Below are 270,000 nucleotides of genomic sequence, written 5' to 3'. Positions count from 1 at the left end.
CATGTCTACTTGTCTAAAGCTGGGAAGGTCAACTAAATTTAGCACAGCAAAAACAGTGTTCATTAATTTAAATAAATTCAGAGGGAAAAAGGATTTTATAATTCATTTAGTTCAATCTTCCTCATTTACAGAATGGAAAAACTGAGAGAGAACCTACAGAGAATCAGATTCACAATCAAAATTCAAAAGTAAATAATCTGACTCTGACCACAGCGCCTTTCTTATTTTTCTATTCTTTAAATTAATGAAAAGTCTATATTACAGAATATTTTTGAAGAAATGTGACTTGGTTACTTTTTAGTACAAACAATAACTAATATAGGACTAGATTTAGAGTTGGGAGACCTGACTTAATAATTTTTCAGTTTCTGTGACGTGCAAGTTACAGGGCTGTACACTAGGGATGCAAAGATGAACTAATAATAAAAGATGAAATATATATATATATATATATATATATATATATATATATATATATATATATATATATATATATATACACATACATATATATATGTAGATAGTTGCTGAATGGCTGACAAAGAAATTTCCTCCTACCAACCTTGTAAGTTGCACTCCATTATCCACCATTTACAGGTGAGGAAACAGGTTTAGAGAACTTTAATGATTTGCCCAACTAATAAGTAAGCTGCCTTAGCAGAAATTCACACATTAATCTCTTGATTCTGAATCTGGCACTTTTTCTAGTTACATGCTTGCTGCCTCTCAGTACCGGCTTCTAGGTGCTGCAGGGGATAGAGTGTTGTGCCAGAAAGAATAAAGACCAGTGTTCAAATGTAACCTCAGACCCTTATGAGTTGGGTGACCCTGCATAAGTCCCTCAGTCTCTCAGCCTTAGTCTTAGTCACTCTAAAGTCTGAGCCTTAGACTCATCTGTAAAATGGGGATAATAATAGCATCTACCGGGGCAGCTAGGTGGCGCAGTGGATAGAGCACCAGCCCTGAATTCAGGAGGACCCGAGTTCAAATTTGGTCTCAGACACTTAACACTTCCTAGATGTGTGACCCTGGGCAAGTCACTTAACCCAAGCCTGGGTGGGGGGGGGGATAGCATCTACCTCCTAGGGCTATTGTGAGGATCAAATGAAATAAAAATTGTAAAGCACTTAGCATAGTTCCTGACATATAGTATGCTTTAGATAAATGTTAGGAATTATTATTATTAGTGGTAGTATAGTCATTAGATCATAGGTTTAGAGCTAGGAGAAAAATTAAAAATCAACAAGTATAAATCCTCCATTTTTATAGCTGACAAAATTAAGGGAAAGAGAATGTAAATAACTTGTCCTTGGTCAGGCAGCTAGTAGTAGAAGTGGGATTTGAAGCCAGATATTTTTTTTTTTTTTTGACTCTAAGTGCACTTTTCTCTCTCTCTCTCTCTCTCTCTCTCTCTCTCTCTCTGTCTCTCCTCTCTCTCTCTCTCAGTCTCTCCTCTCTCTCTCAGTCTCTCCTCTCTCTCTCTCTCTCTTTCTCTCTCTTTCTCTCCCTCTCCTCTCTCTGTCTCTCTCTCTCCTCTCTCTGTCTCTGTCTCTCTCTGTCTCTGTCTCTCTCTGTCTCTCTCTCTCCTCTCTCTCTCTCCTCTCTCTGTCTCTCTCTGTCTCTCTCTCTCTCTCTCTCTCTCTCTCTCTCTCTGTCTCTCCTCTCTCTCTCTCTCTCTCTCTCTGTCTCTCCTCTCTCTCTCTCTCTCTCTCTCTCTCTCTCTCTCTCTCTCTCTCTCTCTGTCTCTCTCTCTGTCTCTCCTCTCTCTCTCTCTCTCTCTCTCTCTCTCTCAGTCTCTCCTCTCTCTCTCTCTCTCTTTCTCTCCCTCTCCTCTCTCTGTCTCTCTCTCTCTCCTCTCTCTGTCTCTGTCCTCTCTCTGTCTCCTGTCTCTCTCTGTCTCTCTGTCTCTCTCTCTCCTCTCTCTCTCTCCTCTCTCTCTCTCTCTCTCTCTCTCTCTCTCTCTCTCTCTCTCTCTCTCTCTCTCTCTCTCTGGTAAGGCAGTTGGGCTAAAGTGACTTAGGCAGAGTCACCCAGCTAGTGTCAAGGATCTGAAGCTGGATTTGACCTCATACTGCTGACTCCAGGGCCAGGGTCTTATTCACTGTGTCACCTAATAGCCTCTTTAAGTGTACTTAGAGTCCACTTCTCTATCCCCTGTGCCATACAGCCTCTTAAAGAATTTTTACTATCAAATAGCTTACAGGCATCTTGGTGGTATAATGCATAGAGTGCTGGAACCGGAGTCAAGAAAACCTCACTTCACAGTCAGTTTCCTCAACTGTAAAAATGGGGAAAATATTTGTAAAGTGATTTGAAAACTGACTATATAAATGATAACTGTTCTTATTACAGTACAATAAGATGGGGGGAGGATTAAAAAAAAACACCTCTATATCACTATAATACAAGACAGAATGTGATTACTAAGAAGTTCAAACAAAATGTAATGAAAACTCGTTGTATGCCTGGGGACAAAGTCAGTTTGTGTCTCGGGAGATCAGTTTTCTCAATCTTTCAAATGAGTTCAATTCAACTGACATTTTGTTAAGCATCTGCTACACAGAAGGCACTAGGGATACAAAAAATAAAGCAAAAAACAGCCCTCCCAACACGACGCTAGCAGGGGACATGAGTGAGTTGGACTAAATGTACCTCTAAGCCCACTTTCCAAGCGCTAATATTCTATAATTCTAGAAACTAGGCCAATTAAATCTCGCCCAGGAAAGATCCTTAGAGAGTCTGTTTAGTGAAAAGATGAGTCATGAACCATTAGTCATTAGCATTAGGGTTGTTTGTATGCAAATGATGTTTCTAAGTTCCTGAGGGTGCTTGAAAACAGTTTGTTCTCTGAAATATTTTAAACATTTCCCACACATTGTGTTGATAATATTAACTCTCATTATTTGGGGGAGAGGACTAAAATAAATCTTAGCTCAGGCCTTGGCATACTGATGAAAATTCTGAATTTCTGAAGTCCAACAAGTGAAGGCAGTTCAGTGATATATGGGAATGAATACCGAGGTCTTTATTACAATCTTAAAATTTATTATGCTTTTTAATCAATGAAAACGAGGTCAAATAAGTTTCTCAAGGAATTAAGAATATGGTGATTCTATCAATTTTGGCAAAACAAACCTAGAATTATATGTATGGATAAATCAATAGAGAGATAGCTCTAGCTTTAAGGGGATTTAGGACCAGCTGCGGTAGAAGGTGGGATTTTATCTGGGACTTGAAGGAAACTAGGGAAGCCAGTCTCCAGCAGAAGAGAGGAGGGAGAGAATTCTAGACCTGGGGAACAGACAGAAATAAAAATAGCTAGTATTTATATATACATTAAAATTTGGAAAGTACTTTACAAATATCTCATTTTATCCTCACAACAAGTCTGAGAGAGAGGTGCTAGTATATTATCCTCATTTGTATGAGTTACTGAACTGGGGAAAATGCTTGAAGTCTGGAGATGAGTGCTTTGTGCAAGGTACTGCAAGGAAGCCACTGGATCACAAAGTGCAGGAAAGAAGGAAGGTAGAAGAACTCTGGAACATTGGGAGTGGACTTTGAGCTCCAAACAGGATTTAATATTTGATCCTGGAGGTGTTAGGGACCATTGGAGTTTATTGAATGGGAGTGGTGGTGGTGGTGGTCACATGGTCAGATCTTTACAGTAGGATTAAGTTGACAATTTAGATGAAAAATAATTAATTGGAGGAGGGACTGGAATGGGGAAAGGCTTGAATTAGAGAGGTCAGCCAGTAGTCTATTACAAAAGTCCAGGTATGAGGTGATCTAGCGAGGAGGGGGGTTATTGGAGAGATGCGATATAGGTAAAAGTGGCAGGATTTGGCAACAGACTGGATATAGGAGATGACAGAGTGAAAAGTCACTCCATCATGCTGAGATTATTTTCCCTCCAGTTGTGTTATTTTTTTTCCCCCCATAGTTCAGATAAGATTGCATGTGGCTTTAAAACATGCTGAAACAGAGGGGAAACTTGGCAGAGAAGCAAGCCTGGATCATCTTAGTTGAGCAGCCATGTGGCTTTCACCATCAGAATTGTTAATATTTGTCATATAGATTTGTTCTAACCCCAATTTGTTCCTCTTGACCCAGGAAAATTGCTTTGTTCTATATATGAGCACAGACAGCAGAAATCCCTACACTTAAATAACTAGATAATAGCTTCCAAAATGAAACAGAACACATTTTACTTATAAAAATCACGAAACCAGTGGGAAATAAAAAGAAATCTGGTAAGATCTTTATGAAATAATACAAAGTAAAAAAAAGAAAGTAGAAAATTGGAACTAATTATAGTCTACCCTAGGAGGAAAAAAAAGAGACCTATAGCAATATCTGCAATGGTAACACTTTTTCATTGAAATTAGTTAGCTTAAATGTAAATGCTTACTAACCTAATTGAATTATTTTACTGCTATTCAATATAAGTTTTTAGCAAAATATTTAATTCCAGATAAAATAAATTATGGAATATATAAGGCAAAATGAATCCTGAGCGCTATTAATGTTTTATTAAAGTGTTTTGATAAGATATTTAACATATAATATATGATGAAGATATTTTCCTGTAATCATATTTTTTCTTTATGGCAAAATCACATATATTGAAAAATGATCATTAACCCATTGGGGTAGGAGGGTCTGCTCACAAGATAAATGGACAGCCTTGATCCACCCTACTGTTGCTATTTAGTTAATGAACTGAATAAAATACCAACCTGGATAGCAATTTCATGTCAAATGTCTTACAGCAACCAATATACTTATGTCTTAGAATAAGAGATAATAAGGCTACCTCTTTTCTATACGATGCTGCCCTCCCAACTCTTGACTGCCCAGGTAGGACTAGAAGCAATTACAAATCTAAACCAGATTAGAACAAGTTAGCACAGGTTGTTGAAAAACAAAACAGAAAGCATGAGTCTCACATTAAGATTCCATAGCTTTCTGAGAGACTGAAGGGCTTATGCCTTAGCCTCTGTCATGAAAAGGATTGGGGATGGAGATCTTCTCCCTGTAACATAATGTAACAGTCTCCTTGCCAATGGTGTTCTTGCTACCATCCTCTTTCTGAGCTCCTATCTCTCTTGTTTGTATTCAGTTCTGAGTGTTTCTTAATTAGGCAATTATCTTTATTTTTACTGTGAGATATAATCTTACTTTATCACTTCTTCCTATTATTGGTGATGCTTTTGACAGATCTATCTTATGTCTTCTTCTTACCTGAGAAGAATGTAGTGATGAGCATGTATGTATCTAATTTTTTCCATAGTTGTTTTCATATTATGTAAGAATTTTTCTCTAGTTTGACTTTTTTACCTTGAGCCAGATCTATCAATTCTCCTTCCATTCCCTGTCACATCACTGCATACATCATCAAAACTTATAAACATTTGTTGAATGAAAGAGACAGAAAGCCCGGACAACTTAGGTCTCAACCAGAATGGAAGTTTCCATTGCTCCTTCCAGTAATGCAAGCTGGATTCTGGTAATTTGGACTAGAAAAACAGGTCCAGTTTTTTTCTTCACATAAAAGTAAAGTAACTAGTCATAAATATATGGACATATTTCTTAGTGACTTTGTCTTGTGGAATATAATTCTATTCATTCAGTAAATGTTAATCTTTGATTCCAGATATGGCTGGTCTCTGACAACCATTTTTTTTTTGTATTATGTGGAAAGGAGTTGGACAGAGATAGCACAGACACATAATGGAAAACAATATACTAAAAAACAAGACAAAAAACCCTTCTCATTCTATAGAGCACCTTCAGCCTCTATGGAATGTTTCACTAGCCTTGATAACATAAAAATTCCAAGGGTAGAGTTTTATTTTTTTTAATTTCTTCTCCTTCTACTAGGGCTTTTCATGAGAAGTTAAAGAAAACAACTAATTCTTCCACCCCTGAGTAATCAAATCCTGAATAAATAGTAATCAGTGATGTAACTTAAGTCTCCCTTTTTCAAAAAAATGACTATCATTTCTTTCTACAACTCAGAGAAACCCAAAAAAGTGCAGATATAAAATGTAGAGGGAAGAAAGCAAAATCAAAATAACAATGTACACAATTACCACCATGATGTAAATAAATGCAACATCGAATAATAACAAAATCTTAACCTAATATAGCATAGTGCTTGAACCTTAGTGTCAAAATCAAAGCCATAGCTTTAAGTCGAAAATTAGGGTAGTAGGGATAAATGCAGTTGACTGGTAAAGGTAAGGATATGCAATTGAGTTATCATCATAAAACCACTCTTTTGCAATTAAGAGCCAAAAGTCACAGGAATGAAGGCGGATTAGGAATCTGAAATGGGATGCCAGAATTTTTTTTTGTTTGTTTGTTTTAAAGAAGGCAGGGATTGGAGCACAGAAAAAGTCTGAGCTAGGGACTTAATTTATCAGAGCGAGGTAAAGCAAGCTGGAAGCTCATAACTGATTGCAGTAAGGATCTGGATTCTTTAAATGGGAAGAGGTTAGTCCTCTTTGGGTTTGTAGGATGTGGAGGGAGGATCTGAAAGTGGCAACAGGAGCAAAGAACATGTTAACCCTTCTTCCTGACCCTTTACGCTACAGGATATAAGAAGTCAGCCCTGGAGACTGCCCGGAGAGATGTGTCTTCATGAGAGAGCTAGGTTTTGGTGAGCAGCAGAAAGTAGAGGCAATGTGAGAGGAGCAGATAGAAGATCAAGGGGAGTATTTAAAAAATTGAACTATAGAAGAGTTCTAGATGCTACAATGGACAGGGCAAAAGGGTTAGAACTGGGGAAGGCTCCTTTCAGTGGGAAGGGAGGCTTCAGGGGTTTCAAAGTGGGGCAGTATAGGGTCTGATGACAGAAAGAAAATCCCGCTGCAAATGAAATTTCCTCTTTGGTTGTTGCCATAAGAGCAAGAGATGAGGAGGAGAGGGCTTTATCCTTTCCCTTTCTACTCCCATTTTCTGTGGCCAGCAATCCCCTTCCCTCATTCTCTCCATGATTAACTTTCTCCCTCAACTCTCAGGGGCCACAATTAAGATTAAGAGCCTCAGGTGTATTCTTTACACAATGATAAGGGTAGAACAGCTGTGTCCCCTCTCCCCTCCCCTTCTAGTCTCTTTTAGGAAGGGGTTGAGGGTTTGTTGGGAAGTATTTGTTGTTCCAAAACAAAATGTGTCAAATAAAAAATTTAAAATATTGCACTGATTTAAATATGTCCACATACATATAACACACACATCATATATATGTGTATACAGACCCACACATTTGTAATACATGTGTATAACACACATGCACGCACATAATCACATGCATGCAATATAACCTATACATACACATGTGTATATGTGGGCACAAATATAGATATGGGTATACATACAACACATATGTGTATATGCATACACCTAAATATATAAACCAGATATATACATTATAAGAATATACATATATATGTGTACATGACACATTTATGCACACATGCACACACAGATAATGTTGTTATAACATTCAAGGTGGCTTCCAATTTCACTTGATTTTTTTCAGAAGTTTGGATGGGTTTTGATTAATGCAAGATTTATTATTAAGTACAAGTTATAGGTTATATATGCCACAATAAGCTAAGTAGCTAAGATGTAAACAGTGGTAATTAATAATAGTGGATTTAGGATCAAATTGATGTTTAAATTTTTGTGCCTCTAGCTGTGTGATTTGTGGGTAAGTCTTACCCTCCCTAAATGTCATTCTCTTCATTTAGAAGATGGAAATAATTAATTTTAAATTATCTTCCTCACAAGGTTAGTTGAGAGGAAAGTATTTTGTAAGTCTTAAGATTAAACATAAATTTATGTCAAGATAATGAATTTAAAGTATGGGCAATTGGCCACAGATCTGGCATATGGGAATGGACTTTAGAGAATACGAACAGCATAATAGAAACAATAGTGACTAATAGAAATGCAATTTTAAAAGCAAGTCTAGTTGCAGATAATAGTATCACTTTTGTGTACTCTCAGCACACAATGTACTAATTGTGAAGGCTTTCTCTGGTGTGGGGAAATAGGGACTTCAATCTCTTCATAAATCAAAGGTAAAAATTCTATACCTATTGGTTCCTCGTTGGTTTTTTCTGTGTTATGTCCATCTTTTGTGGAATCTTTTTGTGTTCCATATTCCTTTTCCATTTTAGCTGCTTCCTCCTTTGTACTGTCTGCTTCTTCATGACTCTTATCTGAAGGAACCATAAGTATATATTTACTGTTATATATACAATTCAAGATCAGTCATTAACTACTTAAATAACAACAGTCTGTTATTACATGGAATAATATGAAGTGGAAACCTGCAAGTTTCCTATTGAATTTAATTCATATAAACAACAAAACTGGGCAAATCAGGCCCCATGGTGAATTTGGGGACAGTAAACCTGTCCAGTTTGTATGTTTTTAATGAATTGGAAAAACAGTATAATTTTCCACTCTCTAAGTCATTCATTCCAAACTGAACAATCCTAGAGAATCAGACCTTCATGTTCTTGAACTTTTAGTAGGCCTTTATTCCTTTGAGCACTACCTCTTTGTTCCTTAATCCTTTGTACATATAGAACTGAATTGAGAAATTATCAGACTGAAACAGGTCATTCATTGATCAAGATTAGTTGAACCTATTTAAAAATAGATACAAAGCAAGCATACTCTTTTTACAATGCTGAAAAAAAGATTTCACAACCATCATCACCATTACCACTACAACCTGTGAATAAGTCATACAGTGATAACTGTGCAATAAATGCTGTAATAATAAGATCAGAGAATCTTGGAATTATAAGGGATTTAAGATATCATCCAGATACATGTATTCCCTGGCAGTCTAATTCTATACCTCCTGCCCCAAATCTTTTTCAAAATTACAATGTAGTGGCTGTTCATTATTATACACAAACCTTTAATCATTAATCCACATGATATCTGTCATTTTTAAGAACATGAAGAAATTAATAAGAAGAATACCTGGAATAAGTCTGTTTTTATTGTCAGTAGCATTTTTTTCAAGCTTATTCTTTGTCTGTAGAGCTATTGTTGCATCCAAGTTTTCTGAAAAAAAAAAAAAGTCCCATTTTAAAATTCTAAGTTTTGATTTAAAAAAGCTTGATTTTTTTTCTAAAAGCAAACAGCTTAACCCAATAAATCTGGATAGGGAAACAATAGAGTCTGAACTAGATTATATTTCATAGTGTCATGTAATTCTAGAGTTGAAAAGAATTCTAGTTCTCTCAGTCCAATCTCTCACTTGATTCTTTTCATGTGCCCTGACAACATCCCAGGAAGATGCTTATCTAGCCTCATTTGTGTAGTTTCAATAGCAGAGACCATGTTTTATTCTCCTTTTGGCCTCTCTTACTTTTTAGTATTGTGCTGGGCACACCATTAAAGTATAGTGCCCCATTTATACTTAAAACTCACCAATTCACGAGCACAGCTCCATGGAATAACAGAATAAATCATATCCCTTTTTTTTCTTTGTCCAAATAATTAGATGATTGCCATTGAGAATCTGGCCTCCTGATTGAGATTTTGTGATCCTAGTAGAGCATCTGATCTATTAGTATGGTAGCCTATCTAACATGTATATTTCTTGCTATGAAAACTGTTCAATAGCTATTCCCATAATAGATTATATTACATTCCCCTCCGGGGCAAGGCTGGTATGTACTTGTAATGAGGTAATAAATCAGGGAGGGGAAGAGTCATTCCTTATTTGGGACCAAGGCAGTGAAGTGGAAGATGGAAGGAGAACAATTATAGACCAGAAAGGAGAGTGGGTTCATACCAGGTTTTCCACAGGGCAGAGATAGGAGAGGAGAGACTGATTACTGGCAGGGGTTTAGAGCCAGAGGCAGGAAGAGGAACCATAAGCGTTTAAGAAGTCAAACTTCATGGACTGCCCAGAAGGTGAGCCTGATTCAACATGATTCACCAAACTCCAGTCTTTTGAATGCTGCTGGTGGTATTTTCTGTTTCTGGAAAATGCTGATGACCTGATATGCTTGTGGCTGGGGCCCACTAAGCCTCCTTATGATTTGGCTAACTCTGCTGGACTGCAGCCCTGTGTACCATCTTCCCCCACCTTGTGGGGCAAGACCTCTAATTAACTCTGGGTCATGTCTATGGTGTGTTAGCTTCTATATCCTGTCTGCAGGCTCATAGCCCTGCAGGCCTACTTATAATAATAGCTAACATTTAAATAGTGCTTGTTATGTGCTGGGTACTATGCTAACTAAGCATTTCATGATTATTATCTCACTTAATCTTCACAACAACCCTGAGAGATAGGTATAATTTTTATCCCCATTTTACAGTTAAGGAAACTGAGGCAAATGGAAGTTAAGTGCCTAGAGTCACACAGTTAGCCAGTGTTTTAGAATTCTAGTCTTTTTAATTACAGACTCAGATCTCTATCTCCTTTGCTGTCTGACTGTTCTAGGGTCTTGAAACAGTGAGCTCCATGCCTCAAAGACATCTCGGACTATATATTTTTCTTGTTAAGCCATGATGAAAAGTCCGTCGAACAACTCAGAGGGTATAAATTAGAGTTATATTGAACCAATTATGGCAAATAATGATAGAACATAGAGTAGTTAGAGGGAAGGGAATAGTTTCAATTGGTAGAGGAGGAAGGCGATTAGCATTTATATGGCACTTACTGTACACTTTTCCCAAACATCTCATTTGATTCTTATAGCCACCCTGTAATGTGGGGGGCTTTATTATCCTCATTTTTACATTTGAGGCAAACAGATTAAGTGATTTGCACAGAGTCACACAGGTAGTGTTTGAATCTGGATTTGAACTTAGGTCTTCCCGACTACAGACCCAGAACACTGTCCACTGTACCACTAGCTATTTTTAGTGGTAGGCTACTGGACTTACTACCTGCAGAAGCAGGGAAAGATTAAATGCTCTTTCCACCAATTTCTGGAAAACTCTACTAGTTGATGTTGAGGGATAGCCAGGCCCAGTGCCCTATGTTCCAGGGCTCTTTTGGGGTACTGTGATTTGAACCCCAAATAGCACCATTTGTGGGTTACTTTGGCCATATAGACATGTAGGTCAGTGTGTATGTACTCCAACTTTCCTAAATGGTCACTGAACATGGGATCTGCAGGGTGTAGTATGGGTGCAAGAATAAATGTAGTAAAGATTACAGATGGTATAGACAACGTCTAGTGGCTAAGTTAATATAATGAAATTCCACAGTAGGATGACCCTGCCATCTCACTGCCAGCTGGTGCAGTGGCTAGAGTGCCAGCATGGGAGGCAGGGAAGACCCACATTCTAATCTGGGTCTTAGACACTTATTAGTTATAAACCCTGGTTAAGTCATGTAATGTCTATTTGTTCAATTTCCTCATATGAATAAAAGGGGATAATAATAGCAGTTACTTTCTAGAGTTGTTATAAGAATCAAATGAGGTAATAATTATAAAGTATTTGGCACATAGCAACAAAAATGTTAGCTATGATGATGATGATATTGAGGTTAGAAAATGTAGCCTTGGAGATATAATTCTAGGGGATGGTTTTGTCCTGTCCATCAGACTGGGGTGTGATATCTGGTGGAAAGGTGAAGCTTTATGCAAAGAGTCATGATAAGATCATAGATTTAGAGTTAGAAAAAAAATTTCCAATGCCATCTAGTCCAATCTCCTCATTTGACAACTGAAAAAAAACCTGAGGTTAATCAATGGATAGTAAGTGGTCACACAGCTAGTAAGCATGAAAATCTGACTTCCATGAAGAGATCGTCCAGGACATGAAATTAAACTGGGACTTCTGTTTAGAGGTAATGCGAAATGGAAGTCTATGAAGCTAGAAAATTTCCTTTTAGGAACAAGTAAGTGACCTTAGCTGTGAGAGAAGCCTAGCACCAGGGAGTGTCTTAGGTAAAGTGCCATCTTTCAGGAGCAGCTATGTAGCACAACAGATAGAGCATTAGCCCTGGAATTGGGAAGTCCTGAGTTCAAATCTGTACTCTCTCACTCACTAATTGTATGACCCTAGGCAAGTTACTTAATCCTAATTGCCTCTCTTCCCCCCAAAACTTCATCTTAATACTTCACCTACTTCACAAATCTATATAGAACTCTAACAATACTATCATGGATGGGGAGGACACATAGGTCGCAATAAGTTTGATACATTGGATTCTGGTTTGGCTGTGGACTTCACATAACTGTACATAATTCCTAGTGCTATGGTACAGTCAATCAGAAGCCACAATCAACAGTGGAGAACCCTGAGTGGAATAAGTTCCTGTGGCCCAAGCCAGAGTAATGTGGCAGCGGGAAGAGCATTGCTCACCAAGAATCTCAGGAGGTATGTATAGGAATGAGTAGAAACCCTTCTGATCCTTGGGTGTCAATATTATGTCTGCTTGAAGGGTGAGAAATGGGTCTAATTGAATATAGATATTGTGTGGCTTTTACTGGCAGATTAATTCTCACAGAATTGTGGAATCTTAATATTGGAAGAGATTTGAGAGAGTCTGAACCAATCCAGGTATACCTGAGCAGGAATCCCTTCTTATAATATCCCTGCTATTGCTTGAAGATCTCCTAGAATGAAGAAATCACTGCCTCTTGATGCATCACCTAGTTTTGGGCAAATTCAACCCTGAGAAAGCTCTTCCTTATAGTCAGTGAACTGTATAATCTTTCTGATATTTCTTCCTAGTTATTTCCCCAGTAACAAGTAGAATAAGTCTCATCCCTCTTTCATTTGACGAAGACTCTTCAAACACTTGAAAATAGCAATTTTGTTTTCTCCCCAAATCTTTTTATCTCCAGATTTGATGATACACTGTCTTGAATATTCCAGAGTCAATAGGTAAATAATAAGAATTGTAAACATTTTTTGGTAGAAAAATATAGATTAAATGAGTAGCTCAGAACCACATAGCTCATAAATCTATGAGCCAGGAGAAGGAACCATGGATACAGTTGTACCAAAAAAGAGAACAGACTATTACTCCCAATCTCTTCCCCACCAGCTAAGCTTTTAAGCCATCATCCAGTCTGCCTCCCCCCCATTACACTTAAATGGAGCATGGGCTGGAGGAAAGAAAAACTATTGGCTCCTCCTAACCTTCCTCCACCAGATAGTTGTGCTAAGGACAAAGTCCCATCCGTTTATCCTAGTCATGGTTCTGACCAATATTCTGGGTAAAATTGTCAATGAACTACAAGTCTATCACAGTGTTTGGTAAACACCCAGCTTAGTAGATTCAAATCTATTCTTACAACAGATTGCATTCTTACCAAGGTATGAAACACCTTCTTCTGGAGAAATTGTACCATATTTAACCATCATCTTCACAAAGTCAATCAATGTCTTCATTATAGTAATCAGTGTTTCTTTCTCTTTAGCTTCTTTCTCTATGTGAAAGGGATATAAATCATTATAAAACAATCAAAATGTACCTTTATCTTTTTTATCTTTACTATGCCTATTTTTCTTTTTATTTATTTTTCTTTTATTATAGCTTTTTATTTACAAGATATATGCATGGATAATTTTTTAGCATTAACAATTGCAAAACCTTTTGTTCCAACTTTTCCCCTCCTTCCCCCCATCCCTTCCCCCAGATGGCAGGTTGACCAATACATGTTAAATATGTTATAAAGTATAAGTTAAATACAATATATGTATACATGTCCATACAGTTATTTGCTGAATGTACCTTTATCTTTGATGATTTCTTAATTCATTCACTTAACACATTTATTCTATATCTACTCTGTCTAATGTTATGTGGTGGGTATTGGGGAAAATACAAAAAATATAGCATTTGTCATATTCCACCTTCCCCACTAGGTTATATAAAACTTGAATGTGGCCTATATTGTTACTTTTTTGAATGTGTTATTTTGCATTGAAGAGATTTAATTTTAAGAGGGAAGGAGAAGGATGGCTTGTATTTGAACCAAAACACCAAACAAGACATAAGATCATATAGTTTACTTCTACAAAGAACCTTGGGTCGTCTAGTACAAATTGCCAATCTTGCAGATGAGGTCAAAAAGGTTAATTGATTTACCCAATGTTATAGAGGTATGGATAATAAGTGGCAGAGCTGGAATTAGAACCTAGTGGGACATGGTTCAATTTATTTAACAACATCAATCACTTACTTAATTAATTGATAATTAATGTTGCTAATTGTGTATAATATATTTTACCAGAGAATGTGAAGTGACAAAAAAGAAAAGAAAAAAAGAAATAATCTCGATCTCAGAAGCTTATATTCCAGTATAATGTGCATAAAATCTAGTAGAGGGGAATTATAACATGTGTATAGATAAATATGATAGAAATTATTGTATAGTATTATAAGGCATATAATATGCTATATGGAACAGTAAGAAATGTTTTATATTATGTTTTATGAATAAAGTCCCTTCATGGTAAGAAGAGAGAGAAGGGGAAAGCTCTGTGCTAAGTACTTTACGGGTATCTCATTTGAATATAAGAAAGACAGTGAACTTGAGTTCTACCATTTACTTCTGAATCAAGTCAAATGTGGAAAATAGATTAAATTTTTAAAAATCTTTTAAAACATACAGACAATAGAGAGAGAGTAGAGAATAAGAGAAAGTAAGGACAAAGGGGTCTGTCAGGGGAGCAAGGCAAAGGGCTGTCAGTGACCAACTTTAGCTGCCTCATCATTTTGTCTTGAGCTACATCTGCATTGGCACATTTCATATCATTGAAACACAGTCTTGGAGGCTGAAGGAGTGACCTTCATCAGCAAGTAGTGACTCATCAGGTAAACAGAGATAGGATTTTTCAGCTAGGAACTGCTTCCTAATGGTACACAATGACTCAGAAATGGGAGAATAAAGGTGAAAAACCCCTGGAGACTGCAGCAAGTCTGACATATCACTTACACCCCAACTTGGAGGTGGAGGAAAGGGGGTGTTTTCCAGAAATTAAGCTGCATGCATATGCTCAGGATGAGTTGTTACTGCATCCACTGGGTCTGTTCACCTGTTTGTTGCCAAAGAGAGGCCTTAAGGAGTAGGTTGAAGAAAGTATATGAAAATTGAAAGTGGAATGAAAACCAAAGGCACTGAAAAAACATTTTAAAACAGCAGAATGAGTCTAAATATTTCAACAGAGAAAAGTAAGGATGCTAAGAATATTGGAGGGAATGCCTAGTGTGGATAGGATTGTGAAAAATTATATAACATTTACTGAAGGATAAATGAGTTTTAACAGTGAGATTGAGGTCAGGGTGAAAAGGGCACAGAAAATTGGGGTTGATTTAGGTCAATCTCTATGGGAAAAAGAAGTGCTGCTAAGTATTATAGCTTACTACAGAATAAATAATCTAATTATTATGCATATATTTTAGTACTATTAGTATGTAAATATTAGCATATAAATTAGTCCATATTAGCATATAAGTATTAGTATATTTCAAGTTGATAATGAAACCTTGACTAATGATGACCCAACTAATCTGAACTTTTAATTAAATAGATTGAGTTGGCAAGAAGGGGTAGACTATGCTTCCTTTTTAGAAAAACCATGTCAAATTATAATAAAACAAGCCAAAAATCAGGGATTTATGTATAAAGTATATATATCTGTAGTTAAAAAAGCAATAAATCATAGGTATAAAAACAGTTATAGAATATTTAGTCTAATCTTCTTTCCCTTAACTCTAATACAATATGATCCCTGAGGTTGCAGTGCCTATGATATAATATAGTTGTTCAATCATTTCAGTTGTTCCAACTCTTCATAACCCTATTTGGGGCTTTCTTGGCAGTCATACTGTAATGGTTTGCCATTTCCTTCACCAATTCATTTTATAAATGAGGAAACTGAGGCAAACAGGGTGAAGTGATTGCCTAGGGTCACACAACTAGGATGTGTCTGAGACCAAATCTGCAAACTGCCTATAACATAGTAGAACCAAAATAAATGTTTTCTGAATAAAGGCAAGATTCTGAGAAGGATCATGGCAAAATCCAGGAGAAAATTAATCTCCTTTTTCTTGAAGTCTTTCTTGATACCTAGAAGCTAGTATTCTCTCTCAAAAATGTACCTTAAATTTATTTTTCATTTGTTTTGCATATAATTTATTAATGCACATGTTTTGTCACCCAATAAACTAAAAGGTTCATGAGGGCAAAGCCTAATTTTTGTCTCTATCCCCAGTGCCTGGCACTTAGCAGGAGCTAAACAAATGTTTATTAACAGATTCATATGGACAGACTGAATATAGGCTCTTTCTGAGTCCTTAACTATTGATAGGAAATATCTGAACAATGCTGAAAGCAAAACAGAACAATTTTAGATTCAATATTTCCAAAACACATGATAACATATTAGAATATTTACCCGAGTCGATGCTTTTTAGTAGAGTATAAAAGTTTGGGAAGTACTGGAGGTCATCAAAATTGTCTTCAGCATAAAGTTTGTTTCTTCTTTCCAAGGTATTAGGTATGGTCCAGGGCTTATGTACTGTATCATCATTTTCTCCGTTAATAAGACTATCTTGAAGAGCTGGTTTTAGAGTCTCCAGTGGCAGTGGGGAATTTCATTAAAAAACAAAATAAAACAAAACAAAACCTCAGAAAAATTTTGTTAGAATGAATGCAATTATAACTTGATTCTCCTTTTTATTTGGGACTTGAATGTGGAGAGAAAAGCTTCTCCCTTTTCACACCACCACCACTAACCAACAACAATAAGTTAATATTTATGTATAAGTTTTGTGAAGCACTTTACATATTAACTTATGTAATCTTTACAACAATCCTGCAAGGTAATGGCTATTATTGTCCTCATTTTGCAAATGGGGCAATGGGGACATAGAGAGGTCAAGGGACTGGGACAGAGTCACATAGCTAGTATGTCTAGCAAGATTCAAATGCAGGTCTTCCTACTCCTGTTCTATATCCACTGAGTCGTCATGCTTTGGCTTCGATATGTTCTATCTAACAGAATAAACAGATTAAAATAATACATAAAATGTGTAAATCAAAAGTAAGCAAAGTTTTTTTAAGGAAAAAATCAATAAAACAAACAAAAATAAAAACAATAAAAAAGTTTAGAAAGCCACAAAGATGGTGATTTTGTTATTAGCTTGTTAAAGTTCACATACACATATTGAGGGAGGGAACCGAGCCTGTGATTTTATTCATCTATTCTGGGCCATGATTCCAGCTCTGGAGTCAGGAAGATCCAAGTTCAAATTTGTCCTGTGTAACTCTGGGCAAATCATTTAACCTTGTTTGCCTCAGTTTCCTCATCTGTAAAATGAATTATGATGAAGACCCCAAATGAGGTCACAAAGAATTGGACATGATTGAAATGACTTAACTGCAACAACAATAAGAAATTCCTACTGAGGCAGAGAGGCATCTACCCTCCAATTCATAGTACCAGAGAGTGGCCTGGGAGCCCTGAGAATGGAAGTGATTTGTCCAGACTTCACATGACCAGTGTGTGTCAGAGGCAGCTCTTAAACCCAGGACTACCTGACTGAGAAGCCACCAGAGGCTTCCCTATTTGTGGTCTACAACACTCTGAAGTGCATCTAGAAGCAGATTAAAATTCATCTGGGAAATCTTTAATAAAATGAATAACAATACAATAAGGTAGAGATATGTGAATGTTTTCTAAATCTATGCATGTATAAGGATGTTTTTATATGATTCAGCTTTTTAATTTGAATTTTATATTACTGCATTTTACCATGGATGCCTCTCTAATAGATATATTTAAAAACAAATGTATGTAATAGTAGTTCGTGGTTTTTATATACAATCCTCTCTTTTGTACTTCTTTGTATGTTCGAATGTTTGCATATGTTGATATTATTAAGTTCATAACAGAAAAAAGGAAAGGAGAATAAGGAAAGATCATGGAGAGTAGCTACGAGAGTTCTCTGTTCAAAATGGATAGAATGCAGGAAAGCTATCGCTTTCTCTGACCAATTTGTGATACCTTCCTTGAAGATGTTTTTTCAGGAGCTGTTTGAAAGATAGGAGAAAGATGGCAAACTACAGGAGAAAAGAAGGAACATTTTAGGCTGATGGTACTGTTTGGGAAAGGCTCAAAGGCAAATCTGAGAATGAACAGATGAAGGGTTTTTCAATAAATATGCTTGCCATGAGCATGAGAGGCAGACTAGGACATTGGAAGATTTCTCAGAACATGAGATAATCAAGACACACTGATGAGGGACTTTGAAAGAAGAGGTGAGGTGTTTGGAATTGATCTAAATGGAAAATTACAGTAGAGTTTTAAAGGCAGGAACAATAGGGTGCTGATACTTAAATAAGAAGAGCCAAAACAGAGAAAGATTAAAGACCAATTTACCTAATAAATATTGATACCAACATTTTAAATGAAACATTAGCAAAGAGATTACAGTAATATATCACAAGAATCAAAAACTATGACCAGGTGTGATTTATACCATGAATGTAGGCTGGTTCAGTATTAGGAAAACTATTAGTATAACTGATTACATCAATAACAAAACCAACAGAAATTATACAATTATTTCAATAGTTGCAGAAAAAGTCTTTGACAAAATACAGCATCCATTCCTAATTAAAAACACTACACAACGTAGAAATAAATGGAGCTTATCTTAAAAGTAATTTTTATCTAAAACTATATATAAGCATTATTTGTAATAGGAATAAACTAGAAACCTTCCCAATATAATCAGGAGTGAAGCAAAGATGTCCATTATCACCTCTACTATTTAATAATGTACTAGAAACGTTAAGTATAGCAATAAGAGAAGAAAAAGGAATTGAAAGCATTGGATAGGCAATGAGGAAACAAAACTATCACTTTGCAAATGATATGATATTATATTTTGAAAATCATAGAGAACCAACTAAAAATTACTTGAAATTATTAACAATTTTAGCTAAGTTGCAAGATATAAAGTAAATCTACACAAATCATCAGCATCTCTTTATTACCAACAAAGTCTAGCAGGAAGAGATAGAAAAAAAATTCCATTTAAAATAATTTAAACAATATAAAATATTTGGGAACCTACCTGCCAAGACAAAGACTGGAAATATATGAACACAACTCTAAAACACTTTCCACATAAATAAAGTCAGATCTAAACAATTAGAAAAATATTAATTGCTCATGGATAAACCAAGCCAATTAATAAAAATGACTAAATTAATCTAATTAATCACTGTCACACCAATCAAACCATAAAAATTATTTTATAGAACTAGAAAAAAACAACAACAGAATTCATCTGGAAAAACAAAAGTTCAAGGAGTCAAGGGAATCAATGAAAAAATGTAAAGAAAAATAGTCTAGCCATACCAGATCTCAAATTGTATTATAAAGTGGTAATTACAAAAAAAAAATCTGCTACTGGCTAAAAATTGGAATAGTGGGTCAGTAGAATAGATTACAAGTTACATTATAGTAAATGACTATAATAACCTAGTATATGATAAACACAAAGATTCAAGTTTTTTGAACAAAAACTCGTTATTTGGTAAAAGTTTCTGGGAAAATTGGAAAACAGTATGGCAGAAACTAGATATAGACTAACATCTCACTGTATACCAAGATAAGGGGAAAATGGACACATGGTTTACACATAAAAAGTGATGCCATAAACAAATAAGAGAGCATGGAATAGTTTACTTATCAGATTTATGGATAAGGGAAGAATTAGGACCAAAGAAGATATATAGAGCATTGAAAAAATGTAAAATAGATAGTTTTCATTATATAAGGTTAAAAAGTTTTTGGACAAACAAAATCAATGTAATTAAAATTATAAGGAAAGCAGAAAACTGGAGGGAAAATTTGCCACACATATTTCTGATAAAAGTTTCATGTCTTAAGCACCTAGAGATTAAGTCAAATTTATAAAAATATAAGTTATTCCCTAATTGATAAATGATGAAAGAATATCAACAGGCAGTTTTCAGACAAAGAAATCAAAGCTATATATAGTAATATGAAAAAAAATGCCCTAAATCAGTACTGGTTAGAGAAATACAAATTAAAGCAATGTGAGATATCACATCCCACCTATCAGGTCACTTCACACATAGTATGACAAAAAGGGAAAGAGATAAATATTGAAGGTAATGTGGGAAAACTGGCACACTAATGCATTGTTGGTAGAGTTGTTAACTGAGTCAATCATTGTGGAGAGCAATATGGAATTATAGCACAGCTATGAAACTGCATACCCTTTGATGCAGCAATAACACTGGTAGATCTTATAGCCTCAAGACATCCAAAAAAAGGGAAATGACCTATTTATATAAAAATATTTATAGCAGCTCTTTTTGCATTGCTAAAGTTCAACTGGATATCAGAGATGCCCATCAACTGGGGAATGGCTAAACAAGCTGTGATATGTGATTTAATGTAATATTATAACAATATTATGACAAGCAGGATGATTTCAGAAAAACCTGAAGAGACTTATGTAAACTGATGCAGAATGAAATGAACCTAAGAGGATGTTGTATACAGTAACAGGAATATTGTTCAATGAAGAACTGTGAATGATTTAGCTATTCTTAGCTAATTGACAATCCCAAAGGACTAATGATGAAACATACTACTTGGTATGCAAACTGATATTGTTCAAATACAGACTGAAGCATGCTATTTTTTCATTTTCATTTTTCCTTTCATTTGAGTCTTCTACAAAATGACTAATATGGAAATATTTTACATAATTGTACATGTATAACCTACAACTGCTTTCCATTCAGGAAAGGGGGAGAGTTGGAAGGGAGAGAGAGAGAGATGAAATTTAGAATGCAAAACTTTAAATAAAAATACAAAAAAAATTGTAGGAGGGCATGATGCTGAACAAAATGTGCAAAGAAGACAACTTGACTAGTATCTGTAAGAGATTCTAAAAATTGGGAGAAGACATAATGGTTCTGTAAAAGATTGCATGACCCCAGAGAAAAAGGGCAGACACAGGAGATAGGACATGCAACTAAAGAATCAGGCCACCTGTACAATAGATAAAATAAAATAAAAACAAGTTGAAGATTCATCAATATTATATTATCAAAATATATTTTTATGCTTGAGAAATGTTTACTGTGAGGTGGACAAATCAGTCAGTCAATAATTCAGCAAGCATTTATAAAATACCTTATGCATCCTAGGCACTATTAAGTGTTGAAGACAATAATGAAATAATAATACTTCTTGAGAGGGGAAATCACTATAATACTTGTATCAGTTATGCTTTCCTTAGGTAACTTTCATTGGTTCCATAAAGGGAAACTTTATTTAAATCTTTAAACTTAATGCTATTTCACAATGTGTACAGCTAAAAACACTCACGGATTCCTCTGGGAGATTTTCAGCATAGCTCTCTGTCCTGCTGGAAGGATAATCAGCTTCTTCCTCATTATTTCTGGCTTCCTTAGAGATTAACTTCTGTAAGACCTCAGCCACCTCATCTTCCAGTGTGTATGCTTGACTTTCTGTAATCTGTTATCAGAGGTTAAAAAGTTTAAAAAATGACTTCCTGAATAAAATTTGGTCAGGCATCTTAGCCATACCAACGATTAATGGATATAAACTCAAAAGTCTTTTTTTACCTTGAACAGTAAGGTAGGAAGACATTTGTGAAGTTATTCAAAACTAAAATAATCCCAGCGACACATGCTTGCTTTCATATGTACATAAATTGTCTCTTAGCGTCAATGGCAGAATTTTAAAGAGGAACACTGGCTTCTGAAGCAAGTTTAGTTTGAAGGAGGAAAGTGAGAATCATAACTCTAACCCTCCCCAACCGAATAGGGTTCCCAGAAGTACATTTCCTCCTGCCAGATCAGCTTAATCCCTATTCCTAGAGAGCCTACGGTCTAGCAGTTTCCTTTTATAGGAATACTGATTTAGAGCTGGAAGGGACTTTAGAGGCTGAGAAGTCCAACCTCTTCATTTTACAGATGCAGAAATTAAGGCAAAGTTCTATATTAATAAGTGTCTGAGGCAGGATTTGAATTCAAATCTTCCTAATTCTAAATTCAGTGCTCTAACTACTGAATATCTAGCTATTTCTCTCCTTGTAATAGATGTCTTCAGAATCCTATAAAGACCTTTTCTCTCCAAGGATACCATGTCTAGGAAAGCACTTTTCATTCTTAGGAGCATCCTGGTCTCTATCCCCAGAAGACCTGGGGCTCTGAAATTCTCCCCCCAAGGATGAATCCTAGTTTAGGGAATTACTTTCTCGCCTGGAAGGGTAGAGCCCAGATTGTTCCTCTTCCTGTGTGAAATGTTTTGGAAGGAGAGTGAATTCTAGCACAGAGACCCAGAGAAATATGGATCCAGAAGGGCTCCCTCTTTATGCAAAGAAAGCGATCCAAAAGGCATGCCCTAATCTGCCCCTCTGCCTGGGACTAAACATGGAGCACATGGAGGAGCCTATCTTTCTGGAAATCCCTCTGAGCCACCTGCTTCTGACTCTGAGACTGACCTGCCAGCAACCTGCAGTCTCTGTCATTTCCTCACCTCTTCCACTTCTACCATGGAAAGGAAGGGTCGTGTTGAGGCAAAAAGCCTCACCTGTCCCATCTTAGTTGGGACTCAGTGCTGGGGAACCAAAAAGGAGAATGAAATTACCAGAATATAGACCTAGTCTTCAGGAGCCTAGAAGGGAACCCCTCCCCCCTGCCCCCCCTTGTCACCCTCCCCACAGATCTACTCCCACAAACTCCCCAAGTTTCCTCCCGTCTTTGGGAAGCAGCTGGTAAGGCAGGGCTGCTGTAGCCACTGCTCACACATCCCATGACCGGGGGGCGGCCGCCACTGGAGGAGCCCCCCAGTCACTGCTCACAGGTAGCCACTGACTCAGGACCATGGCGCCCACCTTGCAGCTTGGGGAATTGGTGCACAGGATAGTCAGCACCAGTTTGCCCGGATTGAGGGAGCATCCTCCCATTAGCCACTCCCGCACCGTATCACACCACAATAAATCATCATAATGATATATTACCATTGTCATATTATTATTATTTAAGAAAAGGATCATAGGATCATAAAGTCATCTATCATTTTAAACTGGAGTCTAGAGAGTCTAGTCATGTGCTCAGGGGTTGGAGGCAGTGGCAAAGGACATGGGTTCAAATCCTACTTCTGCTTACTTAAGCCACTTAACCTCTCTGGGGTCTTATTCTCCTCATTTGTAAACTGGAGGGTGTGTGTATATGTGTGTGGACTAGCTGCCTTCTTTGTCCTTCTATTTCCAAATCTGTGATTCTATGAAGGAAAAAGGCAGAATCAAGATTCCCCAAAATAATAAGCTTGATCACCAAAAAGTCCTGGAGTAAAGCCCTCTACAGATTATGAAGAAAAGAGGGAAGATCACTTCCCGAAATAGAACAGAATTACCCTGCTAGCAAACTGCCACCTTCATGTTTCCTAAATCTTTTTGGGCAAGAGGCCCAGGACAGAGAGCGGGCAGAGCTAGAGGGAACCTGACTCAAGAAATTACATCTGAATACATCTGACTCCATATGCTCTTATCCTTTCCTCTCTGTGCTGGTTTTTCTGAACACTGATTTTTAGTGGCTATAAAAGCTTTTGTTTTGCAGCAGCATCACTAGGACATGGCATAAACCAGAATGCATCAGGAAGGAGGGAAAGAGCATTTTATCCCTCCAGGGGCTAGGATTACCATGCTGGAGACACAAAAGGAGAATCATAGCAAAAGCTAGTAGAAGAAATTGTAGAAATATTCCATGAAGTGGATTAAATAATATTTTATAGTAAGTTTTATTCATCCTTTTTTTTGTGTGTGTGAAAAGGGGAGACCAAATCTCCTCTATTTCACCTCTTACTTTCCTTTCCAATTTAGCATCTCTCTGGAAATCCCTAGAGGACTAAGGAGAAAAAAAATCCCTAGCAGTTAGCAATAGTTTATTTTAGGTCCTATAACTGGTAGAAATGTTATATTTGGGGTAGTTTTTCTCCTCTCAGGAGCTGTTCCAAAGTGCAATTTATACAGAAAAATTCCTTTCAATAATCCCACAGGTAGAGATACCTAATTTTATCCTTTCAAGTTAAGAAGGGAAGAAAAAAGTTGGGCTGTAATGACTTGTATAACAATTTATATAACTTATCTTATTTGTTTTGCACAATCATACTATGGTGTAGATTGTTGTTATGAAATCATGTCTGACTATTCTTGGCCCCATTTGGGATTTTCTTGGCAAAGACACTGGAATGGTTTGCCATTTTCTTCTCCTGCTCATTTTACAGGAGGAACTGAGGCAAACAGGGTTAAGTGACTTGCCCAGAGTCACACAGTTAATAAATATCTGAGGCTAGAATTTTAGCTCAAGAAGATGAGTCTTCTTGCCCCTTACTCTTCACTGTATCTACTGAATCTCCTTGCTGCCCCAGGGTATAGCTACTAAAATATTTCCCCCTCTCTATGCAGGCCAGGAATTGACATACTTGATACCCCCACCTCATTGCAAGGACTTGAAGAAATACCCTGTTCATTGAATGGGAGGGAGCTGCAGAGGATGGTGTTTTTACTGTTATTTCACTTACATATTCCTGTGTAATTAGGAGATATTCTAATCCTGAAATAATGCTAAAGCTATGTTAATTGTCAGAGTAAATTTCTCCTTCAACAGGATTCTAGATTTGAATATTGCAACCTAAATACATTGAATACATCATGTACTTAGTAATGTATAAAACAGATTAAAAAAGGACTCAGGATTTATGACAGATTCCATCTGTGAATCCTCTTCCTGTTTTCCTGGTGAGTCATTGCTTGCTACTGAAGGTCATTCCTTCACCTTCAGGACTATGTTTCAGTGATGTCAAATATTCCAATGCAGACATAGCTTCTAACAAAATGAAGTATCTTAAATTTGTTATTGATAGCCCTTTCATATTTATTCCTTTTTTTATTCTTATTTAAAAAAGAAAATTTTATTTGTTTTCACCAATTAAGTTTGACTCTGAGAGAAAAATGGTGGAGACCTATAAATGACCATTTTTCTAACCATAAATGTATAAGTTTTATTCACAAAAATATAACATAAAATATTTAATTAAAATATTTGTTTTGGTTTCAAACTATGGTTTCCCTGGTGTCTCTGTCTCAGCAGATAATTTGTAAGGGAGTTATAGAGAAGGACACCTGGGGCACTCAGAGATAAAATGACTTGAGTGACAAAATACTACTGCTGTTATGTATAGTATATAGGCTTCCCGTTCTATCAGCTTCCCTCCAGCTTTTCAATTATAATTCTGTCAACATATGCAAAGAGGTTGATTCAGAAAGAATAGTGGCTGACTATGGCCTCTGACTCCCCCACCAAAATAATTCAAATTACATGTGATATAAGACGTACATTTTTAGGTTTATTATTTAATTTCTGTTAGATCCAGATTAATATGTTAGGCTCTAGGTACATTCAGGAGAAGGAGCACTGGTTCTCAAAATGGGATTCTGTACCATTATTTTCTTGTTGAAGTTCCACATCAGCTCTGGGTCTCAGTTTTCTCATCTTTCTATGGTCCATATTTTCTAAATACTAGAGCATGTGAGAAGGGTGAGATGTGGTTTTGACTTTTAGAGAAAGGAAATCATGAAAAGTAAGGTGCTCCAATGATGAAATGATATGTGTGATGAACACAGAGAACCATGGAAAAATCTATATAAACTGCTTTAGCAAGTGAAGCAAGTACAGATAAGAAAATAATATATACAGTAACTAAAATGTAAATGGAAAGAATGGCCAAACCAAACCAAAAATCAAAAGTAAAAATAAAAAATTATAAAAAACAAATAGGACTCACATGAAAAGATACGGGAAGACACTCCCAACCTACCCCTTCATGGAGGCAGGTCTCACACAATACACACGTTTTTGGACTTTTTCAACATAGCAATCAGTTGCACTGACATTTTTTTCCTCTCCAAAAAAATGCTATTAGTCATAGGGGATGGCTCTCTGAGAGAGGAAAAAGGAGACGGAGGAATAATGGGATGCTATAGTCGTGCACAAAAGGGAAAATATCAATAGAAACTTATTTTATAGAAGAAATTATAATAAAAAAAGCATTGCAATTAGAATGAAAAAAAAAAACCAGGTTCAAACCACATCTTCTAGTTGTATGACCTTGTGGGGAATCATTTAAACTTTTCTGGGCCTCAATTTCTTCATCATAAAATGGGGGGAGGTTGGACTAGAAAAGAGGTAGACATCAAATTTAAAGGCAATCACTAAACTCCTAAGCAGACTGAATAAGCTTAAAATGTAATTGGGAAATTGCTTTTAAAAATAAATTAAAGTACAATACAATACAGATAACATTAATTTCTGCTTTTCTAAGTCAATATGTGACTCATAGGGTTTCTATTTGAACTTGACATCACTGGATCAGACTATACTAAAGTCCCTTCCAGCTCTAAAGCCCATGTTCCCACCTCTGCAAGTACCTTAGAGTATTTCTATAAAGAGACATTGTGAGGCTTTCTTTCAGCTATGACCTACTAAGTGCACAATATCCATACAGCAGCAAGGGGATTTTATAACCCTGGCAAGGATTTAATCACGTAAGAACTATAAATTCTTAAATATATATCTATATCTATACATATATCTATTTATACATATAGATAGTTATGTAGTTATATGTATATTCCTATAACTATATAACCATATATATACATATATGTATATATATATGTGTGTGTGTGTGTATATATACATATATACACACATGTATAGTCCTGTAAGAACTGTAAGATCAGTGCCAGAGGAGACTATTACTTCAGTGAAAAAAGATGAACTATAAGAGAACAAACACTTGACTTCCTGTCGTGGCTAACTTCAAGCAAGTTAAGCATTTAGCTGACTTACCAAGCCAAGATTCAGAAGTTTAGAAACAATTTTGTCAAATACTCCTCTGTCATTTTCCTCATATATTCTGGTAGCAATCTTCTGGACAATGTCTTCAGCTGTTAAAGGAGTTCCATCCAGTTGATGAAGGCCATCTGGATCATCTAGAATAAGCATAGTTGGGTTACTTGTTTATCATCTATTTGTGTTGTGTATAGCAGTTAGAGGACCAACCTTGGAGCCAGAAAGATCACAGCTCAAGTCCTAATTCAAACACATATTGGCTATGTGACTATTGGCAAGCCACTTAACCTCTCAGCACTCAATGCAGCTCTGTAGGGTACAGCATGGAATAATGAAAGGAACCCTGGATCTCCAGTTCTTATCAGAGGATTAGAGTTTGTATGCTCGTTCAGTTATTTGCACCCTAAATGATGTTGAATATGTTATTTTTCCTCTCTAGATCTAAGTTTCCTCATCTGTAAAATGAAGGGGTTAGTCTAAACAATCTGGCTATCCCTCTAAGGCTAATGCTTTGCATATGTAGAAAAAAATTCCACTAGTTTTGTAGTTGGAGGATCTAGATTCAAATTTTACCTTTGTCACAACCTATGTGACCTTGAGACCGCTCAGGGCTTCAATCTCCTCAATTAGAAAATGAAAGTTTTGAACAGGGTGGTCTCTTAAGGTCCCTCCTGGTTCTGAATTTATTCTCTTAAGCTCCTAATATGCAAATCTATGCAGCATGGAATGCAAATATGTGCCCCTGGATTTACTGGGGAAAATCTGACTGCATTACTTTAGGGCCAATGCTGGGGAAACAGAACTCTAATAGCTAGGGGAGGGTTGCTGTCAATGAGGCACTGCACCAGATTCCCTGGAGACTTGCCAGGAATCACTCTCTGATTTCCATTCTATGCCACGAGAACTATAGTAAGTTTATAAAGCACTTGGCTCTTTATGTTACCCTAAGGCTAATCTCATGCAGTAGTTTTTAATGCCTGAAATCTAAAAAATGGAGTTTCTGTTCCAGGCACTAAATAACCCTCTGGTAATTTACTTCCTGGCTAGTTCTGTCAGAATAATTTTCATAATATTCTTATAAGGTTAGGAGGTCGGAGTATTATTATTCTGATGCTGCTCTTTACATATCTTCTAGGGGAACAATAGGAGAAATTCCTCTCTCAGTTCCTTTTCTGGATTCCCTGGAGCTAGTGACCTCTTTAGCCTCTGGCAAAATAACTTCTTTGTGTTGCTTCAAAAGAAACATGAAGAACTAATGCGATGAAAAGTACAGGAGACAGCTAGGTGCAATCCTTTAGATGGTTTAGTTCACACTGTGGATCAGGGCAATGGATAGAATATAAACCCCTAAGAAAAAAATCTTTTGAGTTGCTTTCCTAAACCCAATATGGCTCAAAATTACTATATCTTTTTATAGTTTAAAGAATCCCTAATTTTTTTTTTTTTTTGGATGGGGTTTTTCCCTCCCTCAAGCCCACTATACCTTTTAGTCCTTTCAAAATTTAAATCTAGCTTAACTCTAAGTGTTCTGGGGCAGCTAGGTGGCGCAGTGAATAGAGCACCAGCCCTGAAGTCAGGAGGACCCGAGTTCAAATCAGGTGTCAGACAGTTAACACTCCCTATCTGTGTAACCCTGGGCAAGTCACTTAACCCCAATTGCCTCAGCAAAACAAAACAAAACCCTAAGCGTTCTGTCTATAGGCTTATTATAAAGATACAAAGAGAAATCCTGCCTAGATTTAATCAGGGAATGGAAAAAATATTTTGCTTCCTTCTCTATCCCTCAAGATCTAAGGAAGAAAGTTTGCTTTCTGTAGCTAGAGACAGCAAGATGATAATTTTTGTTTTCTAGTTTGCTTACTTCTTCCTTTTCCAATAGGGAGGATGCTAGCAATACACAGCAGGGTAGAAACATCTTTTCTCCTTCCTACTTCAATATTCCCCTGAGCTTTTTATTAACAGCTACAAAAGCGATTGGAAGAATTTTGTTAGCATGATCCTTGCCAAAAAGCATTCTGGGAACAGATGTGTGAACAGACGAACTGCTGTTTATCTGTGGTTCCACCCTTGATATTCTGACCAAAACTTTGAGCATAATAATAACATACAGGATCATTCATCCATATGTACAAGAGCAACTAGTTCTCTCTTTTCTTATGTGATCCCAGAAGAAAGACAAGTGTAAGAGATCAAATAAAAAATCATAACAAGAGTTAGAAGAGAACTCAGAGTTCATTTAGTTTGACCCCTTCATCTTATAGTTTAGAAAATTGAAAACTTTATCATGTTAAGTGATTCACCTGAGATCATCCTGGTAAAATCAGACTCATCTTTTATTAGTATATGTCAATTACCTACTGCATGATGACTTGCTGACAAAAGGATATAGTTACTATATCCAAATCATCAAATCCTTTTCCACTAGTGTTTAGGGAATCTTTGAATATATAGCCAAAGAAATCCCAACTACCTAATTCATGAATTATTCTCTACAATAAAGAGTTATTTGTAAAGGTTGGTCCTGTTGCTGTAAATTCATTCAGGGCTTCCTCAAATGAGCTGTTCAGTTGTTTGAATCATCCTTGCATTAATTAGTCACTCCCAATACTTCAAGAAGTCTTCCAGACTGTAGTCTGGAAGTGGCCATTTATTAGTCATTTTTATTGTCTGACATCAAAGTAATAATCTTTCCTTTTAAAAATAAGATCTTAGAAAAAAATTTCATTACTTCCTCCAGCAGTGAAAGTGGACTAGAATCATGCTCTTCAAACATTATATATAACTAATATATAACTGTCCCTTGCTCCCTCCCAGGTCTATTTAGGTGATTCTAGATATGACTATATAAAATCCAATACAACAAGGATAAGAGATAGAGATAAACAGACATTTTTGGTTGAACTAGATGACCCCTTAAAGTCTTGTCCAACTGTAAATTTCTATAACTATAAGCTGCCTATGTATCATTAGATATAGATAGAGACACAGATTATATGTATTATGTGATCATATATGTGTGTATCCACATCCACATCCACATAAATAATTAGAGACAGATAGACACACACACACATAGAGAGGAAGAAGGAGAGGGAGACGAGAGACAGACAGACAGAGAAAGACAAAGAAGGACAGAGAGAGACAGAGAGGAAGGAAGGAAAGAAAAGGAGAGAGACAGAAAGACAGAAATAGAGACAGAGACAGAGACAGAGAAAGAGAGATGGACTGAGAGACAGAGACAGAGGGATTGAGAGGGGGGGGGAGATTGGCCTATCTCCTATTGTCATCAAACTAAATGAGAAACCCTTTGAAGCTTGTATTTATTTTCTTAGAAAACTTTAAGTGATTTAAAATTAATTGTCCATTGTTATACAACAAGTCAGTAATCAACTTACACAGGCAATGTGTGTTTAGTCTTCAGGCACAACTAGTTGAAATGATCAGTCAACTCAGTAAATAACCTTTTGCTTGAATTAGTCAATTTCATCAGTTATGCATAGACATACCTATAGTCTACTAACCCAAAGTCTAGAATCACAAATTAAGAGAGAAGATTTGAAAAGAAACCACATTTTCTACATTAGCCATCAATTTTAAGAGTAAAGCAAAATATAGTTTCCTCATTTAGACCACTAACTTTTGATTGTGTTGCTTTATTAAAAAGCAAATTTAATTAGTAGCTGCCTTTCAGCAAGGGGTCATAGATTTACAAACTAGAAATAATGAGCTTAATTCTCCTGTGGTCAGGGACTAGAATAAGGACACAAGAGAAGAACATTAGGCATTCTTGGGCACAAATACAGAGAATAGAACAAATCCCTTCCTCTAGGCACACATGTATCATTACCCTACATAAAATATTGGACGAAAAATAGAACATGAAATGATGAATTTTGGGCATTTTCTTTCCTTATAAAAATTTCCATCTTTGATATTATTAATTTTGATGTTAATCTTATATTTTTACTTTGTATTGAAAGTTTAAATCAGATGGAAAATTATATAGTGCATTATAAAGGTTTATAAAACACTTCACACTTTATTTCATTTGACACACCCCTATGAAATAGGTGCTAATAGTATTTATTATTAACCGTTATTAATAATAGAATTTACATTATAGATACATTAATATTAATAGTGTCTTAGTGATATTGTGCAAATTAATGTTATTATTACTATTTTGCAATTATTAATATTATCCTCCTTTTCCCAACTGAAGAAACTGAGATTGAGAGGTTGAGTGAATTGTCCAGGGATACACAGCTAATAATTGTTTGAGGCAGGATTTGAATTCCAATCTTCCTACCCTAAAATCCGAGTTATCTTTGTTACAAATGTTTCCTTTTCTCAAAACATCAATAAGCTTGAAAGGGAACCCCAAATTTGGAGCTATATAGACCTTATAGCTTTACACAGTGATTGTGACTTTATTATAATTTTTGGCTTAAATTCTATAGGATTATGAGTGTATAGTGAGTCTTTCTTGAATATGAAATTTTCTTAATCCTCTAATCATGTGAAATTGTAGTAAGGTGTAAAACAAATAAGAAGAAAGTTTATTTTTTAAATACCTTGAGATTTATTCTCTAGTCCACTTTTAGTAGAATCATAGTCATCAACAAGTCTACGATTCTTGGTTGAGTCTACATCTTCTGTGATCAATTTCTTATTATGTGGTGAGTTTTGTACTGATTTCCTTTCTTTCTCCTTTTTCTCTCTTTCTCCTATTGCCTTTAGCAGGTTCAAGTCAGCAGAAGAATAATTTCTCTCCTCTGCCATGTTTTCTGGAAGAAAAAAACCCAACTCCAGCATATTTTTTAGGTTTAGATCATCAGGATTCACATTAGTTAAACAATGATATATACATATATATATCATATCATATCAATATATATATACACGCACATATATATGTGTATATTTATATGTATTATGTACATGTAATCTTTACCTGGAAGGACTGTTTTTAGGATCTGATCTGTTTCAGCTTCAGCAATCTAATTGTGAAATAAGCAAACAAAAAGAAAGTTCCAATTATTGTTTATATATATATATGTATATATATATATATTTTCTCCAAAAAACTCTTGAGTTCATACATTTATACATAAGATTCATATAATGCAGAAGATGCTAGATTATGTCCTAAATATTTATTTCAGTTTAACTCTGTGTGCTTCTGTAATTCAATATCCAGACATTATCAAAAATAAATTTCAGTCATCAAGAGATCTTATTTTAACTTGTGCTAAGGACTACTTAGTTCCCAAACTTTCTGATATTATAATGAATATAATAAAAATGCATAACAATAGTGATAAATAGAAAAAATCCACAATAGTAATGTTTATAGTTTTTCATTTGACCTACCTGTTCTTTCAAAGGCCTTTCTACACTCAGCTCTCTGTTGTGTAGAGATTTGTCTAGAATAAATACATACATTATATATAATTAATGGTGTTTTGAAAAGTCACATGCATTTTAACTCAGACATGAATAGCAAAAACATTTTACATTTCTCTCATAAAAGAATACTTTAATGCTCATAAAGTCTACCAGAAAAAGAAAACCATCTCTTTAGGATTTTAGTGGATACAAATTGTATGATTAAAAAAAATTGTCAGAATTTTCTCTAGATTTTTCTAGGTTCTTACTTTTCTCTGAATCCAATATACGTTTAAAAAACTTGAGTTTTAAGTCTTTCTAAAATAGCAGAAACATAATTGGATTGATATAATTAAGAGATTAAAAGCTCTCCCCTGTACATGACAAGGATGAAGTATAGTGGAAATGTTGCAATATAAATAGAAAACAAACCAAAATAATAACCTGCGTGAAGTTTAGATCTATATTAAAGTAGATTTTTCTAGTTTTCTGCCAAATATACATGGATTTGGTCTGAATAGAAAGTGAGATATCAGGGATTTTATTTCAAAGCTTTATCTCATAGTTGGAAAACAAACAAACAAACAAACAAACAAAAAAGGAAAGGGCGGATGTGCACCTACCTTGGCTGCCCTCTGGTTTAGGGAATGCATGAATTTGGCTGAGGACGAGCGCTAGCACCTGAATCATTGTCCCCATCCGGAGAAGCCCCATTCTTACTCCTAGCAGAAACTGCTTGGCGTAGGGGCTACAGGCAACTGTCGCTGCTGGAAGAACTGCAGAGACCCACCCGCACTGGTGGCAATGCTTTTGTTATGAATGGAGAGGAGGAGTAAAAACAGGAAGAAGGAATAGAAAGGGAGGGAGAATAGACTGAAAGGCTGTTAGTTCCGTTCTGCACCTGCTCGGGAAGCTGAAGAGGAGAAAGAGCTTTCCAAGATGCTAAAGTTAAGTCTGGAAAGGCTGCTGGAGCGCTGTCCGCCCCTTGAGGTGCTGAAGTTTCTGGGAACCGAAGCCGGCGGAACTCCCCCAGACTAGAATCAATTTCCTAGGGCGTAGTCTGTATTTAGCTCCGGCAGCTCCGAGGACGTGAGCAAAGGAGGCGCATGCTCCAACCAGGCGAGGGGCGGGAAAGGAAAGAGTCAGCAGACCCCAGGCAGGACCTCTTCATTCCGAGCGAATGTACGGGGGAGGGTGATGGAGTGGGTGCTTTTCAGTCTACGGCTGATACATTTCTAGGAATGATGGCTGATACTTATTCACATAAAGTACTTCACACACATCTCATCTGACGCGGATAATAAACCTGTTAAGTAGGTACCAGCAGGTTTTTCTATCTCCATTTTATAGATGAGAAAACTGAGTCTCAAAGTGGTTGATTTTCTTAAGGTCCCAGAGATATTGTATGTGGTAGGATTTTAACTCAAGTCTACCCGATGCCAGGGACAGTACTTTATCCATTATACCATAATTCAAGCTTCGGAATCTTTCCTTATTCCCGCATTTCTTTGAATTGTCATTGCACCTTGAGAAAACATTTTGCAGACCTTTCAGCAACGTAGGGAGTAACATACCTCCCATCTTTTAACCTCCATACTACTAGCATCCCAGGTCCATTCAAGTAACTAGCTCCCAAGTGCTCTTAGCTTTTGCCTGTCCACCTTCTTTTTCCCCCAAATTTTCTGAATACCTGCCTTAGAGTCCCTTTCCCAGCCATGACATTTCATAGAATTTCTTTTCTTTGGAAAGTTCCTGCCTTTTAAAAGGTTGGATTTGTATTTTAAGTCTTTTTTCTGACTTTCATTTTTCATCTCAGTACTACAAAAGATTTGTGCTTTGAGTAGTCTCTGATACATTTTTTTTCAATGTGCAAGGGTGTCATGACACAATTTCAATTTAACACAAGGAAAACCTGAAGCAAAATTTTGTTTCCATAGAGTAATAAGCATTCTTTCAGTATCCTCTCCGGTATGAGAATGCCAGAAGACCTGAGAAGGGGAACATCTATGCAAGATGGAATAAACCTTCAAGGGATTCTATTGAGATCTAGGACCTAAAACTTTTGAAAGCCATCCATGAAAAGAGGAAGTACTTGTAAAGGGAATATCCTATGGGAAGCAAGGTTGCAGTAGTTAGGGACAAAAATGTTTTATATTATTGGCTTTCTTCCCAAATGTTTACTATAGGATCCCTGAATAAGTCAAACTACCTGTCTTAGACATTACATGTCATAATTATTATGATTTAAATAACTCCAACCTTCTGAAGTTCTATGAAAAAAGAACTCTTTCAATTAGCCCTAAATAAGAGTCAATCAAACTATGATCAGCACTATGATTAAGATGGTTGGTCACTGGATTTTTAGAGTTTAAGTCCCTGGTAAAAGGACGACAAGTTGTATTGATTTTTGACTCAACAGTTTTCTTCTGGACGAAGAATTATTCCTGGTCTATAGAGCTCCAAGGGATTTGGAATCAGATTTTAGGGGATGTGAACTTGGATGTGGAAATTACACTTTTATTTTCACTAACTTCTAACTGAAATGTGTTATTTTTAAAATATTGAATGTAGGCAGCAAACATTATTCAGAGTAAGTCTGTAGGCTTCACCTGACTATTAAAGGAGTCCATGGCACTGTTGGCTTAGTTTGGAAATTTTGTGAAATATTCCATATGCTGTAAAACAGTAAAAATTTGTATTTGTAAATTTGGAAATTGTTGTGATTTTCATCTATACATATGGATTTGCATGTGCTATGAAGGCACTGAGGGAGCAAGTGAAAGGACATGGCTCATTATCCTTCCCCAGATCTCACAGAACAGAACTGCATTTAGGATGAAGATTGTGTTTTTTAAAAATGCACTCCCACTAATTTGCTAGGATTAGCAAATTTCAAATAGGAGAAATTATGTAATCTGGATTTGTTCGTGCTTATCTAGTCCTCCTAAAACAGAGAGGCTCTGAGAGGCCTTTGGAGCATATCCAGATTGTCTAACATGGAGGTCTCTGGGCCCTCCACCGCATGGGTAGTATAGTGTCCTTTGATTGGCTGCCTTCATCTTTAAAAATTAATTAACTGCTACCCTTTTTCTGCTTTTCATTCCTGCTATGTACAGAAGTGAAAATACCAGTTCATCCATAACTTGGGATCCATGACCTCTCCTTTCACCCTGGCTCAGAGGAATGGTCCTAAGGTGTTTGTTTCTGGTTTGTGATGTTTGTTCTTGGCAATTTTAGCTGTTAGAGGTTATTTCCACAAGATCAGGGAATTGGAGCTATGACAACCTTGAATCCAGAATAGCAGGTAGGAGGGTACAAGAGATAGGTCAGCATGGAAGCCCTGAGAAACCACAGTCCCTGGGACTTGAACTTGAGACAGGTTTTGTATTTGGAACTGGGTTTGCATTCTATGGGATAAATTGTGGACCTAATCCTTTTCTATTCCCCACAGACTGAAGTGGTACAAAAAAGAAGAAATGTTTCTTCCCATATATTGGGGGAGTAAGTTTGTGTATTTGTGACTAAATGTTTTGAAATAAATATTTCTGTATAAAAGTTAAAAAAAAGACTCCAGGTCCTAGACTCAATTCCAAGTGCAATCTCCCATTTGAGGCCTATCCTGATCCTCTTGATTGTTAATGTTCTCTCACTAGAAACTACTATGTATTTATCATGTAAATATTTCATATTTAATTTTCTATATTCATATTATTTTCCTCTAATAAAATATAAGTTGAGACAGAGATTGTGGTGTTTTTTTTAATCTCCAATGTTTTGCTCCAAGTATTAGGTATTTGAAAAATACTTGTTGAATAAATGAACACCCAAGTCTTTGTCTTTGTAAGGAGTAGGTTGTTGATTCAAAAGCTTTTCTTTCTTTTTTTATATATTTAAAGATATTATGGAAGCTTTTGAATTAGGAAACCAATGAGTGTTTTTTATCAGTTCTCTCTGATGCAAGGAGCAAGAAAATGCCAAAAGATCCTCTGAAAAGAGAAAATGTTTCCATATTTCCAACAACCTCAAAAATATGACTGATCAAAAAGCAGACAATCATTTTGGAACCATTTTTTTTCTTCCTTTTTTCTTTTTTTTAAATTTTATCCATTTTCCCAAATTATCCCCTCCCTCCCTCTATTCCCTCCCCCCCCCATGGCAGGTAATCCCATACATTTTACATGTGTTACAATATAACCTAGATACAATATATGTGTGTAAATACCATTTTCTTGTTGCACATTAATTATTAGCTTCCGAAGGTATAAGTAACCTGTGTAGATAGACAGTAGTGCTAACAATTTACATTCACTTCCCAGTGTTCCTTCTCTGGGTGTAGTTATTTCTGTCCATCATTGATCAACTGGAAGTGAGTTGGATCTTCTTTATGTTGAAGATTTCCACTTCCATCAGAATACCTCCTCATACAGTATTGTTGTTGAAGTGTATAGTGATCTTCTGGTTCTGCTCATTTCACTCAGCAACAGTTGATTTAAGTCTCTCCAAGCCTCTCTGTATTCCTCCTGCTGGTCATTTCTTACAGAGCAATAATATTCCATAACCTTCATATACCACAATTTACCCAACCATTCTCCAATTGATGGACATCCATTCAACTTCCAGTTTCTAGCTACAACAAAAAGAGCTGCCACAAACATTTTGGCACATACAGGTCCCTTTCCCCTCTTTAGTATTTCTTTGGGATATAAGCCCAATAACAGCAATGCTGGGTCAAAGGGTATGCACAGTTTGACAACTTTTTGGGCATAGTGGAACCATTTTTTAATAGTTTCAGCAAAATGAATTTTGATAGATTATTCCAGGAATCTAAATTGAGAGAAGGGCCAATCTGAAGATCTAAAATAATAAGAGCCATCATAATAAGAGCCAACACTTATAAAGTGCTTTTAGTATATACAAAATCCTTCATATCTATATGTATACTTATACCTATATCTAAATTATTTGATCTTTTCAATAACTTTGTGATACAGATATTATAGGTATTGTTTTCCTCATTAAAAAAAATTGAAACTCAGAAATTCCAGGTGAAGTTCCCTAAGGTCTAGAAAGTATGCATCAAATTCAAACTCAGATCTCTCTTGTCTCCAAGTCTGCATCTTTTTCCAGGTTATATCACTTTGCCTTACCAGAAAAACAATAAAATAACTATTGAAGTTTTATCAAAAGCCCAGGACTCCAAGATTTGTTCTTCTCTTCACTTACATGCTCTTTTTGGTAATCTTATTCTCTCTCAAAGTTTCAGTTATTATCTCTATGGAAATGATTTTCTTTTTTTCCCAGTTTCTTCCCAGATCTCAAATCCCATATTTTCATCTATTGGCTGAATAATTCCATCTATATATCCTGACAATACTTTAAACTCAATATTTATGAATTTGCCCTCATCACAGATACAGTGTGGTATAGTAAAAGAGTACTAGAGTTGGAAGCAGAAAAGTTAAGTTTTAATCTTGGCTCCCAACAGTTATTAACTGTGATCCTGGATAACTCATAGCTACTTTGAACTGAAATTTCTTCTTTTTTTCATTTAAAAATTTAATTTTATTAAAAAAAACAGAATAGGAAAAAAAGAAAAACAGTAAAGGAATACAAAGCAAAACAAAATGAAACAAAAGAGAACATTGTCATGTGTCCAGCAAAACATCAGGGAGGATTCAAAATATATAATAACAACTTACCAGTTCAATATATATATATGTATATATTAATATATATAATACATGCACATATATTAATAGAAGAAATTATATTCATGAGTTTCAATTTTTACTTCCTTGTAAATTGTTCTTTTCTTCTTTGCTGCATACCTTTTTAATTTTATTCTTTTTTTTCCAGTTTCATCCCCTTGCCACCCCCAAGTAAGCTATAGTTAAGAAAAAGATATATATTCATGTATACATATGTTGATATATACATACACATACATATACAAACACCCTCACATACACACACAAATATCATTTCTATTCCTGCTTTTTGCTTTGATTCTGCTCCTTAACTTGCCTTGCTATTACTTAACTTCCTCTTGTCTTCTTCCACCCTTTGCTTCCCCATCCACCCAAACCTACCCCTTATTTCTTTATAGATTTTAGAGGGTACCCTTCATGGTATATATGTAGTGTTGTCTATTTAACCCATTCCTATTGTGAGATTTTCAGAATTACAAGCCCTCCTCCCCCCCTTTAATGCTTCTGTGTTTATTCTTCCTTTGCACCTCATTTGTATAATATAATTACTATTGTTACCTTAACACTGCCTTAATCTTTCTTTTGAGCTACTCTACTATTGATGTCAATCATAAACATATGGTACACATTTCCCATGTAAAAAAACCCATAAACAATTTGCCCATGTTGACTTCCTTGAATTTAATCTTTGATACTTTTTCCATATGTTAAATTGTCTATTAGGCTCTGGTTTGGTTGATAGAAAGTCCTGAAAATTTATAAGTTTGTTGAATATCTGTTTTTTAAAAATCTATTCAATATTATGGATAGTTTTGCTGGATATGATATTTTTGGCTGCAGGCCTAGTTCTTTTGACAGTCAGTAGATATGATTCCAGGACCCATGGGCTTTTATTGTGGCTGCTGATAAGTCCTGTACAATTCTACTTCTTTTTGGGGACATCTTTTGCATAACTAACATACTTTCCCTTATAATATAATTATTTGTACACACACTTGTTATGTTTCTAGATTGTAACATTTAGATTTTAAGAAGGTTCTAACTATATGCCATTATATTCCCAGAACCTAATACAGTGTCTTGCATGTAATATTTATTGAATTAAATTGATTCAGGTTTATTAAAAATGGTGAGAAATAATAAAATATTCAAATTTTTTTTGTTTGATCATTTCCACCCAAGAGCTGATCTGGTACATTTCTAAAGAAGAGAAAGTAGTCTTTAGAATTCCTTAGACAGACATCTGAGGCATAGATTTATCATACTCTCTCCTATGGTTCAACTATGACCCTACTCAGAAGATAATGAATTAACAAAGCCACATAAAACAGATTTGGGGACTATAATAGGGGTAATATGAGAGAAGGAAGAGAGAATGAGATCAGAGAAGACACTATTAGCTCTCTTGGCTATCCTCCCAGAAAAGTCCACAAAATAATCATTAGCATCATCATCATCATCATCATCATCATCAGTAGCAGCAGCAGCATTGCCAACATCACCACAGACCATTACTATGATGCTTTAAACTTTTTAAAATCACTTTCAATACATTATCTAATTTTATCACAGAGCAACAAAACACAGATATAAATAAGGAAAATGTCCAGGTAACCAATACAACTGTGAATCATGATTCTTTTTTTCCAGCCAGAGTCCTACCTGGATCCACTGCGTTCTGCCTTTTTAGTCAATACAACAAAGTGCTGTGAACTATTTTTATTTTTAAATTGATTGATATTTTGATAAGTCAGAGACTTCCCGACAAATACTGAAATAGCCCCTTCCTCCCATATAGAACATTTTCCCCCAAATACCTCATTTAAAAATATTACAAAACAGTGGAAGGTGTTCTTTAATTTTGACAATGTGGTATTAACATTAGTTTCCATAAATGACCAAAGTTTGGTTTTCATTGCTTTTATTTATATTATTTTAGTGATTATGTATTTTTTGGCACTGACGTCTTCTCTCTGTGTCATAAATTGTTTGTACACTCCATTCATCGTCATTGTCATCGTTGTCATTGTCGTCATCATCATTGTCATCATCATCACAATCATAGCATTTATAGAGTTCCTACAAGGTACCAGGCACTGTGTTAAGTGCTTTACAAATATTATCACATTTGATCCTCACAGCAATCCTGGGAGGTAGGTTCCATTGTTCTCTAAGTGGTGGAATCTTTGAATCAGAAGGGAATGAAACCTTTACCATTTAATCACTTGTTTATTGAGGAATGGCATAACCTTACTGATTTGTATCAATTCTCTATAGATTTTGAACTACAGATATATCAAAGATATAAAATAGTAATATTTTCCTGATCCATATAATTTCTTCTTATTTCAAGGACATTTATTTGAGCAAAATTTAAAATTTTTTTACATAATCAAGGTTGTAAATTTTGATTTTCAAGAACACTTCTATCTCATGTCTAGTTATAAATCCTTCCCTTGTTTACAACTGTGAAATACCCTTTTCTACAAAATAGAAATTTTGTATTTTGATTGATATCCATTTGAAATGTATTATGGTAGATGTTGTAAGCAATTGATCTAAATCTAGTCTTTCCCAGACTACTTTAGTCTTTTTTTTTTTAGCATTTCTTTTTTTTAATTATTATTTCTTTCCCAATATTTGTGCTCTTGGCTTTTTTACTTCTAAATTGCAGTGTACATTTTTCTTTCTTGATGAATCTATTCTACTGATATACTTTTTTATTTAAAAAAATTCTGTTTGTTGTTATGTAGTCATTTTTCAGTTGTGTCTGACTCTTCATGATCCCATTTGGAACTTTTTTTTGACAAAGAGTGGTTTGAATTTCCTTTTCCAGCTAATTTTAAAGAAGAGAAAACTGAATTAAACAAGGTTAAGTGACTTTCTTGGGGTCACACAGGTAGTAAGTATCTATGCTCAAATTTGAACTGAGGAAGATGAGTCTTCTTGACTTCAAGCCCTGCACTCTTATCACTGTACCACCTAGCTGTTCTTTTTATCTACTACCAGGTAATTTTTTAAAAAAAAAAATTGTAGCATAATTTAAGATTATGCTTACATAATCTTTTTTCTGGTAACATCTTTCTTATTTATTTCCAACATATTTCTTAATATTCTTAACCTTTAATTATCTCAAATGAATTATGCTTTTTTCTAATTCTATAAAGTATCTTTTTAATAATTCATTTGGTACAACAGTGAATCTGTAGAATAATTGAGGCAGTAGTTCATTATTATATTGGCATAACAAAACCATGAACAGTGAATGGTTTTTAATTAATAATTAAATCAAAACCCTTATAACATCCTTACATTTTTGGAATAAACCCAATAAGGTCCTTGTGAGTAATTAAAAATATGCATTTCAATAGCTTCTTTCTTATCAGCAAGATAAGTGTCTCATAGGAAATAATTGGTAAGGTGCCTTTTTAATTCACTTATTTTTGCAAACATTTTATGTAGCATAAAAGTTATTCACTTAAATGTTTGGTAGAACTTATAAATCCATCTAGACCAAAGTTATTTTTTCCCCCTCTTCCTGTGTGGTAGGTGAGTTTCAGTACATGAGAAAGGCAGTTATTTATTCCCCTCATTAAGTAAGAAAATGCTGAAAGACTCACCTAAGAAATAGCCTCTGAAACTTTTTTCTTGCCACCAAAATTCAGTTGGAATATTTTGCTCACAACACTAATATGGTGAATCTATTTAGGAATGTTAGGCACAGTGAGCAAACCAGATAGCAGTACATCTATTGGAAATCATTCTGAATTTCACTAGGAGGTTCATTGGCATAGCTAAGAAAGTAATCATACCCTGCCTAACATGAATGGGACATCTATTTGATATGTTGCAGGGCATGTAGGGGAAATAAATCTAATATATAATTATATAGAGACCTAAAATGAGAGAGAGCCAAGGACACTAAGACTACTCCAACAAAGAATGATCTAAGAAAGCAACCAGTTCAAGTTCTGGAACACAAAGCATCCTGATTAATTTTCTCTTACAGTAGCATCTATTTATTGCTCTTGAATTCAACCATATGTTCCCACTGACCCGATGGTTAGAGCAGATTTTGTTACATCTCTGGAAACTTGTGCACCTGGAGTCCACTGTTCTAACCAAATGTCAATGCTTCCCAGCCTTTGGATATTTTTCCAAACAACTTAATTCTTCCCTGTTGCTGCCCATCCTGAACACTGTTCCTGGTTGAAATGTATTTAAATCTGCCCTTTCTACCTTTTACAAGCACTTTTACTCTCTGGTGCAGTACAGTGTCCTGAATTACAATTCCCTTCCATTTCTTATTGTTAGATCCTTATTACTGTTTACATGGTAGTTCTCTTTATTCCAGGTTGACACTATCTATAAATAAACACTTATTAAGTGCCTACTATACATTACACATTGTGCAAAGTGCTGAAGATACAAAGAAAAGCAAGAAATAGCTCCTGCTCTCAAGTTTACAATCTAATGGGGAGATAATATGTAAACAACTTTATACAAACAAGATATTCTCTAAATGGGAAAGACTTATATGAACTGATGTAAAATGAAATTAACAGGATGAGGAGAACAGCAATAGTGTAAGGATGATTTGCTGTGAAAAACTTATAGTTACTCTGAATGGAGATTGAAGAATTTCTTAGCTTTATTTTTTGTCATTTTATTTTGTTTGTGTTTTCCTTTGTTAATACAGAAATGTGTTTTGCATGACTTCACATGAATAGTTGATATTAAATTGTCATCTTAAGTTGGAGAGAAGGTTGGGAGAAAAATTGGAACTCAACATTTTAAAAATGGTTATTAAAATTTTTACATGTAATTGAGAAATATTTAATGAAATAAAAATAATTTTAAAAAATACAAAAAATAAAACGGAGGGAAAAAAGTTTATGAGATATCCAGTTCAAAATATCCAATAAGCAATGGGAGATTCAAGACTGGAAATCAGGAAAGAAGTTAGAGCTGGACAAATAAATCTGAGAATCATCAGCATAAAGATGGTAGTTGAATCCTTAGTAGCTGAAGAGATCATCAAGTTAAAGATTATGGAAGTAGAAAAGAAGAAGGGCAGGGAAGTGGTACAATGAATAATGTGTTGGGCCTGTAGTCATCTTTCTGAGTCCAAATCTGGCTTCAGACACTTGCTATTTGGGTGACCCTGTGTAAGTCATTTGATTCTGTTTGCTTCAGCTTCCTCATCTATAAAATGGAGCTGAAAAAGAAATGTTAACTATTCTTGTATATTTACCAAGAAAACCCCAAATGGGGTCACAAAGTGTCAGATATGATTGAAAAATGACTGAGCAACAACAAAAAGAAGGGAAGAGGTCCAGGATAGAATCTTGGGGGATCTCTACAGTTAAGAGGTATGCCCTGGAAGAAGATTCAGCAATGGTGGCTGCAAAGAAATCAGTGGTAATAAAAGGGATCCTCAGTTGATGTCACATGAGAAGATTTTCTCCAAGGGTCCTTAGAGGTCATCTCATGTCATTTAATGATAAGAAAACTGAGGCTAAATACATGAATTGAATGATACAATTCCTTACAGTTCATGTGTGTAATTTTTTATTTGAGAAGGCAAACCATTTGTCAAGAAAACAGATTTCTCAAAAGTTGTGAGGTAAAAACTGTGATAGATTATAAAGAAGGGGCTGCTGTAGGCTGAAAAGGGGGCTCAAACTCTCTATTTGTGAATTACCACACCTGCTGTGCTGTGATTGGTTGGAAGCAGACGTTTGGATGCTTGTGACTAGGATGTGAGAACATTAAATACTTGTGCAGTGGGTGGAAAGCTATTGTTTAGTTTGAACAACATAATTGATGCCAAAATGATTACTTAACGTATATATGAGTGGGTTTTCACAAGAATATCAAGAACTTTGAAATGGCTTAACTGTTTCAGAAACAAGTTATATATAGAAGGACAAATGTAATAGTTTTGAAAGATAATAACATGGAATATTACTTCATATGGCTACTCATCATGTCTTTTTTTCCTAACTGGAAGGAAGCATTTTCTTTATTCAATTCAATTAAACAAGCATTTATTAAATACCGATTATATACCAAACAATCAATAGACATTTATTAGTTGCTTATTTAGCCAGGCACTAAATGCTAAATGAATGTTCCACTATGGTCATTATTATTATGATTACTTTATAAATAGGAATTAAGATTCTCCTCCCTTGAAGAAGAGAGATGCTTTTAATAAACACTGAAAGTTTGAAAGACTCTTTGAGGTATGGATGAATTTTGCATGGGCCTTCCTGGCCCATTTTACTGATTGGGGATTGGGGATGTCAGCCTAAAGGATACTTAATGACTGGGAGAGACCTTTTGGATTCTATTACCTGTGGCAAAAAAAAAGAGGGAGAAGAAAGCTATTAGTACCCAGCCCAATAGATAAAAGTATATAGTTGAGTCAGGCAGGTTTTAGGGAATAGAGGTAGAAGGGACCATGAAATTCATAAAGTATAAATCTTCCATTTAACAGATGTAAATATATATTTTTTACATTTAAGTTAATTTAAGTTAACTTAATTTAAGTTAAATGACTGTAATCCCTATTAGTCTATGAGCTCCTTGTGAACAGGAAACTTCTTTTGCTTTTCTGGTTGACTGACTTGCTCAAGGTTTGAACAAGAGGTGTGATCAGATATCAGAGAAAGGGGAATTAATAGAGAATAAGGAAAAATTCTCAATATGTTTATATTTATGACTAGAATTAACTGGAAGGCATATTTAATGATGTAATTTTTCTTTTTGTTAATATTTGCATATAATATAGAGTAAGATGCTTGATGATTTGACTAATAAAATAGTTATTTTATTAGTGTGGAACTATTTGAAAACTCAATCATTTTCTTAGTGTGAACACTAACTCCCAGACACAACTCTACACAAAAACCTGAAACGTACTATGTGATGTTTTGGAGGAAGTGTCAGAAAAAAATAATCTCCTCCTTGGTGAGCTAAGAAAGAGGACCTTAGGAATTTAGGGAAAGGCAGCAACTCCAAAACTAAAGATGGCATCAGTTAGAGTTATGGTAGACCCTGCTGGTAGAATAAAAAAAGGTGTGAAATTATGGTATATAATCCAAATTCCCACAAACTTGAGATAATTCATCTTATAACATAGCATTTTAGTGCAGAAATGCATTATGAATAACTGCTTTTGGAGGGTTTTTTTTTCTGCCTCCACATTAACAATTCTATTTTTTGGCATTTCATATAACAAATTTGACTGTTCTTTGCAATTACACTCTATGTTAAGGAAAATGAACTTGAAAATACAATAACATAGAAATGATTTCTTTGTTTCACAAATGATTAAAAATAGATAAAAGAAAAATCTATAGTGTTATGAATATAACTACATGGGGCATGGTACCCCTCAAAATAACCACTAATGTCTTTTTGGAATTTCACTACTATATTCCTTGGAGTTTTTATTTTGGGGTCTCTTTCAGTAAGTGATCAGAGGATTTCTTTAATGATTATTTTACCCTCTAGTTCTAGGCTACCAGGCATTTTTCCTTGATTTTTTGCAAGATGTCGTCCAAGATTTTTTTTTTTCCATCATGACTTTCAAGTAGTCTAATAATTCTTAGATTTTCTCTCCTGGATCTATTTTTCCAGGTCAGTTGTTTTTCTAGCGACATATTTTACAGTTTCTTCTATTTTTTCATTTTTAAATTTTGTTTAATTGATTTTTGATGTCTCATTGAGTCATTCACTTCCATTGTCCAATTCTAATTTTTAGTGAATTATTTTCTTCAGTTTTTTTGAACATCTTTTTGCACTTAACCAATTGTACTCTTAAAGGAATTGTTTTGTTCAGTGGATTTTTTTCTATTTCACCAATTATATTTTTAAGAAGTTGTTTTCTTCAGTATATTTTTTATATCCATCTCCCTTTGAGATTTCACCTTTCAGGTGAGGCATTTCGCCTTTGTTGTCCTCTTCTGGGTTTGTATTCTGATCTTTCCTGTCTCCATAGTAGCTCTCTGTGGTCAGAGTAATTTTTCTTTTTTTTTTCTCATGTTTAAAGTTTGAGGTCTATTCCTATGGCACAGGGAAGATTTTCTGGAACTTCCTCTGCAGGGCAACAGGGGCTTCTTACTGACTCCTCTGCAGCTGGCATTGCTATAGGCTTTGCCACTGCACTGAGTGGATCTGACCAAATCCCATCTATTATACTGGATATCAGGAGCTCACAATTTGCCTTTTGTAGTTGCATTGGAAGTCTCATAGCTGGTCTGCTGATTCACTGGCCTTCTGAACAAGAACAGAATATTGCTGTATTTTGGCTGAGAGCCTCCTGATAGATTCCCCGTGCCAGCCTTTCCTTCTCCTGCCCAATTGAGATAGACCTTTCCTGAAGTCCTTCTAAGATATCTTAATCTGGAAAATTATTACACTCTGAATGTTTGTGAGATCTGTCATTCCAAAATCATTCAGAGGCTTGATCTAGTGTTTGACTCTGAGGGAAGCTGGGGAGAGATCAGACAATATCTATTCTGTCTATTCTCTGTTATCTTGATTTCACCTCTCCCCACTAAAGGTCTTTTTGGCAGATACAGAGGGAAATTATCCTCACTTATAGATTTCAATCAATTCAACCCAAAGCCTAAAAGTGAGTGCAGGAACATTAAACTGTTAGCAATAATTATCTAATGTTTTCTATAACCTCCCCTAGACAGAATATGGCTCAGTGTTTCTCATAAGGAAAGTGACATTCACTTTTTCCATTCCCCTTTCTCCCTCGTCATGTCTTATATTAAGCAAGGACAAATGGGAAACAGATTTCTCAAAGGTTTTGCGATTGCCATTGTGGCTTATAAACAATGCTTTATAGATTAACTTTTGAAAAGCCTGGAAAGACTTACATGAACTGATGATAAGTGAAGTGAACAGAACCAGGAGATCACTGTATACAGTAAAAAGATTATATGATAATCAACTGTGATGGACTTGGCTTTTTTCACCAATGAGATGATTCAAGGCAATTCCAATAGACTTGACATGGAAAGTGCCATTCAAAGCCAGAGAGAGAACTATGGAGACTAAATGTGGATAAAAGCATAGAATTTTCATCTTTTTGTTATTGTGAGGTTTTTCCTCTCCTGTGTTTTTTTCCCCTTTTGATGGGATTTTCTTGGACAGCATGACGAATATGGAAATATGTTTAGAAAAATTGTACATGTTTACCCTATATTGGATATCTTGCTGTCTTGGGGAGGGAGGGAAGGGTAAAAAAAAGGGAGAAAAATTTGGAACACAAGATTTTGCAAGGTGAATGTTGAAAACTTCATATGTATTTGGAAAAAATAATACTAGTGAATAAGTAAACAAATTAAAAAAACAATGATTCACATATTGAGAAATGAAATCAAATTTAAGAGTTGATAAAAAAATAAAAAGAGCCATATAGAAATTGCATGTTTCCTTCTTTTTGGGGAGAGGGGGACTATGGATATGGAATGTTGTGTATGTTATCAGACTCATTTGATATGTTGGTTAATTTCAGTGAACTGCTTTTCTTTCAATTTCTTTTTAAATTATCTGTACAAGTAATGGCTCCTTAGATAGCAACAGAAAAAATCTATTTAGAAAATAAGATTATATCAGAAACCAAAATATGTCTCTATATACTTTTAAATTGCTGGGAGTGGAGACAGAGACTGAAGATTATTAAATCTCTTCTAGATGCTTCTAACTCTAGGGGCTGATGGGCAGGATCACTTATCTGAACTTAGACATATTCTAATCCTGACAGTTACTGAATACCTTGATAATGATGACCTTAAATACTTTTATATCCCAGTTTATCATCTTAATCTTTTCTCAGTATTGAGAATTCTTCACTCTACTTCATTTATACCCAGGAATGGTCAGACCCTTCATTCTGTTGTTATCTATAAGTATTTATCCTTTATAACTTAGTCCCCTGCCTACTTTTCTAGCCTTCTTATATTTCCTGACTTCACATATTTTCAATGACTGTTACCCAAATTTGAAATTCTCTCTCTTTGTCCCTGTCTCCAACTAAAATTCTACTTTCTGTAACAAGCCATTTCTAGACAACCTTTCCTCTGTGATTATCTCCAATTTATCCTTCATATATCTTAATTGTACATAGTTTGCATGCTGTCTCTCCCATGAGACTATGAAACCCTTGAGAACAGCACTGTTTTCAGCTTTCATTTTATTCCCAGGGACTTAGCACAGTTCCTAGTACATAGTCATTATTTGATAAACATGTTTTAACTTGGCAAAAGTTCTACCTCTACAATCCATCACTCCAAAATTCCTGTATGCGATCATAATATCCTGTCCTTTCAAACCTATTATTTACTCTCACCACAACCTCTAGTTACTCCTTACTCTCCCAGTTTATCATCCTTCTTCTAATCTCCCTTTGCTTCCTTCAAAATCTTTGCCCTCAGTGGTCAGCTTTACAGTCACCCATCTTGAATCCCTTGTCCCATTCTTCTATGTTACTGTTCCTTTCCAAACCCCAACCCTGGAATACTACCATCATCAGAGTTTTCTGCTCCTGTACCAAGGCTAAAAAACACTACTAGAGGAGTTTTTAAATCTCCTTTGCTGTTTCCTCATCCATGTTATCTCTTACTAATGATGGGCAACCCCCAAGGCTCTGTCCATGCCTCTCTTTTCTCTCTAAATTATCTTACTTGATGATATTATCATTCTCTCTAAATTATCTTACTCAGCAGCTCCCATGGATTAATTATCTCTATGCATGAATCATATATGTATATACACATTTATTCAACTGGAATATCATTAACTGCCTTCAGGAAATCTTGAAACAGATGTCTCATAAGCTCCTTAAACTTAATATGCCCAAAATAGAAATTATTTTTTCCTAAAAATAATTTACCTTTTCTTCCCAACTTTTGGATTTCTGTTGAGAGTACCACCACCTTAGTCACATAGACTCATATCTCATTGTGGTCCTCAATTCCTCAATTGCACTCACCTCACACACCCATTTCATTATTAAATCATGTAGTTTCTATCTTCATAACATCTTTCTCATATATGTATACATATATGTATATATCCATATATATGCATATGTGTGTATATCCTTTTATTTTCATTCACACAGTTACCATTTATTAGTTATTCAGATGCTTACTTCCACCTTGTGTTATTGCAACAGCTTTCTGGTTTTTTGCCTCAAGTTTTTCCCATTCTAATTTATTGTCTACCCAAATACCAAGGTACTTCTTTTAAAGCACTGCTATAACCATATTATGTTACCTTTTCAATGAATATCAGTACCTCTGTATTACCTCCAGAATCAAATGGAAGGAAGAAAACAAGGAAGAAAGGACAAGAAAGAAGAAAGGAAGGAAAGAAAAAAATAAAGGAAAGAAGGAAAAAAAGGAGAGAAGGGGGGAAGGAAAGAGAAAGAAAAGAAAAAGAAGGAAAGAACAGAAGGAAAAAGGCATTAAATACAGAAAACAAAAACAGGTTCAGAAGGGGATGGAAGAGGTTAATTTTGTTATTGCTGTGTTAAATTTAACATATACTTAAAAACAAACTATACAACTGGAGCTTATGTCTTTGTATACAATCGTGTGTGTATATGTGTATGCTGAATTGTTTATATTTGTTGAAAGTTTTTTAAAAGAATAATTTGGAATTATTCCAAAAGTCTCTAAACTATACTTATCTTTTTACCCAAAGAATCTACCACTAGTCATATATTTCAAGGAGGTTAAGTATAGAGGGAAAAATCTCATATAGAAGAGATAAGGAAATAGAAAGAAGCTAAGAAATAGAAGAAGCAAGTATGTGCTTATTGACTGGGGAATAGTGAAACATATTTGTGTGTGTATGTGTGTGTGTGTGTGTGTGTGTGTATGTGTGTAATGGGTCATTCTTGTGATGTAATAAATGAACATGAAGAATTCAGATATACTCAGAATCAACTGTGTGAACTGGTGCAGAGCAAAGCCAGTAGAAGCAAAACAATTTGAAAACCACAGTAATGAAACAACACTGAAGGACTTCTCATTTCTGATAGATACAATTACTAATCATTACTTCAGAAGAATATGGTGAATCATGTCCCCTGCCTCCTGGCATTTTAGGTGTAGAATCAGATATTCATTTTGAGTCATGGCCTATGTATTGATTTGTTTTGTTTGACAATATTTATTATAAGGATGGATTCGGTGCAGGAAGTTGGGAGATGACTCATTGGGAAGTGAAAGAAATATACAAAAGGAAATGAGCATCAATAAAACCTTTTAAAAGGAAAGATTTGGCTTCCTTTTTCTTCCAGATTTAGTCTAAATATCTAAATAGGTTCTTAAATAAATTCAGTTACTTTATTACAAGTAAATCCAAGTAAACCCATTTTGGGTACACTTTTTACCTATAAATCCTGTTGCCAGGGGGATTCTCAGGAGGCATATTTGGCAGTTCAATTTATCCAACTTTGTGTGTGTGTGTGTGTGTGTGTGTGTGTGTGTGTGTGTCCATATTTTGAAGGCATTACAGCTTGAGAACTAATAAAAAAACTACATTCACAGTTTTGCAATGGAATTGACCCCTGAAATTTCCACAGACTAAAAACTGCCCCAGTGGCTCACAGGAATGCTTTTCCCCACTTCTCTCATCAGAAATAGAAAGGGGAAGGGAAGAAAATGTCTTCCAAAATTTTTTTTGAGGTTAAGGTTGTTCTTGCTAATTTCTCAACATTCTTTTTCTTTTGTGGTTGTTTTTCTTTCCATTTATATTGTAATCAATACATTACTCTGCTTACCTTTTGATCATACCTCCCTTTTTTTTCCAAGTGGCTAGGTGTGCAGTAAAACCTCAAAGTCACTGGTTTTTATTTTTCTTTTTATTAATGATATAATGATATAAACTAGTATACAAAATGAGATGATTTTATTTCTAATTGAAGGAAAGATTAAGGATTTTCTAGTTGGGATTGACACTGGATGGTTTAAGATGTAACATTGTGAGAAAATTTCTTGTATCAATCTTTGGATTTGATTGGATTTCTGGTCAGCATAAAACCTAGGTCCTTAGTTAAGGGTCTTCAAGCAACAGGTAATTAGGTTCAGTGAATAGAGCACTAGACCCGAAGTTAGGAAGACTGCAGTTCAACCAGATTTTGTATTAATCCACCAGAAAAGGAAATGGCAAACCACATTGAGAAAGTGTTGGTGTGTTCTGGTCTATGGGTTCAGAGTCAGACAGAAATGAATGATTCAACAGCAAGAAGCAATAGGTAGAGGTGATTCAATTTCCTGGCCACACAGAGTTAATTCAAACGATACAATAAAGTTTTCTTCCAATTCCCACAACTGAATTAAGTTTTTTTTTTTTTCACAAGATAGAAATTGGACTAGATCCCTAATTAAATAGAAAGGGAACTGAGCTAACTCCAGAACTGAATCATAAGATGGAGTCAGTCTGGTTCATTCAATTTCCACATCTTCCTTGGTTGATTAAGAATTAATCTTCTACTTATAACAATCCAAAGAATACTGTCTGTTTCTCTTAATTTTTATTATGATACGACCTTTAATATTTATGTCTCATATTTAGAAAAAAAACAATGTGGAATGAAGTATACAATATGGACCTAAGCATAATTCTTTTTGATTGTTATCTAGTTTTCTATTCTAGTTATTTAGCTTTTGTATTTTTTTAAAACATGACCTGGATGCTGCTTTATAATACAATCCGATGTCTGGAAGCATTCATTCCCCTTCATTACTACCCTGTCAATTATTTCTCTTGATAGTTTACATATTTTTGTTCCTCCAAATAAACTTTATTATTATTTTGTCGAGTTTTCAAATCATCTCTTCATAATGAAATTGGTATGGTATTAATTAAATCTGTAAATTAACTTTGGTAGCATTGGCATTTAAAAATTAGCATAGCCCAATTATGACCACTGAACATTCTTTTGGCTACTTAAGTTGTTCTTTATTTATTTAAGGAGTATTTGTAATTGAATCTCTACAAGTATTGAGAATATTCTGCTAGATTGATTCCCCAAAAAATTTATGAATATTTAACAAGATTTCTTTTTCTAATACTGTCTTTTTGTTTCTATTGTTATTATATACAAAGTTTGTTATATAATAAAGTTTGTTATTTGTGGGTTTAATTTGTAGTCTGCAATTTTACTGAATCTATTAACATTCAATTAGTTTCTTTGCAGATTCACAGGGATTTTCTAAATAAACCATCAGGTCAATTATAAATATAGTCCTGTCTCTTCTTTGTCTCCTTTTATACAATTAATCTCTTTATCTTGTCTTATTGCTATTACAGGCATTTCTAAAAGTATGTAAAATAAGAATGGGAAGTTTTTTTTAATAATATTAAAAACATACCTCTATGCCTTTATTCTGTAGTTTTTTTTTTTTTTTTTAAGTATAAATGAGTTCTTTGCTTTGTCAAAGTCTTTCTAGAATTTTTCTATCCATTATCCAGATGGCCTGGGAGAACTAGGTGGGTGTGGACAGCAGGACTTTGCTGAAGTTAGAGGGGTGACAGACTTTTACTTGCTCATCAGGAAGAAACCAGTGAGCTTAGCATCTAGTTTAAAGGATAATTAGTTCCAATTGGAATCCAGCAGATGGCTTGCTCCCCAATCCAAGCCCACCTCTTTCTTTCCCTACGACCTGGTCCCACCCCCTTTCTCCGGCAGCAGATCTTACATTATCCCTTTCTCTTTTCCTCGCCAGGTAGGACCTTGTGTCTGCTCCTTACCCTATTTAACTTATCTTACAACGCTGATTACAAGGCACCTTTTGTGCTGCATTTTTGTGGGGCTGGACTCAGAGGTCAGAACTACCAGCTCTAGTTTTGTACAGCAAAACTCTATTGGGACCATAGAGTCAGACTTTACTTAAAGCTTAACCTCAGTGTATCACACTCCCCTCTTATCTCAGCACTCAACTGTTGCATCTCCTGTGGGAATCTCTATTGTGCATTTAATAGTAATAATGATAATAACCCTAATATTATGGCGCACTAATCCCTGCCTATGTCTGCTAGGTGCTGTAGTGGGTTGAGTCTGGGATCTGGAATCAGCTTCCAGAGTTCAAATCAGGCCTCAAACACACACTAGCTGTGAGACTTTGAGCAAGTCACTTAACTTTGTTTGCCTCAGTTTCCTCATCTGTAAAATGGACTGAAGAAGGCAATGGCGAACCATTGGCCAAGTGCTCCAAACCCCCCAAAATGGATGAAGAATTGGAAATGACTGAAACAAATGAACAACCCCCCTCTCCCCCCGAACCCATTTACCTTAAGCAATCAGTAAGGGGACACAACCAGTTCAAAACCAAAGGCATTTACTGAAATGGCCAAACTTGAGCAGCAGCTGCTTAGACGTTCCCTCCATTAAACTTGCCCACAAATCCACAGGACATTAGTGATTAGTCACTCAGAGAACATTAGTAGGGAGTAACCCCCCATAGGGAGCACTTGTGACCAAGGCAACGAACTCACATCTCTGCAAGTGGAGGGCCTGGAGGGCTCACGCCCTTCTCTTCCCACCTCTGCGCCGAGGGCCTCACGTTGCTGAGTTCCCCGTGCCTGCTCACTTCTGCTGCACAATTCCACTCCATAAATGGACTTTATGAGCCTGCTCTCTGCTGGATTTAGTGTCTCTTAATGGGTGAATTGCGTCTAAGACAGAGAGGAGGGGGGACTGAAAAAGAAATCCTCTCTAGCTGTCCTCTGGAAGAGGAACAACAGAACTGATGAAGAGCTGTTTTCTCTCATGAAACTCTTAATTTCTAGAGAGGACTATCACAAATGTCAGAACCATACTATCTGAAAAATAGTACAGATGGCAACAACAAAAGGGCCACTAAAGGCATAACTGATCCAGCTCCCAGCTACTTAAAAATCCCATCATGGTGCTTAAAGAATTTTTTATACATAATAATTTTCTTTACACTATCTTTACATGGTGTGAGTGAGTTGCTTTGAGTTTCCCACCCACCAGTCTTCTGATATATCCATAGACTTACATCTTTCATAAAGTCTGAGTGCTATTACACCTCAGCCTAAGAGGGCAAAACTTTTAACATTTCTTTTTTCTCTGATAGTGTTCCATATATTATTCAAACTCATTAAATGGCCTGGAGGGATTTCTTGGGTCAAGAATTTCTTCATTAATTCCCAAATAAAAATAACAATAATTAATATTTATATGGTCTAAGATTTGCATATCATTTTACATATATTATCTTACTTGAAACACTATCCTTCACTATATCTAATTAACCATACTAATAGGTTTATTGAAACCAGTGAATAACATCCAAGGTCTGAAATCCTGATTGGAGGTGATGCTGGACAAATCAGATTTCTTCATTTTCTCTCAAATTTACTCTGAATATGCAAATGAGTAGTAGGTGCCATACAGAGACAATTATAACTCTTCACACTTCTTTAAAAAAAAAGTATTCAGCACTATATCTGGGAAGTCACCAAATCCCTCTCTGAACCAGCTCCACTGAAAAACATTCTCTTATTCTGGGAAAATTCTAAGTGTGAAATTTTTGTGCTGCTCTCTGTGGTCAATACCCAGAGTCTTCTCAGAATTCTCTTTGTCCTGATGGATCCTGTTAATTGGATCAATGCAAACAAGGATTCAACAAAATGTTGCTGTAAATCTTTCCTTTTATAGTTATTACCAAACTACCTAAAAAAATTTCTTAGCTTTCTGTTATCTATTACTCTACTTGCTTTAAACCATTTCAAATTTTCTCCTTTTTCTACATGATTTATTTGTAAACCAGATAAAATTTGAAGTGCAAACTTCCTACCCTGGAGGACTTCAGGGAAATCTCTGCATATCTGAGTTGGCTTGTACCATTCAGAGCAGAAAATGTGGTTCAATCATGTTCCACAGAATTGATTTTGACATTTCTCAGTGTGCACGACAGACAATACACAGGGACTATTCTACCCTACGTGTGCTACATTAAGCTGACGTATTATGATGACAATGCTTGTAACCATTTAATTTACAATTTTGCTAGGTTCTGCTCTATATTTTCCACTATATGGTGAGATCTTCCTCCATTGGTGAAAAGGAACTTGGTATCTGTTGCAGTTTTTTTTAGACCTTTTCTAAAACAGAGAACAGCTTTCTGAAATGCAGGCCTCCTGTGGGGATTTATTTCTGTGAAATCCTTGTGTGCTAAATTTGGCTCATTCACTTTGGAACAAAGGTTATTCAGGGCCTATGTCCTGCTTCTTAGCATAGACAAAGAACATAGGTGGCCCATCCTACCTTTTCTCATGTACATAAAACAACTTAAGAAGCTCTTTCTCTGTGTGGATAATTTTTTTTAAGATATGGAATTGAGCAGTGACTTTTGTGAAACTTCTTTTTTAAATTTTCTTTTTCTATTAGAAATGAAATAGAAAGCACATGGGCCATGCTCATTTCACCTGCTTAACATGGATATTCTTATGATATTTACTTCTAATGCCAGACTAATACTGACCAGAATTGATGGATGAACAAGTGGAAACAGAAAGAAGTTTGAGGAGAGGTGGAAAGATAATGGCAGAAGCAGAAGTTCTCAGAGGACATCTATTCAACTCTTACCTCTGACCTCAAATCTCTGAGTGACCCTGGCAAATCATTTAAACTCTTTAGGCCTTGGTTATCTCATCTGTGAAATGGGAAATTTAGACTCAATGGGCTGTGAGGACCCTTCTTGTTCTAGTGATTTGCAGAAGACATGTCAGGTATTTATTTTCCCACCACAGGATATTTGAAGAGTTTGAGCTGGACAATTCTTAGGGGCAATCTGGCAGAAGGGATAAAATTCTGAACTTGGATTCAGGAAAGCTGAGTTCTTGTTGGATAGAAACTGTATGATTATGATCATCATCCTTTCTCTAAGCCTTTGTTTCTTTATCTATAAAATGAGGATGATATATCTCTAATGCCTAAGTTATAAACTTATCAAGGTCAAATGAGATAAATGCTTTCCATTTATCTCATTTGACCTTGATAAGTTTATAACTTTGTATACTTTGTATAAGCTTTGTATACTTTGTATACTTTTGTATACTTTGAAGTGCAATATAAAAGTTAATTGTTGGTTATTAATTGCTATTAGGTTACTGGCTTGGAAATCTTTGCATGATAAATTTGGTTCATAAAATTTGGAGCAGAAAATGTGGTTCAATCACGCTCCAGAGCTTTGTCTTTGCCATTTTTGTATATGTAATACAGGCAGCATGCAGAGATTATTTTAGGAGTATTCAAAAATCAGAGTTTGATTTGAGTTCAAAATTTGACTGAGCAAGTCTATTGAATTGAATTGAATTTCTTCAAATGTAAAATGAAGATAATAATATCCATATTATCTACCTCAAAGGTTAGATAGGAACTCCACTTAATTCCAACCTTCTTAGATGCCCATTTGGTTAATTAGATGGAAGGTAATAGTGATTTATTATACTGTCATTATACAGTTATTCTCAAAAATTGTTGAAAATCTAGTTGCATGATACTAGTATTCTTTTCCACATATTAAAATTTTCAGTTTGGACTCTGGTGCTTGTGAAATTCTTATAAGCTAGGAAATTATAATTTTGAAGCCTAGATCCTTTATGACAAAACTCTCAGTATGTAGAACTTGGTTTCACCAGTTTGAAAGCTAGCATATTATTAAATTCTTTTGTACATCATAGTGAAGATTTCAATGTGAAATTCTTAACATGTATCTTATAGACTTGTGATTTGGGGTCTCCAGAGGACAGCTGAAGACTCTTAGGCTTCTAGTAGTAAAATTATTGAATTGTATTTAATATACTGTTTTTCACAAGATCCCATCTAGAATGAGTGAGATGATTTTGACTTCTAAAGATTTTTCAGCTCTATATTTGTGATCCTAAGATCTCCATAATGCCTTTTAATTCAGGGGTTAACAATTTTTTTCTCTAAAACATCAGATATTAAATATATAAGTTTTGCAGGTCAAGAATCAACATTTGTATCTATTAGAGTTATTTAACAAGAAAACATACTTTTTAATTGAAAAATTAAAAATGTAATAGTAACAGTGTGTATATTTTTGGTAGTACTGAACAATTAATGAGAAAGCTGACCTTTTTGTGGAGATATTTCAGTCAACTGGGGTTAAAGTTAGTGTCCCCTATTGTCAAAATTTATTGTAAATGTCCATATATTAATACTGATCTGTAATAAAATTTTATGTATTTCATCTTAGAATATGTCTTTTCCCTCAGATAAGGACTGTGAAATGTTCATATTAATCAATGAGCACGTGATTTTAATAAAGTCAAATGGATAATGCTGTTGTTCAGTCATTTTTCAACTTAGATTTTTTTGTGATCTCTTTTTGGAATTTTCTTGGCAGAGATAATGGAGTGGTTTGTCTTGTTTTTCTCCAGCTCCATTTTATAGATGAGGTACCTAATTCAAACAGGGTTAAGTGACTTGCCTAGAATAACAAAACCAATAAGTCATCCAAGCTCAGACACATCTGAGACCAGATTTGAACTCAGGAAGATGAATATTCCCAACTTCAGGCCTGGTACTCTTATCTATTGCAACATCTAAGTGCCCCCAAATGGTCAATAGTCTTAAATACATTTATTTTCTTTGGATACATTTCTTTAGCTACTATAATCAAACATGATTTAATCGATTCACCAATGTTAGTAAATGACTTTTGTTGCTGGGTTAACAAATGAGTCAGTTGGAAATTTACTTTGGTTGTAGTCTTATTTTCATTTTTTATTCATTTATTTTTCATTTTATTTTATCAAGAAACCCTTCTGTAATGAGATATATTTTATATTTTCTAATTTTTCTGGCGGTTGCTTCCTTGTGAGTTAGAAATAATGAGAAAATGCTTATTCTGGCAGTCTCATATATTTTATCCTTTTAGCACAATTATAGTGTCATTGCATAATAGACACTCTGCTCTCCCTGGGCAGGGGGGGGCAGCATCATCATTGTGCTTCTCAGCAAATATAGACAGAGACAATCTCTCCTGCCTAGGTCCTGGGAAGATTCCAAGAAATTTAGTTCCATTCCCGCCTCCCAATCATGGTAGCAGCAGAGGAGACAGGACTGGTAGCTATTATTCAGGAGTTGTTGCTGTTAGGCTCAGGTTATGGAGCTGGGGACTGGGGAAAGGAAGCAACAGCCTCTTCAGCCTTCATTGTGGAGCTGAACTCTTTGAGGCAACTTCACCACCCCTCTGGCAAACCTCCCATTTTCTCTTTGATCCTGCCATCTCCTCCTCCCCTCTCCCCCTGCACAAATCCCTTACTTTTCCTCTCTCTCTGGGTTCTCCAGACATACAAACTTTGGCAAGCCTGGCTCTACATGTAAATGATTGCAAATTTGGATAAGTCATATAGTCTCTGCTTCAGTTTTCTCATATATTAAATATGGGAACTAAAAATTAAGTGAATTCCAAGGACAAGTAGGTCACTCAGTGGATGGACTGAGAGTCAGGAAGATTCATCTTCCTGAGTTCAAATACAACTTCAGACAGTTGCTAGCTGTGTGGTCCTAGGCAAATCACTTAACCCTATTTGCCTCAGTTTCCCCTTCAGTTAAATGAACTGGAGAAAGAAATGGCAGACCACTCTAGTATTTTTTGCCAAAAATGCTCCAAATGAGGTCACAGAGAGCTGCACATGACTAAAAATGACTTAACAACACAAAGTCCCTATGAGTGGCAATTTGGCACAATGAAGAATTTAGAGGCAAAAAGACTAAAGCTTGAATCCAGACTTAGAAACAATTTGTGTGACTTCAGGCAAATAACTTAACTTATCTCAGCCTCAATTTTCTCATCTGTAAGATGGGGATAATAGCACACACTTCATAGAACTGTAAGATTCAAGTGAGATAATATATGTAAAGTGCTTTGCAAAACTTGAAGTCAGCTGAGATTTTTTAAGGGCCTATTATAGGGGCAGTTAGATAGTGTAATGGATAAAGTCAGGATGACTTGACTTCAAATCTGGCCTCCACACTTCACACTTAACTAGTAGTGTGGTCTTGGGCAAAATCACTTAATTTTGATTGCTTCCACCCCCCAAAAAATTAGTTTCTTATGTTTCAGGCAATGTATTAAGTAGTGGGAATACAAAGAAAGACAGAAAACAGCTTCTTCTCTCAAGGAGCTCATAGTCTAGTGGAGGAGACAACATGCAAACAATAAGATATATAAGGATAAAATGGATATAGTTCCAGGGGGAAGGCATTAAAATGAAGGAATTTTATATAGTTGTTATTTGACAATAATAATAATGATAATCATCATTCTATTATTATTAGTTGTTATTGTTATTATTCAAACTACAACAATATAATGCAGTATAATGAACACTTAGTAAGTGGTTCCTTTGTGAAGAAGGTTCCCAAATGAAAGAAGAAGAATAATGATGGAGTGAAGCTGGCAGGAAATGGACAGCTGGCTGGGCTTCTGAGCCCCTCCTCCTTTGAAAGCAGCTTTTTATTTCACCTTCCAGCTTTCCAGTGAAAGGGACAGAGACAACTGAGGGTGATTATGAGGTTTGAGTACCAAAGTTGATGAAATCCCAGTGATGATATTCAAAGACATCCCAATTATCAGCCCCCTCTTGATAGGACAGGTTCCTGCATTCCTTGAACTTGAGGTTCAAAACTCTTGTGCTCCTTTCAAGGCAGTGCTGAATGATGAAGATTTTCCAGACATCCATCTCAACATCACATGGCTTCTCACTGGCCAGTGAGAGAACCTTGACAAGAACATAAATTTGAGATATGCTTGCCAGGGCTTCTAGGTATTGGGCTGGTTAAATACATTACCGCATTGCATGAAATACACATAACAGTGCATAGTCTTAATTCACAGGCTGCTTCTGGGATTACCTATCTAATTTATATGTAAGACACGCTACATGCTCATATCACAGCAGTAATGCATATCTATGGAATATAAACAAACAAATAAATAATAGCCAATGATGCAAACTAGTATAGGAGAAAAATATCAATATTGTACTTTGCATTTTAAATATAATTCTATGTAATTTAATAATAATATCCAACTCATTTCTTGTTTAGAGGAAAAGATGTCCAGATTTTAGTTCACCCATGCCCTCCAAAAACTCACTGTCAGTCAATAACATTTGTTAAGTATCTACCATGTTCCAAGCACTCTACTCCAAAAAGATTTCAAACAACATTTATAAGAATCTTGAATAAAAAAATGATCATAATATGTTAAAATAAAATTTTGGGTTAAAATTCTTAAGGTTTAACATAATATGTTAAAATAAAATTTTGGGTTAAAATTCTTAAGGTTTAACATAATATGTTAAAATAAAATTTTGGGTTAAAATTCTTAACTAGACCACTCTCAAGGAATTAGTGTGGAACCATACTATACATAATTCTGTTTATCAGTTCTTTTTGTGGAGGTGAAGAGCATCTGCTTTCAGAGGCTCTTTGTAGCTGATTTGAGTACTTATAATGCTCAACACATAATTTAGTCATTCACAGTCATTCTTAGAACAACATTGTTGTTACCATGCATAACATTCTCTTGGTCCTGCTCATTTTGCTTTTCATTTTTTCATCTAATTCTTTCCATGTTTTGCTATAATCAACTTGCTTATCATTTCTTTTAGTAGGATAATATTCCATCACAATCATATATTACAATTTGTTTAGCCATTTCCCAGTTTATGGGAATCCTCTCAATTTCCAGCTCTCTGTCACCACAAAGAGAACTCTTTGAATAGTGTATTAATATTCCAGTTTTTCCATATCCCCTCCAACATTTATCATTTTCCCTTTCCATATTTTAGCCAATCTGATAGGTGTGAAATATCAAACTTGTTTTAATATGCATTTTTTTCTAACCAATAATGATTTAGAGCATTTTTTCTTATGACTATATAGCTTTGCTTTCTTAATAGATGCTTTAGGATGATTGAATTGAATTTGAAGATCCTGTAACAAGATAAACTATAGGACAGAACTCTAACTTTATCTTTAAAATTCTTCCTTTAATGTTTCTTTATCACACTCCATTTTGCTAATGACTGAACGTTTAGATAATTTGTAAATGATACAACACTGATTGATGATTTTTGTAATGAAGCTCTGACCAGAATTAAAGGAGTGCTTGATATAGTCTCATTATTCTCTTGCTTATACATTCTCTTGTGGAAAATTGGGTGGGAAACTAGAATGAAAACTAGTCATGCTGTTTTTTACTCCCCACTGCCTTGCACTTGGGGCATTAGACCCCAAATGCTTTTAAAAGTGCCATTTCCTCTCCCTGTGCCAAATGCATAGTTTTAGACATTTTCTCACTATGTCTGTGGTATGTAATCAGTATGTCTGGTTATTTCAATTTGGGCCTCTTCTGTTTAATTGGTTTTTAATAGTGAGACTGGGAAACGAGGAAAGACAAAACTCTGTTAGGGAAGTGGATTTCAAGTTCTGGAGTTTAATACTATATAACCCAAATTAACATAAACAGAATGAGATTTTTACCTGGGGGTTCAAGGAACCAACCACCAAGAAAGAATAATTTATTTAAGGGAAAGGGAACAATCCCTGGGACCTGATAATATAACAATAGTAGGCCCAAGAAACAAAAAGGGTTAATAAAGCACAAAGTAGTCTTTATTTTGCCTTTCTTCCCTGATACCTATACTAGGCTTGAAGAGGGTCTGAATGGTATTGGGAGAAAGAGGAATCATCCAGTTGGTTCCCTAGCTCAGTGCTTGATTGATAGTTTCACCAGTGAGATATATCTATGCCACCTGGTGGTTACATAAGCCTTTGCTAATGACTCTTTAATACAGTAGTGTGTGGTTAAAATAATATGATGATGGGACTGCTGTGATGGTTGATTAATAAAGAAGAGTAGCTAACATTTATCTAGCACTTTTTATGCATTTTCTCATTCACTGTTCACTGTAACCTTCTGAAGGAGGCACACCAGGTTTTGTTTTCTGGGTTTTTGTTGTTGTTGTTGTAATTTTATAGGTGAGGAAACAGACTCAGATGTGGCCAGTCAGGGTCAGAGACTGGATGTAAACTTTATTCTTACTTGAATCTATATTAATAAGAAAGATGGGGCAGCCAGAGCTTCGTCTCAGGAATTATCTAGAGCAGAAGACATCTCTTTTTTCCACTTGTGGGGCTTCAAGGTACGTGCCTTATCAGTACCTTGTTTTTTTCCTCAAAAGCATGTCCATATCTCTAGTCACTGATTCCTCCTTTATGTTTAAAGCTACTACCATTTTTACTAGTTATTTTTTGTTGCTGTTGTTGCTGACAGGGAAAGACTCAATTTTATGCCTCATTCCTTTGTCTCCAATACTCCTAACAAGCTTTCATCCAATGTTTTTCAAACTTCTACTTAAGAACAGTTTTCTCCAATGTACTATTCAGGGATGTGCTGGAGCCAATTTGAAATAGCTCCTAAGATCCTAATGTTAGATTTTCATGTGAACATTTACACCCTGGAAATTGGCAAGTGCTACAAATCAGGACTTGGTTTATTGTCTTGTTGATGGTCTAGATTTAAAAAAAAAAAAGAATGGAGAAAATGTTAATTGCACAGATAAGATTTAAAAGCATTTCCTGCATACATATTGTTTATTGATATAGTTGTTAAACATTTACTAGTACATTTTTTTTTCTTTTGAGGGGAAAATATACTTCAATGGATCTGTCATTTTTTTTGCTATTAGGAATTCCTTTCAAGAGGATGATTTCAACTAATTAATTCCTGCATATTTTGTGCAATTCTTACTCATGTGTCCTTCCCATTCCCTAATAAATGTCCCAAGAATTAGTCAATAATAACTTACTAAGCCCTTACTATGTGTCAGGCACTGGGCTAAGCACTAGGGATACAAAGAAATGTAAAAATAGAGTCCCTATTCTGAAGTAATTGATATTTGAGGGAGATCAAAAACAAATATGAGCTATATATACATATAAGAGATACACCCATATGTAACAGATATAGAGATACAGAAACAATATGCATACAGTATATACAATATATACATAGATATTATGTGATATATACAGAATGTATAATATATGTGTATATATATATAACACATATAGTAAAATGGACATAATCTCAGAGGAAAGGCATTGGAAGAGGGGGTGGGCTGAGGAAGGTGGAATTTGAGTTGTCTTTTTTTATTATTATTATAGCTTTTTATGTACAAGACATATGCATGAGTAATTTTTCAGCATTGACCCTTGTAAAACTTTGTTCCAATTTTTCCTCTCCTTCCCCCCCCCCCATGGCAGATAATGTTAAATATGTTAAAGTATATGTTAAATACAGTATTGTTGTTGAAGTATATAATAATCTCCTGGTTCTGCTCATTTCACTCAGCACCAGTTCATGTAAGTCTCTCCAGGCCTTTCTGAACTCATCCTGCTAGTCATTTCTTACAGAACAATAATATTCCATAACATTCATATACCATAATTTATTCAACCATTCTCCAGTTGATGGGCATCCACTCAGTTTCCAGTTTCTAGCCACTACAAAGAGGGCTGCCACAAACATTTTTGCACATGTGGGTCCTTTTCCCTCCTTTAAGATCTCTTTGGGATACAAGCCCAGTAGTAACACTGCTGGATCAAAGGGTATGCATAGTTTGATAACCATTTGAGCATAGTTCTAAATTGCTCTCCAGAATGGCTGGATGAATTCACAATTCCATCAACAATGTATCAGTGTCCGAGTTTTCCCACATCCCCTCCAACATTCATCATTATTTGAGTTGTCTTAAAGGAAATCAAGGAAGCTAGGAGGCAGAGGGAGAGAGATCATTATAGGTATGGAGGAAAGTATTATTATTATATTACATTATAGGTATGCAGATTTGGGAGATAAGAGTATTGTATAGTAAGTAGGCCAGTGTTGATGCATTGTAGAGGGCATAGAGATAGACAGACAGATAGACAGAAAAACATTACATTTATTAAGTGCTTACTGTATAATAGACCATGTGCTAAACTCAAACTTACATTTTAATTAAGTTTTAAGTAAACTGTAAGAAGGCTAGAAAGGGAGGAAAGACCCAAGATGTGAAGATATTTAAATAAGAGACAAAGGATATTATTATATTTAATCCTGAAGATGATAGGACACCATTAGTGTTCCTTGAAAAGAATTGTAAGTGTGTCATATGGTCATATGACACTGTGGGAAAATTATTTTGGTAGCTAATTGGAAGGTGGGTTATAGTGGGAAGAAACTTGAAGCAGAAGACTGGTTGCTATTGTAATGCAGTATAGACATGATGTTTTGAGGCCCTCTATTAAGGCTGTAGCTTTGTGAGTGAAGAGAGAAGAACATAAATGAGGGAGGCAGTGAGACACCAACAAGAATTAGCAGTGAATTGGAGATGTGGGTTTGAGAAGCACAGGATGACTCCTAAGCTGTTTGCAGAGGATAGTGACAATTTCAGCAATAATAGGAAAGTCTGGGTGGAGTCAAGATGGTAGATTAAAAGAAAGAAGTACAACACTGTCTCCCTTTCCCAAACTCTTCCAAACACATTTAGGAAATGTTATATTCTAAATCTTGATAAGATTGAATCCAAGAAAAAGTCACAGCGAATCATTTTTCCAGGTCAAATTTGCATAGGAAGTCAGAGAGGTCTATGAATATTGGGGTGGGATTTGTCCTGGGATGACTTGCTGGAGCATTCTAGCACCTAGGGAATGAAAAAGACAGAAAGCTATATACCTGGGAAAAACAAAATCCCAGACCCAAGCTAGATGTAGGAAGAGATGCCAACTGGCAACTCTGTTGCTAAATATCCAATTTGGGGGCACAGACTGAGGAGGGGACCTGCAATCATTCTGTGGTAGAAAGCATTTGCAGACTATGAGCTGTGTACTGAAAGAAACAAGTTTAGAAGCAAACAGTAGCTATGTCACTGTCCCTAATGAAACATGGTCTCAGTTCTGTTAGTTCAGTCTGAATATTTCAGAGGAATAACTACAGCAGGAATCCCAGATCAAAGGGAAGTTTAGAGTTCCGTCCATCATTCTAAAATAGCAGAGTTTTCCAGATGGCTTAGAGAAATCAAATTTAACAGCAGAACACTGAAACTCCAAAGGAGACAAGCACAGGCCTGTTATTCAGACTCAGCAACTTGTGGGACCCAGATAAGAGAGGCACTGATCAGACTTTGCCCTGGATCAGACCACTTTGAGAGAACTGAAAGACTGCAGATTCCCAGAGTGAGCTCTCTCTGAGATCCTGAAATAAAATAGCACTCAACATTCTAAGAAAGCAGTAAGAGGACCATCCCAGATAATCCCACCAGAAATGTGGAAAATATTCTACTAATATCAAATTCAAAGTCAGGAAGTAGGCTGGAAGAATGAGCAAAGAAAGCAAAGAAACAATGAAAAAGAATCCAACCATATAACATGATTATGATGACAAAAATGTTTAAGGCACAGAAGAGAATAACTCCAAAGCAGAACCTTAGAGAAAAGCACAGTTTGGGCACAAATTCAACTAGAATTCCTGGAAGAGATGAAGCAAGAGTTTAAAAAAGAATTAAAATGTATTTTATAAAGGAAAGTAAAACATTTGAGGGGAAAAATGGAAAAGAAATGAGAACTATAGAAGAATCAGAAGAGAATAGGTTGCCATAAAAAGTATAAAAACTGTGCCTAAAACGTCAAGTTCCCTGAAAATGACAATGAACCAAGTACAAGCTAATGACTCCATAATAAAACAAGACAACAAGAAATATTAAAGCAAAGTCAAAAGATTGAAAAAAAGAAGAAAATCTAAGGCATTCAAAGCAAAAAGAAGTGACCTAGAAACAAATCAAGGAGAAAAACATTAAAGAATCATTGGACTTAGACTTGTGATGGAGAGAGTCATCTGCACCCAGAAAGAGGACTTTGGAGACTGAATGTGAATAATAACATAGTATTTTCACCTTTTTAAAGTTTTTCTTTCTCACTTTTTCCCTTTTTTTTTTGATCTGATTTTTCTTGTGCAGCATAATAAATGTAGAAATATGTATAGAAGAAATTCACGTTTAACATACATTGGATTACTTCCTATCTAGGGGAAGGAGTCGGGGGAAGAGAGAGAGAGAAATTTAGAACACAAGGTTTTACAAAGGTGAATATTGAAAACTATCTTTGCATGTATTTTGAAAATAAGAAACTGTTGTTTAAAAAAAAGAATCATTGAACTATATGAATTGAATGACCAAAAAATGAAAAAGACCCTAGAGATAATATTTTAGGAAGTAAATTAAAACTTTTCATATGTCTTAAAACTAGAGTGTGAAGTAGAAATATAAAGAATCTATCAGTTACTTCTTCAAAGAATACCCAAATAAAAATTCCAAGGACTATCATACTAAAATCCAGAATTTTCAGATCAAAGTAAAATATAACAAGAAACCAGTAAGAAAGAATTCAAAAACACTAAAGATCACATATGATTTAGCAGCCACCATTATAAAAGAATGGAGAAATTAGAATAAGATATTGTTTTAAAACAAAAATAGCCATTTAGCAGAAATAAGTATAATCCTAAGGGGGCAATATAGAACTTTAGTTAAATAGAGGATTTCCAAGCATTCCTGATGAAAAGATCAGAGAAACATAGAAACTCTGAAGTACAGACAGAATCAAGGAAAATATAAAATGGTACACATAACAATATGGGGGGGATGTCATACCTGAACCCTATCTTCAAGACTTATAAAGGTAGTCTAATTACATAGAAGACCTGGGAATGGGGCAGTTAGGTGCAGCAATCTGGCTTAAGACACTAGTTGTGTGATGTTGGGCAGATTACTTAACCCCATCTGCCCCAACTATAAAATGGGTATATTAACACCCATATCTCAGGATTGTTGTGAGTATTGAATGAGATAATATTTTGTAAAATGCTTAGCACAATGACTGACACATAGTAGATACTTAATAAACATTTCTTCATTCATTCTCCCTTCCAACCTGCCCCATTCTTGATTTTAAAAGCAAATGAAAAGAGACAGGAAGAAAAGAAATAGAATAGGGAGGGAAAAACAGAGAGGAGAGTTGGGGAAATAATCTCATATGATCTGAATACATAAACAAAAATAAATAGAAGAAAAGGATATGTTAGGGGATTTAGCTGACACCCAAATTTCACGTTCATTTAAACTAGTCAAAAAGGAGCACACACACATATACACCAACTGACTACAGAAATACATTTCATACAACAGGAAAGTAGGAGAGAAATGGGAGAAAGAGAAAGAAGGAAGTAGAGGGAGGATAAATCAAGGGATTAGTATTAAACAAAAACTCTAGGGATATGTGAAAATATTTTTAAATTTTAATTTATTTTTTTTACATTAAAAGTTTTGAACTGTCTTCCTTCCTCCTTCCCCCCCTCCATACTAGAAAAGGCCATTCCAGACAGATACACACACACACACACATATACACATCCATACTTCTATTTATCTTTATAACTTTGCATCTTTTTATTTATAAGTTATTTCTGTGGACCTGGATAGAATCTTTCTTCATTGATCCTTTGTAGTTGATTTGGATCTTTATAATACTCAGAATAGTTTATGTGCTCACATTTTTATTTTGAACAATATTGCTATTATTATAAACAACACTACATTGGTTCTACTCATTTCACTTTTCTTATTTCACAAAAGTCTTTCCATGCTTTTCTAAAATTAACCTGCTCATCATTTCTTTTTTAAATTTAAATTTAATTTTATTAATTTTAATTTTTTATTAATTTTTCTTTTTTTAGGTTACACATGTACATTCATTTTTAATACATATTTCCATATGAGTAATGTTGAGAGAGAAAAATCAGAACAAAAGAGAAAAATCATAAGAGGGGGAAAAAAGGTGAAAACAAGTATGATTCAATCTACATTCAGTTTCAATAGCTCTCTTTGGATACAGATGACATTTTCCATCCAAAGTTAATTGGAATTGCCTTGGATCACTACCTACCATTGACCATCCCACAATCTTTTTGTTTTTCTGATTCTGCTTGCTTCACTCAGCACCAGTTCATGTCAATCTTTCTAGGCTTTTCTAAAATCAGACTGTTCACCATTATAGAATAATAATATTCCATTACTTTTATAAACCATAATTTATTCAGTCATTCCCCAGTTGATGGGCATCCATTCATTTTTCAATTCTTTGCCACCATAAAAAGCTGCTCATCATTTCTTATAGCACAGTAATTAGTATTCCAACATACAAAATTTTATAGCACTTTTTTGTAGTGGTAAAGAATTAGAAATTGAATGCAAGCCCATCATTTGGGGAATGACCAAACAAATTAAAGTATTATAAGTGCGATAGAAGACTACAGTGCTGTTAGAAAAGATGAAGGAAATGGTTTCAAAGAAACTTGAAAGATTTGTATAAATTGATCGAGAAATGATGAAGTAAGAGAACCAAGAACCAAGAGAACAATCTATATAAAAACAACAATATGGTCAAATGACTTTGAAAGACTTAGAAACGCTGATCAGTGTAATAAGCAACCATGATTCTATGAGGAGACTAATGATGAAACATGCTACCTACTTCCTGAGAGAAATGAAAGATTCAAATACAAAATGAGACACATACACATACATATACATATATACATGTATATATGCATCAAATATATACCCATATATGTCTCCAATGTAGAATTTTGTTATTTTTGACTATATGTGTTTATAACAGGAATTTTTTTTCCCTCAGCTGGGGTGGAGAAAAGGGGTGAGGTGAAGGAAAGAGGTGAGGTGGGCAGAAGGCAAATTGGAGAAATTATCAAGTAAAAAAAAGTAACTGACTGTGTCAAATAGTACAGAGTATTCAGGAAGGATGAGGAATGAAAAAAGAACATTAGAGTTGGAGATGAAGAGAGCACTGGTAATTTTGGGAGGAGTTTCAATTGTATAATGAGGTTGGAAACCAGATTATAGAAAATCTAGGAGGGAAGAGAAAGTAAAAGCAAGGATCTTAGATGATTTTCTTAAGGGTATTAAACAAGGAAGGGAGGGGAGGGAAGACATAGCATCATAGCTATGAGGGATGACTGGATCAGGTGAAGAAGGGTTTTTAGAAACTAGGGAAACATGGACATGTTTGTAGATAGCATGGAAGAAGCCAGTAACTAGTGCAATTGAAAATTAGAAGATAGGGATCATGATGGGGGCAATCTGCTGGAGAAAATGGGACAAGAGGGAATCAATAGTACATGTAGAGAGGCTATAAAAATATACATGTATACATAAATATATAAATATAACTATATATAAATAGCATGTCATATAGATATAAAGAAGATAGTTGAGGAGAATTTGAGTGATATGAGGTGAGAAGGAAAGTATAAGAGAAAATTTTTTGAAAAATGGCCTTTGTTGGAGGTCCAGTAAACTTGCCAATGCTTTCCTCTAAAATAAGGGTGTTTTTTTTTTTTTTTTTTTTGAGGAGGGGGTAATTTGTTTGAACAAACCATAGATGTCATTCTTTCTGTCTTCCCTTACTTTGCCTAAACAATTGATTTCCTTTTCAATTATATACTTTCAGGATGATTTTTCTGCCTCATTTTATACATAGATCATACTATGTTATCTGCTGCTTTTGTGGTTTCCAGAATCCAGACACCAGTACCTGGAATTGTTATCTCTTCTTATGAGCGGATGATGATGATACAAGGAGACTGAGAGTCAATTGCTGTTCTCTGACCTCCCCACTGAGAGGCTGTTGCATGATCTGACCTCTCTTCTCTTCCTTCTGCCTCCAATTTATCTCATTCCCAATCCACTTGTGTCAGTAAAGGATGCCCCACAACTCCCTCAAGTGTCATAATCCACAGCTGCAAAGGCTCTTGGAGAAGTGATCTGCCCTTTCACCCAGGCATGGTTCTTAATAATACTATGTACTATTTACACCTATTATTCTTGGGATTACTCACAATTTTGCTTTTTCAGATACTATAATATACTATGTTTCACTGTCATCTATTACCACTAGAAAATATTAGTATAAAAAAGTAAGCTTTTGTTTCAGGGAGTAGTGTGAAACTGTTGAAAGTATCACAGTGTCTTACATGCAATAATTCATAAAAATCATCTGCTAAAGGAGTAGAGAATTGTCATCTATGTAAATTGGAGGGAGAGATAGCAGGAAAACCACAAACCTTTGAAGTTTTGAGGCAAGTAAATTGTAACATTGCTATTACCTTAGGTTCTACCACCAAATGCAATATTATTTCTGTGAGAAAATATTTTCTAAATTATACCTGGGGCACCAGGAACACATACTTAGACTTTTAGTAGCTCCAAGATGTAGAACTCTTCCCTTTCCCCAAAAGGCAATAACGATTCTTTTTACTCTTTCTTATGGGGGAATAAGTGAGCAACAACAAACTCCTAGTTCCCATTAGCACTATTTAAAAATATAGTTATTATTTACATCTTTGGGATTTTTTTAACCTTCATTTTAAAATGTATCCTTTGCTTCCTACCTCCCCAATAAGTCATATCTTGTAACAAAGAAGAGGGAAAAAAAAGAAAGCAGTTAGCAAATTAATAACATAGTAAGTTTATATGCACAGTATATACAACGTTGCACACTCATAGTTATCCATCTTCCCAGTGGACTATTAAAGAGACTCCTTTGGTGGTGTGGGTGGGAAAATGGTTCTTGAAAGGCATCATTTTCTAGGGTTTTAGGCTTGTGGCTTCCAGGGGCTCAGGACTCTTGTAAATTTGGGAACATATGAGCATTCCTAAGACAGGAAAGTCCGAGGTGGCTGAACCTGCCTTATATTAGCTGATAATATATTCTTTGAGGACTGTACTGAGGCAGGGTAGGGATTCAGGGCAAGATTTCCAGAAATATTCACTAGGTGTAGCAGCAGCAGGAAATCCCTCAATTTTGGGGGAAGGGGAAGTATCTGATACAGACATAATGAATAATTTTTAAATTTTGGAAGTAAAAACAAAGTGAAAAATAGTTGACTTCAATCTGCATTCAGTTACTCAGTCTTCTCTATGGAGCGTAGATAGCATTTTTCATCATAAAAATTTGGAATTATTTTGGATCATTGTATTAATTAGAATAGCTAAGTCTTTCATAGCTGATCATAACATAGGAGGCCCTGGAAAACTGGGAAGGGATGAGAAGAAGTAGGAACACTCCTACATCTGAGACTCACAGGAATACATGTACTAAGCAAAGTGCAGTTTATAACGGTTGACCACAAGATGGTGCAAAAAAAGCACAAAAGAACATGAAGATTAGGAGATTGTTGAATCCTATTTTGTAATTTTACAGAGATATTACATAGCTTGCCCCCGGTCACATTATTTATAATGGGCGGATACTGGGCACAACTCAGGTCTTCTGACTCTAAATCCACAATGGTATGAGATTTTATTGTAGGTTGAGTTCTACTTTTTGAAACAATTGGTGCTTCTTCCCCCATCCCATCCACAACATTTTCTATTCAAATGTATATAGGTATATACACATATACATGCACACAGATGAGTAAATAGTATCTATGAATATAGAAATGTTTATAAATGTACATTTATACATAAATATATAAACATAATTATTTATATATAATAGTATATATAGTAAGTACCATGTAAATCACACACATACATATAGGGAAAGAGAGAGAGAGAAAGAGAGGGAGGGAGAGAGGATGGGGAGAAGAGGGAAGAAAAAGAAAGAGAGAGAAAGACAGAGACAGACAGAGAGAGAGAGAAAGAGAAAGAGAGAAAAAGAGAGAGAAAGAGAGAGAGAGACAGAAAGAGTCTAGTATAGTGCGAAGCACATGAATAGGAATAGGAACTTAACCTTCAATTTCATTTGCATAAGGAACTTCTAAGTAAGGGAACTTTCTCTAGCAATGTAAGTCATCTCTGAAATTTATATAATCTGAGATAGCTTCTCAGGGTACTGAAATATTAAATGATCTGTACAAGGTTATATTATGAATAAATGTCAAATGAGAGATGTTGTTTTTTTTTGGCTTCATAGTAAACTTTCTAACCACTATAGCACACTGACTCTTTTTGCCTAGTATGTTACTGGTACTTTAAAAATTTTATTAAATTGAATTGAAAGTGCTTTTACAGATATTATTCCATTTGGTCAAAAACCAAGGCACAAAGAGATCAAGGATCAACTCAACCCATTTACACAAGAAGTGACTGAGTAGGTGCCGGTAGGTGGCGCAGTGGATTGAGGATCAAAAGGAGGTCAGGAGCACCTGAGTTCAAATTTGACTTCAGACACTTTCCTGGCTGTGTGACCCTGGGCAAGTCACTTAACCCCAATTGCCTCAGCCAAAAAAAAAAAAAAAAAAAAAAAAAAAAAGTTGAGTCAACTCTCTTTATTCCTATTCTAATACTCTTGCTAAAAGAATAAGATAGTCTAAATGGAGCTGCTATGGTAGTGGTATAGATATGCAAACCAACTGAAGTCATTTCATTATAATTCCATGGAAACCTTCTGTGTCTCCAAAAATGAAGTATAGCTCATGGACAAAACAGGCAGATGAAAGATGTTTACTTTTTAGTCTCTTAATTGCTTCTGTATTGGTCTGTTCCTCCATGGGGATAAAACTGCTGAATAGTTGAAATTTGAAACCTTACATGTGGATTATTTTGACTGCTCTATCCTTAGTCCCCCTATTTCCTTTAGCATTGCTGCCACCCTAAATTCCAGGCTCATCACTTTAGGTCTGGACAATTGAGAACAATAGCCTGCCCGTGTTCTTCCTGACTTGTCTCTCCCTAGTCTAGTCCAAAGGTGTTTAAATAGTGGGTCTTGATCTCATATGGATTTGTATAATTGAATGTGGAGGTCATGAAATTATGATTTATTATCAGTAAATGTTTAATTTGTACACTCATATAATTATACACCTGGGGTCATGTAAAATTTTCTCAGCTGAAAAGGGATTGCTAGTAGAAAAATAGCTAGAAAAAGCTCTAGTACATTTTCCACTTTACTGTCAATGATCTTCCTAAAATGCAAGTTCAATCAAATATCATCCTTCTACTGATAGGAACCATTTGTTTCAATGGCAACGAAGGTAGCTGAAGCAAGGACTGTCAAGTTTGGTCAGACATTGAAGAAGCCAAAGTCATATACTGTATCCTAAGCCATTGCTAGTCATCCTCATCTTTGCCACTGAATTTAGGTGACTCTGGAAGAGAGGATGAAGATGATGACTTTGTATAATTCTGTCTCACTTAAATCCTGTTCACATGCAAGTCAAGATATCACCCGGTAGAATTAATGAAAAAAAAGTCAGATGAAGGTGGTCTAGGTGTACTTGATCTAAAGCTATATTATATAGCAGCATTCACCAAAACCATTTGGAATTGGCTAAGAAATAGACCAGTCGATCAGTGGAACAGATTAGGTACACAGGACAAAAAAGGTACAACTATAGCAATCTAGTGTTTGATAAACCCAAAGATACCAACATTTGGGATAAAAATTCATTATTTGAAAAAAACTGTTGGGAAAACTGGAAATTAGTATGGCAGAAATTAGATATGGATCCACACTTAATACCATATACCAAGATAAGATCAAAATGGGTCCATGATTTAGGCATAAAGAATGAGATCATAAATAGATTAGAGGAACAGAGGATAGTCTATCTCTCAGACCTGTGGAGGAGGAAGGAATTTATGACCAGAGGAGACCTAGAGATCATTATTGATCACAAAATAGAAGATTTTGATTACATCAAACTAAAAAGTTTCTGTACAAACAAAACTAATGCAAACAAGATTAGAAGGGAAGTAACAAATTGGGAAAATATTTTTACAGTTAAAGGTTCTGATAAAGATCTAATTTCCAAAATATATAGAGAACTGACCCTAATTTATAAGAAATCAAACCATTCTCCAACTGATAAATGGTCAAAGAATATGAACAGACAATTCTCAGATGATGAAATTGAAATTATATCCACTCATATGAAAGAGTGTTCCAAATCACTACTGATCAGAGAAATGCAAATTAAGACAACTCTGAGATACCACTACACACCTGTCAGATTGGTTAAGATAACAGGAACAAATAATGATGAATGTTGGAGGGGATGTGGGAAAACTGGGACACTAATACATTGTTGGTGGAGTTGTGAAATAATCCGGCCATTCTGGAGAGCAATTTGGAACTATCCCCCAAAAGTTCTCAAACTGTGCATACCCTTTGATCCAGCATTGCTGCTATTGGGCTTATATCCCAAAGAAATACTAGAGAGGGGAAAGGGACCTGTATGTGCCAAAATGTTTGTGGCAGCTCTTTTCGTAGTAGCTAGAAACTGGAAGATGAATGGATGTCCATCAATTGGAGAATGGTTGGGTAAATTATGGTATATGAAGGTTATGGAATATTATTGCTCTGTAAGAAATGACCAGCAGGATGAATTCAGAAAGGTTTGGAGAGACTTACAGCAACTGATGCTGAGTAAAATGAGCAGAACCAGAAGATCACTATACACTTCAACAACAATACTGTATGACGATATATTCTGATGGAAGTGGATATCTTCAACATAAAGAAGATCCAACTCACTTCCAGTTGATCAATGATGGACAGAAACAACTACCCCCAGAGAAGGAACACTGGGAATTGAATGTAAATTGTTAGCACTATTGTCTATCTACCCAGGTTACTTATACCTTCTAAATCCAATACTTAACGTGCAACAAGAAAATTGGATTTACACACATATATTATATCTAGGTTATACTGTAACACATGTAAAATGTATGGGATTGCCTGTCATCTAGGGGAGGGAGTAGAGGAAGGAAGGGGAAAATTTGGAAAAATGAATACAAGGGATAATGTTATAAAAATAAATTACTCATGCATATATACTGTCAAAAATTTATAATTATAAAATTTAATTAAAAAAAGATATCACCCTGTAAAGTCATTGATCCTCTTTGAGAATAAAGGATCGACAACTCAATAAGCAACTATTTAATAAACTCCAGTAGCCCCTTTACCTCCAGGATCAAATATAAATTCGTGTTTAACTTTTTTATTTTTAATTAAAATTTTTTAAAACATTGGCTGCTTGCTAAGCTGGAACCCCATCCTCCCTCATCTTCACCTCTTGGTTTCCTTTAAGTTTATTTTAAATCCCACTTTCTTCAAGAAGCCTTTCCCAGTCTGTCTGGATCTTTGAGTCACCCCCTCCTGTATATCTTTTCTTTATACACAGTTATTTGCAGGTTTTCTTCTTGATTTGACTGGGAATTTGAGTGGTTTTTTTTTTTTTTTAACTTTTCTTTGTATTCTCAGTGCTTAATAATTGCCAGGCACAGAGTAGGTACTTAGTAAATACTAGCTAACTGACTGACTGATTCATACAAATATGTTAAATGTCTTATTATGGTCCATTTAGCATTTTATCTCTGACACTTGTACCATGTTAAAGGACATGGCTGATCTTGTTGAGGTGATCAACTTCAAAGTTTAGGAGAATATATCAAAACATACTATATTTCCTTAATAATCTATTAAGAATCTGTAATACATAATATTACCTCATCTAAAAGCTTTTTTGAAGCTCTGGTTCTCATAAAAATAATGACGTTGAAGGGCTATGCTTTTTCTTGGTATTCTGTGTTATCAAGACTAGAGCTAGGCCTTAGAAAACACCAGTGGCCAGAAGTATTATTCTTATTCTATCCATTGACAATTTATGGTTTCTGGGCTGCTGTAGATTTTTTCCTAGGGGAACTATTCTGATCAATTAATCATTAATCAACTTTTATTAGATACCTACAGTGTGATCACTTAGTGGTGCTCCAAGGGCAAAAGTGAGGTTCTGCCTTTAAAGTTTACATTACATTAGGGGGATAAAAAATATTCACAGATAAGTAAATGTAGAATACATATAAAATAAATACATAGCAACTTGTGGGGGTGAGTCAAGGTCTCTAGAAAGACAGGATTCTTGAGATGAGTTTTGGAGGAGTACAGAGGTTCTAGGAAAGTGAAGGTGAGGCAGGAAAACATTCCAGGCATTTGGAAAAACACAGAATTGGAAAGTGGAATGTGATATGAGGAATGACAAGGAGCCACCTGGCTGTTCCTATCCTCAGGGTAATCATTCTTTCATCTTGGTGGAGCACTACTTCAGGTTGCTATTAAATGTCCTAAGAGATTGAAGTGGAGGGCTCATTTTTCTATTAAATTTGCTCCTTCCTTGGAAGAGAACACTAATTTGATTAGTTTACTACTCACTCTTTTGACCAATAGAATGCTTATTTGATGTCTTCGGTGATAAAGTGTGGACCTCAGCAGGATCAGAGTTCATTTTGCTTGCTAAATCTGGGACTAGATTTATTTGTCTCTTCAAGACAGTAGAAATGGTTGTGTTTTCTTTTTTTAATGTTCACTACTCTGCCCAACTTGGTAATCAATTTATTTTTATTTTAGGCTCAGCCTTTTTGGTGTTAAAATCATCTAGTGAACCCTAATACCGCTCATGCCAAAGATAAAAAATGTAAGCATTATAAAGCTACTAATCAGTCGTGTTCAATTTTGTTGTTGTTAATAAGCGTTTTAAAAGCTTTTAAAAAAAAAAGCATTTTAAAATGCCAGGCATTCTGCTAAGTGCTTTATAATATTAACTCATTTGATCCTTACTTACAACACTGTGAAGTAGGTCACTACTTAGTGAACTTTATAACTGAAGAACTGTGATTTGCCCATGGTCACATAGCTAGTAAGTGAGTGAGATCACAATTGAATTCAGGACTTCCTATCTCCAATAAAGCACATTTTTTTTTTTTAATTTAATAGTTTTTATTTACCAGATATATGCATGGGTAATTTTTACAACATTGACAATTGCTAAACCTTTTGTTCTAATTTTTCCCTCCTTCCCCCCACCCCAGATGGCAGGTTGACCAATACATGTTAGATAGAGTATAAATTAAATGCCTAGCACATTTTTTATAAAGCATTTTTGTTTTAAAATTTTTACTTAGCATTTAGAAAGCAATTGTCCACATAACAAAGTTTCACAGACTTGCAAAAGATTAATTTTTATTTTTATAATAAAATGAATGTCAGCTTTTTCAGTCTGTCTCTGTCAACTGTGTATGTTACACATAGTAAATGTTTAACAAAGAATTGTATTGAAAATGCCATTTTAGGCTCGCAGAGTAATTTTCATTATTTCTTTTCAAAAGCAGACTAGAATTTAGAAAGGTTGTGTCTTTCCAAGGTCACAAAATGGAATGAAGTCTCCCAACTTTTACTCTAATGTTCAATTAATCTGGGGAATGGGTTACTTAGTTCAGAAGAAAGGTCTAGAGGAGACAAAGGAAGCATGATTAATGAATTTTATCATCACGACCGCTGTCTCGGGTTGCCAGTCATTCAGTTTCACCCACGAAGTCTGTAACATCATGGGGTTTCTGTCAAATGTAGGAATTTGTGAACCATTAATTTACAAAGGTTTTTTTTTTTTTTTTTTTTTAAGTGACCGCAGAACTAGCTTTAACTTGAACCTGAAGCAAGCTGCATTAGTCATTAAGTCCTGAGTTCAAATTTAGATTCTGGTGTGACCGTGGGTAAGACCTCTTTGGATTTAGCTCGTGCAATCCTAAATCTATGGTTGATGGCCCCAGGTCCAGGCTCCTGCAGGAAGAGCCGCACAACTGCTTCTTTGGATGCGAGCCTAGTGAATTCGGTGGTCCCGAACGATTCGGTCAGCGCTTTATAACCTCCCTTGCCCTTCCCGTTTGGTTTCGGTAATATGTGTTTATATGCATTTGCGTATCTATATCTATAAACTGCATGTAATATTACTTGAAGTCAATTTCGTTCATGATTTCACTCTTCAGAGGGAAACTGCAGAAAACGTCGTGATCCTTTTCTTAAGGTCACACGCCCCCACCAGGCGGTCGGAACGGATTAAAGACAAAATAAACTCGGCCCGGGGACAGTAAAGTGTCAGTGACGTACGTGTCGCCCCACCCCCGCCCCAGTCCGCAGATCACAGGGAACTCCCGCATGCATGCGCGCGCAATCGCCGGACACCGGGAAGGCGGACTAGTGGGTCACCGAAGCGCGTACTCAAGAGCGCGTGCCCGCGAGGAAAGGGGAGGGGAAGGACGGGAAGGGAGTGGGGGGGTTTGCCCGGCGCTCCCCGGCGTCTGGGCGGAGGTGGTGGTGGTGGAGTGGGGGTGTGCGTGCTCTTGAAATCTTCCTTTACTCCGCCCCCTCTCTCCTTAGCCGCACGCGCTGGACTAGCGCACAGTTCCCTCACGCGCCTGGGCTGCCCTCTCCCCGCCCCCGCCTCCGCCCCCGCCTCGCTCTCGGGTCCAGTTTTTGTGCGCCGGTGCAGCAGGCTTTGGGAGCATCCGGGCATTTCCGTAGCAAAGCGGTAGTCCCGGGAGGCGCGCATCAGTGTCGGCGGCGGAGCTCCCCCATGGCCGAGACGAGGAGGGGGTGAGGCATTAAGGAGGAGCCCGCCCCCGGGGGGGTGGCTGTCCCTTTCCCAGACGCCGGCAGCTGTGGCACTCGGTGCTCTGCTCTGCCCTCCTCCCAGCCCCCGGGCTCGGGTTCCAGCTCCGGAGATGCATCTGCACCAGGTCCTCACTGGGGCTGTCAATCCTGGGGACAACTGCTACTCCGTGGGCAGCGTCGGGGATGTCCCTTTCACGGTGAGCTGCGGCTTCTGCACGCGCGGCGGGGCGGGGGCGGCGGGGGTGGCACTCCCCCCACCCCCATCCCCTATCCCAGGCTGGGCTGGGTGCAGACCCGGAGCGTCAGGTGGCGCCGCGGGGCACCGGCCGGAGTTGCGGACTGTGAGGGGAGGAAGGCTGGGAGGGAGTCCCGCCCGGCCCTGCGGAGGTGTGTGTGGGAAATACTCACCGGGGCGGGCGCGGGTGGCCCCGACCAGGAGGAGCGGCGGGGCTGGTCGGGACTGAACTGGAATCTAGATTCCTCGAGCCTGGGCCAGGGGCTGCTGTGGATGCCGTTGCTGCCGTTGCTGCAGCTGTCGCTGCCGGCGGCCGGGGCGGCGCCCCCCTCCCCCTCCCTCCTCTCCCGGGCATCCCTTTAGCTCCCCACGGTGTGGGAGGATGTGTGGGAAACGTTCCTTTGCCTTGCCGAGAGTGCCTAGAGGAGCTGTAGGTAGACCGTGATCTTCCCGGTTCTTAGTTGCCGGGGGAGGGGAGGCAGGTGAAGGCGGTGCAGTGAGTCCGCAAGCTTTCTTTAAGTGAGCCATACAAAGGTTTGGCCTGAGTTCGGATCTTGGCCTTGACCACCTGTGCGAGCTTGGCCACGGCCCTTCCCGGCGGAGGGCCTCCGCCTCCCTCCCAGCGACTCGGGGGGTTGGGCGTGATCTCCTCTTTGGCCTTCTAAACCCTGCATCTTGGTTCTCCATGAGCCTGCCCAGGACTCTCTGCCACCCTTTCCAAGTACAGCATTTAATTATTAACCAAGATGGATTAAACAACAACAACAAACACCCAATCCACACCATGTACCCAAATAACTGAGAGGAAAAGAACATTGTCGCCAAGATTTCTGTGTCTCTGTCTCTTAATCTCTCCTTCCTTCCTTCCTTCCTTCCTCCCTCCCTTCCTCTCTCCCGTCCTTCCTTCCTTCCTTCCTTCCTCCCTCCCTTCGTCCCTTCCTCCCTCCCTTCCTTACTTCCTCCCTTCCTAACTTCCTTCCTTCCTGATTTCCCTCCCATCTTCTCTTCCTCCCTGCTTTTTCTTTGATATAGCTCTAAAATTGGATGAAACCACCCAGATACGGGGTATACAAAAAGTCTTGGTGCAGTTTTAAAGCTGACAGTCATATAGATCTAAATTTCTAACGAAGCTCAAAACTGCACCAAGACTTTTGGGACAGCCTGTATTTTGTTGTGATTTTAACATAACACTTCTTTGGGTCAGGGCATAAAATCATTTGGAAACCTGACCAAGACCTTTGGGACAACCTGTATTTTGTTAAGATTTCAAGACCACACTGCTTGGGTCACGACATTAAGTGATACAGAAGCACCAAGACTTTGGGGACACTTGGGTATTAGGATTTCAGGATGCTACTGCTTGGATTAGAGCATAATTGGTGCATTATGTATGACAATGACTTTATCTGAAAATATATTGGCATATTTAAGTATATATTTTGAAATCTGTTAAAAATGAATAATCATTTTAAAAAACAGCATTATACAGTTATATCCAGTTAATTATAAGAATAGGTTATTGGTTGTATAACATAGTCACATGAAACCATAAGGGCACTTTTAACAGGAGACTAATTTCATTGATTAATATGAGAAAATAATTGCATTCTGTGGTAAATCTTTCTTTTTTTTTTTTTTTTGAGTAAATGCCCATTATGCATTTGAATAAGATTTGAAACAGCAGTGATGCTCTCCCTTCTGGCAAGGAGAAACACTCTTTGATATGGTGCTAGCTTTCAAACCGGATGTATATAAAAACTGCAGAATCATTATGTGTTATGGTTTTTTTTACGATTGCACCTGTATTTTTAAAAATGACAATTTCTCAAAAGTTTGTATATATTTTGGCCTTCTTTAATATTTTTAGACTGATTCTGAATTAGAAGGAACATTTATAAAAGCATCATTTTTTATTTTAGAAAATAGCTCTCATTATCAGTAACTTGACTTCATCTGTGTAGGAAGACTTTGTACAGAAATATACATGTGACTTATGACTAATATATAATATTATTAAGGTTTCTTGTACACAGGGCTAAATAGTATTTAAAACCATCAGGTGTCAGAGATGACTTGAAAAGGAATTATTCCCATAGGAGCTGTGGAGAAGGAGTCTTCCACATTGAAGGGGCAGGCATCCACCTTTAGTATGTAAAGCATGTTAGAAAAAATATTGTTCTATAATCCTATTCCAGAACTTTCTTTTGTTATCACAATAATGATGACCGAGAAAGAAAAAAAAAAAAAAAAGAAAAGGTAATAGCCATTATTTATTTATGTAGTGTTTAAATGCACCTAATTCTGTTCTATCTCATTTTAGACTTATAATAATCCTGGGAAGTAGGTATTATCCCTGGTTTTTTTCAGTTGAAACTGAGGCAAATAGTATGTATGCCACATGCCCAGGGTCACACAGTTGGTCAGTATCTGAGACTAGGTTTGTACTCTGGTCTATCTACTGTGCCTCCAAAAAAAAAAAAAAAAAAAAAAAAAAAAAGGTGGTAAGCTGATATTTGCCTTCTGGGTTGGCTCATAAACCCAGTTCTTACACTTCCCTTTTCCGATTGTATCTGTTGTTCATGATCCTACTACTGTCATAGTGGCTTGAGCAAAGTAGGTGCTTAATTAGAATTGAATTAACAAGTAACACTAGGACTTGGAATTCTGATTTTTAATTTACTAATATTAATTACAAATAAAACTCCAATCTATTTTCTTACTCATAGTTCCTGTTAATGGTGAGCTTACTCAAGAAAGCTGGTCTTATGACTTGAAGTGTCATGTGAGTTAGGACTGAAGCAGCATGACTGTGGCTTGAGTTGTAATTCTAAAGGGAAAGCTTCCAATGTCTTGCTTGCTGTTTCTTCTCTTTTAGTGTCTTTAATTAAAGTAAATTAGCTTTCTCTGCTTAGTTTTTTCCATATTTAATTTGACCCTGTTTCAGGACCGCATAACAAGTAAGCTAACATGACTTATCCTCTTTAACAAAAAAAACTAAGTATGGCTGTTTCATGGATCTGAATCCAGTTGTACTTACTACCTTTTGTTATTCAGTCTTTAGTCAGCATTCCTTTGATAACTTTCCCTCTTGTTCTTGCCTTATCAGTAGGTTCATAGATACAGAATTGGAAGGCAACTTGGAGGTCATATAGGCCTATTCTCTCATTTTTCAGATGAGGAAAATGAGGCATAGAGATTAAATGACAATTTCTGACAAGTTAGTAAGGGTCAGAGCCAAGATTCAAGCCCAGGTTTGACTACAAACACACATTCTTGTACTCTGTATCCTGTTGCTTTTTTTGATTCCATTTTTTCCTTTCTGTGTTCCTGTTCTTCCCATTGTCAGTAATAACTTATAGCTGACAGACTTCTTGATTTTTAAGTTTAGTTTTCATCAAGCAGTAACTATATCTTGTCATGTTGATTTCTATCTTTAGTCTAGGCCACAAGCTCACCTGGACCAGACATTTTACCCTCAAGAGATTGTTTTTCCTCTTTTGGTCTTCTAGGATCACAGAATATTAAGGAAAGGAATATTAAGGGAACTTAGAGAAGACCATGGGTGTAGATGGTGTAGTGGAATGAGCACTGGGATCTGATCATCATCCTGAGTTCAAATGTGGCCTTAGATACTTTCTGGCTGTATGACCCTGAGCAAGTCAGTTTTCTCATCTGTAAAATGAGCTGAGAAGGAGACAGCAAACCACTCCAGTATCTGTGCCAAAAAAAATTTCAAATGGGATCTGACACAACTGATGCTACTGCACCAACAACAAAGAAGAAGCCAAAACAAAAAAATCACTCTGTAGTGTGCCTGACTGTGCCTATTCCCTTGGAGGCTCCTTTCTCAGAGAATCAGATTTAAAGAACTTTAATGACTGATCAGTTCATGCAAGGAGTCTCTGGCTAATAAAAGGTTTCAACAAACCTCTTGTTTATCCTAAACCTTGTAGAAGTGTTTGATCTTGTGGATTGAGAGCTGGCCTTTAAGTCAAGAAGACCTGGGTTCAGGTGGACTCTTGAGTTACACTTAAACTGCCTTTCCCAGAACAACTTTCTAAGATTATAACTTGTAAATCTACTTGGGTAGAAGGACAGTCCTCACTGGGAATGCCCTGTACCAGTGAAATCACAGGCATAGCCTAAAATCAAAACAAAAGGTTTTTTTTTTTTTGTTTGTTTGTTTTTAAATTCAAAAGTGTTTAGATCTGCTTAATCCTAGATTGTCAGATGTCTTTGTTCTCCTGAGTATAAACTAGTACTAACCCTGACCTCATCTGGCCTTTCCCTCAGAACCAGAACAAGATTGAAGTCCTAGGTATCAATAAAGTGACATATATGTCTTCTTATATACTTTTTTCCTTGTGAGATGTTTCACGGGTAGTTTTATGAAAGCAGAAGTGAGATGAAAAGGGTATGGGGCTGTTTGTTATTCTCTAATAACTCTAACTGAACCAGTTTCTAACCTATACTTTAAGACATCTAGTTAAGGAAAATCTGGTAATTCCAAAAGAAACCTATATAGCACTTTTAAATGACTGTATTTATTAGGAAATTTTTCCTTCTATCCAGCCTAAATCTGCATTGCTAAAACTTGTCCATTTCAAATCATTGCTTTTTTTTTTTTTTCTCTGATGTACTTAACCAGTTTTAGCCTGGCATATACATACCAAACTGTGTTTTATTCCACTGCTCTCATAAAACCAATAATTATTTAACATTGAATTCTTATAAAGACAAGTCTTTGAATCTGTAAGTGTGTTTATCATCCTGCACTGGAGTATATAAGAGTTTTCAACTCTAATCCTTTAGCTGCTGCTAGATTAGTGAAGAGGAAAGAGGACTGAGCCTAGTGTTTCTAAATTCAACTCTAGTCTCAGACTACCTCAGCTTTGTGACCTGCCACCTGGAAAAGTCATTTAACTTGTTTGCCTCAGTTTCCTCAACTTTAAAATAGAGGTAATAACAGTACCCCACCTCCTGGAGTTATTGTGAGGATTAAAAGAGATATTTGCATTTGATAGGCACATAGTCTCTACTTTTAATCTAGTTGACTTCAAGTCCAATTGATTCTCAGTGTGTTTTATTTAGATTTGTCTTCCTTTCTCCACTTCATAATTCCTGGAATTTTCCAGAAACTTTTTATTCCAGGAGATAGATAATGGCTTCCTAATTAATAATATCCATCCTAGCTAATCTCAAATTTGATTATCAGTGTTGAAGCCTCTATCAACAATTCTTTCCATTACTTTTTGCCTTTCTAATCTATACTTGAGTATTCCTCAATTTGACTATTCTATTGTAGCCAGCTAATTTTATTATTAGGTCTTTCTGCCTTTCTGATTTTTCATTTCCCCATTCTGCCTTGAATTGTCTTCTGACCTCTTCTCAACCTTTGCCAATAACTTTTTCTAAGATCTGACTAAAAATTTACTTGTTGGAAGCATCCTAATTGACTCTACTACTTTTCTTTCTTCTCAGCATATATCAATTTACTTTCCACTTCAATAAAATCTCTAACTTTTGAGTTCTAGCTTATAACTCAGTTCTGTAATTTTGGTAATTTGAGCAGTGGATTGGACCACAAACTTACTTTTAAATTATACAAAATACATTTACTAAGAACATAAATTAGAAATTCATATGTAAAGAAATTATATGTTTAGGGGGGCAGCTAGGTGGCACAGTGGATAGAGCACCAGTCCTGAAGTCAGGAGGACTGGAATTCACATCTGGTCTGACATTTAACACTTCCTAGCTGTGTGACCCTGAGCAAGTCTTTAACCACAATTGCCTCAGGGGAAAAATAAATTATGTGTTTAGATTATTGAAGAGAATAAGCTGTATTTTAAGTGCTCAACTCAATCAAGAGTGCTTACTTGGACTCTCCCTTTGTTAGACATTTTGAGGGATACAGAGAAGTCTAAAGTATTCTTCCTCTCATCAAGGGACTAGTTAAGTTTAATTAAGGAGAAAAAACTTAACTTGGAATAACTACAAAATATAAGACCACATAGATTTAGATTGAAGTTTATAGGTGATGAAAATCAATAAGGACTTGTCAAGACAAAGTTTTTGAGAGGAAAGTGGACTTAAGGGCTAGATAAGGTTTGGATAGTGAAGAAGAAACAACATTCTAGGTTAGGTATGAGAGAAGAATGAGTATAGCTTAGTCATAGAATAGTGATGAGACAGGCTGAATTAGTTTATTAAACTGTATGTAGTATAAGGTTGGATAAGTCACCTGAGTCCAGATTACATTCAGTCTTGAACTCTAGACATGGAAGAACAGAGGAGTAACATCTATTGACATGTAAAGATGGATTAATGGTGGTGGGGTATAGTGAGATAAGAGGAGGATTGAATGAGAGCAGCTTGGAAACTATTGTTTTAACCCAGGAATCAGTTGGATTTGTTGTTGCAAGCCACGGCAATAGAGATTTCAGAAATTTTTTGTGTGGGTGAGATGGGGTGGGATGGGTATATTGGCTGAATATTTACTGAATGAATCAATATAGCCATGAATCACACATTTAGATGGCATTGATATTTTATTAAGTATCAATCTCGAACTTCCTTATGGGTGTCTTTCCTTCCTCGTTTCAAGCAGATAGAACACTGGTTTTAGAGTCTGGGGCATCTGAATTCAGATCTGGCCTCAGACTTGTTAGCTATGTGACTGTGGGCAAGTCACTTAACCTGTTCACCTTAGTTTCTTCAACCATAAAATGGTGCTAATAGCACCTGGCTTCCAGGATTGTTGTAAGAATCAACTGAAATAATGTTTATAAAGTACTTGGTGAAGTGCCTAGCATATAGTAGACATTATCTAAGTACTAGCTATTGTTTTCATTTACATTTGTAACTTTGGTAATCAAAACTTAACTCCTTACTCTCTTTGTTGTATCTAGTTAATTATCAAATCTAATTATTTCTATCTTCTTATTGCTTTTCACATTTCTACTCTAATTTAGGCTTTCAGCAGTCCTTACCTGAATTATTATAGAGGCGTCCTAATTAGTGGCCCTGCCTCAATTCCTTCCCTATTCTAATCCATTTTCCACATAGTTGCTAAAGTTTCCCTAGGTGTAGGTCTGACCATGTCATTTTCCTACACTCAGTAATCTATTGATTTCAAATTAGTTCTCGGATTAAAAATAACATTTCCTGTTTGTCATTTAAATCCCTTCACTTGACCTCCAACTGTCTTTCCTGACTTATTTGTACATTGTTCCTTTTCATGAACATTAGGGTTCCAATTAAACTAGGTTTCTTGCTGGTTCTGCACATGATACCCTCATCTGTAATCTTGTTTTTGCATTAGTTGTTGATCATGCCTACTCCCTCTTCATATTGAACAAACTTCATTTTTAAACACTCCATTCTACTTGGAAGTCTTTCACTGCCCAAATCATTTTGTATCTATATTTATTTGAGCATATTTGTATGCTTGCATAGTGAGTTCTGGCTAGTTTGAAAGCTTGAGAACAGGGAATCTTGTTTTTTTCTCTTGCACTTTTAGTATTTAGCACAGTGCCTATTATGTTATAGGTGTTTAATTCTCCAGGATTGATTGATCCATGATAAGAACACTAATGAACCTCAACTAGCAATAACCCAGTTTTAGTTTAGTTACTATGTTTATCTGAAAGTAACAAAACTATGATCTTCAGATGTATGTTTCTGTCTTTACTGATTCAGACTTTTCCTCTGTTTAATCTAAGTTAGGGAGGTTTTACTGGATGTAATTTTACATTTGTTATAGAGGATAGATGGAGTTGGAAGGAATCCTAGAGAAAATTCAGTCCAACTTAAAAAAAAAAAAAGATATCACTTGGTGACATTGAATAAATGATTTGCCTTTAGATTATTAGTTCATCAAAGGCAGTGGTTGTCACTTTTTTTTTTTTTTTGCATAAATTGAATATAGCTAAAGCTTTTGTCACTTAACATTTTATTTTACTTGAAAGGAGCTGTTTAATTTCTATATACAACCTGATTGGTATGCTGTGAGAGGAAGAAGAGAGACCATTGGTAAGTGAAAGGGTAGCAGAGTAGAGAGGGAAGGTTTGCTTAAGGTGGAGAACTGTTTTTATGCTGAGTGAGGACTACTTTGTGTAAAAGCTGTAGTATGTATGTATGTGTGTAAGAGTAGGGAAGTAATCTGCATCAACATGCAGTCATCCTAGAAGAAGAGCATGCTGTATTGGATAGCAACTAGCATGACATCGTGAAAAACAAGTCACATCAATAATTTCTTTCTATGAAAGAGTGAAAGGCATTATTGAAAAGGAGTTTATCTTAATATTATTCCTGACTCAACAGACTCCTTTACCTTCCTTATGTAAATCAGGGGTAAGTAAAGTCCAGCCATCTACTAAATCTGACCGATATCACTTGTTTTTTCATGGACTACATTAGTTTTTTCATTTTTAAATGGTTAAAAAAAATCAAAAGAAGACTATTATTTCATGACATGAAAATTATGTGAAACTTAAATTTCGTTTTTCATAAAATTTTGTTGGAATACAGCCATGCTCATTTGCTTATATATTGTTAGTGCTTTGTGCTTCTTTGGTAAAATCGAGCAGTTGTGGAGCTCTCATGACTTTGCCTTTGCATTGCTGCTGCTTGCCATACTTTGCAATGACAGTTATAATTCAACAGTGTTTCAAAAACGAGTATTGCCTGCAACATTTTATATTTTCTGTAAAGGGCTAGAACTGAGCAGATGCACTTAAGGCAAGATAACCTAATGCTTGGAGGATGTGTGGACAGAGAAGGGTGAGAGAGATCAGAGGGTAGAGTAGGACAAGCAGAATCATTCTTTGGCAGTGGAGAGAGAGAAAGGAGGTGTGAAGATTCCTATATCTAATCCCCTGACTTCGATACCAAAAGACCAAGAATAAAGACTTTTGCTTATCCTGACTTCAGCTGATTCTAAGATGTCCAGGGTACTAATGCTGTCACTATAATTTTCTATAATCAGTGCATACCTATCATTTCAAAACAAAAAATAGAAGAAAAGTGGATTTCAGATGATGTGCTTTGGAGTGTGGATGATTTTATTGAGTTAGCATAGCATTGTGTTTATTATTTAATGACACCATAGCTGAAATAAAAAGAATGCAATATGTGTTCACCATATATGTTCACCATACACCATCCTAAATACTCATTATAGTCTTCTCAAATCAAATGATAGCAATTATCAGAGAAATTAGAACACTGACTATAAGCAAAATTTCTTGATAAAAATGAAAGATGCAAAAGAGACTGCAGCCAAAGCAAGTTCCCAACTGGTCCATTTGCTAGCCAAGCAAGGAAAGCTCTTTACCAAATGGTGAATTAATTAAATTGTGTTTGTTTGCTGCAGCCAAAGAAATGTGTCCAGAGGAAAAAAAATTTTTTTTTTTTTTAAATGACAAGTAGCCTTTTTGGCTCACTTAAAATCACATGTTTGTGGATTGAATGTTAGTGTTTGGTAATTTCTATCCATGAAGAAAAGATTTTCAAAGATGAAATACATAAAATCTAATTATAGATTAGCATTAATAGATGAAAAATTGCAATTGATTTTACTGATAGAAAAATATTAATGTTGAGTTCAATTGGTGAAATTTAATTATACATTATACATTTTAATTATAAATTGTAATGCAACTTTTTAGCAAAGTTTTTAGCAAGTTATTTCTATAGTATCTGCAAAGTTCTTCAAATTTTTGAGATTGTTTTTATTTTCACTTTTTTGGATCTTACTTATCACATATTAGGGAGAGGATCTAGAGCAGGAACATATTACATGTCATGGAACCCTGGAATTCTACAGACTATTTGTCTACAGTAGGGGTTCTAAAATTTTGTCATCATGTTAAAAAAACATAATAGTATGGTGGATACAGAAGTGTTAGCTTGATCAGAGCCATCTTTCATATAAACAGAATAGGGAGCGACCTAGTGCTATGATTTGAAGGGCACTAAAACAAGCATCTCTAAATATCTTTCTTTACTGAGATTTGATTGTATAGAATCTACAACTGGAGATTTCATTCTTTAGATTCTTCAGCCCTCTTTCAAAAAGGTACCTGTCTCTTGGGAAGGATTCCTTATTAAATGAATTTATACTAAAATGTTAGCAATTTGCTAGATTCTTTCCAACTTGACCAGAATGACCCTGGAAACATAAGAACTCTGGTGACTTTTAGAAATGAATACAGAATTCTGTTACTTCACAGTTTGGGCCAGAGTAGAGTTTTTCCTGAGACTGAATGATAGTGCATTAGGGATCAGGAGAGTTAGATTCTAAGTAGTTTTAGGAGGAAGGTCTCTTAGCTAATAGCTAGCTACTTGTGCTGAACTCTCTTTATGTTCTTTTTTCTTGGTCTTAAATTTTCCTCATTTGTAAACTGAAGGGGCTAGAGTAGGTGAACCTAAGGGTTCCTTATAATTCTCTTAGTCAGTGATTCTCTTGATACAAATTTACTGGTGGGAAAGGAGGAAGGAAGAAGGGGGAGACAGACAGACAGAGGGAGGAATGGAGAGAGAGAGACAGAGACAGACACAGGCAGGAAGGGGGGAGAAGAGAGAAAGAGAGAGAGAGAAGCGGAGAGGGAAGCAGAGAGAAACAGAGAGAAGAAAGTAGGTAAATAGGTCATTAAGGTAAGTAGCTGTTTTTTGTTGATTTTTGTCTGTAATTTTTTTTTTTTTTTGGTTAGTCAAATGAGGTAAGACATTTTTCCACATCTTTTCTATCTTTTTCCTCAATTACAGATACTTATGAATTGACTCTCCAAGGCACTCATAATAGGGTTCCCTCCAGCATGATTCTTCTTTGTATATACTTGATCCTTTCTAGCTGTCTCTTTTTTATTCTCTTTAGCACCATTTTTAAAAGTCTCTTTATAACACAGGTGGGAAAATGACATTAGAACTTGAATGTGGCAGCTCCACCAAGTTTTCTTTAAACTGGTATTATTACCTACTTTTAATTTGTTCATAATCTATAATTATACTGTTCTTCATAAGATTTTACAAAGTATAATCAAAACTAGTGTTCTCCTTTGGTTGCTGTGTCTTCCATTTGGAAAATAAGTGTTTGTGGACTAAGGCTCTTTTTATGGTCTTTAAGTCTCCACATTTTGACAATTTATTTACATTGGTTAAATTTCTAAATGAAATTACTTTTATTGGTATCACCTATCCTTTCTTCCATATATATATATATATATATATATATATACAAAAATATATATATATATATACATATATGTATATATATATTTTTTTTGTATCAATCTTTATTTGGCCAGATGGAATTTGTTTTAATTGAACTTTCCATTTTAAAAAATTCTTTATTTGCTTACTTTGAACTTTGTTCTAAAAAATTAGTGTTTTGATTGAAGCATACAGTACAGAATACCCAGCCTAATATCACATTCAAATTATCCAAAACATTCTTACCATTCTAAGAGGGATGAAGTGACCATGGTGGATTAGCTAACCAACCATATTTAGATCTGGTTATCAGATCTACACAATTCAAGTCATTTATATACTTAGGTGTTTTGGAGTATGTATACTCATTACAAATTCAGGAGTCATTTATATTGAGTGTTCTTAGAGAAGGTCTGTCCACTGGATAACTTTTTGGGTAAACAGACAAGAATACCTCTCTCTTTAGATAAAAGGACATTCTCTTGATAACACCATTCTGCTTTTTTTTTAGGTAATTAAACCCATTCCTTTCTTTTGATATGGCTCCCAATTAAGTAAGAATACCAGACCAAGAACATTAGTACAACATTAATTTCTAATTTTGATATTGCAGTGGAAGCCTTAGCTCAGTAAATTTCTATTGTATCCATCTATCTCTCTTTGTAAACTGGTTTTTGCCTAAATATCCCAGGATCTTTCATGTAGTAGCTGTTTAATGTGTGGATTTTATAATATGGTTTTTTTATGAGAATAGTTTATACACTCATTGAGGGAATTCTTTATTTAGGGTTTTGGTAGGGAACAGGTGGGATTTAAAAATAATATATTATGTCTTCATTATCACAATTAACTGAAACTATTGATTATAAAATTCCATTGTATTTAATATTTATTTGTTAGATTCTTACTAAGTGTTAATGAGATAATGAGATATTAGGTTCTTACTAAGTGCTAAATCGGTACTTGACAATTCTCTAGTTCGGGCCTTTATTGGGAGTTTTACTTGTGAATTCCTGGAGAAGAGCTTGCATGCTTAGGAAGAGCAAGTTCATTGGTTGAAGTAATTTTTCCCAGAAGCCCTTGCATTATCCCATGCCCATTCTCTGGGAGGATACAAGAGGGCAGCTCTGGAGGAAAGAGAGAGTTTGTCTGGACGAGACTTGAGGCTGCTCTCTGCAGGAAGGGAAAGTGGGGCTATCTACAGGAAGAAGAATCTATCCGAGAGATTTGAGTTGACACAGCAGATCTCCTCCCACAGAGCGATCGGCAGCTTCTGGAGACAACAGCACATTACATTTATTGACCATAAAAAAGCATTTAATTCACTAAAGCCAAATATTGACTCAAAAGACCCTCCTCAACAAGCTTATTATGCAAAATTCCTTTAAAGATACCAGAATTAACTGTTCTGGATGGCCCTCTGATAATTAACATCAATACATGTGTGAAATAGGGAGCAAATATCATTGTAAAGGAGATCATTGTAAAGAAAGATTCCCATATAGCTGGTGAAATTTTCTAACGGCTTATGTTTGCAGATTAATTATATCAGTCTCAGGAATATTATCAGAGTCCTGGTGTCTATTAAGGATGTAATGGTCTTGTATTTAAAAACTTAAAAAAAATTTTTTTTAAACACAAAAAGAACAAAAACAACAGAACAAAACAATTTCATCTACAAAAAGGTGCAAAAAGATTATCTAGAAAATGGAATCTTTATCTTTACTACTTGTTTAATTTTTTAAAAAGTTACTTTCATATTGCTGTCCTTTTTTTTTTGTGCTTGCTTTTAAACTACCTCCTCTACTCTCCAAATTCTTAAAAATGTTTTGATGACTTTCTTAATTTTTCTTTTTTTTTTCTTTCTTTCTCTCTCTCTTTTTTCTTTTGGTTATCACCATGACCACTCTTTTTAGGTCTTAACAAAAAACCAAACCTTGTAACAACAAATAAGCATAAATAAGCAAAACAAATTCATAGTGTCTGTCTGAGAATCTTGTCTTCTGTATTGGTGCTTTTTAAACTTTTTCTGCGTGGCCTTTATTACTGGAGAAATTTTTATTTCTTCTGGGGTATATAGGTATATTAAATAGGTATACAAATCAAATATTTATTGACAATAAATCCTAATTTCACTATGCTCACATTGAATTATGCAACCCTATATGGAGTCACGACCCAGAGTTTAAGAAGCTTTATCCTATAATATAAATGAGTAATATACTTTATTATAAGTCATTTTGAGATAGTTTGAAATTGATTTGATTTGTTCTTAAGTCATTTAAAATTGTTTTTTTCTTAGAGTTGTTGTTATTGTATAAATTAAACTGCTTCATGCCACCTCATTCTGCATCATTTCCTGTTCCAAATTGTGTGAAATGATCTCTAATATTAATTTTTATAGTGCAGTTATATTTATTTTCCACAGTTTATTCAACCATTACTCAGTTGATAGATACTCCTTTAGTTTCCCATTCATTTTTTTCAAATCCTTTTTGGGGCTTAGAAAGCTTATTTTGTTTGTGACTATTCTTTCCCCTGTATCAACTTCCCTTTAAATCGTACCCTCCCTACTCCTGCTTTTATTCTTGACTTTCATGTCTTTCTATGCTAAATCTCTGTGTATTTTACCTTTTTTTTTTTTTTTGTCCTGCTGAGGCAAGTATGAGGTTTATTATTTGAATTCCTTACCTCTTTCTCAATGTTTCCTCATGTATTTCTCATGAAAAATAGCAAATTCTATGTCATTTACTCTCCTTTTTTTTTTATATGTGTATTTTCTTTTACCTTTCTGTTCTTTCCTCCTTTTAAAACTTTCAGAACAGAATCAATTGGGTGGGATAGGGAATAAGCATTTATGTATTATCTATTATGTACTAGACATTGTTTTACAAATATCAATTTTTATACTTTTTTAAAAAAATTAGTATTACCGCTAAGTGGCATAGTGGATAGAGCACCAGCCTTGAATTCAGGAGGAGCCGAGTTCAAATTTGGTCTCAGACACTTAACACTTACTAGCTATGTGACCCTGGGCTTAACCCCAGCCTCAGGGGGGGAAAAAAAAAAAAAAAAAAAAAAAAAGTAGTGTTACCTTATTTGATCCTCAAAACAACCTTTTCATTGTTGGATTTTTTTCTGTTTTTACTTTGACTTCTATAATAGATCTGGACAGTTTAAATTTGATTTATTGAAATATGCTGTTCAGGTTTTTTCCCAAGTCATATTTTTCAGTATTCTGATGATTCTTAGATTAAATCTCTTTGACCTTTTTTCCCAGGTCATTTGTTTTTCATAGCAGATACTCCCTTCTTTTTTTGTTCTCCCCCCTGCCATATTTTGATTTTGTTTTAATGTATCCTCTTGTTATTTGGCTTCATTAATTTCTGGTGGGTCTATTCTGATTGTCAACTGGTCCATTACTTGTGTAAGTCAACAAATGTTTTTTAAGCATCTCCCATGTATTGGCACCTTAAGTGGTGGGGATACAAAGGTAAAAGACAAAAAATCTTCCCCTCCAAGTCAAGTATTATTTAGTAATCTCTCCAGCTCTAGTTCTGGAATTGGGTCTTTGTACCAGGACCAGATTATGATCCCTGATATGTTTTTGGGTAGAGTGATGTTCCTCTTTTGTCTCTATTCTGGACACCTCCAAGAGACCTAAGCCTATAAATGTCCATGACTGAGCTTTCTTGTGATTGAACTTTATTGTCTTCAGAAATGTATCATCTGCAAAATGAAATTAACATTTCCTCAGCACCTTTTGGCCTCTGATTGGAGAGGTGGAAGGTAGTCATCTTCCTTGATCCTTCATCATTTAAGAAGGGAACTCAGGGAATTTATCTCATCATTTCCTACTTGGCAGCTTTCCTGGATTTCATGACTTCCAGAAACTCATCATTCTGCCTGCAAAATCAACTTTGAAACTTACCTCCTCAGATTATTTTCCATCCTGGATGCAGGACTTCATCATGCCCTCCATGTCAATTAACCTCCCTGCTACTTATTGCTTTTAGTTTCTTTTTTTGTTGTTTTCTCCTCTTATGCCTTTCTTTGTATACTCAGTGGTAGCAAGGTATCTGACACACAATAGGTACTTAATAAATGTTTATTGACTGACTGAATGGCAGTTTTCCAGTTGGTTTCAATTTGGGTGCTGGCTTTTCAGGCAGGGCCCTTTCCTATTATAACTGAGCTCTCAACCTTGTGAAGTTCTTGGTCAGATGAAGTTAATTACTATAGTTCTTAATTGGATTTATTGCTCACTTATTAGTCTGGTGTGATTTTTTTGGGGGGGGGGGTTGTTTTGCTGTGGTAAGTATGGGTGAACTGAGCTGCTTGACTGTTCGAGCAGCCATCTTTGCTAAATTCAGTAGTCTTATTGTATTCTCTCCTGGTTATAGCATATTTGGTGTACTGTGTTCATTCTCCAGTACCATGTTTTAGGAGTGGCAGTGATAAACTGAGGAGTATACAGAGAAGAGTGATCAGAATGGTGAAGAAGCCATGTCATGTGATGGACCAGTTGAAGAAACTGAATTGTTTAGCTTGAAGAAAAGTCTTAAGATGTGGTGTGTGTGTGTGTGTGTGTGTGTGTGTGTGTGTGTGTGTGTGTGTGTGTGTTGGTAGTAGTAGTAGGGTGTAGAGGGAGGGGAAGAAAACATGATTCTTGCTTTCCAAGTTTCTGAGGATCTATTTTGTGGAATAGAGGTTGGACTTATTCTGCTTGGTCCAAAGAAAGTAGTAATAGATTTAAGGGTTCTGATAAAGGCCTCATTTCTAAAATGTATAAAGAATTAACTCAAATTTATAAGAATTCAAGCCATTCTCCAATTAATAAATGGTCAAAGGATATGAGCAGGCAATTTTCAGATGAAGAAATTGAAACCATTTCTAGTCATATGAAAAGGTGTTCTAAATCACTATTGAACAGAGAAATTAAGACAATTCTGAGATACCACTACACACCTCTCAAATTGGCTAAAATGACAGGAAAAGATAATGACAAATGTTGGAGGGGATGAGGGAAAACTGGGACACTAGTATATTATTGGTAGAACTGTGAACATATCCAGCCATTCTGGAGAGCAATTTGGAACTGTGCTCAAAAAGTTATCAAACTGTGCATACCCTTTGACCCGCCAGTATTTCTACTGGGCTTATATCCCAAAGGATCTCTATATGCAAAAAATGTTTGTGGCGGCCCATTTTGTAGTGGCAAGAAACTGAGTGGATTCCCATTAGTTGGAGAATAGTTGAATAAGTTATATTATATGAATGTTATGTAATATTATTGTTCTATAAGAAACGATCAGCAGGATGATTTCTGGTCTGAAGAAACTTACATGAACATCATGATGCTAAGTGAAATGAGCAGAACCAGGAGATCATTGTTCACGGCAACAAGATTATATGATGATCAATTCTGATGGATATGGCTCTTTTCAACAGTGAGATGATTCAGATCAGTTCCAATAATCTTGTGATAAAGTCATCTATATTCAGAGAAATGATAATGGGAACTGAGTGTGGATCACAACATAGATAACATTTTTACTCTTTTTGTTGTTTGCTTGCATTTTATTTTTTCTCATTTTTTTCCTGTTTGATTTGATTTTCCTTCTGCAGCAAGATAATTGTATAAATATATATTCATATTTCTATCGTGTTTAACATTTATTGGATTACTTGCCATCTAGAGCAGGGGATGGGTAAGGAGAGAGAAAATTGGAAATCAAGTTTTTGCAAGGGTTAATGTTAAAAAATTGTCCATGCATATGTTTTGAAAATAAAAATTTTTAAACAAGGGATGTATTATAGAGGCAGATTTAGATGTGACTAGGGAAAAAAAGCACCAAAGAATTAGATCTAGTCACTAATGGAATACAATTCCCTGGAGGAAGGAGAATAGGTTTTCCCCGTAGGAAAGGTTTATATGTGAAGGCTGGAAGATTTTTTTTCCCTTTTATTATAAATGTGATTCTTGTTCAGAAATGTGGGTAGACTAGAAGGCCTTTGAGTTCCTTTCTAATTTTTATGAGTCTTTGTTTTTATTATTTCTTAGATATGAGAGGTGGACAGAGAAATGTCAAAAATAATAAGTTTTCAGACATGGAAGACTGTTTAAAAATCAGATGTTGTGAAGTCAGAAGTGCCATTTGATAACCTTTGGAAGAAATTTTCAATAGAATAGTGGGAAAAGAAATTTGATTGCAGAGTATCAGGAAGAGGGCATGAATAGTGAGAAAATGGAGTTACTGGTTTTCTTTCAAGAAGTTAAGCAATAAAAATTATGGTGGAAGGGACACATAGGATATAGTTAGAAGTAGGAAAGAAAGCTTCTCCTTTTGCCTTATTTAAGGATGAGGAGAGCTGGCATAAGGATAGCTAGATAAGTTAATATATTAAGTGTTAAATGCTGGGAATAAAAATACAAGGAAAAAAAAGACTAATGTTATAGACATTAAGGATTGTTTCTATTCTATCCCTCTAGATAAGGAGGATATGAAAAGATTTGCTTTTTCAGTGCCTAGTGTTAATTTGGCTGAGCCTTAGAATAAAATATATGAATGGACAGTTTTGCCACAGGGAATGAAAAACAGCCCTACTATGTGCCAAATATATGTTGCTGCTGCTCTTGCTCCAGTAAGAAAAGCATTTCCAAAAGTAATATTGTTACATCATATGGATGATATTTTGGGATGTGCACCTGAGGAACAAATGTTAGAAGCATGTCTACAAAAGACCATAGAAACACTAAAGAACTACAAACTGCATATAGCTACAGAAAAAATTCAGAGACATGTGCCTTTTCAATATTTAGGATATGAAGTATATCCTAAGCCACTCACAGTACAAAAGCTTTCTTTAAGAACAGAGAAGTTGGACACCTTAAATGATTTCCAAAAATTAATAGGAGATATCCAATGGATGTGTCCAGTGTTAGGCTTAACTACCAATCAACTGCAACCTCTATATGACATTTTAAGCCGAGACAGTGCTTTAAATTCACCACGCCAGCTTACAAAAGAAGCACAAGAGGCTTTGAGAGAAGTTGAACTGGCTTTATCCAATGTGGGTGAAAGAGTCACTCAAAAACCCTTGGAAATAATCAGTTTTTGCTACAAAAGAGGCACCCACAGGAGTCCTTCATCAAGGAGACAGTGTGATTGAGTGGATGAATCTCCCAGCACTACCAGAATAAAGTCTTACTTCTTACCCAGTGCTTGTGGCTAGAATTTTATTAAAGGCTATTAAGAGAATAGTACAATTATCTGGGATAAGTCCTGAAAAAAATATACACATTCTATACTAACGCACAAATTAATGTGCTGGAACTCTGTCTTCCCAGAAATCAGCTGGAGTCAGGATCACTAAACGTCTTTATTCTTGATCTTTTACGGTCAAGGTCAGGGGCTTAGGCCTAGCAACCTCATGTATGCCTTCCTCCCTCAAACGACCAGAGAGACTGAGTCAGCTTCTGCGTCTCAATTCCTCTTCCTCCTCCTCCTCCCACACACATCACTTCCCCCTCTTTGTCCCACCAATCAAGTCAGCACAGAACAGCTGGGGAGGGTCAACCTTCAAATAAGTTAATAGGGAACTGTCCAATTGGCAATTAGTCTCACATGCTTCATTATCCAAGTGCATTGCTAAGTTCTAGCCCTTTCTATCTCCCCCTTTCTTTTGTTTTAGACCACAGGTGGTCGCCCCATCCCTGACTTTTCAAGGAGGTGAGAACCCCAAAAAGGAGGTGATCATGCCCCCCCTGACTTCTCAGGAGGGGAGATGAAAGCACTAAAAGGGAGATAATCATGCCTTCCCCAACATCTCAGGAAGGGAGATGAAAAGCACCAAAGAGAAGTGGGGATTGCTAGTGGGTTTCTGGGTCGAAGGGCCTTATTAGAGACAAGTATGCACAAACCCATTAGCATGGGAGTTATTACACAAGCACATAGCAATAACACAGAGGCTATTACTCTCCCCATAGTCAGTGCAGACTTGATGTGGTGTAACAAATAGGAATTGTACATGCAAGTAGTAATATAACAAACAATATAAATCAACACGATTTTGTAAAAGATTTCCAGAAGTCCTAGAAGGAGGGTATGTAAACATCAGTCACACATACGCCTTCTTCAGTAACCAAGAGATAGTCCAAAACCAATTTATTGTCCATTGCTTCACGTGTTAGGGAATCCAATGATCCCCACAAGTTTTTGAAGTCCCACATCAGTCTTTTTATATGTTAGGGAATCCAATGATTCCTACAGGTTTTGAAGTCCTGCAACAGTCTTATGATGCCTCAGAAAATAGCCCTTTACATTAATGTATGCTGTGACACCATCCCAGAATGGCAAATTTTATTGGCCACAGCTCCAAATTTTGCACATAGATCTCCATTAAAGATAATCCGGCTACTACATAAGTGGCGATGGATTTTTGAAGAAAAGGTTTCTAAGGTTTTTCTTAAAGGACCCAACAATATTTACAAACGCCTCCAAAGAAAATATTTGTGCTATATACTCTCATGATTTAACCATAAAGAGACTAGTCAGAACTCCTTTTCAGTCCACTCAGCAGAATGAATTATTTGCTATCATGCTAGCTCTTATTACCCAGGAGACGTAAATATAATTACTGATTCAGCCTATTCAGTAGATGTGTTTTTTTTTAATTGAAAATTTTTATTTTCAAAATATATGCAATGAAAAATTTTCACCATTGATCCTTGCAAAACCTTTTGTTCCAATTTTTTCCCCTTTCCCCCCACTCTCTCCCCTAGATAGCAAGTAATTCAATATATGTTAAATATGGCAATATATGTTAAATATAATATATGCATACATATTTATATAACTATCTTGCTGCACAGATCAAAAAAGGAAAAAAATGAGAAAGTAAAATTCAAGCAAACGATAAAAGAAGTGAAAATGTTATATTGTGGTCCACACTCAGTTCTCACAGTCCTCTCTAAGTGTACATGGCTCTCTTCATCCTTGAATAAGTGGAACTGGTTTGAATCATCTCATTGTTGAGAAGAGTTCAGTAGATGTGTTACAAAGAATTGCCATAGCCCAAATAAAATTTGCAGCCTCTAATATTTATCAGCTGTTTAAGGAACTTCAAGAGCAAGTGAGAAAGCATCCAGGCAAGATTTATATCTTGCATGTCCACTCACATAGTGGACTTCCAGGTCCTATTTTTGATGGAAATTCAAAGGTAGATAGCCTTTTAACTATGTTAGCCAGTACTCCTTTACTTCAGGAAGCACACGAATCTTATTCTAAATATCATCAGGCTGCTCGAGCTTTACGTTTACAATTTGGAATAACAAGAGAGGAAGCTAGGAGCATAGTAAAAAGCTGTACAGCTTGCCTTCCTTTCCACACTCCTACACTCCCTCCAGGGAAGAATCCTCGTGGTTTAAGACCCAATGAAATCTGGCAAATGGATGTGACCTATTATAAATCTTTTGGTCGTATGTCTTTAATGATTTATGTAAACAACCCTGGAGCAGGAGCTCTAGGTTATCTGGTATGTAGAATTGCAGTGACAGAAAATGAGGAGGGCAAAGATGTTCTGGGAGTATATTAGCTAATGATACATTAAGTAGTTTACTGTCCTTTGGGGTCAAGACTTGCTGATAGGGAGGTAAATGACAGAAGAATGGATAAGATGGAATGGGAGAATAGGCAATGGATAAAGGAATTTGAACTAAAAACAAAGGGTAGTTTTAGCATGAATGAGAAAGTGGGATAGATGGAAGGATCAAAGCTCCTGAATGTAGAATGAATGTAAGTTCCCTTCCATAGACCATTTCTCTTTTGTTTTTGTAAGCCCAGTACTTGGCACATGCCTGGCATAGAGTAAATACTTGGGTAGGTGATTGTTTGAATTTGTGGTGCGAATTCCAGATTTTGTAGGTGGTGTACAATTCTGAAAAATGAGAACTAATGTGACCAATATCACTACCATGGTCTAGCGTGCATTAGAGTTGGATAAATGAGGGAATGACTTGAAGTTGCAGTTGAGGAATTAGAGTGAGAGGTCAGGTTATTAAGAACGGTTATTAGTATAAATACTTCAAATTCCTGGAGATCATGTCAGGAAATATAGGCTATAGACAAAGATAATGATCCAGATAGTAATATTATTAAAATGGTTGGGAGAATGATCTTGGTAGATGACTGTAACAAGAATGGGTAGGCGAGGGTGCATATGATATAGACAGAAACTGCATAAATAAAGTAATTTAAGTGTTGAGAATAAAATAGGTTGTCATGACAAAAAAATTATCACTAAGTTTCCAGCCTAATAATGATGAATGGCTTTATACTTTGGTTTGTAATTGGGTTATAAACTCTAGCTGGGAACTAACTCAGAGCATTCTAGCTTGGTAGAACTTGGCCAGAGGTACTTATGTTCTATTGGCCTAGCCTTGAAGAACCCAGAGTTATCTCCATGGCACAATGAGATGGCAGTAGAATTTTTGTGGAGTTAATATGAATTATACAACATTATCAACAAAGATAATCATGTATCAAGTGCCATTAAGCAATATCCAACAACTGCATCATTGAAATAAGAAATGGGAACAGCTTGGTTATATAGGGAGGAGAGCCAGCAAGCTCTCCTCGTACCTGTGGAAATCTCAAAGATTAAAAAAAAAGACTTCCGATATGATGAATAGGTCCTTTATGAAGGGAAGAAGCATAGTGGAAGGACCTGGGTTTAATTCCTTGCCCTCTGATACTTCTTCATTTAACTTCTTCAGTTTCTTTTTTTTCATTGGTAAAATGAGGGGCTTGCACTAGAGATCTCTAAGTTCTCTATTGACTTATAGGAGGACATGGACAATAACTGTGTAGAATGAGAATGCATAATTGGGTTGTGATTTGCAGCATTTTCTACACTAGGACTATCTATAAGAGTCATTCACAATTCATTGAAATAATAATATCCTTTCTTCAAATGTAAGTATTTATCTTCATATTGCTAGTAAGTGCTGGTGTTTTAAAAAAATCTTTACTCTTTCAGTATCCATTAGTTCCTTCACTATTAGCTATAAACAATCAAATCTCCCTCATTCTTTATTTATTTATTTATTTTTTTTTTTTGGGCTGAGGTAATTGGGGTTAAGTGACTTGCCCAGGGCACACAGCTAGAACGTGTTAAATGTCTAATATCACATTTGAACTCAGGTCCTCCCGACTTCAGTGCTGGTACTCTATCTACTGCACCACCTAGCTGCCCCCAATACCTTTATTCTTAAAAATAAAAACAAAAACTCATTAGATCCTTACCTGTTCACTAGATAATTTCCTATATCTTCTTTTTCATTTCACATAAACTCCTGAAAAAGTCTACTACAATCAATTCTTCCTTCTTTTCCTCTCATTCATTCTCTTCTAAAACTTCAGTGATCTGGCTTCTGACCCCATTGTTCAAATGAAGTTGCTATAATTTCCTGTGTTCTCTTAATTGTCATATTTGATGGCCCTTCCTTCCCTCCCTCCCTCCCTCCCTCCCTCCCTCCCTTCCTTCCTTCCTTCCTTCCTTCCTTCCTTCCTTCCTTCCTTCCTTCCTTCCTTTTTTCCTCCCTCCCTCCCTCCCTCCCTCCCTCCCTCCCTTCCTTCCTTCCTTCCTTCCTTCCTTCCTTCCTTCCTTCCTTCCTTCCTTCCTTCCTTCCTTCCTTCCTTCCTTCCTTCCTTCCTTCCTTCCTTCCTTCCTTCCTTCCTTCCTTCCTTCCTTCCTTCCCTCCTTCCCTCCCTCCCTCTCTCCCTTCCCTCCCTCCTTCCCTCTCTCCCTCCCTCCCTCCAGTAATTTTACAGCATTGACAATTGCCAAGCCTTTTGTTCCAATTTTTCCTCTCCTTCCCCCCACCCCCATCCCCAGATGGCAGGTTAACCAATACATGTTACATATGTTAAAGTATAAATTAAATACAATATATGTATACATGTCCAAACAGTTATTTTGCTGTACAAAAAGAATTGGACTTAATGGCCTTTTCTTAAACATTATCCTTTTTGATCTCTCTACAGCATTTGATAACTGTTGATGTTCCTTATAGAGTCAAACTCAGATCTGAATTATAGACTCAGGAGCTGGAAGGGAACACAGAGTTCTTATCTAGTGCAACCTCTTTGTTTAATGAATTCAATTAAATTGAGTATGTATGCATTTATTAAATTTCTTCTATATGCCAGGCACTATGCTAAATGCAATGGATTAAAGAAAAAGACAAAAAGACAGTTCCTGCCTTCAAAGGAGCTTATAATCTAATTAGGGAGGCAGCATACAAATATATACAAAACAAGCTATATATAGGATATATAGGAAATAATTAGGAAGGCTTTGGTATAAGAAGTGAGATTTTTACTTGAGACCTAAAGGTAGCCAGGGTGGTCAAGAGTGGAGAAGGGAGAGCAGAATGGCCAGAGAGCCCAGACATGGAATGTTTTGTTTGTGGAATAGCTAGAACAGCACTAGATTGGAGAGGATGGTATAAAAAGGCTGGAGAGGTTGAAAGGCACTAGATTATAAAGGGCTTTGATTGCCAAATAGAGGTCTTTTGACTCCAGAAACATTTAACTGGACCATGCTACCTTCTGCTTCCAGACATTCTTTTTATTCTGGGTTTTCATGAGTATTTTTTTTTCTGTTCTCATACTTGTGACTGCTTCTTCTTGGTTTCTTTTGTTTGGTTTTCATCCATATCAAATCACTCCTCCTTATTATGATGCTCCCCCAAAGCTGTCTTTTGGGTGATCTTCTCTTTTCTCTCTAAACTCTTAAGTCATTTTATCAGCTCCATTTTAATTATTATCTTTATGTAGATGATTCTCAGATTTACATATTCAGAGGCAGAGCTAGATACCTGTGAATAGAAAGAACATTATATAAGCTCTCTCCAACTTCCCTCAGAATCAATATTGAACAGATTTTGGAGTGACAGAAACAACAAACATTTGGAGAGTAATAATTTTCCAGCCTTGGATATCTTGGAAGGACCTTCATGAAAGGTCTGTCTCAATTGGGCGTGTGGGAATCTAGCAGGAGGCTCTCAGCCAAAATCAGCAACATTGCCCACTCTATCCTGGATCAGCATATCAGCTGTGAGACCTCCAACACAACTACAAAAGACTAATTGTGAACCCCTGATATCCAATATAATAGGTGGGACTTGGCCAGACCCACTCAGTGCAGTGGGAAAGCCTGTAGCACTGCTATCCAGTGCAGTCAGGGAGAAGTCCCAGTTACCCTGCAAAAGAAGTTCAGGACATTCAACCTTGAAAAATGAGCAAAAAAGGGTTCTGACCAAAGAGAGCTACTATTCTGATCAGGAAAGATCAGAATACAAACCCAGAAGAGGACAACAAAGGCAAAATGCTTTCAGATAAAGCCTCAAGGGAGGATATGAAATGGTCTCCAGCTTGAAAGGCTTTCTTGAAAGAGTTTTGAAAGGATCTTAAAAGACATTGAACAAAAATGGAGAAAAGAAATGAGAGCTATGCAGGAAAGTTATGAAAGGGTTTTTGTGTTTTTTTTTTTTTTTGGGGGGGGGGGAAAGCTAACAGCTTGGAAAAAGAAAAACAGAAATTGACTGAAGAAAATAAGTCCTTAAAAATAGATTTGGTGAAATTAAAAAAAAAATCTATTGAACATAACAACTCCTTTAAAAGTACAATTGATTAAATGAAAAAGGAGGTATAAAGCTAACTGAAGAAAATAATTCATTAAAAATTAGAATTGGACAAATGGAAAGGAATGATTCAATGAAATTTCAAGAATCAATTAAACAAAATTTTAAAAATTGGGAAAAAAAAGAAGATAATGTAAAATATCTCATTGGGGGAAAAATTAACCTGAAAAATAGATGCAGGAGAGACAATCTAAGAATTATTGGAGTACCTGAAAGTCATGATGAGAAAAAAAGTCTTGGACATCTTTCAAAAAATCAAGAAAAACTGCCCTGACATCTTAGAACTGGGGGGTAAAGTAGTCATTGAAAGAATCTGCCAGTCATTTCCTGAAAGAGATCCTAAAATGAAAACTCCAAGGAATATCATAGCTTAATTCCAGAATTCTCAGATTAAGGAGAAAATACTGTAAGCAACCAGAAAGGAATAATTCAGATATTGAGGAGCCACAATCAGGATTATCCAGGATTTAGCATCTTCCACATTAAAATATTGTAGGGTCTGGAATATGATATTTCAGAAGGCAAAGGAGCTTGTACTGCAACCAAGAATTAACTCTCCAGAAAAATTAAACATTATCTTTCAGAAGAAAAAATAGACATGCGGTGAAATAGGGGATTTTCAGTTATTTCTGATGAAAAGACAAGAGCTGAGTAAAAATTTTTGATTTCCAAATACAAGACTCAAGAAAAGCATAGAAAAATAAATGAGAACCCCCCCCCCCAAAAAAAAAAGTTCTTTTTTTCTCTATGGGAAGATGATACATGTAACTTTTGAGATTTTTGTTAGGACAATTAGAAAGTCAGGACACTTAGAGGGTGATGATATAAAAAAGAAATTAGGGGTGGAATAGGGATTATACTGAGAGAAGAGGAAAGAGGAAATGAAATGTTGTAGATTACATCACTTGAAGAGGCACAAAAGATCTATTACAGTTGAAAGAAAGGATGAGTATTGTTTGAACCATAGTTTATCAGATTTGGCTCCAAGAGGGAATAACACACATATTTTGTTTGGCGTGGAAATTTGTCTCGTTCTCTAGGGTAGTAGGAGGGGAAAGGGGGAGATTTATAGAAGAGAGGGCAGAAATAGATGGGGAGAAGTATAAGAAAGGGAGGGTTGAAAACACACTGAGGGAGGTGGTACTCAGAAACAAAAGACTGGTGAGGAGGGAAAGGGTGAAATAAGAGAGAAAAGTATAATTTGGAAAAAAATAGGATGGTGGGAAATATCAAGTTAGTGATCTTAACTGTGAGTGTGAATAGGATGAACTTTCCTATAAAACAGAAGTGGATAGCAGAGTATTATTAAAAGCCAGAATCCCACAATATGTTATTTACAAGAAACACATTTGAAAGAGACATGTACAGAGTAAAGGTAAAAGCTGGAGCAAGATCTATCATGCTTCAGCTGAAGTAAAACAAAACAAAACAAAACAAAACAAAAAAAAAACTGCAGGGGTAGCAATCCTGATCTCTGATCATGTAAAAGCAAAAATAGATCTAATTAAAACAGATTTACATATCCAGTCCTAGTCTCTATCCTTAGCTTTGTTCCTTCGAGTTTTGGAGTAAATGTTTTGTAGGAAGAATCTCAATCTCAGATTCCTCATGTCCAAAATAACTCATTATCTTTTCCTCCTAAGCTCTTCCCTTTCTCCCAGTTTCATCATCTCTGTGTTATCCTTGATTCTTCTCTATAGATTACCTCACAATATCAATTGTATTTTTTCTCTATTATTGGAGAAGGAAATGGCAAATCACTCCAGTATCAAGTAACTTCACATGAAGTCTCATATCTGACTCAACTTAAAAACAGCAACAATTTTTTTTGTTCAACAACAAAATTTCTCTATAATATCTTTAGTGCATAATTCCCTTCTCTCAGCTCACACAACTAAATCTACCTCTTTTCTTTTTTTCACATCTCATTTGTATTACTGGAGTAGCCTTCTAATTGTTCTCCTTGTGTAAAATCTTTGTTTTTCCTCATTCCAATATATTTTCCACTCGGCTGCCAAATTAATATTTGTAAGGCATGACCATGACTTCCCTGCTTAATAAATTCTCGTAAATCCCTCTTATCTTGAGGATCAAATATAAAGTCCTCTTTTTGACATTTAAAACTCTTTACAACCTGGACCCTTCCTCCCCTTTCAGCCTAATTACATTTGATCTCTTCCCCTTTGCTCTATAATCCAGCCATATTGGTGGACTGCTGTTTTCATGCACCTTTCCATTTTTGTTTCAGTGCCTTTGTATTGTCTGCTATCAGGCCTGGAAAGTTCTCTTTTTAACCCCTGATTTAAAAATCCTGACTTCCAGATCTTTCTTTCCTTTTTCCCCTTTCTTCCCACCCCCACCATCCTGTCTTAGGGTTTCCTGATTTTGTATGTTCTGATATTGCCTCCTCTATTAGAATATGTGCTCTTTGAAGTCAGGGATGATTTTTCTTTTATTTATCTCTTCTGCACTTAGCACTGTGTCTGCCAAATGCTTGTTTATTGTTTGATTTAGAAACCTGGAGAACTGGGACAAAATCTTTTGTATTTATCTGATCTTTAAATTAGAGCAAATGGTAGCCTTCTCTTGATGTATTAAATACTTTAGGTATTTAATACATGCCCTAAGATACAAGAGTGATTGTTAGGATCACCAGGTGAGAACTCAGGTTGTATGGACAGTGACAAGGTGAGAACTCGGGTTGACTTGACAGTTCTCTGGCTCAGACCTTTGGTTTGGAAGTTTACACCTTAGGAATTCTAAGAGGAGCAAGTTCATTGGTTGGAGTACTTCTTCCCAGAAGCCTTTGCATTATCCCACACCCATTCTCTGGGAGGATAAAAAGAGGCAACATTGAGCCTGGAGAGCAGTCTGGATTGGGGAAGGACAAGAGCTGGAGGAGATTCAGAGCCAAGATTCAGGAAGAAGAGGCTGGCTGGAGGCTCCAGAAGCCTCCCAAGAAACCTGCTCATAGAGGAAAAGATTATATAGAAAAGAAACCTCCTCCCAGAGAAGGATTACAACTGAGAGACAATTCAAGAACATTACAAATTACAATTACAAGAAACATTACAAGAACAAATTGGCGCCCAATTTGTTTCTTCTTCTTCTTCTTCTTCCTGTAGAGAACCGTTGCCTCCAGACAGTTGCTGTTAACTCTTGTCCAGAGAAGTGACTTCGCTTCCTGCAGAGAGCCGCGTCAAGCCTGATGTAGAGCAGAGACTTCTCCTTTCTCTGGAGTGCTGTCCTCTTTTATCCTCCCAGAGAATGGGAATGGGATAATGCAAGGGATTCTGGGAAGAAGTACTCCAAACAATGAACTTGCTCCTCTTAGAATTCCTAAGGTGTAAACTTCCTTTAAAGGCCCAAACCAAAGGTCTTATCCAGAGAACTGTCAAGTCAACCTGCTTGTAATTGTCCAGACAACCTGAATTCTCACCTTGTCACTGTCCAGACAACCTGAGTTCTCACCTGGTGATTTTCATTGTGACTTCATAGGATGGATTACCATCTTATCAAATGAAATGTTTGTAAAATGCTTAACAGTGCCTGGAACAGTTGGTACTATATAAATATGGTCATATTCTAATAGCATTCTTTAATTGTTTCTTTTCCCAACTTTGCTTCCTTGATTTATGGCTGTAATGCAAATATTAGGAGAAAAAAAATAAATGTGCATTAAAATATGAATATAGATTTTCTATTTTAAAGTACATATTTAATTTAAAAGTACATATTAAATTTAACATTGTAGTGCCAATATTTGTATCTTCTTCAGCTTCTTTCTGCTCTCTTATGTATATTTAAAAATATTTCATTGATAGTTTTTACACAACTTAACCTCCCTTTTAACACATAGAGTCAAATAGAACAAATTCACATATAGGACATATCTGAAAATTGCATCTCATTTTTGTACTTAAGATCCATCATCTCTTCCAGGAGGTGAGAAATGTTTCATCATTATTCCCTGGAGAGGTGATTTGTCATTGTATTGATCAGAGTTCTTTGAAAATATTTCCTTTTACTGAAAGAGCATGGGGCACAGAATTAGATGACTTGGGTTCAAATGCAAGTAACAGCATTTATTATTTATGTGAATTTTGCCTCTATGGGCTTCAGTTTCCTCATTTCCAAAAAAAGGAATGATAGAAATAATACCTGTATGAGAACTCACAAAATTTTTATAAAGATTAAAAAAAACCCACAAAATTATTTCCTTTACAATATGTTATACTCATTGTATAAATTATTGTTCTGATTCTATTCACTATACTGTGTTTTAGTTTAAAAAAGTTTTTCCAAATTTCTTTGAATCTATTCAATTTGTTTTCTTATGGTACAGTCATATTACATTATATCCAGATTCCACAATTTGTTCATCCATTCCCCAACTGATGGAGACTTTTCTACATTAATTTTTTGGTACATTAATTTAATTTACCTACCATTGGTATCCAGTCATAATGAATTCTTTTATAAATACTTATATACACAGGCAATGTGATGCGGTGAAGAAGATACTAGACATAAGAATAAGGAAAACCTTAGTACACACTGTACCTTAGGCTGTGAGCCATGTAACCCATGGCAACTTATTTAATTCCTGTGGCCCAGACTATGACCTTTTAAGGTCCTTTTACATTTTTAGTTCTATCTTACTGTGGCTCATGTCTTCTAAATTAAGTTTGAGGTTGTGAATTATTAATTTATATAGGATTACCATAATGCTGCCATTAATATCAAGCTGGTCACATTATTTGTATTGATACATCAAGGCTGCTTTATTTACTTTTTTATTACTACTACTTTTGGATATATCTTAGATTTCATTAGGGAGTGGCAATTACTGGGCAAGATGTGGCCAATAGAGATCTCTGAATTATGACCCTGATTCTGAAGAATACAGGCCTTTCTAAAAGATTCCCCATTTTATTTACAAATTTACATTACTTTAAAAGATATTTGTGAATCTTGAATTTTAACATTTAAAAAATTGTTTAGAGGATTATTAAATCAGAAGTAATAAATAACCTTTGGAAGAAATGTTTTTCTGTGGCTTTTTTACCACACAAATTCATATAGTTGCAAAAGAGGAAGGCAATGTGTTGAGAAATGTGAAAATAGGAAGAAGTAAACTCAGAATTTTAGAGTTGGAAAAGCCCACTTAGAAATATCCTGGCCCAATTATGTGGTTTGCTTATTATAATCATGTTTATTTGCTTATTACTTTTATAATTTTATACATAATTATATAAATTTGTTCATTATAATTAATTTTTTTCAGGAGTTTAATTCTATATTACATAAAATTATTGCTGTTGCCATGTCTACCCAGTAGGAAGAGAGAGGATCTTAAATGCTTTTACAAATGTTTATTTTATCATGTAAATTTAAAAAAATTCTTATTTTGTAATTGATAGTATAACTATATTAATTTCATAAATGATAAAGTACAATTTGAACTAAATCTTTTGGAGGAAATTCTTTAAATATTACACCATTTTGTAAAATGTACAGATTATATAATCCAAAATGTTTCTTTTTAGGCATACGGATCAGGCTGTGATATTGTTATTTTGGCCAATGACTTTGAATGTGTGCAGATCATCCCTGGTGCTAAACATGGAAACATACAAGTCAGCTGTGTGGAGTGCTCTAACCAGCATGGAAGAGTAAGGAATTTAGTAACTTTGTTTAAAAGAAAAAAAGAATTCCTAACAACCTTAGTAAATTGTAAAAGATCTAGTGTTGAACATATTGCAGAAACTACAAAAGAACTAAACCTTTATCTTGTGGGTGGAGATAAATTGCTAAGTGCTGCTAAGTTGATATAGTCATTTAGAAAGAAATTCAGAGGACTTCTAGCAGTTTTTTACTGGATGGAACTAAAAATAATCCTATCTTTTTTTTTTTTTTTTCTTTCCCATATCATTTTTATAGCCTCTTTTACATTTAAATCATATCCTTGTTTTGGTCCCACCACTCCATGTTTCTTCAACCCTTCTTGAACTTCTCCCTTGCCCACCAAAAAAACCCTCAACACAAAACTCAAATATAAATACCACACAGATCCAAGGAACCCAGCCAAAGTTTAATTTCAAAACCTCTGAAGAATTGCTAACATTTAATAGCATCATAATAATTAAGAATATTTTATAATATATCTGAAAAAAGTACTATTCTAGAATAGATAAACATCCTCATTTGTATCTTGAATCAAAATTGATTTTTATGAATTCAGTGTGTGTTAAATGATAATTTTATAAAATAAATTCTGAGGCAGCTATGATTGCATTTTAATGAATTTGATAAATAACATTGGGTAGCCCTTCCAGATCATTAAAATAGGATTTCTACCTGCAGTAATAATGTTTAAATAATCAGTTTTTAAGAAACTGCTTATTATTTACATATCTTAAAATTTTATTAAATTTTGAGTCTATTGAAATAACTATGATTGATCAACCTTTTAAAAACCTGGAAATGCCCAATGAGAAATTATGTATTCTTAATTCAAAATCTACAAAAGTTCAAGATATACTTTTAATACTGTAGCACATGACTACAATTATTCTTCAATTTTCTTTGATGACTGTTCTTGTCCTCTGTATATATCTATCAGCAAACTGTTGCAGGGAAATAAGAAGGATTTCACATTTTTTTCATTCATTTTGCAGTGTTCTACTTTTGCATATAAGTCAGGTTGTCTTAGATACTTGTAGAAAAAAATCTGTTCATTGTATGACATTTAACGAAGGAATTTCAATAAATTATTTATGGGCCCATGTGTCTAAAGTGATAACCAATACTGACAAATAACTTGGCAATACAATTTTTTTTTAAATACAGAGTTGTCTTTATTAAAATATACTGACATATACCTTCCAAATTTACCCCCCCCCAAAAAAAATTACAAATCAAAACAAGACAAAGAAATCCAGACAGAATTGTGAAATTTGAACAATTTCTTTTTTTTTTAATTTCACTCACAATGACAACTACAGCTTCTCAATTTTCCTTTGTATAAGTGCTCTATCTTTGTTAATTGACTACTGATACTTTGAAATTCATCCACATTCAAATATTAAACAACCTTTACATTTTAAATGCAAATTCTCTGTGGAATAAATCCTAACTCATACATTTAGTAGCTTATGATCCCTCAGCAAGTCTCCTCTAAGCTTAGTTTCCTCATCTGTAAAGTGTGGGGGGGTATCCTCCTAAATGGCCTTTCCCAACTCTAAATTTATTCTTCAATGAAGGGAATATCTTTTGTCTACATTAAGATGTTTATATTTCATAAAGCTAGGGAAGAATTTTTTTTTTTTCGTTAAGGGAGCTGAAATTACTTTGGGTCTTTTCAGCTGGCCCTGACTGTATACCTGACTTCTAGCCACTTCTCTGAGAATAAACCAAAAGTTATCATTCTGGGAACTGCTGATTATAGAGGAACTTGCTTCTTCTTCATGTACCTCTTTTTATATCAGCCTTATCCCCTTCTTTCCTTTGTCTCCCTTTTCTCTGCTTGTTCAGAGTCCCAGATAAATGTTTTTTATTTTTTTGTATCTTTGGTGTGCCTTATGTTTAATGAGCAATGGATGATTTATGTGATATCCTAGAATATCCATAATTATGCTTCCTGTGTTTTAGTGGTTTCTTACAAAGTATATTGTAAATACAGCTTTAAGTAAGAAAAATATTACTATATTTAAGATTCTCATAGACAAAATAATAATTCTCTTTGAATAAGTCAATTATGAATTCACGATGGAAAATCCTATTTATTTTTCCTATTGCAGAAGGGATTTTTTGGGTGTTATAAGAAATGATTCAATAAAATATTTTTGGGCAGGCATAATTTTGTGATTATATATAGCTACCTTACATGTTTTATCTAAGAAGAATTTTTTGCTTTTTATAATTAAATATTAACATTTTATTCTTTTTCAGATTGCAGCTTCATATGGAAATGCTGTTTGCATTTTTGAACCCTTGGGTATCAATTCTCACAAGAGAAATTGTGTAAGTAATTAATGTAGTACAAGCCCTTGGTGTTTTAGCTATCTGAACTTTAGTCAATTTTCTAGAGAAGTTGCTTGATTCTTGATAATGGGAGGTCTTATAAAATAGCCAAATTAAAGGGTTTTTAGTTTCAAGTGGAAGAAGTTATAATGGTGTACATAGGAAATAAGTCTTCCAGTACCATCATGTGGAAAGGGGATTAGTTGTCTTTGTAGTATTTGAGGGCAGAATGATCACTGGGAGGCAGATTTTGGCTCAGTATAAAGTAATAATTAAAACTTAGTATGTAATAATTGGAACCATCCCAAAGTAGAATAGAGTACCTTGTGAATTAGAGTACACTTGTGAAGTATTCAAAAAGAAGTTGTAGACCTACTGCCCAAGTTCCAAATAAGTTGTGATTTTTATTAATGTAGGAACTATTCCCAAGAATGCAATCTTATATCCTTGACATAAAATATGTTAATTACTCTGAAGGTTATAGTTCTAGTTTTCCCCTATTTTGTGTCATTTTGAACAGTTTCCTCTCCAAGTTTTAGAGAGTCTGAGTCTGAGCTCTCAATAGGTCATAGAGTTAATAGATATTGCAAATAATTGGAGATGGCATATTAGAAAAAGATGTGGTCTGTATATATAGATTTGGAAATTGGTTTTGTAGAGCTACAGATGAACCTGTGAAAATGAATGCAATATAGGAATGGGTGTTGTTAAGAATAGATGGTGGATGTAATGTTGCACACATTGTTAGATGCAGATGTTTCATTGATTGTTTTTGATAACTTTTTCTGTATTATAAGGGAACATTAAAATATTATTTTTGGAAATGGTGACAGTATTTTTTTAAATAAAAGGTATTAAAGTAACTTATTTTTAAAAAGAATGAAGGCTAACCAAAACCTAGTAGTGATAATTTTTCCTTTCTTTCATTATTATTCCACATTTCCAGTTTTAAAAGTGAAAATATCAAAGAGATAATGAATAGAGTGTTCAAATACATATATTATAGTACTAATGCTTATATATTACTCTTGTGATTTTTAAAAATTTTATTAAGTCCAATTTCCATGTAGGTCTTAGATCTAGAGGCTTATATTCATTTCCTTTGTACCAGACATATATCAAGTAAAGCAATTAAAAGTTTAAAATATTATTTAAAAGTGAATAATCTTGTCATGGAGTATTTTAAATTTAATTATTGTTTTATAGAATAATAGTAAAATGTAAACATTAATAAACATTTCTATTTGTGGGACTTAAGAGGGAATCTTATAAAATGTCCATTGATTTCTGCTCTGATTTTCCTGTATTTTAATCTCAATGGGGAAAATGTGCTAATTCAATGACAGTTATTTTATTTGCTTGGTTTTTTAGGATTTACATAAATTTTTTTTTTATATCCTAGCAAATCAAGTGTCAATGGCTTAAAACTGGACAATTTTTTCTGAGTTCTGTGACTTACAACTTAGCATGGGATCCCCAAGGTAATTAGAAATGAGAAAATATCAACAGTTTGCTTCAATTTGTAGTCACATATTGCTTTAAATCTTTGATTATTTTGTTGAAATTAATAGTTATTCATGTGAATAATGTACATTATCAACAGAATCTAGGTTTTCTTGGGGGGAGGACAATGAACAAATAATTGTGCTTCCTAATACTGTATGTATTTTTAAAAAAAAATATGATTGTTTATAATGGGTGCTAGTCATTATAATATGTCTTTTAGAAAAGAAGGAAAAATTTTATCTTATTCTTTTTTTAGTTTTTTTTCCCTGGTATTATTTTATTTTTCCAATTACTTGTAAAGATCATTTGTAACATTAATTTTTGTAAGATTTTGGTTTCAAACCTTTTCTCCCTCCTTCTCTTACCTCCCCCCAGACAGTAAGCAATCTGATGTAGGTTTTATATGTATATTGGTCATGTTGTGAAAGAAAAATCAGAACAAAAGGGGAAAACTCCAAGAAAGAAAAAAGCAAACAGCAACAACAATAAAAAGGTGAAAATAGTATGCTTTGTTTGGCATTTAGTCTCTATAGTTTTCTCTCTGGATAAAAATGGCATTTTCTATCCCAAGTTTCTGGGAATTGTCTTGGATCACTGTTGCTGAGAAGAGCTAAGTCTATCACAGTTGATCATCACATTATTTTGCTATGATCGAGTATAGTTTTCTTCTGCTTTTGCTCATTTCACTCAGCAAGAATCAGTTCATGTAAATCTTTCCAGGCTTTTCTGAAATCAGCCTGCTAGAATGAAAAATTTTAGATAATTATCTCCCCAGCTAACTTCTACATTTATTGTTAATTTAAATATCTCTGAGACAGAATTAAAAACATTATACAAAATGGAAAGAAAATTCCCGCCTTTGGTTTCCACATGTATTCCAGGAAATTAGCATCTTTAATTTAAAAATATTTGAAACTTCTACAAAAACCTTAGTAACTGGAGAACAATGAGGAATCCTTAGAGAATGGTTTTGTATACTGGAAGGAACCCTGAACTTGGAGAAAAAAGATCTGATTTTGAATTCTCTCTCACTTGCTGGCCAAATGACCCTGAATAAATCACTCAGTTTCTGAGCTTCATGTTCCCTTTTTGTAATGTTGAGATTATAGTGACAGTTATGAAGATCAAGTGAGAACATAGTGTTTTATAAACAAAAAAAATTATGCAAATGACTTCTTATTTTTCAATGCCATAAGCTGTGACTAGGAAGGCTTAGTTGAGTTTTAATAAAGTCGTATACAAAATCAATCTTTTTATTTTGTATTTATACTTCATAATGTTCTCAAGACATATGAAAAATAGGTTGAGGGATATTAGGCTTTCTGTGATTTTTGACTAGACTTTGACTAGTAAGTAGTTTGTCCTACTTTCAGGTGAGTCTCAGAGAAATAAAATAGTCTCCCAATTTCTTTCACAAACTGAATTCTTTCCTAACAACAAACATTTTTCCATACCTGGACTGGAGAGGTGAATTTTGTAAAAAATCTTTCTCCTATTGTGGATAACACTGCCTCAATTAATTCTCTAATGTTAATTATAATGAAAACATGTTGTAATTATTGTATGTATTTTTCTTTGTGGATTTAACAAAATGGCTTTTAGAATATTGTCTTTTATTTTCCTACTATATCCCCTTTATTTTATCTTTTTATGTGTTTTAAAGGCATGTCTAGATGAAATCACATTGCATATTCTTTAAATAACTTCAATTTTCAGGTAACAGGTTGTTAACAGCAACTGATTTGGTACAGTTATGGGCTCCTCCAGAGAGTGACATTCTAGAAGAAGAAGAGGAAATTGATCAGGTTAAAGATAATAAAATTCCTCCTGTTTTAAATGATTGGAAGTGCATCTGGCAATGCAAGTAAGTTAGCAAATCTGCTTCTTTTGTAGTTGAAATAAATGATCTGTTAAGGTCTCTACTGAAGTTTATCAGTGGGTAGATGATTTTATTGATTTTTTTTAATAGAGATGTTCTCTTAATATAACTTGTAATTTTGTGTTGCATTTTATTTAGATATGTTAATCCAAACAGTAATGTTTCTGGAAGTAGACAATCTGTATTGTATTTGATTGTTCTTCATAGTTATAATGATAGCAGTAGCCCTAGTACTTTTGTTTATGGATGGGGATATGTGTGTATCAGGTTTTAATTATGAGGGGTTGGGATAATTGAAGTACTATCAACAGTAATAATGAAGTAAAAAATAGGATGAGGTTAGGAAGAGATGAGTTCAATTGTTGACACGTTAGATTTTAGGGGCTTGGGAGATCTGAGTGGAACTTTTCTATAAGTATGATGTTTTCTTCTTGATAGTCAGAATTAAGTTTTGATTATTGTTTTATTTTAAGAAATATTTATAAAAAGTCGTATTTTAAGAGAAGCAAAAAATGAAATATGCAGCTGTGTGTGAAAAAATTTTATCTTCATTTCTTAGAACTTCAGTATCTGTACATTTGATGGAATGGTCCCCTGATGGTGAATATTTTGCTACAGCTGGAAAGGTAAGGGTAAGAACAAACCCTCAAGGAAATATAATATTAAAACTGTGATTATTCCACACTTGGCAAACAAAAAGCAAATGTGCAAGAATTATAAGTGCTTTGCTTTTCCTTTATCGTGCTCTTCCTTTTCTGCAATTCTAGTTCCTCCCTCCCCCCCCATCCAATAATATTACCTAATATTTGGTTTGCCTGACTTTATTCTTTTAAGTGATTTTAACTTTTAGCAGTTGTTGAGTTTAAAAAAAATGATTTGAATTAATCTGTTTTAGCCACGTTGATTAGAAATTCAGATAGATGCAAAATTCTCTTTGCTCAAATGCACATAAAACTGAGAATAAAAATTAGAACATTCTTCCATCTAAGAATATTTCCGGAATCATTGACTTCTATTAATTTGCAGTCTTCTTGAAGACATCTTTATGTTTCCCCCCCCCGCCCCCCAGTGCTTAGCCAAGGGATTTTTATACAATAGATGTTCAATAAAAAAGTATTTAGTTGTATTAAGTGGTATTTTAGACCAGGAATTCTGGGGATATATTTTGATCTGCTGTCTGACTGTCCTTGAAGATTTTCTAGGTGCCTTATATAAAAAGCCATTTTGCTGTATAAGTAAGGGCTCTTGAGACTGTCATATGGGACTCTTGGGAGAACTCTTTCATTATAAAGATTCTGGTGCTTTTGATTTAGACCTGGAAGGTGAAGTTCCCTTTCTGAACTTTTATAAAGAGCTTGCTTATATATGGGAGGGAAAGTACCCATGACCATCTTGGAAGGTGTCTGTGAAGCCTGAAAACTCCCAGGCCATTTGAAGCACTTATTTCCCTAAGCTAACCCCTTGTGGAAGACCTTGTTTAACTCACTGAAATATAATTTCAGTATTGGGATCATGTGCTCAGATCCTATTGCTATTAACTATCTATTAATACAAAGTACTGTGTTAAAGTCCAGGGTCTATCTGAAACTGTTTTTCATTGAATTCTGGTATGATAGTTTTCCATTTTTAAAAATCCTATATCAAGTTGTCAAGAATATTCTTTTAGAGCATTGGAATTTGTCCTGGAATAAATGCTATGTTGAGGATCATCATAGGATGATAATTCTAGAGCTGGCAAAAATCTTAGAAGTTATGTCATTTAATGCCATCTCCCTTCTCCTCCCCTCCCCATTTTACAGATGAGGAAACTGAGGTTCAGGAATTTTTTTTTCCACATTTCTTATGTCATATTGAACTAACTGAATATTAGGGAGAATGCTGAGTGTAGGACCAAAAAAATGCCTGGTTTCTACTACTGTACCTTTTTAATTCATTTACTATGTAAATGATGATTTAATTGCTGTCTTTTTTTTTGGTAAAGTCTTACTTATAGTCTTCATTTTGGTGTGTAGAGGTGAGCCTTTGTTCTTTTATTTTTAATTTTTTTTTTTTTTTTTTTTTTTTTTTTTTTTTTTAGTTAACAAAAGCTGTAGTATTATATTTTGGTTCCATTAGAAATAGAGCTTAGAGGAGGTAACAATAGGTGTAAATACTTCTTTAAAAATATTTCATAATTTCAGTTTTTATAAACTGTTTACACAAATGGGAAAGAAATGGTCTCCTGGAAATATGGACTTGATACTTAAACCAAAACAAGTCAAAAATAGAGAAAGAAAACTAGATCAATATCCCTAATAATTATTAATAAATTTTTTAAAACTAAATTAGCAAAGAATCTACTGCAACTTATCAAAAAGATGATGTGCCCCGACCAGGTTGGATTAATACCAAGAATTCAAGGTTGGTTTAATATTAAAAAAAAAAAAAAAAACAACTAGAAGCATATTAGACAAAATTAGTAGCAATAAAATAAAAACTATCAATCAATACAGAAAAGGCTTTTTGATAAAATACAGCACTCATTTCTGGTAAGCATGTTGAAAAGCATAGGAATAAGTAAAAAATAAATAGGAAGAAATAAAAAAGGAATAAAAAGCTAAGAAAAAGCAATTGAAGAATTAAACTTATGTAAAGGTACTTTTTTTTCAGATGTTACTTAGATAACCTTGACATAAAATCTGATTAAAACAAAAATTTCACCAAAGTTGTAGAAATAAATCTATATTACAAAAAACAAAACAAAACAAAAACAAATCCCAAACCCCAATAGGAACAGATAGAAACAGAAATTTCATAAGAATCCATTAGAATACAACTGTAAAACGTTCTTTATGGAAATAAAGAATAGTCCTAAATAATTGCAGAGATATTAGTTACTCTTATGTAGGCTGAGCCAATATAATAAAAATGACAATACAACTTTAATTATTCAGCATTATATCAGTCAAATTAAGCAAAGGATTAATTTGCAGAACTAGAAAAAAATAAAACCCAAAGAATTTCAAAGGAAATAATTTTTAAAAGTGGGAAGGGAGGGGAACTAGGAGAACTACTATACTGTTACATAGTGTTCTATAAAACTCTCATCAAAAGAATATTTAATTCTTTTTTAAAGATTTAATTTAGGGGGCAGCTAGGTGACTCAGTTGATAGAGCACCAGCCTTGAATTCAAGAGGACCTGAGTTCAAATCTGGTCTCGTCTCAGACACTTAACACTTCCTAGCTGTGTGACCCTGGGCAAGTCACTTAACCCTAGCCTGGGGGGGGGGGGGAGAAGAAAAGATTTATTTTAAAAGAATGTTTAATTTTGTTGAGAAACTTCTTTTGGGATGAAATCATGGTTATAAAATTTTTCATATAATACTAATTATTACTCTCATATGTATATATGTTTATATACATCTATATATATATAATTTTTTTTTGCTGAATATCTATATAATTTGAGTTTTATTCCCGTAATTCCTCCAATGTGTTTATTAGCCATAATATTGTTGAGAAAATTTTAGTTTCACTCTGAGTCTTCTATTGATAATATTTGAAGAATTTTTTCTTCTGATATTTTCAATTGTGTTTTTAAAAAATCCTTCATTTATAAAAAAAATTAAGACATTTTTTTGAGCAGTTTTTCCTAATCCCAGTTTTGTTTTGAAAAGTAATTGTGATTTCTTTCTTTTAAATATTTTTTTTGCATTTCTAGTGCTGCAATTTTTTCATTCAAGAAATATTTTTATTAATCATCTCCTATGTATAAATACCTACTTAGGCATTGAGAATAAATACAAAAATTTGATTAAGACACAATCCTTGCTCTCATGGAACTTATTGTTTGACAATAGGATATATTACACATAATTATATAACAATAATCCACAATAAATTCCTAAGTATCATCTTGGCCTGACAGATAGATTCATCTGCATTTGGATAGGAATATCTAGATTCCAGTCCTGTAAATCATTTAGGCTCTCAGTGCCCTGGATAATTATTTAGCTTTTCCCAACCCCTCCAAAATCTTATTAATTTTACAGATCTATCAACTAACTTGAATATTTCTACATATAAAGACTGATAAAAAAGATGTTTATATATGAAACTAATAAACCTTTGTGTAGTTTGTTCTGATGTTGTTTGAAAGGAGTGTTTAGATCAAAGATCCCTTTTTGGTTTTTTACTTTGCAATTTTTTTAGAAGTAGGAAAGCTGAAGAGTTGCTGTAATTCTTGCTGTGATGTAATCTTTTTGCATATACTTTTTAAGAAGGTGACCAAGTCGTAGTCCCATGAAATTATATATTTTTTCTCCTTTGAACACATTAACGAAGTCAATTTTATCCAATACTTTATTTACCTTTCTGAGTCTCCTGAAAGACTATAAATTATTCTACTTTTCATCTACATCTGGTTCTTTTCTTCTGATTTCATTTAAATTAAAATTTTCATTATGATAGTTTCCTTACTCCTACAGAATTGGGCAGATCTATATGATTTGGAATACTCTCTCTCATTTTCTTTTAGCCTACTCTATATAGACATATAATAGGGTGAAGGAGGCCATTTAGTACTAAAAGCCTTTTATAAATTTCATTCCTTCATGGATGGCTATAATTAAGTAATTTATGATCTTTATGCTTTGAAGTGGTACATACTAGTCTTAATAAATATTTATTGACTGACATGATTTTTTTTAATGACAGACAAAACCTCTTGAGTCCACATTCAAAGTATTTACAGCTTGGTTGATCTTCATAGCATTTGCACTAAGATAGCCTTTAAGAACTCAGCATCAAATCCATCCCTTGATTAGCTATAGGAATTTTGTGTCTTTTATTTCTATAAAACTTGCTGCCTACAATTAGATTGTATTCCTTTTGAATTCAGTGACTGTAATCTCTTAATATAATGCTGAATGGGCATGTACAAGTGTGCAATAAATGTTTGTGGATTTAATATATTGCTTCTTAGTTAAACTGTTGGAGCTTCAGAGAGCTCTCCTTGCTCCTTATTATCAATATGGAGATTCTGGGGATCCCTTAGCAGTTTGAGGATGAATAGAGGTACTTATAGTTTTGGATAAACATGTTTTGGGATTGGAGATGTTGCATTAAGATCTTTTTGGTTAAGAAGGAACTGAAAGGCCTGGCGTATTGGGCTAGTTTCTTTCAGTTTGCATCTGCTCTGCTTATGTTAGAGGAGCCAAGATGATCTGATTGAAACAGATGGTGCTATTGTGATCTAAAGCTAAGAGATATTTTCTGCCTCTGCTTCAGTGATAAAATATCCTTCACTAAATACACATGACTCAAACTCATATCTTCCTTCATGACTTTTAAAATCATAGTTCATTAAGTACTTTGATTAGATTTTTTAGGGACTAATGTTTTTTAAACATGGTATTTTAGGATTATTTTCTCTGCATTTCAAATTTATTTTAGTTTTAGAATCAAGGGAATCTTGGGAGAGTTTTAAATGATATGTATTTTTTCTTACATGAGACATCCCCCTAGTTAAATCTTGGTCTTTGATATTTGTATGTCAAGTGTTCACCCAGTCATATCTGTTTCCCTAAAGCTGTACTTTTTGCCTTGTTAGCTGTCAGTCTTGAACTTACATGTTTATCTTTTTCTTAAAATTGTGCGTTCTTCAAATAACTTTTTTCCTACTTCTTCCTTAAAAAATTAGAAATGGTTATGAGTAAGTAATAGTGTTAGTAAGTAGTATCAGAGTCATCTAATAGTGTTTTTCAACCATTATATTGCATTGTACTAGATCTTCCTGTGAAGAATTCTACAAGCCTTTTATTTGCTTGTAGGGTTCTTACAATCATTTAAGAAGAATCTAGTTAGTTTTGATTGTTTATACTATGTAGATTGTAGTCTTATTTAGTTAATTTTAAAATATTCTGCTTCACTAGAAGATTTATGATTTATGCATGTACAAATTAATTTTGGAGAAGGAAATGGTAAACCACTCTAATATCTTTCCAAGAAAACCCCAAATGGGGTTACAAAGACTAGGATATGACTGAAATGACTGAACAATAACAACAACAACAAAATTCATTTTTTATTGGTTTATCTTTTTTGCAGGATGATTGTCTTTTAAAAGTGTGGTATCCTATGACTGGTTGGAAGTCTATTATACCTCAAGAGCATCAAGAATTGAAAAAAAGGCAGATATTTACTAACTTTTCCTTTGTTTATTTGGCACATCCTCGAGCTGTTACAGGTTTTTCATGGCGTAACACTAGCAAATACATGCCCAGGTTAGAAAACTGTTTACATTTGAATGTAAAATAAATGCTGATTTCTGTTTTTTCAGTGCCTTAAAGGGTAGAGTTTCAAATAACAGGAAAGCACAAATGATGAGAAATGAATGTGATATATTAGGTTAGCAACTTAAAGCATTGGATAAAGGTTAAAGGATAGATATCAAGGAATAGAGGAAAATAGTCATTATAGTTTCCTTATCCTAGACAAACTATAGAATCTTTTCAAAGGAAATATTATTCTGATGGTCTGATATCTTTAAAGGTATTAGTTAAATTTGTTCATGAATACCATAAGGATTGCTAAGAAACAGCTAACATATACTTTAAAAGATTTTCTAGGAATCTTTTCACCAACCATACCTGAGAAATTAGAGATAACAGTAGGAAGTATGGAATGAAAATAAATTACTAACATAGATAATTAAGCAGATTGATTTTGTTTTTGAGAGGCAATTGGGTTTAAGTGACTTGTCCAGAGAGGCACACACACACGCACGTGTGCGCGTGCATGCTACTAAGTATTAAGTGTCTGAGACCAAATTTGAACTCAGGTTCTCCTTACTCCAGGACTGGTGCCATTGTGCTGCCCTTGCAGATATTTTTTTAAGATAAGGAGAGAAGGATTTTTTTTTTTTTTTTGGAAGACTCTAACAACAAGGATATTGGAGGTGTGGGGGGGTGGGGAATTGGATGTTGGAGTTTCAGTTTTTCTAATTTATATAAATAATGGGGAAGCCACTATAATTAAAAGGGGTTAGGGAGTACTTCCAGTAGAAAATGGGGTTTAATGGAAGTCAAAGAGGCCAGTAGTCAGAGTAGAGGAGGGAGACTATTCTAGGTGGGGTGGATAAAAAGAGAAAATACCCAGAGGTAAGAGATGGAATATTTTATTCATTGAACAGTTAGGGGATAGTGTTGCTAGATTAAAAAATATATGTCAGAGAGTGAGGTATAAGAAGATTGGAATGATAGGAATGGTCTAGTACTTTGAATGCCAAACAGGGCATTATGTGTTTGTTCCTAGAAACAAGAAGCTTCTTGAGTTTGTTGAAGAAGGAAATATGATCAGATCTGTGCTACAGGAATATTATTTTAATGGCTGAATGGAGAATGAAATAGAGTAGAGAGAGACTTGAGGTGGACACAGACAGACTACCTTCAGGCTATTGCAATAATCCAGATGTGAAATAATGAAGACCTGTGGTAGAGTGGTGATAGTGTCAGAAGAGAGAAGGGTGGGGAGATGTTGCAAAGGGGAAATCCCTAGGTCTCAGCAGCAGCTTGGATGGTGAAAGATTGAGGTATCAAGGGTGTCTTTGAGATGGCAAGCCTGAGCGACTGAGAGGAGAGTGTTGCCCTCCATAGGAATAGCGAAGGATCTGGGAGGGATTAGGAGGAAGGATATGGAAACTTTTTTCTGCCAAGGACTATTTGGAGATTCATAACATCATTCATGGGCCATTAAAATTATCATCTTATAGAATTCAAGCAGTGGAAGGTTGTTGTACCTAGTTTTCAGGTCATCATTGCCTGCAGTTGTCTTAGCAGATAATTTGGCAGCCCTTATACCATATGAGAACTAGACGTTCCCCATCCCTGCTCTAGTAAACCTAGAGAGAAGAAAGCATCAAAGAGAGTGATCAACAGTGTCACAGCTTGCAGAGAGGTCAAGGATAATTAAGTAAAAAGTAATTGGATTTGACAACTAAGAGATCATTTTTAATTTTGGAAAGAGTAGTTTCAATGGAATGATACCGAAAGCCTTATCTTGGAATATTTTGGGAACTTGGGCTCGGCTATGGCAGCTGGACCTTGCTATCTGGATTATTCTTTCTTAAAAGAACAGTTAACTTAGTAGTTTTATGGCAAAAGACTGTGTCTCCAAATGACTTCCCCTCTTTATAATAGTATATGTTATCTTCACAAGAGACAATTGCGATGCCTGAATGAAACAATATAAATTCATCACCACAACTGGGAAAAACCTCATTTCTGATAGTTATTGCCTTTGTAAGTGAAGGATCACACCTTAGGTTATTTAATTGATGATGACTAAACTGATGAGATAAAATTGTATGTGTGTTTGTGTGTGTGTGTGTGTGTGTGTGTGTATATCTATGTAGTAGTATATATGGATCACATACACACATATATTCATTTATATATGGTAATCTTGGTCTGTTTCTATTTTTTTTCAGGGGTTCTGTTTGTAATGTGCTATTAACCTCATGCCAGGATGGCATCTGCCGTCTGTGGGCAGAAACCTTATTACCAGAAGACTGTCTTCTGGGGGAACAGATTTGTGAGACGAGCACTTCCAGCATTGCCAGTAGTCTTTCTCATTCTGGAAGACAGAAAGATAGAATACAGCATGCTCTCGAGGTACTGTGTTGTTTGTGTTGCCCTCGATACTTGACAGGTGTGTGTGTGCACACACGTGTGCACTGTTTAATAGAAAAGGATCTGATGGGAAGTTCACAAAAAAATCTGTACACAGAACTTGCTATGTATAAAATTAAAACAGTCATGGATTTTAATCTTTTTCATATTTCTAAGAGCACACTCACTTGTTTACATATTCTTGACTTGTTGAGTGGGATGTTTATTAACACAGCGCTCTGAAATGTAGCTTAGGTATGTACTTCTATCACTTATTTGCTTCATGGCCATAGGATAAGTCATATAACTCAGAATGTGAGTTTTATCCTTTATAAAATGATGTGTCTATAAATACCTGTCTTGCTGAATCATTGTGGGGAAAATATAATTATGCTAGTCTGATGTCTTGTGTCTTGGAGATGATCCTGGGGTCTTGGAGACTGTATCAGTAAAGCCTAAGCCTTGGAAAGTTCTACCAGTTGGAAAGGCTTTTAATAGCCACCTACTCATTGGCCATATTTCTTTTTTCTGAGCCTTGCTAAGTTTGGAGATACCATAACCAGGTTGACTAGAGGGTGATAAATTTTTGATACTGCACCTTTCAAAGGTCAGTTACTAAATCATTTTTTATTTTCATTAGTCATATTTGAAAGCAAATGTGATTTTTTTAAAGATAAGATTAAGATACTCTATTATATGTTTATTAGAGGTCCTTGGAACTCCATTAGAATTATTTGTTAAGCTGATTGTTAATAAACATCAGCAAATCTTTTACATATTCAATGGAGATTAATTGCATCATCCATTTTAAGCACCAGATAAAGTTAATACAGAGGGACCAGCTCAGAGTTAAGAAGAGATTTGTGTGTGAAATTGTAAAATTTAGTTACTTCTCCTTAGCTACAGCACTGTGTTTAATACTTTTCATTTCTGGTGCTTCATTTCCCTTCATGGATAGCAGAGTATTGCCACAAAGAGAGAACTTCAAGATCTTTGTAGAAATCTACCCCATCTTTACCTTGGTTAGTTTGCCTGTTTTTCTAGCTTTGTGTTTATTACTCTGAAGTATTTTCTTGTTATACCTGTTTTTTCAATGATACCATAAAGCAGAATTGAAATAGATGTTTTCACCTGACTTGTCTGATAAAAAACCCTTCAGACATTTCCCAGCAATATTTTATTTTATGTTTATAAATAGTTTTATTTTTTCCAATTAATGTAAAGATAGTTTTCAGCCTTCATTTTTTATAAGATTTTTGAGCTCCAAATTTTTCTTTTTTCCTTCCCCTGTCCCTAAGATGGGGTTACACATGTGCAATCATGTTAAACACATTTTCACATTAGTTATGTTGTGAGTGAAGAAACCATAAAAAGAAAAAAACCCCACAAAAAACCAGAAATAAAAACCACTGAAAATAGTATGCTTCAATTTGCATTGAGTCTATAGTTCTTTCTTTCAATGTGGCTATCATTTTCCTTCATGAGTCTTTTGAAGTTGTCTTATTGAGAAGAGCTGAGTCTTATCATAGCACAATATTGCAGTTATTGAGTAAAGGGTCTAACTTTGAAACGGGTACACATAAATCCATCAACATGGGAGTTATTACATAAGCACATAACAATATAGCACAGGCTAGTAGTGATATAACAAATAACCTGAATCAACATGAGGAATTACACATGTCCATAAGTCCTAGAAATAGTCCTAAACCAATCCATTTTCCATTACTTCACATGTGTAGGGAATCCACTAATTCCTGCAAGTTTTGAAGTCCTGCATCAGTCTTATTATGTGATAAGGAATCCCGTGATTCCTGCAGATTTTGAGGTTCTGAAGTTTATCATGTCTCAGGGAATTTATTGATTCCTGCAGATTTTCAGGTCTTGTATCAGTCTTATCATGTTTCAGAGAATCCAATGATACCTGCTGGTTTTGAAGTTCTGCAACAGTCTTGTCAACAATTTTTCATCTCAGGGAATCCAATGATTCCTGTAGGTTTTGAAGTTCTGTAACAGTCTTATTATTAGCCATGCTCTTTCCGTGTCGGATGTTTTTTAGATCTTCTCTGTTTCGAGGTTTTTCACTTTTTTCTGAAAGTCTCTCTCCAATGGACAAAGTTCTTGTTGGCACCCATCTGATTCCTTTTCCATCTGTAGAGATACAAGCAAACCCTCTTCCCCAAGCAGTTAACCTATCTGGTTCCTTCCATTCACCACTATCTGGATTTCTCCACATCACCTGGCTATTAAGGATAGTGGGGCTGCTCGCACTGGACACTGCCCTTCTGGTGGGTTATAAAACCTATCTGCCGGAGCCAGTGCATATTTATCAAAAATTAAAAAATTAATCGTATAGAGAGCTAAATTTAGAAGTCCTCTATGCTCTTTCCACTTTATTCTTTTTTCCTTTTTCTTCTCTCTCCAATTCCCCCAAGCAGGCTACAATTAAGGATGACTATATTTATGTACACACACACACACACACACACACACACACACACACTTTAAAGTCATTTAGTCAATCAGCATTTATTAAGTGTACTGTGGAATGCTAAGAGAGGCAAAAGATACTCTTCTACTCTGTTGCCTGCTTCCTTCCTAATGGTACAACCTTTTTTACTCCTTGTGTAGAGGAGGGAGTCTTGTGATTCACTGTCATTGGTCTCTTTGCAATTCTCAAACAAGATACTCCATCTCCTAAATCTTTGCATTTTCATTTATTGTCTCCTATGACTGGAACTCTTTTTCTGCTCATCTATATTCCATGTGAGCATTTGGACAAATGCTTGTTTGTGACCCAAGGAATTTTGTGCCATGGAATGTCCACAAGACAATTTTAGCCTGAAAATTTTCAAAGATACACATGTCTTAATCACATGATTACCTCAATTTGGATCCTCTTAAACATCACATTTTGAGCAAAACTGCTCTAGCCTGATTGGACTTGCCAAGATGAGTGATCTGTAAGGTGCATCCTCAGATAGTTAAATGAATTGCACTCATCAGATGGGTTACTTAGAGTTTTAATTTAATTGGTGGAAAAAAGTTTAAGCAAATAGTTTTTATATAATTTATTAAAAAATTGCCAACAACTGAATTTTTCTTCTTTTTTAAATCCTTTTTTAACTTAGCATTTTACTTTTCCCCAGTTATATGTAAAAACAAATTTTTAAACATTTGTTTTTAAGATTTTAAAATTTAAAATTTGTTTTAAAAATCAGATCCTTTCCATTCTTCCCTTCCTGTCTCCCCTCATTGAAAATACAATCAATTCAATATAGGTTATGCATGTGTAGTCATACAAAACATTTCCATAATAGTTGTGTTGTGAAAAAAAGCATAACCCCCCCAAAACAACAAAACCAACAGCAAAACCTTTAAGAAATACAAAGCAAAAAAAAAAAGTGTTTCAGTCTGTATTCAGATACCATCAGTTCTTTTTCTGGGTATGAATTGCAATTTTCATTACAAGGCCTTCAGAGTTGTCTTGGATCATTGTATTGTTAAGAATAGTTATGTCTTTTACAGCTGATTGAACATCTTACAACACTTGTTACTTTTATACACAATACATTTCACTTTGCATCATTTCATGGAAGTGTATAGGTTTTTCTGAGAACATCCTGCTAGTCATTTCTTATAGCCCAGTAATATTCCTTCATAAGCACATACCACAATCTATTCAACCATTCCCCAATTGATGGCCATTCCCTCAGCTGCTAATTTTTTTTTTGCACATAAAGGAGTTGAATTGTATATTGTTTGCTCCTAGTTTTTTTCAGGTTTCCTTTTTTAAAATTAACTTAAACATTAAACATAAAAGAAGAAGAAAACAGAAGAGTGAGATTGTGAACTTAATGTTTCATAATTTTTTATAATGTGTATTAAATTTAACTATGATAGTTAAAAAAATTACCCATCTTAACTATATACCTTTTGAACTTCGGCACTCTTTGTAGTTTTAAAAAATGTTTCATTGATACTTCTGTTTTTGCATCTGATACTGTTATTTAGACTCTCATCCTCACATAGAAACCTTTCCTTTTAATGAATAACTATAGTCAAGAGAAAGAAATTATCACCACATTGTTCATATTTGAAAATATTTATTTTATTCTGTAATTGTAGTACATGGTTATTCAGCCAAAAGGATAGTAGACCTGCTTCATTATCAGGTTTCTTATGTCATACATAGTTGGTCACTGAATGCATCAGTTTTGAAATGTTTCAAAATTGTTTATTTTTACATTTTTGTCGTCATTATATAAATCGTTCTCCTGCTTTGGTTCACTTTTACATCACTCATATTAGTATGCCTAGGTTTCTGTGAATTTTATTATATTTGTAATTTATCACATTCATTTGCCACAATTCCAAGTTGATGGACATTCACTTGTTTCTTATTATTCTCTTTGCTACTCTGAAAAGTACTGATATAAAAATTATATCAATCTAAATATACTTTTTTGACCTCCTTGGAGTATAAATGTAGTATTGCTACTACTGGGTAAAATGGTATGTACAGTTCAGTGACTTTTTGGATAATAATAATAATAATAATAGCTTGTATTTACATAGTTCTTTAAGTTATGTAATACTTTACAAATGTTACCTTATTTTGTCCTCACAATAAACCCAGCATGTTAAGAGCTGTTGTTAATCTCCATTTTGCAGATGAGCAAACTGTGGTTAGCTAGCCAGTGCCTAAAGTTAGATTTGAACTTTTGACTCTAGGCCCAGTATTTTGTCCGCTTATCACCTAGCTGGGATTTCAGATTGCTTTCTAGAATAGTTGGAGTATTTTACAACTCCCTCAGTAGTTCATTAGTGTCTCTGTCCTTTTATAACTCCTCTAGCAATTGCAATTTTCATTTTTTTCTCACCTTTTCCACTTTGATAGGTGTGAAGGAGGATCTCATATTTATTTACTTCTAATTAAGATATACTAAAAAACCATATTATCTACCAAATGGTTTAATTATAGTGGAAAGAGAGGCCCTGACACATTCCCATTTGATTCTGTTTAGGATAAACAGTTCAGGCTCCACCTTTTCTGTGAAGTCTTTCCTTATGGCTTCTCCCCTTAAATCATCTTGTGTGTATTTTGTACATTTTTTTTAGAAAAAATTGTTTTGTGGACTGCCCTACCAATCAAAAACTTTTGGTTTTATTCTAGTGTCTTCAGTCCTTAACACAGTGCCTGGTGCATAGTAGGCACTTAATAAATGTTTATCAATTGATTGTGGGTCACTTGCAGTTTTGAATCTCTTGAGATATCCTGGTATTCTATGATTCGTAATTATTTGCTATCATTTAGAGAACAAAGGTGAGCTTTTTAGGTAAGAGAACATAAATTATTTATTGTCTTGAGCTGTGGCTGGCTCTTATCTATAATCAACAGAAGAATAATTGTGTCTAATATATCCTTGGACTTTATCCATAACAAATGGGAGATCTACTCAAGTGCTTTGTTGAGGAGGAAGCTAGTGGGTTCAGATATATCCAGTGTTCCAAGGGGGTATAACTTTTCAAAAATGTTTTCTTTTTACCCATTTTGTTGCTTTGCTTGCCAAGTACTCTTGATTTCATACTTACATTTCTATCATGTCACTTTTCTTCAAACAAATTAATGTTAACTTATTTCATACCCTGTATCCTATCTTTTCTGGATTTTATTATATCTTCCTGATTTTTAGGGGGTGATGGTTCTTTTCCTTGACTCTATCTTTCACTTTCCCATAACCTAGTCACAAGGGAAATAATGGAGCAAAGAAAGACACCTTCTGATAATCTTTTTAAATGCAGTTGTTTTGAATGCTAGGACATTCTGTTTTCCCTAGCATGTAGATATTTATTTTGTGATAAATCAAGTTATATCTTTTACAAGGAAGGTCAGAGTCCTCAGTAGATAGTCATACCCCGTGGATAACATTTTCAGACCTTGTCTAAAATGTCAGTACCTTGTCCTGGCTTTGCTCCAGTAGTTACTTGAGGTCATTGTTACTAGATAGAATATCAAAATTGCTTCTCCAGGTGACTAGATGAGAAAAAAAGATTTGTAGCCTTGGACATGAGGAAATTAAATTTCTGAAAGCTAGATCTCTTATGAATAGATGTTAAAGACTGAGAGAAATGTTAGGTAAGGCTTTATTTTTAAATTTTTTTTGAAACTTCTTCAATGCCTTTAAAATGTATTTCTGGTTCCAAAAATCAGATAGCTGTTAATAATAAGCCTGGAATTGGACTATTTTATTTGGGCTGAACATAGTTCAGTTCTTCATTATGGGAAAGATAAGGACTTTCTTGTCTAGCTCCTCCAGTGACAAGGACTCAAGAAAGGGTGATATCAGCCTGTTTGGAGCACAGGGTAATTGTAGTCATGGGTCATACAGTCAATCCTTAGCATTTTTGCATTTAGCATCTTTTGTGTCTTCAAATATGATTTTATGCTTACTTTCACAGTAGCAACCCATGCATATTTGTGGGTATAGATGATAGAGGGAAAAAAAAGAGAGGTTATGTGCAACCTCATATTCACAAAAAGGAAAGTATTTATAGAAGTGTTTGTGAATCCTCTCCAGAAAGTGCTAGATTCCCTCTCAAGTACTCAGTTGAGGAATTCAGAAAATGGAGAAAGAGTTAAGTTTGTGGGTAAATAAGCTGGTGGTCATCCCCACCATTTGGCTTCATTCCTTTAGCCTAGTGAGGGGCCTTCTTCCCCTCCTGCTCATGTAACCAGGTCTGCACCATGAAACTCAGATTGAGCTGTGATTCCAGACATGTGTGTTTCTTTCAGGAACAGTTCAGTGGCAGAAAGAGAGATTAGCGATGGCAGGTGTTATTCCTTTTCTTTTCTTAAAACCTCAGTATTCATATTCTGACATAGCTGCCCCTATCCCTCCTTTATATGTTATTTCATGGTTACTGTGTTAGGAAAATTCATTATTAAAATGAGGATTCTGTTAGATTTATATGCAGAAAAGTATATATTCAGCAATCTCTAGTGAAAGATTACAATTTTTGGTGGTTGGGGGAACCTCACTTCCTATTCGTGTTTTTGATTTTTCTACTTCTGTTTTCTAGGTAAGTTATCTCAGCTAAAGTTGAGGATTACCTATATGTAATTATGTAGATTCAGGTTATGACCAATTTGAATGCTTACTTATGAGGTGATAGGGAATTTTGAAAAAAAAAAATTGACTGAGTAGTTAAGATTAGTGTTATAAATTGATAAATGATATTTTTGGGGGGGCAATAGAAGGGGTCCAATTTCTTTGATAAGATGAGATTCCTAATTGTGTCTGTATTCAAGGAAGATTAGGAAATATGATAACAATGTTATCAGATGAAGTTTTAAATGATGTCACATTAGTGTTAAATTTGAGGCCCTCTGGTTCATTTCATTTTCAATAATCTCTAACATAAGTATTATGGCTTAAGGGACACAAGCAGATATTTCCCCAGATCCCAAGTAACCAATAATATGTCTGTTTTTTTCCGAGCTCCTTTGATAATTGTCATGTTTGCTTTTTTGTCATCTTTGCCCATCTGGTGTTTGTGAGATAAAACCTCAAGGTTGTTTCAATTTGCACTTTATTGATTATTATTAATTTGAAATATTTTTAATGATGTTGATAGTTTGGTTTTCTCACTGAAAACTGCCCTTTTTTATCCTTTGGACTTTTATTTTTTGGGGAATAGTTTTTTTTTTTTTTTTTTTTTTTACTATGTTTCAATCAGTTTCTTTTTTATGTCTTGATTCTGTGATTTTTCTCAATTTCCTATTTGCTTATGATCTCTTCTTTTATATATGATTCTAATAGATAATTTCTTCATTACTTATTCAATTTCTTATGATATCTTTTATGTCCAAGTTATATACTCATTTGAAATTTATCTGGATTTATGGTGTGAGGCATTGATCTATGCCTAGTTTTGCCACACTGCTTTTCAGTTTTCCCAGTAGTTTTTGCCAAATGGTAAATCTTTGACTTGGATCTTTGGATTTGTCAAACATTTTCTTTTTCTTCAGTATGCTGTTTACCTAATCTGTTACATTGATCAACTTTCTCCTTCCTTTTTTCCTTTCTCTGTCTCCCCTTTCTCCCTCTTTTCTTCTCCTTTTTCCTTTTTTTCCTACTCATTTTCCTCCTCTCTCCCCCTTAGGGATTCAAATAAGGCTCATTTAATCACTTTATCTTATACCAGGTAATTTAATTATCCAATTTTTTCTGTTAATAGAGGCAATTTAAAATTTTTATATGCATTCATTTCATCTTTTATTAGCATATCATTTCTCCTTTTTATTTTAATGTGCAGTTTAATTTTTGTCTTAAAAATACTCAGTAGCTATTTTATTAGTTTCTTTTCTATCAAAAAATATCTTCTATAGTTATTTAGTTTCTCTCTATTTTTTCTTTCATTTAAAAAATTAACTTATTTGATTTTTCAGAATTTTTACTTTGGTGCTTGGTTTGGAGCATTGATTTGTGGCTTTAAAAATTTTTTTCCAGTTGCATGTTCAGTTTATTGATTTTTTTTTCTCTTGTTGTGTGATATGCATTTAGCTGCATCCCTTATTTTTTGCTTATCATCTCATTATTGTCATTTTCTTTGAAGAAATTCTGTGTTGTCTCTCTAATTTTTTTGTTTCACTAAATTGATTTCATCTCCAAAGAAGTAATTATTTCTCAAAAGGTCCTTGAATATAATTTTTGTTGTATTCTGGTCAAGAAAGGATCTACTTAATATGTCTACTTTTCTTCATTTGTTTGTGAGGTTTTATGTCTCAATATGTGATCAATTTTTATAATAGCACTATCCATTACTTTAGATTTTCCTTTCTAAATGGGTCATTGAATTGGTCATTTAAGATGAGGGTCAATATTTAGTGCCAAAGAAAACCTAAAAGGTGACCCATTTTGGATTAAAAAAACTTATTTACCAAGGAAAGATACCATTAATTTCACAAAAATTTGTATGTTTTTCTTTCTTTCATTATTTTGAGGAATATGTACTTCCTGAAATCAAACAATTACATGCTTGCTTTTTTCCTTTTAATTCATTCAGAAAAAGAAAGTTCCTAGTGTTTTTAGAAGCTGAGTCATATGCTCAATAGTAGAGGCCTTTTTTCTCTACACATGTTTGTAAGATGCCTAAGCATTTTTCTGTCTTGTCTCAAATGGAAAGAGATTGCTAATTTTAAAAATTGACTTTGATTTCTAATTGTTACATAAAAATAGCATATTGTTCTAGACGATTCATCTAAATTGTGTGAGATTGAATGCTGTCTCAGACAAATTACTAAAAAATGTTTTGTGGGAATGTATTGTTATTTTTTTGTGATGTTGTCTTATATAATGCTCACTAGGCACTACAATCTGTTGTCATTCAAAGGATCCTAGTATGGAGGCTCATCAAACTCCCAGTTTATTTTAAGGTCTTTCATGTATAATGACTGTCCAAATGGTACAAATAACATTTTTCTTTCTCTTAGGATTGGAAATTCACCCTGAAACATTGAAAACTCATTGCTTATCTGTGAAGGTAGTACCTTCATATAATTGATTTGAAAATGAAAAATATATTCATATCATTCATTATTTTAAAAGTATTTTATATAAAATTTTCTCCAGTTACTAAAGATTTCTTTCTCCCTTACTAATACTCCTTCCTATCTTCTTTCCACTGGAAGGGGAAAAAAAAGAAAGCCCATATAATAAATCATAATCATAGCAAAACCAATGCCCATATTTTCCACATTCAGTATGCCATTCATTCTTTAAGATTATGGTTTTATGGTCTAGGATAATCAAACTGGTTTTCATCATTTTTTATCAACAAATGGCATAACATGTATTAAGTTTGATATTGATAGTTGAAGTATTGGTTCCTACATGAGGCAGCTAGATGTTAGTAGATAGTATTTGGTTCTGGAGTCAGGAGGATTTGAGTTCAGATATGATCTGAGACACCTACTGTCTTTTCTGTGTGACCTTTTGCAAGTCACTTAATCTTGTTTGCCACAATTCTTCATCTATAAACTGAGCTGGAAAAGGAAGCAAACTACCTTAGTATCTTTCCCAAGAAAACCCCAAATGGGAGTCAAAAAGATTTGGACACAATCAATAAAACAACATTTGGTTTAATAATTCTGCTTTCTAGTTTTATTCAGGCTGGTTCCAGGAATATGTGATGACTTTGGGAAATGATTCCGTATTCCAATATATGAGACTTTTCCCAAGTGCTTTTACTTAAAGTGGACTTAGTTATCTTATGGGTTCTGTCCTTAGCATTGCCTCATTCCTTACAGTTTTTATTATCTGCTTTCTCTGTTCTTAAGAGTGTTTTAGTGGAGAAATGTATTGCTTTAATTTCCATTGTGTTTTGTTTCCTATAAAAGATTGTTCTTGTATTTTCCTGTTGAATATTTTGTTTTTATGAGGGTTTTTCAAATTAGAACTGTCATTATTAGTTCTTTTTCTAGTTTGTGACATAAGTGTAGGCCTAACATATCTTGGTCAATGCCTATTGAACCATAAGATTCTGTGGTTTCATATTCTTTTCTTAGAAGGTACTTGTTTTAGTAGGTATATTGTCTTTTTTTTAATATTAAAGATAATTTTATTTTTTAAAAAATAAGAAACAGATCAAATACTTTTCATAGTTGTAGGTAATAGCTGAATTCATCAACAACACATGATAAGGGTATTTACAAAAGATAAAGTGAATAATTTGCTTATTAGAAATTTAAAAGATTTTTTTTTTTTACCAAAAATACTGCATCTAGGATAAAGGAATTAGTCAAAAAGAGGAAATCAGTCTTATTTCTAAGATAATAGTGTATCAAAAGATTGATTATAAAATCACATTTCTGATGTATTGTTCAGTTTTGCTATAGTTGATTGTACATTATTCTTTCTTTTTGCAATTTGTAATTCTTTATTGTGTTGAATGCTTGGTAAGAGGTAAAAGGTAAGGTTAAGAGTTATAGGGAAAAATTTAGGTTTTGTTAAAATAAAAGATAAAATTTTAAAAACTATTTAAAAAGATATTTTAAATAATAGGATGGTTAAAAAGAATAATAAATAATAGCATTTTAGAACATTTAGTAGTAACCTTTGATTTAGTGAGATTTTATGGTATAGTGTAGCAAAGATCAGTTATTTTGATTAAATATCATTCCCCTGCTATAATGGAGCTAAGTTCTTAAAATCTTTCTAAGAGCCTATGACAATACGCTATTGGGTATTTTATATTGTTTTATCCATCTGTTGTCATCTTTCATTCCATTTCTTTGAAATATTCTTGTTGGGGCCATGCAGTATAGTGAGTAAGAATACTAAGCTTGAAACCAGGTTGATCTCCGTTCAAATATGACTTTAGTCATTTAATAGCTGTGACACTGAACAAGTCACTTTAGCTTTATGTACTCAGTTTCTTCATCTGTAAAATGGGGGTGATAATAGTACCTACAAAGCTGGGCACAGAATCTGGCATATGGTAGGAACCTTGTTAAGTATTTCTTGATTGACTTTTCTGTCTAAAACATTCCTTCTTGATACCATTCCTCTATATGTGTTGTCTTATCTTGTTAGAATGTGAGCTTCTAGAGAACAGGGACTATCTTACTTCTGGTTTGGATACCTGGTGTGGTTAGCATAATAGTAAATGCTTAATAATTCTTTTTTTTATTCATTCATTCAGTAAATGTTTCTTTTGATAGTTGACTAATTTTTTCATTAAGTAAATGTTTCTTTTGATAGTTGACTAATTTTTTCATTCAGTAAATGTTTCTTTTGATAGTTGACTTTTTTTTTTCTATCCTGTACAGTAGGTACATATTTCATGTTATATTCATTATTCAGTTAAATTCAGTAAACATTTACTAATTATTTGCTTATCAAATGCAAGGCATTCTGATTAGGTAATAAGTTGTACTCTAGAGTTATATTTAGAATTGTCATTTTTTTTTATGTCACTGGTGTTCTCAGGGATGTTGTTGAGCATAATTCTGTATGATTGAACTCAGTGAAGACTTAAGCTCTTTCCCTATTCATAAATTCGGTAACTTTGTTGCCCAATAAAGCTGAATATCTGCTCAATTGTCAACATTGTAGATAATCTTTGCCTATGTGGATGACTGCCAAGAATCATCTGAGAACACTGACACGAAGAAAGCCCCTTTTTCTTTATAGTGAGACTCAGAACATTTCCTTCTTTCCTTGATGATCTCATAGAGCTCACATACCACAGATTTTATGGTGCTCTTAATTTTTATACAAAAGAGATTTGTGAAAAAGTTCAGTTAGCATTTGCCTAGTACCTAGCATTGTGGAGACTTCGTTAGAAGCCTGGAAAATAAAGCCTTTGTTGTTCTGAACTTACAGAGAATCTTAACTGTCAGAACTCTGGTGGTGGTTCCAAGTTTTGATTAAAAAACTGAGAATTGCAAAAATAAATTAAAGGGAAAGCTAAAAAAATGTATGTATCTGACTTTTCCGGATTATCTAACAATAATTTTTTTTTAAACTATTTCAGACTATTCATCATTTGAAAAATTTAAGGAAAGGTCAGAGAAGATCTTCTGTTCTTGTAACTCACACTGAATTAATGCCTGACCAGATGGGAACCCATGAAGTTCAAAGACATATTTCCCATCATGCTAATGCACTGTGCCACTTTCATATTGCAGCAAGTATCAACCCTATCACAGGTAAAAAGTGACATCATATCTTTTATATACATTGATATAATAGCTTTCTTTTAAAACAGTACTATATAGGATATGGCACATTTCACATTTCTGCTTCTGGTTTTTGTGTTGCCTCTTAAAGGCAACTTAAAATTGAAGTACTTCTAATTTAAGATTGATGCATATTATCTTAATGTTTTATTTCTTAAATTAAGATGGTATAGTCTTTTGGGAAGCTCAAGTAAATCCCCAGGATGCTGTGGTTTTCAGAGCTTCAGCTTTCCACATGGCACACTGGTTGACTGAAAACTTTCTCTTTTAATACTTTCAGTGCTTTTCATTTTTCTTGCTTCTTTTCTTTATTGTTACCATTTTTCATCTAGTACCATAGTGATGAGGGTGGTAGTATTGCTTTTTCCCTAGAACTATATTAAACCTATATTTAAATTTTATTTTATTTGGTTATTATCTTTTTATTTCTCTTCTATTCCTCTAAGAATTCATCCTTCCTCCCCCTGGTTTTTTATTTTTTAAAAATATTTTTAAATATTTCACTTTATTGAAGAAATTTGGGTAAAGCAGACTTCTTCCTACTGTGATATATGTCTTTTTTAGGGGGAGGAGAAGTCTAAATCATCATGGTGACTGTGGTGGAGATTCCAATTTCAGGCCTAATTGTAATGATAGACAAACTTTCTTGGGTGTTAGATAAAGTCTTAAGAAATTGTGGGGAAGTCAATGCTATTAGAAAGGCAAGATTTTTAATCTCATATTCTCACTGAATGGAAGGTAGTTTGGCAAAGAAAGGCTTCTAAAGCTTTAGGAGTGTTGCCAGCCCTTCTGACAGATTTGTGGCCCAGGAACCTTCATCACAGTTGCTGGGGTTTTGTAACCAAGAATATTCCAGGATTCATTAATAGTCCCTTTCAATTTGTCCATCCATCTATAATTCAGTCAGTCCCTTGCCCAGAATCAGCAACATAATGTTTTAGAAGTAATGTCAGCATTTATTAAGAATATTTAACATTGCATACATACATATGCAAATATCCATATGTTAGTTTGGTGTAGTAGAGAGGTAATAACTAATATTTGTACAGCTTCAAAACTATTTTTGTGTACTGTCTCATTTTGATTGATTTAACAACGCTGTGAGAAAGGTTTAATTACTATCTCCATTTTACAGATAAGGAAACTGGAGCTGATAGCAGCTAAGTGATTTCTTATTAAGTACCGAGGTTCTTTCCACCCAAGTCCAACATGTTTCACTGAGCCATTTGCTGCCTCATGAGTCTGGAGCCCTTTCCCCTTCTCTCCCTGTTCCACATGCTTAGTGGTTATTACCCTAAAACACTGTGCCCATTTTTACTAAACTGAAGTATTCAATAGACAGTGGCTTGAAAATGGATTTGGTTTTATTATGGTGCTTCTAACTTTTCAAAAGGGATTTATGGAGATGGTCATTGTAAGGATGTTTTCATTATGAATAGTACTTGTATTGTGCCTACCTTTGCATGTCATGGCATCACCGACCCTGATGTCATGGTCCTCTTTGAGAATGAAGCCTGGAAAATGAGGCTCATGTTGTTCTTAACCTTCTGAAAACTTTATCTGTAAAGGCCCAGTTGTTGGTGTTTTACCAATTATTGTTTTATTCTTATTGTCTTAGCAGTGTTTATATGACCTATGGGTCAGAACTTGGATGTATATTTGCTCCAAGTAACTGGATGTTTTATTGGTATTTGGTAAAATGCTGCTCTGCCTATCTTTTATATACTTCTGAAACCTAGAAACCTTTTGCTGGTGATATTGGTGACTTAAAAAAATTAATATTTAGTGTGCAATCTGAAATTAACTAAATTAACTTTAAAATGTGCACACACATGGTGTGAACCTTTTCAGATAATCCATTACAATTAACTTAAAGGAGAAAATTCACTTTTCATTGGAAAGTTTATATTTTCTTTGAAATTTACTATTTAATGTGACTTGATGATTAATTTTCAAAATTATACTTACCATTATATTAAATGAAGTCCTATATCACTAGTATAAACAATAGCCAACTTATAGTAATAATTTACTCAACTTATTTTTATAATTCACAGTTCTTTCTCATTTAGATATGGGGCATTCATATTTTTTTTTTTAATTAAAGATTTTTATTTTCTTTTATTAATAATTTTTTATTATATATATATATTTTTTATAATATTATCCCTTGTATTCATTTTTCCAAATTACCCCCGCCTCCCTCTATTCCCTCCCCCCGATGACAGGCAATCCCATACTTTTTACATGTGATACAATACATGTGTGTGAATATCATTTTCTTGTTGCACAATAAACTTTAGATTCCGAAGGTACATGTAACGTGGGCAGACAGATATTAGTGCTAACAATTTACATTCACTTCCCAGTGTTTCTTCTCTGGGTGTAGCTACCTCTGTCCATCATTGATCAACTGGAAGTGAGTTGGTTTTTCTTTATGTTGAAGATTTCCACTTCCAACAGAATACATCCTCATACAGCATTGTTGCTGAAGTGTACAGTGATCTTCTGGTTCTGCTCATTTCACTCAGCATCAGTTGATTTAAGTCTCTCCAGGCCTCTCTGTATTCCTCCTGCTGGTCATTTCTTACAGAGCAATAATATTCCATAACCTTCATATACCATAATTGACCCAACCATTCTCCAACTGATGGACATCCATTCATCTTCCAATTTCTAGCTACTATAAAAAGAGCTGCCACAAACATTTTGGCACATATATGTCTCTTTCCGCTCTTTAGTATTTCTTTGGGATACAAGCCCAGTAGTAGCGCTGCTGGGTCAAAGGGTATGCACAGTTTGATAACTTTTTGGGCATAGTTCCAAATTGCTCTCCAGAATGGCTGGATTCTTTCGCAACTCCACCAGCAATGTATTAGTGTCCCAGTTTCCCCACATCCCCTCCAACATTCATCATTATTTGTTCCTGTCATCTTAGCCAATCTGACAGGTGTGTAGTGGTATCTCAGAGTTGTCTTAATTTGCATTTCTCTGATCAATAGTGATTTGGAAGCATTCATATTTTTAAAAAAATGAAATGTATATTTAAATCTCATATTTATTTTCACAGATATTCCATCAGTTCTAGCTGGAACAGCATTTAACTTTGATGAAGGAAATGGGGGGTTTGTGGTTCATTGGCTAAACAACAAAGAGTTCCATTTTACATCTTCTACTGAAATATTTATGCAGCAGTTAAGAAGGCTCTCTGATCTGCAAGTAGAACATGAAAATGATTATGGAGATAGAGATGAGGAGGAACTGCAAGAAGAGAGAGAGAGGGGCTTACATATGAAGCTAGATCATGGTTGGTATACTTTGTTCTAATTTTTTTTGGTAGTATTAAGATTGATAGTAGTTTATATTGCATGAAAATGCTAAATGAACAAAAATGCACTTGGAATTAACAGTGGATTTTAATTCCTTTAAATTTATTTTAGTAATTTTGGAAGTCATGTATGGTCTTGTGAAATGATTACTATTGGTGGTATCTTGAATGAAATAATTAGTGTTAGTGGAAATAGCCCATTTATCATGCTGAAAATGTATAAAAATATATCGTGAGATTATAACCTAGATGAAGAATATTTGAGATAGTGACTTTTTTATAATATAATATTTACTGTCTGGTTGATATCAGAGTTATATTGTGTACTTTTTTGTTTCTTTGTGTTCAGAATCATCCTTGGATAGAGAATCTGAAACAGGAACAGGATCATCAGAACATGAAGATGGAGAACGAGAGGGGAGTCCTAGAACTCACACCCGAGCCAGTATGCCAATGCCACTTCCTACAGTCTTATTAGATCGGAAAATTGAAATGCTGCTTACTGAATGGAACAGGAATCCAGATATGCTTTTTACAATCCACCCCATTGATGGTACTTTTTTGGTGTGGCATGTAAAGTATTTGGATGAATACAACCCAGGAATATTTAGACAAGTTCAGGTATATTTTTCCAAAGAAGCAAATATTGTATTTCTTTTAAAAATAATAAACCCCTAAAATTTGTATGAACTGTTTTTCAGAATTAACAAAATATTTCATTTGTAGCCATTTACTTATTCTCCAAACTCCATAAACAGAACATATTATTGTCTTGATTTTCCTGATTACCTAAAGGTACACATTGGCTCACATAAAATAAAATTAGATAAGCCCCAACCATTTCTTCTTCTTCTTTTTGTTTTTACTTTGGAATACTTTTGTGTAAATAACTTTGAAAATGTATATCTGATTGGCTGGGAATTTTCAACTCTTCAAATAAAATAAGCCATTCTAAAAACCTCACTCTTGAGAAGCCAGAAACTGTATATGTGACACCAGCTTAAGCAGATATTTTCCATCTTCCCCTAACAAGATTACAACTGGTTTTTGATTGGATTTAATTGTTTTTGGAAGGTGTAAACTTCATGTTTCTTTACCTTCCAGTTCTTGCTGAGCTATAAATGGAGATGCTGATAATTTCTGAGTAACTTTTTGTCAAAGGAATATTGTAAGAGACCAATTTGGGAACTCATGAAAATAGTAAAATATTTTTATTGTCTTGGCACATAATTTCAACATTGTAAGGAACCTCAGAGGCTATATATAGTCCACTCAGGAAACACCAAGGCTCTGCTATATTTCCAACAAAAGTTTTTTCTGCTTCAACTTGCAACCATTACTAAAGGAGAACTCACCAATTCTGAAAACATCCCCCTTCACTTTTAGACAGTTTATTTTTCCATTAACTTTAATTTCTGCTTTTTAGAAGCTTCTTTACATTGCTTTTGATGGCAAGCAGAAGCAGTTTAATTCCTCCAGGTACTTAAATTTTTCTTTCATGTCCTTTTAAATCTTAAGGCAGAACATGTCTATTTTCTTTGATGGATCTTTTGTTAGTATATTTTCCCTTTCTTTTATGGTGCTGGTCACCTTCTGTATATGCAGCAGCTTGTTTGTGTCTTGTATGAAATGTACCCAGTCAAGAATACAGTATTCCACATATAGTCTAAGTAGGACAGAGTATGGTGGAACTATTAAATTCTTTGTTCTGGACACTGTGACTCTTCAGATCATACCTGAGATGGTATTAAATTTATGAATTGTTATTTTACACTGTTGACTGGGATTCATTGAATAGTTTGCTAAAACCTTCAGGTCTTTTTCATAGGAAATGTTGACATTTTATCTGCAGATCTTGTGGAGTTATTTTTTTAAACTCATGTGTAGAAACATTTATGCCTGTTTATTAAATTTTGTCTTATTCTTCCTTCTCCCCCTATCTCATTGTTCTATCTTGCCAGAATCTTTAGCTTTTTTTTCCTTATCTAGTGTGTTAAGTTGTCTTTCCTAGTTTTATGACCAACATGCTATTTACCTCTTCCTTGGGATTATGGATAGAATTTTTGAACAACTCAGGACCAAGAATCATTTCCTAGAATACTGTGCTAGAATTTTCCCTTCAAGTTTATGTCATTGCTTTAATAGTTATTCTTTTGAGTCTAATTTTTCAGCCAATTCTGATCCTACATAATGGTACTATCATCCAGCCTCTATACTTTCATCTTGTCTGCAAGGCTTCATGAAACACTTTGTCAGCTTCTTGGCTTAGATCTAGTCAGACTATACCTCTAGTGTTTCTCAGATCTATTACTTTAGTTATTCTATCTAAAAAGGGAATGAGGTTAATCTGGCATGATTCTTTTGGGTTAAGTCATGTTGGAATTTAGTGGTCTTTATCACTTACCTTTTTAAGAGTTCACAAACTATCCCTTTAAAAATGTATTTTGGAATTTTGCTTCTAATGGAAGCATTTACAAAGTGTTCACTGTGTACCAGAAATTGGACTGGACATGTCTCAGTGACACTTCCCATTTGTTAATATTAGAGCATTTTCCCTCTCTATTCTTCCAATTTTGCCATTCTTAAAAGTCTTTTAAAGTTTGCTGCCAGTGGTTTTAACGATCATATCTGCCATAGTGCTCTAAGATATAGTTCATCTGGATTTGGTGACTTGAACTTATTGAGGGCAATTATTTATTTTTTGTCTCCTTAGTTATCTTGGGTTTCTACTTCTGCTATTACCATTTTAAAATTCTGTTCTTCACAGTCAAAAGATCATCCTCTTTAAAATAGAAAGCAGTGTCAAAATAAGAGTTGAATTGTTCAGATTATTGCCATCCATCCAATAATCATTCTACTGTCCAACCTGAATATGATGTGTATCTCTAATGCTATTTGTGCTGTATTATTCTCCCCATAAAATAATTCTGTTCTATTTCTTTGAAATGAGGTAAATTTTTCCAGGACTTATTAAGTTTTTCTCTTAGAATATTTGTTTACCTTATTTGTCATACTTAGTATGTTTTTTTTTTTTTAAAAGAATTTGAATCTCTTTTTTTATTTTTGGTTCTCCATTTTGATCTTGCTTCCTATGATTTATTTTATCAGGTACTCTAGTTCACTTTTTTACCATTATTTTCTGCATTTAAGTATAGTTACCTAAAATTATAGGTTTCATTGTTGAATCTTTATTGATTATTGCCTCACATGATCTGTCTGTTTATAATGGCTTTGTAATTATTTTTTTAAAAAAAAGCATTTTATAGCTTGGTTATAATTGTGTTTTTTAGGTTTCATTTTCTTCTCGGATCCCTGTTGCATTTCCTTCTGGCGATGCCAGTTCTCTTAGCAAAAATATTATGATGTATGCTGCTAAAGATGTGACTAATATCCTGTGGCATCAGGAGAAGAGTACTGATGATGTTCTTGAATCCCAACCAAGCTCCAGACATGAGAACATGAATGTGAATATTGCAGTTCCTGTAGTAATGATGGTCTCCAAACATGTTGATGGATCTTTAAATCAATGGGCAGTTACTTTTGCTGATAAATCTGCCTTTACTACTGTGCTAACTGTATCTCACAAGTTCAGATATTGTGGTCACCGTTTTCACCTCAATGATCTAGCTTGTCATTCAGTTTTGCCATTATTATTAACATCCTCTCATCATAATGCTGTACTGACGCCTGAATCAGATTGTCTTTGGGAATCAGATACAAAACTAAGTAGAGTCATGGATTCTGTAAAACATATTAAAGGTTCATCTAAAGAACCCCTTAGAAATGCAGCTACTCGTACATTTCATGACCCAAATGCGATCTACAGTGAGCTAATTTTGTGGCGTGTAGACCCAATAGGACCTTTGTCATATACAGGAGGTGTCTCTGAATTGGCACGAATCAACTCTCTCCACACTTCTGCCTTTTCCAATGTAGCTTGGCTTCCAACTCTTATTCCCAGCTACTGTCTAGGTGAGTGTTACAACTCTGTTTTTTGTTTAAAATAGGAATTTCTATGACACTTAAAACTGTTCTTAATAATACTTTGAATAAAAGCACTTTTAATAGTTAAGAAAATGACTTTTATTTGTTGCTAAGCATGAAAAGGATGCTATACCAATTACACAGATTTCAGGTGGTAGGAAAACTATAAAAATGTATATATTTTTGAATGTTCATTATTTCATTTAGTTTTTTTAAAATATATGTTTCTTCTTAATCACTTTATGATGTCATGCTTTTAAAAATTTTTTAGAATTGCTTATGTTTGTTTTAATATTAATCTAAGTGTAATATAATTATTTGAAGAGAGTTATACAGTAATATTTGTCCTAGAAATTAAAAAAGAAACTATTTGATAATGTAAATGTCTTTTTCCCTGCCCCCCAAACCCTTTTTTTCAGGTACATATTGCAATTCTGCTAGTGCTTGCTTTGTTGCTTCTGATGGAAAAAAATTGAGATTATATCAAGCTGTAGTAGATGCCAGAAAATTGCTTGATGAACTTTCAGATCCAGAATCCTCAGTAAGTTTTCATTATTTTGGTGGAGAGGGGCTGGACAGAGAGGGTATGTAGATTCCATATTCATATGTTCTAAAATTCTTCCTTCGTTTACTCTGTATTTGAATGAATATCTTTCACTTGCTTTGTTCTTTCTAAACATGTGTCAAAATTCATTATTTCAATGTCCATCAAAGGCACCAAGGGACATTTAAAGAAATAATATTCAAACATAACATTTATTCAACATTCATTTCATCTACAATGTATTGTGCTATTCAGTGAAGGAAAGATAAGACAAAATGTCACAGTTCCTTCTTTCAAGATACTTATACAAAGTAGATGTAGACTTAAATAAATATCATGGATATTTTAAATACAGGAGTTCATTTCAACAAACATTTATTTTCTGCCTACTTTGTTCTTAGTCTGCTGTACTAAGTACAGAGGGGAACAAACACAGTGTTTGGTACATAGCACTTAATAAATGCTTGTTGACTGATAAGAGTGAAAAATTGTGGTGATACAAAAGTTAATATAGGGACCAAGAAGATACCTCTTGCTTTATATGTCAAAACAGTGAAATAGAATGCTTATTGTTGATTTATAAAATGATTATTATGGAAAAGTCAAATATTTCTTGGTTCTATTAATGAGAATGTTATAAATTATATTATTATTACTAAGAGATAGTGCACAATCATCATTATTATTCAATGAATAGATAATAAATGCTTATTGTGTGTAAGATAATTGGATTATCACTAGCAATAATAACATAATGATAAACTTTTAATCAATTTCATCTCATTTCAGAAACTTATTGGAGAAGTGTTTAACATTGTGAGCCAGCAGTCTACTGCTCGACCTGGATGCATTATTGAGCTTGATGCAATAACTAACCAAGTAAATAAATGCTAATGAAATGATGGTCTAAATATACTTAAAAATAATTTCTGTAACTGTTATTGAATTTTACCTTCACGGCAATCTTCTTTTATCGCAAATCCTGTCTAAACCTAGTTAACACCATAGTCTGTGAATCCATGAGTGTTTAAGGAATTTAGGTTGGGACTGTGAGACCATTTCTTATTGTAGAGGAGATTGGCTTCTAGGAGTAGAGTAGACTGCATTTAGGCTCAAACTGCATAGTCTTTCTTATGGAAAGGAAACTAATTTAAGGAGCATTCTCAACTTAGTGGGAAGAACCTTTACCTTTATAGTGTTTCTATTGGCCTTTATTATTTCTACAAGGATTTCCTTTATAAAATTTAGAGCCAGACAGCACTCCACAGAAGGAACTAGAAAATTTAGTTGTACCTTGTACCTTTTTCTACCACTCCCCCCCCCCTTTTTTTTTTTGCAAATATGTGAGAATGATTTTCTAAAAAGGGAAGAATCATCACTGTTACATCACTAAATTAGTTTAAACATTCTTGACTGAACTCTCTTAAAAAGTTTTTAGCCTCATTTTATTTATCTTTTATCACATGATTTACCTATCTTAACATAGTAATTAGTATTTATATAACCACCTTCTATGTGGCAAAAGCTATGCTAAATATTTTAGACATTTTTAAAAAAAAATTTGATCCTCAAAGCTATCCTAGGAGGTAAAAAGAAAAATAACAATAGCTACCATTTATATAAGATTTACTATGTAATAGGCATGCTACTTGACAAATATTATTTCATTTGATCTTCACAACAATCCTGCAACATTGATATGATTTTCACCTCTATTTTATAGATAAGGAAACTGAGGCAATTTGAGTTTACATGATTTTCCCAATTTCTAGGACTAGATTTAAGCTTTCCTAACTCTAGGCCCAGCACTTTACCTATTGAGGTCTCTAGTTAACTGTCTGTAATATCAGGGTAGTGTCAGTGATGATTATAAGAGAATTATTTTTCCCCCTGAGGCAATTGGGGTTAAGTGACTTGCCCAGAGTCACACTGTTAGGAAGTGTTAAGTGTCTGAGATCACATTTGAACTCAGGTCCTCCTCATTAAAAGGCTGGTGCTCTATCTACTGTGCCACCTTGCTGCCCCCAAAATTCTTTTTATTCTGCTTTTAAAGAACTATTCTTGTCTGTATTGGAATTCAGGTGAAGTAAAGGGTGAAAAGAAGGATGACTTTCTTGTTTTTCACCTTTGGCCAGCTAATAATCCCTTCTCTTTGTCACCAACAATCTCCCTGTCCTCTCAAAAAGGGTTGGGATGAGTTCAATGGTAGAAATAATATCTCTCACACCTTTTTTTTTTTTTTAAGTTACAAAGTAAAAAATTCCCATGCATATTGTCAGAGGATAAATGTCTCATTTGTTTCCTATAACTGTAGGCTTAGCTCAGGAGATCCTATACTTGTAAACAGAGTTTGAATGTCAGAAATCCATAAAGATGTCCTCCACTAAATGTCCTAGGGAAGAGTAACCTTATGAAGATAGATCTTTCCATTCTAGATGTAGCCCTGCTAAAATCCAAGGCCTCATCTGCACATTCTCTGAATTTGGGGAAATTTAACTAAGTTAGGGAAATATTGATATACTTGATGCTGAAAAAGCACCTTTATTCTTCTTCACCTTATGCAAACTTTCAAGATTTAGAGATATTTCAGCATTCTTGGTTAACTTAATCCATTATCTCAGATGCCCCAGGATATATTTCCACATCTTTCCACTGGAGAATAGCAGTCCATCATTTTGGGAGGAACAACTCAAAATCAGAGAACCTAGAACACAAAAGAGTTTTTCAGATTTGTACTTAATATGGAGTGGATTACCATTTTCTTCCTTGACACATTTTATGGATGATCCTTGACAGTCATTGGTTCTTTTACTTCACAAGATGCCTTTTGTCTCCTCATTCTTAAAAGATCCACCACCAAATGAGGTTCACTGTTCCCCTGGCAAACTGATCTTTGGTGTGCTATATAAATTGTGCCCAGACCAAGCATCCTTTACTTTTCTTAGCCAATCTGAGAGCAGAGCACGAGGTAGTATGAGACTTCTGAAGCTTTTAGGCCTATAGTTTAAGACTTAGTCATCAAGCAATTAGGTTTGTGACCAGAAATCCCATCAGGTTCTCTGCAATGAAGCAACCAAAGGGAACTGTGCATGTGTAGCAGTCAGTGGCGGAGAGCTTTGCAGACCTTCTTTCTACCCTTGAAAAACTAACCCCAAAGACCCTTCTAAACCTAGCTCAAGAAGTTACAAATAGGATCCTCGATCAAGTCACAAGAAATGCTTTGTTCTCCAAATTAGAAATATGGAGATGATTGGAGATCCTAGATGCCGTATTTAACTTTGTCTAGAAAGTAAGTGCTGGAAAGGGACCTGACATAACTCCTTCATTTTACACATAAGAAAACTGAGGTCCAGAGATTAAGTAATTTGTCCAAGATCACAGAGTTAGTAGTAAATAGCAGAACTAGAATTTGAACTCTTAAGTCAAGACCAATGCAATGATTTCCCAAATTGGAAATACTTATTTGGCAAGGGAGTGGAGAACATTTTGTGCAAAACCAAAAACAATTCTCCCTCAAACAGAAAACAAAACCATTAGGATCTTGGTTTTTTTACTTATCCTTCAGCCAAGCTCTGCTGTGCCTCATCATTTGACTAAGGTACCTTAGGCATATATAGCCATTTTTTCCTAATAAGATGAAGGAAACTGTGTCAACAGAATTCATGACCTGGAACTAAATGGGACTGGAGGCAATGAGTCTCAAATTGCTATTATTCAAAAAGGTCAAAAAAGCTCTTATTTCATTATCTGTTTTCATTTGAGTGGAGGTGCAGAAACAGGTACACAGAACTGCTTTTCCTTTAGTCTAGTCACAAGTTGGGCTAGTTTTGGCCTCAGTATCTTTTTAATAGAATGAAAGGAGATTAATGTTTCCTAAATCCTTTGAGAGATTCTAGAAAACAAAGTTCTTTATCCTTTTAGTTTTATGTTTAGCAAATCAGCAAGTTAGGAGACAAACATTCACCCCTTCATGAAGAAAATTGAAATCTAGTATAAAACAATTTATTAACTGTCCCTGAACAAAAGCACTGTATTTAATTAGCAAAATGGACAGTGCAACAGGAGATGTTTAGATCTCTCAGGATTACTACAGGCCTTCATTAATGATTGTTGAATTGCCAAGGACTGCTTACGATATAGTCAGTAATTGAGAGATATCAGAAATATGTCTTTACTTCTAAGGAAACGATGTGCTGCCCTGTCTCTTTGTCTTAGAAATCTTGAAACTCTTAGGTTGCATTTAGCTTGACATTTTGGGATATAGCTTTTTTTCCTCTTGATTGAGAAGTTTGTCAAACTTTTCAATATACATAGAATTTTCCTTTCAAAATAAGAGATGATTTGATATCTAAAGTCTTATTTTATCTCTAGTCAGTAGAAAGCCCATGTCTCATATGTGTGAATGTTTTTGCAGAGGAGGAAAGATAGGTATAAAGTACAAAAATATTAACTTTTCCTTTCTTTTTGGTACTCATAGTGTGGCTCAAATACACAGTTACTTCATGTTTTTCAAGAAGATTTCATTATAGGATATAAACCACTTAAGATGGAAACAGAGCAGAAGGAAACAGAGATATTTTTCCAACCATCTCAAGGTACCTTCAAATACATTCATTTATTTTTTATGCAGTATGAGATATGAGTGAAAGGTGTAAGGTATGAGAGGGAGAAGTTTAAAGTGTGAGATAAATAAATGTGAATAAATTTCATTTTGAAAAAGAAGTTTACTATATATATATATATATATATATACATATATATATATATATATATATGGCCTTTATAAAAGACTTGAAATCTCCAGTAATTTATGACACATGTGCTAAATAATTTGCTTAAGATGACCTTAATCTTGGCCAATAATTAGATTTGTACCAGTATTGCCCCTCTATCAAGGAAAATAATTTTTTTTGAAGTGAAAATAAAATAAAAATAGAATAAAATAAAATTAAATTAAAAATAAACTTTTTTGAAATAAAATAATAAATTTTACAAAATAAAATAATTCATGGAGGAGTGGAGAGACTATTACTTAAAAGACAAAAGTTCCCAGATCTTGTCTCCTTCTTAAGTTTTTAGGTTTTTGCTTTGGGTATGTTCAGTTTAATATAGCAGCATTTATTTAGTAAGCCTGTGTATGTATGTGTGAGGTATTTGTATACAGTGATGAAAAATGGTATTGTCTTTGCCCCATATGACAATTTGCATTCATTTGTACAGTACTTTAAGATTTACATAATACTAGGAAGTCTACTCTGAGGTAAATAATATAAATATTATCCTGATTTTGTGGAGGTCTTCTCAGTTTACATTTTAAATCTTTTTCACATTTGTTGTCTTTATTTCACTCACTGAACTATTCTAAAAGCCTATTTGTTATCTTGTCTCTAACTTCTTTCCATTCTAATTCTTCCTTTACCTGTCTGCTAGAATAATCTTTCCTAATAGCAGATTTGACTTTTTTTCACTCTCTGGAGACTTTAATGGAGGGTATTGCATTTTAGATAAAATGTAGATTCAACCTGTGTTTAAGGATTTTATAGGCTTTATTCTTATGGGAAATAACATGGAGTAGTTATAAGAAAGCTAGACTTTGGACTCAGAAAGGAAATGGGTTTCAAATCATGGCTCAGACACTTTTGTCGTCTTTTGCCTCAATTTCCTCACTGAGAGGATTGGACATCATGGCTTCTAAGGTCCTTTCCTGCTCTAAATATATGGTCCTACTTCTCCTAGGGCTTATTTCACAGTATTCCTCTTTATAAACTTTTCCATTATAGGCATACTTGATTTCTAGCTGTTCTTCAATCTTATTTTGCTATCTCCTGATTCTCCTTATTCTCACAGCCTAGCATGCACATTCCTTAATTTGGCATTGACACATTCCCTTCCCATCATTTCTTATTAAAAATTTTTTGGAGGCTCACCTTCAGTATCATTTCCTCCATAAAGATTTCTCTGATTTATGCCTCTTCAGATTTTCTAGACGAAGTTTCATTTGTTCCCATCACATTCCTTGTTTTATTAATTATATTAATTTCTATACCTATTGTATTCTTAAAAGACTATATCATTTTTCATCTTTGTATCCTTTGTGCCTAATATGGTACCTTGCACATAATAAATAGGTACTTCAAAGATGTTTATGGATTTATTAATTTGAATGATATTTTATCTCATGTCAGATGTACTTGGTCAAGATTTGGATCAAAGTTTTTTTTATCCATCTTTTTTTTTCTTTGAGATTTAGTGAAATAAATGTTATGTGTATAAATATTATTCTTTCATGAGATTACATCAGTTTGTTTTTAAAGGCCCATTCATTGTCCTCTTAGGCATGTCGCTGGTATTTATTTTTTAAATTTTGAAAGCATACTAATGAAATATCTCTTTATTTTGCTGATAGGATATCGTCCACCATCTTTTTCGGAAAAGTTCTTTCTTGTAGTAATTGAAAAAGACAGCAATAATTATTCTATTCTTCACATGTGGCATCTTCATCTTAAATCTGTACAGGCTTGTTTAGGTGAGTAATTATAATTCTAAAGATACATCTTGTGAAATGAATTTATGTTATGACTGTATTTTGTCACATAATTCTTTTTGTTTTTTTGTTTTTTTTTCCACAGTATATATGCATGAGTAATTTTTTTTTATAATATTATCCCTTGTATTCATTTTTCCAAATTATCCCTCCTTCCCTGCATTCCCTCCCCCCCGATGACAGGTAATCCCATACCTTTTACATGTGTTACAATAAAACCTAGATACAATATATGTGTGTAAATACCACTTTCTTGTTGCACATTAAGCATTAGATTCCGAAGGTATAAGTAACCTGGGTAGATAGACAGTAGTGCTAACAATTTACATTCACTTCCCAGTGTTCCTTCTCTGGGTATAGTTATTTCTGTCCATCATTGATCAACTGGAAGTGAGTTGGATCTTCTTTAGTCACATAATTCTTTAAAGCAGAAATCCTTAACTGGCATCCATGAACTTAAAAAAAAAAATTCCTGATAATTACATTTTATTATAACTGGTGTCCTTTGTAATACTGTATATTTCATCCAGTAAAAAATGTTATTTTGAGGTCTTTTTTTTAGGTCTTATCAGACTGCCAAAGGGATTTGTAACATGAAAAAGTATTGAGAATTCCTGCATTAAAGATTCTGAGACTTGTAAATTGAACAACTGAGTAGAGTCAAGTTGATTATAGCAAACTTTTAATTATGAAAAGAGACTGAATTCATTGATCAAAGAAATTAATCTGTGCTAAAAGGAAACCTTTCCATATACTTATAAAAATTTTAATAGAATTTTAATAGAAATGATACTATATTTTTTTTGAGGTTATTCATGTATCATCTGTGGAATCAGTAAATGAATGAAAGTTGTGGGTTTAAACTTTTAAAACAAGTCTGATATACCTTATATTTAAATAGTTATTTCTACAAATATTAACAATGATTATTTACAGATCAGAATTATAGCATTAACAATTTTTATTCACTATCAGTGTCTATATAATATTAATTTTAAGATGATGAAATCTATAATGAGGTCTTAGAAAAAAGACAAATATATTTTCTTCTGAATAGATCTTTCTTTGAGAGGCAAATTAAGAATTAATATAGAGGCAGCTAAGCTAGCTGATGCAGTTGATAGAGTACTGGCCCTTAGTATCAAAAATAGTCCCTCCCCCCATAGACCTACAGTTAAATGGGGGAAACATGCAATTAAATATGTATATTCTATATATGTACACACACAGACACATACACATACATCCCTGTATATAATTATCACAAAGGGAAGGAATTAGCATTAAGGAGCAGTAAGAGGACTTGTTTCAGAAGACAGACATTTAGGTGAGACTTGAAGAAATTAGGAAAACAGGGAATTATAGATAAGGAAAGAGGGAATTCTGGAAATGGGGACAGCCAGTGAAAATTCAATCAGGACATAGACTGTCTTGTCCAAGAATAGCAATGAAGCCAGTGTCCCTGGAGGGAAGTCAGGTATCAAAGTACTGGAAGGGTAGGAACAAGCCAGATTAAGAAGAGCTTTCAAAGCCAAGACAGAGGATTTTATATTTGATTCTGGGGGTAATAGGGAAGCACTGGAGTTTTTTGAATAAGGGACTGACATAGTTATATTTTTAATTTGATTGCTGAGTAGAATGGGGTGTGAGTCCTGAGCCAGAGAGTATAGCCAGAAGACAAGTTCAGTTGTTCAGACCTGAGGAGTTGAGAAGGCCTGGACTAGAGGAGTAATGGTGGCAGAGGACAGAAGTTACAGAGATAAGAGTTTACAAGACTTGGCAACAGATGAGATGGAGGTGGGGAGGGTGAGAGAAGGAGTCAGGGATAACAAGGATTGTAAACCAAAGGTGACTGGGAGAATGATGGTGGTTTTGACAACAAAGGGGAAGTTGTGAAGAAGGGGAGGGTTTGGGCAAGAGGTAGTGAGTTCACTTTTGGAAATGTTTAAGATGTCTGCAAACCATCCAGTTTGAGATGTCTAATAGGCACTTGGAGATATCAAGAGAGAGGTGAGGGTTGGATAAATCTAAGAACCGTTTTCCTAGAGATGATAATTGTAGTCATAGGAACAGATAAGATCACTAAATGAAATAATTTAGCACAGAGTTCCCAAATTATGTTGATTCATTGAACTCTTAGAGTTTCAATAATTCTTTATAGTGCTTCTAGGCCAAAAGAGATATCTAACAGTTCTGATTATTAAGCAGTTGGTTCCAAATCCTCAACACATTTATGTCCTAACATCTTGGTAGCTGTTTGAAAAAATACTCATAGTTTGAAAGAAAAAAAAAAATTGTCATTCTTAAAAAAAACCCCAACAACTCAGTTACTTACTAGATACATGTGCCTCTTGAATATTGCACAACTTAGAATTGAATGGACTACTACTATGGTACACGAATTTTTGATTAGTGTTTGCTTTTTATCATAGCAATTACTGAAAACTCAGACTCAAGAAATTTCCAACTCTCCTTTTAAGAGTAAGATAAGATTTTAAAAGGAAGATTTTATGAGATAGATATAATCTCATTTGTGTTTTTTTTTTTCTGATATTTATTCTAAAAGGAACAATAGTAAGAACATTCATGGAAGGATCTGGTCTTGATTTCTTTGGGAAAGGCAAGGCATTGCAAGGCACCAAATATTAATTGAACACTTATATACCAGACACTCTACTAAGTGCTAAGGATACAAATACAAGCAAAAAGAAAGGCAATTTTTGCCTTCAAGGGATTTATGTTCTAATGTGGGAGACAAAACTAAAGAAAACTGAAAAATTGGAGAAGGGGCTGTTTGAAGATAGGATGTATAGGAGTGGATCTATGTGGATCATGATATTGAAATCTGGAAAGTCATAATCATTCCTAAGAGAAGAATGACTAGCCTGGATACTTCATCAAAATGGAGGCTTCTCAATGAATTCCTCAATAGGAGAAAAGTATGAGCATGATGGATGGACAGATGCCCCATTGTGAAAAAGCCACAAGGTTTTGATGGATGTTCCAGGCTGAGGAGGTCCTAGACCCTGAGGAAGTTTTCATGATAAGATTTCAGTTAAGGTAGTGCTGAAGTCAAGGAAATCTTCTAGAAATGAAAATTCTTATCTGGTTAATGATTTCAAGGGATATTGTTAGAATATTCTAAATTTTTGCAATAAAAAAAATAGGCTTTCACAAACTAGAAGAAACCAGAATAATTAGAACAATCACTGCAGCAGTAATAACGATAATGATAGTAATAATATCAGTTATAAGGTTTGAAAATGAGCTTTTTATTTGAAAATGCAAAATTTATTCTGGTTTTTGTGTAAGATCAACATTAGCAAATTCTATATTTTACCAATATTTTTATTATACAAATAAAGAAAATGAGTCATAGAGTACTTAAAGGTTGTATTGTAGGTTACAAATCTAGCTCATGGTCTAGCTGGATCTCATCAAGTTTTCTGATTCTAAGTTCTCATATTATTTCAACTGTTGTACATTTCAAAGAAGTCTTGTTTTTTTGTCTTGAAGTATGTTTTCATGTTCCATATTAAGGTGTTAGAAGACCTGGGTTTTCCAGCTCTGACACTGACTCTGTAACAATGGGCAAGTGTAATTCACAAAGCATTAATTTGCCTTCTTCATAGCAGTAATAACTGCCACTTTATCCTTATGGAATCTTTTTTTCTTTCTCAAAGTGTATTTCCACCATTACAATTTTTTCTTATGTGTTTAATATTTTATTTTTTTCCCAATTACATGTAAAAAGTTTTAACATTTTTTAAATTTAATTTTGAGTTCCAAATTCTTAAGCTCTCTTGCCTTCCTTCATTGAGAAGGCAAGCAAATTGAGAAAGGTTATGCTTGTGTAGTCATGCACAACACATTTCCATGTAAGTCAGTCCATGGAAGGAAACAGACAAAAATAACAAAAGAAAAATAAAGTAAAGAAAGAGTATATTTAATCTGCATTCAGGCTCCACCAAGTCTTTCTCTAGAGATGGACAGCACTTTTTATCACAAATCCTACAGCGTTGTCTTGTATGATTGTACTGCTGAGAATAGCTAAGAGTAATATCTAGTAGATCATCAGAAAACATTGTTCTTACTGTGTTCTGCTCTTGGTTCTGCTCATTTCACTTTGCATCAGTTCTTGGAAGTCTTTCCACGTTTTTCTGAGAGCATTCTGTTCATCATTTCTTTTTTAAAAAGAAAATTACATTGCACATGTTTTTATATATATTTTATATATTTATACTAAATAAGTATTTGTATAATTATTTAGTGTATATATATATATATATATTTATATAAATAAATTTATTTTTCCCCATGTAAAAACCTGTGCAAACATTTTTAACATTCATTTAAAAAACATTGAGTTTCAAATTCTCTCGCTTCTCCTCCTTCATCCTCACCTTCTTGAAAAGGCAAGCAATTCTATATGGGTTTTACACGTGTAGCCTTCCAAAACATTTCCATAATAGTCATGTTATGAAAGAAAAAATAGACCCCCCTCCAAAAAAAAAACCTTCAAAAAGAAAAATTTTTAAATGTGCTCAATCTGTATTCAAACACTATCAATTCTTTCTCTGGGTATAGATAGCATTTTTCATTGTAAGTCCTTCACAGTTGTCTTGGATCATTGTATTTCTGTGAATAGCTAACTCATTCATAGGTTATCATTTTAGAATATTGCTATCATTTTGTATACAATACATTTTACTTTGTGTCAGCTCATGGAAGTCTTCCAGGTTTTTCTGAGAGTATCCTTCTCATTTCTTATAATTGCACAATAATATCCTATCATAAATTCATAATCACAGTTTGTTCAGCCATTCCTCAATTGATGAGCATCTCCTTGACTTCCAATATTTTGTCCTCAGAAAAAAGCTGCTATAAATATCTTTGTATATATTCCTTTTTAAAAATATTGCTTTTGGAATACAGACCTAGTAGTGTAGTGGTATTTTGGGGTCAAAGGATATACATGATTTTTTTTAGCCTTTTGGATGTAGTTCCAAATTGCACTATAGAATGATTGAATCATTTTATAATTCCATTAACTGTGCATTAATGTCTCATTTTCCCCCACATTCTCTCCATCATATTTGTCATTTTCCTTTTCTTTCCTATTGACCAATCTAATAGGATGAAGTAGTATTTCAGAATTGTTTTAATGTGTGTTTCTCCAATCTTCATCTAGTTAGAGCATTTTTTTCCTTTTGGATATAAATAGTTTTGATTACTTTTTCTGGAAACTGTTCTTGTCTTTTGATGATTTATCAGTTGGGGAATAGCTCTTATTTTTCTAAATTTGTTTCAGTTCCCTATATGTTTGAGAAATGAGGACTTTAAAATCAGGAAAAGTGGGGGTAGCTAGGTGGCGCAGTGGATAGAGCACCAGCCTTGAATTCAGGAGGACCTGAGTTCAAATGTGGTTTCAGACATTTAACACTTCCTCGCTGTGTGACCCTGGGCAAGTCACTTAACCTCAGCCTGGGGGGGGGGGGAACAAAATCAGGGAAAGTTGCTTCAAAATTTTTTTTTCACAGTTAATTGCTTACTGTATTTTCTTTCATCCTATCCTTCCCTCTCATTCTATATTCTTTTCACCCTATCTCTCATCAGAAGTGTTTTACTTTTGACTACTCTTCCCATAATCTGCTTTCCCTTTTATCGCTACCTTCCCTTCCTCCTATCTCCTGATTCTCTTATACCCTTCGCCTCTTACTTTCCTGGAGGGTAAGATAGATTTCGGTACTCAGTTGAGAGTGTGTGTTATTCCCTCTTTGCTTCTCATTATTTCTTTTCTTTTTTTTTAATTAAAAATTTAAACATTTTTATTTAAAATTTTGAGTTGCAAATTGTATTTCCTTCCTCCTCCTTCTCTTCCACCTCCCTTTCCCACCTTCTTCCCTGAGATATAGGTTATGCATATGCAGTTATATAAAAGATTTCCATATTAGTCATTTTTTTATAAGAAGACTTGAATAAGAGAAAAAATAAAAAGTGAAAAATAACATGCTTCTGTTTGTAGACAAATAATATTAGTTATTTTTCTGGAGGTGAATAACAAGCTTCTTCATTAATCTTTGGAATTGTCTTAGATTTTTGTGTTACTGAGAATAGATGTCACAATTCTTCTTTGAACAATATTGTTGTTGTTATGCATCTTTATTCAAACATTCCCTAATTGTTGGACATCCCTTTAATTTCTACTTCTTTGCTATTAGAGATTTGCTATAAATATTTTATTTATATATGTTTATTTTTTAAAAAAATTTTTTTGGGATTCATGCTTAGTAGTGGTATTGTTATATCAAAAGATAGACATGATTTTATAACCCTGTGGGCATAGATTAGATCTTTTGATCATTTATCGATTGGGAAATGGTTAATTTTTTTTTCTTTTATATGTGCTCTATCCACTGTGCCACTTAGCTGCCCCAATTTAAAGCATTTTAAAAATGATTATACATAGCTTGAATTATGTTATCTGAAAACTGCCTGTTCATATACTTTGACCATTTATCAATTGAGGAATGACTCATTTCTATAAATTTGACTCTGTTTTCTGTGTTTGGGAAATGAAGTCTTTATCAGAAAAGTACACTGTAAATTTTTTTCCATAGTTATGATCACCTACTATATATTTCTCTCCATCCCATTTCCCCTGTTTATTCCACTCTTTCCTTTCACTCTGTCCATTTTCAAAAGTGTTTTGATACTTATTTTTATCTCCCACAAATTACCCTCCCTTCTATCAACTTCCCCCTTCATATCCTTTTCTTATCCCCTTTTCTTTCTAGTTTCTGATATGTTAAGAGATTTCTACACCTAACTGAGTTTATATATTATTTCAAATTTTGAATGAATTTTAAAAACAGTAAGGTTCCTGTATTCTTCTCCCAGCTTTCCCTATTTTCCCCTCCATTGTAAAATCTTTTTCAGCCCTCTTTTATGTTGGATAATTTATTCCATTTTACCTTTCCTTTCCCATTTTTCTTTTTCCTCCCTTAATTTTAATTTTTATTTTTTAGATAATCATGATATTACAATCAACTCATATCTCTGCTTTCTGTCTCCTAATTGTTGTAATAATGAGAAAGTTTTTAGGAGATAGAAATATCATGTTCCCATGTAGGAATATAAACAGTTTAACCTTATTGAATTTCTTGTAATTTCTCTTTCCTGTTACCTTTTTATCCTGCCTTTACATCTCGTTTTTGCAAGTCATATTTTTCTATTTAGCTCTGGTCTTTTTGTCAAGAATGTTTGAAAGTCCTTATTTCATTGAATATTCATTTTTTTTTCCCTGAAGGATTGTACTCAGTTTTTCTGGGTTGTAATTCCAACTTTTTTGCCATCCTAAATATGTTCCAAATTCTTTGATTCCTTAATATTAAAGCTTTTAAATCTGGTGTTATCCTGACTGTGTTTCCATGATATTTGAACTGTTTCTTTTTGACTGCTTGAAGTTTTTTAATCCTTGATCTGGGATGTCTGGAATTTGGCTACAATGTTCCTGAATTTTCATTTTGAGATCTTTTTCAAGAGGTGATCTCAGTAGATTCTTTTGATTTCTATTTTACCCATTGGTTCTAGAATAATAAAGAAGTTTTCCTTGATTTTTTTCTTGAAAGATGATTTTAGACTCCTTTTTTGATCCTTGCTCTCAGGTAGTTCAGTAATTCTTAATTTATCTCTTTTGGATCTGTTTCCAGGTCAGTTGTTTTGTTCTCATTGAGATATTAAATTTTCTTCTATATTTTTCATTTTTTTTGATTTTGTTTGTTTTTGGTATCTTATAAAATTATTAGTTTTCACTTGCCTACTTCTAACTTTTTTTTTTTTTAAAGAACAGGTGGGTACTTTTTTATTGTAAGTTTATATATTTTTAATATACATTGCTTTAGGAATCATGTTGGGAGAGAAAAATCAGAGCAAAAGGGAAAAATTATGGGAGAGATTAAAAAAAACAAAACAAAAAAAGAAGTGATCATATTGATTTACCTTCAGCCTTCTTAGATCTTTTTCTGCATGCAGATGGCATTTTTCTGTCCAAAGTCTATTGGGATTGCTTCAGATCACCGAACCTCTAAGAACTAAGTCTTTCATAATTCATCATGCACATTCTTGCTGTTATTGTGTATAATATATTTCTGATTCTACTTGTTTTGCTCATTATCGGTTCATGTAAATCTTTCTAGGCCTTTCTATAATCAGTTTGTTCATCATTTTTTATACAACAATAATATTTCATTACCTATATGTACCCCACTTCTAACTTTTAAGGAATTTTCTTCCATGAGTTTTTGTACCTCTTCATTTGGCCATTTCTACTTTTCAAGGCATTCTTCTCTTCATTGGATTTTTGTGCTTCTTCCATTTGGCCTATTTGTTTTTTTTTAAAGTGTTATTTTCTTTGCATTATTTTGTGCCTTCTTTACCAAGCTGTTGACTTTTAAAATGATTTTCTTGTATCACTTTCATTTCTCTTCCCAATTTTCCATTTGCCTCGCTTACTTGATTTAAAAAATCCTTTTTGGGTTCTTCTATGGCTTGAGACCAATTCATATTTTTCTTTGAGGCTTTGGATGCAGGAATTTTGAATTTGCTTTCCATTTTGTGTGTGTTTTAACATTTCTTGTTACCATAGTAAGTTTTCTATGATTTGCTCTTTTTCCAACCTATTTCTTGACTTTTAATTGTATACTAAAGTGGGGCTCTACTTCCCAAGGTGAGAAGGCACTGCCCTAAGCTTCAGGTTTTTTGTGCAGCTGTTTTCAGGGGTTATTCTGGGAATCTGTAAGTTTTCAGTTCTTTTAAAGTATATGATCTAAGGAGAAGAATGTTTACTACTCTCCTGTATTAAGTGTTCATTTGTGTCTAACCAGAAGCATTCTTTTCAACTGTAAATGTGATAAGGGTCCCTGCTCATGGGGCCTCAAGCTTTGTGGTGCTAGTGCTCTTTTTCACACTGAGACTAAAACCCTGGACTGTGATCCAGACCCAAGCATAGGCGATGCAATAGAGTCCCGGCCTTGGTGCCAGCAAAGGGATCCCTATTAATCTCTTTTAGGTTCATCATCTTATCCCTTTACCATTTGTGGACTGAGAGGTTTAGAAGCCATCTCTGCTGCCACTGATTTAGTCATCCCGAGGCGTAATTGTGGCTTGGTAGGACCCTGTTTGTTTATGTCTGCATTGGATTGTACTCTCTCACTCCTTACTCCTTTCAGACCTTTCTTAATCTTCTAAGTGGTCTTGAATTGGAAAATTGTTTCACTTTGTCTTTTTGTGGGTTCTGCGGCTCTAAAAATTTGTTTGGAATCATTATTTGAAGTTATTTGGAAGTATGTAGGGGAGAGCTCAGACAAGTCCCTGCCATTACTTTGCCATCTACCCATATAATTTTTAATCTTTCTGTGTTTATCACTTACAGAAAGGAAAACTTTAACTTTAGGGTCTTTCTTTATTTCAAAATTTTATAGTTTTGTTGTTCTGTCTTGATACCATCCCTGTGAGGACAGTAGGACTATTTAGATTTGGAAATAAACTTAAAAGATTACTTATACCAACGCCATTATTTTTATAAAAGAAGAAACTGACCTAGAGAAAAAGGGAAAAGCCCAGAATGATGAAGAACTTTCCACCTTACTAAAGATCATACAAGAAGTAAGTAGCACAATTGAGATTTGAGTACCTGATCCTCTGACACTCAGTGCAGTGCCACTGACTTCCTCCAGTGATGTAATTTAAAAAAAGAAAGAAAGAAGAAAAGAAGAAAAAAGGAAAGCGATTGATGTGAGTGTCAAATTATTGAATCAAGATGGCAATCAAGAGCTTTTATCTCTTGTAACTATCTGGAATAGTTGAAAGTCTCTGTTTTTCCAAAATACTTTAATTTAAAGGAGGTAGAGTGCTAAATGTTTCTGTGCTTCATATGTTGGGGTGAATCTAACTAATATATATATATATATATATATATATATTTTTTTTTTTTTAATCCCTCAAAGCTAAAACTGAAATTTCTTCATCAGAGAATCTACTTACAGTGCCTGGGCAAAGGAACATAGAGTCTTCTCCAGAAACTCCTTCTACTATAAGTTCTATGCCACATTCTTCATCTATTGCTAATCTACAGACTGCTAGTAAACTCATTCTGAGTTCTAGTCTTGTCTATAGTCAACCACTTGACCTTCCAGATGGAGTTGAAGTAATTAGAGCAACACCTTCAGCAGGTATCTTAGCTTTTTGTTACTATTTTGCTTTATAATGATTTTTGGTGATTTAAATGGAATTATTTGTGTTTCTTTATGTATAATGTTATATTGTTGCAAAGCTTTATGATGTATTGAAAGAAGTATTTTCCTTTTGCCAGATAATATTTTTTACCTCTTCTTAACTGTAATTTTCTAAAGTGAATTATATTAACTGAAACTAAATTGGTTAACATGGGAGCTTCTAACTTTTTTTTAGTTTTTTATATTAGGATGATCATGATAATACAGGATAATATTTTTTGGTTTAAGAATGTAAACTAAATTTGTGTCTTCATGTCTACTCTTTTGCCAGAGTAAGACTTTCACCTTAGAAATATGCAATATATATATATATATATATATATATATATATATATATATATACATATATATATATGTTTAATTAGATAAATCATCTCTAATTAATCTATTGCTGGTTAATGCCATTTAACAACTACTAAATTTATCATAAGGAACCATCTCATTTTTCCCTGCCACAAAATGTGTGCCTCCTGTACTATTTTTTTTTTTTTTTGACTGAGGCAATTGGGGTTAAGTGACTTGCTTGGGGTCACACAGCTAGGAAGTATTAAGTGTTTGAGGTCAGATTGGAACTCAGGTTCTCCTGACTTCAGGGCTGGTTCTGTATCCACTATAGCACCTAACTGCCCCATTTCCTATACTTTTACTCCTGTAATCTCTCAGGCTATTGTCATTCTTGGTCCGTTTCACACTTGGTCTATCTCTCTTTGTCTAATTTCCTTGAATGTTAAATCTAATTTATTTTTACTTTTATTTCTCTTAAACATTATTACTTATTTTATGTAGTTTTTCTTTTTAATTTTTGAATTCCCAATTATCTCTGTCCTTCCCACCCCCTCCACTACTCACTGAGAATGCAAACAATATGATACATGTGAAATCATATAAAATATATTTACATTTTAGCTAAATTGCAAAAGAAAAGAAAGAAAAAAAGAAAAGAAAAATAAAGTGAGAAAATTATAATTCACTTTATTCATACTTCCTCATTTATCTTTGGAGGTGGATAGTGGGTAGCTTTTTTTTCATCATGAGTCCCTTGGAATTCTTTTGGATCAGTGTATTGATCAGAGTAGCCAAGTTTTTCACAATTGATTATCATTACAACATTGCATTACTCTGCTCAATTATCTCCTGGTTCTTCTCTCTTCACTTTGCCACAGGAATCATTATTTGAAGTTATTTGGACGTCCTTGCCATTACTTTGTCATCTTTACTTTGCCATAGTTTTATATAGTTTTTGCCATGATTTCCTGAAATCTTCTCTCTCCTCCCCCTCTCTCTTCCCCTCCCCCCCAATCATGACTCAAAACACAACAGTACTCTGTCATAAATCTGTGCTACAGTTTGTTCAGTCATTCCCCAGTTGATAAGCATCTCCTCAAATTCCAACTCAAAAAAGAGTTGCTATAAGTATTTTTGTACATTTAGGTTTTTTTCTTTTGGCTTAAATTAAGTCTCTTTGAGGTACAGATTTAGTAGTAGTATTGCTCAAACAAAAGGATAGTCACTATTTTTATAGCCTTTTGAGTATAGTTCCAGGTGGCTCTCCAGAATGGTTGAATCAATTCATAACTCCACCAGCAGTACATTAGTATCTCTATTTTTCCCTCATTCTCTTTAGTGCTTATTATTTTCCTTTTCTGTTATGTTAGACAATCTGATAATCTCTAATCAAAACTATTTAGAACATTTGTTTCATATGACTAGATAACTTGTTTTTTCTTCTGAAAACTTGTTTATATGCTTTGACCATTTTATCATTTAGAGAACAACTCTTATTTTTGTAAATTTGAATCAGTTCTCTATATGTTTTAGAAATGAGGCCTTTATTAGAGAAATTTATGAAAAAATTTATGTTCATTGTTTATGGTAACTTTTAGCAAAATATAGTTTCCCTGATTACTTTTTAATTAGGTGTTATATATTTTTGCTTTGTCTGAGATTGTGATCCTTCCCCTTCCCCCTACCTTTTTTTTTTTTTTTTTTACTTTGGCTAAAGCCTAATAGTATTTGTTCCAGCCCTTAATTTTAACTCTTTGTTTAAGGAGATAATGAATATTTTTAGATTGGCTTTAGGGCTAGATAGGTAGAGGATTAGGCAGTTAATGGATATAGAAGAAAGGCTATTACTAAATTAATGTTCAAGGGACTTTTGGAATGGGGAAAAAAATTAGTTGAATCTTATGGGAGTAGACCCACATATCTGAAAATGATTTATTGGTATAAATTTTAGGATGGAGTGGGAGCTGGAATAGCCATGCAGTAGTGTAGAGAACTGACTTTAAAGTCAGAGGACCTGAGTTCAGATCCTGCTGCTTTCATCAACTTTTATGACCTTGAATCATTTTGAGTCTCAATTTCCTCATCTTTAAAAAGGGAAAGGTTAGAAGAGTTTGCTGCAAAGGGTATCTTTCAGTTCCAAATCAATGATTTTATTTCCTGTGATCCTACTGTTCTTCAAGTGTTTCTGATTAAAGTAGTCTGGACTAGATTTGACCATAGGGCAAGGATAAAGCAATTCTTATTAAGGATGTATTTGGGAAAGGGAATAATTTGATTTTGACAGTTTTAAAAATATTTTCCCCTCAATTACATGTAAAAACAGTGTTTAACACCTTTTTATAAGAGTTTAAAGTTCTTTCCTTCCCCCCACTCCCACCTCTAAGACAACAAACAATTTGTAGGTTATACATATTCAATCATATAAAACATTTCCATATTAGTCATATTGTGAAAGAAAATACAGATTAAAAAAAACCACACACAAAGAAATGAAATGAAAAATAATAGCATGCATATTTTGATCCCCATTCAGATTCCATCAAGTCTTTTTTTGGAGGTGGATAGTATTTTTCAGCTGTTAAATCCTTTGGAATTGTCTTGGATCATTGTATTGTTAAAAATAGCTAAGCTTGATGGTCATTTTTGCCTCATTATTTTTAAAATCTACAAGTGATGGATTCATTTTTCAGTATCATCTACAATATATTCAAATTATTCTGAAAATTCCTATTTTTGAGAATAAATGACATTTCTATTTTTATAGACTGACAGATCACTTTAATTGATATTAAAAAAATTATTATGGGATACCAGCAGGAGGCAGTGTGAAGCTATCATGTAAAAAATGTTGGCAGTGACTTTAGAGTCACAAGTTAGAATTGACTGTGTGTGCTCATTTATGGTGTTACTATTATAACTTTTATTTTTCTTTTAGGTCATCTGAGTTCCTCTTCAATTTATCCTGTCTGCCTTGCACCTTACTTGGTGGTTACAACTTGTTCTGATAACCGAGTGCGATTTTGGAAATGTCATGTAGAAGGAGAACAAAATGGTAGAACTAATGGGAAGGAAACCTATCATTGGAGGAAATGGCCTTTGATGAATGATGAAGGAGAAGACAGCAGCAGCACAGTGAGCATTGTAGGAAGACCAGTCGCTGTTAGTTGTTCCTATACAGGCCGGCTTGCAGTGGCCTACAAGCAGCCTATCCAGCACAACGGCTTTGTTTCTAAAGAGTTCTCGATGCATGTGTGTATATTCGAGTGTGAATCCACTGGGGGATCAGAATGGGTTTTAGAACAAACAGTTCATCTTGATGATTTAATTAAGGTTGGTAGTGTCCTTGATTCAAGGGTTAGTGTTGATAGTAATCTCTTTGTCTATAGTAAATCAGAAGCCATTTTGAGTAAAGACCGATATCTAATGCCTAACATCAAGCATTTAGTTCATTTGGACTGGGTTTCCAAAGAGGATGGCTCTCACATACTCACCGTGGGAGTTGGTGCTAACATCTTTATGTATGGGCGGCTTTCTGGGATTGTGACAGAGCAGACAAACAGCAAAGATGGCATAGCCGTGATCACTTTGCCATTAGGTGGGAGTATCAAGCAAGGCATAAAGTCAAGGTGGGTTCTTCTAAGATCAATAGACTTGGTATCTTCTGTTGATGGCACACCTTCATTGCCAGTTTCTCTTTCTTGGGTAAGAGATGGTATACTGGTAGTGGGAATGGACTGTGAAATGCATGTTTATGCTCAGTGGAAACATGCTGTCAAGTTTGGAGACAATGAAACTGGTACTCCTGATGCTGAGGAATCTACGGGGGACCCTCCTGTGTCTTATAAATCTAGCATGGTCTCGAGGAAAAGTATAATTGAAGGAACAGCTATCACAGATGATGTATTTGCTACACCGGCTGTTGTTCAAGATGGCGGCTTATTTGAAGCTGCCCATGTACTTTCTCCAACTCTTCCACAGTATCACCCAACCCAATTATTGGAATTGATGGATTTAGGGAAAGTTCGCAGGGCTAAAGCCATCCTCTCTCATTTAGTTAAATGTATTGCAGGGGAAGTTGCAATAGTTAGGGATGCTGAGACTGGAGAAGGAGCTAAGCGGCATCTTTCTCGAACCATCAGTGTAAGTGGCAGTACTGCAAAGGATACAGTCACAATAGGCAAGGATGGTACTCGGGATTATACTGAGATTGATTCTATTCCTCCACTCCCATTGTATGCACTGCTTGCGGCCGATCAAGATACAACTTACAGAATTTCTGAAGAAAGTACTAAAATATCACAGGACTATGAAAATTCTACTAAGAGCACACAAGAAGACCAGTACTCAGATCTATTCCAGATTCAGGCCATAACAACAGATGATTTTCTTGACTTAGAGCTAGAAAAGAAAGAAAGCAAATCCAAAGTAATTAATCTTTCTCAGTATGGGCCAGCTTACTTTGGTCAAGAACATGCCAGTGTACTTTCAAGCCATCTTATGCACTCAAGTCTTCCAGGCCTTACCCGTTTGGAGCAGATGTTCCTTGTAGCTTTGGCTGATACTGTGGCTACCACTAGCACTGAACTTGATGAACATAGAGACAAAAGTCACTCAGGTTAGTATTTTTTTTTTTTTTAGTATTTCTGTTAAATACTAAATCTTAATTTAACCATTAGAAAAATGTACTTATGAAATGCAAATAAAATACTGAATTGTATATTCCAACTTTAGGATTTTAACATCATCAATGAATTTACTATTATGAATAAAAGTTAAAATTTCATTAGTGGAAGAGTCAGCCTGATATAGTTATCAAGAGTTCTCTTTTGAATAAAGACGACTTTTAACTCTGACATACTGGCTTTGTGACTCTACAAAGTGGCCCAGGATAGAAGACTATAATTTGCTAAGACTATAGTAGTAGGTCAAACATTAATCTTTTTAGTACAGGAGTTTAATTAGTCTGCTTCCCCCAGAAAGAAATCAACAAACTTGAGCTTCATTGGGAGTCATGACTGAGGTGTCTTTGTTTTCTAGTTTATCTTGAGTCTTTAACCAGAATGTGTTGAAAAATATGTTTTTTATGTATACTATGGCTTGTTTTTATATTAAGACTGAATAGTTTTGGTTCAGTGATTATCCTCTAAAATGATGCTGACCTTTGATTAGAAATTGCATTAAAAAAGTATTGTATGAAGGAATACTTTGACAAATGTACACACAGTTTATGATTCATAGTTCTTCAAGGACTAACTGTACTCTCCTCCCATTTACTTGTTCTAGTTCTTTATATTTATATAGATGCTATTTCTGATAATAGCCCAATTTTAAATTTTATCATAGACTTATACAATTAGAAAAAGGGATCTTATGAGATCAGTTAACTTATTCATCTGTTTCTAGGCATGCCTAAACTTAATATGTTTCTGATAATTTGTCATACTTCAAAATGTCATGAAAAATTGGTTCTTCAACTGTATCCAAACATCATGTTTCTGTGCCTCATAGCTTAAAAAGTTCTTTGTTACATTTAATCTTTTCATTCCATGACAAACTTTATTACTCCTTATTTCAGAAATGGACACTAATGGTATATTATTTACCAGTACCACCCAAACTAAGCTCTTCAAAATATAATTGCCTAGCGTCATTTACTTCTCTGTAGCCTTTTCTTTTTCAGATTCTATGATATCCCAGGGTACTATTTTCCCCCCACCCTAATTCAATGCAAAAAAATGTGTAGTGGAATAAACTTACTCACATTGTCTTAAATTTTTGCTACACACACACACACACACACACACACACACACACACACACACACACACACACACACACACACACACACACACACTTTTTTCTTTTTGTCATTCCTTAAGAAACTAAGCATATTGAAATCTGAAAGAAATATTTTAAATTTCTGATATAAAACTGTATAGTAGTCAAGTAACCAGCCCAGAAATAGTGTGTAGGATGTCCTGAAAGTTTTAGTGCATTTAAAAGTTTTAGTACCTTTAAAATAGTTAAGCTTTAATAGCTTAAAACTGCAGTAAGACTGTTGTAAAGAAGACTAATCAAGTAACAGTTAAACCATTTTCACATAAGAGCAACATATTTTCCTCTTATTTTTAGGTTGTTGTTGTTGTTGTTGTTGTTTTGTCTCTCAAGAGAAACAAAAGCTATTGATATTTGTAAAACATGCCTAAGTTTTGTCTTTACAGTGGTGGTGATTAGTGTGCGCTGAACCGGTCATACTTTTTTGCTCCTGTGACTAGTGACATGCCATTTGTGTAATAGCTATTTTTTATATATTTGACTATGTAAAGAATATTTCCCTGTGTAAAGCTAATTTTTATTATGTTCAAATCCCAAATCTTGACTTCAATGGCATCATGCTTTTAATTGAAATAAGCAATTTACTGCTTATGGACAATAATTTTAATTTGATCTGCATTATTTCAGGTTCATCTAAACTTATTGGGAAAAACTTTTTTGTAATAATAGAAATATTGTTGCCATCAGGATTTTAAAGATTAAGTCCTTTATTGTCACCTACTGTGTGCTTTAATTTCTTGAAGTTGTAAGACATAATTTTTCCATTTTTCTTAATCTAGTTTTGTTAAACAGAGTCAGGAGTTTGGGGGAATATATTTGAAGTGTTTACCAAATGAAATATTCAAAAGTTTTGTTATCAGTTATCCCATTTAAAATTAATGATGTGTGTTGATTTTGTATTTCTTACCATTTATAATAATTTGGGCTTATTTCTTCAAAAATGTTTTTCTTCTCTCATAGGAAGAGATACATTAGATGAATGTGGGTTGAGATATTTATTGGCAATGAGGTTACACACATGCCTTTTAACATCATTACCTCCTTTATATCGAGTACAACTTCTTCATCAAGGTATTCCTTTTTGACTGAAAATATTTTAATTTTTCATAATAGTTATTATTGAAATAGTTAAAATCACATAAAGTAGTTATAGTTGTATACTTGTTCATGCATGTACGTTTTGTTGACCTTAAAAATCTTACAAGTTGTTAATAGACTTGGAGCTTGGTAGTGCAAGTCCTATATTTGAAGAGATAAATAATTCAACTAGTATCTCATCATGAGATTCAAAAGGCTTGAATTATGGTAAAACCTTTCATTTTCAGATTTTACCATAATTTCATTCTCATGCATATATGAACCATGTTGCTTTTTGTACTTTATGCGTTGCCAATTAAAGTTACTCTTATGTCACAAAATTTAACATAAATAGTTTCAACATTACTTTATCAGTTCTCAGATGTTATATTTTAATTGAGGAGGAACCTATTTTATAGTAAAATCCTAAGTTAGACATTGAGCCCAAAGACTTAGGTTTGAATAGTATCTTCTTTTTGAAAATAAAAATCTTAGAATTTTAAAATTTAAATTAAATTAAATGGGAAATTAAAATCGACAGTGTTGATTAATTTTGTTTTTGAATTATAATTTTTAAAATATCAGAATGCTGTATATTGGAATATTGCTATAATCAGGACTATTTGTTATTTTTGTGCATAAATTCAACTATTGAGAATTGTTCAAATAAGCCAGAGTTTTAAGAAATATAAAAATTTTAAAAATCATCTTTTTAAAAAGTACTTTTTATTGATCCTTTCTTGTTTTTACATTATTTATATTTCCCAGCTAGTCCTTCGAATGAAGGGGAAAAAGAAAGGGGAAAAAAGATAGTGAAACTGACCAAAATATTGAAAAAAATATATAATATATGTCACATATATTGTCTTTTAAATTTTAAAAAGCTACAAAATTAGATCTGCTTGCTAAAAATTTTTTTTGTATTTTTCTCAGCTGGTCAATTGGGTCACTGTTTTGGTGCTTCTGGTACAATCTAATTTCAAGAAAAAAAAATCTATGTTGAATGAAGATGATTATTTATCACTGTGTCTCAGTTTTTAGCATGGGAAATATGAATAAAATGTTTAAAAATATAAAAATTAATTATTCATAATACTAATACTAACCATATGGTCACTTAAAAACTTTTCCCCCCCCCTGAGGCAATTGGGGTTAAGTGACTTGCCCAGGGTCACACAGCTAGGAAGTATTAAGTGTCTAAGGTCAGATTTGAACTCGGGTCCTCCTAACTTCAAGGCTGGTGCTCTATCCACTGTAGCAACTTAGAAAATAGTTTTCCCTTAGAAAACTTTTTAAAAATGAAAATAAAAATGAAATCATAATTAGTTGAAATATTTTTAACCATGTGTGAATTCTGTCTATTGAAGAACAATTTTGAAAATAAATGTTAGTAATGACTGACTGACAGATGGAAGAATTGTACTTAGTTGTTTGTCATAAACCCTTTCTTTGCCTTTAGAATGAGTCCTCATGGACAGTTACCAAACTGTTCCTGATTTTGTTTTGTTTCTAAGCTCTTTCTTTTAATTACTCTTTCTGGGTGGATTAATTCTAATAGTTTCTGATGGATTTCTGAAGAAGAAAGTGATTAGAACCTACTTTGTAGTTTCAAAGTATCCTTTAAGCAGTTGTCTTAGCCTTTCAGAGCTAAAAATCTTTTAGATTAATAGTTTCTTTTTTTAAAAATCCAAATCTAGAGTAAAACTAGACTTAGAAGTTTACTTCTGATTTTTGATTATAATATATTTTATTTTCCCTTCTAAAATCAAAAGTATTCCAATATATAATTAAGCAAATGTGAAAATAAAAGCAAAAAAAGGATGTTGTTATTAAACCTATTAAGACTCTTGCTAATTATGATTTGTTATACTGTCTCAGGAGACTTTTTTGGAATTATTGCATAGTAAGTGCTTTTTAAACTTAGTTTAGTTTTTAGTATTTAAAAGTTTGCCAAGGGTTTATTATAGTTCTTAATCTTCTTATTCAAATATTTTCACTTCCATATGATTAGTGTGTGTACTTTTTTGAAGATTCAACAGATTTATTCTAGTTTTGGAAAAGCTAGGTATTTTTGTGCTAGGCTCCTTACTCCTGATTTTTATATTGAGGAAGTTTATAGTTACAGCATACTATCTTCCCTTCCCATTTGAACTGGTTTTGAAATGAATGAATAAATGAAGAGAAACCCAAAAGAAACAAAATATTTTTTCATTTTAAAGTAGATCTATAATATTATATATCAATGATAGTTTTGAATATATATTGTCTGATGTTTCTTTAGGTGTGTCTACTTGTCACTTTGCCTGGGCTTTTCATTCTGAGGCTGAGGAAGAACTAATTAATATGATTCCTGCTATTCAACGAGGAGATCCTCAGTGGTCTGAATTAAGAGCCATGGGGATAGGTTGGTGGGTCAGGAATATTAACACACTTCGAAGGTGCATTGAAAAGGTAATTTGTTTGATTTAAGAAGTATAAATATAGTACTGAGTAATGGCCTGTTTTGAGGTAAAATTTTCATATTTCTGAAGGAAATTTATGGATATCATTGAGAATTTGAACTTGGGTGGGGGAGGCAGCTCAGAATTTTATTTTATCTCAAAGCTTTTGGAGATTGTGAAAAAATATTACAAGATAAGTACTTGGCTTTTTTTTTTTTTAAACAAAGGCTTTTTTTGTCTTGATTCCATAATTTATCTCTGGGCTACCTATTTTGGGGGGAGAGAGAGAGAGAGAGAGAGAGAGAGAGAGAGAGAGAGAGAGAGAGAGAGAGAGAGAGAGAGCAAGAGAGCACGCAACAGACACAGAGAGACACAGAGAAAGAGAGAGAGAGATAAGAGGGAGGAGGGGAGAGAGAGAAAATTTAAAACTTTGCTAAGATTTTTAGGAAATCTTTTATATATACATTAATACAATTCTTTTTATATAAAGATATATGTCTGCCTTTAAGAAAACTTGTCTGAAAATGAAGACCAGCAATGTATAAATTAGGTGGCAATTATTTATATTATAAAATAATTTTTCACTTCAAAGCAAGGTTTTCACATAATTATTTTTTAAAAGTAGAAGGGTTTTAATGCATTTAATAAATTTACAAAAATATTTCAGGAACAGAAACCTCTTGCATGAAACAATGCATGATACTGTTATATTGTAGGGTCTGTGATCCAATAGATGTGGGTATGCCTTCCAGGGATACAGATTACAAACCATCTTTTCCTTTTATGCTATTTTTGTTTTTGTTATCCCATTAGTTGTTCATAATGTCTTTATTCCTTTCCAAATGATTTATAAACCATTCTGCTATTTTTGCATATGTGATATGGTTATGGTAAAAAATTAGGGGAGGGGTCACTAATGACTATTCATGTTTTGAGTTTATTTGAATATTGTGTATTTTAGTTACATCATGTTTTTTGAAGCAAAATCCTAGAATATTATGGAGAATTGTGTATTTGCAATACTTTGCATTCATAGAATACCTACAAATTGAATTTATAAGCCCTAAAAAAATGTGGAAGAGCCATACTCAGTTGTTTGAGGTTGCTTGTTTAAAGAGACTGTGAATTTAATATATGACATGCGGATATAAAATGTAATTCATGACTGACATGTGCTGGAGAGAAGCAAGATGTGTTTTGAACAAATAATTAGAAGTATTTTCCTTTTCCTTTCATTTTTTCTTTCAAAATAAATTAAAATTTGTAAGTTCTAGAAGCATAAAGCACTAGTCAGATAAAAAATTAATGTATAGTTTCTCGAATTGCAAAGATGAACACCAATGTTTTGCAAAGAATTAGAAAGGATAGCCAATGGGAACTTTAATGAAAAATTCTATCCTTTCTTTCCCTGTCCTTGAATGTTCTGCAAACAAATTTTTTCAGAATTGAACATTTTTATTTCACTTCATCTTCAGGTTGCTAAAGCATCTTTTCAGAGGAACAATGATGCTTTGGATGCTGCATTATTCTACCTTGCTATGAAGAAGAAAGCAGTGGTGTGGGGTCTGTTTAGGTGAGTTACAGTAACATGATCCGCAGAAAGATTTCTTTAATTGTGAGGCTTGCAAGTTTGGGATTCAGTTTTGTCTATTACCTAGCTAAGTGAACTTGAATGATTATTTCACTTATTCCTCTCAGTTTCCTCATTTTTAGATTGATATTAAAAATCTGTTTTTATACCCAAATTTAACTTTTGTGCAAACATAATGAGATCGTCTTAGTCTTAGAAAAATGCTTTGAATGGTAACAAGGAAGAATGTAAAATATTGACTTTCTGTGTCAGGAAGCAAAGAGAAGTCTAAAAGGTTGATGTTAAATACTTCTTACTGAAGTAATTATTATTTATTTACAAAGATTTTTTTCCAAATTTCATTGTTGACTTAAATGAAGATTGTGAATGAAACAGCATATAGTTTGGTTTAAACTCTGTTTTGGTTTGCAGGTCACAACATGATGAAAAGATGACTGCGTTTTTCAGTCATAATTTTAGTGAAGATAGGTGGCGTAAGGCTGCTTTGAAAAATGCCTTTTCCTTATTAGGAAAACAACGTTTTGAACAGTCGGCAGCCTTTTTTCTATTAGCTGGTTCTTTGAAAGATGCCATTGAGGTATGAATACTATATTTTTAAAAGATGGATTAGAGAGCATAAGCCTGAGGGATCATAGAATGGGTCTTTCCATCCTTGTATATGTACATTTTGAAAGTAGATAGTGCTTTGGAAGTTCAGTAGTGCTTTTATGAAGAGACATGTTGTGGCGTGAAGATTTTTGGATTTAGAGTTTGAGGACCTGGGATCAGCTTCTGGTTTAGCCCCTTTGTAGATCATTGGCAAGGGCTGGTGGGCTCTGGTAAAACACTAGGGGGAGGGATGGGACTTCTGAGTTTTTTTCCATTTCATCACTTGTTAATAAATATAGACCAAGTACTGACATGATATTATTGGTTTCTTGGTTTGACTTGTAGTAGTTTGAGTATTATACAGCCACTTAATTATTGATCTGTTTCCAAATAGGACAGGGGGTTCTTAAAATTTCATATTCCAGAGAACACTAAGGATATAGGTCCAGATTAGTGGCATGTTAAATTCACAGATGCTAAAACTCTCATGATGGTTAGATTTACTTGTTTTGTAGATACTGAAGTTAGCAAAATTTGTTGCAAGAAAAAAGTAGGATATTTTTACTAGTTACTTGGTAAGGTAACTTGTGCTATTTGTGTTGATATATTTTAATAGTTGATGATAATGATTATATTGGGAATTAACTTGGGAATTTAGAAATGTGTGTGTTTTCAATTTAAAATTATACAGATTTGTATTGTCTATTTACATTAATCTTGGTTTTTAAAAACAGGCTTTCTACTTTTTGGGTCTAACTTGTTAAATTTTTAGACTGTCAGATATTAATATAATATCTGCTGCTTTGCTCTGATCAATTATGTAACTATTCCAATTTGAATTTTTGATATACAGTAGTTGGATTACTTTAGAACCAATTAGTTAAGGATTTATTAAGTGCTTACTGTGTCTCATGCTTAGCTCATGTCAAATAGTGTACAAAATTTTGGTACTACAAAGAAAAACCAAAAATAGTCCCTGAAAGTTTTCATTCAATATATCAGTAAGATATGTACATTAAAAACCAGTATTTAAGAATTTTGAAAATTATTATTTACAGGTCTGTCTGGAAAAAATGGAAGACATTCAGCTAGCCATGATTATTGCTCGTTTGTATGAATCTGAATTTGAGACATCATCCACGTACATATCTATTCTATATGAAAAGATTTTGGGTTGTCAGAAAGATAGCTCAGGATTCAATTGTAGTAGATTACATCCTGATCCCTTCCTGCGTAGTCTTGCTTATTGGGTAATGAAAGACTACACAAGGGCTTTAGATACACTGTTGGAACAAACACCAAAAGAAGAAGATGAAAATCAAGGTGAGAGATAAAAAAAATTTATTGCATTTTAAAATTACACATTAATTTTAAGACCAAAAAGTGAATTTATGGCCAGACTTATTTTCCATCTTAGATAAATTTCGACATATGGCCCCCCCATCTCTTTTTGGCTCCCCATGTTGTAGAGACCAATATTTTTAGCTACATTTTGCAGTACAAATCTTTTTTTGCTATTATTTGAAAAGTAATTTTTTTTTATGTTTTAATGAACTTTTATGAATAATATTGTTGTAATGTTTGGCAGATATTAAATGCAGATTAATTAAAAGGATTTCTTGTATCAGCAGATGTTGAGAAATGGGGCAGATTCTTGAACAAACTGATGGTGCTGGACCAGAAGTCAAGACCTAGATGCTTGGCTGTGCCATTAATTTAGACCCTGAGAAAATTTCTTAATTTTTTTTGGTCTCATTTTTTCATCTGTAAATTAAGAAGTTGGGCTTACATGATCTTTAGGATTTTTTTTTAATTGCTTAAAATACCATCATTGTATATTGCCTTTAAAATACAAGTTATGTGAATGTATAAAATAGCCTTAAAAAAATATCTATCAATTGAATTATTTTGGATTTTTTGAAATATTGACCAAGATAGTTACTCTTCCTCATAATAAATTCTACATGTTCTTTTTTGTAACTTTAGTTAAGGCTAAGAAGTTAAATAATTCTCTTAAAATACTTCTCTTAAATGTGAAAATGACATGGAAGACCAATACAATATTTTTTTAATTGAGTTTAATTTTTAAACTAGATTTTTCTGTTAACTTAAAAAAATTCTAATTGGTATTTTCTTAAAAAGGGCATCCCAAGCATAACTCTTGTGGATGTACAAGAGAGATTATTTTAAAGGATTGCTTATCCCACTACTGACATTTTTAAAAAAGATTTTTATTGATATCTTCTGTTTTTATATTACTAAATTTCCCTTTGCCTCTTTCTCCCTCCCAATTTAAAAATGTATCTCTCATAACAGAATTTTTTGAAGAAAAAAATTTTTTAAGTAAAACCAATCAGTACATGTCACATGCTTTTTCTGCATCTATTGAGATAATCATATAATTTCTGTTAGTTTGGTTCTTGGTATAGTCAGTTATGCTAAGAGTTTTCCTAATATTGAACTAGTCCTGCATTTCTGGTATAAATTCTATTTGTTCATAATGTATTATCCTGCTGATAACTTGTTGTAATCTCATGGCTAACATTTTATTTAAGATTTTTGAACCATTCAGGACATGGAAAATAGTTATCATTAGAATCATTTTCCATTCTTGTGGACCTATGGATTCTCCCTTCCTCTTTGCAAAAGGAGGAGTTATATTCTCAAATCACTGGATTAGGATTCTCCACTTTAATTTATAAGGGTATTACTTTATTGGGTTTCTTGCCTTTCTCCTTACGGATTCAGCTGTTAATTGCTCTACCTCTGATGCATAAATCCTCTTTGTTTTGCTTTTTTATTTAAATGAAGTTAATGGGGAATGGAGAAAATATTCAGTCTTCCACTTTATGTTATCTTGAAGCCCACTCACCTACCAATAAATTTTAATTGCAACATTGACAATGATGAATCATTATTTGGGCATTAGGCATTTTGGGGATACATGGATTTTAATATTAGTATCTAATATTAAGCCACTTCTTAATCTTTGGGTTTTCTTTTCCTTTTTTTTTTCCTCTTTTCTTGTTTCCTGATCCTTCGAGAGAACTGTTAGAGGTCTGGGTTTTTTCTTTTTTCTTCTTATCCTCATCTTAGGTATTTCATATATGAAATTTATCTATACACATATTCATATATGTACACATGTGTATATATACGTATGTAGATGTATATCTATACATGAACACTTTCCCATGTTTTGTCTCACCTTAATGCAGTAGGAAAAAAACCTGTAGCCCTCTTGTGGATTTCCAGAGGACTTTATTACTAAAATTACAGGGAAATAGAGATTTTTAAAAGATCAAATGGAAAATTATAAGAAATTTGAACAGAACAATTATATGTTGCATTTAAATTGCATTGTAAATGAGATTAGGGCATACAGTTCTTAACTTTCTTTACTTGGCTTCTTAACTCTTGAGAATTAGATTTATCTTACCTTTTCTAGAATGAACTTCTTACATTTTAGGTTCTTATTCTATCCTTCCCTCTACAATTTAGATCTCTTAGACTCTGCAATGGGACTTAAAGGGGTGCTATAGTAATGGCTAGTTTAATTTCTAAAGGTTTAAGTAATATTCATTTATATTTTAGAGAAAATGCCAATCATTTAGTCTAGAGCTAACACTTAGATCTTTTTTATACACAGGCAAAGTACCTTAGGGTTCAAGAGCTCTAAGAGATAATAGGGAAGAACATGATATTCATGATAAAGGAAGAGGGGTAGGTGAAGCTAATTTTTAATAGCCCTCGATTTCCATGAAATGTGTTCCTCAGGTTTATTGGCGTTAGTATATTCTCCACATTGGGTTCCAAATCTTATATAAAAATGATTTTTGAGTTTCTTTGGATTTGAAGTAGCCCTGAGAAATCTGGTTGTTGCAAGTGTGTGGGGAAAGTTTTCTTTTCTAAATTCCAAGATAGAGATCTCTTGGGAGTTAGGATTATTGACATTTTCCTGGTGCATCTAGGTTTTATTGAAAGGAAAAAAAGGAGAAAAAAGGAGACAGGCTATAGTTTAACCAGACAACCTGGGATCAATTAGAACCTACTTCATATAGAAATAATATCACTTTCTAGGCTTCCCTGGTAGTTTTCTATATTTTCGTTAGCCCATTCTCCTGTAACACTGACATAGTTGAATGGGACTTTTGTGCCTTTTTGAAGGGCACAAGCTGGATTTCTAGGATAGTTTTGAGAATTTTAGAATTGCGTGTGTGTGTGTGTGTGTGTGTGTGTGTGTGTGTGTGTGTGTGTGTGTGTGTGTGTAGGAATATAGGAATTTTGCAATAATTCCTTAAGGACATACAAGATAAATGTGTTATCCATGTTTTAAAGGCAAAGAAAGCTTGAGTTGTAAATTATCTAAATTTTTTTGATCGTGAAGCTTTTCACTGACAAGAATGAAGGTGTTTGTGGGAATGACTGATCCTGAATGAGTTATGTGTTAACTTGATGGAATGGCCTTGAAAAATGTCAACTGTACTTTCATAAATCTGTTTGATAGTACATAATTTAAATTTTTAAAATGTTTTTAAGGAAGAGCAATTAACAGCCTGGAGATTGCGATATAACATACACATTCTGTAGTATTGTATATCCTTTTATTAGTTGAAATGCTTTCTGTTCATCATTTTGATATATCTTTATATTGGAGGAAGATGGCATATTTTATTAATTTAGATAAGCACACTTAAACATAGTACTCTACATTTAAAAATTATTAAATATAATATTTTTGTGACTACTGACTAGAAATATGATATATATATATATATATATATATATTTTTTTTTTTTTTTTTTTTTTTCCATAGTCATTATTAAGTCTTGCAATCCTGCGGTATTTAGCTTTTACAACTACCTCCGGACTCACCCTTTGCTTCTACGAAGAAACTTTGGCTCACCTGAAGGATCTTTATCAACTTTAGGTTTCAAAAGTGAGAAAAGTTTTGTTGGTAAAATTAACCTTATCGAGAGAAAATTATTCTTTACCACTGCAAATGCTCACTTTAAAGTTGGATGTCCTGTGCTAGCTCTTGAGGTACTTTCCAAAATTCCTAAAGTAACTAAGAAGTCGAGCTTTTCTGTAAACAAAGACCACCTTGGAGCTTCTGAATCCAAAGCATGGAGTGAAAGTAGTGAAAGTGTTCCCTTAAGCTCAGCCAATGTACAGTCATCTCAGTTTGACTGGAGTCAAACAGCATTAAAACTTGATGAGGAGCCACTCACGCTTGATTGGGGTGAAGATGAAGAAAGTGCTTCAGAAGAGGAAAATGATGCTGGTTTGGTAATGAAAAATTCAGATTTGGAAAAAAGAAATGGAACACAAGATCAGAAAGTTTCAGATGCCAATATGTCACTAAGCCCCCAGGAAGAAGAATCTCAGGAAGGTGACCCTGAAGTTGATGTAATTGCTGAACAACTAAAATTCAGAGCATGTTTAAAGATCCTCATGACTGAACTTAGGACATTGGCTACAGGCTATGAAGTAGATGGAGGAAAACTCAGATTTCAACTCTATAACTGGTTAGAAAAAGAAATTGCTGCCATGCATGAAATATGTAACCATGAATCAAGTGGTAAAGAATACTCCAGTAAAACATACTCCAAAATAGATGGTGAAATCCTTGATTTTGAAGAAATGATAGACAAACCAGAAGTTGGCTCATATGAGCGCCACCAGTTAGAAAGACGAAGATTACAAGCCAAACGAGAACATGCTGAAAGGAGGAAATTGTGGTTACAGAAAAACCAAGATCTTTTAAGAGTATTTCTTAGTTACTGTAGTCTACATGGAGCACAAGGTGGTGGCCTAGCCTCAGTAAGAATGGAACTCAAATTTTTGCTTCAAGAATCACAACAGGTATGACCATTTCTTAAATTTCCAACTTTTCAGTTCAATAATTTGATTACTTGGGGCAGCTAGGTGGTGCAGTGGATAGAGCACCAGCCCTGAAGTCAGGAGGACCTGAGTTCAAATCTGGTCTTAGATACTCAACACATCCTGGCTGTGTGACCCTGGGCAAGTCACTTACCCCCCATTGCCTCAGGAAAAAAAAAATAATAATAATTTGAGTACTTGTTCAACTTTAACCTTGTTTAGAGTTAATAGAAGCAAATTCAGTTTCTTTAATATTAAAAATTCAAGGTATTGATATAAAAAATAATTAATATTTTAACCAAAAAATTCAGTTAAATTTATGTAATTAAATGGCTTGATAATAATTAGATTTCAACCATCACCAGTATTTTTTGTCAGCTAAGTGATGTTTTAGTTTTCTTCAGTTTTAATTATTACTTTTTTTTTAAACTAAAATAGGAAACTACAGTGAAACAACTCCAGTCTCCACTACCATTACCTACAACACTACCTCTACTTTCAGCAAGTATTGCTTCAACAAAAACAGTTATAGCTAATCCTGTATTATATCTAAATAATCACATCCATGATATCCTTTATACCATTGTTCAGATGAAAGTGCCACCACATCCCAATATTGAAGATGTGAAGGTAATGCAAAGTTTATTACAATTTGATTCATAAGTTCTATAAAAATACATTTATTTTACCTATATGCATATTATATACAGGGTGTTCCAAAAGCTTTAGTGTGGTTTAACCTTTTAATATCTTGAAGCAATTTAATAAACTAAATTAATGTGTTTTAATTTATAATAATAAAATTTAATAATTTAAATGAAAGTAATTTAATACTCAATAGCTTAATATTATAAAACTATACTAAGACTTTTGGGACATTGTGTGTGTTTGTGTGTGTGTGTGTGTTTAATATATAAAATATAAAGTATGTATTCTGTTTATATAGAGAAAATAGCCAGTAGTGATTTTTGTTTGATTTGTTATATGTTTCTTTCAATACCTTTATTACTTCAGTATTGTCCATTAAACTTAATTTTAGCATTTGAATATTTTTTGAAAAGTAATATCCTCTCTTTAAGACAGAGAAAATAGTTGGCTAATAGAAGTAGGTGTGACAATCACCTTTGTCACTTACTGGTCAGTTTCTGCTTCTTTCATTCTATTTTTGACCTGTACTGTTCTTTAAAGTGAAACATTAATTCAGTAAGCAAGTATGGTGGCTTCTTTACAACTCCTAGGAAAATAAAAGATTAGTGAGTGATTGGTTTTTTGGATCAGTGTATCAAAAATGATTAGTCTTTTTGGTATCTGGAAAAGAAGGGAAATTCCATGTATAGCTAAGGAAGATAATCTTGATTTCTTATTCTGAGGAATTAAACAATTTAGTTCAAGAATGAACAAAGAGTTGGGTGGGAATCGCAGAGCCACCAGACTTCCTTGGTACTATTCTTTACTTAGAAAACCAAATTCATTTTTCTGTTCACATGAGAGGGATTCCCCATGTGCATTTTCTGATATAAAGTTCCTGGAAGAATGTTTATCCATAAACTGTAGAGAGGATGCTGGGGGGAAGGAGAATGCCTCCAAGGCTCCTTGCTACATGCATAAGTTGAAAATGTTGGTCAACAGTTGAGGGGCCCCCAGGGAGTTAGGGGATAAGATAGAAATGATATGTATAGACTATATGGGATTGCTTGCTATCTGTGGGAGGGGGAAGAAAGAGAGGGAAGGAAAACAATTTGGAACTCAAAATCTTAAAAAAATGAATATTCAAAACTATCTTTACATATAATTGGAAAAAAATAAAATGCTAGTAGTAAGTGCAAAAAATCATAGTTCTATCATGATTGATTACAATTATTTGGGGACTCCTTAACTACATTTGGGGAGAGTATGTAACATGCACTCCTGGCAGTTACTATTACCAGTCTGCCCTAGGCCCAACAGAGTACCTTTGACCACTGACCTTTGCAGTGTCAACTCTACCCGGCTCGCCTCCTCTGAGGCCTTCAAAGGTCTCTGGCCACAATCTCTTGAATATTAGTTTAATAACCAGTAGCACACTCAAAAACAGCCACGTGTAATCTTAAAAGCCTTTATTATTCCTACTCACATAATGCCCTGACTTGATGCCCTGACTTGTTGGTTCCTTAGTGAATACCTAGTCTGAAGACCCATGTGTTCACTACCAAACTCCTTACCTCTCACCTATCCATCAGCTTGGCTTGGCTTGGCTACCCCAGGCTAGGGAGCCAGGTTAAAGAGAGCGACTGCTGTCTGTGGTGGGCTTATAAAGGGCCTGTGAGGTCACACACACAGCCAACCAGCGAGAGAGTCGTCACCCATTACGAAGCTATCTCATATGGCCAGGATCTCACCCACAGGGCAGTCTTATATCCACAGAGATTACTTCTGGGCCACTCAATCTCCTGTTGCACTGTGGCGCCGCCCATTTAAAGGACCCTTACAATTCCTTTCTCTTGTTTTTCGGGAACCGCATGCTTACAAGAGTATATAGCAAAAATGAATTAATTTGTATTAATGTTTAGTATAGTTAGATTCAGTATGAAATAGTAAATAGAGAACTGGCCTGAGAGCCAGGAAAACCTGGGTTCCAGTCATGCCTTTGACAACATCTTGGCTTTTTATCTTGGTAAAGGAACCTGATTTCTCCATGCTCTAATTAACTATTTAAGAATAGAAGTTGTAGGAAAAGTGTGTGCAGATCTGTATTTGTAGAGAAAGTTTCCTCCTTGGGGAGTTATATATGCCAGTGAATTACATTTGCCAGTGAAATCATAGTTCTGATCGTATATAGTACAGACTACTTGATTACAATTATACTGATTAGATAGATGTGGAAAAGAGGACAGTCTGAAATGATATATGAAGATACAGGAAACATTTCTTTCTTAATGATTTGGATTTATCTTTTTAAAAATATGAATTATACTTCTAAGTAGGATCTCTGATATGCTGTAATTTTACAGAAATTGATTCCATTGAGTAAAAGATTTCACATTGATTGTGGTAGCTTTAATATTTGATTGATTGGATTTGATTGATAGGATTCAAATTAGTTTTGGTAGCTTTGAAGATTACTTCTTTGAAATAGATTGATTTACTTTTGGAAATGCTTTTAAATCTCCTTTGGGCCATGAGAATCATTCTAATAAGTTTGATATAATTTGGTAAACAGATCTAAATCTGGTCATGTAAAAGTGAGAAGTTTTGTTTTGTTCCTCCAATTTTCACTGGTTTTAGTAAATGTGCCATCTTCAGGGACTAAAACAATAATTTATTCCCAGGTCCTGAAATTATTGTATTCATTTTTACCTTGTTGCCCTTAGAACTCAGTGAAAATTACTCATTAATACTTTAGCATTAATGAGCAGTACCTTAGTAGCATAAACATAGATTGATTATATCAGTCCAAATTGTTATGAAGGCTAATTGTCTTACTTTAAATCTATACCTGTGCTATTAATCAAACTATATTTGTGATAGTATTGGAAATTTGGTTAATTTCTGATTTCTAAGTATTTTACTGTTATATAGAAATGTTAATAAAAAATGTAATTCTGGCTGTTTTGGTTTTAGGTGCACACACTTCATTCATTAGCAGCTTCACTTTCTGCATCTATTTACCAAGCATTATGCGACAGTCATAGCTACAGGTAAGAAACATTAAACAAATAGCACTAAACCAAACACACAAAAACCAAATTTAATGGAACTATTCCAAAATTCTGTTATTGTTTTAAATAAAGCTCTGTGTCCTTATGTGTATTTTATTAAAAGATGAATAATCAGGGGAGAAGTGCTCTTTCACAGTTTTATTTCATTGTTTATTTTACTTTAGATTTCTCTTATCAGAAACTGCTATAGATATTTGATACATGATTTATTCTCTAAATATGATTAATAATTTGGAAGTATTTTGTATGCATTTGTTTTTTAAACTGACATTTTAAATAGGTAGCTTTAAAAAAAATTAACCAAAAAAGATTCCTTTCAGAGCTAGTCTCTCTCATTTAAAAAGAACAGATGGTGTAGAAGATGACAAAATGGCATTATTGAAAGTTTCTACATTAATCATCAATTTTTGGCATCTAGAAAGACACTTATAAATAGAGTAGGCTGGATTTCACTCACGTGGAAAATTATGAGACTTCATTTTGTTTTATTAGACTTCTTATGTTCTGATTTTAAATGGAAGATCCTTTTGAAAAAATGGGAAAATGATATTTCTTTCAGTTTGACTTAAAGAATAAAATTTGTATTTCTTTAGGATATAATCATAATTTGTATTCTTTAGGATATCGATGAGAAGAATTTATTAAATTTTTTTCACTTTCTCAATATCAAATAGTGTTTATGATAACTTGCATATTTTGAATTTTGATGGTTAGGCTATTCTAAATATGGAGAAAGTAAGTTGCAAGGATATATGGTCTAGATTTCATTAAAAACATTCATAAATCAGCCCTTATTGCTGAAAAATCTTCAAGTGAGGCCTAGATAACTACTTATGCAGGATATTATGAGATAATTCTTAGTTATGTTTGGATTGGAATATTTAGCCTTTCTGGTTTCTTCCAACTTTGAGATTCTGTGTAAGATTTAAAACAAGGGTTAAAAAATTAGATTAGTCTGTAGACCAAAGTCTGCTGTTTCTGTACCACCCAGAACTAAGAGTGGGTTTTTACATTTAAAAAGTTACTGTTTTCAAAAATCTATAAAAATGTTCTTTGCCTATCAAGCTGCATAAAAACTGGAAGTGGACTAGATTTCATCCTGAGGCTATTGTTGGCTGATCCTCTAATTTAAAGTATAAATAATTAAATGTTGGAAGTAATAATTTTTGAAAAATCTCAAACCAAAGTTTGGATTGATCATCAGTAAATTAAGTTACTACTGATTTACTACTCCTTCTAGTACTAAAATAACTACTATAGAGAAGAAATTATTTGAAAACATTTTATCTGAGGATTAAATATTTTAAAAACAGTTCCCTGAAGGTCCTGTACATTTTCAGTTTAAGGTTAAACTCATTATCCTATGTAACACCAAAATAGATTACTGGTTTAGAAATCTAACAAAAGATAACAATAGTGTGCTTACCATCCTTACTTGTTTATTAAGAACTAATGGTGTAAAGAATTTTAAAATCATAAGATAATTTTTCATAATATGATGTAGTTTATATCTTCTGATCCTAAGTTTTGAAAATTAAAATAAATTTAACATTTGTAATGAATTTCATTTCAAGAATGTTCTCAGATTCCCATTAGAAATGCTTCATTTGTTTTTAGTAGCCAGACTGAGTCAAATCAGTTTACAGGAATGGCTTACCAAGGGCTTCTTTTAAGTGATCGCCGAAGACTAAGAACAGAAAGCATTGATGAGCATGCGACACCAAATTCATCTCCTGCTCAGTGGCCAGGTGAGAGGATTCGTGTAGTAGGATATTTTATTTTTGTTTTTTGTTTTTGTTTTTGTTTTGCTTTTTTTTTTTTTTTGCTTGCAGTGTGACAATTTCTTTTTAAAAAACTAAGAGATTGAATGAGTGATTTTCAGTGACATCACCTACAGAGAACTAAAATTAAGTTGCAAGTATGCTTTTGTGAACTGCACAAAGAATCTCCCAACACTGGTCATAAATCAATTTATAGATGGGTTACTATTTATCCTTGGGTTTTCTGAGTTTGCATTTCAGAAAAGAGTTCCATAAAGAACTGGTAGATAGATTTTATTAAATTCAAAGAAAAATATGAATGCTATTGAGCATAACTTCTTTTAACAATTGACTAACCTTTTTATTTGAGGATGTTTAGTGATGGAGAATTCTCTACATCCTAAATCATTCTATTCCACTTTTGGACATGTCTAATTGTTAGGATCTTTTTATCTTATTATATTGAACCAAAATCAGATTCTTGCATCTTGTGTTTTCATCTCTGTCTTATATCCAGGATAGGTAAGGAACCAATTTAGATGTATGACTTAAGAGCTATTCCCCAATAGAAAAATTTTCTATGAAGAAGTGAAAGTTTTGTCCTCTAGGATCAGGAATAACAAGCTTTCCCTTTTATAGGTAGGACAGTTCCCCCTTGAGTTTTCACCAACCTAAATAAATTCTCTTAAGACATGATTCTGCATCCTTTCAGCACCTGGTTTTTTACCTCTCTCTATCCTGAAATCTCCTTTAAGAACTTTATATCTTGTCATGTTCTTTAAAAGTATGCCTAAAATTGAACTGAACATGATGTTCCAAATTTGGTCTCTTCAGGGCACAGATTATAGTGGGAAAATAAAACAGTGCTTCTCTCCTTCTGGACATTCTGCTTCTGTTAATGTAATCTAAAATTGAATTAACTTTTTTGGTTGCCTCAGTCACCCATGCATCTTTTTCAGTGTGAATCATCTAATTTTGTTTCCCCTACCTGTACTTGTTCAGTTACATTTTTTTAAACTTAATTGTAAGACTTTACATTGACTCTATTAAGTTCTTTTTGATTGGATAAGTGACCTCTGTGTGTGTGTGTGTGTGTGTGTGTGTGTGTGTGTGTGTGTGTGTGTGTATTTTTGTGAGAGAGAGACAGAGGCAGAGACAGACAGATACAGACCAGGCCCTTCAGACAAAAATTGACACAATGGGGCCATTTCCTTTGAATATAGAATTTAGATCATGTAATCCAGCCCTCTCATTCGAATTTAGCCAATTTCCCCAAACCTATGTCTTTCAGTGCTTGTAACTGTGCCTACAGAATCAAATGTTAGATTCCTTTCCTTCCATTCTGGGGTTTAAGACTTAAGTGCCATTAATCAAAATGTTATGTAGCCTATTGAAGCTAGATCTCATTTCTCTTTGTTTAAACAATATTTTAAACTTAAGTAGTGGAGTTCTGACTTCTGTGACTTACACTTGACTATTCATATTCTGTCTTTCCTTTCCTTCATATCCATTCATTTAATTGAATTCTGGGTGAGTACTTTTAATTCCTACTATTTCCAGTTCTTGCTTTGAGAACTGCTTGACCTCTTACCACTCTTTTTAGGCTTCTCAGTGTTAATAGTGTAAGCATTTTAACTTTTCCCTCTTGAACCTTATTGTTTTCTATCTCATCCTTCATTTCCACCTCTCCCGGGAAGTGAAATACTATGCTTTTCTATATTCTACTTTGCTTATAGATAGGAGAGGTGGTCTTTAAAATCTTTATTTAGAGAAATGAAAAGATTGCAAATCTTAGTGTGCTCAGCCATGATTGAGATCCATCCCTTAGTATATGTGGTGAAACTTTTCTGGAAAAGGGCTCTGAGAATGTTATTCTCTGTAACCTTTCTTCCCCCCTGGGCAAAATCACAGACCATCTATATGAAGAAGGGTGACTTCTGCATTTGCTCTGAGGGGCTTCCTTCTAATTGAGACTATCTGTGGTTCTTACTTCTTATATTCCTTCAGGAATTATTGTCTCACAATTTTGTAGGATCTGTTTCTAGGTCAAGTATTTCTTTTTGCTTTTGGAATCTCCAAAGCATGTTGAATCTTAGGAGTTTTGACCTTTGGAAAAATGAAAATTATTTTCCAAAGAACCTCACTTTCTGAATATTTGAATTTTTATTCATTATGCTAACTAGTTTATCTTTTTTCTTATTTTTGAAAAATACTAAAACCTTAAGTCTTTGTTCCCTTTCACTGAGAGTATGCATAGGTGTTGGAATACACGGGAGAGCTGTTGGAATACACGGGAGTCACCTGAAGTGGCTGCTGGAGATCCAACCCAGAATGGATCTCCTCTTGTGAAGGGATGAAACAAGGAGACTTAGAGGCTTTGCATTGTCTGACCTCTCTCTTCTTCTCTCTGCCTCCAGTTTATCTCCTTCCTAGTCCAAAACACCTGTCAGCAAAGGCTGCCCTGCAACTTCTTCAGATGTTATGATCCACAGCTGTGGATGCTCTTAGAGAATTGATCTGTCCCTTAACACATAGGTCTCATCTCTGTCTTATATCCAGGATAGGTGAGGAACTAATTTAGATGTATGACTTAAAAGCTATTCGCCAATAGATAAATTTTCTATCAAGAGGCGGCACTTTTCAAAGTAAGAAATCCAAGCAATCAACAACCATAAAAGAAGAAATGCTGTAAATTATTTGAAGCAGTTTTGCTCAAAATATTGATTGATGAAGAAAATAAATAAAAATTTAAGTTAATTTTGTCACCATTTCTTGTTTAACTCAAGATCAGATCTTCATCTATTGTCTATGAATTTAGGCTTTTAAATATTTTGATGACTATAATCCTATGCATTTTATGCATTTAAAAACATTATTCTTAACCAGATTTCCAAAAAGGTCCATGACAACAAAAAACATTAAAAATCCCTACTCTAGATGCTGAAAACATTAAATCTTAATGAAGTTTTGGGAGAAGGTTTTTGACCCAGAACCTAAATAGTTGTATAATGTCATCACTGCTTTTTAGAATGAAAAAGTTATCCATTAAGCAAGAAATGAATGATGCCATTAAGTTTGGTACAGTTTTTCAAAAGATTGTACATTGTCTGTTAAAGTTGCATATGCCCAGTAGATTGTATATTTTTCTTTCCATACTGTAAACTGATTATTCTACAATGTTCTAGGTGTGAGCTCCCTTATCAACTTACTAAGTTCTGCTCGAGATGAGGACCAACCAAAATTGAACATCTTGTTGTGTGAAGCTGTTATTGCTGTCTACTTAAGTTTATTGATACATGCCCTTGCCACAAATTCTTTCAATGAATTATTTAGACTAGCAGCCCACCCATTAAACAGTCGGATGTGGGCTGCTGTGTTTGGAGGTGGAGTGAAACTTGTAGTAAAGCCTCGAAGGCAATCGGAAAATATTTCAGGTGAGATAACTTTGATGCCATTAGCATTTGCATGTCAATGTACATAATTTGAATTTTAGAGGGAAAGTTTCAGTTTCTTACTTTTAGGAACTTAAAAAATTATTGTCTTATTAAAATCCTTGGTACTCAATATGCACTGACTCCCTTTAGTATTAGGATGAATAACTGATCCCTGATAATTCTGAATAACTCATTTTTCTGAAATGTGTGTTACATCTAGCCTCTCTGTTCTAAGATTGGGAAAATGTGAGCATGTTTGAATGTTGCAAATAAGGAAGTAGAAAAGTTCAAGCATAATATTATGTTCAAGAGGAAAGGAATGTTTTACTGATAGAATTATAACAGGATCCTAAGATCAGCATGGTATAATGGATGGAGCCTTGGGCTTGAAACTAGAGAATTAAAACAAGATCCTGAGAATATATTAAAAATTTAAACTTAGATCTAAGTCAAAGTTTTTAAGCAATATCCAGCATGCTTATTTTTTTATTGTTCATGTTTTGTTTTAATTCCTTTTTTCTCCCCTAACATTATGCAACTGTATTTAGTATTTATTACATACTGGCCCCTTCACTTGTACAGAATGATGCAATTATATCATAAATACCAAAACACAGTGTTTTACTTATTGATGCTTCATATACTAAACAACTTCTATCTAGCATCTACAAGCACTATATTTCCAAGTGCAGTATATTTCTTTGAAGTTCCAAACCCACATTGACCATTAGCCTAGGAAGGACAGAACTCAAGTGACTTATAGACAAAGACAAGTATGGAGATTTAGTAAAGAGAGCACCTGCTTGCTCAAAGAAATAGAATTTTTGATTATTTAGCCACCAGCAGTGATATTTGAAACATTATGGAAATTGGAAGAGGCAACATAGAATTGGAGAAAGGGTATAGAAAATGTTACCATTCATTTATTCATTTTATATTGCTTTTGAATATAGTTATTTGTATATTTATTTATATATTTATATAAAGATATTTATATATCTTTTCTCCTCAACCTGATTGTACAAATTCTAATAGGCAGGCATTATGTTTCATTGTGATTCCTGTAGGACCCGGAGCAGTATTTTCACATCCAAATGTTTCTTAATTCAGCCTCTTTCCACTGAAAAAGTACATGCTGTTTGGGGGCAAGAAAGTCTCCCCAAACATGGGTTATGGCTACTGGCAGGTTAGTATTTCAGTAGGAAACCTTCAAGGTCTCCTTCAAATGCTATTCTAATTAATTTCAACCAGATTACAACCTTTCAATAGTAGAGTGAAGAGAAGTATGAATTGTTTAAACAACCAGTAAAAAAAAAACAAAACAAAAAAAATGTTCCTTCCCAAATAGCACCTCCTGTTCCTTCTGAGGAAATAGACAAACATCGAAGACGTTTTAACATGAGAATGCTAGTGCCTGGAAGGCCTGTAAAAGATGCAACACCCCCACCAGTCCCTGCAGAAAGACCATCTTATAGAGAAAAATTCATCCCTCCAGAACTTAGTATGTGGGATTATTTTGTTGCAAAGGTAAGATATATGAAGAATGAAAATTTTAACTCTTCCAACTATTGTTTCAGCCAAATAACAAAAATCTGTATTTTTATCTGGAAATCAGAATGTGTTCAACTTCTCTGGGAGGTTGTATCACTTAAGGTAAAGTATATAAATACATGCAAGAATCTTAAGTTATTATTGAAGGTTTGGGTTATTTTAATGCATTCAAATATTTAATGAAAAACTACAAATATCATTGATCTTACAAATTCCTTGGATTTTAGTACTAAATTGCATGTTTGTAGCTTGTTTCCTCCTTCCTTCTCTGTCTCTATCTTTGTCTCTCTTTCTCTCTATATTTATCACATCCACATGTTTTTCCTGGGTATATGTGTTCACACACAAACACACACACCCTTCAATGTACAATCTGATATAAGAACACATTTGGAGTAGTAGAGCTGTAAACTATAAACTTGATTCTTTGGGAACAGGTAGCGTAGAAAAAGATGTGGTGCTCCTAATGGATCTCTATAATTTTATCTGTTAATATGGTTAAATAATAATATAATTCTTTTTAAAAGCCATTAAATGACTAACCTAAGCAAACAATTCATCCAACAGTAGGATGAGCTTCCTTGATTGAAATTCAGGGATTTTGTTAAAGGATCATATAGTCTCTGAGACTTTTAAGTAGCTCTGCATTCTTTATGTGCCTGTGAAGTATTTTCTACTGTTGAAAATATTTTTTTTCTTCTTCTACTTGCTAAATGTGAGCAATCTTCCAAAGTTCAGTTCTTGATTCTCTGCTCTTTGTTCTATTCATCTATTACAATATCTAGTAGTATCCTACTTTGAGAAACATCATAGATAATGTGGAGAGAGATGTTGATTTGGTCAGAGGACCTCAACTCAAATTCTAATTTTCCTTTTTAACTGATTTATGACCTTAGTCAAGTCACTTTACCTGATTAAAAATGAAAGTTTTGGACTAGATGATTTCTGAGGACAGTTAGACCTTTAAATTCTATGATCTTTGCACATGGCTTCTAATACACACATACACATGTATGTAATATACATATATGTGGGTATAGTATATATACATGTTTGTGTGCATGTGTATATTTCATCTTTCTCACACTCTTAATTTCTGTTTTTAATCTGCCTTCCAAACATATTTGTATCTTGTTTACTATTGCACCAGACTCAGTATATCTAAAATCAAATTAATTTTTGTCACTTTCCCTAGCTAGCTACTTTTTTCTGATTGTGTTAATACTTTTTTTCTTCCCCATAATTTTATTTTATTTCTACTTAATGTTATTTACCCCCCAATTACATGTAAAAATTTTGAATTCCAAATTTTTCTATCTTCTCCTTTCTCCATGACAGCAAGCAAACTGATATAGATTATATATGTACAATCATGTTACATGTATTTATTTCTACATTAGTCATGTTGTAAAAGAAGAATCAGAACAAAAGGGGAAAAAAACCACAAGAAAGGGGAAAAATCACCCAAAAGTAAAAATAGTATCTGCATTCAGACCCCACAGTTTTTTCTCTTCGATAATGGATGACATTTTCCATCATGAGTCTTTTGGAATTATCTTGGGTTATTGCATTGTTGAAAAGAGCTAAGTCTGTCATAGTTGATCACACAATGTTGCTGCTTCTATGAACAATGTTCTCCTGGTTCTGCTCACTTCAGTCAACTTCAGTTCATGTACATCTTTTAGGTTTTTCTGAAATTTGCCTGCTTATCATTTCTTATAGTACAAAATAGTATTTTACTTCATTCACATACTACAATTTATTCAGCCATTTCCCCAATTGATCAGCATTCTCCCAATTTCCAGTTCTTTGCCACCACAAAAAAAGCTGCTATAAATATTTTTGTACATATGAGTCCTTTTCCCTTTTTAATGATTTCTTTGGGATACAGACCTAGTAGTGGTATTGTTGGATAAAAGGGTAGGCACAGTTTTATAGCTCTTTGGGCATAATTTTTAGTGGTACTTTTTAACAGAAATACCATTTTTGTAGTCAACTAGACTTTATGTTATAACACTATGTTCTTTTACTTTTAGGTCATATTTGTTTTGGGATTTTACCCTAGCCCTGGAATTGAATCCCCTTTCTTATAGCATAGAAAAACTGTTAAACAAAAACAATTTTTAAAATTACTGATAGTAATGATGTATATGAGACTCTTCCCTCATAGCCTCTTGTTTCTTTCTGGAAAAGAGATAGTTATGCTTTGCATATAATCTGTGCATTGTTCTTTTCATCTACTTGGCTATCACCACTGTATATATTGTTCTTTGGTAGCCATCTTTGACTCCTTCCTACTTCCTTAGCCTCTATATCCAAATCATTATTAAAACATCCATTCTTCCTAGCTTGAGCTGTTGTCTTCTGAGTATCCCAGACACAATCTTGCCTTTGTGCCATGCTCACATTATTGTTCTTTTTTTGTAGAGTGATCATCTTCTTAACCTCTTATCTAAATTCCTTCAAAATTCAATTAATGTGACCCTTTCTCCACTAAACTGCACATAAAATCTTTCTCTATTTTACTTATTATCTTTCTGCTCATCTACTAATTTATATTATGGTTTTGTGTGTGTGTGCCTTCCTCAACTTCAAGACTATAAATATTGAAGGCATGAACCCTGTCTTCTGTTTTTTTTTTCCCTAGTATCTAGTATTGGACATATTAACCATTTAATAAATGTTTGTTAAACCAAATATATTGACTGCTTGCAGCAATGGTAGATTGCTGGGAGTTGGAAGACCTGACTTCTGGGCCTGACTTTGAAACTAACCAGTTTTGTAATCTTGGGCTTCTTCCTCTTTTATGCAAGATGAACGCATAGGGCTGGGTGCTATTTAAAAGCCCCAGAATATTTAAAAAGATTCTTGAAACCTTTTTTTTTTTTTTTTTTTTTTTTTTTTTTTTAATCTCAAGGCTTCAAAAAGACAATTTTTAATCCAAATCTTTAAGCTTAATCTCTCTGTATTCTAATTTGTATTGTAGGTGCACCTTGGTAATTTCAGGGCATTGATAGTCTGCTTCATTTAACTGGCACTAAGATATTTTCCTTGTATTATCTTTTCCTGGAGACTTTGGCTTTTAAAGTTTTGGAGAAATTCAGGTCAGCAAAGTGTCCTAAGTGGATAAAGTACTGGGCTGAGAGTCAGGAAGAGCTTTCATTCAAATCTAGCCTCAGGCACTTACCAGATCTGATCCTGGACAAGTCCTTTAAGCGTGAATCTAACACTCTCCCTTTACCTCCTATCTCGCTCTTACCTCTTCCTCCCCCCCCCCCCAAAAAAAAAAGGAATAATAAACTAGGAATTTTTAAAAAAATTATTCTTAGGAATTTCTTGGGAAATTTTTCTGCCCTGTTTATTCCATTCTTGTTCCTATTGCATTCCAGTCTCTGAATTTATAATTATTTTCCATAGTTACTACAGTCAGGATGATATTTTGGTCATTGAGGGCTCATATATGAATTTTCATTTCATCATTAATGAGAGCCTAATCAACATCAAGACCATAAAGGACAATAAACCGTAGTTTCACATTTCATTCTGAGATTGGTCTTATTTAAATGTCACATCTTCATTAGAAAGTGGACTGATTTTGTATTTTAAAAATACTATTATCTTCCATTGCAGCCATTTCTACCTTTATCTGATAGTGGCCTTATATATGATTCAGATGAAAGCATTCATAGTGAAGAAGAAGATGATGATGCTTTTTTTTCTGATACACAAATCCAGGAGCATAGAGATCCAAACTCCTACAGGTATGTAGAAAAATCTGATCTACAGTCTTGATCTTGATCCATTTTTGCTTGGCAACTGGGGAAATACAGAGTTTAGATAAGCTATGTACCTTGCACTTATTCAGCTTACAGTTTGCTGTGGGAATATGAGATACACACACACATTCACACAGGTAACTGTAACATAACATAAGTGAATTAAAGAAAAGCAAAAAAAAGTATATTGTGAAACCTGGAGCCAATAAGTTTTTGCTTTTAAGAAGAATTAAGGAAGGATTCATAATGAATATGATATGTGAATTGAGCAGGTATTCCACATGTTGATTTTGGGAGGGGGGTAGTGAGTAGGAGAGTAGAAGAATGGATAGATTCCAAGTATAGAGAAATAGTGTAACATTAGGCTGACATCTCACAGAGATCAAAGGGATCTTTATGTGCAAAATTAATTTTAGTTCTTTTTGTAGTGTTAGAGAACTAGAAACTAAGGTAGATCCTATTAGTTGGGATATGTATGAATTAATGAGGGCATATGAAATTAATTGATATAGATACAAGCTACTTATAACTTAAGTTACATATATTGTATATAAATTGTAAATTGCATATATAAATATGCATTTATATGTTTATGTTGTAAATTGGTAAATAAGCTATTGTCATCTTGAAGGAAGGTAGAGGAATTCTCAGAGATAGAGAGGCAGTACAAAGGCAGAAAGATAGAATAGAGCTTCTTGTGTGACAAGCAGAGAGAAAGCTAATTTGGCTGCAAAGTCAAGTAGGAGAGGGAAGTGGTGTGCAAATGATTCTGAAAAGGTAGATTGGAGCAGGGGTCTAAGGACCTTTAAAAGCTACACAGAGACATTTTATGTTTTGTATAGATGTGTTAGATTGCTACTGGAGTTCATAACTGCATCTGCATTCAAAGAAAATGTCTTTGTCAGTTCTGGGGAAGATAGACTAAAGTGTCATGAGAGTAATGAAGATTGTTTAGGAATTTTGTTATGTAATTTGATTAATGGAGAAAGAAAGAACAGGAAGTTACAGTAAGAAATTTTATTTTTGCGCTAATGATGATCATTTTCTTTATACAGCTGGGCCCTTATACATTTGGCAATGGTTAAACTCGCACTTCATAATGTCCGAAATTTCTTTCCTGTTGCTGGTCTGGAATTCTCAGGTGAGCTTGGAGTTTATAGTTGAGTAATTTATTTTAACTATTTCTCAGGAATTATTAGCCTTTCCAAAGTTCTTAAAATTTTTTTTGATACATAGAAAAAAGTTTTGAATTTGCAATTGAGTGTATGAATCATTGCTTATTTTAGAATTTGGATATCAATTTTTCCCTTCTCAATAAAAGTAACTTTTCACTGGACTTTTGTAAAGGGGAAGGTTGGGGTATAGTTTAAGATTAGGAGGATGAGCTGAATAAGTAAGGGAGGGAATTTTAGAAGGGTAGATAAAATAAAGAATATTTCATAAATTAAAAATGAAATTAAAAAATATTAACAGGGTTTTTTTAAAAAACAGATTTCTTTCAGAATTCTTTATATAAAGTTGAATTTGCATGATGCAAATTATAAAATGAGAACTGTCTATATATTAAATTATATTTCTTTAATAACATTGAGTTCCCAATATTTCACACAAAATTATGAAATCACACTGAAGCCTCTGGAATAAAGAGGGAAACTGTCAAGCTTTCCTGAGAGGGAGAGTTCATCCCATTCACATTCACAGTTATCATTTAACTACCTGTGTATTTCCCTCCATCTTGTTTTTCCTTCTTTTTGTCCTTTCTCTCCTTCCATCTCTTCCCTCTTCACCAGTGTGTTGCTTCTGACTACTACTTTCCCTAATGTTCCTTCAGTTCTGTCAGTCTCCACTGTACCCAATCTTTACTTAATGCCTGATAAGATAGATTTCTATATTCAACTGATTGTGTATATTATTCTTCTTGAGGAAGTACGGATGAGTGTAAGGTTCAAGTGCTTAATTATCTCACAGTCCCATCTTCGTCTCCACTGTAACAGGTCGTTCATGCTTCTTCATGTATAATTATTTATACCATTATACTTCTCCCTTCTTTCTGCACTTAGTGTATTCCTCTTTCATATCTCTTAATTTTTTGGTCATTCCCTCAAATTCTCCTTGTATCTTTATCTTTTTGTCTATGTATATTCCTTCTAGCTGTACTATTAGTGATGTAATTTTTTAAAATTACATGTATTATCTTCCTGTGTGTGGATGTAAACAGTTTTGGTGTATTCAGTCTTTTATATTTGCTTTTCTCTTTTTACCTGTTCATGCTTCTCTTGGATCTTGATATTAGAGGTCAGATTTTTAGTTTAGTTCTGATCTAATCCTACTCCTGACTTTATGAAAGCTTGAAATCCTTATATTTCTTTGAATGATCATTTTTTCCCTTGATGTATTCTGCTTAATTTTGCCAAGTAAGAAACTCTTGGTTGTAGTTCTAGCTCCTTTGCCTTCTAAAATATCATGTTTTATGACCTCTGATTTTTTAATGTTGAAGCTGCCAAGTCCTGTGCAATCCTAATTGTGACTCTAATATTTGAATTGTATCTTTCTAGTCACTTGTATTTTTTCCCTTGACCTGATAGTAATTTGACTATAATAATATTTGAAGTTGCTATTTTGGGATCTCTTTCCTGAAGTGATTGGTGGATTATTTCAATACTGGTATTGCCCTCTTCTTCTAGGACATTAGGACAGTTTTCCTTGATAATTTCTTTCAAGTTGCTGTCCAAGCCCTCCTTTTGATTATGCTTTTCAGCTAGTCCAGTGATTCTGATATTGTCTGTCCTGGATTTATTTTCCAGGTCAGTTGGTTTTTTTCATGCGGCATTTTCTTCTTTTTCATTCATTTGAATTTGATTGATTGATTCTTGATGTCATTACCAATGACGTCACTTGCCCAAATCTTACTTTCAAGGTGTTGTTTTCCTTAATTAGCTTTTGTACTTTCTTTTCCATTTGGCTAGTTGTACTCTTTAAGGAGTTGTTTTCTTCATTGGATTTTTGTATCTTCTATTCCATTTAGCCAATTCTACTTTTTAAAGCAGTTTTCTAAACTTTTGACTCTTTTTTTCCCCAGTTCTCTTACATCATTTTTATTTCTTACCCAATTTTTCTTCTACCTCTCTTATGTGATTTTTAGTTTTCTTTTTGAGCTCTTCCTTGAGTATTTCTGGGCTTGAGACCATTTCCTGTTTTTCTTTGAGATTTGCCCATAGGTTTTTTGATAATTTTGTTTGAGTTTGTGTCTTGGTCTTCCTTGTCACCATAAAAACTTTCTGTGGTCAGATTCTTTTTTTTTTTTTTTTTTTTTTTTTTGGCCTTTTTCATTTCTTTTAAATTTTGAGGTCTATTCCCAGGGTGGAAAGAGTATTGTCTCATGTTTCTCAGGACAGTTGCTGTAGATCTTGGGTATGATGCTAGGCAGCAGTGAACTATATCTTAGGAAAATTGGGGGTATGGCCTAAAGTGAGCATCTGTGTGTCAAGGAAACTGGAGCAGTGACTGTGAATGCTTTTGAAACCATTAAGAATAATTGATGATGCAGATAGACACCTGTAAATAGGAATTAACTGCTGATCAAAATTTTCATTTCAGTACACATTCTGATTTCCAAAGACCATGAAAATAATTTCTTTGATGAAGCAGTTTGTGATATATTTAATTTCATTTATTGCTTCCATTTTGTTATTTTGAATAAACTCCACTATGTAGAATACCAAAGTAAGGGCCATGGGACCTCAGTTTTGTATCTGGCTCCTCACAATTTGCAGAATTGAACTTAGATTGGTTTGAGAGAAATTGTTATAGGAAGTGTGTCCAACTAAGAATGTTAAGGGAAAATTGAGAAAGCATAAAAAGTACATTCCACTCTTGGGAAAGTGATAACTATTTTAATCTTTTTATTGTGGCAGAAATATAGGTTATTTACTGAAAAAGTGTTATTCACAGTTATTTTAAAGAAGTAAATTAATAGGGATATCAACAGGCAGTATGTATTATAGAAAAAAAAAAAGCCACTAAGAGCCTCAGTTGAAGTTTCTCTTCCCAGAGTAGTTTTTTGACCTTGGGCAAGTTCCTTAACTTCTCAGTGCTCCAAGTTCTCTAAGACAGTAAGTTACAGAAAAGGTGCTAGCTGACATCAATAGAAGGAACTTCCTCACCTAGTTCCTTGACCAGTGAAATCCCAGCTCTATTCCTGATCTTATTTCACAAAATAGAATTGCATTGTAATGGTTAGTTTCTTGAATAATCAACTTGATGAGATTTTTCTTGTTTTTGTTTCTATTAGCTGTAGCAGATTAGCTATGAGAATTATGGTTATTTGGTGGTTGACATTGTTATAATTTGCATTGATGTTAAAATAATATTAATATTTGTCATTCTTTAGATCTTCCTGTAACTTCCCCATTGGGCATTGCTGTGATAAAAAATTTAGAAAATTGGGAACAAATCCTACAGGAGAAAATGGACCAGTTTGAGGGGCCGCCTCCAAACTACATCAATACATGTCCTAGTGATACCTCAGTAGGAGCAGGACCAGCAACCCTACGCAACAAAGCAATGTTAGATCCTGAAAATACTCCATTCAAGTAAGAAAGCTTTTAGAGGATTATTTTTGGGGTAATATTCTCTTTACATATGTAGACTTGTCATAAACCTATTGTTAGGAAGACTTAGTATAGACATTCAAAATCATCTTTTCAGTAATAATTAATTTATCTTGTGCTGTTCAGTCTGCATTCTATCATTGTGTGGACCCCAGTATATAGTCTAGCCAGTTGGCAATGGTTTAGAGTATTCTTTGAAAAGGACACAGCTAATTAGCTTATTGGAGATTACTTTCATTTGAAATATAGTCTAGTTAGCAAAGCAATGATGAATTATAAGTAAGCAGAAAAACAAGACATCCTTTGAACTACAATTTAATAATTGTAGCATAATTTAATTAGGTATTTGAATTATAATAGGTATTCTGCTGAAAGGACACTTTTTCCAAGGTATTTTTTCTTTAAGTGGATGGGGGGCAAGCCTGTAAAATTTTTTTATATCCAATGCTGTTATCTTCCAAATCTGTATATGTATTTATATCTCAACCTTCCTTCTGGAATAATATGATACTCTTAAGCATTTAAAGGGGAGTTGCTAGAATTGAGATGAAAAGGTCAACAGTTCATAGTTTACAAATATTCTTATAGTTTAATCTTTGTTGTACTTCTGTGCCAAATTTATTTGCCTTTTTTCCTTATCTTTAAATTCTCAGTTTCAATATTAATTTATTTCTAGTACCATGACTGACTGGGTCTTTGGATGACCAGAATTTGAAATCTGCTTCCCCAGCTCTCAGTATGGCACCTGGGATTCTGATTCCAGGCAATAGATTCCCTTAGCTTGGTCATTTTAGTTCACTTCATCCTCTCCTCATTTTCTGATCCTCAGAAAAAGCTGTCTTGCTTTCCCAAACTCCTTGAGAGAAGCAACTCCTTTAGGCCTTAATGCTCCCCCAGTTTTGATGAGGCTAGGAAAAGCAGACCTTTTAAGAGAGAGTGACTCAGAGGTCAGTATTTCCTGACAACATCAAAATCTGCTCCTCACCTTGTTTGCTGCTGTCTTTTTGAAGTCATATTAGCTCTTAATGGACAAATTGCTCATAAATTTACATGGTGTGATATGTCTGGCTATCCTAAGTACCCCAGAGCCAATTAAAACTATTTAGGGATCCATTCATTTCTTTACTGCAAAGTCATGAAGTAAGTTCCTCATCTGGAATTTTATCATCCAAATTACAAGTTGTTAATATTATTACAAATAAATGTTTATGGCTGTATCAAACTATCAGTCTATAATAATTGAGAAGGAAGGACCATTCCACCATTGTCCCCAGAAGTCTCCAAATATAGCAAGTTTTATCACTGGATGGACAATGTGTTCTTTCGATTAAAATAACTATATTTTTTTGGTTTGTTTTTTTTTCCCCCTAGATCCAGAGATTCCTCTGCATTTCCAGCTAAACGACTGTGGCATTTCCTTGTTAAACAAGAAATCCTTCAAGAGACATTTATTAGATATATATTTACTAAGAAAAGAAAACAGAGTGAGGTAATTGGATAAGAGAAATACTTTTATATTGTGATTTATAGCCATTTTTTCTTTTAATTCTCTTACTTGAGTCATTACTACATTAAAAAATGTTCATTGTAGGGACAGTTAAATGACAGTGGATAGAGCACTAACCCTCATGAAGTCAAGAGGTCCTGAGTTCAAATCTGGCCCAGACACTTAAAACTTACTAGCTCTGTGACCCTGGGCAAGTCACTTAACCCCAATTCCCCCCCCCCCCCAATAAATTTTCATTGTAGTTAGATTTAAAAAAAAAAAATTAACATTTAGTTTAGCTAATTACCAAAACACAGAATCCTTCACAGATTTGATAACCAGTGTCAAAACCAAAATCGTATGATTTTAATTTTTGTACTAGGTTCATAATAGTTAAAAGAGTGGAACTATTGCAGCAAAGTCAAAGAATATTTTTCCTTTAACTTGGCGACTTAGAAGCTTCACTATTGATTACATTTAGAAGAAAAGATTTTAGGGATATTTAAAATACAAATCTGTTTCAGTTTATGAAAATGTTAAATACTTAACTTCATCAAGGAAAAATAGAATTCTACAATAAATGTAAAAGTTATTTATTTCTATTGCACTAATTTTCCATCTTTTCCACCATCACACCAGAAATTTTCTTTTAAAAATTGTAGTACAAGAAAACAGAAAATAGGAGTATAGGGACTTTTTAAAGAAATATTTTTTGAACTTATTTGTGTTGTGTTCCTAGATAGGTATTTTTTCATCTTCACTACATTTTATGTTAATTGACATCACATTTCCAATCAGTTTTTCCTTTTTATTTTTGTATTTCTAAAGAAGAATTTGTAATTATATTTTTCTTTTAATGGTAGGGTGGTCATTTCCATTGTAATATTTTCATTTCTTTAAAAAATTTATTTCATGCATGTGTTTTGTGTTTGTGACTTTGTGATGTTGTGTAGTCTGTAGAAGATCTTGAAGAACAGGTCAAACAAAACTTCGTAGTGGAAGATTGCCTAAACAAGGTAGTATTTGTCCCAAACTCCTTTATAAAATTTCTAAGGAAAGCACTTTCTTCTGTAATACTAACAGAGACTCACGAAATTCTGGCAAACTAATCAGAAGCACAGTAATTATTGCCCCCCCCCCCCTCTCAACTCAGTCACTTACTGATTTTTAGCATTTTTTCTCTTTTTTCCTTTATAATTTTTTTCAAGTCTAATGAATCAGTGACATTCAAGTGCCTAGCTTCTCTCTTCCTTTCTCTTTTTTTGTTCACATCATCTTTGATTTTCAGTCTGCTTTCAAGTAGAATGTTATCTTTTCCCTACTTCTTGATCCTTCTCCCTCTTCCATTGTCTTTTTTCTATCCATGATATCTTTCCTTTATTTCTTTTCCTATTAACTTTTTTCAGCCCTGATTCTTTTTCTCTTTCCTCCTTTCCCTCCTCCCTCTTTTCCTCTTCTTTCTCCTTTAGCCTCTCTTTACTTTCCATTACTTACCTCTCATAGTTCTTTGCCATAGCTTTTTCCTTTATTGCTCATGCTCCTTACTCCTTGAGGTTCACACTGTTAGTCCTAAGGTGGCTGCCCACACTTCTGGTACCCAGTGAAGAGGTCTGTTACTTTAGTAGATTACCAGCCACAAAAGATATGTTCTGTGTCTTGTGGGGCACCTAATCATTCATTAGTAGCCTTTAATCTCAAAGAGAAGCCTTTGCAATTTGGATGCTTTCACTTACCATTTCTTGCATGTGTTTATTTTTCACTGTTTAGTATATGCATATTTTTTTGCACACCACTGCAATTAAAACTTGGTATCACATGTTTTGTAGGTTGAAGCTGATCTTGGTTATCCAGGGGGAAAAGCAAAAATCATCCACAAAGAATCTGACATGATTATGGCATTTGCAGTTAATAAGGTAAAAAAAAAAAAGTACTTCATTTACATTTAAAAAGAATCCAATAACTATACCATGCAGGTTCTTTACTCAAAAATGTCTCTGCTCTATAGGCAAACAATAATGAAATAGTCCTGGCTTCAACTCATGATGTACAAGAACTTGATGTTACTTCTTTATTGGCCTGTCAGTCATATATATGGATTGGAGAAGAATATGACAGAGAATCAAAAAGGTTTGTTTTTCTTGTGCTGTTTATTTAAAGTTAGAAAACAATATTAAATGATTATAAAAGAAATTTTTATCATCTTGAAAAGTCTGTTTCTCTTCATACAGTAGGAGAAGTGTTTTATTGGTTTGATTATTTTAGTGACTAGCCCCTTTATTGGTGAATCAACTACATTCTATATCTGAGGCTCCAAATCACATATAAACTACCGTAACTATTTGCATTATAGGCCATACTTTGTTCTCTTTCTGGTACCAGCTATCTTGGAACTTAATCTTAAGTAAGTGAATTGTGGTCTCCAATTAATTACTAGCCCCCTGCCTTTTCAGTAAAACAACTGACTTATCATTTATAAATCTCTATCTAATTTGATCCCCATTTATGATTAGCAACAAACTTAATTAGATTTATTACATTAGAAAGGCATATTTACTAATATGGTATTGTAAGAACAGTTGTCATAAAACTGTCTCACCAGATTTTTGAGATATACTTGCTCACAAGTACATAAAGGGCAAGGGAAAGTGAACTCAGCACATATGCAGCAAAGAGATATCCCATAACCTTCAGGTTATTGGAAGTTTTTTTCTCCCTTTATGAAGTTCTTAAGAAGTTCCCCTTTTCTCTGTGTAGCTTTCTGTTAGGCTCTGATGAGTTGGTGCCTTTTTAGAGTCTTGAAGCTGTTTTTTTTTTTTTTTTTCTCAAGATTTCTATTGAGTTTTCAGTTGTGATTTCAAATATTTTCATCAGTTATTGATACTTTAGGGATGTTAAAACCAATTCCAATGGGAAATCCAAATCTTTTACTCTTTGGTCATTTGCCTAGTCAAGGGGTAGGGAAGAGAAAAGCTCTTAACCATTCTACTCATCCAAGCAATTTCTTCTTATGGGCTTGGCTAGCTTGCTAGTGTACTGGTGGATTCTCAACTGGGTTGCTGTTTTATAAGTCCCATGGGACAAGATTGATTCTCTTCAACCAACCACAGCATATTTCCTGTGTGACACTTGTTTTCATTCAATTCTATGCAGTTTTCACCTTTGATTGATTTAATATAGATTTATAGGCCTTATTTACATTTCGTTTATGTTTTTTATTCTATAAACCATTACATATATTCTTACCTAATAATAAAGGCATGTAGGCATAGAACATCTTGTTAGTTGATTTTGAAGAGTGTGGGATACTACTTATACATATAATTTGTTAATTATTTAAATTTACTTTTTGAGGGATCTGTAAAAGCTGGAGAATAGGTGAATGGGAAACAAATGAATTCAACACTTTTACTACTATAATATGCAAAAAATCAGAGAAATTTTGTTTGACATTGATTACAAATATGTTCTAGTAGTTCATACCCATTTTCTGCTATGAGAATTTCCTTATCTTGTCTCCAGGATCTTCATTGGTTTTTCACAGTTTGCTACTTTCATCTTGAAGATGTCAACAGAGTATTCCAAATCCTATTAGTCAAAGCTAATAGATTGATTGAATTTATTTTTATGTCATGATAATTTAAGTGCATTTCTGGAGATATCCCCTGGACATATCTTCCTGACCTAGATTTTTTTTTTAACCTTTTGTAAGATAATCAGGTAGATAATTCAGGTGCAGTTAGCCTTACTGCTTGATAAATTTGAAGAAATATGTATGGCTTGTCATCCTTAAAATAGATTCTTCTTTCATTATATTTGTTATGTTTGGTTATGTGTGTTATGTATTTGCAAACTATGTACATTCTATCTTGGTTTTTTACATATGTAATACATTTACATATGTATATGTATTTTCATAGTGCTGATGCCTGTTCTATCAAAGACCTATTTTACTGAATTTCAAACTTAATAACTTTAATATGACCCATTTTACATTAATCTCAAGCTTTTAATTAAATTAAGGAATGTTTAAACTGGGGTATGTCATATAGTTGATAGTTGATATGCTATTTATAGCTTTGTTCCATCAGTTACTAACCAAAAAAATCAGAGAATTAAGAGAGAGGAAGTGATTCCTAATGGAAGGCAACAAAATTTTGAGAGTTTCAAGTATGGAGTCAAGAGAATTTCCAAGCATGGAGAAAATATTCATGTAGCTTCGGGGAAAAGCAAGAGAGAGGTTTTAGATCTATGACCTTAAAATCTCTTGACATATGAAAAGGATATCTCAGTGTTAAGAAAATGGTTTTAAATTATGTCAAAAGTTCTTGTTGTACAGCAACATCCAGCGTGCCACAGGCATAATAGCCATGATATGAGCCCCTATTTTAAAAATATTTTCAACACAGTCTTTGGAGATTTTTATCCATGGAAAATTTCTCCTTATTTACTACTTTATAATGGGGAAAACTATTTTTACAGACATTTCCTCAGTGACTTTATTAGAGTACATTAAAAAAGCATTCTTTATTTACATATTCCATAAAGTATGAACCATATTGAGTTCATGAGGAAACGTGTATGTTGACTTAAACTTGTTTTTCTCTTAACAGCTTTTCTAGCTAATTTATGCCAATAAAAATCCCACCCATGTTTTAATTGTTGATATAAGCAAATGGAATAACCCTAAGTAAACTGAATATATAATATACATATACATGTATATAAAAATATATACACACATATATACATATATATACCCACCCCATCCCCCCCAAAAAAAAACTACTCCTGGCTGCATAAATATAGTCAACCAGGCTCTCTAAACTATTATACACATTAGTGGGTATTTGTAAATTTATGTTTTTCCCAGTAGGATTTATTTTTTTTCCCTCTTGGGTGAATATTTGATCTAAGTAGCATTGTAATTGGAAAATGGAACTCCACAGTAATTATCTCTCTTCCCCCCCCCCCCACCTTTTTCCCATTCTTTTTTCCTTCCTTCCCTCACTCCCCTCAAACATGCACACGCAGTTCTGATGACGTTGATTATCGTGGTTCTACTACAACTCTTTCTCAGGCCCCAACGGCATCCTTTACAGTGAGTCAGTTACATCCATCTTCTTCTTTGCCATGGCTAGGCAGTGGACAAACAAGCACTGGAGCTGGTGTGGTATGTATGCTGTTTAGTAAAGGTGCTATTTTCGAACATAGTTTTCTTCTAAAATAAAATTGTGTTTACTAGTAGCAATATCATTTTAAGAAACTAATGTTTACTATTAGTGTTCAAGAAAATGTATGAGTGTTCTTATTAGGAGTGTAAAATATAATTGCTTCATTTGCAGTTGGGCAGTAGGAATTTTCTTCCATTCTCCCATTCTATTCTGAAGAATCTGTGGGTTGTTATTGTAGTACAGTTTTGAAGGGGAAAGACATACTTCAGACTCAGATATGGAGAAAGAATGTAGCTATAGGAAAAAGACAAATTGTAAAGGATTGAGAATTGGTGGATTTGGTAATAAATAGGTCTATAGATCTCTAGAAGATCAGTAATGATCCAATTAAAAATGTTCAAAAATAAAATAAAGAAGGAACAAAGGATATTCATGAAACTTTATCTGAATGGGTAATTCAGCATTTAAAAACAATAACAGATTCTTTTACCCTATCTGAATTTATTGCCTCTTACTGTTCTGTATTCTTCGGGAATCTTTGTTAATGAAGGGCAAGGCTAGCTTGCTGACTGTTCTCACTGCTGTCCCCTGGGGATTTCCTGTGACTATTTTTTGCATTGAAAAGATTAGAATGGTCCCCTTGCAGTTCAGCATTGGGGGTAGTTAAAGCAAAATGCCAACAACAGTCTAGTGGCTACTTTTAAAACAGGCAGTGTTATTTTTAACATTTTTTGAGACTAAAGATTAAATTTGTAAAAATGTACTTGAGATCTGATACTAGTTTCCATGTAAAATGTCTACTTGAAATTCAAGTACCTCTTTTAATATGATATAGTAAAGAGGAAGTATCCTATAATGAAAAGAGTCAATTCTGGGGATTTAGTATCCTCCTCCTCAAAAAATACCTCCCAGATGTTCTTGTTATACCATTAACTAGTTATATAGTCTTTTGTGAATCACTTAACTTTTCTTTGGCTTTTTAACCAATCAGTTGGGGCTAATCTTTCCTATTCTGTTTTTAGAATATCTCACCAATTTGTAATGAGAATCAGATGAGGACCAGTATATGTAAAAATGCTGGGAAAACTATTAAATTTATATGTCATTCCATTAATTATGCAACAAATTAATAATTATTTAAGGTATCAATTTCTTTTTGACAAATTAACGCAAATCATTCTCCAATGTTCTCCCACCACAAATTTAGAGGAAACAGTATTGTTTTATTAAAATTTATAATTTATATATTACATCATTCTTATGATATAGGAATATATTTATGCCTGCTGCAAATATTTTTTTCATTTAATTTCATGTGTAGAAAATTTATTCTTTGGTTGAAGAATTCTTATGTAGAATCTATAGCATACCTTGCTTCCAAGTCCCATTAAAAGATAATCTTCTGCCTATGTCTAAATGTATACATTTATGTTAATAGGAGGAATTTGGAGTCAGTTAGATGGGGTGGTAGTGGTGGGGAATCTATAGAATCAGTGCCCTAGTTGTGATATTTCTCAAATCATACCATTTAGGTAGTTACTTATATTTTTGGCTCACCCAGGCCTATCAGGAATGGATCAAATGATCTTTCCCTACTTTTTTCACATTTTACCTACTTAGCTTACCATGATTCTCTGATTCTTTTTTTTTTTTTAAACCTTAGCTGGGCTAACACCTTTCTTAGGACTTATAGCTCTTTCAGATGTTCCAGTTATTGTGTGACCATACTGTTAATTAAGTAGCAGTATTAATGTCCAGATATAGGTGACATCAGTTGCAAAGTTGCCACTTAGGACTCCTCAAGAGCCATTTAACACATAGCCTTTACTGATGTTTAATGATTGTTTTAACATTGAGGAATATTTGTGTAGTTAAACCTGCTCATTAAATCCATCATTAATCTCGTTTATAATCTCAAAGTCATTGATGAAATTAAAGAATATTACTATCTGTCATGAAGGAAAATCATAACTCACAGTATGAAAGCCTCATGTGAGTGAAGACTTATACCATTTATGACTTTCTTTATTAAAAACAAAACAAACCTGAATTTGTTAACAGTATACCAATTGTGAGGTTACATATTGAGATAGAGTGATTTGACTTGGAAAAATTTCTAAACCTTTTTCTTGGTATTATGTGTCCTGGAAGAAAGAAAACCAATACAGTTAAGGGAAAAACTTTTCAGGGAGACTGATCATTGTCTTCAGATACTTAGGTGCTAGTAGGATCCCTTTTTACCAGAAGTATTCAAGTACAGGCAAAATGTTGTAGAGGAGATGCCCGTTTTGAGTAGAAAGTCATTGAACATAATTGACTTCTAAGTCTTGAAATTCCATGATTCAGGTAACCTTCTCTTTCTCTTCCTTTATTATAGGTAACAGTTGGAGTGAAAGGGAAAGATGTTTTTAAAGCTTACAAGCTAAGCAGAGGCTATGGATCTGATGTAGATTTGCCTGTTAAACTCAAGGGCTTTACTGCTTATTCAGGCCAAGCCAGCAGTAGCCCTAGGGAATGAATAGCTTTGGAGCCACATGAAAGCAGTGTCTTTAAATTGTGTGGGTTAAAGGAGTGAAGTGGGAATATAAATCACATGCTAGCTAATACTTTTTATACATAGGTTATTTCTATACTGTAGAAGCACATCTCCCAAGATTAAAATTTGTTGAGAAGTTTGGACTCTTCATGAGGAGCATGAATCAAATTCATTTCTTTAATATGTTCCCTTTAAAGCTTATGAAAAGAAATCTTCATAATGTCAAGAGAATGACTTCACATCCTGTTCATCAGTACTGTAAGTTTCTTATTTATCATCTAGACAATATAAGTAAAAATATCTTCTTCATATTGACAAATTCAGAATAGAAGATCAAGTTCTAAATCCAAATCAGAAGATATAGGCTCATAGGACTTCACTAGTTATTAACAGTTGGTCCTTGGACAAATCTTATGATGACATTTGTGAACTATTGTTGCACCATTTATAAAGGAGGGATGGGTTATCTATTTGAGAATTGCAAACTGTAAAGCACCATGTGAATACTAGCTATCATATTGAAAATACCTTTTATTTCATCATCAGTGATTTTCTTCTCTGTGTTTTAGATCTGACAGGAGCTCAGGATGGCAGTGTACGAATGTTTGAATGGTCTCGTCCACAGCAGCTGGTGTGCTTCCGTCAAGCAGGCAATGCAAGAGTTACTAGGATGTATTTCAATTCACAAGGGAACAAGGTCAGCCCTTGGTGATGAATGTCTAAATCTGCCTAAAAATTGCACTCAGATGGGACTAGATAAGGATCTAATTTGAAAAGTAATAATATGGCCTTAAGAAGTCAATTCAGTGTTCTTAATTTACATTGATAAGTATCGATTTAGGGCTTTTCTTTTAGTTACAGTGACAAAAATGAATTAATTTCTGCCTTTAGGGAGCATGTGAATCAGATTTTTAATTAGATATCCTTTTTATTTTAAAAACCACCTCTATTTCTGAGCAAAGTGGTGGGTAATATTACTGTGTCTACTTTAGTGAGTCTACTCTTGTGAGCAAACTTTTGAAAGAGACCTAAGTCTCAAGTTCCAGTTGACCCAAAATGGAGGGATAATTTATAATAGGTGAGGAACAGCGGTTGGGAACGATAGAGACATACTATGCTTTACTATTTGGAAGAGTAGATGATAGTAAAATTAAATTATGGAGGAAAATATTATTAAAGTTGAATATGTATGTCTTGCTTTCCCCATAAATATTTCAGTCAGTGGAATAGAGGACTGGAGAACATAGATTTAAAAATTTTTTTTTATTATTCTTGCAGTGTGGTGTTGCAGATGGAGAAGGTTTTCTGAGTATTTGGCAAGTAAATCAAACTTCATCCAATCCCAAACCTTATCTGGTAAGTAATGTGAAACATACTCACAACAGGACATTTAGTAAGGCCTTTATAGTAAGAAGAATAACTTGATCTAGGAGACATGGAGCTAGCTAGAGATGGTACTTTGAAACTTTGTCCTGGATTTATTACCTGGTTGTGTCTATTGACCTCTTTTTTTCAAAGTTTGAGAGGTGACTGTTAATAATTAAATTAGGTCAGTGGCTTTATTTTTTGTCCTTCTGTTTTGTTCTTGATTCTGCACTAGCTCACATGTTCCTTAAACTCTTTGAGCCTTACTAAGATCATATAAAAATTCTAGTTCACAGAGTTATTGGGAAAAAACATTTATTAAACTTAAAATGCTAGATCTTTGTTTAAAATTGCCTTTTAAAGCTATAATGTACTTTTAATTTAAAAACTGTTTTCATAATCATCAGATAATTGAACCAGGCATTCACTGAGGTCCCTTCCAGTTCTAACATTCCATGATTCTGTTTTCTACTTTCATAAACTTTTGTTTGTGCTTATCTGTATTAGAAAGCTTTGATTTCCTACTTATGATCATGTAATTGTGTAGAGATTTGAGTTTTCCATATTAAGAGTGCATGTAGATGGGGATTATAGAATCTCAGAGCTCGAAAGGAAGCTCTGAAGTGATATGGGTTTATCAGGACCTGAACAGGAGTCCCATTTGCAACAGTCTGACTAGTAATCACTTAGCCCCTAGTTAATACTTTGTCTCTCTCTTACTAACAGACTTCCTGACCTGTTCCCATTGTGCATATTATTTCATCATTCCATTTCCTTCTTTAACCTTCTGGAATCCATCTAGCTTTTGCTCCTCCTCTCATTTTATGGAAATGGTTTTGTCTAGTTCATCAGAAACTTTTTCAATCCAAATACCTGTCAGTCTTCTGTCTTCTGGTGCACTGAAGAGTCTTTTCCCTGGCTCCTTAAGATTCTGTCCCTTTCCTTTTAGCTACATTATACTGATCTTGGCTCCTTTCTTCTCTGTTACTTGTTTGACTCCTTTTAACTACGACAGATTTCTGTAACATGTATGAATTTAACCTTTTATTGATATTTGATGTATGATAATTTACTAATTTCTTAATAAATCATCAAAAATAGGAAGCTTATTCTTATCATCTGATATATAAACTTTTCTCCTCAGTGTTTGCTGAACATCTCTAGAAAAATTGAAAGACTTATTTATTTGAAATGAGATTGTCTTTCGAGCTCTAAAAGATCAAATTAGAAACTGTGAGTAGAGATTACAAGAGACAGATTTTCATTTAAGCTAAAGAATAGACCTCCTTGATTCTTTTACTCACTCTGTTACCATTCTCTCTCCATTTCCCTTCTTTCTGTTAAACTTTTAAAAATCGTCTAACCCTAACATGTCTGTTTCTTCATTGTTCTGGCTCCCCCCCCCCCCCACACTATTGAAAGTATTCTCTCAGAGGTCAGTAATGACACCAAATCTCTAAATCTAACCTCCCATATTCAGTCCTCATCCTTTTCAACTTTCTGCAGCTTTTGACACTGTTGGCTACCCCCTTCAAATAGGCATTCTCTTTCCTTGGTTTTAAAGATATCACCTTCCCCTTATTCTTCTTCTACTCCTTAAATGTTTCTTTGCTGTCTTTTTTCTTTAGTGATCTATTATGTTTCCTGAAATGTTAATGTAAATGTTTCCCAAGGATTGTTTTTAGTCTTCTTTTCTCTGTAGATGCTTGCCATTACTTGTACCCATGGCTTTAAATAAGCATTTCTGTGCAGGTGATAAAATCCCAATTGCCTTCTCTAGTCTTCTGACTGACTCTTTCTCTTTGTGGTATCATCATTTACCCTGTGTCTCATTTTTGAAACCCTGGAATTATTTGATCTTTTCCTTTAGTTACATTTCAAACTCAGTTTCTTGCTTGTTAATTCAGTCTCTAACATGTCTCAGCAAGAATCCCTGTCCCCCTCTGTTATACTATCATTACCCATTACAGCCTCTCATTGCCACTGTTATGGTAATATTTCAATAGTCTCCAAATAGGTCTCTCCACCTTCATACTACTTTGAAATTAATCTTTTTAAAAGTACATAGATTGAATCATGTCATTTCTGTTAAAAAAAAAAAAACCCAAACAATTTTAATCTTTAATTCCTTTTACCTTTCAAGTTTAAACTCTTCTTTTTCTAATCTTATCTCCCTTCCCTTTCCTTCCCTCCTGTCTCTGTTTGTGTTTCTCTCATCCACATCAAATGACTGTTTAACTTCACTGAAACTTTCCTTGATGCCCTCTCTTTCCCCTCTTGAACTTCACATCACATTACCTTTTATTAAAAACTCTTTTAGTGCCTTACTCTCAATTTTGTTGATGTCTTATCTCCTTCCTAAAGGCATAGATTATACCTTATGTCACTGCCTAGCACACATGATTCTGTAAAAGGACTGAATTCTTTGTCATGATAAGTATTCAAAGGCTGTTTGATCATGTATCAAGGATATTACAGACATTGAGTAGGAGATAGTCTCTAAGATACTTGTAAGATCCCTTATTGGTGCTAAGATTTAAGGATTCTTTAAGGCCTTTAGGCCTTCTAAGGCATTAGAAATCATAAAAATGGCTAAATAGGTCATCTCCTGTCCATCCTTGAGTACTAGACAGGTGCCTAGAATAGATCTTAGTTGACAGTGATAGTTTAAGAAAATGTTTTTTGAACTGAATTTTCACCCAGAATCTTACCAAAATAATAAATGGCCAAATCATGCTAACCATAGAAATAATTAATGATACTTTGCATCCTATTAAAACATTTACATTTTAAACAAGCATGTTTTCATTTAAGCATGCAAAAAGAGAGAAAGAATGTACTAGTTATTGTTTTTGTGGTGTGTGACACTGGACTGGTGTAATCCCCTAGCTTGCCCTAAAGTTTTACATGTTTATTAATCCTTTTTCGGTACCAGATTATTACACATTTTTCAAATACTGTGAGATGTCTTTAAGCTACTTCCTGTTTTCTGGAATAATGTTTTTAGAAAAGACACAGTCATTATGCTTAGTATGTCATTAGTAGAACTATATGCATATTTTGTTTTAAAGAATTTTGATATTTAGTGACATTTTGGATGTGTGGCTAAAACAGAGCATACTTTGTTTTCTGTAGAGTTGGCAGTGCCACGGTAAAACCACAAGTGATTTTGCATTTATTACCTCTTCAAGTCTAGTTGCCACATCTGGACAATCCAATGATGGCAGGTATGTTGGTCAATCATCCCCCTACCTCCCCTCATCCAAGAAACACAGCAGGAAGTGAAGTTTAGTAAAAAGAAGTTCTTGTCAAAAAGTAAATATGGTAATTGTCTTTCTATCTTAATGGAAGTGTAATATAAGTTCTTGGAATTAGGCAGACTTGGGCTCAAGTTTTGCCTCTCACACATACCTTTCAGTACCATGAACAACTTTCTGAGCCTGAAGGTTATAGATGAATTAGTTGATGCTTTCCCTCTACTAAAGAACTAATCCACAAAAAAGCAAAACTTGTCTTACAGTAAAAATATAGCTGCCTCTTGTGAAAAGTCTCATTACAAAGATGTTTATAAGGATAAGAAAAAAAAAACCTATCAACAAAGTTTTTCAGATTTTATTTGCTGCTGTTAATATTATAGCATTATTATGATAGTTACAATGGTTGACCTACCCTCTATATACTATATACATTATACAAGTTAACAGTTTGAATATTTCACTGTAAACTTCTATAAAAACGAGAACACATTTTAAGACAGTATATGTCCATAATGATGCTTATGTCTCTCTTTCTTTTTTTTTTTTTTTTTTTTAAAGAAATGTATGTCTCTGGGATACCCTGATATCACCTGCAAACAGTCTCATTCATGGTAAGTGAGTTAGGATTTGAACTTCAATGATACACAAAAAAAATACTTTCCTCCTTTGAATTTTGTTAAGTAAAATTACTGCCTTGTTGTGTTCCATAGGTCTTGCCCTAGAAAATCAAACTGCCTAAAATGAAGTATTCCAGTTTTGTGCTCCTCAAAAAGAGTAGAAAAGTAGACCTATAAATAAATTGAGAATTAGTATGCAGTAGTAGAAAGAGTAGTGGACTTGGAGTCTGGAGATCTGTTTTGAAATCCTAAATCAAACTTTTTTTTTTTTTTTAACTTAGTGCCAAATGAATTAAATTGTTTATCACTATTAGGTACTTTTTTTTTGATGTGAACCCACATTTTAGTCAGTGGTTTTAACAGATAATAATGCTAGTGTTTTTATAATTTTCAAAAAAATTGTTTTTTATTTATCATAAACTTACTGTTAAAAGTGGCAAACAATAAAAAAAAATTGAATATCTATGATAATCTCATATCTGTAATCTCATGTTTACTTTCTGATTTAATGTTGATTTTGATCTTTGTTCATTAAATTGATCCTTTGTTAGTATAGATGGCTGATTCAGAAATTATTCACACATCAGTAACTTGTCATTTCTCATTTATAAAGTTATATTTAATTTCATTTTTGTGGTATTCCATGTCTTTCATTTCTACAGTCTTCTAACTTTCTTATTGGAAAAAATATTCATGAACAGGATGGAATAAATAATAGAATAAAAGAAGTGTGAGATTTCTGTGTAGTCTTATAAGATTTCAACTTTTAATTATTTTTTCTTTTTTAGTTCTGAACCATATTTTCCAACATATTTTTATTGTATTCATATATGTTTACTTTTATATTGAATTCACCAGCTATTTAATTGCAAACTAATTTAGTTTACAAGTGTTTGTACGTGAGATATAATTTTGGTGGTGGTTTTTTTGCTTATGCTCCTTATATGTATTGTAAAGAAAGAAGATCAAGTGTCCCATGAATTTAGATTTCTTGTTGCCTTTAGGTAAGTGATAGATGCCAATTCTTCCAATTCCATTATTTGATCCTGCAAGGAGAACCTTTCTTTTGTTGCAATTTATATCTTACAATTTCACTTATAATGACGGATTATCTTGTCCTCTGCCCCTCATCTACAGAAGGTGAAATGGGTGATTTGCCTATGGTATGACTTTAATTATTGATCTCGTCAGATCATGGATTTAATTATTATATTTATGCTGATACTTTTCAAATCATACTTAAATTTCCTGTTCCAGTATTTCTACTGACTCTGAATATCACATCTACAAATGCCTTTTAGACATCTTGAATTGAATTTCCAGGAGACATCTTAAACCCAGTTTGTCTAAAACAGAACTCATCATCTTTCCCTCTAAATCTTACCCCCTTATACCTTCCTTATCATTGTAGAAGGTAACATTATGATTCCAGTCCCTTAGCTTCTTTACCAAGGAGTTGTCCTCTTTCACCCTCTATGAATAAGTGACCTTTTAACATCTTTCCAAAATTTCTCTCTCTGATACTGCCGCCATCTCAATGCAGGCCCTCATCACCTCATGCCAGGACTATTGCAATGATCTGTAGGGATGGCTGCCTGCCTCAAGTCTCTCCCCACTCCAAACCATTCTCCATTTAGCCAGCAAAGTGTTCCCTAAAACACAGATCTGATCATGTCACCCATCCTCATCACCTCTTCTATCCCTTCTCCTCCCTCCCAGTAAACTCCGATAGTTTACCATCACTTCAGGAGCAAATACAGAATGCTCTGTTTGGCATTCAGAGTGCTTCATAACTTGGCCTATTCCCACCTTTCCAGTTTTCAGTCCAGTGACACAGACCTCTTGGCAATTCCATGAATAAAACACTTCATCTCTTAATTCTGTTATCCCCCAATCTACAGCAGTTTCCCTCCTATGTTCTCTCTCCTGGCTTTCTTGGCTTTTTTTAAATCCCTTCTACCTTCTACAAGAAACCTTCCTTAGTCCCATTTAATTCCAGAGCCTTTCCTTTTAAAATGATTTCTAATTTATCTTGTATATAATTTGCTTTGTATATGCTTGTTTACATGCTATCTCCCATATTAGATTGTAAACTTCTTAAGCAGGTAGTATGTTTTGCTTTTTTTTTTTGTATTCTCAGAGATTAGCATAGTGCCTGACTCATAGTAGGCACTTAATAAATGTTTACAGAATAAACGAATGATTCTAGGAAGACCCACTTTCCCTTCCCTCCCCCAAATACTTTACTTCACTCCTAATTGATGCCTGAACTTCCATTAGAGCTACATTCTTTTATTTGAACAAAATCATATTAAAATGAATATTTCCCCCCCTTAGAGAGATAATAATTTGGTAATTTCTAGTTCAGAATGAATCAGTTCCAGAACCTTAACCTAAAATAAAAATTGGATTTGAAAGAAAATGGGTCTAATGGGTCTAATTCTGGAAAAGAGAAAAGAATGGAGAAAATGAATTCACTCCCCAAAAAAAAGAAAAAGAAAAGAAAACTTATTTGTTAGAAGATCTACTTTTGGGTCCTTATCCTCTGCTTAATCACTTTGTGGTTATGGGAAGGAGAATTACTTAACTTCTGATATTGTTTCCTCATATATGAAATGAGGATATTAATACTTATTATACCTTATCAATTTATGAGGATTAAATGAGAGAATATAAAGTTCTCATAAAGTGCCTTGTAATTATATTTTATCAAGGGCTGATCTGTCATTCATATAAACATAATCATAATGTTAACACTTGAGAGTATTCTTTAGAACAGGATTATTTGGAATGGAGGAATTTTACATTTTCTCCCTTGCCCTTTCTGGAGATGCCAGGGAGTTAAAAATCTGCTTACCTTGACCTGTTTTTTTCTTGCTAGGTATTAATTCATTTTAGATCTGCTACTACATATTTCTAAAAAAACCAGGACTAATGAGTTCTTTTTTGATATTGGTTCTTTTGAAGCTGGCAAGAGGATATATTAGAGGTGATAGTTCATAATTGAAAAGACCTTTTTCTCTAGTGTCTTTTCCCCCATTTGTAAAACATTTGCCTCTAAATTTTTCTTCATTTTGTACTTTGGGGTTTTAAATATCATTTGCTTTTCCTAACATTTCACAGAATTCCATTTTTTCCTTCTTTAATTTTTCTTAATTGAAAAGAATAAAAATTTATTTAAAATAGTTATGCCTTCAAATTGGAAAAAAAATTCAATAGCTTTTGTGAAATATCAATAAAAATTGTTAAAATTCATTAGATTTGCCACAGTAGAAATATTCATGTCTGTAATATTTGTTTATATCTCCCAGGTTTCACCTGCCATGAGCATGGTGCCACAGTGCTTCAGTATGCACCTAAGCAGCAACTTTTAATTTCTGGAGGCAGGAAAGGATGGGTCTGTATATTTGACATTCGGCAGAGACAAATAATTCATACATTCCAGGCCCATGATTCGGCTATTAAGGCCATGGCTCTGGACCCTTGTGAGGAATATTTTACTACAGGATCAGCAGAGGGGAACATAAAGGTAATTCCATATGGTTCAAGTTCATTGTAAAAATTAAAGGAAATAATGTATGGGAAGTGTTTTGTAAACCTTAAAGTGATCTATATCTATATCTATACCTATAATTGTGAATTAATATTGATAATTTTGAAAACACAGATTATTGAATTATGTACTGATAGTCTGGGGAAAAACTTAATACTTTCAAAATGTTGGTGACTTACTTCAGAAAATATTAGTTTGTGGCCTTATGTTTAATTTGCAAAATTAGTTTCCATTAGATTATTCTTAGTGATGTTTTCCACAGGTTAGTCATCTTTAAAAGATACTTAAATATTTATTTGGAAGCAGTATGACTAATTTTACTTGTTAAATATATTTGTTATTTCCTGACCAATTTGTGGAGTTAGTACAACATACCAATTATTTGTGGGCAGATTTTCCTAAAGAACTCTCAGTAGAGGTCTGAGAAGGAGGCCCAGGATCAGAAGTTGCCTGACATTAGTGGGATTCCTATTCCACTTGGGCCTGCTGATACTTGGTAAACCAGTTTTGGCCCTGAGCAAAACTTACATATATGGAGCCCTTCACTCATAAAGCCTTTTACTTTGGTTCTTGCTGCTAGTGCCAGTTCTCCCCTTTATGCCCCATCTCTTTCTTGAATCTCTTACCACTTGTTTTCCTTCTCCCTGCCTTAGCTGACCTCGCTAGACTTTTCTTTTGCCTGCTTAATAATTGGAGTGCCCTAACCTGTTATGTGGGATCTCTGTTCTTTCCCCTTGCCCATCTCAGGACAGGAATCTCCTCACTGAAAAGACTGCATGGTCCTGATCCTGGGAACCCAGAAAAGGAGTCACTTTCTCCACACTTAATCCTGTCCTCATACACAGCGCCCACACACTATTAGCTTATAATAAATATGCATCGATTGATTCTGTTCTTTCCAAAATGCTTTCTTTTGCTTATCTATGTCCTCTGTTCTCAGAAGAGATAAAATATCTAAGGACTAATCAACTGGGCAGATCTTTGATTTGAAAAAAAAAATTTCTGTGTAAATTTAAATGTGAATGAGAGAGATATTAAGGTTCTTCAGGTTATGCTTGAAATTTCTGAGGGATGATGTAGATGGTGCTGTTGCCCAGTAAAGCTATTGGGGAAAGAGGCTGTCATTGTTAGAGAGGCTGCCCTGAATGGCATGGTAGAAATTTAATTGGAAAAATTAGGAAAATAGGTAAGGGAACCTTGATCAGAACAACAATGATGGTTGTCTATCTGCATTTTTTTCATTTCTGAATTAAATTTAATTCTTTATAACCAGGTTTCTTCAGCTGACTTTATAATACTCTCTTTTCAAATAGGTGTGGAGATTGACAGGCCATGGCTTAATTCATTCATTTAAAAATGAGCATGCCAAACAATCCATATTCAGAAATATTGGGGCTGGAGTCATGAAGATTGAAATAATTCCAGGCAATCGACTATTCTCCTGTGGAGCAGATGGCACACTGAAGATGAGAGTTTTACCTAATGCTTTTAACATCCCCAATAGCATTTTTGACATTCTGTAAACTTAAGCATTTGGGCATTATTTTTATATATACCTTTCAATTTCTAAAAAGCTGCACTAGTATCCAGTATGAGAACTAATTGTGCTTTCTGAGCTGTTTTTTGACAAATTGAAAACAGTACAAAATACTGCAAATCTCTGTTCACATCGAATTTGATTAAAGCAGCTGACTTATTTTGAGCATTGCCTGCCACAATAAGCAGGTAGGATGGCTGTGCATGCATTGTATTGTAATGATTTAACGTATTGAAAAATTATACTTAGTATAGTGAAGGGTTAGCATTATTTGTGGCATTTAGCAACCTGATTCAGAGAGAAATAGATACTAACAGGCCACAGTAGCGAAGAGCACTGGGATAACAAAATGAAATCCTAAGATGTTGATGCTGATTCAGATTTCTCTTCCAGTTCTTGTCACTGATTGAAATTTTCTTATTTGTAATGAAGGGAAGTATCTTGTTAATGAAGATGTTAGGAGTTCTAGGTCACCAGACCTCCAAAAAAAAAATTTAACTATGGAATAGAGTAAACCCATATACTGCAGAGAGAGAAAAAAGACCCATCTATTCTTTTCTGCTGAAATTTTTTTTCCTGTTAGTGTTTCTACTGGCTGGTACTGAAATTTGCACATGAACGCAAACTTAAATGCAATGTTTTCTTTCTAGTTCATATATTCACATTTTTTTCACTGCTAGATTTTCTATTTAAATACTTGCCTTCACATTAGGAATGTAACATGTAAACATGGAATATTTGTAAGTGAACCAAAACTTGTTTTCTTAGTCCAATTTAGTACATTTTCTTGTACCCAAGAAAAATTAAAGATACCACTTAAAAATTACATTAAAATCATACCAATGGAACGTACAATGCCACATTTCAAATGAATGTTGGGCTTTTGGGGGGCCAGTTAACAAATAGTTGGTGATATTGGTGATATTATTTATTACCACCATATATTGTATAAACTATGCAGAGTTAAATATTATTTGCTTGTAATATATTTGCAAATGTTGTCATATTTTGATGTAATTCTTTGGTTATGACCAAAAAAATGTTCTTGAGATATTGGAACTGGTGTCTATGTATTTAAATGTTAACCAGCAAATTGTCTTATTACGTTAATGAGAATGTCAATGCTTGTTCAGTAATAGTAAAATATAATGGCATAACAGCACCTTTCTCTGAAGGCGATGTGAAATACAGACTGTGAAATACGTATGTAAAAGAAAAATAAATGTTGTTTGTTAAAGTTTCACCTTGGTAAGTTTGTTAAATTCAAGCAGACCAGTTTTACCATCTTTTGCATACAACTGCTTTGAAAATCTGGTACAAATTTTTTAGTTTGTTTGAACCTTAAATGATTAAAGACTGGTCTCATTTGTTTTCTTCCTTCTTATTGCTGGTAGGTTTAAATCTGTGAGAAATCTGCTGTGTAGATACTGTTTTAGGTGCCTGGCATCAGTGGGAGAACAGTTCAAGCATTTGTAAGAAAAAGAGGAGATTGCTTTATCAGCAAATGACCATGGACCTTTGACCCAAAAGTAATCACAGAAATTTACTTCTTGGGTTTAAAAGAAGCTGATCTTAGAAGTGGCCACTCCCATCTCCTTTTAATTTCTTGCTTAAAACCTCTGAATCTTGGGGAAATATGGACCCAATAGAACTTAGAAAAAGGGCAAAAGAAGGAGAAATGGGAATCTTCTTGCATGTTAAGTAGAAAACAGAAACAACAAAATGTTGCAAATAGGTCTTTGACAACTTCAGGTAAGAAGATATTTGTTACTTTAATATAGCACACTTTATTACCAAAATCCCATCTTTTTTATTCTTAACATTTTTAGCAGAAAGAATTATCACCAATTCAACTTAATAAAAATAAAAGAGAGGAGTAATTTGAATTATCAACCAGGTTTTAAAATGTGCCTATGGAATAAGATTTTTATTTTTTAAAATGGGTCCTTAGTAACTGGGGAATTTATACCACTTAACAAAGGAATGAAACCACACAAGAGCTGACCAAGGAAACCCTTAAAAAAAGCTATTGACTTTCTGGTTCTATCTTTTTGTTCAATTTTTTCTGCTCTCTACTCTGCTCTAGGAATGATCTTCATCAAATAGCAACAAATGCCACTTAATTGTCCAGGAGGATTTCTCTCGGGCTTATATCGAGTTAGAAAACCTTATATTGACAACTATACATGTGTAGTCATACAAAATATTTCTCTATTAGCCATATTATAAAGAAAACAAAGTAAAAAAAAAGTGTACTTCAATCTACATGAAGTTTATCAGTTCTTTCTCTGGAGGTGGATAGCATTTTTCCATCAATGGCTCCTTTGGAATTGTCTTGAATGTTTGTTTTTATAAGAATACCTAAATCTTTCACAGTTAATCACCCTTATAATATTACTGTTACTGTATACAGTGTTCTGGTTCTGTGCACTTCATTTGCATCAGTTCTTATACAATTGTCCTGTTTTTCCTGAAGCTATTCTGCTTGTCATTTCTTATAGCCCAGTAATATCCTATCACAGTCATATGCCACAAAATGCCCCTTAATGTCCAGTTCTTAACCACCATGAAAAGAACTGCTTATATATATTTTTGTACAAATAGGCCCTTTTCCATTTTTTTCCTTTTTAGGGATACAGATTTAGTGCTGTGTTGGGTTAAAAAGATATGAACATTTTTTTAGGCCTTTGGCTTCTCCAGAATGGTGGGACAACTACCAATTGTGCATTGGTACCCCAATTTTTCCATATCCCTTTGATCCTTTTACATGGTAAACCTTGTGTAATACAGATTATGACTGTAATTTCTGAATGATTTATTTCTTGCTGCTTGAAGTATTTTCTCTTTGACCTGGCAGCTCTGGACTTTGGCTATAATATTCCTGGGAGTTTTCATTTTGAGACCTCTTTTAGGTGGTAATTAGTGGATTCCTCCTTTACTTTCTATTTTATTCTCTTGCTTCCATAACATTGAGGCTGTTTTTCTTTAGAATTTCTTAAAATGTGAAAAGTCTAAACTCTTTCTTTGAGTATGGCTTTCAAGTAAGACAATAATGTGTTTTATACCAACAGTGCATCAATGAGTTGATTTTTCCACATCCTCTCCAATATTTATCATTTTCCTTTCATGTTAGTCAGTGTGATCGGTATGAGATTGTACTCGAGTTGTTTTAATTTACATTTTTTTCATATGGTTGGTGGTAGTTTGAATTTCTTTTGAAAATTGTTCTTATCCTTCAACCACTTATCTATCTCCTGGGGAATGTCTCTCCTTATATATTTTTGTTAATTCACTTTACACCTTGGATTTTTAAAAAGATACTAGCTTTATTTTTATTAATACTTTTTCATTTTAAAATAGGATTAGGGACTAGATTTATAATTTTAATCATTTAAGAAAATGTTTCTACTAATGAAAATTGGCAACTTAAAAAAAAAGAGGTTTCAAATGTGACCACATGTGGCTTGAATCAAAATGAGGAATATTTGACAATTTTTAAAAATTGAAATACAGTGGAGCCTAGAGGAACTTGAAGGCAAGTGAAGTAGACAGAGCCAAGAGAACATTGTACACAATAATAATAAGACTGAGTAATGATCAACTGTGATGGATTTGGCTCTTTTCAACAATGAAGTGAATCAGGGCTATTCCAATTAGACTTGTGATGGAAAGTATGATTCACTTCTAGAGAGAATTATGGAGATTGAATGTGGATCAATGGTATTTTTACCTTTTTGGGGAGTTGCTGTGTTACCTTTTTTTTCCTTGTGTTTTTTTTTTTTCTTTTTGATATGATTTTTTTTTTGCACAATATGATCAATATGGAAATGTGTTTAGAAGAATTGCACGTGTCTAAGCTATATTGGATTACTTGCTGTCTTGAGGGGTGAGGAAGGGTGGAAAAATTTGGAACACAAGGTTTTGCAAAGATGAATGTTGAAAACTATCTTTGCATGTGTTTGGAAAAATAAAATACTATAAAAATAAAAAATTGAAATAAAACAGATAATGTTATGTGGTTATCAAAATTGATATGTGCCCACAGTGATCCTTATAAAGAGATTAGTATTTGAGTTTGATACTAGTGGTCTTGATAACTGAGAAAATAAGAGATAGCAAATGTGTGTCAGAGGCAGGATTCAAACACAGAGCTTCCTACCTCTCATTCTTAAAAACTCTCCTCTTTTTACATCTAAAAAGAAAATAAATTTTTCTTCACTTTAAAAAATATTATGCAATTCCTTATATTTAGATTATGTATTGATTCAGAGTTTATACTAGAACATAGGACACAAGGTGATGACAGAAATTTATTTTCAAATAGTTTTCCTGCTTTCCCAGCAGTTCTTATAAAATAGTTTGTTTGTATTCTGGAAAAACTGTTACAAATTAGGTTACTGATCCTAGAGAGGTTAATAGGACTAGGTAATATAAAATTGGAATTTGAATCTAGTTTTTGATTTCAATCAAATTCAGTGATTTTACTGCTTTAGGTAATTCACAGGATTGTATGTTTAGCTTTGGAAGCTGCCTGAGAGAGAATATTCAATCCCCTCATGTTGAAAATGAGTAAAGAGACCTAGAGGTTTTGACTTACCTAAAGTCACACAGATATGTATGTTGTTGAGTCACCTTCAACTCTGGGCATCCCTATGAGCTTTGAACCACAGTTAACTTCAGAAGAGCTGCCAAGTCATAGCTCTGCTTGGAAAATAACACTCAAGATTTCAGGGAGAGCCTCTTTCTCCGATCTAAGCTTAGACTTGTTTTGATTTCACTTACAGGGTAGCTTGTGGCCCTCTAAAGGTGAGCCTTTTGGTATTGGGTCAGCATTTGTCTAATCTAAAGCTTGCTCAAGTGTAGACTATTGAATGAAAGAATAAGCTATCAAGCCTCAGTAACTGTGGAATGTTTCTTGTCATCAGGGCCAATTTTAAATAGGATTGAATATAGAAGAAAGTTTCCCAAGAACACACCCGTTGGGGAGAATTAAACAAAGAAGGAACTCCAAACTATTTGTTAAGTGACAATTTTGTTTAAATGAATAACAATAGACTCTAATATCTAAGATATACAGGGAACTAACATATATATAAGATCAAGAGTCATTTCCTAGTAAGTAGTTAGAGAATGAGCAGTTCTCAAAAATATTGCTAAATTATGAATAACTATATAAAAGATTGTTTCAGATTATCATTCATGGGAGAAATGCAAACCAAAGCAGCTCTGAGTTTCATCTCACACCAGGAAAAAGACAATGATAACCAAAAAATAGGAATAGTAAATGTTGGAAGGGTTTTGGAATTGGTTCAACTATTCTGGAAATCATTTTTGGATTAAGTAGTTAAAATGTCCGTGCCATTTGACAGATATCTTCCTGCTAGACATGTACCCCAGGGTAGTCAGAGATAGCAAAAAGTTTCCATATTTGTTTGGTTTTTGCTGTTCTTCATTTTCAAAAACAACCAAAATGACATCACTATGTTAGAATTGATTTAAGAGTGTGTCTGATTTTGGCTGATCAGTCAGACCAATACAAGCTCGGAATGCTCCACTACAAGTTGGACACAAATAGTCCTTATGAACATTGGGGTAGCTTCTCTAATTTTATCTATTTCATATTTCCTTTGGGCTAATTCACTTCTGCTCTGCTCTTAGAGCATGACACTTTCCCTGATGAGGGCCTGCATACTGGGTGTCCAGTACCAGGGTCTCCCACATCATGTAACCAATTCTAAAGTTCTTAAAAGAGACCTTGAGAGTGTCCTTGCATTGCTTTTTCTGACCACCTTGTGATTTCTTTCTTGTGAATGCTCCATAAAATCATTTTTTTGGGGCAAGTGTACATTTGGCGTTTGAACAATGTGTCAGTGCAACGGAGTTGTGCTCTCTGCAGTAGAGTCCCTATGCAGCAAAGCATCGATTATGATGCTGGTTGTGGTGAAAAAGAATTGGAAGCAAAGTAGATGCCTATTGATTGGGGAATAGCTAAACATTCTGATACCCAAAAGTTGTGCAGCCTCCTTAAAAATAATGATTAGAAAGAATTCAAAGAAACATGGGAAATCATGAATTACTGCAGAGTGACCCTGACAATAAAAAAGAAATGGATGGGGGTGTTAGGATTACTAGGTGAGAACTCGGGTTGTCTGGACAATTACAAGGTGAGAACTCAGGTTGATTTGATAGAAGGAGCAAGCTCATCTGGGATATTAGATACACGTTCTCCAGTCTCCCACATCAGTGTATGGATGGACACTGTTTTGTAGGCACTCTCAGAAGGTGAAATGGTCAAGCCTACTGTGCCTGGAGGCAAAGGATCTATAGGCTCAACAGGAACAGATTTCACTTCTCCAGGGAGTATCTCAGTAGTCTCTACTGCACACAATTCTATTTTTCCTAATTTCAGTCCCTTTCTTCCATCTGATTGCCTTTTGGCTGATTGATCATGTCTTAAAATTCTCTGGATGTAACCTCGGCTGCCATCATGCCCCACTTGGGGGACTGAAGCTGGGCCCCGCCTCTCATTTCCCTGGGTCAATATACATTTGGAGGCCCAGTGGAAGCCCTCGTGACATTTTGGACATGGAGTTTTAGGTCTTCTTTCACCCTGTCTTCTCACTGTATCTCCATATCTACACTGAGCTCTTAGATGCCCAATTTTTCCACATTGAAAACATCGCCGAGTTTCTCTAGAAGGCCCTTGCCAGGAGGGACCCTGTCTTTCCACGTTCATCATTGTCCGGGTGTAAAAAGCATTTGTTCCCACTGTAGCACAGCGTCTTATGATCTCCTCTAAAGGAGCATCTTTGTCTAATCCCCATATAATTCTTTTGCAAATCTCATTGGCATTTTCCTTAGCCAGATGTCTGGTCATTATTTCTGTAGTTGCATTTTCCCCAATAGTTCTTTTGACAGCAGTTTGCAAACGTCCCACAAAATCTGCAAAAGGTTCATTGGGACCTTGCTGTATTTTAGTGAAAGCCTCTCCGCGATCTTTCTGTCCAGGGAGGACACCCCAAGCTTTTATTGCAGCCTTAGCAATTTGTTCATATATTGTCATGGTATAATTAATCTGTTCTGAATTCTCTCCATAATGACCTTCAGCTAAGTGCTCAAAAGTGAATTGTGTGTTAACTCCTATTTCCAAATTGCATCTGACTTGAATTTTACATAATTCATGAAATTCCGCAGGCCATAATAAATTTTCTCCAGGTTCCAGGCATGTCCTTGCTATGGATTTCCAATCATTCGGGGTTAGGACTTCATAAGACAAACCATCTAGTAACATTTTGACATAAGCTGATGTAGCCCCATAAAGGGTACAACCTTTTTTCAAATCTTTAATTTTATTCAAATCTAAAGGTGTATATTTTCTCCTTTTATGGCCTACAGAGTCAATCTCTTCAATCACAGGATATGCATGTATAAAATCACTTATATCCTGTCCTTCTCTCTTAGCTTTAACCAATGCTTTTTCTAATCTTGTCATAGGCTTAGGCTGCTTCACAGACAATTCTATTTGTATTTCTGCCTCTTCCTCTCCTCCTTCTTGCTCCACCCCTGAAGGGTTAATTGAGGGAGGAGATGGGAGGTGCTCCTGTTGCTGTTGCTCAGAATTGTACTTAACTTCATTGTTATCCGATTCATCCTTTTCACCTAGTTTAGTTGACACTTCCCCATTTTGCTCCTTCATCTCTTCCTTTAGAATAACATGGTTTAAAGCCAATTGGATTACATTGTATATGAATTGTATCTTTGGAAATTGAGTTTGGCCTGGAATTGTAGTGTTCACCTAATTGCTTTCCTACTAATTCCCATTCATCTGGATCCAATTCTTCTTCCAGAGAAAAAGAAGGACATATGACCTTCACAGTTCTTAAAAGTTCTGTAATCTCCTCCAAAATTATAATCAATCCTTGGCTTTTCATAACCTTGATGATGCTCTCTAAACATTTTCCTTGAACAGAAGGTGTTTGCCCCATTTCACTATAAGAGATTCCTGGTTTAGCCCTTAACAAGTTAAGTTCCTTATTTATCTATTAGCACGCTCACTTAATCTTTAACAAAGTTTCCTCCTTACTCACGGTTCTGGGTCAGAGAGACTGAGATCTGGATGGGAGGCTTTTCCACTGGAATCAGGACCGTGTCTGTTCCTATTCGGGAGCCAAATTGCGAAGGTCTGGTCTAGCTCCTCTTGTCAGGATAAGCAAAAGTCCTTGCCCCACGTGTGGACGCCAATTGTAGCGAGCTGTCGTCTCCAGAAGCTGCCGATCGCTCTCTGGGAAGGGATCTGCTGTGTCTACTCAAATCTTTTGGACAGATTCTTCTTCCTGTAGTGAACCGTTGTCTCCAGGCAGTTGCTGTTAACTCTTGTCCTTAGAAGTGACTTCCCTTCCTGCAGAGAGCCGACTTCCCTTCCTGCAGAGAGCTGCGTCAAGCCAGATGTAGTGCAGAGTCTTCTCCTCTTCCTGGAGTGCTGTCCTCTTTTATCCTCCCAGAGAATGAGCGTGAGATAATGCAAGGGCTTCTGGGAAGAACCACTTCAGCCAATGAGCTTGCTCCTTCTATCAAATCAACCTGAGTTCTCACCTTGTAATTGTCCAGACAACCTGAATTCTCACCTTGTCACTGTCCAGACAACCTGAGTTCTCACCTAGTAATCCTAACATCTCCCCCTTTCTTTTGATTTAGAACATATGACAGTCATGACCTTGAAACATAAATCCATCAATATGGGAAGTATTACACATAATAACATAAGCACATAGTAACATAGTAACATAACACATGCTAGAAGTATATGACAAATAACATAATCAAATAATCATAAATTGAAAATTTATAAATGTCCATAAGTCCATTGTCCATTAGTCTCATCTTGTGTGAGGAAGTCCAATGATTCCTGCTGGTTTTTAAAGTTCTTTAACAGTCTTCTTATTATCCATGCTCTTTCAGTGTCAGATGTTTCTTAGATTTTCTCCTTTATTTTGAGGTCTTTCTCTTTTTCTGTCTCTGATGGACAAGGCGAATATGCCTCATTGGCACCCATCTGATTCCTTCTCCTGCTGAAGAAATACAAGCAAACCCTCTCCCCCAGGCAGTTAACCTATCTAATTTCCTTCTATTTACCACTTTTTAAATCTCTTCTCATCATCTGGCAATTACATTGGAGTTGTTTGCACTGAACACAGCCCTGTTGGTTTAAAAGGCCTGTATTCTCCCCAAGTGTAATCCATTTTTGCAAATTGAATGGCTTTGAGTGGTTGGAGTCTGCTTGTCCTTGTGAACCTACTCCAGTGGAACGAGTCCCCGCGACTTTACGAGCGGTGGTTCTGAAATGCTGGCCCTGGCCTGGTTTGGGGAGGAGGTGAACTCCCCTTGTGAACTGGCTCTCGGCCTCTCTCGGGGCGCATCCATGCCAATCATTAACCCTCCTGGCAACTGATTCATAAATCAGTCTCTTTCTAATAGATCCAATTCCCAACAGTGAGAAGTGACTCCTCCCACTGCCTCTAACATGCTTAAAAGCCACAGTGAGTGTAAAATGAAAAGTAAATCGTGTGAATTGTGTACCCTGACAATGTCAGAAGATGGAGAGACAAGAGATTCTGCCACTTTTTATATCGCCGCCTGTGCTGGTTGTAGAGATCTCACACAGTGCCACACTCTGACCTGTGCAACTGAGCTCCCGGGTTCGTGTGGAAATAAAGTCCCCAGTTTTGCAGTCTCCAGTAGAGAAGTAGAGATGGGGAAAGTTTTCAAGTCAAACAAAACCTGTCACACTCTCAGAGGACTCCTCCAGGCGGACTTTCTATCTAGAGCATCCCAGGCCCTGCACCACCCTGCACTTATCCTTTACCACCGAGTCTCCTCCTGCCAAATCCTTAAGGGCTGCAAAAGGCCCTGAGAGAGGAGAGCATTACTCCTAAGGGTACAGGTCAGGAAAAATGTTACTGCCCAAAAGGTGGGCAGTGCCCTGGGAGAGGTGTGGATTCCAAGAACGGCTCTCCCACCCCACTGACTACTGGGCAAAGCTGTCCTCACTCATGCTGGTTAGATTCTCCTGATTCCTCCTAGTTCCCTCAGGCACCTTACAAATGTTGCCCTCTTCTACTATCCAAATCCTCTAATCCCGCCCAGGGAAGCTCTGGTGCTACCCACCATAATCCTTTGGATTATTCCAGCCCACACTCTGTGAGTGAGTCCTGCTCACACAGTCCCTTGCTTATTGTAACTCCGTGAGGGTAAAAATAACTATCTAGCCCTAAACTGTTATCAGTGGAACTTGCTATTTGAGTTTTGAATGCAGGTATGATTGTCTGGTGGATCACTAAATCAGTAACCCACCATTTGAGAAACGCCACAAGCTACTCGGAAGGATGTGATCCTGAACTACTACAGGTGGAAGTCTATCTGGGCAAAAGCTGCGAGAGACAATCTTTGGCCTAGCCTAAATTGGCTCAGTTTCCTCATTGTGTTCCTTTGAACAGGGATGTTTTCCATCCGATCATTCCTGAGTCTGGCTATGAGGTTTTGGAATTGTTGTCAGAGGTGACTCCCAGCTGAAGTCAAACCCAGCTCAGGATGCTTTATCCTGCCACATATGTGCCCTTAGGCTTGGGCCCCAAGGACCAGTTTGATGCTGTTAGAATCAGGCCCCAGCTTTTTTTTTTTTTTTTTTTTTTCTCCCATAGCAAATTTCTCGCCAGGGGTCAATAGAAGACACAGGTGCGATGCAAGCATTAAGAAGACTTTACTGTTTCAGTCTGAATACATAGTCCTTCCATATCCCAAACGATTGGGGGAACTGGTCCTCGGGTAGTCATCTGCCTGTTACTAGATGTACATATGTCTGTGTGAAATAAGGTCCTTTTGGATGTCGGCTAATGATACAACTGTTATTCTGTGGGATTAAATTGAAGCTAAATTGGAAATCTCTTCAGTGTGGTATCTTTCAGAAGAGAATTTTAGGACAATCAGTTGTCTTAGAGGGAGGTAACTTATGGAATATTTTGAGTTCCATGCATGGAAAAGTTAATTTTATTCTGGCTTATTACTGGTGTGGAAATAACTTCTGTTTGCGCCCAGTATCCTTCGATAAAAACAAACAAAGAAACCACAGTTTTTTTCCCTTACACACAACCTGTGTACACAAACCTGTGTAATGTTTTACTTAAATACTTAAGTACCCTCCCACCCCTTTTATTATAGTTAGACTGTAGTTAGACATGCCTCTTTTAACTACATTCATTTGTGTCACCTTGAACCTAGGGGTGGAAAGTCTCTTTCTGCAAGAGGGTTGTGACATGTTTTCGTGTATAGGACTGAATCCTCAATAGCCTGCGATGCTCCTAAAGGAATTGGGAACAGAATAGAAACTTTTGGGAAAGCAACAAGACCGCACAGTCCCGTATGTTAAATGTTAGTGATTTTAATGGGACATGAAAAGACTTAAAAGTTCCAGGTAAACTCTGGGTTCCTACTTTGGTGCGCCCCCTCTTAGCTCTGGTATTGATTAGAACTGTGAGGTTTGAGCTAGTTTTCACAACATAAGCCAGTTAGGGGCGCAAGAAAATTTGAGAGGCTGTGCCAGCTTGTATCGCCTTGTTGCATCTCTTTTGTAAACGATTTTAGCAGGGACATCTGATGAGCCTCTGCAAGTAACCTGAAGACGAACAATTCTACAGATGAGCTGCCCTTGAGGACAAGACAATTTCCAGAGTGCCCCATGGAAAGATATTCCAGAGACCAAACGAGGACGGGGCATGTCTGAATTCCAGGACGAAATAAATGAACATTGGTAGTGGGATCAAAGGTCATTGTTGTACTACCAAATGCCAGGTGGAAAGAAGTAACAGCTGTGGTAATTTTCTTACTGGTCCTCTTATTTAACTACCTGTGCTTATATTGTTTTTGCAGTTTGTGCTTACATTCATCCTGACTTATCCCAAAAGGCCCTAAAAAACCCAGTGGAGAACTGTCCCAGGGACCTTGCAGAAGATGCTAAGAAAGAATGTATGGGTGGCTTCCAGAGGTGGAGTGTGGGGTTCTGCTTGGTAAAAGCCATAACAAGGACTTCAGAGATGGAATGTGGAGTCCCTTGCTGGGATGAAAACGATACCAAGGGGAGTGAAAGCTGTTACAAGGACACAGTGTCTAGCAAATAACCTTGTGTGTGTCTGGGATATTAGATACACGTTCTCCAGTCTCCCACATCAGTGTATGGATGGACACTGTTTCTCAGAAGGTGAAATGGTCAAGCCAACTGTGCCTGGAAGCAAAGGATCCATAGGCTCAACAGGAACAGATTTCACTTCTCCAGGGAGTATCTCAGTAGTCTCTACTGCACACAATTCTATTTTTCCTAATTTCAATCCCTTTCTTCCATCTGATTGCCTTTTGGCTGATTGATCATGTCTTAAAATTCTCTGGATGTAACCTCGGCTGCCATCATGCCCCACTTGGGGGGCTGAAGCTGGGCCCCACCTGTCATTTCCCTGTGTCAATCTACATTCGGAGGCCCAGTGGAGACCCTTGTGACATTTTGGACATGGAGTTTTAGGTCTTCTCTCACCTGTTTTCTCACTGTATCTCCAAATCTACACTGAGCTCTTAGATGCCCAATTTTTCCATATTGAAAACATCGCCGAGTTTCTCTAGAAGGCCCTTGCCAGGAGGGACCCTGTCTTTCCACATTCATCATTGTCCTTGTGTAAAAAGCATTTGTTCCCACTGTAGCACAGCGTCTTATGATCTCCTCTAAAGGAGCATCTTTGTCTAATCCCCATATAATTCTTTTGCAAATCTCGTTGGCATTTTCCTTAGCCAGATGTCTGGTCATTATTTCTGTAGCTGCATTTTCTCCAATAGTTCTTTTGACAGCAGTTTGCAAACGTCCCACAAAATCTGCAAAAGGTTCATACTTCAGCCAATGAGCTTGCTCCTTCTATCAAATCAACCTGAGTTCTCACCTTGTAATTGTCCAGACAACCTGAATTCTCACCTTGTCACTGTCCAGACAACCTGAGTTCTCACCTAGTAATCCTAACATGGGGGGAAAAGTGAAACTGAATACAATGTAATTATGATGATTAATCTTGGCCCCTGAGAATAGCCATACCCTCTTCCTGTTATAGAGGTGAGAGCTTTCACTGTGGAACATTGCATTTACTGTCAGTCTCAGTGAGTTGCTTAGTTTTGCTGAACTTTTTTTTAAAATTTGTTATAAAGGTAAGGGTGAGATGTAGTCAGAAACAAATGAATGCATATAAAGACAAAAAATGTCACCGAAACCATAAGTGCTCATTAATTATCATTGCTAATGATCAAAGTTCCAGCCTGTAGGACTTGAGATGAAGCAGCTTTGATGAGCTGCTTTTACTGGATCAGTAAGAACTGTTCTGAATCCAGTAAAGAAGGGAAACAAATACCACCTGCACCCCTTTCTCCTTTGCTCTGTCTTGAACTTTTTAAGTAATCAATTGACATGCTTTCATGGAACACCTTCCTGTACAGACTGTTAAGTTCTAAAAGCACAGAGAAAGGAGAAAAGAATCTATTCTCAAGGAGCTCCTAATTAATGAGGGAGGAGGTGGTGTGTTTCAGTGGGGTGTTAGAAAGTTGTTTTGTTTAGGTGGTTGCAGGAATATTTTGGAAGCTTCGGGGAAGCAGAGACACTTGGGAAATGACAAATTGGCCTTGATTTTTTTTGTTGACTGTGTAGACCTAAGAAAGTGATGGTTGCTGTTCAGTCATGCTCTGCCCTTCATGAATCCACTTGGGATTTTCTTGGCAGAGATATTGGAAAGGTTTGTTATTTCCTTCTCCAGCTCATTTTATAGATGGGGAAACTGAGGCAAATGGGGTTAAGTGACTTATCCAGGGTCACACAGCTGCTAAGTCCCTGAGGTTAGATTTGATCTCACAAAGAGGAGTCTTCCTAAATCCAGGTCTAGAACTCTATCCACTGGGCCATCTAGCCATTCCTGGAAAGTGATAGAGAAAGTGTTAATAAATCAGATTCAACTTAGAAGTGTATGGTGAGCACTTTTTTTCCCTCTGGAGAACTGGTTGTTAAATATTTACCAACAGAACCCTGGGTTGGGATGTTTGTATAGGAAGGTATTGAGAAGACTTAAAAGGATAATTATTGTTTATTTCTGTACCTATCAAAAAGGTGTACTATCAAATATTTTGTTACATATGGTTAAATATTGATTCAGTAAATGTTTATATAGTTCCTACCATGCATAGAGTATTATGCTAAATCTTATAAGGAATATAACTATGAATAAGACATGATCACAAGAAGCTGAGCATAAAATAGATGAGTTTATAAGGTCTTATTGTACAAGATTATTTGATCTAAACAATCTACTGTAACTGAGTTGACAAAACATTTTTTTAAGAATTCCAGAAACATGAAAATAATTATGCAGAATTATTCTTTGTAAAGGTATTTGCTACAACACGATGTCAAATACTTTAAACATAAGAGAAGGAGGCACTTATATAATCAATTAATTTCTTATAATTGTTAACATGTGAGCTAATTCTGTTAAGAGGCCAGAGATTTTGAATGTTATATTTCCAATTTATATGGGCACCATTTAAGATCCTCCATTGATTGAACTGAATATATGCCAAATAGCTAATAGCAGGATTGAAAATTGACTAACCTATGCTGTTGTAAGTGAGAAGGGAGCATCAGAGTTTAAGATTAAATCTCCCTTCCTGCCTGCTAATTACTACTAGTTAAATTGAAGGAAGATTTTCTGATTTTGCCAGAATTTCTCTTTTGCATTTGAAATTATGCCCAAAGAACTATAAAACTGTTCATTCTCTTTGATCCTGCAATGACACTACTGGGTCTGAATCCCAAAGAGACCATAAAAGAGGGAAAAGGACCCCATGTGCAAAAAATATCTGTAGCAGCCTTTTTTTGTAGTAGCAATGGGAAAAAGGCTAAAAAAGTTATAGTATATGAATTTAATGGAATATTATTATTTTATAAAACATGATGAGCAGGCTGATTTCAGAAAAGCCTAAAAAGATGTACATGAGGGGCAGCTAGGTGGTGCCGTGGATAGATCACCAGCCCTGAAGTCAGAAGGATCTGAGTTGAAATCTGACCTCAGATACTTTACACTTCTTGGCATATGACCCTGGGCAAGTCACTTAACCCCAATTGCCTAAAAAAAAAAATGTACATGAACTGATGCTGAGTGAAGTGATTAGAACCAAGAGAACATTGTGCAGTGCAACAACAAGATTATGTGAAGATCAGTTGTGATGGACTTGGCTCTTTTCAACACTGTGTTGATTCAAGGCATTTCCAATAGAATCAGGATGGAAAATGCCATCTGCATCGAGAGAGAACTATGGAGACTGAATGTGGATCAAAACTTAGTATTTTCACTTTTTTGGTTTTTTTTTTCTTGTGACTTTTTACCTTTTGGAACAACATGACAAATATGAAAGTATGTTTAAAAGAATTGCACATATTTAAACTATCTTGGAAAGATGGAGAAAAATCTGGACTTGTCAAAAACGAATATTGAAAACTATGTATTTGGAAAAATACAATATTGAAAATTAAAAAAAAAGATTTTCCTTTTTGCTTTCTTCTCAAATGAAGAGTTTCTATTTATGAAGTTGTACCCAGATGGAGGAAATTGGTGGTAAAAAGGGGAAACTTCTAGTTCCAGCTTTGGCACTAACTCTGCCTTTGTCCAGGTCACTTGACTTGGACCTGATTCCTCATCTGTAAAATTAGAATGGACTAGTTTTTTTCAGTTCTATGATTCAGAATTCATGGACTAAGGAAGAAACATTTAGGATATGGCCACAATTCAGAGACAAGTAGATTCCTACATTAAGGAGACTGTAAGCAAACTTGTTTTTGGAAACCATTGCTGTCATTTTTGAATTTTACTCACCCATTATTAAACTATTCCTATCCCAGAGGAGGATCATAGCAGATTGCTTTTTCTACTGTGCTGATGTTGGGTGTCTTAAACATGTGGGATGAGTAATGGTCAAATTTAACTAAAGCATCATTCATTCCAGTTTGTTAGATGGGATAGTAGGAGATACACAGTAAATCATAGAATCTATGAGGGACCATTCTCTTCATTTTGTTTCTTCATTCTTGGTGCCTCTTGGACAGGTCAAGACAGTTTTTTGTTTGTTATATTTTGCTTTGTTTTTGTGGTGAAGAGACCAGTTGCTTTAATCATCTCTATGACCCTCTGCTACTTATTGTCTACGTCACCTTGGGTGAGCCATACTATCTCTGTTGGCCTTAGTGATTTCATCTGTAAATGAAATTGTTGAATGAAGTGACTTTTAAGGGTCTCTTTCAAGTCTAAATCTTTTTTTTTTCATCCAATGAAATTAATTAATTAGGTAACAATTGGCCATTTCTATAGTTCAAATTATCATTAAAGTCGACAGAGTGATCTGATGGCCAAAAAAGTATAAAATGAAGGGGAAAACCAGCAAAGCCCCCTATCGTGATTGTTTTTCTCTTTTGAGGCCACAGGAAACAAAGCTTTCACACTGTTGGAAGGGATGTAACAGTCCTTAGAGAACTCTTTTACAACCACTGTAGTGTAGTGGATAAGATTGGGAGGGGGGGTGGGACAGCAAGACTTGGGATAAAATTTCACTCAGGCAATTCCCAGTTGTGGGAACCTGTCAAGTCTTTACCTTTCTGGACCTCAGCTGCCTTATCTTTTTTTTTTTTTTTTTTTTTTTTTTAATTTTCTGAGGCTGGGGTTAAGTGACTTGCCGAGGTCACACAGCTAGGAAGTGTTAAGTGTCTGAGAGTAGATTTGAACTCGGGTCATCCTGAATTCAAGACTGGTGCTCTATCCACTGCACCACCTAGCTGCCCCCTCAGCTGCCCCATCTTAAATGGAGAGGATCGAACTTTTCAACCCTAAATCTAGGACCTTATAGAGAAAATGTTCTCAAAAAAACATGGTAGGAAATGAGCTTCAGATTCTGAAAGTTATGTATTAAAAGATCAAAAGGCAAAAACAACAAATAATTATTTTAAGACTGTGCCCATCTATCAAAATTTTATTGAATAATTTGGTTAATGTTAACATGAAATACAGCCAGAACAAGCTGTCCACCATTACTCATCTTGTTATGCATAACCCTTGATCACAGATGGGAAGACTATGGCTTTGCATGATACACAGGAGTAGGACAGCTGGCTAAGAAGTGAGAATCCCATCAATCACCTTTCCCTCAGATATTTTGTTATCACAGAGATACAGTCAAGAAAATGATAGCAAAATGACAACTAACTCTTCAAGGATCAGCATGTCTCACTTGCAGCCTTAGTTCTCTGGTTGCCCCCTCCCCAGACATTTTTGTGAAGGTCATAAGACTGCAGGTGGTTGGGGTAGGTACATAACCTTCTCCATGGGTTGTTTGGGCCCCAAAGCTCTTTGTAGCTACAATCACTTGGTACTCAGTGGATAAGTAGATAGCAAAGCCACCTGTCTTGAGTAGGAGGTTGTTCATAAATAAAGAGAAATGTCTTTTGAAGATTGAACCTAATATGATTTTTAGGTGTTGAAGGAATGTTTTATTTATTTTTCAATATGACTATCTGCTTTTGATTAACCCAGTAGTGAGGGATCCTTTGATTTGGTTCTGTTGTATTAAGAAACCTCTAAGTTTCAGATGTGTCTTAAAGCTAATCACATCTCTTAGTCTTGAGGGAGTAGGGCCTGTGAACTTGTTTTTAAGAAATATTATAACAACTGCATTTCAATATAACTGGTTTCCTTTGCAATGTGAGGTGTTTTTTTTAAATGTTTGTTAGATTGGAAGATGGTTCATGTTTGAGAAATACAATCTAGGCTTTTTTTCTTTTTTCAAAACTGAATTTGTGTTCATGAAACTAATTCCTTTGATTTATGTCATATGCATTAAAATAGAAATAACTTCCATTAATATGCAAGATTCATGTTTCCATATAAGAATTTTAACCACAAGGAATCTCTTAAAATATTTTAAATTAACAACAATATTAAATGAAACTGAGACTGAGAAAAATACCATGATATGAAAATTTAAATACTAGATACAGTAACCTTGGACACAGGACAGCATTGTTCAAGGTTACATAATATATTGCTAGAAAAAATGAGTTTGAGCTGTGTCAACACGACATCAACATAACTGATTGTAAAGTGAAAAAAAACACAGCTAATTCAACTGAATGTTCTATCCACACAGCATCACTTATAAGTAATCTGACTGGCTTTTTCAGAAAACCATCTGGTTGCTTGGACGTTGAGTCTAGGCAAAGAAACATGACATAGTCACCTAAATGGTAGAGTATTCAAATTATTCAGAGCTTGAAGCCTGGCCTTTTGGCTTGTTAGAACAAATGATTTTTAGAGTTCTCCGTGCCAAAAAATATCAAGAAATTATGTTGATTTAAAGTTATCTTTTTTCTTCCCTTTAGGTATATTATAGTGCAAATCATCTAGAGAATTTAAAGAAAGTTTATCTGAGTAGCAGAAGATAGGAATAATGGCAATACCTTTTAGTCTAATTAATTTTTTTTCCATTTTTGTAGGCCACAGCACTATGTCTTCCCAAAAGGGAAGAAAAAGGGAGAAAATCACCTCCATTGACTACTCTTGTTATAGAGTATGGCAAGTACTTTTTTACCTGTCCTGCATTCTCCCTTACTTTCCTCCTCCCTCCCCCCTCCAAAAAAAAAAAGTAACACAAAATCTTCAGAGAACTAATCTCCTTAGGTTTACAAAACTAGGCTGATTAGTAAATCAGAGTATCAGGCTTATTTACAATACTGAATACCTTTCTGCTGAAGGGTACAAAAATGCTTTCATGTATACACTGAACTAGATTTTAGCCCACAGAGGTCCCATTTTAGAAACTCCATGGATGGACCTATTGATATGGTCACAGAACTACAATGATCCAATATCTTAGTTACAAATGATTTGCTACCACAAAACTACAGAATCCCCAAACTGGTAGAAACCTAGAAACATCTGTCTGCTGAATTGACAGCTGAGCAAGAAGCAAATGTCATTTCTTCTGGGTTTCTGCTATTCATGGAGGTGAGTAAATTAAGCATGACAAAGAAGTACAAGTGATTTGGCTTCTCTTCTGTCTGCACAAATTCCACATTGAATACTAAATCAGCTCTAGGATAGACTTCAGCAACCTCAAAGAGTAAAGCTGACTTCCAAAGGTAGTCAATTCCTAACCAAGGGCTTGAGAATTCATTCAAAGCAATCAGTTTCATGAATTCATCTGAAATTTTAATCAATTTTAATTATTCCATGTGTGACTTGGCAAATTTGTGGAGATTCCAGGGAACAATCCTTGTTGTTATAATTCTACCCTTATATAGGGGGTTGAAAAATCATAGATTGTCAGAGCTGGAAGGATCCCTATGCAAAAACCACCTAGTCCAACCCTTTCAGTGGATGAGATGAGAAAGCCAAGGGTGAGAACGGTGAAGTAATCTGTCCAAGATCACAGATAGTGAAGAATCAGATCTAGGACAATGATCTTGGTCTTTTGACTCAGTACAAGGTTCTACCACTAAGGAATCCAATTTTAAAGGAGATTGATTCATTTGTTAAATAGAATATAAATTCCTTGAGAACAGATACTTTTCCACTTTTGTCTTTGTATCCCTAAAGTTTATAGTATCTGGCAAATAATAAGAGTTTAATAATTGCTTGATTTCCCAATCAACAAAGCATAGTGATTAATATATAAAGAGTGAGAGATTTCTATATAAATATATAGATCTTATATAAACTATAATTGTTTGGGAAATCTATCAATCAACAAGTAATTATTAAATTCTTACTATACACACATGTATATATATATATATATATATATATATATATACACATTACTGGATTTTTATTATACATATACACATATGTATAAATCACTGGATTATTTTCTATTTACCCAGCTACCCTAAATGACACATTTTAGGTTAAGATGGAAATATTCATATCAATGTTAAAATGTACTGAGACCAAGAGATCCTAGACCATTCTGAAAGAATCATCATTTGTTTCCCATGGCTTACAAAAACTGAACAGGATATAACATTAAATAGCCATCTTCCCATGTATAGAGATGCTGATCTCTCAAGTTGTAAGCTAACATGGCAAGAACAGACTGTGAAGTTCTTAGGTCAAAACTCACATTGATCTGTTTCCCCTTTAACAAATCAAAAGCAAAGGTTATCTTCATATCTTTGGTGTCCGTGACATAGAGGACGCCACAGGCAACAAAGGCATTGCCTGCTTTGGATTTGGGGTACGTGGTGTTGATATGTTGAATGACTGAGAAGGTACTTTGCTCTAGTTGGGCCACAAAGATACTGGACCCATCCAAACTTGAAGCATAGATAATCCAAAGGCCCTTTTCATCAATAGCGAAATTGAAGTATGTCTTTGAGTTTACAAAGAGATAATTTCGACCCGAGTGCAAGGCATTTTCAATCTTCAGTGTCTCAGATGTTTCTGTTGCAAATTCAAATCTGAAAAGAAAATTTAAAAAGAAAAGTCAATATTTTCATGCAGAGAGGGAGAATCTCCAGTGAAATGTGGATTTTATTTCCATTGTTCTGACAGAGCAGGTAGAAAAACTGACTGATACAGAAATCCACAGTTTGGATATCATTTTGTTTGAAAAATGCCCTTTCTCAAGAATCTATAACATGTCTTATCTCTTTGCTAAGTAGGATTTAAACTTCTTGAGGGCAGGCCCTATTTTGCCAGGGCAAAGGCTCTGTATCTCCCTTTTTTTTCTTTTTTTCTTTTCTGTGTAGACATGCGCAGTCTCCTTTATGGTTCTGCCATCAAAAATAGCCTTGGCACAGGCCCATTCTCACACATGATCTGTGACTATTTATTACACATATGCTTCAGTAAGCCTAGAGTCAGGAGCACCTAAGTTTAAATCCTCTTTAAAATGGGGATTATAATAGCACTTTCCTGCCAAAATTGTTGATATAATTTGTGAAATGCTTTATAAATCTGAAAGTACAATATCAGTGGCAGAAGACGCGAGTTCACATCTAAATTAAGACTGTTACTAGCTGTGTATTATGTTAGTTATTTCATTCGTATCTGATTCTTTAAGACCCCATTTGGGATCTTGTTGGCAAAGATAGAGTGATTTGCCATGTTCTTCTCCAGTACATTTTACAGATGAGGAAACTGAGGCAAATGAGATAAAGTTATTTGTCCAGTGTCAGATGGCTATTAAGTGAAGTCAGATTTGGACTCAGGAAGATGAATCTTCCTGACTCCAGGCCCAGAGTATATTTGCACTCTGGTACTATCTAGCTGCAATTGGAATCCATGAACACAATTTTTATTAAGTTCTGGTTGAAATCAAAGCTATGATTTGGGTGTGGCTAGACACTTAGTCACCTAGAGTACAATGTGCTATGTAGCCATGGGTGGGAAAACAATGAAGGATGTCTTCAATAAATTTTTTTTGTAAAAGCACATACTTTGAACACTAGAAGATACCATTCTCCATTATTTTCTAAAGCCACAAATCACAAGTATTATAGTGAAGGGCCAAAGTTTGGCAGCCGGTGACCCACAATTTATGAGGTACAGTCCCCGAATGGTGGGAGAAGATCTTTCATGGGGATCATGCGCTGGCACTGTGACCCTGCTGTCAGTAGCCCCAGCAAGATATCAGGCCTTTGAGATACTGGCCAGAAGAGAATGGGTAAGGTCATGACTACTGATGTGAAAGGAACTGAAAGGGAACATCTGGCCCAAATCTCTCCTTTTACAGATGAAGAAAATGTGGACAAGAGAAATTAAATAGTACGCTCAAGATGACATAGCAAGTTAGGGCAGAAATGGGCTCAAACCCTGATTCTCTAGCTCCAGACCCAAGTTTTCTCAAACTATCTCCTGCCGTCCTTCTGTTCAGAGAATTCTTTCGTTACTTCATGGCTGGGGAAGAGAAGGGCAACAACAGCATAAAATCATTGGCAATCTGGAGAATATGTCATTACCACTACAGTGTTAATGCTCGAGGCTTATTTGTAGAAATGGAGCAAGGCAAGGCAAACAGGTGTAGTTGGGTATAGCTTAGTTGGTAGATTTCAGCAAAGATCTGAGTTCAAAGACTAGCTCAGATACTAAAGCTACCTCAGATTACCTTGAATAACTATATGACAGGATATATGATCTTCTGTTGGCCTTATCTGTAAAATGGGCATAATAAAAAACTTCCCTCAGAGGGTTGTGATGAGAATCCAATGAGACAGTATATGTAAAACACTGTTAGCTTAAAATATTATTGTTGTTGTGACATATTTCTAAGAAAATATTGATATGACTATAAAGAGGCAATCTCAAAGGAATAAAAGACTAATTTTGAATTGGGAGTAGAAACAGGGTTAGACTCAACCCACTGCTTTTTGTACCACTCTGTCCTAATAGAGGTAACTAGGTGGCTCACTAGATAGAGTGCTGGTCCTGGAGTCCCAATCCAGCCTCGGACACTTAAAAGTTGTGCGATTCTGGGCAGCACATTTTACCTTTGCCTTAATCCACTACAGAAGGAAATGGCAAATTACTCCAGTATTCTTGCCAAGAAAATCCCTTGGACAGAATAGTTCACAGGCTCAAGAAGAGTTGGTATCTTAAAAAACAAAAAATCCAGATTTCATTAGGGAAGGGAACTCCCTCTACGGACTCAGATCAGCCACGGTTCTGCTTTTATAATCTAGGAGAACTTGGAGTTACCTGCCTAAGGTCCCACAGGTCTGTCCTAGATGGGAATTGAACCCAGTTCTTCATAAGGCACTTCTCCATCCACCATGCCATGCTGCCCCTTTATTTGATCAGAAAAGAGGCAACTAGCAGCATGGTGGATAGAGCGCTGGGCCTGGAGTCAGGAGTTCCTCCGGTCAAGTCCAGCCTCAGACACTTACTAGGTGTGTGACATTTCTATCTGCCTCAGTTTCCTCAACTATAAAATGGGGGCAATATTATAAAACCTCCCCCCAGGGTTGTTAAGAGGTTCAAATGAGATAATGGTTGTAGGCCACTTCACAATGGGCCTGGCACATAGTAGGTGCTACAGAAATGCTCTTTCTCTTCCTCCTTTTAAAATCTGAGCCACCGTCCATGTTCCTGGAGTAATTCATCTGTAAGTAGTGTTGGTGAAGATAAGTTATAGTTAGCAGCTTGTGTAGCTGGAGAAAACACTGTGAGGAATTCCATTAAGGGCTGTAACCATAATACGAACACCAGAGGGAGGCATTGAGCAGCAAAAGAAACTCACAAATTGTTAAATCTGAGAAAATTGACTGGTGCTTTATGATTTACAAAGCTCTTTCCCCCATAACAATCCTGCAATGTAGACACTATAAATATTAGCATCCCCATTTTGCAGATGAGAAAATGAAACTTAAAGAGATTTAATGTGCAGAAGCAAGATGCAAGATGCTGGAGTCAAATTTATTGGGAAAAGGAGGCATTAACTTGAAAGCCACAGATTGACAATATCTTGTTGTATTCTATTTTGTATTTATTTTGTTAAATATTTCCCAGTTAAATTTTAATCTGATGTGGCTGCATTCAGGAATTTTGCAGGAGGATTGAGGCAGAGAGTTTGACTTCTCTGGGATAATGCATTTGGTGATGGACTTGGAGACAAGTCCTGGTTTCAAATCTTTCCTCAGACAGTTATATAAGTTTTGGGAAAGTTACCTTTACCTCCTTGGAGTTCAGGTCCTCCTCTAGAAAATGAGGGGGTTGGCTAGACGGCCTCTGCTCTAATCCTAGGATATTATGATTTGTCCATTGTCATACCACTAGTAAGCATTGGGGACAGATGGCATAGGAAACGAGGTCTCTGACTCCAAGCCCAGGGGTCATTTCCATGTGCCATATTGCCTTTCCTTGTATTTGGGAGCTGGCTGTTTTAAAGCTGAGAATGAATCCTTGAAAGATAGGAGGGAAAAGGCAGCAGATGAAAGGATTGCTTTTCTGAAGCTTTCTTTGGCTCAGCCTGTGGTGAGCTCTTCAGAAAAGCAATCCTTTTCTATGTGATACAATTGAGAGAGGGCAGAGCTCAGAGTCAGGAGGATCCTGGGCAAGTAATAAAATCTGTCTGGACCTCAGGTTCCTCATCTGTAAAATGAGGGGTTAAGGGATTCCTAGGTTCCCTTTTAGCTCTGGATTTCTGACTTTGTGATTCCCGCCTGTGTCCTTATCCCGTATCAAGCTGAATAAGTTGATTGCTCTTTTCATGCTTTGTCTTTCTCCCCCAACTCTTGGAGAATAAGAACTATTCTGCATACAGTAGTTATTTAATAACTTGGTTAATCACATTTCACAGTGCAGTTTCCTTAAAACAAAACAAAAAATAAATACACAAATTTCCATGATTTCTCTTTTTGCTTTTTCCCTACACTTTTTATGGACTTTACAAAAAAAACCTAGATTTGAATTCTGGCTCAGTTAATTACTATGAATGTAGTAGGATTTCTTGAAGGTTCTAGTCTTCTCCGGAGACAATTGTCTGTAATGGAACTCTCCTCCACCCTTACTGCTGTTCTTATATGCAGCAGCCCTTATTGGAATAATGGCAGAGAAGTACAAAGAACATATTTGCATATTTGGGGAAAGTCAGCCAGAGAGAGACAGACACAGAAACAGAGACAGACCCACACAGAGAAAGAATGAGACAGAGCACAGAAAGGTGTTTCATCTTTTTCCCTTTTAACCAGTCTCTTCTCTGAGGCTGTTCCTTTACCCTAACACAAAGAAATTACACTAGATGCCTCTGGGAAATCCCTTTCATCTACAGATTTGAATGATTTGATGATTCTAAGGAGGTTTACCAAAAGAGGTATGTGTGTGTGTGTGCCTGTGTGTGTGTGTGCCTGTGTGTGTGTGTGTGTGTGTGTGTGTGTGTATGTGTGTGTATGTGTGTGTATGTGTGTGTGTGTGTGCCTGTGTGTGTGTGTGCCTGTGTGTGTGTGTGTGCCTGTGTGTGTGTGTGTGTGTGTGTGTAAATCTTCCCTCAATCAATGAATATTTATTAACTGCTTTGTGCCAAGCGGAACCCGTTTATAATCTAGCTGCCTCCATTCAAGGAGTCCATGAGGGTTTCAGCGTTAGGATGCTGGATTTGAAGTCAGGTTTGATTCTTCCTCTGACACTGACATTCTGTGCGACAATGGTCAGGCTATTTAACTTATGTGAGTCTCAATTTCCTCATCTTGAAAAGAGGTATTATAAATAATAACCATCCTCTTTATCTCACAGGACTGTTATGATACTCAAATGGGATAGTGTAAATACAGTGTTTTGCAAATTTTTAATCATTCTGTAAATGTCTATTATTTTCATCTCTCTCTATTCCTCTGCCTCTGCCTTTGTCTCTCTGTTAGTTGCATACACAATCAGCAGATTGCCTCTAAAAGTCAGGGCAAGAGCTCTTTGAGCCCTAATCAGGTTAGATTTTTGAGTTGAACCAAGAGTGGTTGCCTGACAGCTTTGTTCCCTCCCAAAGAGACATCTTTGATTTTCTAGTGAAATCCAGAGTTTTGGGGGATTTAGGTAGAGCCACCAAATCGGACCTTTATCAGATTACAGCAGTGAGCTCTAATGGCACTGGGACATGGGAAATCAGGGCAGACTGAATAAAATCCACCCAGGTTCTCTCCAGTATTGGATGCATCTTCCCTTGTGTTCCCAACTTGCCCAGACATACTCGTTCCTCACCACTAGTTCTAGACCAACGTTACTCAGCCACTTTCCTCCTTTGAGGTTCACTCCACCCATTTCTATCAATCACCCCTGCCCAGGTTCCAGTGGCTATAAATACTTTCTTCCACATCATTCTGTCTTATTTTCTCAAATTCAGCACTTGGCTTATGTCCTCTTCCCCACCTCCAAACTCCTCCTCATACCAAGGAACTTCAGTATACTTATTGATGTGGATAGTTTATTTACTGGCCTCTCAGTTTATTTACTTTCCCAGATTTCATGATCTGTGCTTTTTACTTTAGCATATGTCATTTATGGTCTGATACCCCTCCCCACTTTCACAGCAAACTTTCTAGAAAAAAAAAGTCCTTTATACTTTGCCTCTACCTCTTTATTTCCGATTCTTTTCTCATCTGTTGCAATCTGCATCTCATCCCCACTACTTGGCTGAGATTGCTCTCTCCGAGATTATCACCCATCTAGCCACTAAATCCGATGACTCACACAGCCCTCATCCTTTTTGAGTTCTCTGTATCTCGACTACTTCCTCATCCTAGGAGCTAACTACTTGGGTTTTGGTGGGGGGCACTTCTGGTGCTTGTGCATGCACACGGCTCTATTCTAGGATCACTTCTTTTTATACTCTCTTGATAATCTCATCAATTCCCAAGGGTTCAAATATCATCTCAAAGGAGAAGACTCCTAAAACTATATATTCTGCCCTTATTTTTCTCCCAAGCTCTAGTCCTATATCACCAGCTTCTTAGAGGACATCTCTCTCTGGAGACTCCACATGCCTCTCAAACTCCATGTGTCCTTAGCAGAACTTACTATCATTTCACCCAAATCCAGCTTTTTTCTTAACATTCCCCTATCTGTTAAGAGTACCACTACCCTCTAAGTGATCTGGATTTATAATTTTGGATCATCTTCAATTCACTCTCAGATCTTATGGATTATACTCCAAAGCATCTATCAACACCATCCTTTTCTCCCCATTCACAGGGTCATCATCTGATTTCAAGTCCTCCTCACCTTTTCCCTGAACCATTCAAAAATCTCTTAGTTAGCGTCTCTGCATCCAATATAACCTTCACATAGCTATCGAAGGACAAACAACAACAAATTGATACTCCTAAAAACACAGATATTACCACATTATTCCCCGGTCATGCATTTTTTCAGGCTTTTAAAAAATTATTGTTTTGTTTTTACATTGCAAACATTTACAAATTATTCTCACTTCATGAGAAATCTCCTGTAACAAAGTAAAGCAGTTAGGTAAAATTAATACAGCGACTTCATCTGAAAGTTCATATACCATTCTATATCTATAGCAACAACCTCATCCCCTACCCTAATTCCTAACTCTATTAATTAGGCAGTTTTAATGGCTTCCTATTGTCCCTTTAATAATTAACTGAACATGATTCCATCCTATCTTTCCACACTAATTTCACATTACTTCTCCTCAGTTACACTCTTTTGGCTATAGTGATTGAATGAATATCAGGTCAAAGAAAAGGACTGATCTTAAAACAGATTGTGGTGTTGTCGCTTTTGCTCTCCAGTGACTTCAAGGGGTATTCAATAAAACAAAATGGAGAAGAAATTGTTTCTCTTTTAATACCAGGAAATGTTTCCTCTCTCAAAGGTTAGTGACCCTCTAGCTTCTCTTTATCAACTACTGTTCTCTTTTTTGGACATATTAGTCCTGTAAGCTGAAGCAAACCCTGGGGATTCCATACTTTTAAAGTATTGTTAACTCTCATGAGCTTAGAGCATGATTGTGGAAAAAGCACAAGATTGGGACTGGTTCTGGCTCTGCCTCTCAGTTGTCAAATGACTGTAGGTAAGTCACTGAGAAGCAGTGTAAATAGATCAGCAGTTTGCTGGTAAATGTTTAACAACTGACTCTCCAACCGTATGCCCATGACTCACTTATAAATTTAATCTGCATTATTAATTTCCTTCAACATTATCTTAAGTCTGTACAATCAACAAAGCAATAAATCAAACCCTTAATGGCAGCAAAACTATAACTGGGGCTAGAGTACTAGATGTGGAGTCAGAAAGATGTCGTTTCTACTGGACTGGACAAGGCACTTAAACTTTATTTGGATTCAGATTCTTTATCAATAAAATGGAGCTAATAATCCTTGCAATGATTACCTCAAAGGTCAAAGGCAAGAATAAATATAACTCTAAAAGAGCTAAATGAATGTTAGATTTCTTGTTCACTTCTCTTCGGCACAATTTTCTTATTTTTAAAAGGGGGATAGGCTAGATCAGTGGCTCCCATTTTATGGTCTATTAACCTTTTGTAGGTTCTAGACAATGTCCAAAGGGGTTAGAACTAAAATTTTCAAATGGTGCCTTAAGCAATCAATAATTATAAGGAATATTATGAGTAATATATTAAATTGTTGCTACTGAAAGAGGCTCATGAGATAACAAGAACAAAGGATTCTGGGAACTGCTGGGCTAGATGGCCTGTCAGGACCCTCATAGCTCTCAAATTTCATCATTTGATAAATAAATTTCACTTACCTCACAATGACATTGGAGCCTCCTTTCTGATAGTAGAGGTAGTTGTTATGGACAGCATGCCCACAGCCGTAGAATAAGTACCTGAGGTGAATGGGCCTGTAACTGTTGTTCAGAAGGGAGACTTGATCCTTAAATTCTTTCACAATGTGGCCTGTGAATGCATAGAAAAGGAAGTCAAGGTGTTTGCCCACATTCTCTGCAATGACTACATGAGCAGCTCAATTGGAAAATTTAGATTGATGAAGAAAACCAAGGTATGATAATAGCTAATGTTTAGGCAGTGCTTACTATATCCCATACTATAGTATATGCTAAATGCTCTACAGTTATAACCTTGTTTTATCCTCACAACAATCTTGAGAGGCAGATAGTGTTATTGTGCCTATTTAACGGAGGAATAAATTGAGTCGGAGGTTAAGTGCTTGATCAGTCACACGGTAAGTGTTTGAGGTTATATTTGAACTCCATTTTTCTTGACTCCAAACCAGTAGTATATCCATGGTGTTACCTAGAAAACAGTGAAAACTATTGCATTTGTTTAGATGTAGAAAGTTTAGGTCAGAGGTTCTCAAACTACGGCCCGCGGGCCAGATGCGGCCCACTGAGGACGTTTATTCGGCCTCCTGGGTTATGGCAAATGGGCTGAGGGGGGGGAGACAGAGTGTGAGCTTTCGTTTTTACTATTGTCCGGCCCTCCCACAGTCTGAGGGACAGTGAACTGGCCCCTATTTAAAAAGTCTGAGGACCACTGGTTTAGGTCATTTCCTCTGGGCAGAGTTAAAGTGGCACAGCAGAAAAAATCCAACTTCAGATCTCAGCTCATCCACTTACTACTCTATAACCTCTAAAACCACTATGTACCTCAGTTTCATGTTTTTGTTAAATGAGGGGACCTCTCTTCCAGCTTCAATTTAAATCTTGAATGGATTGACCAATCAGTTGCCTCTCAGAGTCCTTTCCACTCTGAAGCTGTGAGATTTATTTTATTATATTTTTTAAAAAATGAAACATTATATTAAAACAGTATGGCACTTCAAGCAGCCAAACTTGCTTACTAATTTTACATTATAAATTTCAGTGTACAAAAAAATGATAAAGACGTTTTGGTCACTCCCTGTAAGTTTCCCTTAGCTAGCTAGCATTAGCTTGGGCTCTAGCGTGCAAAGGATTTTCTCTCATTTGATCCCATCAAGATACTTTGTTTATTATTCTTACTCATTTTTTGCTAGACATGTACCCCAGGGTAGTCAGAGATAGCAAAAAGTTTCCATATTTGTTTGGTTTTTGCTGTTCTTCATTTTCAAAGACAACCAAAATGACATCACTATGTTAGAATTGATTTAAGAATGTGTCTGATTTTGGCTGATCAGACAGACCAATACAAGCTCGGAATGCTCCACCACAAGTTGGACACAAATAGTCCTTATGAACATTGGGGTAGCTTCTCTAATTTTGTCTATTTCATGTTTCCTTTGGGCTAATTCACTTCTGCTCTGCTCTTAGAGCATGACATTTCCCTGATGAGGGCCTGCATACTGGGTGTCCTGTACCAGGGTCTCCCACATCATGTAACCAATTCTAAAGTTCTTAAAAGAGACCTTGAGAGTGTCCTTGCATTGCTTTTTCTGACCACCTTGTGATTTCTTTCTTGTGAATGCTCCATAAAATCATTTTTTTGGGGGCAAGTGTACATTTGGCGTTTGAACAATGTGTCAGTGCAACGGAGTTGTGCTCTCTGCAGTAGAGTCCCTATGCAGCAAAGCATCGATTATGATGCTGGTTGTGGTGAAAAAGAATTGGAAGCAAAGTAGATGCCTATTGATTGGGGAATAGCTAAACATTCTGATACCCAAAAGTTGTGCAGCCTCCTTAAAAATAATGATTAGAAAGAATTCAAAGAAACATGGGAAATCATGAATTACTGCAGAGTGACCCTGACAATAAAAAAGAAATGGATGGGGGGAAAAGTGAAACTGAATACAATGTAATTATGATGATTAATCTTGGCCCCTGAGAATAGCCATACCCTCTTCCTGTTATAGAGGTGAGAGCTTTCACTGTGGAACATTGCATTTACTGTCAGTCTCAGTGAGTTGCTTAGTTTTGCTGAACTTTTTTTTAAAATTTGTTATAAAGGTAAGGGTGAGATGTAGTCAGAAACAAATGAATGCATATAAAGACAAAAAATGTCACCGAAACCATAAGTGCTCATTAATAATCATTGCTAGTGATCAAAGTTCCAGCCTGTAGGACTTGAGATGAAGCAGCTTTGATGAGCTGCTTTTACTTGGATCAGTAAGAAGTGTTCTGAATCCAGTAAAGAAGGGAAACAAATACCACCTGCACCCCTTTCTCCTTTGCTCTGTCTTGAACTTTTTAAGTAATCAATTGACATGCTTTCATGGAACACCTTCCTGTATAGACTGTTAAGTTCTAAAAGCACAGAGAAAGGAGAAAAGAATCTATTCTCAAGGAGCTCCTAATTAATGAGGGAGGAGGTGGTGTGTTTCAGTGGGGTGTTAGAAAGTTGTTTTGTTTAGGTGGTTGCAGGAATATTTTGGAAGCTTCGGGGAAGCAGAGACACTTGGGAAATGACAAATTGGCCTTGATTTTTTTTGTTGACTGTGTAGACCTAAGAAAGTGATGGTTGCTGTTCAGTCATGCTCTGCCCTTCATGAATCCACTTGGGATTTTCTTGGCAGAGATATTGGAAAGGTTTGTTATTTCCTTCTCCAGCTCATTTTATAGATGGGGAAACTGAGGCAAATGGGGTTAAGTGACTTATCCAGGGTCACACAGCTGCTAAGTCCCTGAGGGTAGATTTGATCTCACAAAGAGGAGTCTTCCTAAATCCAGGTCTAGAACTCTATCCACTGGGCCATCTAGCCATTCCTGGAAAGTGATAGAGAAAGTGTTAATAAATCAGATTCAACTTAGAAGTGTATGGTGAGCACTTTTTTTCCCTCTGGAGAACTGGTTGTTAAATATTTACCAACAGAACCCTGGGTTGGGATGTTTGTATAGGAAGGTATTGAGAAGACTTAAAAGGATAATTATTGTTTATTTCTGTACCTATCAAAAAAGTGTACTATCAAATATTTTGTTACATATGGTTAAATATTGATTCAGTAAATGTTTATATAGTTCCTACCATGCATAGAGTATTATGCTAAATCTTATAAGGAATATAACTATGAATAAGACATGATCACAAGAAGCTTAGCATAAAATAGATGAGTTTATAAGGTCTCATTGTACAAGATTATTTGATCTAAACAATCTACTGTAACTGAGTTGACAAAACAATTTTTAAGAATTCCAGAAACATGAAAATAATTATGCAGAATTATTCTTTGTAAAGGTATTTGCTACAACACGATGTCAAATACTTTAAACATAAGAGAAGGAGGCACTTATATAATCAATTAATTTCTTATAATTGTTAACATGTGAGCTAATTCTGTTAAGAGGCCAGAGATTTTGAATGTTATATTTCCAATTTATATGGGCACCATTTAAGATCCTCCATTGATTGAACTGAATATATGCCAAATAGCTAATAACAGGATTGAAAATTGACTAACCTATGCTGTTGTAAGTGAGAAGGGAGCATCAGAGTTTAAGATTAAATCTCCCTTCCTGCCTGCTAATTACTACTAGTTAAATTGAAGGAAGATTTTCTGATTTTGCCAGAATTTCTCTTTTGCATTTGAAATTATGCCCAAAGAACTATAAAACTGTTCATTCTCTTTGATCCTGCAATGACACTACTGGGTCTGAATCCCAAAGAGACCATAAAAGAGGGAAAAGGACCCCATGTGCAAAAAATATCTGTAGCAGCCTTTTTTTGTAGTAGCAATGGGAAAAAGGCTAAAAAAGTTATAGTATATGAATTTAATGGAATATTATTATTTTATAAAACATGATGAGCAGGCTGATTTCAGAAAAGCCTAAAAAGATGTACATGAGGGGCAGCTAGGTGGTGCCGTGGATAGATCACCAGCCCTGAAGTCAGAAGGATCTGAGTTGAAATCTGACCTCAGATACTTTACACTTCTTGGCATATGACCCTGGGCAAGTCACTTAACCCCAATTGCCTTAAAAAAATGTACATGAACTGATGCTGAGTGAAGTGATTAGAACCAAGAGAACATCGTGCAGTGCAACAACAAGATTATGTGATGATCAGTTGTGATGGACTTGGCTCTTTTCAACACTGTGTTGATTCAAGGCATTTCCAATAGAATCAGGATGGAAAATGCCATCTGCATCAAGAGAGAGAACTATGGAGACTGAATGTGGATCAAAACTTAGTATTTTCACTTTTTTGGTTTTTTTTTCTTGTGACTTTTTATCTTTTGGAACAACATGACAAATATGAAAGTATGTTTAAAAGAATTGCACATATTTAAACTATCTTGGAAAGATGGAGAAAAATCTGGAACTTGTCAAAAACGAATATTGAAAACTATGTATTTGGAAAAATACAATATTGAAAATTAAAAAAAAGAAGATTTTCCTTTTTGCTGTCTTCTCAAATGAAGAGTTTCTATTTATGAAGTTGTACGCAGATGGAGGAAATTGGTGGTAAAAAGGGGAAGCTTCTAGTTCCAGCTTTGGCACTAACTCTGCCTTTGTCCAGGTCACTTGACTTGGACCTGATTCCTCATCTGTAAAATTAGAATGGACTAGTTTTTTTCAGTTCTATGATTCAGAATTCATGGACTAAGGAAGAAACATTTAGGATATGGCCACAATTCAGAGACAAGTAGATTCCTACATTAAGGACACTGTAAGCAAACTTGTTTTTGGAAACCAATGCTGTCATTTTTGAATTTTACTCACCCATTATTAAACTGTTCCTATCCCAGAGGAGGATCATAGCAGATTGCTTTTTCTACTGTGCTGATGTTGGGTGTCTTAAACATGTGGGATGAGTAATGGTCAAATTTAACTAAAGCATCATTCATTCCAGTTTGTTAGATGGGATAGTAGGAGATACACAGTAAATCATAGAATCTATGAGGGACCATTCTCTTCATTTTGTTTCTTCCTTCTTGGTGCCTCTTGGACAGGTCAAGACAGTTTTTTGTTTGTTGTATTTTGCTTTGTTTTTGTGGTGAAGAGACCAGTTGCTTTAATCATCTCTATGACCCTCTGCTACTTATTGTCTACGTCACCTTGGGTGAGCCATACTATCTCTGTTGGCCTTAGTGATTTCATCTTGTTGAATGAAGTGACTTTTAAGGGTCTCTTTCAAGTCTAAATCTTTGTGTTTTTTTTTCATCCAATGAAATTAATTAATTAGGTAACAATTGGGCATTTCTATAGTTCAAATTATCATTAAAGTCGACAGAGTGATCTGATGGCCAAAAAGTATAAAATGAAGGGGAAAACCAGCAAAGCCCCGTATCGTGATTGTTTTTCTCTTTTGAGGCCACAGGAAACAAAGCTTTCACACTGTTGGAAGGGATGTAACAGTCCTTAGAGAACTCTTTTACAACCACTGTAGTTTAGTGGATAAGATTGGGAAGGGGGGTGGGTCAGCAAGACTTGGGATAAAATTTCACTCAGGCAATTCCCAGTTGTGGGAACCTGTCAAGTCTTTACCTTTCTGGACCTCAGCTGCCTTATCTTTTTTTTTTTTTTTTTTAATTTTCTGAGGCTGGGGTTAAGTGACTTGCCAAGGTCACACAGCTAGGAAGTGTTAAGTGTCTGAGACCAGATTTGAACTCGGGTCATCCTGAATTCAAGACTGGTGCTCTATCCACTGCACCACCTAGCTGCCCCCTCAGCTGCCTTATCTTAAATGGAGAGGATCGAACTTTTCAGTCCTAAATCTAGGACCTTATAGAGAAAATGTTCTCAAAAAAACATGGTAGGAAATGAGCTTCAGATTCTGAAAGTTATGTATTAAAAGATCAAAAGGCAAAAACAACAAATAATTATTTTAAGACTGTGCCCATCTATCAAAATTTTATTGAATAATTTGGTTAATGTTAACATGAAATACAGCCAGAACAAGCTGTCCACCATTACTCATCTTGTTATGCATAACCCTTGATCACAGATGGGAAGACTATGGCTTTGCATGATACACAGGAGTAGGACAGCTGGCTAAGAAGTGAGAATCCCATCAATCACCTTTCCCTCAGATATTTTGTTATCACAGAGATACAGTCAAGAAAATGATAGCAAAATGACAACTAACTCTTCAAGGATCAGCATGTCTCACTTGCAGCCTTAGTTCTCTGGTTGCCCCCTCCCCAGACATTTTTGTGAAGGTCATAAGACTGCAGGTGGTTGGGGTAGGTACATAACCTTCTCCATGGGTTGTTTGGGCCCCAAAGCTCTTTGTAGCTACAATCACTTGGTACTCAGTGGATAAGTAGATAGCAAAGCCACCTGTCTTGAGTAGGAGGCTGTTCATAAATAAAGAGAAATGTCTTTTGAAGATTGAACCTAATATGATTTTTAGGTGTTGAAGGAATGTTTTATTTATTTTTAAATATGACTATCTGCTTTTGATTAACCCAGTAGTGAGGGATCCTTTGATTTGGTTCTGTTGTATTAAGAAACCTCTAAGTTTCAGATGTGTCTTAAAGCTAATCACATCTCTTAGTCAAGGGTTCTTAAGGGAGTAGGGCCTGTGAACTTGTTTTTAAGAAATATTATAACAACTGCATTTCAATTTAACTGGTTTCCTTTGCAATGTGAGGTTTTTTTTTATAATACATTTTAAAAGCACTATTTTGAGAAGGGACCTATAGACTTCACTGGGCTTTCAAAAAGGTTGACAGAAAAGGTTAGCCCCTGATGGAAATCATTTGAAGCAGTATTAAAGTTCTTCCTTGAATTTTAAAAATTTGACTGCTTTTTTTTTTCCTTAATTGGAAATCTGAGGATTTAAACTAATGCAGGAAAATAAGAATATAATCACTCTTCCCTCAACCCATGTGTGAAAATATAAGCTTTCTTAATCAACTAGATTATAAAATGATCAACTCTAACATAAAGGAAAGTAGATACTTTATCCATAGCTAAAGGGACAGTACTGAAGTATTTGTTTTTCTTGGGACATTTTCTACCTCCTTATACTTAACAATGATCTTCTCATATTTGTTTTTTAGAATTCCTATTACTTTCACATTCAGGAAGGCTCTTTATGTTTTCATTTACCTCAAATTATCATGTAATTATATTATTTGCATATGTGTTTCATTGCCCCAGCAGAACACCAATCCCTTGGGAATTAGAATGGATTTTCTGTTGGTCATTTATCTTCATTGCTTAGGGCAATGCCTTACAACAAATGCTTAATAAATGTTTGTTAGATTGGAAGATGGTTCATGTTTGAGAAATACAATCTAGGCTTTTTTTCTTTTTTCAAAACTGAATTTGTGTTCATGAAACTAATTCCTTTGATTTATGTCATATGCATTAAAATAGAAATAACTTCCATTAATATGCAAGATTCATGTTTCCATATAAGAATTTTAACCACAAGGAATCTCTTAAAATATTTTAAATTAACAACAATATTAAATGAAACTGAGACTGAGAAAAATACCATGATATGAAAATTTAAATACTAGATACAGTAACCTTGAACACAGGACAGCATTGTTCAAGGTTACATAATATATTGCTAGAAAAAATGAGTTTGAGCTGTGTCAACACGACATCAACATAACTGATTGTAAAGTGAAAAAAAACACAGCTAATTCAACTGAATGTTCTATCCACACAGCATCACTTATAAGTAATCTGACTGGCTTTTTCAGAAAACCATCTGGTTGCTTGGATGTTGAGTCTAGGCAAAGAAACATGACATAGTCACCTAAATGGTAGAGTATTCGAATTATTCAGAGCTTGAAGCCTGGCCTTTTGGCTTGTTAGAACAAATGATTTTTAGAGTTCTCCGTGCCAAAAAATATCAAGAAATTATGTTGATTTAAAGTTATCTTTTTTCTTCCCTTTAGGTATATTATAGTGCAAATCATCTAGAGAATTTAAAGAAAGTTTATCTGAGTAGCAGAAGATAGGAATAATGGCAATACCTTTTAGTCTAATTAATTTTTTTTCCATTTTTGTAGGCCACAGCACTATGTCTTCCCAAAAGGGAAGAAAAAGGGAGAAAATCACCTCCATTGACTACTCTTGTTATAGAGTATGGCAAGTACTTTTTTACCTGTCCTGCATTCTCCCTTACTTTCCTCCTCCCTCCCCCCTCCAAAAAAAAAAAAGTACCACAAAATCTTCAGAGAACTAATCTCCTTAGGTTTACAAAACTAGGCTGATTAGTAAATCAGAGTATCAGGCTTATTTACAATACTGAATACCTTTCTGCTGAAGGGTACAAAAATGCTTTCATGTATACACTGAACTAGATTTTAGCCCACAGAGGTCCCATTTTAGAAACTCTAAGGATGGACCTATTGATATGGTCACAGAACTACAATGATCCAATATCTTAGTTACAAATGATTTGCTACCACAAAACTACAGAATCCCCAAACTGGTAGAAACCTAGAAACATCTGTCTGCTGAATTGACAGCTGAGCAAGAAGCAAATGTCATTTCTTCTGGGTTTCTGCTATTCATGGAGGTGAGTAAATTAAGCATGACAAAGAAGTACAAGTGATTTGGCTTCTCTTCTGTCTGCACAAATTCCACATTGAATACTAAATCAGCTCTAGGATAGACTTTAGCAACCTCAAAGAGTAAAGCTGACTTCCAAAGGTAGTCAATTCCTAACCAAGGGCTTGAGAATTCATTCAAAGCAATCAGTTTCATGAATTCATCTGAAATTTTAATCAATTTTAATTATTCCATGTGTGACTTGGCAAATTTGTGGAGATTCCAGGGAACAATCCTTGTTGTTATAATTCTACCCTTATATAGGGGGTTGAAAAATCATAGATTGTCAGAGCTGGAAGGATCCCTATGCAAAAACCACCTAGTCCAACCCTTTCAGTGGATGAGATGAGAAAGCCAAGGGTGAGAACGGTGAAGTAACCTGTCCAAGATCACAGATAGTGAAGAATCAGATCTAGGACAATGATCATGGTCTTTTGACTCAGTACAAGGTTCTGCCACTAAGGAATCCAATTTTAAAGGAGATTGATTCATTTGTTAAATAGAATATAAATTCCTTGAGAACAGATACTTTTCCACTTTTGTCTTTGTATCCCTAAAGTTTATAGTATCTGGCAAATAATAAGAGTTTAATAATTGCTTGATTTCCCAATCAACAAAGCATAGTGATTAATATATAAAGAGTGAGAGATCTCTATATAAATATATAGATCTTATATAAACTATAATTGTTTGGGAAATCTATCAATCAACAAGTAATTATTAAACTCTTACTATACACACATGTATATATATATATATATATATATATACACATTATTGGATTTTTATTATACATATACACATATGTATAAATCACTGGATTATTTTCTATTTACCCAGCTACCCTAAATGACACATTTTAGGTTAAGATGGAAATATTCATATCAATGTTAAAATGTACTGAGACCAAGAGATCCTAGACCATTCTGAAAGAATCATCATTTGTTTCCCATGGCTTACAAAAACTGAACAGGATATAACATTAAATAGCCATCTTCCCATGTATAGAGATGCTGATCTCTCAAGTTGTAAGCTACCATGGCAAGAACAGACTGTGAAGTTCTTAGGTCAAAACTCACATTGATCTGTTTCCCCTTTAACAAATCAAAAGCAAAGGTTATCTTCATATCTTTGGTGTCCGTGACATAGAGGACGCCACAGGCAACAAAGGCATTGCCTGCTTTGGATTTGGGGTACGTGGTGTTGATATGTTGAATGACTGAGAAGGTACTTTGCTCTAGTTGGGCCACAAAGATACTGGACCCATCCAAACTTGAAGCATAGATAATCCAAAGGCCCTTTTCATCAATAGCGAAATTGAAGTATGTCTTTGAGTTTACAAAGAGATAATTTCGACCCGAGTGCAAGGCATTTTCAATCTTCAGTGTCTCAGATGTTTCTGTTGCAAATTCAAATCTGAAAAGAAAATTTAAAAAGAAAAGTCAATATTTTCATGCAGAGAGGGAGAATCTCCAGTGAAATGTGGATTTTATTTCCATTGTTCTGACAGAGCATGTAGAAAAACTGACTGATACAGAAATCCACAGTTTGGATCATATCATTTTGTTTGAAAAATGCCCTTTCTCAAGAATCTATAACATGTCTTATCTCTTTGCTAAGTAGGATTTAAACTTCTTGAGGGCAGGCCCTATTTTGCCAGGGAAAGGCTCTGTATCTCCCTTTTTTTTCTTTTTTTCTTTTCTGTGTAGACATGCGCAGTCTCCTTTATGGTTCTGCCATCAAAAATAGCCTTGGCACAGGCCCATTCTCACACATGATCTGTGACTATTTATTACACATATGCTTCAGTAAGCCTAGAGTCAGGAGCACCTAAGTTTAAATCCTCTTTAAAATGGGGATTATAATAGCACTTGCCTGCCAAAGTTGTTGATATAATTTGTGAAATGCTTTATAGATCTGAAAGTACAATATCAGTGCCAGAAGACGCGAGTTCACATCTAAATTAAGACTGTTACTAGCTGTGTATTATGTTAGTTATTTCACTTGTATCTGATTCTTTAAGACCCCATTTGGGATCTTGTTGGCAAAGATAGAGTGATTTGCCATGTTCTTCTCCAGTACATTTTACAGATGAGGAAACTGAGGCAAATGAGATAAAGTTATTTGTCCAGTGTCAGATGGCTATTAAGTGAAGTCAGATTTGGACTCAGGAAGATGAATCTTCCTGACTCCAGGCCCAGAGTATATTTGCACTCTGGTACTATCTAGCTGCAATTGGAATCCATGAACACAATTTTTATTAAGTTCTGGTTGAAATCAAAGCTATGATTTGGGTGTGGCTAGACACTTAGTCACCTAGAGTACAATGTGCTATGTAGCCATGGGTGGGAAAACAATGAAGGATGTCTTCAATAAATTTTTTTTGTAAAAGCACATACTTTGAACACTAGAAGATACCATTCTCCATTATTTTCTAAAGCCACAAATCACAAGTATTATAGTGAAGGGCCAAAGTTTGGCAGCCGGTGACCCACAATTTATGAGGTACAGTCCCCGAATGGTGGGAGAAGATCTTTCATGGGGATCATGCGCTGGCACTGTGACCCTGCTGTCAGTAGCCCCAGCAAGATATCAGGCCTTTGAGATACTGGCCAGAAGAGAATGGGTAAGGTCATGACTACTGATGTGAAAGGAACTGAAAGGGAACATCTGGCCCAAATCTCTCCTTTAAAGATGAAGAAAATGTGGACAAGAGAAATTAAATAGTACACTCAAGATGACATAGCAAGTTAGGGCAGAAATGGGCTCAAACCCTGATTCTCTAGCTCCAGACCCAAGTTTTCTCAAACTATCTCCTGCCGTCCTTCTGTTCAGAGAATTCTTTCGTTACTTCATGGCTGGGGAAGAGAAGGGCAACAACAGCATAAAATCATTGGCAATCTGGAGAATATGTCATTACGACTACATGTGTTAATGCTCGAGGCTTATTTGTAGAAATGGAGCAAGGCAAGGCAAACAGGTGTAGTTGGGTATAGCTTAGTTGGTAGATTTCAGAAAAGATCTGAGTTCAAAGACTAGCTCAGACACTAAAGCTACCTCAGATTACCTTGAATAACTATATGACAGGATATATGATCTTCTGTTGGCCTTATCTGTAAAATGGGCATAATAAAAAACTTCCCTCAGAGGGTTGTGATGAGAATCCAATGAGACAGTATATGTAAAACACTGTTAGCTTAAAATATTATTGTTGTTGTGACATATTTCTAAGAAAATATTGATATGACTATAAAGAGGCAATCTCAAAGGAATAAAAGACTAATTTTGAATTGGGAGTAGAAACAGGGCTAGACTCAACCCACTGCTTTTTGTACCACTCTGTCCTAATAGAGGTAACTAGGTGGCTCACTAGATAGAGTGCTGGTCCTGGAGTCCCAATCCAGCCTCGGACACTTAAAAGTTGTGCGATTCTGGGCAGCACATTTTACCTTTGCCTTAATCCACTACAGAAGGAAATGGCAAATTACTCCAGTATTCTTGCCAAGAAAATCCCTTGGACAGAATAGTTCACAGGCTCAAGAAGAGTTGGTATCTTAAAAAACAAAAAATCCAGATTTCATTAGGGAAGGGAACTCCCTCTACGGACTCAGATCAGCCACGGTTCTGCTTTTATAATCTAGGAGAACTTGGAGTTACCTGCCTAAGGTCCCACAGGTCTGTCCTAGATGGGAATTGAACCCAGTTCTTCATAAGGCACTTCTCCATCCACCATGCCATGCTGCCCCTTTATTTGATCAGAAAAGAGGCAACTAGCAGCATGGTGGATAGAGCGCTGGGCCTGGAGTCAGGAGTTCCTCCGGTCAAGTCCAGCCTCAGACACTTACTAGGTGTGTGACATTTCTATCTGCCTCAGTTTCCTCAACTATAAAATGGGGGCAATATTATAAAACCTCCCCCCAGGGTTAAGAGGTTCAAATGAGATAATGGTTGTAGGCCACTTAACAATGGGCCTGGCACATAGTAGGTGCTACAGAAATGCTCTTTCTCTTCCTCCTTTTAAAATCTGAGCCACCGTCCATGTTCCTGGAGTAATTCATCTGTAAGTAGTGTTGGTGAAGATAAGTTATAGTTAGCAGCTTGTGTAGCTGGAGAAAACACTGTGAGGAATTCCATTAAGGGCTGTAACCATAATACGAACACCAGAGGGAGGCATTGAGCAGCAAAAGAAACTCACAAATTGTTAAATCTGAGAAAATTGTCTGGTGCTTTATGATTTACAAAGCTCTTTCCCCCATAACAATCCTGCAATGTAGACACTATAAATATTAGCATCCCCATTTTGCAGATGAGAAAATGAAACTTAAAGAGATTTAATGTGCAGAAGCAAGATGCAAGATGCTGGAGTCAAATTTATTGGGAAAAGGAGGCATTAACTTGAAAGCCACAGATTGACAATATCTTGTTGTATTCTATTTTGTATTTATTTTGTTAAATATTTCCCAATTAAATTTTAATCTGATGTGGCTGCATTCAGGAATTTTGCAGGAGGATTGAGGCAGAGAGTTTGACTTCTCTGGGATAATGCATTTGGTGATGGACTTGGAGACAAGTCCTGGTTTCAAATCTTTCCTCAGACAGTTATATAAGTTTTGGGAAAGTTACCTTTACCTCCTTGGAGTTCAGGTCCTCCTCTAGAAAATGAGGGGGTTGGCTAGACAGCCTCTGCTCTAATCCTAGGATATTATGATTTGTCCATTGTCATACCACTAGTAAGCATTGGGGACAGATGGCATAGGAAACGAGGTCTCTGACTCCAAGCCCAGGGGTCCTTTCCATGTGCCATATTGCCTTTCCTTGTATTTGGGAGCTGGCTGTTTTAAAGCTGAGAATGAATCCTTGAAAGATAGGAGGGAAAAGGCAGCAGATGAAAGGATTGCTTTTCTGAAGCTTTCTTTGGCTCAGCCTGTGGTGAGCTCTTCAGAAAAGCAATCCTTTTCTATGTGATACAATTGAGAGAGGGCAGAGCTCAGAGTCAGGAAGATCCTGGGCAAGTAATAAAATCTGTCTGGACCTCAGGTTCCTCATCTGTAAAATGAGGGGTTAAGGGATTCCTAGGTTCCCTTTTAGCTCTGGATTTCTGACTTTGTGATTCCCGCCTGTGTCCTTATCCCGTATCAAGCTGAATAAGTTGATTGCTCTTTTCATGCTTTGTCTTTCTCCCCCAACTCTTTGAGAATAAGAACTATTCTGCATACAGTAGTTATTTAATAACTTGGTTAATCACATTTCACAGTGCAGTTTCCTTAAAACAAAACAAAAAATAAATACACAAATTTCCATGATTTCTCTTTTTGCTTTTTCCCTACACTTTTTATGGACTTTACAAAAAAACCTAGATTTGAATTCTGGCTCAGTTAATTACTATGAATGTAGTAGGATTTCTTGAGGGTTCTAGTGTTCTCCAGAGACAATTGTCTGTAATGGAACTCTCCTCCACCCTTACTGCTGTTCTTATATGCAGCAGCCCTTATTGGAATAATGGCAGAGAACTACAAAGAACATATTTGCATATTTGGGGAAAGTCAGCCAGAGAGAGACAGACACAGAAACAGAGACAGACCCACACAGAGAAAGAATGAGACAGAGCACAGAAAGGTGTTTCATCTTTTTCCCTTTTAACCAGTCTCTTCTCTGAGGCTGTTCCTTTACCCTAACACAAAGAAATTACACTAGATGCCTCTGGGAAATCCCTTTCATCTACAGATTTGCATGATTTGATGATTCTAAGGAGGTTTACCAAAAGAGGTATGTGTGTGTGTGTGTGTGTGTGTGTGTGTGTGTGTGTGTGTGTAAATCTTCCCTCAATCAATGAATATTTATTAACTGCTTTGTGCCAAGCGGAACCCGTTTATAATCTAGCTGCCTCCATTCAAGGAGTCCATGAGGGTTTCAGCGTTAGGATGCTGGATTTGAAGTCAGGTTTGATTCTTCCTCTGACACTGACATTCTGTGTGACAATGGTCAGGCTATTTAACTTATGTGAGTCAATTTCCTCATCTTGAAAAGAGGTATTATAAATAATAACCATCCTCTTTATCTCACAGGACTGTTATGATACTCAAATGGGATAGTGTAAATACAGTGTTTTGCAAATTTTTAATCATTCTGTAAATGTCTATTATTTTCATCTCTCTATTCCTCTGCCTCTGCCTTTGTCTCTCTGTTAGTTGCATACACAATCAGCAGATTGCCTCTGATATTAAAAAGTCAGGGCAAGAGCTCTTTGAGCCCTAATCAGGTTAGATTTTTGAGTTGAACCAAGAGTGGTTGCCTGACAGCTTTGTTCCCTCCCAAAGAGACATCTTTGATTTTCTAGTGAAATCCAGAGTTTTGGGGGATTTAGGTAGAGCCACCAAATCGGACCTTTATCAGATTACAGCAGTGAGCTCTAATGGCACTGGGACATGGGAAATCAGGGCAGACTGAATAAAATCCACCCAGGTTCTCTCCAGTATTGGATGCATCTTCCCTTGTGTTCCCAACTTGCCCAGACATACTCGTTCCTCACCACTAGTTCTAGACCAACGTTACTCAGCCACTTTCCTCCTTTGAGGTTCACTCCACCCATTTCTATCAATCACCCCTGCCCAGGTTCCAGTGGCTATAAATACTTTCTTCCACATCATTCTGTCTTATTTTCTCAAATTCAGCACTTGGCTTATGTCCTCTTCCCCACCTCCAAACTCCTCCTCATACCAAGGAACTTCAGTATACTTATTGATGTGGATAGTTTATTTACTGGCCTCTCAGTTTATTTACTTTCCCAGATTTCATGATCTGTGCTTTTTACTTTAGCATATGTCATTTATGGTCTGATACCCCTCCCCACTTTCACAGCAAACTTTCTAGAAAAAAAAAGTCCTTTATACTTTGCCTCTACCTCTTTATTTCCGATTCTTTTCTCATCTGTTGCAATCTGCATCTCATCCCCACTACTTGGCTGAGATTGCTCTCTCCGAGATTATCACCAATCTAGCCACTAAATCCGATGACTCACACAGCCCTCATCCTTTTTGAGTTCTCTGTATCTCGACTACTTCCTCATCCTAGGAGCTAACTACTTGGGTTTTGGTGGGGGGCACTTCTGGTGCTTGTGCATGCACACGGCTCTATTCTAGGATCACTTCTTTTTATACTCTCTTGATAATCTCATCAATTCCCAAGGGTTCAAATATCATCTCAAAGGAGAAGACTCCTAAAACTATATATTCTGCCCTTATTTTTCTCCCAAGCTCTGGTCCTATATCTCCAGCTTCTTAGAGGACATCTCTCTCTGGAGACTCCACATGCCTCTGAAACTCCATGTGTCCTTAGCAGAACTTACTATCATTTCACCCAAATCCAGCTTTTTTCTTAACATTCCCCTATCTGTTAAGAGTACCACTACCTTCTAAGTGATCTGGATTTATAATTTTGGATCATCTTCAATTCACTCTCAGATCTTATGGATTATGCTCCAAAGCATCTATCAACACCATCCTTTTCTCCCCATTCACAGGGTCATCATCTGATTTCAAGTCCTCCTCACCTTTTCCCTGAACCATTCAAAAATCTCTTAGTTAGCGTCTCTGCATCAAGACTCTCTCTTCTCCAATATAACCTTCACATAGCTATCGAAGGACAAACAACAACAAATTGATACTCCTAAAAACACAGATATTACCACATTATTCCCCGGTCATGCATTTTTTCAGGCTTTTAAAAAATTATTGTTTTGTTTTTACGTTGCAAACATTTACAAATTATTCTCACTTCATGAGAAATCTCCTGTAACAAAGTAAAGCAGTTAGGTAAAATTAATACAGCGACTTCATCTGAAAGTTCATATACCATTCTATATCTATAGCAACACCCTCATCCCCTACCCTAATTCCTAACTCTATTGATTAGGCAGTTTTAATGGCTTCCTATTGTCCCTTTAATAATTAACTGAACATGATTCTATCCTATCTTTCCACACTAATTTCACATTACTTCGCCTCAGTTACACTCTTTTGGCTATAGTGATTGAATGAATATCAGGTCAAAGAAAAGGACTGATCTTAAAACAGATTGTGGTGTTGTCGCTTTTGCTCTCCAGTGACTTCAAGGGGTATTCAATAAAACAAAATGGAGAAGAAATTGTTTGTTTTTTAATGCCAGGAAATGTTTCCTCTCTCAAAGGTTAGTGACCCTCTAGCTTCTCTTTATCAACTACTGTTCTCTTTTTTGGACATATTAGTCCTGTAAGCTGAAGCAAACCCTGGGGATTCCATACTTTTAAAGTATTGTTAACTCTCATGAGCTTAGAGCATGTTTGTGGAAAAAGCACAAGATTGGGACTGGTTCTGGCTCTGCCTCTCAGTTGTCAAATGACTATAGGTAAGTCACTGAGAAGCAGTGTAAATAGATCAGCAGTTTGCTGGTAAATGTTTAACAACTGACTCTCCAACCGTATGCCCATGACTCACTTATAAATTTAATCTGCATTATTAATTTTCTTCAACATTATCTTAAGTCTGTACAATCAACAAAGCAATAAATCAAACCCTTAATGGCAGCAAAACTATAACTGGGGCTAGAGTACTAGATGTGGAGTCAGAAAGATGTCGTTTCTACTGGACTGGACAAGGCACTTAAACTTTATTTGGATTCAGATTCTTTATCAATAAAATGGAGCTAATAATCCTTGCAATGATTACCTCAAAGGTCAAAGGCAAGAATAAATATAAGTCTAAAAGAGCTAAATGAATGTTAGATTTCTTGTTCACTTCTCTTCGGCACAATTTTCTTATTTTTAAAAGGGGGATAGGCTAGATCAGTGGCTCCCATTTTATGGTCTATTAACCTTTTGTAGGTTCTAGACAATGTCCAAAGGGGTTAGAACTAAAATTTTCAAATGGTGCCTTAAGCAATCAATAATTATAAGGAATATTATGAGTAATATATTAAATTGTTGCTACTGAAAGAGGCTCATGAGATAACAAGAACAAAGGATTCTGGGAACTGCTGGGCTAGATGGCCTGTCAGGACCCTCATAGCTCTCAAATTTCATCATTTGATAAATAAATTTCACTTACCTCACAATGACATTGGAGCCTCCTTTCTGATAGTAGAGGTAGTTGTTATGGACAGCATGCCCACAGCCGTAGAATAAGTACCTGAGGTGAATGGGCCTGTAACTGTTGTTCAGAAGGGAGACTTGATCCTTAAATTCTTTCACAATGTGGCCTGTGAATGCATAGAAAAGGAAGTCAAGGTGTTTGCCCACATTCTCTGCAATGACTACATGAGCAGCTCAATTGGAAAATTTAGATTGATGAAGAAAACCAAGGTATGATAATAGCTAATGTTTAGGCAGTGCTTACTATATCCCATACTATAGTATATGCTAAATGCTCTACAGTTATAACCTTGTTTTATCCTCACAACAATCTTGAGAGGCAGATAGTGTTATTGTGCCTATTTAACGGAGGAATAAATTGAGTCGGAGGTTAAGTGCTTGATCAGTCACACGGTAAGTGTTTGAGGTTATATTTGAACTCCATTTTTCTTGACTCCAAACCAGTAGTAGATCCATGGTGTTACCTAGAAAACAGTGAAAACTATTGCATTTGTTTAGATGTAGAAAGTTTAGGTCAGAGGTTCTCAAACTACAGCCCGCGGGCCAGATGCGGCCCACTGAGGACGTTTATTCGGCCTCCTGGGTTATGGCAAATGGGCTGAGGGGGGGAGACAGAGTGTGAGCTTTCGTTTTTACTATTGTCCGGCCCTCCCACAGTCTGAGGGACAGTGAACTGGCCCCTATTTAAAAAGTCTGAGGACCACTGGTTTAGGTCATTTCCTCTGGGCAGAGTTAAAGTGGCACAGCAGAAAAAATCCAACTTCAGATCTCAGCTCATCCACTTACTACTCTATAACCTCTAAAACCACTATGTACCTCAGTTTCATGTTTTTGTTAAATGAGGGGACCTCTCTTCCAGCTTCAATTTAAATCTTGAATGGATTGACCAATCAGTTGCCTCTCAGAGTCCTTTCCACTCTGAAGCTGTGAGATTTATTTTATTATATTTTTTAAAAAATTAAACATTATATTAAAACAGTATGGCACTTCAAGCAGCCAAACTTGCTTACTAATTTTACATTATAAATTTCAGTGTACAAAAAAATGATAAAGGCTTTTTGGTCACTCCCTGTAAGTTTCCCTTAGCTAGCTAGCATTAGCTTGGGCTCTAGTGTGCAAAGGACTTTCTCTCATTTGATCCCATCAAGATACTTTGTTTATTCATTCTTACTCATTTTTCTTCTAAACGGCATAGTGGGGAGGTGGTTCTCTTCACAGTAAGAAAGAGGTGAGTTGAGCCCCACTCCTGGAACTTACTGTGTGACCCTAAGTAAGTCACTTAACTTCTCAAGCAATTCTTTAATCTACAACTTGTAGAAGAGTTTTTGACCTCCATTGGTGTGGGAAATTTTTCTCACCAGAAATTCACTGCAATAGCAGCAGCAGAAGGAAAAGATAAAATATGTGGTGTTTTTTCATTTTTCATTATTTTTCATAAAAGTATAGATTGTTTTAAATTTGTCATTCTTAATAGCATCTTTGTAGTCTATTATGTTAATAAACCACAGCTTATTTGACCATGAAAATCTTTACTAGGTAGTCTTTTTCTGTTTTCTTTCAGGGTATATTCCCCATGATTCCATTCTTGGATAAAGAATATGATTGTTTTTGTAACTTTTACTTTCCAAATTTCTTTCCAAAATTATTGTACACTGTGTAGATAATATCCCAGTCACAAATACAGGTAGACAATGTGTGACTTATCAACTAGAAGAAGAAGTAGCATCAGGTTTACTGATACAGACCCCTAATATCGCCCAGAAGTGACCCTGGCTAGTCTCACTGCACCTCCTAGTCCCTCCCACAATTCTCTGTATGCACCAAATGACCGGGCCAGCACAGGACAGTGGGAAGGGCCATTTTCCAAGCATATTCTAATAGAGAATTGTCCAATCGGTAATTAGCCGTAAGTACTGGTTGTCCGACCTCAGTACATTAACTCAAGAGTTTCAACCCTTTACAATACACAATTGCAATTCCATCAACCATGAATGAGTGACCTCTGACCTATTTTAAGTCTATCAAGTAACTTTCTTTTTTTTAATGGGTTAAAAACATTCACCTGATGTAATTGAGAAAAAAATATTACAAAAGAAAAAGAAAGTTTACTCTACTGAAAAAAGGACCCCATCCTTCATACTGTATCTGATCTCATCCATTTATTCTCTTTCAAGGATCTTTCACTCCTGCCAATTTCTGCCAAGGACAAAAACACTCAGAAACTTCTTGTGTCTATATGGACTCACACAGCAACTCAGCCGGGACTATAAAATTTGATTATCCAATTTTACTGCAAATTATCTTCATATTGAAAATGCATCTAAAACTGTGAGCACTGGTTTAAATCAACCCACAATAGAGTTTTACAGTACACTATTTTCTTCAAAGCACTGTGCTAAGCTAGGCACTGTGCTATGAGGGAAATAAGTGTGACACGTAAGCTTAAGGAGTTCACTATCTAATTGGGGAGGAAAGGTAAATGCATGTTGCAAAGATAACTATCGGTCCAAGGATGAGATAAGTGATGCAAATGACTACAGGCTTGCTCTTGGTGGTGCTGGTGGTGGGCTGGTAGGAGAGGGACAATTATGAGTTGAAATGCTCAGGGAGCCCTTTATGAAGGAGAGTAGATTTAAGCTCCTCTTTGAAGAACAGGTAGAAGGGGGAAGGTATTTTGGTCAGGTCAAAGAGTATGAGCAAAGTTAAGGAAGCAGCACAGTTTTAGATTCATCCAAGGAATAATGAATAGAGAAGTCTGCCTGAAGCAGGGAGTACCTATAAAAGGATAGGTTAGAAATTAGATTTAGGATCAGCTTATGAAGATCCCTAAAGCCAGGGGCTAAGGAATTTTTACTTATCCCTGGAAGAAAGTTATTTATTTATTTTGTTGATGCAATTAGGGTTAAGTGACTTACCCAGAGTTACATAACTAGGAAGTATTAAGTGTCTGAGGCTGAATTTGAACTCAGGTTCTCCTGACTCCATTGCACCAATTAGCTCCCTCCGGAGCAAAGTTATTAAAGGTTTTAAGATACCAAAGTGATATAATGAAAGAATATTTAAAGAAGACTAAACTGTAGTTTGAACTGAAATGAGGAGAAATTAAAAATAGGAAGATCAGCTAGGAAACTACTGCATGAGACATGGAGACCCAGGCATAGTGCCAAGAAAAGAACTCTGGGCTTGGAATCAAGGGACCTTAGTCTGAATGTTGGCTCTTGCTACTTACAATCTGTGTGATGATAGAGAAATATCTTTACATCTTTGGGATCTTTGGGATTCAGTTCTTTATATGTAAAATAAAATAATAGTTCTAAGTCTACGGATCTCAACTGGGATGTTAGTAGTTGAAATAAAAAGAAAGGGATAAATTTAAGACTTTACAAATGAAGAACCAATAGGACTTCCATTCACTCATTCATCCATTCAACAATTTGTTGAATTCTTACTTTGTGTAGAGTGCAACTACGCTTGCCAATTGGTTATGTGTGGTACTAAGAAAATAAGGTCATACCCTTAGAGATTTACCATTGACTTAGGGCAGTTAAGATATATATGTTTGATATTTAGATGGGATGATCTATCATCTCTATTCAGACGGCTCACAGAAGAACATATCTGGTCCTGGTTTCTCTGGAGCTCCAACCCACCATCACCAGTCGCCTACTAGACATTTCAAACTAGATGCTCCAAAGACATCTCCGTCTCAGCATATTCAAAAATAGAATTCAATATCTACCAGACTTCCTTAATTCTTTCTAGGGCACTGCCATTCTTCCAATCCCCTAAATGCATATTCTCTGATTCCTTATATTTCCCTCCACATAATCAATGAATGAACAAATTTTTCTGTTTCTATAGCCACAGAAACTTTGCATCTGACTCCTTCTAGCCAAAAACACAATCACTACTTTAATCTGACTTTTTATTTAAACTACTGCAACAATTTCCTAATTGGTCTTCCTGTCTTAAGTCTCTCCACACTCCATTTGATCCTTCCTATAGCTCCCAAAGTGATCTCTCTACGAATCACAAAGTGATTTTTCTACGAATTAACTCCCAAATGTCTGTATTGTCCTGTGGACAAAATATGAATTTCCCCATTTTAAAGGCCTTCAGAAGTTGTCCCCAACCTATGCATTCAACCTCATGATATATTACTCCTTTCCCCACACTCTGTGGTCCAGTGACCTTCTCTTTGTTTCTCACATAGAGCACTCCTTCCATTTCTATGTTTTTGATTAAACATTCCCCATGCCTGGAATGTAATACCTCCTCATTTCTGCCCCATATCATTACTCTCTCTAAGATAAAACTCAGGCGCTACCTTCTATATAAAGCTTTTCCTAATTCCCCAGTTTCTAATGTCTTCTTTCCCTAACTAGTTGATAATTATATTTATTTTGTAATTATTCTCTACATGCTTATATGCTTACAGTGTTGGTAGGCCTTAGACCTTTATCTCTGCATTTGGGCTGTTACATGGTCCTTGCATCCATAACTCTACTGTTTCTTCTGTAAGATTACATGGTGGACCAGTGGATAAAGCGCTAGGTCTAGAGTCAAGAAGACCTTGAATTTAAATATGGTCTCTTTTACTGTGTGATCCTAGAGAAGTCACTTAATGCCTCAGTTTATCTCAGTTTCTTCAACTGTAAAATGGGAATAATAATACTACCTACTTTGCATGCTATTATGAGGATAAAATGAGATAATATTTGTAAAAAGCACAGCATAGTTCTTAGAATATACTAAATCCTCTCTCTATATTTATTCCCTTCTCTTTTTTAGATTGTGTTTATTCTTTCCTGACCTTATTATTAAAGACAGAATGATCTTGTGAACTTTCAATGTTGGAAGTGTCAGTGGAGTTTGCCAACCATGATGGGTGATCTATTTAGCCCAATCTAGTAGTAGGTAAACCTGGTGGCCAAGATGCCATGTTCTGCAAACAAGAGAGTCATTCATCTATTGTATCTGGAAATGATCCTGATGAAGGAAGAAATATTTGTAGTAGTTACTTTAAATGTGAGACTACTCTCCCTAAAATTTGAGGAGGGAGAGGGGATAGCGTACCCCTGGATTAGGAGAATACGTTTGCATTTCTTATATCTTTTTAGTAGATATACTTTTGTAAATGTTGATTGATGTTATTTAACTATCAGTGATGTCAGGAGATGAGTATCAGGCTAAATGATATTGAGAGCTAATCGCTGGCAGTGATAGTGGGGGGAATATACCACATGGGGACTTGAGCACATAGCATTAGAAAAATCTCATTGCCTCTCAGGTGAGCTGCTAGAATGTTAATGAGAAGATGTAAACAGCCTTGTTCTAAGGACCTGACCTGCTAGTGCACATGGGGCTTGGGAGAGTAAATCCAGAGTCTAACTCCATACATATTAACTCCTCCAATAGAATGTAGGTCCTTGAAGGCAAGGATTATTTCTTAATTTGAATCCCTAGTGACTAGCACAATCAGACAATCAATCAATCAACCAATAAATATTTATTAAGCACTTAACAACATGCCAGGCACTATGCTAAGTGGTAGGGATACAAATAGAAGCAAAAAGTAATTCTTGCCCTCAAAAAACTTACAATCTAATAGTATGATATACTAGGGCATGTAACAGATATTTAATACTTATTAATTGATTAATTTGTTAATTGAAATAGATCTGCCATCTCACTGGAATTAAGTCTCCCTTCAGCTGCAGATTGCTACTAATCCATGCTTTTTTCCAGCTGTAGGATTCTTGTTCAATAATGCCTCCATGGAGATAAACTATAAAAACTCATATCTATGTAGTGCTTCAAGGTTTACAAAATGTTTTCCAGTAATCATTTGAAATAGCCATTGAAAACAAAAACTGACCTTTTTTAGTCATGTATGCCTTTAAAAACTAATTCATTTTTATTAAATAGCTGTTAAATAAAACCCAATAAAGGTTTTAAACAGAGATAGAAAGTGATTTAACTATAGTTGGAAGACAGATGTTTATATATTTGACAGGCATTGATACCTGAGAAATGTTCAGTCACCCAAATTCGTTCATCACTCTTATTCACAGATTCTTTCATCCAAGTTCCAAATGTGTCCTTAACTTTTATCACCTCGGTTGGACTTCCAATAGATGCAATGATGCATTCTGCCAAAAGAGCAAAGCGGAGAATTATCATTTTCTATGACCTTGATGTATCATGTTTCTAACTTTTTCAAACAGAGAGCATAGAATCTGTTACCAGCTTGTGGAGAATGGTGCTCACTTGCTTTCTCATCTGGTTTTCCTGCCAGTGTGTCATCATTTGGTACTGCACAGGCGTCACCTAAAGAGTTAAAAAAAATTACAAATGAAACAAATACAGCTAATTAGTAGGTTCCATTATAATATAGTCTTTGGGAAATCAGACTAGCACCTCACTTCTAGGTTAACTGCAGTACTCTGGGCCTCTAAAAATAGGCTATGTTACAGGAGCCTGATTTGATTGGTGGGATATAAATCTGGGTAATGAGCCATTGAGATTTA

The 270,000-nt window shown here is 34.9% G+C and overlaps 4 protein-coding genes across 9 annotated transcripts in view; 1 reads left to right on the top strand and 3 right to left on the bottom strand.

Moving 5' to 3' along the window:
- The window catches only part of SCG3 (secretogranin III), a 42,344-nt gene extending 9,176 nt beyond the window's left edge, over nt 1–33,168 (bottom strand). The window contains exons 1-10 of the mRNA XM_074294516.1: nt 32,957–33,168; nt 32,319–32,371; nt 31,900–31,945; nt 31,520–31,732; nt 26,943–27,085; nt 21,391–21,540; nt 16,408–16,585; nt 13,317–13,433; nt 9,010–9,093; nt 8,106–8,231 (exon numbers count right to left, since the gene is read on the bottom strand). Of these exons, the coding sequence (XP_074150617.1) occupies nt 8,106–8,231; nt 9,010–9,093; nt 13,317–13,433; nt 16,408–16,585; nt 21,391–21,540; nt 26,943–27,085; nt 31,520–31,732; nt 31,900–31,945; nt 32,319–32,371; nt 32,957–33,047 (1,201 nt within the window). The 5' untranslated portion in view covers nt 33,048–33,168. The remainder of the gene's footprint in view (nt 1–8,105; nt 8,232–9,009; nt 9,094–13,316; nt 13,434–16,407; nt 16,586–21,390; nt 21,541–26,942; nt 27,086–31,519; nt 31,733–31,899; nt 31,946–32,318; nt 32,372–32,956) is intronic.
- Nucleotides 33,169–78,585: 45,417 nt separating this feature from the next.
- On the top strand, nt 78,586–218,610 carry DMXL2 (Dmx like 2). 5 transcript variants are annotated; one of them, XM_074294514.1, is made up of 44 exons: nt 78,586–78,859; nt 109,369–109,494; nt 111,773–111,844; nt 113,247–113,325; nt 115,067–115,214; nt 115,789–115,855; nt 121,318–121,493; nt 123,698–123,881; nt 136,419–136,593; nt 139,694–139,930; nt 140,301–140,572; nt 143,242–143,923; nt 144,355–144,476; nt 145,269–145,358; nt 148,957–149,074; nt 150,886–151,005; nt 161,031–161,255; nt 164,539–166,218; nt 168,399–168,509; nt 170,797–170,966; nt 172,432–172,529; nt 172,959–173,124; nt 174,194–174,458; nt 177,952–179,000; nt 179,457–179,648; nt 182,619–182,695; nt 184,334–184,464; nt 187,662–187,910; nt 189,259–189,437; nt 193,092–193,222; nt 194,293–194,378; nt 197,628–197,829; nt 199,219–199,336; nt 200,287–200,349; nt 201,160–201,246; nt 201,339–201,460; nt 204,365–204,503; nt 207,238–207,298; nt 207,610–207,737; nt 208,319–208,396; nt 211,541–211,632; nt 212,221–212,273; nt 215,591–215,808; nt 217,146–218,610. In XM_074294514.1, the coding sequence occupies exons 1-44, from the start codon at nt 78,773–78,775 to the stop codon at nt 217,353–217,355; spliced, it is 9,135 nt and encodes a 3,044-aa protein (XP_074150615.1). In that variant the 5' UTR covers nt 78,586–78,772; the 3' UTR covers nt 217,356–218,610. The 5 variants fall into 5 exon arrangements, with proteins under 5 accessions (XP_074150615.1, XP_074150612.1, XP_074150614.1 ...); XM_074294511.1 differs by having other exon boundaries at nt 78,641–78,859; nt 184,337–184,464; XM_074294513.1 differs by lacking the exon at nt 200,287–200,349 and having other exon boundaries at nt 78,641–78,859; nt 184,337–184,464.
- Nucleotides 218,611–236,684: 18,074 nt separating this feature from the next.
- On the bottom strand, nt 236,685–247,271 carry LOC141552963 (gliomedin-like). Its single transcript, XM_074284855.1, has 3 exons — nt 247,235–247,271; nt 245,707–245,923; nt 236,685–237,941 (listed from the first exon to the last, which is right to left on the bottom strand). The coding sequence occupies exons 1-3, from the start codon at nt 247,269–247,271 to the stop codon at nt 237,482–237,484; spliced, it is 714 nt and encodes a 237-aa protein (XP_074140956.1). The 3' UTR covers nt 236,685–237,481.
- A 4,383-nt stretch (nt 247,272–251,654) lies between these two features.
- LOC141557991 (gliomedin-like) overlaps nt 251,655–270,000 on the bottom strand; it is an 85,765-nt gene continuing 67,419 nt past the window's right edge. For both annotated transcript variants that reach the window (XM_074294508.1, XM_074294509.1), the window contains exons 7-10: nt 269,717–269,800; nt 269,497–269,622; nt 263,427–263,577; nt 251,655–255,762 (exon numbers count right to left, since the gene is read on the bottom strand). In XM_074294508.1, the coding sequence (XP_074150609.1) occupies nt 255,303–255,762; nt 263,427–263,577; nt 269,497–269,622; nt 269,717–269,800 (821 nt within the window). In that variant the 3' untranslated portion in view covers nt 251,655–255,302. The remainder of the gene's footprint in view (nt 255,763–263,426; nt 263,578–269,496; nt 269,623–269,716; nt 269,801–270,000) is intronic.

Source organism: Sminthopsis crassicaudata, chromosome 2, assembly GCF_048593235.1.
Source record: "Sminthopsis crassicaudata isolate SCR6 chromosome 2, ASM4859323v1, whole genome shotgun sequence".
NCBI classification, from domain to species: domain Eukaryota; kingdom Metazoa; phylum Chordata; class Mammalia; order Dasyuromorphia; family Dasyuridae; genus Sminthopsis; species Sminthopsis crassicaudata.
This window is presented reverse-complemented; position numbering and strand designations above follow the sequence as displayed.

Excerpts from the sequence above, each read along its gene's own strand:
- DMXL2 (XM_074294514.1), top strand. The coding sequence starts at position 78,773 with ATGCATCTGCACCAGGTCCTCACTGGGGCTGTCAATCCTGGGGACAAC. Across the intron at positions 184,465-187,661 it reads ATCTCCTGCTCAGTGGCCAG|GTGTGAGCTCCCTTATCAAC; the intron begins GTGAGAGGATTC and ends ACAATGTTCTAG. Across the intron at positions 204,504-207,237 it reads CAAGCACTGGAGCTGGTGTG|CTTATGAAAAGAAATCTTCA; the intron begins GTATGTATGCTG and ends TTCCCTTTAAAG.
- LOC141552963 (XM_074284855.1), bottom strand. The coding sequence starts at position 247,271 with ATGTGGGAGACCCTGGTACAGGACACCCAGTATGCAG. Across the intron at positions 245,924-247,234 it reads ACAGGACACCCAGTATGCAG|CTGCTCATGTAGTCATTGCA; the intron begins GCCCTCATCAGG and ends TTTCCAATTGAG. Across the intron at positions 237,942-245,706 it reads GGCTCCAATGTCATTGTGAG|ATTTGAATTTGCAACAGAAA; the intron begins GTAAGTGAAATT and ends TTTTCTTTTCAG.